At 37.4% G+C, this 288,358-nt stretch overlaps 2 protein-coding genes and 1 pseudogene across 2 annotated transcripts; 1 reads left to right on the top strand and 2 right to left on the bottom strand.

Moving 5' to 3' along the window:
* Window positions 1-47,151: 47,151 nt before the first annotated feature.
* On the bottom strand, window positions 47,152-47,909 carry LOC145674634 (exosome complex component RRP41 pseudogene; annotated as a pseudogene).
* Window positions 47,910-80,997: 33,088 nt separating this feature from the next.
* LOC145674293 (uncharacterized) lies at window positions 80,998-179,150 on the bottom strand. The gene is made up of 7 exons (XM_081744146.1): window positions 179,026-179,150; window positions 149,721-149,909; window positions 138,622-138,789; window positions 134,690-134,923; window positions 125,883-125,961; window positions 116,583-116,687; window positions 80,998-81,449 (listed from the first exon to the last, which is right to left on the bottom strand). The coding sequence occupies exons 1-7, from the start codon at window positions 179,071-179,073 to the stop codon at window positions 81,307-81,309; spliced, it is 966 nt and encodes a 321-aa protein (XP_081600272.1). The 5' UTR covers window positions 179,074-179,150; the 3' UTR covers window positions 80,998-81,306.
* Window positions 179,151-187,606: 8,456 nt separating this feature from the next.
* LOC145673793 (uncharacterized) lies at window positions 187,607-220,349 on the top strand. Its single transcript, XM_081743554.1, has 5 exons — window positions 187,607-187,736; window positions 194,632-194,844; window positions 200,363-200,530; window positions 212,283-212,564; window positions 219,144-220,349. Exons 1-5 carry the CDS (start codon window positions 187,689-187,691, stop codon window positions 219,180-219,182), a joined length of 750 nt encoding a protein of 249 aa, XP_081599680.1. The 5' UTR covers window positions 187,607-187,688; the 3' UTR covers window positions 219,183-220,349.
* Window positions 220,350-288,358: the final 68,009 nt, after the last annotated feature.

Raw genomic sequence — 288,358 nt, 5'->3', positions numbered from 1 at the left:
TTTTCATCATCTTACCTCGAACTTCACGTGATGAGTACCATTTTAATCATCTTACCCCAAACTTTATGTAGAAAATACGATTTTTATAATCTTTCCTCAAACTTTACGTAGCAAGTACCTTTTTCATAATCTTACAGAAAACTTTAAATCGTTCTTTATTTTCATTTATTCTCTATATTTGAGGATCCACAGCATATGTTGGAGTGGTAAATCTCCCCGAATATGATTAAAATCCAAATCCAAGCTTATTCAATATTGACTTAAGATCCAAAATTCATCATATGTCAAAACCCATGAAGTTGAGGGAAGGTAAATCACTCAACAGGCTGCTGCCTATGAGATATACCAGCCGATAGCATGTCACAAGCAAACTATTATCATTTCTTTCAGATTATGTCTCCAGCGCGAATGTAGTATACAAAAAGACTTTTAATTACTAAAAATAATAAGGATTAAATTAACCAGTTACAAATTTTCTTAAGTTTAATTTCATCAATCAAATTCTTCAAAAGTTAATTTTTAATTTATAACGATTAAAAAAATGTAACGATTATTGAAAAAAAATATGCGTTAAGTTCTTTCTCGAAAATTCTATGAAATAAGTATGTCTGACATTTATAATATTTTTATTTGAGGTTTATTAATCATCAATTTGGTTTGAAAATAGTAACTTTTCATAATAATAATTTATCCATGTACTTAATTTTTATTAACTTTCACAGTTCAAGACGATTCTCTTTGCATAGTAGTAACATTACTTTCTCCTGACATTCATTTTTAATTAAACCAATTATATTTTCATAGGTTAATATTTTTTCAATATGTGTGCAATTTTATTAAAACCAGCTGATTATGATTCTGAATGGTTACTATGAATGAAATTAGTAAGTTTGACATATTTGTTGTACAGAAGATTAACCAATTTACTAGCAAAATACCCGTTCTTCGCACGGGGAGAAAAAATTCATTTTGGACATAAAGGGCACCAAAACTATCACTAATCAACTTAGGGACCCAAAAACTATGAATTCGACACTAATATCGGTCATTTTCAATTATTTTTACATGTCCTCGTACTCTTTTAGGAGTACTAATGGGGGATGAATTTGAATTTAAACGGCATAGGAGGTGTCACTGTTCATCTCAGCGATCTCGAAAATTATGGACTCTACGCTAACATCGGTCATTTTGGATCATTTATATATATATATATATCCCATCTCCCGTTTCCCCAACTTCCAACGTCAAAGTGAAATGGCAAAATACATCTCAGGCCCAAACCTCATGTATGTGGCAAATTTGATTGAGGTCAGTCAGGTGGTTCAAGAGTTATATATTTCACCCTCTCCTCCTCACCTTAAGTTACAAATGCATGACATGAAGTGGTATAGTTAGTAATTCAAACACAAAACCAAATTGTGGGAATTATTATTATTATTATTATTATTATTATTATTATTATTATTATTATTATTATTATTATTATTATTATTGTATTATTTTATTATATTACCGTCTCTTAGATTTGTTAAATACTTCAGTGTAAACTGGCATGCAGCTGTATCTTCAATCATGTATGTAATTAAATAAATAAGAATAATTAAATACAATAAGAAGAAACACAATATAAAAATGAATGAATAAAAAATTTATAGAACTCATCACATTTTCTAATTAATATTCGCTTAAACCGTTTGAAGTCATGAGTCGAAAGATGACAATGTTTGACTTTTTTACGAAAATTTTTCAGTGTTGCAATTCGCTTAATGTCATTTGAAGGTCTACTTAGTAATTAAGGACTGTTTCTGAAAACATATATTTATTTAAATTTATTTTTTTCTCGTTTCAGCATTGAAGTCCTGAATATGATTTGGATCTGTTTGGTAATTATTACTATTTTGTTCATCAGTACGTCTAAATTTACTCCCTTCAATACACGACCATTGTTTAGTGATTACCATGCAAAATGTGTCAAGTTTATAGCGGATCATTATTTAAGAGCTAGAAGCCTAGTGTTATTTCTTCAAAATGGAAATCAAGAATTTGTATCATCTTTATTGAAAATGATCAAGAAGCCTCGACTCACAATACATCCAGATTTGACATCTGAAGACTCGCTTGATAAACTAAGTTACCTTATGTTTTGGAGAATAGGAAAAGTGGATTACATATTTCTTACATTGCATCCGTCAGATATTGAAAGAAATATGCGAAAGTTCTATTGGTTTAGATTTAATAACCAACCTGTTCGTACAATTATTGTACTTATGAATGTTACTTGTGACAACGAATACATTATGAAGGTTATGGAAGTGATACAGAGTCATGGAATGGTAAATTCTATAGTTGTTTGTAGCTCATTTCAAAACAATACTAAACCATATTTTGCAAATCGTTTTCCAATTTCTGTGTACACATATTTTCCTTTTAAGGAAGGGCACTGTAGATCTGTTAAGAGTAAGGTCCTATTAGATGTTTGGGAAGAAGAAAGATTCCAGTTAGGAGTTAATCTATTTCCAGATAAAACCAAAAACTTAAATAAATGCACCTTAAGATTTATATCATACTTCGAGATGCCGTATATTTTTCCTGTTATTAAAGAGAATTCAGGATTTGTGTTTGGAGGAAGTTATGGTTCATTCCTCACGATCTTCGAAGAAGTCATGAATTTTACGATGATCACAAATGACGTTTATAAGGCAAATGTTAATATAGGATATGTATTTCATAACTTCACAATTACTGGAGACTTAAATGATGTTTTTTGGGGTAAATATGACGGAGTGTTTAAGGTAGCACTTTTAGCCGGTTACAGACCATATTTTTTTGATGCAATACTTACACGAGACTTCATCCGTTATATTTGGATATTTCCTCTTCCGTGTACCTATCCTCGGTGGATGACCATAATATTTCCTTTCGAGCTCATTACGTGGATTTCCACAATAGGCTGTTATTTCCTCATAGTTTTCAGTTACAGGATTGTTATGTCCTTAAGTAACTCTATCGGTCATTCTTTGTATAGATATCCTTTTCTCTACAACTTGGCCATTTTGATAAATGTATCTGTTCCTGTACAACCATCTAGATGGAGTGTTAGATCAATATTCATTATATGGACCTTGGGATGTGTGGTTATCAACACAGTGTATCAAGCTGCTCTTTACAATTTTGTTAAAAATCCGAAAAAATGTCCTGCAGTTAATAGCATTGAAGATGCTGTAAAATATGGCTTGTCCATTGGAGGATCTGGAAATGCCAGAAGTCTTATTGAAGGCAGTGATGATTCAGTTATGGAAACAGTTCTCGATAATTGGGTGCACGTGGAACATGCCGCGCATTGCTTTAATAAAACTGCAACAAGTTTACACTTTGCATTCATTTCACTTCGCGAGTTCGCAGAAAGAGCCTCCCAATGGTATTTTGATGTGGAACGAAGACCCTTATTTCGTATGGGGTCCTGTATCACCATGTACCCTACAGCGTTCTATCTGACACGTGGATCCCCTTTTGCGACACGTTTTCAGCGCATCATTGACATTTGTACTGAAGCTGGACTTCCTATGAAATGGAAAGATCGGGCATATTATGAAGAACAAAAGCAGCAGGGCAAATTTTTATTTCGTAGAACAAATAACACACCGATAGCGATGTCTTTACATAATTTGATTAGCGCATTTGTAATATTAGGAATTGGTTTGCTCTGTAGTATTTTTATTTTTGTGATCGAATTATTTATTTACATCAGACTTAATAGCAGAGAATTTTGATAGCACTTATTCACGACATGAAACATTACTTGAAGGACAAGTTAATTTGTGTCTATATAACTTAATGGTTACATATTACCAAGTTCACATTCCAAATGCTAGAGAAGATTGGAGTGTCTGATTACCTTTCTTTCAATTCATGCAGCGTGAAAATAAAATAATTATAAGAAGAGGAGAAATGTCCAATTGTAATCTCTAAGAGACATGCTAACCGATTAAGATGTTTAGATTTTGTTTCAGCCCTGATTTAGGGGGTTGACGGCCGGAAAGGTAGTTAAAAGTTAAGAAATCGACGTCTGCCAACTGGATTTTTTTAAACCTAAGTGCATCAAAGAAAGGATAATAAATTCGAGTAATACACATAATTGATAACACAAAATCTCATAAAATGAAACAATTACGCTGAGACGATTTTTTTTATTATGTAGGTATTCTATAATGTCAAATGATTTTCCAGGGCAATTAATCTTTAAATATATATTAGCCTTTGGCTAGCTGGAGGCTCCGCCATCAGATACCAGCATTTGCCCGGCCTATGGCCTCTCGTCTCTTATGCATCATCTTTGCATCAACAGCGAATTTCGTGCATTTGGTCTTTAATTACATTCCTCATTTCCTGAATTTGGCACAGCTGGTATCTTCGCCCCCTGATCGCCGCATTACTCGGCCTTCGGCTTCGCACCTCTTAAACCCACAACTTTGTCAAATTTCAAGTATCTTTTCGTATCCCAACTATCTGAAAGATGAGATTTTGTATTCCAAGAAAACGCCTATTTAAATAACATAGGAATTTCCTTATATCCTCTTTATACCCCTTAAAAACTAAAATTATTCACTTTTGGCAATTTTCCTGTGGGTTGGTCCCGCAAAGCTACAATCATGTGAAATTTCAACTTTCCACATCATCGGGAAGTACCCCTTTAATTTATGTCAGTTCATGTAGTTTTATATATAGTTAAGATTAAATAGGGTGGCCTATTTTAATCTTTCCACGGAAATATCTCGAAAACGGTCAAAAATAAATGAACCGAACAAAAACTCAAATAGGAAACGCTCCGGGGCACATCGAATAGTGTTGTCAAGATGCCCAACAGGGCAGCCCTTCATGGGGTTCCCAAGACTCAACTTAAAAATTTTAAATACAAACAAGGGTGGAGTAATACCTAGTTCGATAAATTTTCAAACACTAGGCAGTGTTGTGGGAGAATATTTTCATGTCGGTCACCGTATTCAAAATGCAGCCAAGACATGGTGTCCGTATCAGTTAAAACGTCCAGTACCACTAAAATGAAAGCGGTTGGAGATAAATGAACAGAACAAAAATTGAAATAGGAAAATTTCATGGGACATTCGAATTTTTGTTGTGTTCACTATCTTAAACCGTTTTTATTCTATGGGCAATGAACGTTTTACCTGATACAAGCACTATGTCTTGGAGGTAATTTTGGAAACGGTAACGCATATGAGCAATCTTTTGCCACAGCACTCTTTAGTTTTTAAAGATCTATCGGACGAGGCATCACTAGACTCATGTTTTCATTTAGAACTTTGAAATTGGGCCCTGGGTCCCCTTGAAGAGCAGCCTTTGGGGCACCGCGACAATACCATTCGATGTGCTAATGGTATTTCCTATTTGAGATTTTGTTCGGTTCATTTATGTTTAACCGTTTTCATATTAATGGTACTGGATGTCTTATCTGATATAGACACCATGTCTTGGTGGACATTTTGAATACCGTGACTATGAAAAATATTTTGTCACAATGTTCTTTTAGTGTTAAAGATCTATCGAACGAGGTATCATTCGACCGATGTTTCCATCGAAAGTTTTAAATTTGAGTCCTAGACTCCCATGAAGATCAGCCCTGAAGGGCACCGGAACAACACTATTCGATGTGCCCCATGACATTTCCTATTCGAGTTTTGGTTTGGTTCATTTATGTTCAACCGTTTTCGTGATATTTCCCTGGAAAGATTAAAATGGGACAACCTCTATATACAGGTCCTTGTCTGGAGCCGTGAATTGCACTATGTGGCAACGTCGCAGATAAAGAACCACAGAGAAGATATACCAAGTCATCAAGTAGTTCCATTGATTGTTTCCAGATGGCAGTTATAGTTGATAAAAGTTGATACTAGCATCGTGTATTAGCGTGACAATCGATATAACTGATTGCTGATTTTGTAGAGTATGTTTCCAAATTAAACTACAACGTTGCCACAAAGTGTAATTTTAATTTCCTATAGCGGCTAAAGGAGGTCCCGAATGGTATACTATTATATAATATTTTTGTTTTATTTTGACCTGAATAATAGCGCACTGTCAGGGGCACGGTGGCTCAGTGGTAGAGCGTTCACCTCCGGTGCTTGGGGTCCCAAGTTCGATCCCAGCTCGCGCCGTGTGGACTTTGTGGTAGACAAACACCGTGCTCGTGGGTTTTCTCGGGGTTCTCCTGTTTCCTTCCACTTTCAGCATTCCACCATTTCATTCATTTCTCATCATCACCGTCTCCTTTAGCCTCACCGGCATAACCGTGGTACGTAAAACTTCATTCCATTCTTTCATAGCGCTCTGTTGTTCATGGGCGCAATTTTTAGAACACTCGATATATAATGTACAATGTTACTAGTACTAGAATTGATTATTTTCTTCCTATGATCTTAAGCTTCTTCATCGCACTTGTCGGATGAAGAAAATGTATTTCAAGACATTAATCACGAGCTGTTCTATGCCTGAACAAACAAACCTAGAAACTTCATATTTATATGTACTTAAATTGAAAGTGTGTTAATAAGTAATCATGTCTTGTTATTGCTAATAATATTACCAGTAAAATGTGGTAGAATTCTGTCTTATAGGGGAGTTTTTAACAATGGTGACATTCTACTCTCCACACTTTGCTTCCATTCGAATTCGCTAGTCTAAGCAATAACTGTAATTTCAACAAAATTCTGTTTAATTACATTAGAATAAACACATTAGAATAATTATGTAATTAATATCAATATTTATACTGATTGGAGGCCAATACATTCTACAATGGAACTGTATGTATTTTTTTTCTAATCAGTTATATTCTAATATTATGCGTATAATATACAGAGTGTTTCAAAACAACACCGACAACGTTTGGGAGGCGATTCCTGACACCAAGATGAGACAGTAATTATAGACCAAGCTAGGTGCACAAGTTCTTCCTTTCGGAGTTATAGGCTGCCGAAAACATGACAAAATGAAATTTATAGTTCCACAGCTCCAAAAATATGGAAGCTACCGTAGTCGGGTCAAGACTTTATTTAGGAACTAGTATGTCCCCTATCCAAAAATACATGTTTCAGAATTCTAAGGTACTCAAGCAACATTTTTTATAAAGGGAGTTTGGATAAGGGCATATAGTTTGAAGTACTCTCCAACTACCTCTATAAAAATTGTTGCGCAAGTATAGTGGGATTCTGAAACATGGATTTTTGGATAGAGCACATATTAGTTCCTAAGTGGTCTTCACCCGACTATGGTAGGTCTCATAGTTTTCGAACTATGAATACTCAAAGTTCATTTTTTCATGTTTTCGGCAGCCTATAACTCCAAAAGGAAGCATTTGTGTATCCAGGTTGGTCTATACTTTTTGTTTTATCTTAGTGTCAGAAATCAGCTATCAAAACCTTCTCTGTGTTGTTTTGAAACACTCTGCATGATTACAATAAAGTGACGTGTTGAAATAGGAAAAAGAATAAAAGCTGAATAATGATGTTCTATTATATGCACTCATTGTTACAATAAATGGAAGTTCACCACAAATGATTAATGAGTATTTTATTTCTTTCCTAAATACATGAACGCTCATTAGAAATAAATGAGTATCTCGCACAAATAAAAAAAAATCATTCCAGAGTTTACCATGGTTATGAATGGTAATTGTTCTTTCAAGAAAAAGTAGTTTCAACAAGTTTTCCATATTAACAGCTAAGTACGTATATCTATGAAATGATCGATTGCGTGTCGCTGAGCGAAACATTTGGTACAGTAAGATATTTTATCCCTTGTAGCGTCTTTTTCTTTAGTTACAAGTAAAATACAACACACCTTAATTTTGTTCCACGATAATTATACCTGTTGTGCTGTATAGTTGCTAAACGTGGTCCTTTACTCTTGGGGAAAAAAGCAGACTGAAAGCATTTGAGAATAAAATCCTGATACGAATATTCGAACTCAAGTGGAACGGGAGTGGAGAATGGTGGAAACTTCGTAAGGATGAACTGTATAGTTTATACCGTTTCCCAAACATTGTTAGGGCCATCAAATCTAGGAGGCTGAGGTAGGCAGGTCCATGTAGACAGAATCAAAGTTTTAACTGGTAATCTAATTGGAAAGCGACCATTTGGAAGTCCTGTGTGCAGATGGGAGGACAACATTAAGATGGACCTCGCAGAAAAAGGAATCTAAAGTAGAAACTGGATCCAGTTGGCTAAAGATAGAAGTCAGTGGAGAGCTTATGTGAACTCGGCATTGAAACTCCGGATTCCGTAGGTCATAGAGTTACTTAGTTAGATTGTGCCTTTTTCACTGTAGGTGCGGGTATGGTCCATGTAGTCCTGGGGCTGAAAATACTTCTTTATGCAAGATGGAGGAAATTGTTACTGAAATATATTCTTGTGTACATAAGGGAGTAAAGAAAAGTTGGGTCTTTGCCCCTCACACCCCACACTTTTTTGCAATGGCGGCTTCAAGATGGTGGCCATAGAAAATCACCTGTAAGAATTTTAACACTTTGTAACTTGTTAATAAATAAAAATCGAAGCACCGTTTCACGCCTGATGAAGGAAAATGGACATAAAATTGTTTTTAACTAAAATTAGTTATCATGTGTGGCCGCCATGTTTAATAATGGCGCCCTAAATAACAAAAATACTTTTTCGTTCATGTATTTTTGTATTCAGCATCAAATAATATAACATGCTATCAAGATATTGAATATTTGTGAAGTATACAAACGAGTTTACATTAAGAGCTTTCAAACGGTATCAGAATCATTGTTTTGTCTTTAAATATAACAAAAATATACCACTTTGTATGGAGAACAGAGCACAGACTGTTCACGCTTTATCTGGTGAGAACTTCACCAGTAAATTTGGTAAGAAGAAAGTAGCTTCAGATTGTAACCCTACGGCGTATTTGAAAGAATTTGTAATTACATGTGGACCACTTCACAAAGTTTTACAGTGTGCTGAGTAATATCTTGTTCAGGTGTTAAAGAAAAGTACGACTTGCAAGACAATTGATGAACTCAGACTATGCCTGTATACACCCAGAAAAAATGTGTCATTTCAGGATCTCCCTCCTACAAGCAACAGCGCTCTTGAGCACTTGAAAAGAGCTTTTTCCATACTGATATGCAAACACACTGTTTGAATGAACACCGGGTACATTTAGACACTTTAAGGTTAAGGATCATTATTTAAGAGCTAGAAGCCTAGTGTTATTTCTTCAAAATGGAAATCAAGAATTTGTATCATCTTTATTGAAAATGATCAAGAAGCCTCGACTCACAATACATCCAGATTTGACATCTGAAGACTCGCTTGATAAACTAAGTTACCTTATGTTTTGGAGAATAGGAAAAGTGGATTACATATTTCTTACATTGCATCCGTCAGATATTGAAAGAAATAGGGGAAACCATATAGTCGTTGGCACTCTGACAATTATTGGCACTTTCCTTGGTTTTTTCTCTTCACTAAGGATAAATAAATACGTGTTGGTAAAAATTTCCTGCAGCTGGCAGCTCTAATCCTCTCTGGCCGCGTTCCCTTTGTTTGTTTTGCCGGGAACCTTTCAGTTGGAGGCAAACTCTAGTCGACAGTGGAAGCTATTTGGATTTTTCAATTTTGCAGGTAATTTTTATACTTTTTGTTAAGGATATCTATCAGCTTAAGAGAAATGTAATTAGTTTGTTATTGTTTAAAATCTTTTAATATTTTTTGCACGAGAGGAATTGGGTCTACTAATCATTCCAATGGTACATTTTCAACCGATTTGTTTGTCCTTCGAGTGAATGCATGCGGTGCCAATAACTGTACGAATGAAAATATAAAATATCAGTTATTGACATTGGAGTGCCAATCACTGTCTCTGATGCTGAAGAATAAAATAGCTTGAAAACTGTCCGATAAAGCTTTCCATCTCCACATCTATTCTTGGTCAAAATTTTGGTTTCCTACTCTAATAAGTAACAGTTATTGGCACAGTGCCAAGAACTGTATAAATGACCATGCCAATGACTGTAGGGATTTGCAGCAGAATAGGTTCTGGTAATGAAATATGACTAATATGCCTATTGAAATTATTTGTTCATGTAGTCCAGTCCAGGGGCGGACTGGCAAAGTTTGGCCCACCCGGCTGAGTTACAGAGTTAGCCCACCATCAAAATTTATTATAATAGTTTGAACGTTGAGTTACAGCAAGAAAATATTTTTTCAAAACTCAGCTAGTCGGCCATGAAGTGCGCGTGGTCAGACACAAGAATAGTTATTAACAATGGCGAGCTAGCCTAATTCAATGTGAATAACGGTGTAAAGAAACTCCGGTAAAGAAAAGTCTGCTGTGAGATTCAAAACGTTAGTCCAAAACGTATGGACGGTTATGGACATTGTTGGTGTTAGCAACATGGGCATTTAGTTTGTACTTTTTTTAAATGGTAGGGCCTAGATCCATGTCAAACTTAAGTTATTTCACTATAACAGAGAAATGCTTCCCTTGAAGCAATATCAAAAGGTGTAGGAATAAAGACAGCATCGAAGCAGTATGGCGTTCCTCGGTCTACATTACAAATCCATCTGAGAAATCAAGATGTGAAATCATCTTCCGGACCACGACCCATTTTAGAATAGGAAGAACCATTGTTGGTGGAATTGTTAATAAAATGTGCTGAAAAGAGCTTTCCCAGAAAGAAACAGGATATTCTTAATAGTATTCAGGACTTTCTCGTGAAACATCCTCGTCCTAATCCGTTTCCAAATAACATGCCGGGAGATGGATGGTATAAATCGTTCTTTCAAAGAAATCGTAAGGTTGCGGAAAGAACGTGCGAATCTGTTACAAGTGCGAGTGCTTGTGTAACAGAAAACGACATAAGATCATGGTTTCATAATATACAGAAGTATTTTGAAGCCAATAACCTTACAGATGTTCTGCAGGATGCAACACGTGTTTACAATGGTGATGATACTAACTTTTAGCTTTGCCCGAAAACTGGAAAGGTGTTAGCGGAAAAAAGAAGTAAGTAACGTGTACGATGTAGACACGCGAAAATGCAAAAGAGTCTTTAACAGTTGTGTTTACTTTCAGTGCTGCAGATGACGTAACACCCCCAATGATAATTTTCCCTTATGTTCGTGTGCCTAATGATGTGGCTCTATCTGTGCCTACAGGATAGGGTATCGGTCGCAGTGATAAGGGGTGGATGAAAGCAGAAGTATTTTATGGATAGATAGGTAATGTGTTGTATCCGTAATTAAAATCGAAAAATGTCAAGTTCCCGATTATATATTTTGTGGACGGTCATAAAACTCATCTTACTTACCAACTTAGCGAACTTTGCTGCAAGCTTCAAATTGAATTCATTGCTCTGTACCCCAATTCTACAAGAATATTGCAACTTGCTGACGTTGCCGTATTTACACCATTGAAGGATGGGTGGAAGCAAGTGGTACGAGAGTGGCAACTTTATAATCAATTGCAGTCTCTGACGGAAGCTAAATTTGCTCCTCTGTTGAAACAAGCAGTTGACATTTACATTTCGCCATCTATTATACAAAATAGATTTAGGGCATGCGGTTTACACCCATTTGATCCCAACGATATAGATTACACTAAATACAAACAGTTCAAGAAATACGCGGTGGTAGTGAGCAAACTAAGGATGTAGTATTAATTAGAACCGAGTTTGAAAGTGTAGTAGGAACTGATGTAATGAGAAGACTTCAGGAAGTTGACAATGAACAAGTCCTTGTAAATAAGAACGAAGAATTCCATGTACTGTATCGCTTACTTCAACATTTTATAGATAATAGTAGGCCTAAGTCGTCGGTAGAGAGATGTGTTAAGCTTCAGTCGGGGCAGACGAACAATCAGCAAGGTTCACCTGTATCATCTGCATGTATCCAACTCAATGATTTCAACCACTCAGATACTGCTAGTGATGCTCATACTCTTTGTGAAGTAAACCCTAGTACACCTATCAATAGCAGTACTACAGATGCAAATGCTTTACAAAAAGGTTCCGGCTCAACTCCAAAAAAGTTAAAGACCGAACACACCCGGATGCACCCGGATGAACACACCCGGATGCTGCAAGATGTTTTAATATGGCCAGAAACTCCTAAGAGAAAGGGGAAACGAAATGTAGAAAGACTGCCGTTTATAATAACGTCTCATAAATATCAAGCTATTTTGCACGACAAAAATGAAGAAGCAATTAGCTGAACAAGAAAAAGATCAGAAAGCAAACAAGGAAGATGTCTGAGAGAAAGGAACAAGAGTTAAAACGCAGAGGAAAAGCATCTGCAAATAAATCAAAGCATGAGGTCTATCTCGATTGTTCAACGGAGATAAGCGGTCCTTCAACTTCTAACCTCGAAAAAGACAAAGGACTGACTGAATCATTACAAAATGGAACGCTCACAAGAATGCTGAACTTCGATTCGTCATCAGCTGCGAGAAGCAACATAATATCCTTCAAACACTGTTTTCAGCTATTCTTTTCGGGAAGGATGGATCTTGAATGCGAGTTGTGCCTCAGCAAGTATCACAGTCGTTGCATTCCATAGGAACACATACCAGAAGACATAGAAGATGGAGTTGTGTGTCACGGATGCTACGTTCTACAGGATGACAGTGAATGTGGTCTCAGATGAGGACGAGATTAATGAAACGGATTGCATAAATCATTGAAACATACAATTTTGTTTGTGCATTTCTCGTTTATTTAATTTAAAAAATATGTTGTGCATTCCCCGGTTTCAATTTGTTTTTACTTCATAATGTTCAAGGTCTAAAATGTCTATTTCTTGTCTATTAATACATATAATAATTGATATTACTTCCAGCCAGGCCTACAAGCCTTATTTCTGTCAATCGTATCTTCTACTGTATGCTTTATAATGGTGCCAATAACTGTCTTCATTGGGTGCCAATAACTGTTTTTTGAGTGCCAATAACTGTAAGATCATTGTCACATTACAAAATATATTTTTATTGCCAAACTTTACATTTGTATTGTAATCTCTAAACATACTATTCAGTTAGATATTCCCAGAAAGTATATATTAAAAAATCGCCAGTATATGTTATAAAATAAGTCTGTTATAAAGATATGAATGAAAACAAATCCTTAAAGTGCCAATAACTGTATGGTTTCCCCTATGCGAAAGTTCTATTGGTTTAGATTTAATAACCAACCTGTTCGTACAATTATTGTACTTATGAATGTTACTTGTGACAACGAATACATTATGAAGATTATGGAAGTGATACAGAGTCATGGAATGGTAAATTCTATAGTTGTTTGTAGCTCATTTCAAAACAAAACTAAACCATATTTTACAAATCCTTTTCCAATTTCTGTGTACACATATTTTCCTTTTAAGGAAGGGCACTGTAGATCTGTTAAGAGTAAGGTCCTATTAGATGTTTGGGAAGAAGAAAGATTCCAGTTAGGAGTTAATCTATTTCCAGATAAAACCAAAAACTTAAATAAATGCACCTTAAGATTTATATCATACTTCGAGATGCCGTATATTTTTCCTGTTATTAAAGAGAATTCAGGATTTGTGTTTGGAGGAAGTTATGGTTCATTCCTCACGATCTTCGAAGAAGTCATGAATTTTACGATGATCACAAATGACGTTTATAAGGCAAATGTTAATATAGGATATGTATTTCATAACTTCACAATTACTGGAGACTTAAATGATGTTTTTTGGGGTAAATATGACGGAGTGTTTAAGGTAGCACTTTTAGCCGGTTACAGACCATATTTTTTTGATGCAATACTTACACGAGACTTCATCCGTTATATTTGGATATTTCCTCTTCCGTGTACCTATCCTCGGTGAATGACCATAATATTTCCTTTCGAGCTCATTACGTGGATTTCCACAATAGGCTGTTATTTCCTCATAGTTTTCAGTTACAGGGTTGTTATGTTCTTAAGTAATTCTATCGGTCATTATTTGTATAGATATCCTTTTCTCTACAACTTGGCCATTTTGATAAATGTATCTGTTCCTGTACAACCATCTAGATGGAGTGTTAGATCAATATTCATTATATGGACCTTGGGATGTGTGGTTATCAACACAGTAAATGAACCGAACAAAAACTCAAATAGGAAACGCTCCGGGGCACATCAACTTAAAAATTTTAAATACAAACAAGGGTGGAGTAATACCCAGTTCGATAAATTTTCAAACACTAGGCAGTGTTGTGGGAGAATATTTTCATGTCGGTCACCGTATTCAAAATGCAGCCAAGACATGGTGTCCGTATCAGTTAAAACGTCCAGTACCACTAAAATGAAAGCGGTTGGAGATAAATGAACACAACAAAAATTGAAATAGGAAAATTTCATGGGACATTCGAATTCTTGTTGTGTTCATTATCTTTAACCGTTTTTATTCTATGGGCAATGAACGTTCTACCTGATACAAGCACTATGTCTTGGAGGTAATTTTGGAAACGGTAACGCATATGAGCAATCTTTTGCCACAGCACTCTTTTAAAGATCTATCGGACGAGGCATCACTAGACTCATGTTTTCATTTAGAACTTTGAAATTGGGTCCTGGGTCCCCTTGAAGGGCAGCCTTTGGGGAACCGCGACAATACCATTCGATGTGCTAATGGTATTTCCTATTTGAGATTTAGTTCAGTTCATTTATGTTTAACCGTTTTCATATTAGTGGTACTGGACGTCTTATCTGATATAGACACCATGTCTTGGTGGACATTTTGAATACCGTGACTATGAAAAATATTTTGTCACAATGTTTTTTAGTGTTAAAGATCTATCGAACGAGGTATCATTCGACCGATGTTTCCATCGAAAGTTTTAAATTTGGGTCCTAGACTCCCATGAAGAGCAGCCCTGAGGACCACCGGAACAACACTATTCGATGTGCCCCATGACATTTCCTATTCGAGTTTTGGTTTGGTTCATTTATGTTCAACCGTTTTCGTGATATTTCCTTGGAAAGATTAAAATGGGACACCCTCTGTATACAGGTCCTTGTCTGGAGCCGTGAATTGCACTATGTGGCAACGTCGCAGATAAAGAACCACAGAGAAGATATACCAAGTCATCAAGTAGTTCCATTGATTGTTTCCAGATGGCAGTTATAGTCGATAAAAGTTGATACTAGCATCGTGTATTAGCGTGACAATCGATGTAACTGATTGCTGATTTTGTAGAGCATGTTTCCAAGTTAATCTACAACGTTGCCACAAAGTGTAATTTTAATTTCCTATAGCGGCTAAAGGAGGTCCCGAATGGTATACTATTATATAATATTTTTGTTTTATTTTGACCTGAATAATAGCGCACTGTCAGGGGCACGGTGGCTCAGTGGTAGAGCGTTCACCTCCGGTGCTTGGGGTCCCAAGTTCGATCCCAGCTCGCGCCGTGTGGACTTTGTGGTAGACAAACACCGTGCTCGTGGGTTTTCTCGGGGTTCTCCTGTTTCCTTCCACTTTCAGCATTCCACCATTTCATTCATTTCTCATCATCACCGTCTCCTTTAGCCTCACCGGCATAACCGTGGTACGTAAAACTTCATTCCATTCTTTCATAGCGCTCTGTTGTTCATGGGCGCAATTTTTAGAACACTCGATATATAATGTACAATGTTACTAGTACTAGAATTGATTATTTTCTTCCTATGATCTTAAGCTTCTTCATCGCACTTGTCGGATGAAGAAAATGTATTTCAAGACATTAATCACGAGCTGTTCTATGCCTGAACAAACAAACCTAGAAACTTCATATTTATATGTACTTAAATTGAAAGTGTGTTAATAAGTAATCATGTCTTGTTATTGCTAATAATATTACCAGTAAAATGTGGTAGAATTCTGTCTTATAGGGGAGTTTTTAACAATGGTGACATTCTTCTCTCCACACTTTGCTTCCATTCGAATTCGCTAGTCTAAGCAATAACTGTAATTTCAACAAAATTCTGTTTAATTACATTAGAATAAACACATTAGAATAATTATGTAATTAATATCAATATTTATACTGATTGGAGGCCAATACATTCTACAATGGAACTGTATGTATTTTTTTCTAATCAGTTATATTCTAATATTATGCGTATAATATACAGAGTGTTTCAAAACAACACCGACAACGTTTGGGAGGCGATTCCTGACACCAAGATGAGACAGTAATTATAGACCAAGCTAGGTGCACAAGTTCTTCCTTTCGGAGTTATAGGCTGCCGAAAACATAACAAAATGAAATTTATAGTTCCACAACTCCAAAAATATGGAAGCTACCGTAGTCGGGTCAAGACTTTATTTAGGAACTAGTATGTCCCCTATCCAAAAATACATGTTTCAGAATTCTAAGGTACTCAAGCAACATTTTTTATAGAGGGAGTTTGGATAAGGGCATATAGTTTGAAGTACTCTCCAACTACCTCTATAAAAATTGTTGCGCAAGTATAGTGGGATTCTGAAACATGGATTTTTGGATAGAGCACATATTAGTTCCTAAGTGGTCTTCATCCGACTATGGTAGGTCTCATAGTTTTCGAACTATGAATACTCAAAGTTCATTTTTTCATGTTTTCGGCAGCCTATAACTCCAAAAGGTAGCATTTGTGTATCCAGGTTGGTCTATACTTTTTGTTTTATCTTAGTGTCAGAAATCAGCTATCAAAACCTTCTCTGTGTTGTTTTGAAACACTCTGCATGATTACAATAAAGTGACGTGTTGAAATAGGAAAAAGAATAAAAGCTGAATAATGATGTTCTATTATATGCACTCATTGTTACAATAAACGGAAGTTCACCACAAATGATTAATGAGTATTTTATTTCTTTCCTAAATACATGAACGCTCATTAGAAATAAGTGAGTATCTCGCACAAATAAAAAAAAATCATTCCAGAGTTTACCATGGTTATGAATGGTAATTGTTCTTTCAAGAAAAAGTAGTTTCAACAAGTTTTCCATATTAACAGCTAAGTACGTATATCTATGAAATGATCGATTGCGTGTCGCTGAGCGAAACATTTGGTACAGTAAGATATTTTATCCCTTGTAGCGTCTTTTTCTTTAGTTACAAGTAAAATACAACACACCTTAATTTTGTTCCACGATAATTATACCTGTTGTGCTGTATAGTTGCTAAACGTGGTCCTTTACTCTTGGGGAAAAAAGCAGACTGAAAGCATTTGAGAATAAAATCCTGATACGAATATTCGAACTCAAGTGGAACGGGAGTGGAGAATGGTGGAAACTTCGTAAGGATGAACTGTATAGTTTATACCGTTTCCCAAACATTGTTAGGGCCATCAAATCTAGGAGGCTGAGGTAGGCAGGTCCATGTAGACAGAATCAAAGTTTTAACTGGTAATCTAATTGGAAAGCGACCATTTGGAAGTCCTGTGTGCAGATGGGAGGACAACATTAAGATGGACCTCGCAGAAAAAGGAATCTAAAGTAGAAACTGGATCCAGTTGGCTAAGGATAGAAGTCAGTGGAGAGCTTATGTGAACTCGGCATTGAAACTCCGGATTCCGTAGGTCATAGAGTTACTTAGTTAGATTGTGCCTTTTTCACTGTAGGTGCGGGTATGGTCCATGTAGTCCTGGGGCTGAAAATACTTCTTTATGCAAGATGGAGGAAATTGTTACTGAAATATATTCTTGTGTACATAAGGGAGTAAAGAAAAGTTGGGTCTTTGCCCCTTACACCCCACATTTTTTTGCAATGGCGGCTTCAAGATGGTGGCCATAGAAAATCACCTGTAAGAATTTTAACACTTTGTAACTTGTTAATAAATAAAAATCGAAGCACCGTTTCACGCCTGATGAAGGAAAATGGACATAAAATTGTTTTTAACTAAAATTAGTTATCATGTGTGGCCGCCATGTTTAATAATGGCGCCCTAAATAACAAAAATACTTTTTCGTTCATGTATTTTTGTATTCAGCATCAAATAATATAACATGCTATCAAGATATTGAATATTTGTGAAGTATACAAACGAGTTTACATTAAGAGCTTTCAAACGGTATCAGAATCATTGTTTTGTCTTTAAATATAACAAAAATATACCACTTTGTATGGAGAACAGAGCACAGGCTGTTCACGCTTTATCTGGTGAGAACTTCACCAGTAAATTTGGTAAGAAGAAAGTAGCTTCAGATTGTAACCCTACGGCGTATTTGAAAGAATTTGTAATTACATGTGGACCACTTCACAAAGTTTTACAGTGTGCTGAGTAATATCTTGTTCAGGTGTTAAAGAAAAGTACGACTTGCAAGACAATTGATGAACTCAGACTATGCCTGTATACACCCAGAAAAAATGTGTCATTTCAGGATATCCCTCCTACAAGCAACAGCGCTCTTGAGCACTTGAAAAGAGCTTATGCAAATACACTGTTTGAATGAACACTGGATACATTTAGACACTTTAAGGTTTGGATTTGAACTGAGCAATGGAGCTATTATGCCCACAAAACGCTTCAATCTTTTCCCACTGGAATTAATTCAACCATGTACTTGCCTAAAATATGCAACGTGTGTCTGTTTGTGTCGGAAGTCAGAAATCGAGTGCTGCTTGTTCTGTGAGTGCAGAACTGTCGCAAAGACAAAATTGATTGTAAAAATCCATATACCTAAATTATTTTGAGTTAATACTATTGTAAGTTATATTTTAGCTCGAGACTAAATGAACAACAAGGAAACTAAGCAATAAACAGGATTATTAGTATTAACTTTTATTATATTACAAGTACATAAAATGGTAGAGGAATAAACATGCCTTACAAAGTTCGTTTACTTACATATATGTATGAAAAGAAAATGCATAAGGAATTTTCAAGACATTCGAGTTCTGCGCCAATTACAACCATTGACAGGTCAGAAGCCTGTGCTCTGTTCTTCATACAAAGTGGAAAATTTTTGTTATTTTTAAAGACAGAACAATGATTCTAATACCGTTCGAAAGCTCTTAATGTAAACTCTTTTGTATACTTCACAAATATTCAATATCTTGGTACCATGTTATATTATTTGATGCTGAATACAAAAAAAATACATGAACGAAACAGTATTTGTTGTCATTTAGGGCGCCATTATTAAACATGGTGGCCACATATGATAACTAATTTTAGTTAAAAACAATTTTATGTCCATTTTCCTTCATCAGGCGAAAAGCGTGTTTCAATTTTTATTTATTAACAAGTTACAAAGTGTTAAAATTCTTACAGGTGATTTTCCATGGCCGCCATCTTGAAGCTGCCATTGCAAAAGGTGTGGGGGAGAGCTAACACCCAACTTTTTTACTTCCTTATGGACACAAGAATATATTTCGGTAACAATTTCCTTCATACACAGACTTGCATACAGAAATGTTGCCAGCTGCTACTAATGCTTCATATATTACCATTACAAAGCTACTAAACTAGTCGTTTTCCTTCAATTATGCGATGTTTTCTATCTGCTCCCAGGAGCATAGTTTAGCTACGTTCTGCTGTTATGAGTACCTGGGCTTCGAGCCCCAAATGACTTTTTGTTGGTAGTTGGAAGCCTCTTTTCTCTATACTTTCTGGGTCTGGTTCCGCAGTGGAGCTAATAGTTTAAAAAAGAAAACAACTAGGAAACTTTAAAAAAGAAAATTCCTTGTGTGCTTTTATCACTTCAGGTGATAAGAAATGTAGCTTCTCGGCGTACTATACAATCCTAAATGATAACGATAATGAATGTGTTTAATATCAGGATAGTAATGTGTATGTTGGGGAGCCCAACAATTAACAATCTACTGCTGTATTAGGGTGATTCTGAAATTAAGGGGAATTTTCTGTCCCTCCGATTTTTAAGCCTCTAGATATACAATATTAAAGTAACAAAGTTATTATTAAATAAAAAATAATTAATACTTTGTGTTCCCAGAGTTTATTTTAACATTTATTTTATTTTTCTGCTTTTAAAAAAGCGAAAAATATGTGAAATGTAACCTCCGTGGAGTGTCCCCACCAACATTTTTCAACATTAACAGAAGAGAAAAACATGTTTGCACTAGAAAATTCGTGAAAAATCCGCATAAGTTACTACTGTAAGACATAAATAATGAAACTACTTTGCAAGAAATTACATTTTAAGGTCATTTTCATGGCCTATTTAATGCGAAAATATTGTCCCTGGGTTGTGAGGTAACCTCCATGGAGTACTTTTAAAATTACCAGAAATTCCACTAGGAAGCAACACTGTCCAGTCTCTGGATCTGAAAGTGAAGCTCAGAGCAGCCATTTTGTGAGTGATATGTTGATAAGTGTGTGTGCAGTATTGTGTTCGTGAAAAATCTTCACATCTTGATGAAAATACGTGCGTACTCTTTGATCTTGTAACCTCCATGTATTTGCTAGTTTTATTATTAAAAATGTTGAAAAGGTTTTTTCAATTGATTATTGTTAAAATAGCAGTTTTCCTACTAAAAACGAAGTCATTGCATATATAGTCTTCTTGCTTTGAGTATCAGGCTGTCTGAAGTGCACTTTTGTAACCTCCATGGAAGTAACCTCCATGGTTTCTATCTAGCATGGAGGTTACACATGATCCATGAAGGTTACCATAATGAACAGTTCATGATATTATTATTTAAAAAATAGTTATATATTTGAGTTACTATGAGCTTCTTATTGAAATGCTACCTATTAGAGCTACCCAGAGGAAAAATTCCAAAAATTCCATCATATGTTTGCTAAACATGCTACAATAATATACATTACATGTTGTCTTCAATAATATATGATTTGGTTGATGAATATTGAATTAAAATTCAATTTAATGTTATACATGAGTAAAATTTCGAAATATAACATCTGTACCATTTGCTGTTGCTTATCTCTTGGAACAAAAGCACTAAATGTTTGAAGTTAGGTGTTAGGATGTGCACTTTGTAGAGTCCAAGCTAATAAAAACTGGTTTGTTGCTGATTAAACCTGGATTATTAAAATTATTGATTTACATTTTTATTTTATAGAGAGAATGGCACCAAGAAAAAAAGAAAGCTAATGAAAAAGTAACAATGGAATCAAATAAAAGCGTTAATTGTAGAGAGGAAAAAGCCAAGTAAGGTATCAGAAATAGAAAAGAGAAGAAAAATGAAAAGAGAATCAGAAAGACGAAGAAGAGAAAGAATAAAAGCAGATCCTGTATTATACGAAGAATTCAAAAGAAAAGAGAGAGACAGATACAAAGCCAGAACTATTACAAGCGGAATGATTTTTAAAAATAGCAGATCTGAGTAAACGAGAGAAAAGAGCCCAGAGAAAAAATACGTGAAAATTTTAGAAGGCATAAAGAAAAGAAGAAACGAAGAAAGGAAGAAAGCAGTAAATAAAATGCTGGAAGAAGCAACTCCTCCTGACAGTGATAATGGTGGTAACAATCGAAATGTCGTAAGATATGATATTGTTGAGCCTAATTTTGACCTGGTAGAAACCAGCCGAAAGAAAAGTGGTAAGAAAATTGCAAAACGAAATAAAACTAACAAGGAGAAAGCAGACTTTGGTAAATGAGCTTCGGGGTAATTTTTCGCGAAGTGGTAGTGCATATTTAAAGTGTTCATATTACAAATTGGGAGAGCGCAACAGCCAAAAATAACGGAGAAAAAGCGTCTTGAAGTTTTCGACTCGCCCCATATATCGTACGACGCATGAAGTTATCAAGTGACGGCGTGGCAGATTGAGGAACATCTACGACTCACCTGCAAAGGGTGCTGGGTTCGGTTTCCGCCCGAGTCAATTTTACATTTTTTTTTTGCTTCAACTAATAAAGTAGCCATTTGTAGCTACAAGTGAACTATTAATTCTCCATATGTTTATAATGAATAAAACAATAGATATGTTGAAATCAGTTGTAAAATCCTTCAATGTTCCATGTTAACTATCAACAAAATGTAATCTATTCCGTAAATATATTGATATCACGAGTTATATTATGGTTGCCCCAGTTATTGTGTACAAAATGTTCTTCACGCTTCGTGTTTACATCTGTTGACAGTGTGCGAATCACAACTGAAATGAAGGGGGTAATCTCCATTGATTATAGCTACTAAAGAGGATGGAAGTGTCGTCAAGTGACATGGGGAAGAAACACATTGGCATTAAATATGCGCAGACTAAGCTGCTTTCAATGCAATCCTGACACTAAATACAGTCATTTTCATGAGGGACAATACAACTCTGTGCCTGCTGCACAGAGAAAAATCCGTTCTCTGGACAGCGGTATATTGTACAAATATACGGTATCCTCTTGCTTACTATAGAAATGAGTACGGAGCATACCTTATCCGTATGCTACATAGGCACTGCCCTTACGTGTTACATCACGCCGTTGCAGGTTGTCTGACATAATACTTTTCCGTATATCACATGCATATACTTATGTTATCTTCGTCAGCTATATGTTATATACGTTCATTTGTATGTGAGATCGTGACCGCCGACATTGTTTCATACGGAAAGTACGTATAGATGGAACACTTATACAGAAAGTATTATAAAACATGCGTTTTCAGTTATACGTCTGCTGTACGTTGTCCAAAGACTACAGGAATTACGCATGTAACCTATCTTTTTAAGTACGTCACCTACAATTTTTTCTCAGTGTGTTTCAACCATAAAGTGTATTCTTTTATGTAACAGCATTTATGAACTGCTACAACTTGTTTTCAGATCTTCGTACTCTTACTCTAACCTAACGACGCTCAAAAGCAAATAGAGCCACTGTGGGTACTAAAGACATTGTTGCAGGGTTGGAACAGCTTTTCTTGGAAAATAGAACATTCCGGTTTACGTTTACTGCAATTTTATATGTGTACACAAATCTATATTAAGCATTCAATTCAAAATATCACATTGTCTTACATTTTACCAGTGAGTAAAACTTAAATATATCTTCACTGAGTATGTTTTGTAACCTCCGTGGATATTAATGTAACCACCGTGTTTGTCAAAATAATAAATTACCATTTTTTTAAAAAAAAATATTTTCTTGACCTCATCCACTGTAATGATTGTATTTGTTTGGCCCTTAGGTGTGTAAAAAATAAATTATACATTATTTCTTCGATTTTTAATTTTAAGATTTTTCCAGTGCCAAAATTCCCCTTAATTTCAGAATCACCCATTAAAGCGAATCCAGACTAGAAGACCTACTTACATTGCGTGCTTGTAATCTGCGACGAATGAGTGAAACTTCAGCCAGATTTAGACATGGGTTCCATGGGCCCGACAACTGGGCGGCAATTTTAAAAAAAATAATATTTAAAAAACGATAAAACTATTGAAAATACATATTTCACCAACGACTTAATAAAATAACCGAAAGCCATTTTTTAATAGCCGCGACTACGAAATATTGTAGCAAATTAAGGGCCGCGGTGGCTCAGTGGTAGAGCGTTCACCTCTGGTGTATGCGGTCTTGGGTCCAAACCCTGCTCCCACCTAGTGAACTTTATGGTAGACAAACACCGTGCGCGTAGTTTTCCTCGGTGTTCTTCAGTTTCCTCCCACTTTCTTCATTTCACCATTTCATTCATTTCTCATCATCACCGTCTCCTTTAGCCTAGACGGCATAGGCGTGGGACGTAAAACTCAAATTTTCATTTCATTTTTTTGTAGTAGATTAGCCGTTGAAAATATTGCCACAAGTCAGTTGGTTATTATGGTAATCAGATGAAAAGGGCGGCAGTAAGCAGCTCATCGTCTTCAAGAAACCTATGTTTTGGTCATTGGCAATCTTCTTTCTGAATTGAACAAAAGAATCGCGGTCTACAATGAACTTCTCAGCAAATTTTCCTTCTTAACAAATCTATGCAACTTGATTGCCGAAGAAGTCACCACAGCAGCGACTTTTCTGCAGGAAGTGTATGCAGCTGAGATCGAGGAACCTTCGTTTGTTGATGAGTGCATTCATTTAAAAGGACTTTTAGATGAAGAGAAATTGGGGAGTGCTGAAGAAATGTCATTAGCGCAACTTAACCGATTCCTCATATGGAAAAATCTTCAAAATTTATATCCTAACATAAGTACTTGCCTTAAAATGTTTTTATGTACACCAGCAACTAACTGTGCGGCAGAAATATCATTTTCCACAAACTGTCAAGAATCAAAAACTATTTGAGATCTACTCTTTCTCAGAAGAAACTGGTTCATCTAACTGTTTTAGCTATCGATAATGACTTGACTGTTAAACTTGATTTTGATGGCGTTATTAATCATTTTGCCAATATCAAAGCAAGAAATAAACAGTTTTGATACACAAAAGTTTCAGAAACGTCATCTTGTAAATTTTTAGGTACAATAATATAATTATTTATATAACTTAAGATCGTTTTACATTTTACCGTCTTTTATACCATGTAATGTTAGATAGGTTAAGCAGAAACCAGGTAAGTTTTAATGAATCTACTCCAAATGCTGACCAAATATTGGAATTAAAATATATTATATAAAATGAGTAATAAGAAATGAGAAGAGTAATAACTAGTAATAATAATAATTATAATTTTTGTAGAAAACGTAAGGTAATGTTTTAAGAAGTGGATACAGGAGAATAAAAGTTTTAGAGAGCGATGGGATCGGTGCGGTTAGGGGCGGCAATTTCACTAGGGCCCATGGGCGCAAAAGATGGAAATCCGGCCCTGATCACACTTGTGCCCTGTATGATAAAGGAGGTGGATGATTAATGAAAGTGAACTATTGTAAAATATTTGTTGGAGTAAGAATGTAGGAGAAGACAGGAAAACACTAAGGCAAGTTGCGCAAATGCTATTGTGCACTACAAACTCAATATCTGAGATCACACCAAGGACCAGATGTTGGTATGGAATTCTGTTTATTTGTCCCTCATTCAAGCTTTGAAACTTGCTTCATGGTGTTAAATACCTGCTCCATCCTTGTTCTGTAATACTATTGATTTATATTAAGAATTATGTATCTGCTTTCTTTCTAACGAACTACAATTCTCAGGGCTTCATTTTACTGATTTCGTCAAATATATGTAAATGTTAATTACTTCGCGAAAAGATGTTAGTTATAAATTTAATGCTTAAACATCGACTTTAATATACGGGTGTTTCAACTAGAATGACGATTTTAAAAGTTCATAAGTATTGATAAAAACATATTACAAAAATGGGATAAATTGGAAAATACAAAGTCTTCAAGTTTGAGTTATGCTGTTGCAAATGCTCTATATGTCCACCACCAGTAACAGCTCTGCTCAAACGTTTGACGAATTTTTTTCGCCATTTCATGATAAGTGCGAGGCCGACCTGTACTCTTACCTTTGCACCAGCATCTTGCCACTTCAAATTGGCAATACCAACGACGAATGTTTTTGGGTGCAGGCGGATCAATGACAAAACGCCGACGAAAAGCACGATGAACCGAAATCACTGACTCAGTCCTCGCAAACTGTAGCACACAAAACGCCTTCTTATTCTGTTGAGCGGACGACATCTCACTTCTGGCTGACTGCAAACTAAGAAAACGCATTGACTGACATCTAACGGCGATTTTCTGAAACTCTAGGCCACACCCATTCAAATAATACTCATTTCCTTGCCAGCACGTCCCATATTCCATAATTATTGCAGTCCAAAATCATGTCATTCTTTTTGAAACACGGTTTAAGTAGATCTAATAATATTACGTATAATTGTAATGAAAATTCGTTACGACAAAGTAAAGGATATTTAACTATATCTAAGGAACAAATCAATAAAATCCAACATTCGAATCCAGTTCATTCAGAGACAATACAAAATAATTCCCAATATAGATGAATGAGCTAAATAGCAAAGGAGACGTAAGCACTCAACAGCGTTAAGTAAGTAAAAGATAAAAATCTGATAAAAGCAAAATAAAATAAAGCGTTACAGTTACGGCTGTGAATCAATCCCTTCAATTGATGTGTCTGATGAACGAAGTGATGTATGATCGAAACAGTTACAGCACAATGTTTTTGCTTATCAGTCCAACTGGATTTTGATCCGAGTTAGACTGTCTTCTGCACCGTGTTGTGCATGACAGAGGATGGTTCTTCATAGGTCATACCTATAGTTGATCTCTGGACAAATAGCAAGTATCTAAGTTCTCACATATTTTGTCTATTCTTCCTACAGGTTGGCCACAAAGTAACTTTACCCCTTGATAAAACCTAATGTAAGTTATCCCTAAAGAATTGCCGGACGCAGACGTGAATCGGAGAGTAGATGCATGTACGGTATTTCTTCAGACATTCGACACAATACCAAAACGCGGCAAAGTGATCTTTACCGATGGGTGTGAAAATTCAGGATTTCTTGCGCACGCAATGTGGTCTTTTGGTCCAAAGTCAATCCACACTTTTATGAAGTGTTGAACAGAATCCCCAGCATGTGATAATATGGGCATTCATGGACAGCAGACGTGTGTTTGAGCAGTTCTTTTTCGACGGTGTTTTGAATCACCAAAGATACCTGGACATGTTGCAAAACTGTTTTTTTCCTCCCATGGATAAACAAGGAATCAAAGAGACATATTGGTTTCAGCATGATAGGGCACCCCTGCCCATTATGCCCCCGCCTTATTATAATATCTTACGGAAATCTTTCCTGGTTATTGGATTGGTCGTGGAAGTTTAGATCTGCCTGCATCACTTGCCTGGGTACCACGAAGCCCAGACCTCCCCACCTGTGATATTGCGCTATGGGAGTTCATAAAGAGCATCGCTGCACTAAACCGTTATAATAACACTGCCGAACTGACATAAACTGTGAAACAAGCTTTCACTCAAATTACTCTGCAATGCTCCGAAAAATGTTGTACAGAACCTGGTGGCGTATTATCCTCTGTAATAACTGTCGACAGACTGATCCTTTGGAAGCTTAATGTTTCCTTTCTCAATACAACTTGTCGAAAGCACAAGATTAGGTGTTGATTCTCCAGTTACCAATTACCTTAATGATCATTACACATAAACTATGAGTATCCCCGAACAAAAATATCTACGCATTTAATGAAGTGATTATCGAAATTTAATATTTGGATTACTAAAATACAATTAAAAGTTCCAGAATTGATAACTGATTTCACACAAGATTTTAGATTTGGCTTCAAGATGATTTAACACATTGCCGGATATGCATAGTTACTCATGCACCATTATTACTTTTATGTATACCAACAAATACTAAAGTAATTTTCTTTAATTATCCTAAATACTTATTCAGAGTTTTGTTCATTTTCCGCCTGCAGGAAGCATCTCAACATCCAGGAAATTTGATTGAAAATTAAGTTGTTAAATTTCCTTTTTCTCGTAGTAGATTTCACATATATTACAGTAGTAATTACAATTTCTCCTTCTTTTAACAAATATACATTTGAACCAAAATTATTTCGCACTGCCAATCACTATTCTGTAATCTTCGATGCAGATTCAGATTACCTCAGCAAATACAAAATATATTTAAACCAACAAATACCATTGAAACACAAATATCAAAGATAACTGTGCAGGTCAAATATATATAAGCCCCGTTAAATATCTGTGACCTGAAAATTGTGATGTAAAAGCGAAAGTTGGAGCATCACATGTTCAGCTGAAGACGGGGCATTATTGTTTTGTTCTTCACACGAAGAACCAGGCAGCACTATTAACATTTCCTGCTCCGACGGACGAGACGAGTCAAGATCCATGACATCCATAGGCGTATCCTGTAAAGGCGGGGTCTTAGTTTCAATTCAGAATCTCCTATAACTAGGTCATTATTTGTTAGAGATGAATTCACTTGGGGGGTCGTACTAACACTGGAAACTCGTTATCAGTCAATGAAGGCAACCGTGAGGAGCTCTGAACGGGGCCCCTGGGGGCAGTGACAGAGAGCGAAAGCGATCCTGAAGAGGGAAAAGAGCGGTGCACTTTGCCAATCTCCGTCCTATGTAGAGGCGTCTGGTCAGGGGCGGTTGTAGCTGGTTTTACGTTCTTCAATGGACACGTGGCAATCGTGTGAAAATTGGACTGACATCGGAAACAAGTTAAACTCTGCCGTTCATAAATCACACTCACTTCACAACCTTGCACTATGATACGAGAAGGTACATGCTTATTCATTTCCATATGAACAATACGTACGCCACTGTCTATGCCAGGGGAAAAGGCGGCACTCGATAGTTATGGTTTCACTTTGCACACTTTCCATAAGTTTTAAACTGTTCTTCTAGTAATGTTAACGGTAATTCAAGAGGAAAGTCATAAATATGAACCACCCGAATGGGTTCATCAGCGGCTACAATTCTTACTGTGCTTGTTTACCCAGTCACGTGCGTGAACTCTACAAACGAAAGAGCTGTTCTGCGAAATGTTCATCGAATTGTAAATCTTTAAACTTTATATATATATGATTTATGATTCCGCATGTTACTGTAGAGCATAAATGTTTTCAAAGATACAAGTTAACTTATTTTCCAACTACTGATATACTTGGCTAGCATTAGGTATGACACTTCTATAACTTCGGTCAAATAGGAATTGAGATTGCAAGTCCTCATATTCCATATTAGAACAAACTAGTAAACTGCAAAATACAGTACACACAGGGTGCTATTCACCAAGCACACAAAAGCACTTAACTTGGGAAAGAAGTACAAATCTTTTCAACTAACGTATGAGTAGCGATATCAGGCACTCTAAATGGACAAACACTACTCACGATGTGAACATCCAGAGACCACGAGCTCAACTGTCTTACCGCGTCACTTCTCCTTTTATCTAAATTATTAGCTACTTAAAATCGTTGCATGTAAGACTATAGAAAATACTAATGCTCGTATAGAAAGACGTTCCTTGTCAGTGTTACAATGACTTACTCGAGATTTCCTTGTTTAACTCCAAAACAAGTTATATAGACATTCGTCAATGAGGAAAATATTACGAAACCTTCTTCAAGTTGAGGCTACCTTATTGTTTTAGCTGCTCTCGATTTACATTACTACTATTCTTCCTAACTGTAACTTCTAATTTCGAAAGAAGAAAAGCCGGCAGCATTACGCTGATCACAAGAGTTTACGCATTATCCTAGCCAGCTGAAGTTGGTCATGTAAAATGTACATAAAAATTTGGACAAGAGAGCAGAACCTGACCAACTCCTTCGGTGCTTCTAACCCGTTCCCAGACAACACGTACGTGTACGACACAAGTGTACTATCCATGCATAAGTCGTATATGTGCACATGTGCATTTGTGTGGATGATGAACACATACATAACCAGTGCATAAGCCGTACACGTGAATTTGCGTGGATGAAGCACACATACATAACCCGTATATGTGCACATGTGCTTTTACGTGGGATATGCACACGTACATAAGCAGTGACTAAGTCGTGCATGTGCACATGTGCATTTGCAAGGATAAAATACACATTTGCATAACCCTTGCTTAAGCCGTTACATGCGCATGTGCATTTGCGTGAATGAAGCAGACGTACAGAACCCGTGCTTAAGCCGTTATGTGCACATGTGGATTTGCATGGGTGAAGCACACATTTATATAACCCGTGCTGCAGCCTTTATATACACATGTGCATTTGTGTGGATGCAGCCACGTATGTAACCCGTGCTTATGCCGTTATGTACAAATGTGCATTTGCGTGGATGCAGCGCACGTACAGAACCCGTACTCAAGCCGTTATGTGCACATGTACATTTCCATGGATGGAGCACGCATTTATATAACCCGTGCTTAAGCCGTTATGTACACATGTGCATTTGCGTGAATGCAGCGCACGTACATAATCCATGCTTGAACCGTGTATGTGCACATGTACATTTGCGTGGATGAAGCATATTTAAATTAGCGGTGCTTAAGCCGTTGTGTGCACATGGGCATTTGCACGGCTACTGCACGTGTGTATGAGACGTCCATAATACCGTGCAAGTATATACTTTTATTTTCATTCTTTTACTCTCATTCTCATCAACAATATCAAGTAACCTCCATGTTTGGTAGGTGTCGTTTTTTCTCCAGGCGGTGTTATAGAGACTTTTCGACGAATAACAGCTGAATGATTGTAAAAACTCCATAACGTCTACTGAGCTAAGATATAAGATCAACAGTTGGCAGCATTGTACTGATGTAACTACTGTCAGACAGTTCATAGCTTTACAAAATTATTTTCGTGACCGATTACAGCAGAATATGTTGGGTTATTTGTTACGTATAAACATGTCAAAGATACTACCTAAAGCTTTGCTCGTTGCAAATAATAAACTCCAAAACTAAAATTCTCACTGACAATTATTAGTTACTTGTGATATACTTTGAAGGTGATAACCCTTACTAACATACTTTCCCAGAGCTCCGCTCTGAAGCGTCGCTGATTATATGGTGACGATTTTTGGAAAAACCTTCCTGTTTCTCATCCTGGGCTTCACCTTCTGTCTCTTTCTCACGAACCGTCTGTCAGACTTATCTAGCCAAGGGCAGCCGGATCCACAGATCGAGCCAGGGGAGTTGCCCCACCTGGACAACTATCCAAACGGGTTGTCCCACCTTGCTCATATTATTCATATCTCATATCATACATCACTGCTTCATTATTTAGGCTTACGGCTTTCATTATGGCTGATTCTCCTAGTACTACTGGATCCTCGGTGGATGGGTGCCATCATGGCCTTCCTCCTGTGTTTGCCATTCCCTCTGCTTCGGCTGCGAAAGTGGCCAAGCGGAAGGATATGAGCAACAGACAGCGAACGCAATCGGGCAGTTCTACTGCCTCCACAAATTCTAACGTATCCACGAGATCCAGATCTCCGCGTGGTCAACAACTCTATGCTGACTCTGTTAAGCAGCCTCTCCAGCCGGCGAAAAAACAGCATCGTGAAAATGTATCAGATAATTCAGACATGGAAGCCCAGCCAACAGTCATTAATGACTCATCTCATCTATCATCTTCCTCATCAACTGTTCCGGTACTTCATTCTTTTCTCCTCCAAAATTTTGATACCAAGTATAGTAACGAGAAATTCATAACTATTCAGCTCGGAAAGTATCTGCCGAATGCCCCTCTGTCTCAAGTCATCAAAACACGCAACGGCATGATACTCAAATCACCGGATCCTAACTTCGCAATCTTAGTTCGGAACAAAGCATCTTTTGAAATATTTGGGAAACAAGCTAACCTTACATCACTTAATTCTGTCAAACGGAAACAAGCGCCTCCACCGAAACGGCCTCCACTTCTTTCTGTTGTAATTCGTGGGGTTGACCCGACGTATACCGATGAGGAGGTTCAAGAAGACCTCCAGTTCGAAGGGCATACTATTCATAAAGCTGTCCGCATAAACAACAATGCTGGTGCCACCTATATGCCATACTCACGCCCTCTCAAGAGACGATCAACAATTTGTTATCTAAAGGAGCTTATATTTATAAACGTAGACACCGTGTTGAGCCTTCCCGGTCGTCCTCACCTTTACCACTACGCTGTGAAAAATGCCAACAATATAATTCACATCATACAACGGCCTGTAAAAATCCTACCGTTTGCGGCTTTTGTTCTGGACCTCATCAAACTCGTGCTTGCACAAATATGACCCAGCCCCCGAAATGCCCTACTTGCACCGAACCCCATCCAGCTTATAGTTATAAGTGTAAAGGCAAACCTTCCGCTCAAGAAACCCATCCCGAACTTGTTGTTCCTCTCAGAACCGCTGAATCATCTACTTCCACTGATCACTCCGTTGACGATCCCGTCACCGTTAGTAAGTTGCTAGAATTTCTTTCTCTTACTTTGCAAAATATTCACCCTTTTCACCGCCAGCATATCTTACAACAAATTATTGCCTCAGCGAAATCTACGTTTCATGTATCATTATAAGCAACGTACACTAATAACTATGTTCATTTTCATACCACTCGCCTCGAAACATCAGTATAATTCTACCCAATATGGATATAGTTTTTTTTTTTTTTTTGTTTCTCAACATCCGATCTCTTCCTAAACACAAAGTCGTATTCGAAACCCTCTTACTAGAAGAACAATCACAGCTTTCCTCCTGAATGAAACCTTTCTGAAACCCACTTCACCTTGCTCCCTATCACGTTACACATTACTTCGCCACGATAGCCCTATGCCAGCCCTCAGAGCCAATGGTGGAGCTGCAATAGGTTTCCGTCACACCATTCCGTTCCGCTCTCACAACTGTCCCCTCTTACATCTCCCTGAATATCTCATCACCACATTGTATTTCCGTAATATTGCCATCACTCTTGCCACTATCTATGTGCGCCCCGGCCTTCCTATACCTCATGCGTTCTTCTCATACATCTCAAATACGTATAAACACTTCATTATTTTGGCCGATGTCAACTTCCATAGCCGTTCAAATGCCGATCAATCATCCTTTACTGACTACATCACAGTTCATACCACAGGTAGTCTTCTCAATCTTCCTCGCTGTACTCGCCCTATCAGCAACACCACACCCGATATTGCAATAGTCTCAAATACCATCATTAATCATTGCACTATTGATATTTTAGACTTAATGGGCAGTGATCATGCTCCCATCAAGCTAATCTATCATTCAGGTCTGGCTTCTGTCAAATCCACACTTTCACCACGTATTTCACTCCGTTACGATAAAGCCAACTGGCCACAATATCGTACGTATCTCGAAAACACTTTCGCTGATTCCGAAGCCCCTACTACCCCAGAAGAACTTTCACATCAGGTCAATCTCATCACCACTTCCATTCAACAGGCATCTGCACTTCATATCCCTCAATCTGAATCACTCCCATACCGTCCAAAACTACCGCCACAATATCTAGCATTAGTCCGTCGATCACGCCAATCTTACCGTGAATTTCTTCACACCAGAAATCCAGAAGCTCTAAGACTTCATCATCAACTTCAACGAACGGTCCGCGACTATATTTCCGCTTACAAATTACGCCAATGGGTTAAGACTTGTAATCAACTCTCCGATACAACTCATCCTACTCGCTACTGGAAACGCTTTAATGCTCTTTGTGGCAAAAACTCTAAGACTCCATATCCGATTCTCTTACACGATACACCAGTACATTCCGACAGCGAGAAAGCAAATGCATTTGCTGACTATCTCCAAACTATATTCACACCCTCAGAGTCCGACAACATTGCTCATCCAGTCGATCAAGTCGATCTTAACCATCCTTCACTTCAACCTCATATCTCTCATACAGTCCCTAACTATGCTCTTACCAATCCCATCACAGTCTCAGAAATCACCAGTGTCATTCAGCGCAAACGCAACACGTCACCAGGTTTTGATTCGATCACCTATCGGCATATTAAAGAAAGCCCCGCTATATTACTCACCCTTCTGGCACTCATTTATACTTTTATCTTACGCACAGGGTTTTTTCCAACGGACTGGAAAGTATCGAAGACACTCATGTTTCCCCAACCTGGTAAACCGCAGTCAGATGTTTCTTCATATCGACCTATCCAGTTGACATCCACACTGAGCAAAATATTCGAGCGTATTCTGGTGAAACGCCTCCATCCATATTTACAAGACCGCCAACTTCTCCCGACTCATCAGGCAGGTTTCCGTCCCTCATTCTCCATTACTGATCAGCTCCTTCGACTAACCACGCTCATAACCAACCATTACAACTCCATTCAACCCTCGTGTCTCGTCCTTTTTGACCTTGAAAAAGCCTTTGACAAGGTTTGGCATCTGGCGCTAATTTATAAGCTCATTAAATTTCAGTTTCCGATCGCATACATTCGCCTCATTTATCATTTTCTTGTCTGTCGTATATCTTATATTTCCATTAACGAACAACTCTCACATCCCATTTTTCCCATGTGCGGTGTTCCTCAAGGTTCCGCCCTTTCCCCGCTATTATATATCCTTTTTGTTGCAGACCTTCCACATCTTCCTCCTGACGTCCATCTGTTTCAGTACGCTGATGATACATCTTTTCTCGCACTTGGCAAAACTATACACAACATCAATCATTCATTACAAATAGCCATCAATCGCTTCACGCACTGGTGTTCTAAGTGGAAACTTAAGATTAATGCCACCAAAACCCAAGCCATTGTATTCATACCGCCCCGTAAACGTACCAAGGTCCACCGAAATCCATCTCTTTTGTCACTCCATGTTCATAATGCAGCCATCGTTCCAACCCGAACCGTTACATACTTAGGCATACTATTCGATCATCATTTAACGTGGAAACCACATCTCCACCGTGTGAAAACTAAAGCTTACAACCGCCTCAACCTCTTGAAATGACTAACTGGCACAACCTGGGGTCTCTCATCACAAATAGTTCTCAACACATACAAGGCCTTCCTCCGCCCAGTTCTTACTTACGGTTTTCCAGCTTGGATTTTCGCTCCTTACTCACATTATCAGAAATTAGCCATTCTTGAGAGACATGCTTTCCGCATCGCCTTCCGCATTTCTCTCCCGAGTCCAACTCGAGACCTATATTCTTTAATATCATTTCCAACTCTTTCCTACCATCTCGAAACTCTCCGCTTAAAATTCATTACTCAACGCTATACACATCACCATCCCCTATTGTTTGAAACTATGCATCATCTTGCACTCCACTCATCTCCTGCACGGTATTATCATACTCCACTCCACCTTCTCTTTACTTTATATTGCTACACAGTCCCTCCCGACCATCTCGATCTACAGATTCTCCACGATTATCGTTTGCATATTCATCTACCGCATATCTTTCCATCATATGCACAGTAATTTCATTTCACTAACAGGGTTCACCACGTCTCCATTGGCCTAGAGCAGCCCCTAGGCAGAAGATAACCGCATTCGTCTTTCTAACACTTCTTGTGTTGTGTTGTGGCGTCAAGTGCACTTCATCTCATCTCTCATTTTCATCATGACTTCTACATGTCGCTTATCACTACTTCACTTTATATTTGTTGTCTGATTTCTCATGCTTGCCATATTATGTGTGTTCTTCACCTTTCTTGCTATATTATATGTTGTATTATGTGTCCTATATTTTGTATATTATATATGTAGTATTTTGTTCTCACGTATAACCATGATTTATGTTCCAGTTCGCCTCCAAGTATGTTTATGATCGCAAAGATCATAATGTCTTTCCAATAACATGTTAAATAATAAAGAATATAATAATAAATAATAGCCCATAGCCCAACCACCCATACCTTTTCCCATAATGGTCCCCTCACCTCCCTTTCCTAAAAGAGGGTGTAGCCCTCTCAAAGGATGCTAGCCTTCGGCTAGCCTAAAAAAACCCTTACTAACTTTGGAGGCACTTGGTGTTAAGCTAATAACTCCAGGCGTTCCATTAATATTGGTCACCGGGTACAGGTCCCCGGCTACACAGCTAGAGCCCACAGACTTCGATGTCATTGCTAACTTAGGGCCCAAATTCATCTTAGCTGGAGATCTTAATGCTAAACATGGAGAATGGAATTCCATTACTCCAAACACTGCTGGAGATACTTTACATCACTATCTACTCACGTCCAACTTCATCATCAGTGCTCCACCAGACCCAACTCATTATCCAAAATTTGGCGGACAACCCGATGTGCTTGATGTAGCCCTTTGCAAAGACGTCTCCTTTACCGTCCATCCTTATGTCATTGCAGACTTAGATTCTGATCACGATCCAGTCATTTTTCACGTCTCCCACCGCAGCATCGCCCATTCTGCCCCCATCTTCAAGCAAATAGAAACTGACTGGGACGTATTTAAACAAGAACTAAACACCATGATTGATCTACGAAATAGACCTGCCACCATTGCGGACATCGATCAAGCGGTCTCTCACATCACGCTAGGACTTCGTACAGCAGAGGCAGCGAGCTCCACTACCATAATCTCTGCAACGCAAACCAGTCAATGCGACAGTTTTCATTTACAACTTTAACTTCATCTGAAACGTTGGGCTAGACGTCGATGGCAGCACACACTCCATCCCGCATACAAGACTTTGTGGAATAAACTTTGTATGAAGCTCAAGGTGCTCACTATGCGACAGAATCAACAATACTGGGAATACACTTTTCGAAATGTCACACTCAATGACCGTAAAATTTGGACGTACTCCAAATCATTCCAACGTGCCACAAATGCTTCTAAAGCTAGAGTCATACAAGGACCTCAATGACTGACTCAAGATCCTCAGTCGCAAGCGGACATTTTCGCTGACTCTCTGGAAGCACAGTTCCAGCCCAATAGAGCACATCTCGATCCCTATCTGAAACAGCACATCCGAACCACATTATATAGCATAATTAAACAAAACCCTACACATGGCATCAACCCAGTTACACCTCGGGAAATAGAAAAAAACATCAAATGTCTACCGACAAAGACAGCATCTGGGCCTGATGGGATTCGATCTGAGATTCTCAAGCATCCAACTAGAAAACTACTGGTCTTTTTAACTTACTTATTTAATGCCATCTTTCAGTTATGCAACTTTCCCAAAACCTGAAAGGAAGCTCGTGTCATCACAATCCCCAAACCTGGTAAGAATCCAATGCTCCCGGAAAACTACAGGCCGATAAGCCTTCTATCGCACTTGAGCAAACTCTTCGAACGGGTATTTCTCTGGAGGCTGAAACATCACGTAGATAATAGAGACCTTCTAACTTCCCATCAGTTTGGGTTTCGTGCTCAACATAGCACTACAACGCAACTTGTACGAGGAGTGGATCATAAAACAACGGCTTTCAACAGGAAACAACACACCCTTGGAGTATACCTGGATGTGTCAAAAGCCTTTGATAAAGTATGGTTAGCAGGACTATTATATAAGCTATACACCCAAGGTTTTTCAGATCGTCTTATACATTTACTATGTTCATACCTTACTGAGAGAAAATTTCATGTGTCTGTTGACGGTGTCAAATCCACGTCTAGATCTATCAAAGCAGGGGTTTCACAGGGCGCTGTACTTTCACCGCTTTTATATAATCTGTACACGGCGGATCTCCCGACTTTACCACATTGCTTTTCCGCAACGTATGCTGAAGATACTGCCTTTTTTACGACCAGCAGCTCACTTGCACAGTGTTACATCTACATGCAACGCCAACTCAACGGCTTTCAGGAATGGGGAAGACGTTGGAGAATTAAAATCAATGCAGACAAAAGCTGTGCTGTCATCCACAGTCGACGACGCATCCGCGCCCCTCGAAATTTAACGTATGAGAACGCACACATTCCTCACGCCACACATGCTAAATATCTGGGTGTAACTTTAGATCGTGGGTTAACGTTCGCCTCACACATCAACGACATAAAGCAACGAGCATTACGGAAAATATCAGCATTGTATCACATATTTCGCTGCAGTTCAATTTCTCATGAGGTCCGCGTGCACATATTGAAGATGATAGTCCTATCAACTCTTTCTTATGCATGCCCTGCCTGGCAACATGCTTCTAACAGTCATCTTCAAACACTTGAAAGTGTGCAAACGAGAGCCGGTCGTATCATCACTGGTCACGATAGATATACACGCAACAACCAAATTCTGGAAGATTTAGATCTGCCTCCTGTTAAAGAAGTTCTACGGCACCTCCACCATAAGTTCTGGCATACTTTACCAAGACACATAAATCCAGCTATAGCTACCATTGGAACCAAATGCGCTCTACGTAACGTTCATCGCACACCACGCCTTTAATATCTTTCCTTAGATCGTAATGACTTCAACATCAGCTACTCTGCGACAGTTGCAGATGTAGTCTCACAGACATAACAAAACAATAGTAATACCCAACAAGACACCTGCACATCTGTATATATTCTTTCTGCCATCTTACTCATGGAGTCAGGGGCTTCGGCCCGATACTCTTCACAAAAATTCAACATTACCGTGACCGTGACCGTGACCGTGCTATTGGAACCCTGGAAACTGCTGTTTAAAACCATCTGAACAGTCTTCTTCATAAAGAGGATTTCTTTTCTTTTTGTTAATATTCGATCTTTTTGTCAACATAAACTATTACTAGAAGCATTATTACTAGAAGAACAAACTAATGTTTTTGTTTTAAACGAAACCGCCTTAAAACCGAGCATGTTTGCTCGTATTCCTGGATATGAACTAAAGCGCTGCGACTTCCAAGATGAAGCTCTACGGGCTCAAGGAGGAGTAGCATTAGGATATTTTCCTAAGTACCCAGTTCGAGCATATACTCCACATGCTTTGTCTAATCTCCCGGAGTACCTACTATTCAGCATATACTTTCCATCAATCATTATCAATTTTAGTACAATCTATGTCAGACCACGTCAACTTATACCATTAGAATATTTCCGATACATAGCCAACAATTTTCGAAATATTATAATCATGGCGGACATTAATATCCATAGTCGAACTAATCGCGAAAAATCAGACTTTCAGGAGTACTTAAGTAACGATCTTCAGCTCCATCTTCATATTTTGCCTGCACACACCAGACCTATCAGTCAAACTACACCGGATGTCGTCATTACCTCTATGAATCTCCTTGACGATTGTCAACTTGCAGTACTAGATTCTATTGGCACTGATCACCATCCAGTTAAATTAACATTCACTTGGGGACAACCCCTACGCCCTGTACATGCACCTCGTCTAGTTCCGAGGTATGATAAAGCAAATTGGCCTAATTTCCGGGAAGATCTAGAGCACTCTATTTCTAGTATAAAGTCTCCAACTACTGAACCTGAACTTGCTTCCTGTCTTTCTACTATTACTACAGCAATTCAAACCAGTGTCCATCAGCACATTCCGACGCAGCAAGTACAGCCTCATAAACCGCCCCTACCACCATCATATCTTACGCTCATCCAGAAAGGCATGTCTTCGGCAACATCGCCAATGGCAACGAGCCGTTCATAGCTACCTTGTTGCATACAAACGCCGCAATTGGATCAAAACATGTAACACCTTATCCGAGGAAGCGCATCCATCTCGCTACTGGAAGCGATTTAATCAACTGACTGGCAAGAACACCGCAATAACCTATCCGTTAGTTGCAGATGGCATTCCTCTGTTCTCCGACGAAGAAAAAGCAAATGCCTTTGCTTCACAGCTCCAGACTGTTTTTACACCATAAGCGGCCTCTAAACGCTCTGAACGAAAAGATCTCTCTTGCATTCCCGCTTTACAACCTTCAACAAATCATGTCATTGATCCTGAGCATCCACTCACTGCACCCATTACTATAGATGAACTCTATACTGCATTAAAGAGGAAGAAGAACACAGCGCATGGGATTGACAATATGTCTTATCGACACATAAAAGAAGCTCCATAATCATTTCTGCTCATCCTGGCAACAATATATACTTTCATTCTTCAAACTGGTTTCTATCCCCCTGACTGGAAAGTATCAAAAGTTTGCATGTTTCATAAACCAAATAAGCCTGTACATTCTGTTTCTTCATACAGACCAATTCAACTCACCTCTGTATTCAGCAAGCTCTTGGAAAAAATTCTCGTCTGCCGACTTCATAAATACCTTGAAACTACTAGTCTCCTACCTATTCATCAAGCAGGATTTCGGCCTCGATTCTCCATTCATGATCAACTCCTACGTCTCAGCACCTTAATTACAAATCAGTTTAACAAAGGCTTTCCTTCCTGCCTCATACTAATGGACTTGGAGAAGGCTTTCGATAAAGTTTGGCACTATGGTCTGATTAAAAAACTGCAGTCATTTAAACTTCCTATCTGCTATTTAAGGTTAATCTACTCTTTCATTACAAATCGGATTGCGTATGTCGTAGTTGGTAATACACTCTCTTGGCCTATATTTCCACTTACTGGAGTTCCACAAGGATCTGCACTCAGCCCATTATTATATATTCTATACGCTTCTGACATTCTTTCAGTACCACGTAATGTTTTTACTTTCCAATATGCAGACGATACAGCTCTTCTTGCACTTGGCAGCACTGCCCAGAATATTAGCCGTGCTCTACAAACAACTCTCGATGACTTCATCAAGTGGTGCCAGAGATGGCATTTAACTATCAACAATGACAAAACGCAAGCACTGGTCTTCCTACCACCCAACGTTCCAGAGTCTACCGAAATACGACACTCTTGCGAGTAACTGTCGATGGGTATCTTGTACGCCCTACCAACACTGCTACGTACTTGGGCGTCGTCTTCGATTCAAAACTGACTTGGAATGCACACTTGCAAAAACTGAGAGCTAAGGCTACTATTAGATTAAATCTATTACGTCGTCTTACAGGCACATCTTGGGGCCTCAAACCCGATGTCCTACTCCATACTTATAAGATGTTTCTCAGACCTATTCTCACTTTCGGACATACGGCCTGGTGCAATGCTTCTACTTCCTTCTACGAAAAACTTTGCATATTAGAGCGTCATGCTATTCGACTAGCTCATCGAATTAAACTTCCGTATCCTACGTGGCTCACGTATGAATATATCGACTTTCCGAAGATCACAGACCATATTGCACAACTTCGTGATCCGTACATTACATCTAGAATCGAAACGGGCCATCCACTATTCCTGGATATTCTTCGAACTGATGCTCTCACTGATGCCGCATTTCGTTACAAGCATACCCCATTGAATATACTCATTTCCTTATATGTCAGCCATACAAACCTGACAGTAGCAGAACGCGACACTTATACCATTTATGTCATTCATGCTCATATTCCTCATGTTTTCCCATCTTAACACAGAGATCCTCACAACTAACAAGGGCTTCCCCCTGTGATCATTAGTCCCGAGACGCCCCGGGACAGAGGATTTAACCTGCATCTGTCTGACTAATTTCTATCTGTTTGTGATGTGACAGCACTTCATCTCATCTTTCATTTTCATTATCGTACATTTTCACACCAGCACTATCTCACATTATATTGGTATTCTTGCACATTTGCACCTATTTTCTCCTCAATTATATTTCACTATTCACGTGATAACCTGTACTTATCATTTTCTTACCTTATTTAATTTTTATATCCTTCATTGTATATTCACATGTGATATTTTCATTGTACTAACTTCTTTTGTGTACCTTATCATAAAAATATAAATGAAAATAAATAAAGTGTTAAAAATAAAAAAATGAAAAAAATGATGCTATAGCCCTTTTCAAAACTGATGCCCAAATACCGATGTTAATAACAAACTTCACTTAGCCCATCCCATTCTTTTCATAACGACATTTGTATAGAAAATCACATGCCACAGAGAGGGCGTAACCCTCTGAGAAGCAGGAGAAGTCTATAATTTTCCAGTAACATATTGCATTGATAAAAGTCAATATTCCTATTCTCCTTTCACAAAAAAAAATCTTTGCTGTTCATACTCACCTGGCGACTATAGCCATCTATTGGTCTATTGTCGTACCAATTATCTAGGCTACTTGTTCGCTTAGTTAGATCTTATCTTGCGGATGATTCTGTTCAAGAATCGACATCGGCCTCACGGTCCGAGCCGCACATTTATAGACATGGCTTGTTTCTAACTTTGGTTGTCCAGTCCGCTCAAACCTGCACGGGGCGCTGCACTTTCAGTGTTTACGACACGTCAGGCTCCTTACTAATCTCCATCTCTTGGGATCATCATGCCGGGGCCTCCAACCCCGACGGATACTACATCTGCGCGACATAGCTTACCTGCCACGGTCATGGGTCCACCCAAAGACCGCCGCACACGTCCACGGGAACGCGTACGACCTTCCTCTGGAGCTTCTTCCGTCTCCACCAGTTCTCCTTTCAGGGACAGAGATCGTTCTCGCTCGCCAACCAACATCAAAAAACCTAAATATACTGACGCTCTTAGAAGTCCACCTAAACGTCTAACCGAACCCATTTCAGTGCCATCCGCTTCAACCTCATCCATTGAGGAGCCCATCATTGTCGACCAGCCAACGACTGCCATCTACACCATTCTTTTCAGTTACCTTAAACCGGAGTACTTCACTATCAAAGCCATGTATCACCAACTCATGCGCTATTGTACTCGACTTGATCTACACCAGCTTGTGAAAACACAAAATGGTATCATTCTGAAAACGACCAAGACCCAATTATATGAACATCTAATCTATAAAGTAGGGCCAGCTATGTTTGGGACAACTGCGAAAATTCAACTTTTGAAAACACCAAATCAAAAGACACCACCGCCACCACGCCGCACACCTCTTTTATCAGTAGTCATTCCTGGCGTTGATCCAAACCTGACCGAAAAAGATATCTTAGACGAACTCAAGGAAGATGGCTATCACCCAAAAAGAGCCATCCGAATTAAAAACGCTACAGGCCCGACATATATGGTGCGCCTGCTCACCGAAGATCAAAATCTTGTTGATGCACTTCTTCAAAATGGGGTATATATCTACCGCTGCCATCATCGGGTGGAAGCGTCACGGACTCCACCGCCTCTCTCTTTACGGTGCGAGAATTGTCTCCAATATAACGCCCATCCAACTAATAAATGCACGCTGCCATCTGTGTGTCCCCACTGCAAAGGGGCTCATAAACTGAAAAGTTGTCCCAATCTTCAGCAACCTGCGAACTGTAACACCTGTGGTGGACCACACCCCACCTACTCCTACCAATGCCCCCAAAAACCAAAGCCTCTGCCAGACAAACCTGAAACAGTAGTGCCATTACACATCCATCCAGCCACTCAAGTTTCTACCGGCACCCAAACCTCTCTTTTACCGCCGCCCACTGTTGAAAATATACTCCAATTCATAACTTTAGTGCTCCAGAACACTTTCCCCTATCAACGGGAAGCTATTTTAACCCACGCTACGAAAGCAGCCTATGACATCTTCCACCTTCATATGGCTGCTACGTATTCCGGACTTTCCACCTATTTTCACTTCCACTCAGATACTCAAACATGAATAATCGCACACGGGGGAAACGGCCACTCAAATTTCTCTTCTCCAACATCCGCTCATTGCGCACTAATAGAGTACTCTTGGAAACCATGGCTGCAGCACATAGCGTCTACTGCATCCTGCTCATTGAAACCTACTTAAAACCTAATGAGTGGTACTATTTTCCACAATACAATCTCATCCGCGCGGACCTACCGCAACACCCAGCTCACGGAGGAGCCGCTATAGCCGTAAAGCCGTCGCTACCCAGACGTCACATTATACCCCCAAACTCTCAATGCTACTCTGAGCAAGTTATTCAAACTGTCTACTTCCCATCAATCACATTAACAGTTGCGACTATCTATGTAAGCTCTACCCAGCCATTGCCATATCACTTCTTGACATATCTAGACTTAAACTTCCGCACTTATATCCTGCTGGCCGACATTAACTACCTTTCCCGCACTGCCACTCAGCAACAGCGCTTCACGGATTTCTTAGCAACTACCCATAGTACCTGTATTCCTTTGCCTCATCATACTCGCCCAAATAGCCATACCACACCAGACGTAGCCATAGTGTCCAATAATCTCTTAAATCGCGCATCAGTGGAAGTTCTTGGCTCTGTTGGAAGCGATCATCTACCGTTTCTTCTCACGCTTCAACAACCAGCTCCCACGCAGCCTCCTGTATCTTTACCTCCAAAATACAATTTCAATAAGGCCGACTGGACCAAATATCAAACCAACATCAATACACGACTCGCAACTACAAAATCCAATCTTACCACATTCGAATCAATAGATCTCTTAGCAGACACTCTCACGGTAGCAATCCGTGATGCCACCGAAAATGCAGTACCCAAACATACTTCACATCCACTTAAGCCCAATCTACCTCCGTATGCGCTTACGCTCTTAGATCGCTCCAATGCTTCTCTTAGAGAATACCGACGCACTCATAATCCGTACTTTCTCCATATCCATAAACAGTTCCAGCGAATGGTTAAGCAGTACGTCATTGCCAAGAAACGCCTTACCTGGCGACACTCCTGTAACCAGCTACAACAAGAGCGAAACCCGACTAAATTCTGGAGCTTATTCAAACGCCTCACCTACCAGAAACATAGTTCACATTATCCACTCGTTATAAATGGCACGGCTCCTCCAACTGATACTGCTAAAGCAACGGCCTTTGCCACCTACTTTGAACAGGCTTTTACACCCCACTCTGATCCGATTTTTGTCCATCCATCACACCATCATATCGCAACCGAGGGTGACCCTACTCAACCCTCCTTCCAATCTCAGTTTGGCGACCCCCTCACTGCTGACGATGCTCTCCTCGCTCCAATAACTTCTGAGGATATCCAACATGTACTCCGGAACAGATTAAATACAGCACGAGCGGACACAATCACCTACCGCCAGCTTTCACAGGCTCCTCCTATCTTTCATGCTCTGCTCGCCATCCTATTACTATCATCCTTACCACAGGATATACCCCCAACCAGTGGAAGCTTGCCAAAGTCCTAGTCTTTTTAAAATCACGCAAAGACCCGGCATTAGTCACATCTTACCGACCTATTAGCTTAAAGTCGGTATTCAGTAAAACCCTAAAACGGATCCTTGTTAAACGGCTCCATCCTTACCTCGCCGAGCGCAATATCCTTCCTTCTACACAGGCAGGATTTCGACCCTTTCATGCCACTGGCGCCCAACTCCTCAAACTCTCCTCGTTTGTAATGAATCACATTAATAAATACTTACCATCTGTGCTAATCTCTTTCGATATCAAACGTGCATTCGATACTGTCTGGCACGAGGGACTGCTATTCAAACTAAAGCGCCTACTTCCACCTCATTACGTCCGAGTGATCGCCAATTTCCTCCATCAACGACGTGCATTTATCCAACTTCATCACGGACGTTCGCACGAATTTCTTTTAAGAGCAGGAGTCCCTCAAGGATCCGTACTCTCTCCCCTTCTCTACATCCTCTACGTAGCCGATATGGCTTGTCCGCCACCGCCAATTCATGCTCTCCAGTTCGCAGATGATACAGTCTATCTTGCTCTTGGATCCTCTGACGAGCGCATCAATCTGCAGTTACAAGCAGCAATAATTAACCTCATCACCTGGTGCCTACGCTGGAAACTTAAATTAAACCCAAACAAAACGCAAATGACGCTTTTTGCCCGCAAGACACACAAGTACTGTCCCACACGTAATCCAGAGCGTCTCCGTATTATGGTACTGGACTCAGAAATCTCACTCAGCAATAGCGTTAAATATCTTGGGGTCCATTTCGATAAACATCTCACATGGCGCACCCACTTAGTCGCTCTTGAGCAAGACATCCGTCGTCGCCTCAACCTCTTAAAGAACTTAAAGGGCACAACCTGGGGCTTAAATGCTGACGTCTTACTTTATACATACAAAGTTTTCATCCGGCCAGCTATGACATACGGGCATCTAGCTTGGCTTACAGCGCCTCCCCAATTTTATGATCGCCTACAACTCCTTGAGCGTCAGGCAATACGCATTGCATACTCTCTAACTTATCGAACCTCCAATGCCGAGCTCTATCAACGCACTGCAATGCCTCAAATCTTGGACCACCTCTATCGCCTACGTACGCGATATATTACGCATCATATAACAACTTCACATGAAACGCTTAAAGCCCTCTTAGATGAGACCCCTGCTCTCCCTTCTACTGGATATACTCCAATCGACCATCTGCTGGCAATATACGAACGGAAAACCAATTCAGATGACTACAACCCTGAGCGTCGAATATACAAAAACCATCCTCATATCTATAGATAATACTTTAATCGCAATACATGCTTTCACAAGACATCACTGAAGAACCTCTCTACCTCACCTCACACTAACCCATTCCTTGCCACGTGGCACTTCCGATAATTGGACACACCATCACTATAACTGACAAGCTTTTGCTTGCATCTCCCCTATACTAGCAACCTGTATCCAACCACAATAATTCTCTTCAAATAGTAAAAACACCAGTCTGGCCATAGAGACGGCATAACCGTCTGCGGCCCGCCCATCGATTGATGGAATGAAAGAAAGAGGAAAAAAATTTTGCTGTTATAGATGGTGTTACCCTATAAGACACCACAAATATTTTTTTTCGTTGCATCTCGAATATGCTTTTGCATCACCTTTGTACTACGAGGAAATCACCTGTGCCCTACATGTAAGTCATCTCTGTCCTACATGTAAATCACCTGTATCGTACATGTAAATCATCTGGGTACTGCGTGTAAATCACCTGTGTTACGTGTAAATCATCTCTGTCCTACATGTAAATAATTTGGGTACTGCGTGTAAATCACCTATGTGCTACTTGTAAATCACCTCTGTCCTACATGTAAATCACCTGGGTACTGCGTGTAAATTACCTGTGTGTTACGTGTAAATCATCTCTGTCCTACATGTAAATCACCTGGTTACTACATGTAAAACACCAGTGTGCTACGTGTAAATCACCGCTGTCCTACATGTAAATCAACTGTGAACTACATGTAAATCGAATACGTGCTACTTGTAAATCACCTGCGTGGTAGGTGTAAATCACTTGTGCAGGACGTGTACGTGTGCATTGCACATGTTCTGTGCACGTGAAGATGTTGAATAGGACCTGTGCCGTATATGTGCATCACATGTACAGGCGTGCATTTATACAGATGATGCACATGTTCCATCCGTGCAATTGTACATGTACTATATGGATACTGTACGTGCATTGTGCTGTCTGGGTTCCTAATACTACTATTATTATTATTATTATTATTATTATTATTATTATTATTATTATTATTATTATTATTATTATTATTATTATTATTATTATATTACTATTCCTACTACTACAACTACTTTTACTATGGATTCGTATAGTAAAATTACAAGCTTATTTTAATGAAAAAAGTGTTAAAAAGAAGATTTTAAAAAATAATCTGTAAACCACTTTTTTGAGTATTATTTTATTCCTATTTTAATAAAAAAATGTTACGAAAATTTGAAAAGTAAGATAAAATCCTTGGGTAGGATTTGAACCCACGTCAAAAACGATTTTTATTACTAGGATGTTGGCTAACCCGCTTTTTTAATGTTTTATTTATTTGTTTATTTACTTCAAATTAACAAATCAAGAAAGCTCTTCTTTCAAGATTACCGAATACCACCAAGTCGACCGTCCAAGGTCCACTCTAACGTTGCATCAACTTCAGTCATGAGCTTCCTCATAGCTATGTCCAAAATTTCGTATATATTTCGACAACCTTCTAAACCCAGATCAATGACTTTCTTAAAAGAATCAAGATGAAAGCGCTGACCCATTTCTAAAAGAAATGGCTGCTCTTCAGATTTTGGAAGAGCAGCCAAAGTTAAGTTATGTCCTGCAAGACTTTCTTCTAAATTTTTGATGTCGACGAATGGAGTCTCATTCACTAAAGTGGCTCTGCACGCACACATGTAGCGATGCATTGAAATCCCAGCATCGATAAGAGCTAAGGTGTCAGCATTTACACCAGCACAATAGTTTGAACCATCAGCTTGCAAAACCTCTACAAAAATTCCAATCTGTGAGCATGGATACAACTCTGTTTTGATAGCAGCCTGGAAGGTTTGATTTAAGTGCATGGATGTTTCTTGAGATTTTCGATCTCCACGAAGTCTGCGTTTTCTTTCTCCAGCACTGAATGTTACCATACTGCACTGACAGTTTGCAAGTGCTCTAACGTGTAAAGTTTTCAAATCTCATGTGGCCCACATAGAGCTTTAAAAACCTTTGTACATCCTTGTTCAAGATAAGCACATCCATCATTCTTACTAAATACACCCAATTTGCATTGAATTTTCCGTAATTCATGTGGGCGTCCTCCATCTACCCTTAAGCTTTGGTCCGTCAAAAGTTCTCTGTTAGCCATAACCACTCTTCAAAACGTGAAACTATATACACTCTAAACTTCAGTTAACATGTAGATTTCTTATTTTTCCTTTAATCAAATTTCACTTGTACTTGTAAATGATAATGAATTACAACACGCACTGTCGGCTACGAGGGCCGATTTCCTTTCCGCTATATGTAGGTCATGACTCTTGATGTTCTATCTGCATCGGCCAATAAGATCAGAGGATATCTGAAATTCTTGGTATCCGCGAAAATGCAAGCAGACGGAAGACATTATTTTCTCATTCTTTGAATTGTATCAATAGGTGTAGAAAAAGAAAATTCTATTTTTATTTTCCGTAGCTACTAGTTTATTCTTTTATCTTTGAATAGGGAATTTTTGGTAGATTTGCAAACTATGAAACTCGTATGGCAGAGACATGGGTTCATATTCCGTCGTGGCAATAATTTATTGCTTAATTAGAAGGTATTGTTTACATAATTGATTTTGTATTTCTGTTATTCCTTTATTATTATTATTATTATTATTATTATTATTATTATTATTATTATTATTATTATTAGTAGTAGTAGTAGTAGTAGTAGTAGTAGTAGTAGTAGTGATAGTACTATTGCAAAGTCGAGACTTGACTATATATTTTATATTTTATGAATTTTCTGATTTGATTTCCCGTCTTATTGTTGAATAATCAACACACTCCATTGTAGGGGGTTTGTTGGAAGAAGAAAATTATCCTGTTGCTTTTTATTTGTTTACTTGCATGCTATACCAAGCCTGGACACTGCATTTCACCTTTCTATATCTACGGAAAGTACACTAAAGGTTTTGATGATCATACGAGAGTAAGTGAATAAGTGATGAGGTCTATGAACTTTGCGTATTAACAACATTTAAAGTATCATGCTGTCGGAAAAGTCATGACGGATTTCGGTAAAATATGACAAATGATAATTTGTGGATGTACGGGAGTTATTCGGATTAGGCAACAGTTATGTCATGAATAGCTAAGATGTTGAGCATTTTGTGTATTAATATTGCTCTTTGTGTGGTTTGGTTTTACAGATTTGACCACAGATGGCGTGGGTCAATGAAAACTGGACCCACAAACCGCTAACATACCACCTAGAGTGACCCACTTTGACCCATAACCCAAAATGACACACCACGCACCGTGACCCACTCTGACTCAGCACACACCATGAACCAATGACCCACAAAACACATCTTCATCAACTCTGACAGATGACCCACGGCCTCTTCTCTACTGAGTAAAGAGTTTATACTTGTAAACCAGATTGTGAAATTCTAACTAATCGGAGTTTGAATTTCTACGGTCAATTGCTCAAGTACCGCTGTGTTACAATAATGATGGATCTGACCTTTACGTTATAAAATATTAAAGTGTTTGTCATTTGCAAAATTACAATGAATTTCAATTAAATTATCATATTCAAATTATTTCCTTGTTGAATTATCGATACCTTTCAGTGGAAAAACGAATGAAATTTGAAATTCCCAAATCAAGGTAAGTGGACCAACATACAGAAGCTTAAATTACAAATTTTATGTCTATTTTTCCCATAAAGGAAAATGTTTAAAAATGCTAAAAGACATTCTGTTCATTTTCAGTAAAGAGTTAATATACTGAATTTCAGCTTCGCAAGTTAAACGGCTTGTGAGATACTCATTTTTTCGCCGCAGATGTTCGGATTCCCACTATCTCATAGGATATTATTATAATGAACGCAACATAATAACATTACAGTTTGGATTAAGGCGTAACTATATACCAAAAGCCATTGTATGTGATGGCAATTTGGCCGTGATGATTAGGCACACATAGTTGCATTCAATTTTTTATATAATAATTTATGTATTACAGTGATTCAAAAAAGTATTTTATTCAGTACTTAGTGCTTCTAAAACTCACAGGCTATGTGTCTCGAAAGCCAAGTAGTAGTATACGTCCTATTGCTGTTATTAGAATTACAAATATCAATAGCCAAAAATGCCTCAAGTTCTTTTTTCACTTAGAGATAGTCAACTCAGGTAAGTAAACAGAAACAAATGAAAAAGGGAAATAGAGGCCTTGAAAGTAAAACGTAGACAAATTCACCCGTGTTCAGAAGCATATTATTAAATCACGCTCGAACCTAGTCATAGGAGCTAAATACGTCGTTCTAGTAAGTTGGAGTTTTCCGTTTCTCGCCATGTAGCATAAATAAAGCAAAAATCAGATTTATGTTACTGGCGGTCTTCGTGGTCGAGCGTACTACCGCAATGGGCTAGTAATTATAATTGATTTTGGTGTGGGTTCAAACCCGGGACAAGGGAAGATTTTATTTTTTTTATATTTTATTATTAAAATGTTCAAAACACTTTTTTCATTAAAATAAGATGAAAATTATACTCAAAAAATGATTACGTTACGTGCGCAGTTTTGCTATACGAATCCACAGTATAAGTAGTAGTAGTAGAAGGAGGAGGAAGAGGGAGAACATGTTAGATGCACCGCAGGGCTCATTTCATTAAACCTTGACTGCCATTATATAAATTTAACCTCAACACCATCTTCAATTTTCTTCTTCTTCAATTCCAACAAGTGACAATTTTCTTTTATTACTACTACACCAGAAGGTTTGGACAATCGCAAGCTGCAACCAATCAGAAACGTGTTTTTATTCGCTTTTGCTTTCTAGGGGTGAATGACATCAAACCTTCATGTGTAATTACAAATATTAAAGTTATAAACAAATAAGAAATCATCAATGTATCAGGCTTTAATTGAAAATTTATGCTCAAGATTCCCTATCGAGGGCATTGTAGATGAAGTTTCTGTTCTCCATGAGTCGGCATTGCCAACTGACATGGTCGATATGGAAAATATGTTGTATGGCGATAGAGAGACGATACTTCTTGCTGAGTATTTCAAAACTGACCAAGAAAAATCGTTATCAGACTTAAGTCTAACAAGCAGATTGTCGATGAGGAGTTCCAGAAATCGTGTAAAAGTATTATCATTTTCCAGGACAGAGTGCGAACGGGGATTTTCCCTTATGAACTTACAGATGACTGATTTTAGAAATATACTAAGTGCTCAAACATTGTCTAACTTGTTGTTCATCAATGTTAAGAGCCCACCGCTAGACAAGCTCAAACTAGACGAGCTTGTTTCTCTGAAGAATGGACATCATAACGCTGCGGATGATTTACCACGAAAAAGTTCTGGAGGCCAACAGGAAATGAACCCGATTTCAGATTTGTTTTAAGGTGGCAAATTACTAGTTATGGAAAATGTATACTTCTATTACTAATGGCTTATTTTAGATATTAAACTTTGTATCTAATTTTCAATAAGTCTCTTCTTTGCTTTTTATAAACTAGAAGGTAAACTACTTTGAATAAATATTCATAATAATTGCTATTATGCCTATTTTTAACTTAAATTTAACGTGGTGTTTTAGTGATTACACAAATTACAATTATGAGCATATTTTATGGAGATGCTCTCACAGAGTGTACCCGAGCACCTTTATACGCTATGAAAAACTGAATTTTCAAGTCTTTCGTGATAAAAATATTGTGAACTCAGAAATCATAACCTTTTCCATATTGTACAGTGGTATTTTCCTGCGAATAGAAGTTTCTTTTGGAATGCATTGAGAAATTAGCACTTGCAAGAATACTCTCCTAGTACAAGTATATTTTAGGCATACACTAATTTCCCCTCACCTCGAAGTGCTTCAATTTCCACACTGACAAACACTTTACCATTTTATACCGTAAAGATCAGATCCACCGTTATTGTAACAGATTGGTGCTTGAGTGATTGACCGTAGAAATTCAAACTCCACTTAGTGATAATTTCACAGTCTTGTTTGATTACAAGTGTAAACTCTTCAGTCAGTAGAGAAGAGGTCGTGGATCACGCGTCAGAGTTGATGACTATGGATTTTGGTGAGTTACAGTAGGTCACAGTGGATGATAGTGGTTCATGGTGGGTGGTGGGTCAGAGTGGGTCACGGTGAGTGGTGGGTCATGGTGGGTCGTGTGTCATAGTGAGTCATGGTGGGTGGTGAGTCAGTTGGTCGTGGGTCAAGTTTTTATTGACCCACACCAACTCTGGATCTGGCAATGCTCTTGGAGAATTCTCAACTGTTCCCTTTTACAGACTCCTTCTGCAATTTTAGAAGTAGCATTGAACTCTCAAATTTTAAATAATATAATAATAAGTTTTATTTATGTATTGAGAACAGCTGAGAACAGACATACAGAAAATAATAATAAAATGCAGGTTTGATTTGAGTTTAACGTCCCTTCCAGCAGCGAGGCTATATGAAACGTGAACCTACAACTTAACGTGGGATCCGCACAGTATGTGGTCCCACCGGGAATCGAACCTGCTCTCCCACCTAAAGAAGGGTACGCTAACCGCTTAGCAACGCGGAAACTCAGAAAAATGCAGGAGTAGAATATGTAAATAACAGAATTAGCAATGATTGGAGAAAATGAAGAGAAGTTGCAGGAGTAGTGTGTGATCGTAGGGTAACTATATGCGTTAAAGAAAAAGTTTAAAAAACAGTAGTGAGACCTGCCTTATTATACAGAGTGGAATGTTGGACGACGAAGAAGAAAGAGGAACAGAAGTTGCATGTTGAGGAGATGAATATGCTGCGGTGGATGTGTAGAGTGAGGCGGAAAGACAAAATTTAGAGTGAACTGATCCAGGGAACAGTAAAGGAGAGATCATCATCATATATATATCCAAACTGTCCTAACCAGTTTCTCTTTCTGTTCTTAATAATATCTAAAATTGTTATTTTTCCCCATCATTTTTAACACCCCGTGTTTCGTTTTCTGCTCGACATATCTAATTCTTTCTATTCTCCTCCATAGCCACTTTTCGAAAGCTTGCAGTCGTCTCGTCTATGTTTCTGACCCAAACGAGTACAATATAGTCCACACGAAGCATTTTATAAGTCTTTTTCTCAACTTCAAAATTCTAAAAAAAATTCAAAAAATAAATAGTCTTTTCTTTCTCCTAAAGGCTTATTTGGCCATTCCTATCCTTGCTTTTATTTCACGTTCACACTTCATATCATGACTGATAATACTTCCCAGGTATCGAAAACTAGTCACCTTTTCTTAATGAACCCACAGTTATTCTAGTTATTTTATGTATGGTAGTAACACCTCGCTATAACCCCATGCCGTAAGCGTCAGTGGACCACCAATGGTAAACTAGCGACATCTCGCCAAAAATTGGTGGCCCGCAGAGCGAGATCAGCGATGGCCCCACTTCCGTTTTGAAAGTTATAACACCAGGGGCTCACCAGTGGCAGAGACGCGATGAAACGCCAATGAACCACAAAAATACTTCCCCAAAACATGTTTAATCGCTTATATGCGTGATTTGTTCACATTAAGGTGAGTCTAAGAAACACTAAAAAAAAAGAAAAAAACTTTGTAAAAAGTACGCTGGGGTGGTCACAAACAACCAACCTTATGATTACTAGGCGCGTGTTCTTCCGACTTCGCACCGGTGGCGGTGAAGGAAACCTCGCTTGTAGAGGGATAAATCATTGAGGTCTTTTTTTTTCAATTTGGCCAATCAGAGTGCTCCTTTAACCGTGTATATTCGACCGTAACCATTTGAAATCAGTTAAAATGTGTTCGCCATGTATTTACATAACAAAATGACGCACGTCTATTTACTTTATTTCATGGTTCTCTAATATTCACTTTATAATGATCGGCCCGAGTTACCATCTAAATTCATACAATTATACGCACACATCTCAAGAATTTTCACTTCATGATGAACAGGCAGTGGTTACTCTTGACTCCCTGAGTTCACTTTAGGAACAATTGTTCAGGAAAAATAAAACATAATAATAACTGCATGCACATGACTGGCGATAATTTGTGTTGGTTCCTTCGAGATTCTCCGCGACGAATCGAATGAGCGTAAACTAAAATGAAGTCCTCGCTGCTACGCGGTGGTAATTTCAACAACCCGACTCTGGATATATGTTTCGACTCGACAAAACCCTGCTTACCACCAGTTACACACTAGCGGGCAATTCTTTGACGCGTCGCTATATCGACGATCGACATTTACAAGCAAGTGGGCCACTAGGTGTTGGCGACGCTTGCAGCATGGGGAACGTACGTAATATTGATAATTACGAAAGTGTTGATTTCTGTCGGCTTCTTACGCCCCCAAGATTGCTCGCCACACATGTTAGGAACTACTAGTGTTAACAAATTACTTTCTCCCTCATCTAATTCAATCCTCACAGCTACCGCAATATATAACTAAGTTTTCACCGTGCTCTTACAATCAGCCAGCTTAAATATTTTATTACGCTTATACTGTAGTGTTGCTCGTGAGACGTGAAATCTCTCTTCTCGGATACGATACGATAATGGTTATGTTTCACGTTTTGTGTCGATATTTTTTTTTTAAAAAAAAAAACTACTTTCTGCCTTAGTTCTCATCTTGTTTTCGAAGCTGTAATCGAGACGAGAAAAAAATGAGTTTCTTGGACAACGCTAGTTAATTCAAGTATTGGATGTCTCTCACCAATTTAATGTTACACGATGCATACCAAAGAAGACATTGTAAATTGATAAAGTGATTCTACAAACAGAATGAAGAGCATTTATCAACATATAAAGATCCACAATACACACAAACAATAATACATGTATGTTTTAAAATGTTATCTCATATCGTTTGTGAGCCCATCATGACACGGAAGGATTCTGATAACTTTTAGATAAAATTAAGAAACAAATCACGACAGAAATATTGTCGTCTTGTCTCGTCTAGTCTCCTAAGCAACACTAGTTATCAATGGTTCAAATGAACAATTTCCGGTTTCAACATTTATCGCTATAGAACAAGAGTGGTAATAGTGACAAGCGTAGGGCAATGTAGCTCAGTGGTAGAGCACTTAACATTACTGCGTGGGGTCCCTGTTTCGATCCCCGGCCATGTAAATTTGTGGTGGACAACATCGTGTTCGTGGGGTTTCTCTGGTACTCTAATTTCCTCCCACATTCTCATTCCACCAATTATTCCATCATCATTCACTCGCCTTAATTATGGCCCCCATTAGCCTAAACGGGCATAACATGAAACGTTAAAGTGAAAGTTAGGAACCAGCGGTTTTCTGCTATCAATTCAGGGTCTCAAGAGGATATACCATCGTAGCCTGCAACACTCTACCAAAACTGAAAGTGGTTAAAATTTACTACTACATCTAGTTTCAATGCTCATTTCCATAAAACAAAGATTGTAGGTGGTATCGAGGTGCTGTTTTTTACAAGCTGTTCAGCTTTGCAACAATAGGTTGCATCTCCCCGTTAACCCTCTATTCAGACCTAAAATGGTACAAATTAACGGCTTCCGGTTTCAACATTTATCGTCGGGGAACAAAACCAGTAAGATATAGTAAGTAGGCCTAATGGCTATGTAGTATCCACTGAGAAAAATCCGTTATCCGGACAGCGGTACATTGTACAAATATACGGTATCCATGTGTTTACTACAGAAATCTGTATGGAATATACGTTATCCATATGCTACATACGCACTACCCTTTTCCCTTTTAGATGTTACATCATGCTGTTGCAGGATGTCTGACATCTAACAATCTTACGTATATTACAAATATGTACGTATATTACGTATGTCAGCTATATGTCACATACGTCCATCTGTATGTGATATCCTGACCGCCTACAGTTCTTTCTCTCGTATGGAAAGTACGTTTATTCGGAACACTTATACGCAAAGTACGTATAAAACATACGTTTTCAGTTATATGTTTGCTGCAGGATTTTACATAGGGTTGTATGTTAAGTTCAAAAACTACAGAATTTACGCATGTAATCTACGTTTTTAATGCACCAAATACGTTTGCTTTTTTTCTGTGTGCAATCAGCGTCCGAAGAACAGGTCCAATCTTTGATTTTATTCCAACCAGAAATTATAGATGTATTTCTTCAAGTTTGAGTATTGGATTCGCATAATTTGGAAGTTTACCGTTGTTTCGCACTGTAAAACGATATTAACTTGTTTAGGCTTCTCAACTATCCTATCCCTAAGTGTTGGAAGTCTCATAAAACCGGATTTGTTCTTCCATCCGTCCGTCTGTTAAAAGCAAAAGGTTTAAGAGATAGCGGAAAGAGTTTGTTTGTAATCAATTCAGCTCTCTAGAATAGATTCCATCTCCTCCGCTTACCTTTTGTTCAAACAGGAAGGGTTTCAAGTTAGCGATTTCCGCTTTCAACGTTCGTCTCTATAGAATGAAGACGGTAATATACAGTGTATATATAGTATTATGTAGTTTCCTGCAAACGATTCCGTATTTTAAGGTAACATACCATGTCTATACGCAATACTATGCCGAAAGAGGAAGTAGTTCAAATTTACTATTATTTCAGGTTGCGACACTGATTTCCGTAGAGTAAAATCGCCAAGGAATATCGAGATGCAGCTTTTTGCAATCGATTCAGCGTCACAAGTATGGGTCCAGCGTTTCCTTTAATCCTTTATTCAAACCAAAAGTTGTTCAATTTAATCATTTCTGGTTTCAACATTTAACAGCAGAGAAAAGAAATAGTAATAGTTAGTGACAAAAGATTTTCTGTAAAAAATTCAATCTTAAGAGAGTATACCCTCTCAACACATAACACTCTCAAATTAGAAGTGGTTAAAATTTCCCATTTCCCATTTCAACATTTATTGCCATAAAACAGAAAGGGTGATAGATAACGACAAACTCTTTTGTAATCGATACAGCGTCTCAAAAGTATCATAATCCGAAATACTATGTTGAAAGCAAAATAAATTACATTTATTAGTATACCTACTTCTGTTTCCAATGCTGATTTTCATAGAGAAATACCGATAAGGATTTTTTTAAGATCAACTCAGCGTACTAAGAATAGGTTCTATATTCCATCTTAGCACTCTACTCAAACCGGAAATGGTTAAAATGAGCAATTCTCAATTCCACCTTTGTCACCATATATCAAAAATAGTAAAGGAGGACGCGTGCAAGGAACAGGTTCTCCCTTTGATCTTATTACTCTATCGCAACCAGTAGTTACAGATGAACTTCCTGAACAGCCAAGGACTTTCAAGAGTTTTATTTCTCCGTCCAGAGATGGAGTTAGCATCGCAGTCGGTCTTGCCTCCGCTCGCAAAAACGTGTGTGAAAATGTTTGTTGTTTAATTCGATGTTGCCATCTCAATAATGAAAAAGTGTTAAATACAGTCAAATCAGTTGACAAATAATGAACATAAAGAACATAATTGTTTTATATATACACAATTCTTCTGTATATTTATACGTGTATGTTTGTGTGTATTGGTAAAATAACTCATAGTTTTCGTCTAATAATAAGAAAACAGTCTATAACATGTCATGAAATCTCAAACACCCTCCAATCGCCCCTTTTTGTTCCAAGCCTCGTTTAGAAAGGAAAACGCCTGTGGGGGCGTTAAGCCATTGTTAAGAACCAGTGATCGAAATAATGAAAATAATTTCAAGATTCTCATCATTATTCGGACCCCCTTGAAGTCTCAGAAAAAGGGAAAAAAAAGTACTGAAAGTTTTTGATAAATGGGAATTTCTTGTTTTATCTTCATTCTTGTACATTTTCAGAATACGAAATACCAGTAAATTAAATACATTTAAGTAGAGAAAAGGAAGAAATGAAATGATTACTTGTTCTGTATTGCTTGGTATATAATGTGTTTCTATGGAGTATCTGATACGTTTTATTATTATTATTATTATTATTATTATTATTATTATTATTATTATTATTATTATTATTATTATTATTATTATTATTATTATTATTATTATTTCTCTGTGCACGAAAACGCGTACCAATGAGTGCAATATCGCGCTAATACACTTACGTTATTTTTATTTTTGTAAGTAACCCTTTAACTTCTTCCTTCTGTTCCCAATATTTATATATTTTCAACCCATCAAGTCTTTTCTTCTGTTACGAAATAAAATACTAATGTATTTAAAAACAGATTTTGTTCGATTTAGAGATGGAAATTGTACAGTAATTTGACTGTCCGCAGATGTACATCAAAACCCGATTACCGTACGAAAAAGTGCGATAATTTTAAATCTTGAGCTCTTATTCCTCAATATAGTCCCAAAAACTATTACTGTTTGTAATGTCTGCGATAGCATATAACAAGAATAACAAGAAAACACTGAGTGTATACTTCTATTACATTTAAAGTTGTAAACAGAACAGAAACGAAATTTTAATCCTATTTAAAAGTGTTCTTTTTTATTCCACCAAGGGGCAATGGTATCACGGTATGTTCTTGGACTTAAAAGAAGACGACAACACATTGACCAAAATTTTGACAGACTCGAAGTAATTTGAAACAAAAGAATCTCAAAAACGTAAAAGTATGTTTATTAAAAACGTGCTTCAGTTTCGGAGGGGACATGAGCCCCCAGGTCCCACCTGGATACGTGCCTGTTATATATACTTGCTGTGGTGGAAGCTTCACGTTGATCTGTTTCAATAGTTTGAATGGTTGTTGCCATAATTCATCGATCGATACAGAGAAAAATACATAGCCTTTCATATCACCCCTAAAGATAAAGTATCTGTATTTGCCTCAGAGACGTACGCAGGAATTTATTGTGGAAGGGGTCCAAATCATTTCGGAAGGTCCGAAAACAATTTAAGGTTAAATTATATTAAAATGTGTAAAATTACCCGTAAAGTTAGACTAAATTTAGAAAAAAGTCGGAATTTCGGGGGGGGGTTCCGGGCCCCCAGTACCCAACCTCTTCGTACGTCCCTGGATAAATGTATGAAGAAATGTTAGAAACTTTAATTGAAAATTCCAGGGGTACCCTGTAGAGATAGTCAATTCTGAAATAGCCCTCGATCAAGCCATGAAAAGTATTTTTTGGAGAAGGTGTACTTGTTAGAAAATGTTTTTTCTGCCTTATTTTATCACACATTTAATTTCGTTTACGTTATGTTGTTCCTCCATGCATCAATATCCAAACTCCCCCAGCAAAAATACAGAATCCGAGACAAAATTCTGGGAAAACCCCTGGTTGGGGCCGGTGCAGGGCCATACACCGTTGTCTGGTTACTCTGGTTTTATATATATCATTTGTTATTATTTATCAAATTTAATAAAATTTTGAAACGACAATATAACAAAAAAAAAAAAAAAAAAGCCATAGAAACCTCTTCTGTCGCCTTGAAATACAAAAGCATCAAATACGAATTGAAAGGATGGGATTTCAAGGAAAAAGAATAGCCCAAAAACTTGTCTTGAGAACCAAGTAATTAGAAGATCATGTTTGGTACTATAGCACCGTGGCGAGGGAGTTCTTTCAATGGTGGTATACCCAGAAGTTTCAGAGGCATCATTGTGATACAATGATAGCTACGTGATATATATAGAGACGTGCAGATGGAAGGGGGTCTTACCCAACCCATCCCAGAAAATTCTGAGCAAATGAAAAAAAAATACTCCTATAGAAAAATAAATAGCAAATTCCACATTTTAGAAGTTGGAAAAGTCGGATCTCACTGAGGAATAAATTTTTTCTTCTATCATACCACTTTTGTGATGCAATAATCATCAAAGCTGGTAATTGCGCGTCATTTTTTTTTTTTTTTTTTTGCGAATCACGTTTTCGGACGTTCAAAATTCTCAGCAATTACATTTTTTTTTTTTTTTTAGTTTCTACCAGGAACGTAGCCAGAGCTCTGATTTGGGGGGGGGGCATATATACTAAACTAGTAGTATAAATAGCAAACTAGTATTTATATTTATAGAAGGCAAGTCAAGATTTGGACCCCGTGCTCCCCCTAGCTACATCCTTGGTTTCTACACAACTTTTTTCCGCTGTAGAATTAAATAGTAGCCAGTACCCAAGTGAATTAAATAGCTGCATAAATTGCTTGCTATAGTACAACATGTAAATAAATTCTAGAGAAAAAAATCATTCAAGTCATAGCCTACGATGCGGGAGCTTGCGAAAATGATTCCCGACTGGCGTTTTTACCATGCCTTGAAAGAAAGAAAGCGAAACAGATACCCTACTATGGGACCTGAAATGCCCGCGACTGAGTCAACACTTACAAGTTAGAAACATTTTGGCGGAACAAGACAGGAAAACCAATCCGGCAGGAGAAGGAGTAGAAATGACATGCCAATTCCAATGTGAAAACCCTCTGTGCAGCACAAATGAAAAAAAAAGTCTTATCAGATCCCCTCGTTTGCTTGCTTGCTTCTCAATTCTTGGAATTCTAACCCGAAGCTAGTCAGTCACGTGATGTGCAAAGCAGAGAAATTCTTCGTTCATCTCTTCCCCACCGTACCGTTTACGAGATAGGATGTACTCATAACTGATAGATGACACTTATTATTATTATTATTATTATTATTATTCAAACTAATGAAATAAGGAACTTCACACTTACCCGTCCGATTTTCAGATTTTTCACCTCAAATCGTTAGTTTAGGTTAGTTGCTAAAATTATTATTTTCGAAAGAGTTCTTTTATACTAGAAATAATTTAGAGAGAGGAGGGATAGTGTGAAGTTGTCCACCCATGAACAATATCCATATAGTTATACTGCATTATATAACTAGTTGCTCATCAGTTTACGCAGTTCTGAAGCTGCCTATCTCAGTTTTGCAAAAGTAAATATTTTATTTGACAAATATGTTTGAGGACCAAGTGGCATGTAATTATAATCGTACTTCTTCTCTTTAATCAACATCATATTCGTATACATCGCTCATTGTCATGATATGTATCATCATAATTAATTCCACATAATCTCTAGTCCATTAACAATAAATTATTATTATATTGTGCTAAAGATCGAACAAAATGACATGCACAAATTTTATACGTACCATGGAATATTTCAGAACGAAAATGATTCTCACATGTGAATATTATTATATTATTTAATCGTCAACACTATTTATATCTTGCTTACTGTCCGATCCTAATTGACAAATATTATACCTACGTAAACCAAGATTTCGAAGATAGAGACCCCCCCCCCCTGGTATGGCGTACGGTTCACGGGTATCCTTGCGAGCCACTGTTCTTAGCACTCTAATTTATTGAAATAACTTACAGTACAATGGTACCCTTATTTGGTTCACAGTGAGAGAGTATTAAATGTAATACAATATTCCGTCCCAGTCTAAATAGTGAGTCAATATATTAGATTGTATATAGAAACTGGTAGGTACTGAGAACAAATGCTAAACAACGAAAACAAAACATAATTAAAAACCAGAGACAAAAATAATGTAAATATACATTAAATAATAAGTAAAACGAATATAAAGAGTTATCTACTAACATACTCCAGTAACACGAAGCTTATATATATATATATATATATATATATATATATATATATATATATATATATATATATATATATATATATATAATCTTACCTTTCATCATGCTGTATTGAATCTTCAGCGGTTCCTTGTTCTTGATAACATGGAAAAGAATCATCAACAGAAACAACAATTTCAGTTTTGCGACGTTTAGCTGCGGCTCGAGCAGATTTTGAGCGCTTATTTCGTTTTCTGGTTTTTGATAAAGGTCGTTTACGAGCCATTATGTATTTGCAGTATATCAGCTCACGCCTGATTGGTAACACCTTCAACTCGTTAGCTACACTGCGAAATAGGTGATAGTAGGACCTTGTAGTTGTAGAACATTCCGTCGAAAATGCGAGTGGCGCTAGCGTACAGATGTTCCTTTTAAAATTTTAACACTTTGCGCATTTATTCTCGAAATACATAAAGTACGTTGGTAATACATGATGAAGTATAATATCGAGAGGAAGAAGACATTTCAGTGTTTAGAACGATATATAAATGTTGAAGATCGCTGGCCTCTTTCGACAAATATAAGTGATAAAAAAACGGATTTGCGCTGTGGTGTGCAGTTTAGTTGCATTTTTTCATTCCAATATCTAGTTCTTAAGATAATTGAAAACAAATCAAGCTTCAAGAAAAATTTAATACCATTTCATTCTAATCAATAATAATCAGGGAATAACATATTCAAGTTTTGGAACGAAATTTTTATTAATTATTGCTCTAAATTGGAACAAATTTTAATTAATTATTAATTAATTATATAAGCGCATATTGATTATATCAACATAAAATTAATCATTACTACTTTTAAATATATTGCTATAATGTTATATACTCAGATCATTTCGAAAAATTGCGTTTTTTAGTAATTCTGAGTAGAGTGCCAACGCCCTGAAGTTTGAAAATTGAATTCGCATAGTTTCAAAGCCTACCGTAGCTTCACGCTGAAAAACAAAACTCTCTATCTTTTTTGTTTGTTTGTTTGTTTGTTTGTTTGTTTTTAGGTTGACATCCCCAATAACCTAAACATACAACAGCAAACAGCGTTAAACGATTTGGATAAAGCTGGATACAAAAAAAGAGTTCTTAACCATGCAACTAAACTTACTTTGTTGATTATCTGGTTGCCGTATATTTTGAAGTAAGATTTTTCATCGACCTTGCTGGAATTATTTAATTTGTTTTTAATTATTAATTAAACTTTAAATGTTTCAAATATTTTATACGTAAGAATCTTCCCTGCTAATAGATTGTTCGATTAGTGAAAACTACTTCGAAATATGACCTACAGTTCTCGAGATAATAGCAAACATTCAAACATGCAGCTCAAACTGCGAACCTCATTTTTTTAGGTCGGTCAATAAAATATGCATTAATCAAAACTACATATATTAAAATGTTGGGTCCTTACCAAACCAAAAACATGTCCTTATAATTTTTGCATTGCTTGAAATCTAACGAAGGGTTCATGCAAATTGAAATATGTAAATGCAAATTGTGCAAGTTTTCTTCAAACAAATCAAAAGTATTGTACGTGAACACCTCACGTAACACGACATACATCAAGCCGATAGTTATCTGCTGCCAAACCCTTTGTAGCATGTTGATGGTCAATATTAGCAATTCATTTCATGCGCGCTACTGACTCTTAGCGGTAGAAAGTGGAAAAAACAGCGCTGAAACTAAAGCTTTAAAATTAGCCTTTCAAAGCGCATGTCCCACAGTAACATATGTTTGTTAGGTTTCCTCCAGAATAAATTTATTAAGTTGGGTCTTTCATTTTGACTTGCCCTGTATTTTTCAACAATCCTAGACACGCATATAAATTTCCTAAATTTGGGAAGATGATTCGGAAGTACTGCACTACTATCCTATGTGTGTTCCTGCTAAGGAATCATAGAAGATAGCGTCGTTCTCTAAAATAACTCAACTTTATAATACAGTTCCCAAAAAGAATATTGGCTTCTCATAGCTTGTGATATTCCTCCGCATTTGTTGCTTTATCAATTCCTCGTTATTATTATACTAGCAGCGTTCACCCCGCTTTGCTGCGGTCACCCCGGAACGCAATAAACTTTGTTACTTAGATAATTTTTACTTTTTCGCTTTCAAGTGATATGATAAAAACCATAGTAGATTGCAGTAAATGTTAACATTATAGCGCCTGTCATTTATGTTAACCCGCCGAGTCACACGGTCATGCGGGTTGCATATAAATACGTTTATTTTTACCTATGATGAACTAATAACAAAGGATTTGTACGTATGGACACCTGAATGGTCAATTATCTCAAGACACTGGTAATTGAAAATTAAAGTGATATGATAAAAAACATCTAGGGTCCAAATCCTAATAACCCCCCAAAAATAAAAGAAATTGGTTCAGCCGTATTAGCGTGATGAGCGGACAAAGGAATTTGTACGTTCTCTTTTATATATATAGATATAATTATCTGAATCAGGGCTTCCACCTTTTAAGTTCCAGAGATGGTCAAAGAACTGCTGAATTACAACAAATCACGTCTGTTGCTGTTGTTGTTTATGTTTAATGTTCAGAAATTAATCATCTTAGTTTGTAAGAAAATTCCCTTAGATACTAAATATCCCTCGACGAGTGAGCGTAGGCAAAACGAGAATACCCGTGCTGGCTACGTCTAAGATGAGAAAAAAATAATAATTAAAACTGTTAATTATTTCAGTAGACTAAAGGAGAATAGGCCAAACAAAATGACACCCTTGGGGACTTGTTTCCTTCAGACGATCATACAGGATGTGTTCAAAAAAAAAACGAACTTCTGCTATAAAATCTGTATTTCTCATTTTACATTTTAAGTTTTTCCTCCCTCAAAGTAGCCCCTCTACTGCCAATACGCCGTTCCCAACGTTTCTTCCATTTCTGGATCGCACTTTCTGGAATGGTGCGCAGGTCTCTTGTCACATTGTCCTGAATCTGATCTATGGTTTGGAAATGACGCCCTTTGAAAGTGGTTTTAAGATTTGGAAACAGCAAAAAGTCTGCTGGGATTAGGTCGGGAGAATTGAATGGATAGATAACAACTGGAGTTTGATGTTTTGTCAGATTACTGCGGACGAATTTGCACTGACACGATGGTTTTTCAGTCAAAATTTGATGACTCGATCCTATCCTGATGCCCACTTTGTTAGCAATTTCTCGAAGAGTTGAACGACGATTTCCAGGAATCACGTCACGAACTCTCTTGACATGGTCTTCATCTATTAATGCAGAAGATTGCCATGCTTCGGATCATTACCAACCGACATTTTGTCCTTTTTAAAACGCTAAAACCACTCGTATCACTGCGTTCCCTATACAGTCCTTCCTGTATTTTTGGTTAAGCAGCTGATATGTCTGTGTAATATTTTTGCCAAGTTTGTAGTAAAATTTCACACATAGACGTTCTTCAAGGTTTTCCATTTTGACTTTATCACTAATCAGATGCTAGTGCACGCGCTCACTTCAGCTCTTGTAGCTCGGCGACCAGTGCCGGATTTAGGTTTGATGGGTCTCTAAGCTATTGAAAGTAATGGGGCCCCTTTATTGTTTCTAGCTTTCTTTTTCAGCGACAAAATGTCTCCTCTTTTTTAATACATGCTATATGGTAATTTATATGGATGTAACAGATACCTAAGTACGTTTACACATAAAATATATGTTTCGTTAACTTAGCTTACTCGTTTGAAGATATTACAGAAAAACTGTAAAATTAGCGGTAGTTTAATTTAGTCCCAATGAAGCCCCTTGCCGATCTTCTCGGTTTCCTTTTGCACCAACAATGAAGAACGCTCCACTTCATGCTTCTATATGTGGAGGCCCCATCATTTCGAATTTCAAATTGTTTCTACTAGAGATGCAAGGGCTCGGAAAAAAAAACGGCTTTTTTGAAAAAAAAACTTGGTTTTTTCTGCTTCGCTTTTTTGCTTGGGAAATTTTGGGCTTTTTACAAAATTCTGCTTTAAATTGATAAACCAGATTTTGTTTTGCTTCTCTATAACACAAAAAGTCATTTAATTAGTGGTTGATGCCGATAATAATATAAAATCTCGAAAATAAACCATGAATTTCGAAAAGATATTTCACACAGTTTTACTTCTCAACATATTTACATTATGAATTCCAAAGGATTAACCAGTGTATATAATAAGATTCTTTTAACCTCCTACATACAAAAGTAAGCAGGGTTGGCAAGAACCATGGTTGTTTTTGAAAATGCCAAAAACCCGTTTTTGGTGGGGAGTTTAAACTAGGCTTTTTTGGTTTAAACCATGTTTTTTTTTTAGTTTAGATATTTGCTTTATGTATTTATATTACATATTGACAGAAATAAGTTTGTTTCGCCTTGGTGTTATTATGCAACAAGGGTTATACTGGAAGAGGTCACATAAGCTTAAAGAAGTCCGGTCAGTAAATTTCTTAAATTTGGAAACACATGCCTTAGCCATCGGGAAAATCCCGTCGTTACTCTTAATGTAAAACAATAAAGGAAAAATCCTGTTATTGTTTTGCATGTAAAATTTAAAGGTCAACGTATCATAATCAGTACGCTAAAACTGAGGTTTTAAATTACAAATTTAGTACGTACATATCATTGAAAGTCCAATCCAAGCTAATGTTGGAAGCTACGTAGGCAATCGATAAATTTTGCCAATTTCTATCAGTATATTTAAGCAACCTTGGCTTCTTTATAAAGGAACAGGCATTCAGGCATGCAGAAATATACAATTTGGTTTCGTTTCGTATGCTCAGGCTTAACATCCATACGTAATACCGAGGTTATCAAGGAGAAGACTTTCGCTTAAAGTGACATCTGTACCGCTACTTTATTTACGCATGAAAAAATGGTTGTGGTTCGACCGAGAACTGAACGTGGGACACCTTGATTAAAAGGTGAAAAGGAAATAAAACTAATGCAGATGGTTTGATGTGTGGAAACGTCACCATGAAACTCACACGATTCGCATTTTTCGTTCTTTTTATTTTTTTGATTTAAACCAGTTGTTTATTAAAAAAAAACAGCTGGTGTAAACCAGCCAACCCTAAAAGCAAATACTTCTTTTAAAAAATACACAAATAACTAGCAAAATTCTATGTAGTATTTTTCAAAATATTCCATACCCTCTTTTTGGAACAAAATAAAATTAAAATAAAACATAAGAAAAATACTTAGATTTATATGATACACTTAAAGGCTGCACATCTAGAGCTTTTGGTTTTGTATATTCTTGAAATTCTACAGTTTTATATAACCACCATCACGATTTACTCAGTCCTCAAGGTTTCTGAATTTTTAACAAGAGGGATTCAACATATGAAGGGTGTGAGGCAAGAACATGGTAACCCACAATTTCTCTATTTTAAGAAATTAGAGATTTTCTGCTGTACAATCCATTTTGAAAGTCGGAAAGCTGATTTTTCACATAAGACTATACATGAAGGATTAAACGAAGCGGAATCCGTTGCTGTCTATCTGGTGCTGCATAGCTCAGTAATTGAAAATTTGTTGGTTACCTTGTTCTTGGCTCACACCCTTCATATCATTACGGAACTCTCCTTACCCCCACCCCCACCACAAAAAAGGACTACGGAATACATTTAAGTTAAGATAAATACAACTGCACAACAAACGTGACTGAGTGGAGCTTTTGCGCTTCTATCGGGAAGTCCGGGATTCAACTCAGCATTCGACCATTCTGACAAAGCTTTTCTTCATTCCATCTGTGAAGTAGAAATAGTGCGTGTACTGTGAGTTGGCCGACTTCCTTTCTTATTGTTTTTAAATCGTTATTACTAATTACCAGCAGTGACTGTTTTGCGAAGGTTAGGGCGGGCGGTCTTTCGGACTGAAGCCTGTTCTCCAAAATTACGGAATGTCTAAAACAAACGAAATATCTATTAGTCATGCCTTTACTCATAAATTTTAAGCTCCCGTCAAATAAAAATTACGAATGTTTAGAAAAACTAAACATTAGTAAGAAAAAAAACCACCCAAAATACTTTTCTAAATCCGCAACTATTTCTCAATATTAAATGATCTTCAAGGTTGTATCCGGAAGATTATTGATATATAAATGAAACGAAATATTAGTTACGCTTGTACTCATAAACTTCAAGCTCCTCCCAAATAAAATTAGAACATTTTAGAAAACGAAACAATCAGAGAAACCCCTCCCAAATTACTTTTCAAAATCCGCTACTGATTATTTGTATAAATTAGTATTCAAGGTTGTATCCGGAAAATTATTGCTAAATCGTCGCACAGCTACAGTATAACAGAAATGTGGAAGTACGGTTTGACGGATATGTTGAAAAACGTACGATTTGACGGATATATAGAGAAACGTAAGTTTAACTTTTGCGCTAGAAGCTAGAGTACTAAGCTCTTAGAAATGAAACACGGATGACAAACTGAAATGATCCCGAGAAGAAAAAAATGTGATAACTCAAAAGTTAAAATAAAGTTAAATAGCCTCTAAAATTTCCCTCAAATACTACATTCTTCATGTTATTGGTCTAGGAATTAATTCGTGCTGTTGGTACGCACACATTGAAGCTGTAGTACAAACACAAAATACATAAATACCTTAAGAAAAATATTGTCCATCGCTAGCCACCACTTTCGCCCATCTGTCAGGCAATGTACGGATTCCGTGGCGAAAGAAGTCCTCATCCTTGGAAGCGATCCAGTCAGAGACCCATGTTTCGATATCTTCTGAAGAAGTAAACCGCTGTCCAATCAAATCGTTGTTCATGCAATCGAACAAGTAGTAGTCCGAAGGAGCAACGTCTGGTGAATACGACGGGTGGGGTAAAACTTCCCATCCGACATTTTCTAAATAGGTTTTGACCGGTTTTGCGACATGTGGGCGAGCGTTATCATGTTGAACAATAAGTTTATCATGCCTGTTCTCCCATTCTGGTCGTGTTCTGGCCAGAGCTTGCTTCAAACGCATTAATTGTCGTCGATAACGTTCTCCATTCATAGTTTTACCCGGTTGCAGCAGCTCATAGTACACCACACCTTTCATATCCCACCATATGCACAACATAACCTTTGCACAGTGAATATCTCGTTTTGGTTGTGATGGACCTGGTTCACCTGGTTTCACCCAGGCCTTTTTTCGTTTAGGGTTCTCGTAATGGATCCACTTCTCATCACCCGTAATAATTCGATGCAGAAACCCCTTTCTGCTCTGTCGTTGAAGCAGCAATTCGCAAATGGTTTTTCGTCTTTCAACGTCTCTATCTTTCAATTCATGTGGAACCCAATGTGACATCTTTTGAATCATTCCCATGGCTTTCAAGCGTTTGGAGACTGTTGTTTGATCAACGCCTAAGCTGTTCCTGCTGCTGCAAGTTGTTCCTGCGTTTGACACGAATCCTGCTCGAGCAATGCTGTCAATTCTTCGTCTTGAAATTTTTTTGGCTGTCCAGCTCGCTCTTGGTCTGCCAAGCCGAAATCACCACTTCTAAACCCTGCAAACCACTTCTGACACGTTCGCTCAGCTAGAGCATGGTCACCATACACTTCCACCAAAATACGATGACTTTCAGTCGCACTTTTCTGCATGTTAAAGTAATGCAGCAGGACACCCCGCAAAAACACTTTATCAGGCACAAATTGCGCCATGTTCACTTAACTACAAACAGGTGTTGTTGACGTTTTAATCCACTGCCCTATACTACGAACGATACGCGATGACAGGGGTTTGCAACACTTGTGTGGATACACGGAACTGTGGGACGCTCCGTTCGTTGCGGCATCTCTTGTCCACCCGCACGAATTAATTCCTAGACCAAAAAATAGCTTTAATTCGTAAAACACGTGCTCCATCCATCTTGATGGTGGATTTTAGAGCGAAATATGGCATTTAGGTCATGGAATTCTTATCTTACTATAGAATATACTATAAGAAAGCTATCTAGATAGAAAAATCATGAAAATGAAAAAAGCCAAAATTTCCAAAATTCTCGTTTTTTTCCCTAAAAAGCCGGCTTTTTATGTGAAAAAAACCATCGATTCAAAAAAGCCGGCTTTTTTGCATCTCTAGTTTCTATTCAGTTTGGTAAAGTTTGAAACGTTTCCAGGGATTCAATGTAAGTAAATACAGTCTGAATATCATCCAAGGTTGGTAAGTACTACCTGCAGCTCAACTCCTCTCTCAACCAATCATGTGAGCTTTCACCAGGTCAGGTTGCTAGAGTAACTCAAAACCGAATGCAACCCTCGAAGATTAGAGGTGTAATATGACGCAAATTCGCTGGAAACAGAAACGAATCTAGAAGGAAAAAAACTAAGGGAGGGGGCAACCAGAACCCAGACTATGATAAGTATATCGTGAGTATACTGTAATCTTTCAAAAATATATAAGTACTATAAAGTTTTGAAAATATATAAGTAAACTTCATTTACTTTTGCACTCAAAAACTGGGAGCTTAGGTCCCTCCGGCCCCGGGCTAGATCCGCCTCTAACTGGAAATCATTAAAATATCGTTGAAAAGCGCCTGTTGCAATAAAATAATTATAAAACATATAAATGTACGTAGCTTCTCTTTACTGTGACATGAAAATATGTTGGTAGGTTCCCTTGCTATGTAGTAACTAGTGCCGATAGCCTAATGCATTCAGACTGCTGCATACTAGTTACACAAGGTAAATTTACTTGGGCAGTTCTGAACGTAACAATACATAACATACATAATAGTACATAACACCGTTGTTGTATTTTTCTATGTGCATCTTATCTTATTTATTTTTTTCTTATTGTTTGGAAATGACATTACAGCCAGTTTTGTTTTAAATTTTTTGGGGCCCCCAATTGAGTGGGGGCCCTAAGCTATAGCTTGTTTAGCTTATAGGTAAATCCGGCACTGTCAGCGACTAACAGTCATAGCGAAATAAGGAAAATGGAAGTGTCTCGTTTAAGCCTGCAGCTAGGTGCACTCAGTAGTCGCAGCGAACTCCCTGTGCCAGTGATGCGCTATTTCAAAAGTTCGGTCTTTTTTTGAACACACCTCGTATTTCGTAAATATATCTTTTATTAATAATCTAACAATTCGGCATAAGTTATTCGTCCTGAAAAAATCACAAGATGTTGTTTTTGCCTTGGGGTGAGTTTTCCAGACGATTTTCTAAAAAAAAAAAAAAAAAAAAAAAAAAAAAGGAGGGGGGCTCAGGTGACTGTTCATGTTTCATAAATTAATATTTCATTAATGTTCTGACAATACAGCATAATGTCGCTGCTCCTCGAAGAACACCTATCTATTTTTTTTTTTTTTTTTTGTCGAAAATGAGTTATGCCGTGCAAATAAACCTGAAAGCAATCAGGAAGAGTGTCTTATAATGTGATAAGTGAATACTCAATTATTTCGGCACAACAATGAAAAAATAATAGATTGAAATTAAAGGCTTCAAGTTCTTATCACGTACATGTTGATCCTCAATGTGCTTATAAAGGCACAGAAGATAAACCGACATGTACTACGTAAACACAAAAATAGTAATATAATATTGTTAAAGCAAGCTACAACAATGTCCAGTGCATAATATACGCACAATCAATTTTCTTATATTTTCTAAAGTGTTTTCGTATATATTCATAGATTTCGCCGTCGCTGAGATCAATGGTGACACTTCCATTAGTGATGACTTTCAAAATTAACCGAGTGTGGTTGCGGGCCGAGGTTCACCAGGTGGAGTTACTAAAGCATGCAAAAATAATCCAAAATGTACGATATTAGTGTCAAATCCAGTTTTCACGTTGCTGAGACGATTGGTGATACTTCCACAGGCGTTGACTTGCAATACAGACCCCATCGGCTGGGAGATAGAGGCGTTTTTTTTTAAAAAAAAAAAAATTCGAACCACGAGGTGTCAGGCGACGTTTACCGGGATAGGTAAAAGTAGTAGAAAATGACTGACTTCTTTTCTTTCATTGTTCAGTTTGTTTACATAGATATTTTATCTGATCCATGCAAAAATTGGGTATTTCAGCTAGTAGCTTTGAATATATTTCATAACTGATTTATCACCAACTACATCCCCAAGTGGACATTTTACATTTGCGGGGGGGGGGGATTTTTCTTCGAACGAATTTCTTCGAAAAGAAAAAAGTTTATAATTTTGTTTGTATTTCACAAATAAATGTTCTATCATAGCTGCAGCATAACATCATTTAATTTAAGAAGTTGGAGCGGGAACGTTTTGCGCAGCAACCTGTACCTTTTATATATTTTGTGTCCGTAAGGGTCCAAAACATTTATTTTCCTATGACGAATATTTCTTTCCTGTTTTCTTACTGAATAATGAGAGAGAAAATCAGATGGTGGATACACAGTAAACTCACTTGGTTACCTTCAACTTCAGGATTATTATTATTATTATTATTATTATTATTATTATTATTATTATTATTATTATTATTATTATTATTACTTAATTGTATATTTTAAGGTGCTTCACCACCCAGAAGTCATACAGATTTAGAGATCATTCCCTTAACTACTGCTCAATGAAACGTTACATATTGTAAATATTACACTATAAAATAGAGTTATGCTTCAGCTACAAAACAAGATACTAGTGCATTTAGTTATGTATTCTACTATAGAAATAGATAACAAATGTAAGAAAAACTTGATTTGTTTTACAATGAGCACACAAGATATATAGCACTTGCTGTTATATCTTACTAGACCTGTGCTAAGTAGTGCTCTCAAACGGGTCGGGTCAACTCGGGTCGGGTTATTCAGGTCAGCTCGGGTCGGGTTGTCGGGTCGGGTTATCGGGTCGGGTCAGCTCACTTTGGTCAACTGAGTTTAGATTGAGCTTAAATTCGGCTGGAGTCGAAAGCTGCTGTTTTTCACTAGCTGCCTAATTAAAAATAACAATTTTCAATTGATTTTATAGAAGCCATAAATCTATTTTTAACACTTCCCAGACAGCACAATGCACGTACAGTACCCGTATAGTACATGTACAATTGCACGGATGCAACATGTGCATCATCTGTATAAATGCACGCCTGCACATGTGATGCACATCTACGTCACAAATCATATTCAACATCTTCACGTGCACAGGACATGTGCAATGCACAGTTTCACGTCCTGCACAAGTGATTTACACCTACTGCGCAGGTGATTTACAAGTAGCACGTATTCGATTTACATGTAGTGCACAGGTGATTTACATTTAGGACAGCGGTGATTTACACGTAGCACACAGGTGATTTACATGTAGCACACAGGTGATTTACATGCAGTTACCAGGTGATTTACATGTAGGACAGAGATGATTTACATGCAGTACCCAGATGATTTACATGTACGACAGAGGTGATTTACACGTAGCACACAGGTGATTGGCACGCAGTACCCAGATGATTTACATGTAGGACAGAGATGATTTACACGCAGTACCCAGATGACTTACATGTAGGACACAGGTGATTTCCTCGTAGTGCAGAGGTGATGTAAAAGCACATTTGAGATGCAACGAAAAACATAATTTATATATTTGGTGGTTTACGCAGTAACACCATCTATGACACTAAAGGCATCACCTTCAAAGTATATCACAAGTAACTAATAATTGTCATTGAGAATTTTACTTTTGGAGTTTTTTATTTGCAACGAGCAAAGCTTTAAGTAGTATCTTTGACATGTTTGCCAAGTAACAAATAACGCAACATATGCTGCTGTAATCGGTCACGAAAATAATTTTATAAACCTATGAACTGTCTGACAGTAGTTACAAGAGTACAGTGCTGTCACCTGTTGATCTTGTATCCTGGCTCAGCGGACGTTATGGAGTTTCTAGAATCATTCAGTTGTCATTCGTCGAAAAGTTTCTATAACACCGTCTGGAGGAAAAACGACACCTACCAAAATTGGAGGTTACTTTATATTGTTGATGAGAATGAGAGTAAAAGAAGTAAAGTACAAGTATACACTTGCACGGTATTATGGACGTCTCATACACACGTGCAGTAGCCGTGCAAATGCACATGTGCACACAACTGCTAAAGCACCGGTAATTTAAATGTGCTCCATCTTCGCAAATACACATGTGCACATGCACGGCTCAAGCATAGGTTATGTACGTGCGCTGCATCCATACAAATGCACATGTGTACATGACGGCTACAGCAAGGGTTATATAAATGTGTGCTTCATCCATGCAAATGCACATGTGCACATAACGGCTTAAGCACGGGTTACGTACGTGCGCTGCATCCATGCAAATATACATGTGACATAACGGCTTAAGCACGGGTTATATAAATGTGTGCTTCACCCATGCAAATGCACATGTGCACATAACGGCTTAAGCACGAGTTCTGTAAGTGTGCTTCATCCACGCAAATGCACATGTGCATGTAACTGCTTAGGCACAGGTTATATAAATGTGTGCTTTATCCGTGCAAATGCACATGTGCACATGCACGACTTAGCCACTGGTTATGTACGTGTGCATAACCCACGCAAATGCACATGTGCACATACACGAGTTATGTATATGTGCTTCATCCACGTAAATTCACATGTACGGCTTATGCACGGGTTAGGTATGTGTTCATTATCCACACAAATGCATATGTGCACATGTACGGCTTATGCATGGATAGGGCACATGTGTCGTACACGTACGTGTTGTCTGGGTTGCAGCTAGCGGTTTTATGGTAAATGCTTATTTTTGTACTTGTGTGTACTTTAATTTGTAAATGTGGAAGATTGATTTTACCAATCGACTGTAATATTAATATCTACGCCAATATGGAGTCTGAATTTAGAACAAAACTAGAAGTTGTTTAACACGTTAGCTGCCAAGGGTGAATTTTGTTGTTCACCGGTAGAGTGCCAAGCGTACTTACTTACATTATTCTTGTTTTGTTCATATTTTTTAAACATAATATTAATATTGAAACATAATCTAAGGCATGGTAGTGAATTCGCGTGCATAAAAGTTGGGGGTCCGATCGGACCTACGTGTGTATATTTTGTTTATGGGCAAAGAGATAAATTACAGTTGAACTGACAACTCTGTTAGAAAGTTATTTGTTTATTAATACATGTGCAGAAGTGAGAAGTGTGGATATATTCATCTTGCTTTTAGTGCTAATAAGTAATATCTTTGTGCAATGAAAAACGAAGAAATATGCGCAGAACTCGATCTCATTAGTAATAGCAGTGTAGTGATCTAGACTTTTCTGAAAATTCAGCAAATGACAGGGACACTGACATCTTGTGAAAATAAATTAGAATAAATAATGAATCCATTGTTAAACTTTTTAACATGTCACTGAAAAAGCAAAACATAGGTCCGATCGGGTCTACAAAAGCAACAAATGCTTGTTACTTGGTATTTAGCGCCCCTAGCGGCGTTAATAATCAATATCAAAGACCAAAACCTACATGTGTAATAAAAACACTACAGTTCAATAACAGTAGAGACAGGATTTAACAATACAAGTACTCTAACGTCAATTCGACGAATTAGAAATAGTGGGTCCGATCGGACCTACAAGAACATTTTCTTAGATCACTCCAGTAGGTCCGATCGGACCCACATGGCAGCTAACGTGTTAAGCAAGGCTAAAAGAAAGATTGGATATGGACGACCAAGCACAAGCAGGGCTGCGGTGGCTCAGTGGTAGAGAGTTCATCTCTAGTGCATGGTGTCCATGGTTTGATCCCAGTTTTGCTAAGTAGGCTTTGTGATGGAGAAACGCCGTGTAGTGGGTTTTCTAGGGGTTCTGTTTCCTCCCACTTTCTTCATTCCACCATTTCATTCATTTCTCATGGTCACCGTATCCCTTAGCCTCGGTGCAGAATCGAGGGACCTTAAACTGAATATTTCATTTTATTTCACCAAGCCCAAGGACATCGATACAAGAACAAGGTAAAGATTGGATATGCAAGACGAATTGCATAGTATTCTTGCTCTTGGCCTTGTTTTGGTGATCACCAAGTAGCGATGAGCATATTTTTTTTGCTTTCCGTATAGTATGAAAGACCACAATCAAAATTACACTTGGTCTTCTTTTGTACCGATGAGGCGAGCATTCTTGGCTCTTGTATAACATGAAAGACCACCAAAACTACGAAATGCAGGACCAAGACTTGACTGCAAGACAAAGAATAAGAGGCAGTATTGACGACCAAGACTCAGGGAGCGAATTGTTTGAATTTCATTTGTTGGGCTGAAAGTGATGAAATAAAATTAGTACTTTGTAATTAAATATCATACTGTATTTTTAAATTTTAAATTACAAAATTCATATTATGTATCTTCTTACGTGCAACTATATATACTGTAAAGTACGTTTTAATTACCAAGAAAGAAAAATCAAAGTGGCACGGGTCCCGGAATCATAAGAACCTATTTTGGAATGAAAGTTGAAGGCTTGGAAAAAATACTGTTTCCTCAACCCTTATCATTGTAGTTAAACGATTTCCTTTAGTCTCCGCCAAGAGACTCTTGCTATTGCCTTCTGAGAAGGCCCCCTGCCGTCCAAGCGGGTGAGAACGCTGACCTTGAATAAAAATTTCGTCAAATAGAACTAAAGCAAGAAAAAAAAAATAAACTTCTCCCACGTCGGACATTGGTATCAGTTATAAAAAGAAATAACCAAACCTCAAGAGTGCCAAATATTCATTAAGATGCATATACAAATCCCCCGCTTGATCTAGCTAGTGGTTAACGTGTAAGACTTCGGTACACGTGGTCCGGGTTTAATTCCCAATGGGAGTGCATTTTGGCGTTCATCCAGTGTCGTGACCATAGTGCTCTCAAACGGGTCGGGTCGGGTCAACTCGGGTTCGGTTGTCGGGTCGGGTTATTTGGGTCGGGTTGTCGGGTCGGGTCAATCGGGTCAGCTCGGGTCGGGTTGTCGCGTCAGGTCAATGAGGTCGGATAACGGTTCGGGTCAGTCGTGTCGGGTCGGGTCATCGTGTCGGGTCAGTCAATTCGGGTCACGGGTCAGGTCGGGTCGGTCTTCAACCCGACCCGACCGGACCCGTTGAGAGCACTAGTGCTAAGTTTCGTGAAATATTTATTTCTATGTGTAAAATGTTTTTAAAATAATGATCACATTATAAAAAAGGTATACTATTGTTTGACCGTTTTTTATGTTATTCTTTACATTTTATTTAAATACTAGCATATTTTACAAGATTCGCTGGGTTAAAATGAAAATTTAAATGCAAACCCCGCATCTCATGTGTTTACTACCCGTGAAATATGTTTTTTTTTTTTTTTTTTTAATAGCATCGAATTAAATGGCATCGGAAAGATAATTGATCATCTGGGCGACCCCGAAAACCATGAATTCGACACTAATATTTTCATTTTCGATCATTTTATTATCTTCTCCTCTCTAAAATTGCGGGGATGAATTTGGTTTTAAACGGGATCGGAAGTGTCACCGGTCATCTCAGCGACCCCAAGAACTATTGACTCAACACTAATAACGATCATTTTCGACCATATATATATATATCCCCTCCCCCATGTTGCGGGCCATGGCATCGGAAGTGTCACAGTTCATCTCAGCGACCCCAAAAATGTGAATTCAGCACTAATATCGGTCATTTTCAATCATTTTTATATATCTCTTCTTCCCCTCCCCTAAGTGGCTTTGCTGATTTTCGATTTAAACCGGATCGGAAACGTCACTGTTCATCTGAATGATCCCGAAAACTATTGATTAGACACTAACATTTGTCATTTTAGATCATTTTTAAATGTTTATTCCCCTTCCCTACGTCATACCCTCCCCCTCTCCAACTATCAGTGCTGAACGTGGATTGAAACAGCATAAGAGGTGTCACTGTTTCTCTCATCGACCCTAAAAACTACGGATTCAACACTAATATCGACCAGTTTTGATCATTTTAAATTCCTCTCCCCTCCCCCTCCCCTAAGTTGCATAGTCAAAGTAAATAACCTAAAGTAATAAATGTTCTTATACTCATGTATGTTGAAAATTTGATTGAGATCGGTCGGGGGTTTCAAAATTGATGAAGTCACAATGGCAGTTATTTTTATTTTATTTTTTTTTTTTACATATATCTTCCCTCCCCCTTCCCTAGGTTGGCTCGTCAAAGTGAAACGGTAAAAAACACCCAAGGGTCAACCCTCATATATGTTGAAATTTTGATCGAGATTGGTTGGGTTGTTCAAAAGTTATTAGGTTTTATAGGATAGGGGGAGGGGGAGATATATGTAAAAAGAAAAAAAAAATAAAAGTTACCGTTTTTGTGACTTCATCACGCTTTAACCACAGATTTGATCTTCATCAAATTTTCAACATAGATGACGTTCGGGCTTGGAATAATTTTTATCATTTAACTTTGACGGTGCAACGTAGAGGAGGGGAGGCGGAGGTATATGTAAGGAAAGTAAAAATTAAAGTGACTACGTAATCGTCTGGTCCAGTCTCTGTTTATGCGTCAATTTATTTAGATAACCGCTTTCCGTGATCTGTCCTCCGTTGTCCTGCCAATGAGTGTTTTCCGTAGATTTATACTTACCTGGGTAAGACGTTAAAGGACATCTGTAAAAGGGATTACAAAATTATTTCTAAATTGCATTTCGGTCTCAATAATGAGATGCGCATTAGGCACCGAGAGGTTCGGATGTTGCGTCTCGAAAACCTCATGGACGATCAGACGGTCTGTCAGACCACAACGCACAGAAACATCGTTCATACATCAATAAAAATACACGGGATTAAATGACACTATGCTTATTTATTAAAATACTATTAAAAAATAACGGATTAGGAAAACAATCACAACACTCAACACTGAATATGTATAATTATTTTCATTAATGAAATCACACTTTGGTTTTTCACTATACTATAGCCTTTTATCGCTTTTACGTATCGGTAGAAAAGATTATGATTATGATTCCACTTGATATGCTTTTCTCGCACAACTAATGCACTTGGGGGATTAGCACTGGGGAAATGTCGTCGGGATAATCCCACGACGTAATATAGTTGCTGCTCCAAACACTCCTCAAATGTCGACGTTAATCCTCAGTAAAAATAGGTAGTCTCCAAAGTGGAATGATAATGTTGGAAGGCGCGTTTATAACTTATACGCACAAGATGTGCGAACCTGGGATTTCACTGATTGGGGCTAGCTAATAACGTATACCCCCTGGCACAACATTATACTTGATGCCTGATGCAACGTGCGTGGTTGCTGCTCACAATTCCGGAGTAAGACTCCTCGAACTTTGAGGTTCGAGATACGAGCTGCATTGATCGACTGATCAATGTTGGCAGTTCATTCTCAAAAGCATTCAGATTAAATTTCCTGTATGTACATGCAAATAGAACATAAAAAAGAAAATGAAAATGAAATGAAATCTTTGAGTTTTACGTCCCACGGTTATGGCGGTTAGGCTAAAGGAGACGGTGATGATGAGTAATGAATAAAATGGTGGAATGAAGAAAGTGGGAGAACCCCGAGAAACCCCACGCACGCGGTGTTTGTCCAACACAAAGTTCACTTGGCGGGGGCTGGGATCGAACCCGGAACCTCAAGCACCAGAGGTGAACGCTCTACCACTGAGCCACCGCGGCCCCAACATAAAAAAGAGTTGACGTTAATTTTAGTGCACTGGCCACGACGTACAAGACATTGCGATAACTTGACTGTGGGAACATTCAGATAAGGAACTGCTAAAGCGATGTGGCTGGCGTCGCCCTGGTGCTCAAGACACCTGGTTTGCTTTAGATTGTAGTATTTCCATAAATGATTGAAAGATACATTTAATTCAGTTCCAAATAACCATTGAACATAGTTTTTGCATATTACTAAGTTAGGGAGAAACACTGAGAAGCTTCGTCGCTTACTAAAATGTTCTCACCACAAGGTAAGTTCTTATTTGCGTCGCAGAATAAAGTATAAATCGAAAAAATAATTACTGCCTTTCCAAAATATACAGCGAATACTTCTATAACCTAGTGACGGTTATAACTGTCTATATGACCACTTTTGAACCATGGGACCGATCTTGGATCAAATTTTCAACCTAGATAAAGTTCGAACATGAGATGATTTTTGTCATATCACTTTGACGATGCAACTTAAAGGAGGGGAAAGACATTTTAAAATGATCGAAAATGACCAATATTAGTGTCGAATCTATAGTTTTTGAGGTCACTGAGATGAACAGTTACATTTCTGATGCCATTTAAATCCAAATTGAGCCAGGCAAAAATTGTGATAAGGGAGGGGAATATATATATATATATATATATATATATATATATATATATATATATATATATATATATATATATATATATATATATAATCAAAATTTCACTAAGATGAACACTGACACTTCCGATGCCGTGGCCCGCAACATGGGGATGAGAGGGGATATATAAAAATAATCGAAAATAACCAATTTCAAGGATCTCTTTAGTAGTAGTAAAACATGACTGACTAACGAAACTATTACTATTTTTTCTTAATTTAACGCAGCGAAGGGGGTAATTGATGCTAGTTTTATATATATAGATTAATCTATATTTAAGGAAATAGATTTTCAGAAGAATCTTCCACAGAATGCCAGAATGCGTCGTTGACAAATTTGTGCGTTTCCTGTGGCTGTTAAGGTAAGGGAGTTTCTTGTTTGTAGGGTTGTATAAAGGTAACCAAAAAAGTATCATGGTAATCATAACTTATATACCATATGGTTAACATGGTAACCATATGGTAACCATGAATTTCAGTTTCAACTCAGGTATCATGATTGAAATTATGATAAAAAAAAGTAGGAATGCTTTCAAAGTTTTAACTCAAAATCCAATCGGAAAAAGACCATTAGGAAGACCTAGGCGCAAATGGGAGGACAATATTAAGATGGATCTCGCAGAAATAGGAATACAAAGTAGAAACTAGATCCAGTTGGCTAAGGATAGAAATCAGTGGAGAGCTTTTGTGAACACGTCATTGAACTTCCGGGTTCCATAGGCTATACAGTTAGTTAGTTATATGCGAAGACAACTTTCTCCACCGGGGATTGAATCGGAAATCAAACTCACAGAATGTAGGAGCATTAGCCACTTAGGCATAAAGCAGCGCCCAAAAGCTCAATTGTATGGTAATAATTTACGAAGGGTACTGGAAAACCCAATGCTTCGTTGCTTTAGAGCTTAACGTCCCTATCAGCAGCCAGGCTCTATGAGACGTGCGCCTATAGCTCAACACACACAAGTTTGTTTAAGCTTAGCTTCTCTTTTCAGTACCAAGACTATACGAAACACGGACCTAATTTAACGTAAAATCTAAAGCACCATATTGTGTTCACATTTTTAAATGTTCTTCCACCGGAAATTGAACACAGAACCAGATGCACCAAAGACACGCAGACTAATTACTTCACCAATGATGAGGGCTAGAAAGTACATGAGATACAATTGGGAATCAAACTCGGGTCTCGCGCACAGCGAAGACACCCTTTAAGCCACGAACTTACTATAAAGACCGAGTCTGAAAAAAAAACTTATTTAATTTTACCAGATGACTGTAAAAAGTTTTTTTTTATCAAAAAGAGAAATACTTTTTTTAAAAATCTTTATTTCAAGGTTACATTTCTGTTTTTTGCGTATATGTTCAATTACAATTCAAATATAAAGAAATTTACACAAACTGTGTATTCATACGTAATAACAATACAAATACTGTTGTTACGTGATAATTTTGTATGGCATGTATTGAATCATGCTGTACTGTTATTTTTTTCATCTTGGAAAAATATTTTTTTAAAAATACATTTTGTTGACGTAATCTCATATGTGAAAAATATTACAATAGGTGTTACTCTCAACGATATAGACTGTAACCCATGTAAAAAGTAGTAATATATTTTTTTGATATTAATAACCTCACTTTTACATCAATTGTAGCTCACTTGTGTCTTACACGCTAGTCAACCTTTCTATTTCCTCTTGTTCTCCTTCTTCTTCCTCCTCCTCCTCTGGAATAGCCTCAAGCATTCGAGATGTTTCTTTGAGAAGTGTTCCTGGCCTGTTTCGCATCATTCTTTCAAAGCCTCTGCCTGCTGTTTGGAGAAACAAAAACATCACATTAGAAAATGTAATTATACTAATCCCAGCACCGTAGTTGGTAAGCCGATGTTCTGACATTTTTTTTTAAGTGTAGGAGCCTTATAATTATAACATAGGGCAACGTTAGCACTTCACACTTGCCTACCGTTTCTCATTGATCAGTTTACTGTTTGTACTGTTTGCTAGAAATAGCTACGAGGGTGAAGGAAGATTATAATTACGACGTATAGTCAACGTTGGCAGTTCGATAGTCTACCGTTTCCCACTGTTGGGCCTACTGTCTATTCTGCTAAGGATGGCTACTAGAGAGCTCTAAAAGCTTAAATGAAGGAAGCTTACAATTATAGCATATGGCCAAAGTTGGCGCTTCACACTTGCCTACCTTTCCCATTACTCGGTCTATCGTCTGTGTTGTTAGAAATAGCTAAAACAAAGCTCTAAAAGATGTCGTGTAGAAAGCTTATAATTATAACTAGGTCCACTTTTGGTAGTTGGTTATCCTACTGTCTCTCACTGTTGGCACTACCAGACAATATATCTAGTATTCTACATGGGTACTATAATTATTATCAATGATATTATTACTACTACTACTACTACTACTACTACATATTATTATTATTATTAATTATAACAACATCGTATATAAACATGGAATATAGGGGTTTGTATCTGAATACTAAAAGAACTAGTTGACTGCCGACCTCGATAGTCGTGAAGTCTAGGAGGCAAGGACATTGTTCTAGAGATTCTGGGTTTGAGTTTAGGGTCTGGGTTGAGTATTTGGGCTCGAGCCAAAAATTGTTAAAAAATATAGGGAACCGAACAAACATGTTCAAAGCTGCTCTGTCCAGGTTTAGGATTGTTAACGGCTTGAGCAGCTCGGCTCACTATCGAGCTCACCCAACCTAGCCGGCTAGAGCCCTCGTCTCAATTGAGTCGAACGGAACAGATGGCTCTCCAAGTGAGTCGGCTTGAGCCGATGACACCCTAAACAAGCCGGCTCGAGCCATCGGCTTAGTTAAGCCGAGCCAAACTAAGCTCTTTATAAAAATCTCTTTTGGTCGCGTTATCGAGACGAGACGAGACGAGATACGAGCGGTGTCCCCTCTCGTGGGCAACACTAAAAGTATTCCAATATTACTGTTTACATTTCTCATGGCTTTCGATTTGGTTTCCTAGTCTAATCAGGCCATCATTTCAAAACGAGATAAAACGAGCTGAACGAGCGAGCTATTTATCTAACTCGACTCGACTCGACTCAAAAGTGCACCTGAAAAGCAGCGACTCAGCTCGGAACTCGACTCGAGAAAATTACCTTTGATTCGACTCGTGCCCATCCTTAACTGCAATTGGGGAGTGTTCTATTCAAACCGTAGGGTAAAAGTTGGTAAATTGTCAGTTGGCCAACTTATGCTTTAAACTGCATTTGGCCACGAAATTTTCAATTTCAATGTTGCAATACCAATTAGGCCAGTGATACCCAACCTTTTTTGACATGACACATTTTACTGAATGCCCATGACCTGGTGACATATTTGTTTGATTTTTTATTAATGACAATATAAATTATAATGTAAGAAAAATATTGTTTGAGTTATCAAATCTAGGAGGATCAGGTGGATAGATCAGGTATCCAGAATAGAAGAAAGTAAGAACGCATTCAAAGTTTTAACTGGTAATCCTTTCGGGAAACGACCATTAGGAAGACCTAAGAGCAAATGGGAGAACAATATTGCAGTAGATCTTGCAGAAATAGGAATACAAAGTAGAAACTGGATCCAATTGGTTACGGGTAGAAGTCAGTGAGAGCTTTTGTGAATGCGGCATTAAATCTCCGGGTTCCATAGGCCATAGAGTTAGTTAGTTAGAGTGTAAGCCTGTAAGTTCCTGTAAGGTAGTGATTTTATGGAGTTCTGAGGATTGTTGATCCCAGTGGAGGCGTTGACTGGTAAAATCCGCAGCAAAAAACCTGCAACATAAGCATGTAAGTTTATTGTGAAACGAGGAAGTCTTTTGTTCCAAAACAAATGTGCAGGGGAGCATGCCGAGATTTCTCCTGGCGTGATTCGTGCTACTTAGACGTTATGTTGATTTCCTGCGCTGTTAGGCGTAGTTTCACAATAAACTTACATGCTCATGTTGCAGTTTTATTTTATTTTATTTTATTTTATTTATTTATTTTTGCTGTGGACTGCACAGTCTGTCTTAAAATTGATTTTAACTAGTTTTAATGCTTCAATATTTAAAAATTCAGATATTTCACGATACACTCCATAACTTAGCGACACACCAGTAAGAAACCCTTGCATTAGACTATATAGAACCAACTAAGTATGTTTCTAAGGACCCGAGGTTATGACAGTTGGACCCTTAAATTTTAAGTCATGTTTTGATCTGATTTGGTTGCAGTTTAGTGTCTTTTTCAGCAGCAAGGCTGTATCAGATGTAGACTAACAGATTAATGCGGAATCCAAACCACATGATTTCCCGCCGGGAATCAAACCCGGGTCTTCCGCGACTAAGGGAAGTACGCTAACCGCTTAGTCATGAGAGAGTTCTCCATCATGTTTTGAAAAACAAAACCCATCCGATTGGGACTTCACTAGGGATGGGCACGAGTCGAGCTAAAACTCGACTCGACTCGAATTCGACTCTAGCTTCGAGTCAAGTCAAAGATAATTTCCTCGAGTCGTGTTCCGAGCCGAGTCACTGTTTTTGAGATCGGGTTTCGAGTCGAGCCAAGTTTGATAAACGACTCGCTCGTTCAACTCGTCTTGAAGATATGTCTGATTAGACTGGAAAGAGAAAGCCATGAGAACTGTAAGCAGTAATGTGGAATACTTTTAGTGTTGCACACAAGAGGGGACACAGCTCCCACAATAATAATAATAATAATAATAATAATAATAATAATAATAATAATAATAATAATAATAATAAGTTGTAGTAGTAGTAGTAGCATAATTGATAATAATTATATTGTCTATGTAGGATATTTGAAGAAAGTACTTGAGACTTCGAACAGGATTTGGCTCGTTTCGCCTCGAGTCGACTCGAAACTCGACCCAAATTCGAGTCGAGTTGGAGGAAATTTTTCCCGTCGAGTTCAAAGATGACTGTTTCGAGTCGAATCGAGTTTCAAAGAAAGCTCGCTCGAACTTGCTCGTGCCCTTCCGTAGACTTAACATGAGTTCAGACACTCACCTACTACATAACCGTACGAAATTTTATGTTGCGGAGGTTTATGGTTTTCGACTTATAAACGGTTAAATTTAGCATTTTATTTTTGAAAACAAAAACTATACACCGAAATAGTCCAATCGAGATCAAACTTGGCATATCCGTAGACTTGGATTTGTTTATTAGCGTGTAAATTATCAGGTATCCATAGTTTATCTTTGCAACTTTAAACTAATAACTTTAAAACTATACTACATAATAACTAACTGTTTTCAAAACATGATAACTCATAAAGCGCTTTTATTTACTTTTCAGGTAATGCAGATTTGGCAAAAATATAAACGCCACAGAACAAAGCTCAGCGTGTAGCCTGTTTCACAGAGACGACGTCCAATACTTAGTGTAACGAAACTTTCGCACACGATATGGAAGGGAATCACCGTCTCAAGCAACTGTTCACGCTTGGCGTACTTCATTTATGGAAACAGGTACTGTTCTCCATAAACAGGGTGCGGGTCACAGATCTTTTCAGACACCAGCGTTGACGAGGCACGGCAGGCGTTTGTGAGGAGTCCAAGAAAATCAGTGTGTGGGGGGGTCAGACTATTGGAAATACCAGGATCAACACTGCAGGAGTAATTATTCCCGAAGAGATTACATGTTTATGCCTATAAGGTGCAGCTGTTGCAGGCACTAAAACCCACGGACAACTCTTAGCGTGAACAGTTTGCAGTATGAATAAGTCTCTGACTGCAAGAAAAATTGGTCCTTTACTGATTTTATCCAATCTTTTTTTGCGAGTACTTAATAACAAATAGTGAAGCTCTTTGCAAACGCTTAAGAACAAATCTCACCTTTCATGGCTTATAAGTCAGGAACAAAATATCCACAGAAGAAACCAGCTGAAAATGCTCCAAGAGCATTGCCAGAACGAACTTAAAAAGAATGGAGAGATGGAGCTGGAAGGATAACTGTGATTGTTCCTACATGTAAAAGTAAATCTTTCTATCCGTACCGTGTTTTCTTTCTCGCAAAAATTCGCAAAATATCATCTCTCTATGATTTACGGTTAACGAGATAAGGCTCCTTAAATCTCCCGAAATCGGAACTATTTTTTGGTCAATATATTAGGAACCGTAAGCCATAGAGAGATTATACTGGTGTTAATCAATACCTAAGAGGATAATAAATATTTTAGTACCGATATTAACTGGTGGCCACTGGCCAAACCAGTGACCAGTTGAACATTGGCCATCAGTTACTATTTCGTACCAAAATGTTCACCATCCTATTATGTATTAACCAACACCAACATCATCTCTCTGTAACTTATAGTTCCCGAGATCGACCATTTTTCAGCCAGTATCTCGGAAACGGTAAGAGTGACGCGAAAATTCCATCACTTGCTCAGATATAAAGGTAACCAAGAAAGTTCTGTTGCTTTTTCACACACCACTTTCAAACATCGATATGGCACTTAGGCCTACCTGGAAGATCAAAAATAGCCTCTATCAGCATCAACGGCCTTCTGCCAGCGTTTTGGAAGGCCATGGATTTTATCATTCTATCGTGTAAGAACTTGGTGGGCCGTGAAGCGAAGAAAGTATCAAGTGCATTTAGCACCTCTACTAGCGATTGAACTGGCATCCTTTAAGGTGATTTTCCAAGGAATAGAACGGGTGATGATCGGACTGTGCAATGTTCGGGGAGTATAGTGCATGCAATAGAGTTTCCCACCCAAGGCGTACAATGGTGTCCTGGGTCATCCTAGCCACGTGGTGCAAAACGTTGTCCTGTAACAGGAGGACCCCATTACGATTCAGAAGTGCTGGCTCCAGAGTTTTGAGCTTTTCATCAACACGGCTCAACTGCTGACAGTACACAGTTTCATTGATGCTCTGACTAGCTGTAGTAGTTCCCGATGCACGATGCCGCGAGCAGTTCATCAAATACGCAGGAGGACCTTCTGATGGAGTGCTGGTTTCGGCTGTTTTGGAACTGGTTCATCATATAATCAATGATGACGGCGTCTTGCAGCTTCATCCAGGACCCACTTTTCCTCACATATCAATACCCTGTCCAGAAGTTGCTCCTTCCTTAGACGAGACAGCAAAGAAACACAGGTGTCTGATCGCGTCGCCTTCTGTCAAATCATGTGGGACACATCGACCGAACTTGTAGTGCTTCCCAAGTTGATGGAGGTGCTGCCGTATGTTTTTTCCACTCACATTGAATTGTAGTCCCAGTTCCTCACAGGTCTGGCTACTGTTCGCCTCAATTACTGCCTGAAGATCTTCATTTTGTACATGTGTTGGTCTTCCGGCACGTGGTGTTTCTTCGAATATTTCGTCACCGTCCTTAAACTTGTTAAATCACCGCTGCACTGTCCGCGTAGTCACGACACCCTCACCAAAGGCATTTCTTCCGCTCAGTTGCAACGGCCTTTTGACCCCAGTTTGAAATCGTACAGCGTACACGCCTTTATGACGCTCTATGGAGGTCCCATGTTCACTGTGTCCTTACGGAAGTTCACGGTGTAGCTGAACTGCCACAACCAGGTAGTATGTTGGATATACAAACACCAACAACTGATGACTTCGTCTTATCTCCATTCGCATTCAACCAATGGAACACAGATCTCCACAAAAAGCGACAGAATCTTCTTGGTTACCTTTATAGTTTTTGATGCTCTATTGAATGCAGGGTTAAAAATGAAAAAGAGTCGCAAATAACAGACAAACACACAGGCATAGAGAATTCAGTAAAGGGCTTTTTAGGTTTGTTGAATATTTCAGATCCATAGTAAGCAAGTCAAGATGTATATGGTTCACTGGATTGGAGTTAAGTGTCTCTTTCAGTACCACAATTATATGAGACGTCACTGGCACACCCACAGGGGTCCACCGGATCCGTACTTCACCCGAAAGCTTTCTGAACCAACATGCATTTGTCTAATTTCTCAATAAAATTATACTTATTTAACAGGGAAATGATTGATTTATTATGAAAATTTTATCTTATACTTTTCTGTTCTCTTTGTCATATAAAAATAATATCATTCTGTAATATTTTTCCTCAAAATATATAGGTGGGGGTATTTTACAGTTAGTTTTTGGGTGCAGAATAATGCCCGTTCATTACAACATAGACGTAGTGTAGTATTGTGCTTCCCGCAACAACAAAAAATCTGGGTGCGGGCCTGTGAGACGGGAGTTCGCAGTTTAAGGTAGTATCCAAACAAGATGAGTCCTCTGGAAATCATCATCTATCAAGATCGAATGACTCCTGCAGATCACCTATCATATCTGTTGTCCTTTCCCCCACCTTTTCTCTCTCTTTTAGGAAAATAGAATGAAGAACAATATCCTGATAGATTCGAGGATTCTGAGACAATTTCAGTATAGTAAGTGAAAAAAATTACTTCTCTGGAAACTAACGCAATGGACGTTTCAAATATTAGTAAGTTCTCACACTCAAAGAACTAAAGCCCCAGTATAAAACTGATAGTAAGTATACTGTAATATATCACGTGCTTGTGTTAGCTAGCATCGATTTCCCGCTTCGCTGGGTTGAAATGAAAATTTAAATGCACAACTCCGTATCTCATGTGCTTCGTATCCGTAAAATAAGCTATTTTCGTTTCTAGTGTAATCGATTTAAATGGCATCGGAACTGTCACCGATCAGTAGATGATGTAGTGATCCCAGGAACTATTGATTCGACACTGATATGGGTCATTTTTCATCAGTTTTATGTATTTCCTTCCCTAAGTTGCGGGGCTGAATTTGGATGTAAACGGGATCGGAAGTGTCACTGTTCATCACACCGACGACGAAAAACATAGATTCGACACTGATGTGAGTCATTTTTGATCATTTATAAATGTGCTTTCCCCTCCTTCCTCCCCTAAGTTGCACAGTCAAATTGATATGACAAAACCATCTCAGGCCCGAACATATGATGAAAATTTGATCGAGATTGCTCGAGTGGTTCAAGAGATTGAGTCACAAAGATAGTCATTTTCAATTTGATAATATAGATTAACGTTTAGCTAGCTGGGGCTCCGCCCCCAGGCCTTCGCGGTTGCCAGGCCTACGGCCTTGCATGTCTCATGTATCAGCCTTTGCCTCAACAGTGAATTTCGTGCATCTGCTCTTCATATTTCTTGAATTTGCCCAGCTGGGAGCTTCGCCCCACATCCCCGCCTTTGCTCGGCCTAGGGCCTCGCACCTCTTAAACCCACAATTCTACCGAATTACAAGTTTCTTTTCTTATTTCCATTATCTAATAGATAAGATTTTGTATCAGAAGAAAACGCCTATTTAAATAACAGAGGATTTTTTTAAATTCCCATTCAGACCCGTTAAAAATTAAAAGTATTCACTTTTGGCAATGTTCATGTCTGTTATTCCCGAAAAGCTTATATCATGTCAAATTTAATCAGTGTAGCACTACAGGAAGTGTCCAATAATTTTGGGGTGTAAAAGGTGTTCCACATAAAAAACATGGGAAAGATTTTTCAGTTCCTTATAAAGCCATTCTAAAATTTGAAATTTTAATTTTTACTAATTTACTTTCGTAACGCTAACGAAAGCGTACAAGCGTGCCAAATTTGAAGTTTATATTCTAATTCCAAGTACCTCAAACATGAGATTATATGTCCAAAAAAAAAAAAGACCCATTTAAATAACATGGGGAAATTCTTCACCCCGGTTTAGACCCCCTAAAAGTTAAAAGTATTCACTTTTGGCGATTTTTCTATCGGTTAGTCGCGGAAAGCTACGATCATGCCAAATTTCAACTTTCCACGTTAACCGGAAGTACCTCTTTATTTTATATTAGTTCATTACACGTGTTTTTTGTTTGTAAACAACAAAACACCAACACCACCTACAAGTCACACAACAACAAAAGAAGTAGAGGGGGCGCGGTGGCTCAGTTCTCCGGTGCTTGGGGTCCCTGGTGCGATCCCAGCTCTAGGGATGCGCTCGAGTCGAGACACTCTTTGTAAAATTCGAGACGAGTCGAGACAAACGTATTTCTCGACTCGAATTTTCGAGTCGAGACTCGAGTCGAGTCGAGACAGCTGGTAAAAATCTCGACTCGACTCGAATGTCTCGAAAATCTTTCTATAATTTTTAATATTATTTTGAAGAAAGTACTCGCTCAGAAACACTCGGCACGAGAATTTCGGAAATTGCAGGACTTGTCAGGTGTTCGAGGAGTGCTGTGGTGATTGTCTTCAACAAGTGGCGAAACCAAGAGGAAAAGACGTCCAAATGTCGAGGGGTGGGCGCCCCCTACTTCATTAAAGATGTAGAGAATAAGAACGAGGACAGAAAAAGAGAAAGAGAACACTGACCGTTGGGAATTATCCCTTGTTGAAGCGATGGTTGGAGTAATAAAACCAGTTAGTATTTCCGCTGCTGTATTGTTGATTTCACAGAAATGTTCAAAAATAAGCAAAACGTGACTCTGCACAAGATGTTTACTTACCCATAGTTTTATTATTGTCAACTGAACCCTGAGTGTCTGGGATGTTTCTTTCCCTTCTCACTTTACAACTTGAGAGGGAGGGGGTATTATCATCAGAGTACCACTAGTAGTACACCACTAAAAGAAATGCTTTAGTGCTGCGTCGGAAGCGGCATGTTTTGTATATATTTCTTAAAATGTTATCCATTCATAAAGTATAAATTTCCCCACCCTCCCCTCATTCTGTTTCCAATACAGAGAACCGACTCTTTAAATGAAGAACAAACCCTGAACCTTCCCGAAAATGCTAAAATGATTGATGCGTACAAATAACAAATCTGTGGATGAATCAGAAAATGCAGATACATGAGAAGATACTTGATGCAGTGCAGTCCAACACATGTAAATAGATTTGAAGTGTTCATATTTGTGTATGAGTACGTGTGTATGTGCTTGTTTCTGAGTATTTATATGCGCGTGTCTCGTAATTGTTATATTAATATCCACTGGATTAAGTGAAAGTATAAAATGGATTTGATGACTGCCAAATTGACGCCACATTGATAAGTCATTATTTTTTAATATTAATAATATTAAATTAGATTATAGTTTAGCGTCGCTTTTAGGAGCAAAGCTCTACAAGACGTGAACGTACAGTTTAATGTCGGATTTGAAACACATGAGCTCCTACCATGAATCGTTCGTTCGAGAAAGGCGCATCGTTAACAACATAGCAACAGGGAGCTAAACATTTAGTAATATGTATATTAAGTTGTAAAATTATATTCGTTTAATTTTCACTAATATAATCTTCACAATGTAAAGCATTCGCTAGACACGTTATCTTGTTTAAAAACAAAAAGCCTATCTCTTATGTTTCCGTCTCGGGGTTGGACTGCGGGATGATAGAAATCCGAAAGAGATGTTTTTATTATATTTTGTACAGTAGATCTGCTCCTTCATAATCTCCGTGTTTGATAAGAATGAACCTCCTTGGCTCACGAAAATGTATACGTAATATAACAAACCATGCACATTAAAAGCCAGACTAATATAGCAAACATTGAAGATGTTCCCCTACAAAATTTTCTTCGGCCGTCCATGTCTGGAGGTACACAATTTCGCAACTCAGTGGATACGATGTGGATGTATTCAAAGTCCACTGATGTACCCATTATCAGTGAATACTAACCTGAGAAGAACTATTTTTTTTTAATTCGAATGCAAAAGCAGGTTTTTTTTTTCACCAGATCTCGGTAATCATCCGGTACGAAAACTGAAGTTTGTATAAGTGTTTCCCCAGCAATTTCTTTGAGAAAGGGGTCCTCCAGGAGCGTTATTTATGGGGTAATTCCTGCGTTTGTTATATACATATATAGATATAAATATAGATATACTGTATACATATAAAGATAAGTAGGAGCGGGGGGCGGGTTTAAAATTAGTTCGGAAAGATAATATGAAAATCTGGTATAATTTCCAAGAATCTATCTAGTCTAATATAAATAAAATAAACAGTTTGTTTGTGTGTTTGTCTGTCCGTATGCGGCCTGGGGACCAGACGAGTGGACCGAGAGTTACCAAATTTTGGTCAGGGGTACCTTGGCCTAGGCCCGAGATGAAGACGAAAAGTTGTTTTCAAATTTCGAACCAGGGGAGTCTCAAGGGGAGGCGTTTACCGGAACCGGCTTGGGAACCAGACAAATTGACCGAGAGTTACCAAATTTTAGTCACGAATACCTTGGTCCAGGCTCCAGACCAGAGTTAAACGATTTTGTCAAAATTCGAACCAGGGGGGTCTCAGGGGTTGTTTACCGGGACATGTAAAAGTAGTAGAAAATAACAGATATTAGTGTTGAATTCATAGTTTTCGCGGTCGCTGAAATCAATGGTGAAACTCCGATCGCATTAACTTCCAAATTCATGCTATGCGGCACCGGGTCGGGGGTCAACGGGAAGGGAGAGTTGAGATATCGAGACATATAAAAGTAATCCACAATGACCGATATTAGTGTCAAATCCATAGTTTTCGCGGTCTCTGAGATCAATAGTGACACTTCCATTAGCGATGATTTGCATATTCAGCTACAATCGCATGTGGGCCGGGAGTCAGCGGGGAAGGGGGGAACCGAGACAAGTAAAAGTAATCCAAAATGACCGATATTAGTGTCAAATCCATAGTTTTCGCGGTCGCTGAGATGAGTGGTGACACTTTCATTAGTGATCACTTGCAAATTCAGCTACCATTGTATGTGGGCCGGGAGTAAAGGGGGGGTGGGGATACCGAAACATGTAAAAGTAATCCACAATGACCGATATTAGTGTCAAATCCATAGTTTTCGCGGTCGCTGAGATGAATGGTGACACTTTCATTAGTGATCACTTGCAAATTCAGCTACCATTGTATGTGGGCCGGGAGTAAGCGGGGGGTGGGGATACCGAAACATGTAAAAGTAATCCACAATGACCGATATTAGTGTCAAATCCATAGTTTTCGCGGTCGCTGAGATGAATGGTGACACTTTCATTAGTGATCACTTGCAAATTCAGCTACCATTGTATGTGGGCCGGGAGTAAGCGGGGGGTGGGGATACCGAAACATGTAAAAGTAATCCACAATGACCGATATTAGTGTCAAATCCATAGTTTTCGCGGTCGCTGAGATGAATGGTGACCCTTTCATTAGTGATCACTTGCAAATTCAGCTACCATTGTATGTGGGCCGGGAGTCAGCGGGGGGTGGGGATACCGAAACGTGTAAAAGTAATCCACAATGACCGATATTAGTGTCAAATCCATAGTTTTCGCGGTCGGTGAGATGAATGGTGACACTTTCATTATTGATCACTTGCAAATTCAGCTACCATTGTATGTGGACCGAGAATCAGCGGGGGGGGGGGGATATACCGAGACATGTAAAAGTAATCCAAGATGATCTATTTAGTTTCAGATCCATAGTTTTCGCGGTCGCGGAAATGAGGGTAATACTTCCACAGGCCTTGACTTCCATGCGAAGAATGGGTATATTTAAGATATATATATATATATATATATATATAGATCAAAAAAATAGGGAATCAGATGAAAACACATGTAAAACTTCTTACGAATAATGTGAGAACACTGTACGGTATCTTGTCCAGTTCAGATTAAAATGCTGAAGGCCCAACGTGCAAACGAACCGTTTGAAACATCTGTGCACGTGATCAGTGATGTGGCGCTAACAGATATCATTTTGTAGTGTGGCGCTGCCAACACATTCCAGCTCCAGGATACCTTTATTCTCATTGTGTTTAGTGCGTCACAAATCTACGTAGTGAAATTGCGCAACAACGTGATTTGCCAGAATCGTTGGCATGGCGAGCTGTCGGCAGGTTGGAAGCTGGTCAGTTACAGCGGGAGGTGTCACATGCCATAGGATTGGCACAAAGTGTGATTTCCCGATTGTGGAATCGATTTCAAACAACTTGAAGTGTTCGAAGAAGACAAGGACAGAGCCGTCCACTAGCAACCAAAGCCAGAGACGATCGTTATCTCTTGTTAACAGCCCGTCGAAACCGGCGTCAGAATACAATTCTGCTCCCGCAAGCCTTCCGAACAACAACAGGACGCACAATATCCACTCAAACGGTCCGCAATCGCCTTCGAGAAGGTGGTCTCTACGCACGTAGACCTATGATGTGTGTCCCATTAACTGCACGACACCGTGTTGATCGAAGAGCGAAGGCAGAGGAACATCGTGGGTTGGGACGCAATGAATGGGGCAATGTTTTGTTCTCTGACGAGTCTCGATTCAGTGTGGAGCCTGATAATCGACGTGTTTTCATCTGGAGAGATTGCGGAACACGACACAATCCCATGTTTGTGCGAGAAAGATCCCAGTATCATGGTGGTGGACTGATGGTGTGGGCAGGAATCAGCATTGGTGAGCGTACTGAGCTCCACATCATCCGAAATGGCTCTTTGACGGCTCTCAGATATAGGGATGAGATCATGAAAACTCTAGTTCTTCCCTATGCTGGTGCTATTGGTGATTCGTTCCTTTTCATGGATGACAATACTCGTCCTCACAGAGCTCGGTTAGTGGATGAGATGCTGGATGCTGAGGGTATCGCTCGGATGAAGTGGCCAGCATGCTCTCCGGATCTCATTCCAATTGAGCATGTCTGGGATATGCATGGCAGACGAATTGCCCCTAGGCCAGTAAATCCATTAACCATTCCAGAGCTGGAAGTCGCTCTTCTGGATGAGTGGCACAATATTCCCCAAGAAGTCATCGATAATCTGATTGAGTCCATGCCACGCAGGTGCGAGGCTCTGTTGGCTATTCGAAGTGATCATATGACATATTAAGGAACAATCAGTGTTGTTGCCTTGCCTGTTTGTGAGCAGTTCGAGAGGTACACACATAACCGTCTTGTGTCATGAGCCATGTGAACAAGATTTTCCGTGCCCCAACACCAGTATGTGCCCCATTTTTCTAGTGTATCTTAAAGCATTCCTTCTTGTATGATATATATGAGTCAAACACAAGCTTATTCGTACACTATCTTAAGGTCTTGTGTGATGTTTCAGCTGAACCCCTAATTTTTTTGAGCATTATATACAGTATAGTGGCGGATCCAGGATATGATCAAGGGAGAGGCTAAACCATAGTTTGCAGTTTTATCCAGTGTAAAGCAGGATTGAAGCCCATTTTATGCAGTGTATACTTGAGTGTGAAGAGAGGGGGCGATAGCCCCTTGGATCCGCCTCTGTGTGTATATATGTATATATATCTACCTATATATATACATGATCGAAAATGGCCTCGAATCCATACTCGCTGAGATGAACAGAAGATGCCGTTTAAATCCACAAATTCAGCCCCATTAGTACTCTAAGGGGGATGGCGACATGTAAAGATAATTGAAAATTATCGGTATTAATGTCAAATTCATAGTTTTGGGGTTCCACAACTTCATTGGTGACAGTTTTGGTGTCCTTTGCGTCCAAAATGAAACGTATTCTCCCCGTGCGAAGAACGGATATTCTGCTAGTCTGTAATAATAACTAACGGAAGTTTCACTTAATATATTTCTCGCTGCTCAAATTTACTCACTTGTGCGGTATATGTGTGTAAAGTATAATTAAAACCTGTTGCTTTAAGTATTTTTCCGTTAGCGAAATACATTGCATATATAGTAGGACGTCGATAATCCTAACGTCAAAAATCCGAACGCGGTCCCTAGAAGCTTTTTACATTTTGTCTTAACGCTAGCGAGAAACAAATAATGGCGTGTCCATCGACGTTATGTGAGGTCAGTGTTTTTACAAAAGTTCATTTATATGTAATTGTTCGTCATGTATTTTTATTTTTATTTTTTTCTTAGGCCTATAAGTTTTAAGTGTGACTTACAAGAACAGTGTTATTTAGAGTACAAGCAGGTTCTTCAGAAACATTAAATGTAAGTAGCCTTACGTACGGTATTGTAATTACTGTATGTACTGAATAACCACTGTATCGATAGAAGAACATACCGTACAGTATATGTAAGCCTAAATGGCATTTTCTTGGTCATTTTCGAAAATCCGAACAATTTGAAAATCCGAACTACCTGTGGTCCCAATTAGTTCGAATTTTCGACTTCCCACTGTATATGTTGCAGACATGTTACAGCAAGTAAGATTACTAGCATCAGGCCAACAAATAGTTTTTAAACTATATTTTCCTGTTTTTTGCCAATATTTCCGAACAAATGATTTTTTTCTAATGATTTCAAAATTTCCGGAATTTTACATAGAACAATGAAGATATCTCTATGAAATATGTTTGATTTAACATATTAACTAAAATGATTCTGTGATTAACAAAAATGATGATTCTGATAATACCCAAATTTTCCGTTTTTTCCCCAGCTCGGGAAAACCGTAAAAAAACTGTTTTTATACCCAAAATTTCTGTTTTTTTCACAGACCTTCACAATACTAGTCTGAACACACAGTGCACCGAACACTCGTACCGATGGCGAATGTTAACACCACGACATCGGCAACTACAACTGAAATGAATACGTTACCATCGCCACTAGAGCTTGGCACAATGGCAGAGCGTTACATTATCTGATGAATCCCGATATCATCTTCATCATGACGATGTGAGGGTGCGAATCCGTCGTGTTCCAAGGGAACAGCTCCTTGACATCTGTACTGGGGGGCGGAGACAAACAGGCTGCGGCTTAATTATTATCTGGGGAACATTCAGGTGATCATCCATGTGTCTATTGGAGTTCGAGGAAGGCACCATGACGGCCGAGGCGTCACACGCTGCTTGCAGACTACGTCACTTCATGACGGCCATGTTTCCCATCGGTAGTGTAATTTTTCGACAAGATAATGCACCATGTCACAAGGCCAGGAGTGTGATGGAGTGGTTCGAGGAACACAGGAGCGAGTTCCAAGTGATGTGCTGGCCCCCAAACTCTCCGGATCTGAACCCAATCGATCACATCTGGGATGTGATTGAACGTGACCGAGGGCGCATCACCTCCTCCCCGGAATTTACGGGAATTAGATGACCTGTGTGTGCATATGTGGTGCCAACTCTCTCCAGCGACCCACCGAGGAACATTGCGACTACGCCAAGACGCGTTGCCGTTGTTATTCGTGCCAAAAGGTGGACATACTAACAATTAGGTAGGTAGTCATAATGGTCTGGGTGATGTGTGTGTGTATATTTTAACTCGTATATTTTGTCTCGACTCGAATTTCGAGACGTCTCGACTCGAATTCGAGTCGAGTCGAGACAGAGACTGTCGAGTCGAGACACGAGTCGAGACAGCAACATATTTTCGAGTCGAGACACGAGTCGAGACAACATTTTCTCGAGTCGAGTCGAGACAGGCTTAAATCTCGACTCGACTCGACTCGTGCGCATCCCTACCCAGCTCGCGCCGTGTGTACTTTGTTGTGGACAAACACCGTGCTCGTGGGGTTTTCGAGGGGTTCTCCCGTTTTCTCCCACTTTCTTCATTCCACCATCACCGTCTTCTTTAGCCTAACCGGCATTGGAACGTAAAACTTAAAGATTTCATTTCAAAAGAAGTAGAAGCACCACCGCCGCTCTGAGTGCCAATATAACAAAAAAAAAAATAAATAAATAAATAAATAAATAAATAAATAAAAATAAGCAATCACGAATCTGCGATTGGTCTCCCCTCCTCTAGCTTGCCTAGAGCTAAAGAAAAAAGTCAAAATCTCTAGTCTGCTGCAAAACTCTAAGCTTCTCTTCTACCTAGCTTAACTTCCTCAAAACTCTATATCAAAATCCAAATCTCAGTTACTTAAGCTGCTTCAAAGATCTATAATTCTTAACCCCCTCACTGCTTGCTTCAGAGCATTGGGATTTCCGACACCACTCTACTTAGCTTGCCCAAACTCTATAAAATCCTGTCCTAAAACTTAAAAAAAAATCTTAAGTTACATTTTTTCTACCTCACAAAAAAAAACTTGTATTATAACATTTATGTTAATATTGTTATATTATTTTTTAAAATAATAAACCAATAATAAAAATGAATTTTAAACTGAAGTTTTCTCAACTTAACTCTACCTACCCCTTCAAAAAAAAAAACTTTGCAACATATATTAAAGTAAAAATGACAGAAAATGAGTTTTGCAAGAAACACGAGTCTATGAAAGGGCTATTTGAGTGGTTACTATACTTTTGTTATATTTTACTCATTAGTAAGTTTTTAAAAATATGACTGTGTCACTAACGTTGTGAACCAACAGAGTTTAGAAGTTATTAAAGAAATATTGACTTGATTCGCACTTGTTAGAGACAAATTTTCTTATTTCGACGCTCGTGCACATATCTTATAATAACAATCTTTAAACACAAAACTTCAATATCAAGATTCAATTGACGGAAATACCTCTATTTGCTTTCGCGAATAAAGAAGTGCCACTCGGAGACGTGACTGACAAAGATGACGAAATGGTGTCCGAAGTATTGCATTTTACACTCACGGAGAAGCTTTAGTAAATATATGCACTCACACAACTTTCGCCTGCATAACATCTATTCATGTCCGCATAATGTCATATTTGGGATTCACATTAAACCAGGTCAAGAAAATAGGTGTTGCTTAGAATTAGCATTAGGAAATTTATCTTAGCTTTGGCTTAGATTTCTGGGCTTTCGGGGCGATGGTCATGTTGGCCCGTCATCGCCGATCACACCATCCGAGGAGAGAGATGGAAACGGCCTGGGACCTGTGTGTTAGGTACCATCCTGGAATTTGCCTAGTGTGAATAAGGAAAACCTCGCTCAGAATGGCTGAGCTGAAATGGCTTTTACGCTTTTTCGATCAAGTGCCCCCAACGAGAATCTAACCGTAGACCACTCGCACCAGAAATAAGTGTTCTAACAAAGTCACCTTTCAAAGATAAAAGATGTTCACATTCCCGGCACCTGTTGAATAATTTAAGAATAATAAAGACAGAAACCTTTCACGCGAATAACAATTCAAAACTGAATAGAAGTGTTTGGCGCTCTGCGCACAGTAAGTGCGTAGTGAATATTTGTCCTTATTGTCTCACCACGTGAATATATGTCTGGCCACTATTCGCCTCAATTACTGCCTGAAAATCTTCATTTTGTACATGTGTTGGTCTTCCGGCACGTGGTTCGTCTTCGAGTGCTTCGTCACTGTCCTTAAACTTGTTATATCACCGCTGCACTGTCCGCGTAATCACGACACCCACATCAAAGGCCTGGCATATCTTGCGCCCCGCTGCAGCCCAGTTTGACCCCAGTTTGAATTCGTACAACATACACGTCATTATGACGCTTTGTGGAGATCCCATGTTTACTCTGTCCTTTCGCAAATTCACTTTGTAACTGAACTGCCAGAACCAGGTATTATATTGGTTATATCCACACCAACAAGTGACCTTCACCTTACCTCCATTCGCGTTCAACTCACGGTGTGAGGGCTAATTGAACACAGACCTCCATAACAGCGACAGAACTTTCTTGCTTATCTTTATAGTTTCGATCTCCCCTATATTGAAGCTTATTATGAGGGATAGAATTTGTAAGGTTCTAATTTAGAAGAATAGGTGCTGGTTGTATTGAAAATTATGGTCGCTTTTCGATAGCAAGATTATTGTTGCTCGTCTAACCTAATTATATTAAACATGGATCTACAGTTTAAAGTGCAATCCGGAGCTTGAGGCTAAGCGGTTAAGGTACGCGCCTTTCGCGTGGGAGACTCGGTTTTGATTTCGGTTAGGATCGGATTCCACGTTAAGGTGTAGGTCAATGTCCCAAACAGCCTCGCTGCTGGAAGGAATGCTAAACTGAAAAGCAAATCAAGTGAACTAAAGTGGAGTCCGAACCACTGCAATGCATTCAAATTTTAACGTGCCTCAAAAGGGAATTGAATCGGGGGCCCGTGCACTAAAGACGAACGTGGTAACAACTTGATAACCGGGAAGAGTACAACATAGTTTGGGAGTCTGAGAATTGAATTAAAATAGAACTCTGAGGAAAGTAGTATAATTAGTCAATTTATAAACGTTTTCTTCTTTCAGCGGGAAAAACCGACTTGCTGTTTAGCATCAGAGGTAACAGAATGCATCATCCGTGCTTGTAAAATTTTATGTAGGTGATATTACTACACTTACAATATGAGCATGTTATGATCATATTAATCTAGCATAGTCCAAAGGTATAATCTCAGATTAAACTATGAGGAGCACAATAGTTCAGAGGTAGAGCGCTTATCTCTAGTACGTGGGATCCATGGTTCGATTGCAGCCAAGTAAATTTGTGGTAGACAACATCGTGCCGTGGCTTTTCTCGGGGTACTCCCGTTTCTCCCACATTCTCATTCCACTGATACACTTGTCCTGCACATTCGTCTCCCTTACCTGAAGGGCATAATCGTGGTACGTTAAACTGAAAGATTTCATTTTATATTATGCTGTTATGTCTAAAATTTGTCAGGGAATACAGTATAATTTTTGATGGATTATGGCCAACCAAAGGCGATTCAAAATGTTGTCTTTGCGTATGCAAAAAAGAAGAAGAAGAAAGGAAAGAAAGAAAGATATCTATCGTAGGCAAATAAGATAGCACCTTAGGCATTGGATTGTAATCGCGACCGGATATATAACACATTTTTTATTCTTTGTACAGTATTTCCTTTCACTAAAGAAAAGCACTGACGCCTAACCCTGATTGTCTATAGTAAAAAGTTTTCTATTGCATTACGCTTATGCAACTGTTTGTTACATGGGAAGTCTGGAAGTAAGACTTCCTGTTGATCACGAACTGAATATCTAGTAAACAAAGCAAGTATGTTATCTCAGAATGAATAGAAAATATGACTTCTGTTTACACATTCAACGGCTTCCTGTCAACCATCTTCAAATGCCTTTGGTACTGGCAGTCAAAACAGAAATATTTTCATCGAAGTCTCTAGATAGAACTCTTGTCAATCACAAAGCCCAGAAAGGAAAATGAAGGATACAAGGGTTGGTGTGGGGACGAGGTTAGAGTTTCATCATCGGCAACACAGTGACTGAGTGGTAGAATGGTCACTTTTGATGCAAGCCAGTGTTGCCAGATTGGGCTACAAGGAGTGGATTGGGTGGCTTTTTAATGCCCTCGCCACAACAATTTCAAATTCGGCGGCACGCTATTTTCGGCTACTTTAATTCTCTGCGCTATAACACTTAATAGTACACTACTATTTTTTATTTTCATACATAAACTCACAAAATGTTATTAGTTTCATATCGTACAATACAGGTTTTGTTAGTTGAATATAGCTATTCTCAATGAAAAGTAGTTTTACTAAAATTAATATGTTCGATATTAGTTCAATTGTTGTTTTAATGCTTTTCTAATCTCAGATCTAAAAATACTAGACCTGTGTTGAAAATTAAATATTTAATTTTACGTCCCACGATTACGCCGGCTAGGCTAAAAGAGACAGTGTTGACGAGAAATGAAAGAAATGCTAGAATGAAGAAAGTGGGAGGAAACGGGAGAACCTCGAGGAAACCCACGTACACAATATTTGTCCACGAGAAAGCTTACTAGGCCCAAGCTGGGATCTAACCAAGGACCTCATGCACCAAAGGTCTACCGCTTTTTCACTGAGCCCACCGCGACCAGTGTTTCTTTCAGAAACTATGTTCTGTGGGCGCGGGCACACCGTATTCCCCACGCACCAGAGGTAAGAGCTCTACCATTGAGCTACCGAGCCTTAAGAAAATTTGGTTCTTAAGGAGTTAAAATGTAAAAAAATCTATAATGTCAAAATTGTGCTTTTTTTTATTGAGAATGTGTTGAATGTGAGGTTTTGCCTAAGTTAAAGGTGTGAAAATCGGTATATAAACTCAATCCTATCCTAACTACATATGAAACTATATGAGCTGACATAAAATAAAGGGGTACTTCCGGTTGACGTGGAAAGTTGAAATTTGGCATGATTGTAGTTTTCCAAGACTAACCGACAGAAAAATTGCCAAAAGTGAATATTTTTAATATTTAGGGGTCTAAAGGAGAGATGTTATTTAAATGGATGTTTTTGTGGACCTACAACCTAATGTTTTAGGTACTTGAAATTGGAATAAAAATTTGAAATCCGGTATGCTTATAAGTTTTCATTGGCGTTAACTAAGTAAATAAGTAAAACTTTAAAAAATCCAACTGTAGAGTGGTTTTATGGGGAACTGAAAAATCTTTCCCATGTTATTTATATGGGACACCTTTTACGGCTCCAAATTATTGGGCACTTCCTGTAGGATTACAATAATTGAATTTAACATGATTGTAGCTTTCTGGGACTAATCGACAGAAAAATTGATAAAAGTGAATATTTTTAATTTTTAGGAGGTCTAAAGATTGGATGAAGGATTTCCCCATGTTATTTAAATGGACCTTTTTTTATTGGACTTATAATCTCATATTTTAGGTACTTGGAATATGAATAAAATATTGAAATTCTGTATGCTTATACGTTTTAATCAGCATCAACTAAGTAAATCGCTAAAAATAAAAATTTCCAACTGTAGAGTGCTTTTATAGGGAAGCGAAAAATCTTTCCCATGTTATCTATATGGGACATCTTCTACACTCCAAAATGTTTAGGCACTTCCAGCATGATTAGAATTATGAAATTTGGCATGATTGTAGCCTTCGGGACTAACCTATAGGAAAATTACCAAAAGTGAATATTTTTAGTTTTAAAGGGGTCTAAAGGGGGATGAAGGAATTCCCATGTTATTTAAATGGGCATTTTCTTGGGATACAAAATCTTATCTTGTAGATAGTTGAAATAAGAAAATAAACTTGAAATTTGTTATAATTCTGGACTTAAGAGGTGCGACGCCGTAGGCCGAGTAAATGTGAGGGTCAGGGGGCGAAGCCCCCAGCTGTACCAAATTCAGGAAATGTAATTAAAGAGCAAATGCTGATAGCTAAGAGATGCGAGGCCGTAGGCCGAGTAAACGCGTGGATCTGGGGACTGAGCCCCCAGCTAGCCAAAGGTTAGTCTATATTATAAAATTGATAGTGACTATGTTTGTGAGTCTTGATCACTTGAACCATCAGACCGATACCGATTTTTTTTTTTTTAAAGGGTTAAGCCGGTCAAAGGGTTATGCCCTTTCTTCGGGACGAGAGTTATAGGTATGGGGAATTTTCTTTATTTATAGGGGGGCATTGAGGGTTAGGAGCATTATTTTATTTTATTCCATTTCATTCTTATTTGTGGGCATCTTTTTTTATTTTTATTTTTTTTTATTTTTTATTTTTTATTTATTTATTTTTTATTTTTTTATTTTTTTTTTATGAGAGATGAGGTGAAGTGCTGATGGACGTCACAAACACGAGGGTAATGTTAGTATGGACGAGTGAATGGTTATCTTCTGCCCTGGGGCGTCACAGGGCTGATGAGGACAGATGAAGCCCGCTGACAACATTGATGGAACACTAGTGCAGAGATGGATAAATGCATGGACTAAGATGAGGTGGACGGTATATAGCAAAATCGGCCTTGTGGGGGTCATTATCGTCTAAAGTCGTATGGTACAGAGTAAGAAGATGTTGAAGAGGTGTGGCTTGATGTTGAGGAGGGGTATCATGAATGATGTCCTGGTGAAAGGTGTCGAGGAAGAGCGGATTACCTTCGGCAATGACTTTTGTTATGTATTTTGTGCGCAGTGTTTCCAAGTGTTGTAAGATGGTGGGAAAGTTGATACGGCGATAGAGATCGGCAATTGGTGCTGGTAGTCTTATGCGATAGGCAAGGCGGAGAGCATGACGTTCGGATATTGCAAGTCTAGTATATAGTGTGTCAGGGGCAGAGATCCAGCATATATGGCCATGTGTGAGAGCAGGTCGAAGGAAAACCTTATAAGTCTTAATAACAGTGTCAGTATGTAAGCCCCAAGTGGTGCCCACTAGCCGCCGGAGAAGGTTTAATCGATTTGTAGCCTGTGATCGGATTTTCTGTAAGTGAGGTTTCCAGCTGAGTTTGGAGTCAAAGATGATTCCGAGGTATGTTACTTGTGATGATGGGCGTATGAAAGTGCCATTGACGTGAATATGAAGAAGAGCAGGGTTGCGATAAATTCGTGATCGGCAGCGAGGTGGAAGAAAAATGATAGCCTGTGTTTTGAGGGGATTTATTGTTAGGCGCCACTTGTCACACCAGGAAGTGAAGGCATCAATTGCTTGTTGAAGTGTTCGATTAATCTGTTGAACAGTGTTGGCTGTGGTGAAAAAAGCTGTATCGTCGGCATATTGATATAATGAGACATTTGGTGGTAGAGGGGGCATGTCTGCTACGTATAATACATAAAGAAGGGGTGAAAGAACAGAGCCTTGAGGAACACCACAGTGAAGAAAGATCGGATGTGAAAGTGATTGGTTGACGGTAATGTAAGTCATACGATTTGAAAGGAAAGAATGGATACATCTGATGTAGGAGAAAGGAAGATGAAAAGAGAGAAGTTTTGCGATGAGGCCGGCATGCCAAACTTTGTCAAAAGCCTTTTCAAGATCGAACAATAACAGGCAGGAAGGTTTGGAAGTATTGTAATGATTAGTTATGGCAGTCGTGAGGCGTAAGAGTTGATCGGAAATACTGATGTTTGGGCGAAAACCAGCTTGATGAAGAGGAATGAGGTTTCGTTCAGAAAGATGGTTATGAAGGCGACTGACAAGAATGCGTTCAAAGATTTTGCTGAGTACTGATGTCAGTTGTATAGGACGGTATGATGAGAGTTCTGTAGGAGATTTATTAGGTTTGGTGAAAAGTAGAGTTTTTGAGATTTTCCATTGTGGTGGATAAAAGCCGGCGCGGAGAATGAAGTTGTATATGGCTGCAAGAAGTGTATATAAGACGGGAGGAGAGGCTTTTATGAGTTTATAAGTTATATGGTCAAAGCCAGGCGCCGTGGTACGTTTCGATTTGATGGAGGCTGAGATATCTGCAGGAGTAATGGGATCATTAAGAGGTGAATCGGTGAGTTGATGGTGAATGTTGGGTTGTAGGAGGGGGGAGTGCGGATTTGCAAGGCGTTCGACACGTCGGGTGATAGTTGGATGTGGTAGTTGTACGGTAGGGGTAAATATTTCTTGGAAGAAGGAGGCAAAAGCATTTGCTTTATCAGTATCGGTTTGGAGAGGATGATGATGAGAGATGATAGGGTATGATGTATGTCGAGTTTGACCAGTTAACTGATGGAATTTTTGCCAGAATTTGGTAGGATGTGATGTAGTTGAGAGGGAGTTGCAGGTGGAGATCCAACGTTTTCTTTTATAGGCAGTAAGGTAATTATGAAGCATGCGAGTCCAACGACGATGCTGTGCTAAGGATATAGGATTATGAGTACGTTGAAAGTCACGGAAAGAGCGGCGAGAAGCAGCAAGGATGGAAAGATATTGTGGAGGGATCGGAGGTTTGTGTGGATGACGTATACGTAAGGGTATGTTATTGTGGGTGGCTGTGTCAAGAGATGCTGTGAGTTGGTCAACAAGGTCATAGAGTTCGTGCTCTGAGGTAGGCTCTGGAAGAGGCTGTATCGAATTTGTAAGATCCGCTTGGAAATTAGCCCAATTTGCATGATTATAATCAAAGTAGTGAATGGGCGGCGGTTGTGTTTGAGCTGAGTGGGTGAGAATAATATCGAGTAGTATCGGAGCATGATCGCTGCCGAAAGGTGGGAGAACCCTAAGATTTTGAATATTCAGAGACGCAGAGCTGATAACAATGTCTGGGGAAGTGTTGCTGATGGGGCGAGATGGCGATGGGAGATGATGAAAATCGGCGGCAATGATATTAGAGATGTAGTTGTGAAACTGTTGTTTCTCAGCCTGCGGGCGGCAATGAATATTTATGTCTGCCATGATGATGTAATGCCTAAAAGTATTGTCAATGTATTGAAAAAATTCATATGGTATGGGGTGGCCTGGTCGAATGTAGATAGTGCATAGAGTGATGATTTTGGTGCGAAAATATAGTGTGACTATGGAATACTCGGGAAGGTTATGTGGCTTTGGAAAATAGTGAGTGCGTACAGGGATATTGTGATATGTTCCAATTGCAGTGCCTCCATTTGCTCGTTGGTATGGTCTAGAGCAATCATGACGGTGTAGTTGAAACTGTGGAAAACGGACATGATGTGTAGGTTTGAGATAGGTTTCGTTCAACGCAAAAGCCTGTATTTGTTTCTCCCTTAGGAGTTGTTCAAAAACTGCTTTGTGAGTGAGAAGAGATCGGATATTAATGAAGAGGAAAGTGACTGCCATGAAGATTGATAGTGTTTTAGAAGTTGTTGGGCGATGGTTGTAAATTATAGAGATGGCCATTCTGGATCTGTTTTAGTAGATGTGATGGAAAAGTGGGCATGTGGACCGGTGTAAGTGGCAGAAAGTTGTAAGCCAAATAATTGTTGGGCTATGTGATCGACCTGCATAAGAATGTGTGGGCGTAAGAAGGGCTGGATATTTTGAAGAACAAGAGTGGTGAAACGGAGCAAGTCTTCAGCTGTGATGGGTTCTCTTAAGGAGTTAGCAGGTGGTGTAGCGGAATCGGTGGTGCGGATGGGAACGGATAGTTCAGGTTTATCAGTAGGTGGAGCAGGTTTTTGATGGCATTTATAACTATAGGTTGGGTGTTGTTGATGGCAGGTATTGCATAGAGGTGGTTTTTTCAGGTTAGGACAGTTGTTAGTGGAATGGTCCTCATTGCAGTGTCCACAGCGGGGTGAGTTTGGACAGTTTTTAGTCAGATGTGAGGCATATGTTTGGCATCTTTCGCAGCGGATTGGGAGTGGTGGTGAAGTGCGGGATGGTTCTACTCTATGACGTCTGCGATAGATATAAGCACCATTTTGCAGCAGATCGTCTACTGTTTCCTTGGATGTTGTAAGAACTCGAACGAGATAGGTGGGACCGGACTGACACTTGATGCGAATGCATTTGTGAACTTCATAACATTCGAGTCTTAATTCGTCTAGGATTTCTTCATCGGAATATGCTGGTGGAACGCCTTTTATCACCACTGAAAACATGGGTTGGCGTCGAGGCGGCGGTGGTTGCTTTTTTCTGGTTTGAGAGAGAGCTTGGATGGTAGCTTTGTCGCCAAAAATGTGAAAGCCTGCTTTGTTTCTTATTGTAGTAAGGAAGTTTTGGTCTGGAGATTTAATAATTATGCCGTTTCTAGTGAAGATGATTTCTGATACATTAGCTCGCGGATAGTATTTCATAAGTTGAATTAGAATGTGTTTAGGATTAGAGTATTTGTTGTCAGCATTTGTGAGAAGATAATTGAAGGTTGCTGGAGGTTGGTTTGAAGTGATGTCCATAGCTAGATCATATAGGTCACTTTCGGAAGCCTGACTGACAGGAGATCTTGATCGAGGACGAGGTTGCTTTTTCTGATTTTGTGATTGTAGTGTTTCACCTGATCGTTTTTGGGAATTGGGACCCGTTCTGGGTTTGGCCCCCTTGCACTCCATCGAGTTCACAGGGGACACACCCACGGATCGCGAAGACTGCGGAGTGGCCGAAGCCAGTACAATATGAGAAGTGAACAACAATGATCAGTCAGGATGATGTCGATGATATGATGAAACGGTGTATAACGATGATGATAGGTTTCACCCTCCAGCACTGAAAAGTACTGTCAATCCCAGAGAGAGCGTATGCGTGCTGGTCTCTATTGTGCGTATGCTACACAATGTCCTCGAAAGCACGTTAACGATTCTCAGCTAGGCTAGGCTTGGTACAAAATACAGCTCGTGACGTATGGTACGTCTAGCTGTTGAGAGAGTCCATCGATCCCGACCAAATTTTCAACATAGATAAGGTTCGAGACTGGGATAAATTTTGTCATTTCCCTCTGACGGAACAATGTAAGGGAGTGGAGAAGGGGGATATAAATAAGAATCAATGTAAATAAAAATATAAAAAAATACTAGGCTTGTGGCTTAATTACTCTTGAACCACCCGACCTGCACAGAGAAAAATCCGTTCTCCGGACAGCGGTATATTGTACAAATATACGGTATCCTCTTGCTTAGTATAGAAATCAGTACGGAGCATACGTTATCCGTATGCTACATAGGCACTGCCCTTAGATGTTACATCATGCCGTTGCAGGATGTCTGACATCTAACAGTTCTCCGTATATCACACGCATATACTTATGTTACATTCCTCAGCTATATGTTATATACGTCCATTTGTATGTGAGATCCTGACCGCCTATATTGTTTCATATGGAAAGTACGTACAGATGGAACACTTCTACAGAAAGTATTATGAAACATGCGTTTTCAGTTATATCTGCTGTACGTTAAGCCCAAAAACTACAGGAATTATGCATGTAACCTATCTTTTTAAGTACGCCACCTACAATTTTTTTGCTCAGTGTATGTCAAGCAAATTTTCAACATAGATGAGGTTCGGACCTGGGACGATTTTGTCATTTTACTTTGACGGCACAATGTACGGGAGGGGGAGAAATATGTATTAAAAAAAAACTAAAAGTGACAGTCTTTGTGACTTCATCACTCTTGAACCACCCGACCGATCTCAATGAAATCTTCATCATAGATGAGGTTTAGACCTGAGATGGTTTTGTAGTATCGTTTTGACGGTGCAACTTAGAGGAGGAAGGAGGGAGAGGAACATTTATAAATGATCGAAAACGACCGTTATTAGTGTCGAATAAATAGTTTTCTGGGTCGCTGACATGAACAGTGACACTTTCGATCCAGTTTAACCCAAATTCAGCCCCGCACCTTGGGGGAAGGGTAAAAGGAAATACATAAAAATGATCAAAAATTAAGTCATATTAGTGTCGAATCCATAGTTTTCGGGGTTTCTGAGATTAACAGTGATATTTCCGATGCCGTTTAAATCGATGCCACTAAAAACGAAAACAGAATATTTAACGGATTCCAAACACATGAGATACAGAGTTGTGCATTTAAATTTTCAGTTCAATCCATGCTAGTTTAAAATAAGGAAATATGTGTTGTTAGTACATCTACGGAAATTCCTCTTCCAAGCGAAAGGGAGGGGTAAAAGGGAAAATTTCAGTAATTCACTAGTGAAATAAAATCATTCAGTTTAACGTCCCACGGTTATGCGTAGTAAGGTAAGGGAGACGGGTGATTAAGGCAAGTGAATAGTGATAAAATAACTGGTGGAATGAGAATGTGGAGGAAACTAGAAAACCAAGGACACCATGTTTTATATCACAAAATTAATTGGCCGGGAATCGAACCAAGAACCTCACGCACAAGAGATAAACGCTCCAATCCTGAGCCGCCGTGACTCCTATAATTCACCGATGTGCAAAATTTTAGAACGACGCAAATAAAATAACATACTAAAATTCCGGTAATCGATTGAAATCAATGAAACTCCGACAGCATGTTGCCAAAGATGTCCATCACGTTCACAGGGGACAGAACGTTGCATAAAATGACGTCAGCGTGACCGTAGCGCCGAATAGGTCTGTTTCCCCAACATGAAGGAATTGAATGAAAGGCATGGGATTATGTATATCAGTAAGAGAGCTTGTAAGGAATATTGTGGTGGTATTACACACAACAATATGTTCCGGAGACAACATTTGAGTGACTTGGCGCGGTAGGAAATCATCGAGAATCTAAAATAAGAGTAAAGTGTGACGAGTTTGGCCCAGGAGTTTGTTTCTTTAAAACATCAATACACAAAAGATATAAACAATTAGAATAGAAAAGTATTTCAACCGCATAAAAAAGAATATGATATTTAAAAGAAATAGTTAAATCCCACAAAAAAATGACGTCAATGTTGGTAAAATACAGTGAAAAACAAATTCAAGATGTAAAAACATCAATTAAACATTATATATTTAATAAATAGGAATATACTATATATATATATATATATATATATATTTCTAGTATAAAAATAGATAGATAGACATAGATATACACTGTTGAAATTTAACAATGGTTACTATTTAGGTGTGTGTTCATTCATAGGTAAACAATAATCTTGTAAGACGAAGGTGCCTCACGTGCTACTCATATCTTTAGCTTTGCTTAAGAGAACGGAATTGATTTCTTTTTTTTTTTAATTTTACTTCCACAATTCCATTTTACAGCCATTCCAAACATGTGCAAAACTTTCTGGAACAAGCGTTATTGTAGAGACAGAAACAATATTAAGTATAGGTTGGAGCTATCATTTCTTATACCTCGAAACTATACTTAATATTGTTCCCGACTGTACATAGGTCAGTTTTTATGCAAAGGGTGGTGGCATGGTGGCCAGTGGCGTAGCACACTTTTGCGGGCCCCCCGCAAAGTATAAAGAAGGGGCCCTAGTTGTAAAGCCGATAGAAGTAAGATTGAAGTTCTACTTCTTTAAATCTTTAATCATCGCAAGACTTCGGGGCCCCCTATACGTCGGGGCCCTCCCGCACTGCGGGGGTTGCGGGGGCAGCTGCTACGCCACTGACCGTGGCTCACTAGTAGAGTGCGTATATTTAGTGTGTGGAGTCACTGATTCGATCCTTGGCGAAGTAACTTTATAATTGACAAAATCGTTTTCGTGGGTTTTATTGCGGTACTCCCGTTTCCTCCAACACTCCTATTCCACCAATTCTATCATCATTCATTTGTCTTCATCATCCGTCTTTCTTAGCCTAAAGGGCATAACCATAGAGACGTTAAACTGAGAAATTTTGTTTCATTATGCGAAGGGTTGAAATTATTCGTAGAAAACCCTTCTGAATCCTTTTATTGCTATCTTTCCCACACTTCCAGCCTATACCACAAAAGAACACAAGCACAGCGTTGCGAGGGTCTTAACGGATTTCAGTGCTAGTAGACATTGGCCTTTGAATGTTTGTATCACGTACGACCGGGAAAACAAGCATAGCATGTATGTGTGGGCCGATGGTTATATGAGTCACTGGAAAGAACAGAAATGTGTTAAGCTGGAAGGAATAATTTCGTTCTTTAACTCGTAGATATTACACCAAGACTCCTCCAATCTTCCAAGAGATTTTTACAGAGCTTATAAGAATATTCGGTTTTTTGCTCCACTAAATTTCTACATTATTATTATTAGCAACCAGGGGCGGATCCAGGACGGACTTCTGGGGGGCGGTGGGTTGTAATACTGCTACTTAGAGCTACTTTCTAGAGCTCCAAACTTTGAGATAGGTTTTATTTATATACAAAATAAAAAGAAGTATCCTCCACTGAGGGGGGGGGGTGATCGCCTCCCTGGATCCGTCACTGTTAGCAGCTAAGGACAGAGATATATAAAGATCAAACATATATGAATTGATAGATCTTCGTAGTAGTAGGTGCATAAAGAACTCACTGTTACGAACAGATAAACATTATTAGATGCTCTCTACTAATGAACACTGTATTTTGCTACATATGAAGCAGAGATGGGCACCCTCATTCATTTTGGCCTCAATAGGACCACCCTCGCCCTCATTTTGATAGATTAAGGTAAGGTTGAGTGAGGAGCCAATTGATAGTGGGTGTAGGTGTCAGGGCACGAGTACTACTTGAGTGTGAGAGCAAATGAGGGTGAGGGTATTATTACTGCTTGAATGTGAGGGCGAATGAGGGTGAGGGCGTGAGTACTGTTTGAGTATTAGGGCGAATGAGAGTGAGGGCATGAGTACTACTTGAGTGTGAGGGCGAATGAGGGTGAGGGCGTGAGTACTACTTGAGTGTGAGGGCGAATGAAGGTGAGGGCGTGAGTACTACTTGAATGTGAGGGCGAGTGAAGGTGAGGGCATGAGTACTACTTGAGTGTGAGGGCGAGTGAGAGTGAGGGCATGAGTACTACTTGAATGTGAGGGCGAGTGAAGGTGAGGGCATGAGTACTACTTGAGTGTGAGGGCGAATGAGGGTGAGGGCGTGAGTACTACTTGAATGTGAGGGCGAGTGAAGGTGAGGGCATGAGTAGTACTTGAGTGGGAGGGCGAGTGAGGGTGAGGGCATGAGTACTACTTGAGTGTGAGGGCGTGAGTACTACTTGAGTTTGAGGGCGAATGAAGGTGAGGGCGTGAGTACTACTTGAATGTGAGGGCGAGTGAAGGTGAGGGCATGAGTACTACTTGAGTGTGAGGGCGAGTGAGAGTGAGGGCATGAGTACTACTTGAATGTGAGGGCGAGTGAGAGTGAGGGCATGAGTACTACTTGAATGTGAGGGCGAGTGAAGGTGAGGGCATGAGTACTACTTGAGTGTGAGGGCGAATGAGGGTGAGGGCGTGAGTACTACTTGAATGTGAGGGCGAGTGAAGGTGAGAGCATGAGTAGTACTTGAGTGTGAGGGCGAGTGAGGGTGAGGGCATGAGTACTATTTGAGTGTTAGGGCGAATGAATACGAATGTGAGAAGTTGATTGAGGGTAAGTATGAGTGTGTAAGGTGATCAATAATTTTTGAGTGTAAGGGCTACTGAGGGTGAGTGTGAAGGAGTCGATTGAGGGTGGTCGTCTCTGACACGCAGTACAAAAATAACAATTACTCCCAGCAAAATAAAAACTGAATTACTAGCATCGAGCGTCATACCTTCTAGTGTGAATTAACCTCAACAGTAGTTTGGGTTTCTCTTTAAAATCTGACCTACGTCTCATATAGCTTTGCTGCTGAATAGGGACGCTAATCTTTACAAAGAACCAATCTAAACTTTTTACAGTCTCGAGAAACGGGATCTTTCACGTTGATTTGAGATACATTGCGGGAGGCACGGTGGTTCAGAGGTAAAGCACTAACCTCTGGTGCACGGGGTTCGTGGTACAATTCCCGGCCAAGTAAATTTATGGTGGATAACAACATGTCTGTGGGTTTTCTCGAGGGTACTCCCGTTTCCTACCACATTCTCATTCCACCATTTTTCCATTATCATTCACTTGGCTTAATCTAAACATCCGTCTCCCTTATCCTAACTGATATAATCATGGGACGTTAAATTGAAAATCTCATTTCGTTTCATTTCCAAATATTATCTCGCGCCTTAGTGTTTTAGATACGAACTTTCGTAGAAGCAACTAACAATAAAACACAAGAAGATATCCTAAAATCAAGTCGATTATGGTCTCTATTTTTGTGTTAATACTGAACAAAAGTTAGAGAAAGATTTCAGTTATTATGGGCAGCTGCGTGATTCGATTCCGAAACTTCTTAATCCTGAAGATAGAGCTAACCGTTACTTTTAATTGAAGCTCAGAAAAATGAAAAGAAAGCTATCAGTTTAACGTCCCACGTTTATGCCCTTTAGGCTAAGTGAATGATGATGGAAGAATTGGTGGAATGAGAAAGTGGGAGGATATGGGAGTACCCCGAGAAATTCCATGGATCCAGAGTTGTTCACCACATACTTGGCCGGGGATCCAATCAGAAATCTCACACACCAGAGGTAAGCACAATGGCAGATATAGCCCGAGGCTAGGTAGGGTCTCTCAGATTTTGAGTGACAAAAATAATTTAAGCTATTATTTATACCTGTCATAGTCTGCGTTTTGGCTGCCCCCTCGTTTTTGCCTCGCAGATCCGCCACTGGGTAAGCGATCTACCACTGAACCATCGTGCCCACCTTGAAAGTCAGAAATTGACCTTCAATTTCGTTTCTCATTCTTGAATTTGTACTTGGTTTCATTGACTTTGTTTGACCTTAGAAACTACCGGAACATTAACAGACGAGAATACTTATACGCGGTCATCCACGAGGCGGGACTCGAACCGACGGCAACCTCACTTTATCATCACTAGCGATCAATAAGTTTCGACCGCTCGGTACACAATTTAATTACGTTGTGATTGTAAGCATAATAATGAACACATGAAATAGGTTCGAGTATTATAGAATACAGCTTTAATGTTAAGAAGTTCCTCTTAATTTATGAGATAAACGTAGAAATCTTATCGACGATAAATTAGAAATGAATTATTAATAAATAATTAGAGTGATGAGGTAAAAGAAAAAAAACTTCTTTTTGCAACTTGTTCAGTAAGTATTCCAATGTTACATCAGCATAAAATGCCAGAAAAGCAAAAAGTCAGAGTATTCCCTCCCAAAAAAAATAGCAATTTTAACTTCTGTAGTCTAGATCATTTGGATTGTTTTTATTTAGGTAAACGTTTGAGATTCTGGTCCAAGACTATCCAGGGATGACTAAAGTTGAACCTTGAATCTGGAGATAACCTATATATTTCCTGAAAGTGATTCTCAAGCAAGTTCCAAAACATTTTTCAACTCCTTGCCTGGGAGTGACCCCAACCCTTTAGGGTTGGAAATATATAGAGCATTTTCAACTATATGACCTATATATCAAAGTGCTCCGCATGGTTAATAGATTAAGAATATAATATACACTACACAATTATATCCTATATCACGGTAATAAATCCAAAAAATTGATTATTTCAGTATAAATATATTATATTAGTGAACCTCACAATCACGCCTTAGAATGATTGTGAGACAGTGTGAGTTACGTGTCCCTTCTTATTACTGGGCCTTATCGTGGTTAAAGGGTTTAAACTCAGAAGGGCGTACAATCGGATTTATATAGCTACAAAGAAAGGGCTTTTAGGATCGAGTATATAAGCTCAAATTACCACCACGATTAGTTTTACCTACTTAATAATTCAAAATCTATTGCATCATTTTGTACGTGTAACCTATCAAACATCGTGTCTAGATGAACAGTTGATGAATGTACAGGGTGCTAATGAACTATACCGACAAACTGTAAGAGATGATTCCTCACATGAAAATAAGAGAAAAAGTTCATGTGGACTTGTGGGGAAAAGAGCATAGTTTAAGAGCTAGGATTGTCCAAAATCGCGAAAAAGCCAAATTTCAAGAAGCCCTATTTCGAGTTCGAGAAACAGTGGGTGATGGTCCTTATTAGTAGAAAGGAAGTCATACATACACAGTCCAAAATTGCACATTTCATTAATGTTCAATGGGTGCACAGAGTATTCCCTGCAGGGTGAAATTCCCAGACATGCCATCAACCGAATTTTGAGATATGCTCTGATTTTATGATTGGTCCAAAATAGGCAAACGATAAGTTTTGATAGAAGTGAACTTGGAATCCTTTAGCGCGATGTCGGAAGTGTTAAGGAACAACAGCAGCACGGTCTCTCGTATTCGGAAGAAAGCATGCTGTGAAGTTTTCTTTCAAACTTATAAGTGAAGAAAATGTGAAATATATCGTGACAAAATATATCGCATCACACGTTATTCGGAACACACACACACACACACACACACACAAATAACATGCAGCTACCAGTTTCTATCACTTCCGACCTCCCTCGAAAGCGTTGGACGTCCATTGTTGTCAAGGCTTACCTCCTGCTTACTCTGGGCCCTCCTTGAAATCAGCGTATATCTGAAAGCTCTATTGAGAACATATCTGAGAATTACACCCTGTAGGGAATACCCTCTACACTTATTAAAAATTGATGAAATATGTACTTTTGGATTGTATATGCGTGGCTTCCTTTACGCTGATAAGGACCACCATCCGCAGTTTCTGAAATTCGAAATAAGGTGTGTTGAAATTTAGCTTTTTCGCGATTTTGGACAGCCCTTGCTCTGAAACTATGCACTTTTCGCCATGGGTTCATATGAACTTTTTCTCTTATTTTGATGTGAGGAATCATCTCTTACAGTTTGTCGGTATAGTTCATTAACACCCTGTATAGTGAACATACTGATCTGTCAACGTACATAGGTGAAATCGAGGAAAATATAGAAATTGAAATACGTACATCGACTGTGTCACATCGAGCCATAACAATGAGTTATATTAATTATGATAGCAAAAGACTCACCGTTAGTAATATAAGATATTTATAGTAAAATACTCACTTTTTAGTTTATTACCTTGATATAGGATATAGTTGGGTAGTGCATATTATATTCTTAACCTACTAGTTATGCAGTGCGCTTTGATATATAGAACATATAGGTCAAGTTGTTCTATATATTTCCATCACTGAAGGGGTAGGGTCACTTCCGGGTAAGGAATTCAAAACCAGTTTTGAAACTTGATCGACAAACCCTTTCAGGAAATATATGTTATCCCCAGATTCAAGGTTCAACTTTGGAAGCATCCCTGCTAAGGCGAACGTTGAACGAAATGGTGGGCTGAAAGAATTGGGAGAAAATGGAACAACCCCAAAAAAACCCGCGCACACAGTGTTTGCTCAGCACAAAATTCACTTGATGCGAGCTGAGATTGAACCTTGAACCCCATGTGCCGAAGATGAGCGCTCTACCACTGGCCACCTCAACCTCTATATTGTTTAAGTGTAGCTCTTCATTTTTCACCACCGAGACTATATGATACATTGATCTTCCGTTTAAGGTTGAATTGGAACCACTGTGATACGTTCAGATTTCAATGGTGTCTTACAAGGAAACGAAGCAGGGTGCATGCAGTAGCCATTAGACTAGCAGGAAGAGCCAAGTTACTAAGTTAGGACATATCCATATGTCGGTTTACAAAAAGCAGAGAATGTCCGTTTTTTTTTTTTTCCTATCCTTGCGTTAAGACCAATGGTGTTATAAAATAGAGGGTCTACCCATCTGTATATCTTCATCCTATTAACACAATGAAGCCAAAAACGACCAAGTATCGGCACGTCTGATTTGTTACTCTCGTTTCCGCCATGAATGTTGGCTCAAAACGCTGCGATCCTATTGGGCGGAGAGGCGAAGTGGGGGTGGCAAAACTGCGACGTATGGCTTTACGATTTTGTTGTACAGGCAGATCTTCTATTTTATAACACCCTTGCTTAAGACCTAATTTCATTTCCTAGTTCAAAAATAAAACTTCCCTTTTCAAATCACTATTCGAAATGGATACATGTATTCATACATGTATTTGATATTCCTGTTAAATTATCCACATACCTCTTCGATTGCCTCTCACACCAACTAGAGGACGATAAATTCGTCTGTTTCTGCCAGTACCGTTTAGTTCTTCAGGGTCGCTGCAAACAATTTCTTGAAGCAGTGCTGAAATGAAATGAAGATAAATTGTAACTCAATACCAATAATTTTAGCTTTGGAACTTCTTGCATGCAGTAAAAGACAATTCTGACCAAAGCACATATTAACTAATAAACAATAGCGTTACAGTTTCAGCAAATTAACTCTGCCTTCATCAGACTTATTTTGAAATACAATTTCTAAGACCTCTCATTTTAATACGTATATAAGCTGTGGTCTTAGAAATTGTATTTCATAATGTGTCTGATGAAAGCAAAGTTAACTTGTCGAAACCGTTAACGTTATTATTTATTACTTAATATATGCTTTGATCAGAATTTGTCTTTTATTGTATAAATTGTAAATATTGAGCAAGAACTAAAGTAATGATGTATAAAGTTTCAATCAATAAAGGCTATTGTCATTGGTTGAATCACATCACTTAAAGACACTGGATTGGAAAAAGAAATTGAAATAATGAAATGAAATATTTAGTTTAACGTCCCATGATTATGTACCTAGGCTAAGGAAGATAGTGATGATGAGAAATGAATGGAATTGTGGAATGAAGAAAGTGGGGGGAAACGAGACAATCCCGAGAAAACTGACACGCACGGTGCTTCGCCAGCTCAAAGCTCACTTGTAGCGTGCTGGGATCGAACCACGGACCCCATGCACCAGAAGTGAACGCTTTACCACTGAGCCACCGCGGCCCATGGATTGGGAATAGAGTCGTCTTTTGAATGACCAGTGCGGTCTCCTGATCCTCATGGGATTTGCGACTTGATGTATTCAGAAGTTGCATTGGAGAAGAGAAGTCTGTGGAATGATCACATAGTCAGTTGATCTCAATCTGATTCACTTTGTTATGTGGGTTTTGAAACATAAGGTATATGCCGTAAAAATCAGGAATGTGAATGAAGAGGGTATCTTTAACTCTCGAAAGTTCAAAGCAATAAACGTATAAAGTCGTTTGATAAAAATAAGTTTTAAAAGGACGATTTGTTCTCATCGATCCCCAGCCAAGTAAGTTTGTGCTGGACAACATCGTGTTCGTGGGTTTTCTCAGGGTTTTCCCACACTCTCATTTCACCATTTTTTCCATCATCATTCACTTGCCTTAATCGTCCATCTCCCTTGACCTAAAGGGCACAGCCACTGGAAGTTAAGCTAAAAGATTTCATTTTTTGACCGCTGTGCTTGAATGATATAAATGACCTGGTCGTATGTGGAGGAATGCGAAACGAAGGATAGTTGTTTGTCGTTTATCAATGTATATAAAATTGAAAATCATTAGATTTGTAACTCTAAATCTCCTGAAACGCCCGACCGATCTCGATTAAATTTGTAACATGGATGAGGCTCGAGGCTGGGCTGGTTTTAGGCTATACAATTTGATGGTAGAACTTATGGTTCGGGGAGGAGGAGGGGGTATATAAAAACAAATAAAACTTAATAACTCCTGAATCACTCGACCGATCTTGATCAAATTTTCAACATGGATGAGGTTCAGGCCTGAAATCGTTTCTATGATTTAAATTTGACGGAGCAACGTAGGGGAGGAGAAGGAGGGGGAGATATATAGAAATCAATTTATATAAGACTGAAAGTGACTACTTTTATAACTTAATAATTCTTGGACTATCAGACCGATCTCAATCAAATTTTCAACAAACATGAGGTTCGGATCTAGAAACATTTTTGTAATTTCACTTTAACGGTAGATCCTAGGGGAGGGGGAGGGGGAGGGGGAAGTTTAAATAAAAACTAATAAAACCTAATAACTTTTGAACCACCCAATCAATCTCGATCAAATTTTCAACATATATGAGAGTCAGGCCTTGGGTGCTTTATATCGTTTCACTTTGATGAGTCAATCTAGAGGAGGAGGAGGGGGAGATGTATGTAAAAAAAAATTAAATTAAAATGACTGCATCACTCTTGAACCACCCGACCGATTTCAATCAAATTTTCAACATACATGTGTTTAGGAGCAGGGATAACTTTAGTCTATTCACTTTGACGATGCAACGTAGGGGAGGGGGGAGAGAAATTTTAAAATGATCAAAAATGACCGATAGTAGTGTTGAATCCATAGTTTTCGGGGTCGATGAGAGAATCAGTGACACTCCTGATGCTGTTTCCATCCAAATTCATCCCTGATAGTTGGGGAGGGGGAGGGTACAATGTAGGAAATGGGGATGAAGATTTAAAAATAATCGTAAATGACTAATATTAGTGTCGAATCCATAGTTTTAGGAGTAGCTGAGATTAACAGTAACAATTCTGATGCCGTGTGACGCAGCACGGAGAAGGGGGAATGGGAGGGGAAGCTATATACACCGTAGGGGAGGGGAAAGGGATATAATTTTTTAAAAAATATAAAAATGACCGATCATAGTTTTGAATCCATAGTTTTCGGGGTCAATGAGAGAAACAGTGACACTTTTAATGCTGTTTCAATCCAAATTCAGCCCTGATAGTTGGGGAGGGGGAGGGTACAACATAGGAAATGGGGATAAACATTTAAAAGTGATCGAAAATGAATAATATTAGTGTCTAATCCATAGTTTTCAGGATCAATCAGATGAACAGCGACGTTTCCAATCCGGTTTAAATTCAAAATCAGCCCCGCCTCTTGGGGGACTGGGAGAAAGAGATATATAAAAATGATCGAAAATGGCCACTATCAGTGTCGAATTTGTAGTTTTCTGGGTCGCTTACATGAACAGCGATACTTTCGATCCCGTTTAAATTCAAATTCAACTTGGGGAAGGAGGAGATATTTTAAAATGATCGAAGATGACCGATATTAGTGCTGAATCCACATTTTTTGGGGTCGCTGAGATGAACAGTGACACTTCGAATGTCATGATCCGCAACATGGAAGAGGGGAAAATATATATTATATATATAATATACCCCAAGAAATTGAATTAAGTCTATGTTTTTCCAGTATTCCTGTTCGAATAAGAAAAAGAAACACTAAAGAGATAACGAAATATGAAAAGAGGATCCAAATTATGAAGATTTGGCTTTATTCACTTACTGCTTTTTTAAGTTTGACTTTTTCTCTTTTTTGCTTTTCACAAACAAACAAAAAATACAAAGATATAGCTTTAAAGCAAATTTCTCAAATCGTGGGGCAAATTACGATATTTCTTTCAAAACAATGTAATAAATAAATATAATTGGCAAAATTATGCAATGCAAGCAAATCTTTGTTGTGGTTTTCTCGCATTCACTTTACACAGTTTCCCCTTTGTGAATTAATCCATCCATACCTTGTTCGATCACAAAATACTAGGTATATTCACGGGTCGAGCTAAAATTCGACTCGAATTCGAGTCGAGTCAAAGGTAATACTTTCGAGTCGAGTTCCGAGCCGAGACACTGTTTTCGAGGTTGAGTTTCGAGTCGAGTTTGATAAATGGCTCGCTCGTTCAGCTCGTTTTAACTCGTTTTGAAATCATCACCTAATTACACTGGAAAGCGAAAGCCATGAGATATGTAAGCAGTAATGTGGAATACTTTTAGTGTTACTCACAAGAGAAGACCGTGCTCACATCTTGTCTCGTCTCGACAACGAAACTACTATAGACTTTTATAACAAGACAGCCTCAAATGTCGTGAACACCAATAAATATATACTGTAGTTCTTGCCATCAAGGCTCAGACCTGCATGGTCGAATTTTTGAGCGCAAGCAGAAACCCAACCCAGATAATGATAGGCCAACTGAGCCGAGGCCTGGAGCTGGGTCGGTTGGGTGAACAGTTGGCTCGGCTCGGCTCAGTAGTGAATAAGCTGTGAACCGAACCGCTCGAGCCGTTCATAATCCTAAACCCAGACCGAGCAATTTTGAATAGGTTTGGCCGGCGCCCTATAACTTTTAACAATTTTTGGCTCGAGCCCGGATACTTGTTCCTCCTGAACTCAAACCCAGAGCCTCGTCAACCATATTCTTGCCTCCTAGACTTCACGACTATCGAGGTCGGCAGTCAACTACTTTTTAGTATTCAAATACAAACCGCCTATTTTTCTTGTTTATACACGGTGTTGTAATAATAATAATAATAATAATAATAATAATAATAATAATAATAATAATAATAATAATAATAATAATAATAATAATAATAATAATAATAATAATAATAATAAAGTTGCAGTAGAGTCATTAATAATAAATATTGTCTATGTAGGATACTTGAAGAGAGCACTTGAAAGTACATATAGGATTTGGCTCGTTTCGAGTCGAGTTGGAGGAAATTTTTCAAGCCTAGTTCTCGAGTGGAGCTCAAGGTGTCGAGTCGAGTTTCGAAGAAAACTCGATCGAACTTGCTCCTACCTATCCCTACAAAATGCAAACAGCAGAAATGTTCTGAATATTGTGATGCTAAACTTAAGACCATTTTTCAATAACTATGTCACTAAACACATGATGAAAAATCTATTTTGTGGGACCTTGAACAAACAGTTGAGAAGACTCATAAAATGCTTCGAGTGGAGTATTATACTGTATGAGCAGAAACATGGACATTACTCAAAAATGATGAAAAATGAATGAAAGTTTTGGAAATATGCAGGTGGAGAAGAATGGAGAGAGTTAGCTGGGTCGTGAGGAAAATGAATATGAGGGCATTAGAAATGGTGAGGGAGAAAAGAATACTTTTAAATATTGTTAAGGAGAGCAAGAGAAACTGGTTGGGAGGCTCGTGCTAGAGGGAATGGGGGCAAAAAGGAGAGGGAGGGGACGAAGGATACCACAATTGTGGGATGATCGTGTGAAGACAAAGAGGTTAGCGGAGGACCGTGTAGCATGGAAGCTTCTCAGTTGCGGTAAGTGATCTGTCAATAATATCAGAATACCTATGATAATGATTATGATGATAATAATGATAAAGATATGATCGATAAGAACAATTCTGCTTCTCACGATGACAACTATGAACTCATGAAATTTTACCATTCTAATACATTTCCCATTCTCTATTCTCAATTTCTTCATTGCTATAGTACGATTTCGTGTTCCCGTACTTTGGATGTTACCTAAAGGAGAAACTATTGCGATGTCTTAATATCCAGATTCCGGGAGTACTCAGAAATAACTCTGACCTGAAATTCCTTAATAAGATAGTTAATGGGAACTTAAGATCTGAAACTCTACTTCAAGAACTATCCTTCTTTGTCTCTTCCCGCAAAACAAGAAGCATCCACCTATTTCATCTTGCCCGCCCTAGGTTGGTAAGTATACAGAGATCTCTTTTTCACAGAATACCAAACTACAGTATTATAATCATCTAACAACTGAGATGGACATTTTTTCGACCTATTCGTTGTTTGATAAAGTTATTAAACGCGTGTTGGCCAAATAATATTACTTTTGCACTTTTTGTTGACACTGCTGTTGTTATTGTTAAGATTTGTGTAAAATGGCAAAATTATGCTGTATTCTGGGAATTTGTTCAATAAATAAATAAATGCTCTTCAAGAAATCATTAATAATGTATTATATACTTTTTCGGTAATTATTCCTCAAAGAAGGACTGGTTGGAACTGCCTCACTTTTAAACCATCTATAGTGTTGCCATTCCCAACGTACATAGCTTGAAAAGTCTGACTTCTAATAGTTGTGGAGAAATCAGTGATTATGTATAGGACAGTTTTCTACAATTGTTCTTCAAGAACGTGGCAGATCACTATATATATATATATATATATATATATATATATATATATATATATATATATATATATATATATATATATATAATATACAACATGACCACCATCATGATGAATTGTTTCATCAAATCATCTCAAATTGTCTTGGACTAGTTTTATTAGAAACGGAGGATGGTTAATTAGTAACATATGAAGCAGTTTCTTGACCATTATCCCTTATCGATTATCATTTTGTTTTAAGCTAACGCTAACAGCACAAGATTTGCTTGGCATGTGCCATTTATGTGTCCCAGCTACTTTTCAGGTACCCGACACTTGGCACATATCATATTCAGGTGCTAAGTATGTACTTCAGCTACCTACGGTTTTAGGTACTTGCTACACCTAATTGATATTTGCAACTATGTACTACAAATATAGCATTTATATACCTGGCTCAGTTTCGCACTCTAACAGTCATTTGTTTTTATGTCGTCACTTGGGACATATATCTGTCATGTTCTAGGTACGTCCTTTAGGTATATATTGTTTCAGATACCCTAACAGTACAAGATGTGCTAGGTATTCGCCGTTTAGGTGTTCTAAATTCGTCTCCCACATTTGATGCATTTGTTGGTTCTTTTTCTAAGCGATTGTGTACTAGAAGCAACAAACGCATCAACTTCATTAGATGGCTACTGTCGCCGATCATTTCAAAGGGAATATGGAAGAACCATGAAATAAAGTAAATAGACACTCGTCAATTTGTTATAAAATTACATGGCGAGCAGATTTTATCTGATCCCAAACGGTTATAGTCGAATATATGCTGTTGAAGGAACACTCTGATTAGCCGAATGCAAAAGACCTCAATAATGTATCCCTCTACAAGCAACGTTGTCTTTATCGCCTGTGTGGCAAAGTCGGAAGAGTACGCGGCTACTAATCCAAAAGTTGGTAGTTTGCGCCCCTGCAGTAGGCTATCCCTGCATTTTTCTTGTTTAAAGTGTTGTTTAGACTCACCTTAATGTAACACATTACGCATATAAGCGATTTAACATATTTTGAGGGAATAATTTTGTAGTTTATTGACGCTTACTGCATGGGGAACATACCTAGAACATACAAGGCACGTTCCCCAAGTACATGTCAGGCATGTCCCTAGGTGAGGACATAGAGTGTGACAATCACTTGCCATCCATGTGATTTCTTTCTCAGAAGTATATAAGGCACATACTGCACACATTCCCATGTAGCTGAGGGAACATGATAGGCATATGCCTGCTATGTGGTTGTTCTGTTAGGGAATCTACGAGAAGCAGTCATAAAGTTCCCGGAACCTTGTCGTAGCTCTATTTCCACAACATATATATAAGTACATATTTACTTAATCGCCTTCAAAGTTGGCACCTTCAAAGCACACACACATTTATTCTATCGCTTCTGCGATTGATGGAAACACCGACAAAAGGCCTCTTTTGGTATCTTCGGAAGTTCAGTCGTCGCGTTAGTTTTGATCTCTTCTACGTTGGCGAAACGGAAAAAGCCCATTTTTAGCTTTGGAAAGACCCAAATATCCGTTGCTGCTAAACTGTTCTTAAGGCTATCAGACTCTCTGAATCAGATTTTCTCCAATTTGCACATTAACTTGATGTTAGCGTTGCTCGATTTGTGAAATTGCACTAACTGATCACTAAACACTCCTCTGTTTAGCTACACTATTCGTACACTGCATGTTAAGATGTGTTTACACTTGTTAAATTCAGAATTAGCCAACCTAGGGACTGTAATGCACAAGATTGATTGTAATTGTATCACAAATGCCAGAACTACAACAACATGCAGGGAATATTTTTACTTCTCCTCGTATATTGTCATTACTATTGATTTGTGAAGTTGGTTTGTTCTTTCTTTAATACTCGTAGGGAAAAAGCATATGCTGCATGAAATAGTTTTAGGACAACTAGTACACAACAAAACAATGAATTACAACCATTTTTGCTTTAAAATTTTCCACTGTATAACCAACATAAATGTGCAAAATGGAACTCAAACTTACTTTGAGAAAAATACTTCATACCCACGCATTGTGATAGATGCATATTTCCTTGCATTATCTACTCCCTATCCCGTCACATGTTTCATAAGTCACATATTAAAAATACTTTGAGAATGCTCCAAGAGCATTGCTAGAACGAATTTAGAAAGAATGGAGAGATGGAGCGGGAAGGATAACTGTAATTTTTCCTAGATGTAAAAGTAAATCCTTTTATCCGAACCTTCTTCTCTTTCTCGCAAAAATGAGTAAAATATCACCTCTCTATGACTTATAGTTCTCGAGATATGGCTGCTTAAATATCTAGAAATTCGAATTTTTTGGCCAATATCTGGGAAACGGCGGCCAGTCGGCCAGTAGACCATTAGTCAGTGGCCACTGGTTACTATTTAGTACCAAAATTTTAACTATCCTCTTAGGTATTGATCAACACCAATATGATCTCTGTGTGACTTACGGTTTCTGAGATTTGGCTCTGTAAATCTCCCGAAATCTTTTGGCCAATATCACAGGAACGGTAAGTCATAGAGAGATGATATTGGTGTTAATCAATCCTCATAAAATGTTAAACATTTTCTTACCGATATTAATTGATGACCACTAGTAGCCAGCTGGACAGTGGCCACCGTTTACTATTTAGTACCAAAATATTTAGCATCCTCTTAGGTATTGATCAACATCAATATCATCTCTCTGCAACTTATGGTACCCTAGCTATGGCTCCTTAAATATGTAGAAATTAGCCAGTTTTTGGCCACTATCACGGGAACAGTAAGTCATAGGGAGATGATATTGATGTAAATCGATACCTAAGATTATGGTAAATATTTCAGTATCAATAATAATTAGTGGCAACTGACCAACTAGCCATTGGCCAAACCAGTGGCCAGTTGCACAGTGACCACCGGTTACTATTTGACACCAAAATATTTAACATACTCTTGGGTATTGATCAACATCAGTATCATATCTCTATTACTTACGGTTTCTGAGCTATGGCTCCTTAAATATCTAGAAATTGCCCATTTTTGGCCAATATCACAAGAACGATAAGTCATAGAGAGATGATATTGGTGTTAATCAATACCTAAGAGGATGGTAAACCTTTTGGTACCGATGTTAATTGGTGGCCACTGGCCAACTGGCCATTGACCAAACAGTGATTACCGGTTACTATTTGGTACCAAAATATTTACCACCCTTTTAGATATTGATAAACACCAATATAATCTCTCTATGACTTAGGGTTCCCGAGATATGGCTCCTTAAATCTCTGGAAGTTGGCCATTTTTGGCCAATATCTCTGGTAAGAGTGATGCGAAAACTTAAATCACTTTGTCCGATTGTTTTTGATGCTCTATCGAATGTAGGGTCCAAAATTGAAAAAAAAATCGCAAATATCAGACAGACACAGACACACAGACATAGAGAATTCAGTAACGAACATTTTAAGTTCGTTGAAAATCATCTCTGATTAAAAGAAAAATAAATGTCTACGTACCCTGATTTCCGTCTTTTCCCTTTGCCGTATTCCGTGGGGTTTCATATGACAGCTTAAAGAGGTAGATAGCATTCAGCAACTAGAAATAAAAAGATAACTAATGTAATAAATGTCTGTTTCTTCTATAAAGAATTGAGTTTATTTTTGTGAAACTACTGTAGATTACCAAACTCAAATACTCAAACTTAAAACAGTATATCTATAACGACTAGTTGCAATAGATTAATAAGATCAAACATAAAAACTGTTTCTCGGACGCTGAATCAATATAAAAAAGCCATTACTCGCTATCTCTTACTCTTTTTTTTTTTTTTTTTTTTTTTACATCTTCCATGAATGCTGAATCCATATCAAAAAGTAGAGTTGCCAACTCTGAAAAATACAAAAAAAAAAACGGCACCCTCTCAAAATTACCTATGATATAGGTCTAAGTGTGAAGCACTTCTGTTCGGACCCATCTATGTGAAGAAAATGTACTATCGGGAAGGAAAGGGCATCCTTAGTTACATTCACTAGTAAGTTTAATAGATATATTGTGCTATAAATGAGAAATTCAAATCGGCATTGACCATTTTATTGTATTTAGCAGTAAGTGCCACTTCTTTAAAATTATCGAAACACACGAATAAAGTATATTAATGTTTACGTGACAACTCTGGATTTGGAAAATGAAATATATGCTTTAAGCTTATACTTCAGCTGCAGGAAATTGCTTTAGGTTCTTTTCATACTCAATAAATGTATAAAATTCCTTACAAGTAAATTTCAAATTTTCCTTGATACAGTCTCTGCCATCTCTTTAAAAGTATATAAATAGATGAACAAAATATATTAATCTTTGAAAGATGGTGAAAGGAGACAGTTTTGGATTTACAGAATGAAAGTTAATTTTTGAAACTATACTTCGAACTAGATAAAATTGCTTCGAACTAGATACAAATTTTTAAAAAACGGTCATAAAGGGGCTAGTTTGTACTGGTCACTGCCTATAATCAAAATAACAGCAATACTTCCGGCCAGGCCGGGGAAAAACCGGTCAGTTGGCAACCCTATCAAAAAGCCATTACTCGCTATCTCTTACTTTTTTTTACCTGTTCTTTGGACGTTGAATCCATATCAAAAAGCCATTACTCGCTATCTCTTACTTTTTCACCTGTTCCTTGGAAGTTGAATCTACATCAAAAAGCCATTACTCTCTATCTCTTACTTTTTCACCTGTTCCTTGGACGCTGAATCCATATCAAAAAGCCATTACTCGCTATCTCTTATTTTGTTTACCTGTTAGTCGGACGCTGAATCCATATCAAAAAGCCATTACTCGCTATCTCTTACTTTCTCACCTGTTCCTTGGACGCTGAATCCATATCAAAAAGCCATTACTCGCTATCTCTTACTTTCTCACCTGTTTCTCGGAAGCTGAATCCATATCAAAAAGCCATTACTCTCTATCTCTTACTTTTTCACCTGTTCCTTGGACGCTGAATCCATATCAAAAAGCCATTACTCGCTATCTCTTACTTTTTCACATGTTCCTTGGACGCTGAATCCATATCAAAAAAACATTACTCGCTATCTCTTACTTTTTTACCTGTTTCTCGGACGCTGAATCCATATCAAAAAGCCATTACTCGCTATCTCTTGCTGCTTTTGCTCTATGGCGATCCAAGTTGAAACAGGAAATTGTACTTTGAACAACTTCTGGATTAAATAGATAGTTAAGGGAGGAGATAGAATCCACTCTTCAGAAGTTGAATCGATTGTAAATAAAACTGCATCTCCATATATTTTACTGCTTTTGGTTTCTCGAAAAGGGTTAAGATTAGATTTCTGGACTTGTTAGCCCGTCACGTGTGAAGGGTAACGTCCTTCGGTGATCATATTACCCGTGGTAAGGGAAAGAAGGAAGCGACCTGGGGCCATTATGTTAAATGCCATCCCAACATTTGCCTGGTGTGAATGAGGTGAAATCCAGGAAAACATTTACGTTTGTACTTTCTCCGCAAGACAATTTCTTACATTTTAAATAAATAAAAGTACGATAGTCCTGGACATTTTTAAAATCAAGTTAGTGTGAAAGAAAACAATTAGAGGAACTGATTTTTCACACACATTATTAACAACGCAACTCAACGAGGGGTTCACAGTGGCTCACTGGTAGAACGCTTATCTCTGGTGCGCGCAGTCCCTGGTTCGATCGCCGGCCAAGAAAGTTTGTGGCGGACAACATCGTGTCCGTGGGTTTTCTGTAGGTACTCCCGTTTCCTCCCACTTTCTCATTCCACCAATTCTTTCATCATCATTTAGATGCCTCAATCATCGTCTCCCTTAGTCTAACGGTCATAATCGTGTGACGTTAAACTAAAGGATTTCATTTTTCTTTTTCATTTTTATTTTCTTTTTTCTTTTTTTCTTTTTTTTCTTTTTTCTTTCTTTTTTTTTTTTTTTTTTGCAATCCAACGATATAAGTTAGTATTGAGCGTGAAAATGCAAAATAGATGCTTTTCTAAATTTTCTATCTAATCACCACTCCAATCTTCCGCTAGAGAATGGTTGGATTTTAGTATCTTACGTTTGGATCATCAATATCGTCTTAAGGTGGATCACCACCCGGAAGTCAATACATATTTTAGATCATTCCCTTAATTACTGCGCAATGAAACGTTACATATTATAAATATTGTACTGTAAGACAGAGTTATGTTTCAACTACGATACAAGATACTGATTCACTTGGTTGTGTCTTCTGATATCGAAATAGATAACAAATAAAAGAAAATATTTGATTAGTTTTACAATGAGCACACAAGATGGCACTCGCTGTTAGATCTTACTAGAAGTGCTCAGTTTTATGAAATGTTTATTTGTATGTGTAAAGTATTAAAGTAACGATCTTATTACGAAATAGATATATTGTTTGACCGTTTTTCGTGTTATGTTTCACATTTTATTTAAATATTAATTTACATTTAAGGAAATAGATTTTGATAAGAAGCTTGCACAGAACGCCATAATGCGTTGTTGCCAAATTTGAACGTTTACTGTGGTAGCCATAATAAGAAAATTACTGGATTCTAGCGTTGCAGTTTGAGAAGCGGAACTTAGCTGTGAATTGCGGGCAAGATTGAAAACTAATTTCTCCAGTAATTATCCAAGCAGAATTCCATCATTACTTGCTTTATTATCTGGCGTCAGTAAGAGTCGACACTATCTGGCAACGCTGCACTATTCAAGCAGCGTTTAGCATAGCACCGAGAACACGTAATGATCCACCTTAATCATATCGTCGCTTTCATCTATTGTGATATATTGATGTCAGGAACAGGAGCAATTGGGAACTAATAGATTAAGGAACTTCAAGTGATTGTGACAGGAGCTTTTGACTTACACAAAAGAATGTGATACCCTTAAGAGACGCAAATACTTCATTAAAATACAATGAAGTGGCAGCATAACAGAGATGGAGTGGGTCAGTGGGTCGGTGGGTCAGTGGGTCAAGTGGGTCAAGTTTTCTGAGTGGGTCAGTGGGTCGTGGGTCAACAGTATGTGACCCACTGGGACCCACCACCCACCATGACCCACTGTGCCCACCACCCACCGTGACCCACTGCGACCCACCACCCACCATGAGCCACTGCGACCCACCACCCACCATGACCCACTGTGACCCACCACCCACCATGACCCACTGCGACCCACCGACTCAGTATGATCTACCGACCCTCTCTGCTCACTGCATTGTAGAGAGTATCTTCTGAAGACTGGTAAATTTGTCACCGTTTTACTTTCAAGACCTTCATTTCCCTTTCTTTTCCACTTGTTTCTGCCTACTTAACTAAGGTGAGTATATCTAACCAAGTGAAAAAAGACCTTCAGGCACTTTTGGATATTGATATTTTAAGTAGTAATAATAGCAATAGGACTTACACTACAACTTGGCTTTCCAGACCTGTGGGTTTTTAGAGCTAACTACTGGAAAAAATACATTTTTGAATCACTGTAATATATTAATTATTTATAGAAAATGAATGTAACTATGTGTGCCTGATCATCACGGTCAAATTGCAAAGTCAAATGAAATTACTTTTGGTATATAGTTAGACCTTAATCCAAATTGGGATGTTATATTGATTTTATTATAATACATAATATCCTAAGGAGGCAGTGAAGATCCGAATTTTTGCGAAAAAAAATGAGTATCTCGCAAGCCGTTAAACTTACGGAGCTGAAAATCAGTGTATTAACTCGTTATTGAAAATAAACAGAATGTGTCCTAGCATTTTTTTTAAATTCTCCTTTATGTGGGGGGGGGGCACTTTCTATATATGGAAAATTGGTAGTGAGTTGGTTTGTAAAAATGATCGAAAACGATCGATGTTATTTAAGAAAAAAATCAGAAACAAAAAATACAGTGGTTGGCTTCATATATCTATTGCTTTCTGCTATAATAATTGCTGAAGCTTATGTTTATTATATGGAGCGCTCACAGCACAGGGCAATCAACCCATAAAGTTGTGAGAAAAATAGGCATATAATTTGTACTGTAAGCTTAATTACACGGAAATTTTAAGTTTGGATTGTACGCATAATTGTATGGAAAATTTTACACTTTTTTTCCCTTTACGTTGGTCTACTTACTTTGATTTGTAACTTTGAAATTTCATCCTTTTTTCCACTGAAAAGTATTGATAATTCAACAATGAAATAATTATACTATGATAATTTAATTGAAATTCATCGTAATTTGGCACATGGCAAACAGCAGTGTGGTAATTGAAGTTGAAGAAGAAGGGAAATTCCCATTCACCTCTGAATACTTTCCAGAAACCTAGTTCCCTTTCGCTTTCTAGACGGGGGAGGGAACTTGGTAATGGTATCAAACCTTCGTGTGTAATTACAAAAATTAAATTTATAAACAAATAAGAAATCATCAGTTTATCAGGCTTTAATTGATAATTTATTCAAAAGATTCCCTATCGAAAGCGTGGTAGATGAAGTTTCTGTTCTACATGGGTCGACATTGCCAACTGACATGGTCGATATGGAAAAGATGTTGTATGGTGATAGAGAGATGATGCTTCTTGCTGAGTATTTCAAACCTGACCAAGAAAACTCGTTATCAGACTTAAGTCTAACAAGTAGATTGTCGATGAGAAGTTGCAGAAATCGGGTAGAAGTATTATCAATTTCCACGACAGAGTGGGAATGAGGATCTCCCCTTATGAATTTACAGATGACTGATATTAGAGATAGACTAAGTGTTCAAACATTGTCTAACTTGTTGTTCATCAATGTTAATGTCCCACCGCTAGACAAGCTCAAAGTAGACGAGCTAGTTATTTCTTGGCTGAAGGATGGACATCATTCCACTGGGGAAGATTTACCGCCAAAAAGTTATCAACAGGAAATAAACCCGATTTCAGGTTTGTTTTAAGGTGGAAAATTACGAGTTATGGAAAATGTATGTTACTAATAGCTTATTTGTGTTATTCAACTTTGTACCTATTTTTTTAGGAAGTCTCTTCTATGCTTTAGGTAAACTACTTTGAATAAATATTCATAATAATTGCTACTATGCATATTTGTAATTTAAATTTAACGTGGTGTTTTAGTGATTACACAAATTACAATTATGATCATACTTTATGGAGATGCTCTCACATAGGGTACCCGAGCACCTTTATGCCCTATGAAGAACTGATTTTTCAAGTCTTTTGTGAGAAAAATACTGTGAACTGAGAAACCATAACCTTTTCCATATTGTACAGGGGTATTTTCCTGCGAATAGAAGTTTCTTGTGGAATGCGTTCAGAAATTAACACTTGCAAGAATACTCTCTTAGCACAAGTATATTTTAGGCACACATTAATTTCCCCCTACCTCGAACTGTTTCAATTTCCTCACAGACAAACACTTTACCATTTTATATCGTAAAGGTCAGATCCACTGTTATTGTAACAGGGTGGTGCTTGAGCGATTGACTAGAAATTCAAACTCCGATTAGTGACAATTTCACACTCTTGCTTTATTACAAGTGTAAACTCTTTAGTCAGTTCAGAAGAGGCCGTGGATCGAGTTCAGAGTTGATGACGATGGATTTTGGTGAGTCAGAGTAGGTCAAAGTGGATAAGAGTGGTTCATGGTGGGTGGTGGGTCTCGGTGGGTGGTGGGTCACAGTGGGTCATGATGGGTGGTGGGTCACCGTGGGTGGTGGGTCAGAGTGGATCACGGTGGGTCGTGGGTCAGAGTGGGCCATCGTGGGTGGTAAGTCAGTGGGTCATGGGTCACGGTGGGTGGTGGGTCAGTGGGTCGTGGGTCAAGTTTTCATTGACCCACGCCAACTCTGCAGCATAATAACATACTTGAAATATTTCAGTTTAACGTCCTACGATTATGCCCGTTTTAAGCTAAGGAATACGGTGATTAAGGCAAGTGAATAATAATGGAAGAATTGGTGGAACGTTAAAGTGGAAGTACCCTGAGAAAACACTCGGACACGATGTTGTCCACCACAAATGTACTTGGCCAGGAATCGAACTAAGGACTCCACTCACCAGAGGTAAGCGCTCTACCACTGAGTCACCGTGCCCCACCAAAAAATTGCAACCGTGATATGTGTAACATACCTGGATGGTTGCATTTCAGTTTACTCTCCCTTTGTATTCCGAAGCTAAATGAGACAAGAAGCTACAGTTTATGTGGGATTCGAACCACATGAATTCCCACCTTGAATTTTTTATATACATATTGCTCTTTGATGTGTTCCAATTATTATTAGTATCACGAAAGTGAAATTAACAGTATTATAACAGGGTACACCGACGGGGGTTTCACCGGGTCGGATCCCCTCCCCCCAAAAAGTTCTTAACTAAACATACGTTTGTACAATTTTCCAATAAAATTATACTTGTTTAACAGGGAAAGGATTCGTGTACCATGAAAATTTGATCTTACACTTCATCTGTGCTCTTTCTTTTATAAAAACTGTGATGAAACACCATCAATCAACAACAGATGTCGTAACTGACAAATGGATTGGTGTCTCTTTGGTTCCACATTTTTTCAGCAAAAAATAAGAAGATTCTGCAAAGACACAACATCAAAATTTCAGAAGTTCCTTCAAAATCCGTAGATAAATACGTAATCAATTTTAAAGCATTTTTACTGACCCTTTAAGAAGCAGTGACGTCTATCGGGTGAAATGCCAGTGTGATAAAATGTATATAAATCAAACAAAAGGAGAGATTTGTTCTAGAATAACTGAGCACGTTCGTACCTCTAAATCTCGGAATCCGCAACAGTTATGCGGTCTAGCAACGCATCTTAGAGATTATAACCATCATATCGTGGAATCATGTTTAATTGAAAAAGCAAAAACAGCAACGGAACGAAAAATTAAAAAATCATATTACATTTACAAAGAAAGGTCCTCACTTAACCTGGCTAGAGGAGAAATAAATATCATTTGGAGTAATCTTTTCACTACATACTTTCACCATTTGGAAAGCAAGAACAGAAAACAGTGAACAGCAGTGTACAATGTCAGTGAGTTTCTATTCCCGTGTTTTTTAAGGTTTGAGAGAAGATTTGTATTTTACATATCTTAATCTTTTAACCATTTTTGGATCAGAAGATCCAATGTATTTCAGGCAAAAATTTTCTTGTAGACCTTATATCTCGAGAACTACGTATAGTGTAGCCAAACCAAAACTAACAATTTATTCAATATGATGTGCTTATTCCGTAAAAAAAAAGAAAAGAAAAAAGAAAAGAAAAAAGAAAATTCGATTTAGGGGCCATTTAAAAATTTTGTGGCCCCTCATTCAAAAACTGCAATATATTTCATTCAATCAAACATTTTCTTGTACGCCACATATTTTGAGAACTACATATCGTGTATCGAAACCCAAACTATCACTAACTTAGTATGATGTGCTTCTTCTGCAAAAAATATGAAAGCTCGATTTAGGGGCCGTTCAAAAATTTTACGGCCCCTGATCCAAAAAAAATCAATATACTTCATTCAATCAAACATTTTCTTTTTTACTCTTCCTTCATGTTTTTTTTATGCTTTTTGGAATCTACCACAGGTTAAAGAAGGAAGTAGCATCTTCCGAAAGCGCTGCCTGTTGCATGTAGAAGAAAATTCTGTTACATTTTTCTTTTTAGGCGAGTACTAGCCTTTTTGCTGAAAGTATACGTGGAAGTATTTTACAATTACTTATCGTCTTTTCGGGAACAGAATAATACCCTTTAATGCTACATAGACGTAATGGCACGTACGTGGTACTGGAACCCTCAAAAGCTGGATCCCTTTGAACAAAAATTTCTGGGTGGACGCCTGATTCGAGGCCCCAACAAAAATTTCTGCATGTATTCCTGATTGGACCCCCTTAAACCCCGGACCCCTCCCAACAAGAAAATCTAGATGTCTGCCTACTTGCTTCCTCATCCTCTCTAACAATCGCAAAATCACCCTTTTCACCCCCTAACAATCGTAAACTCTTCCTTTTCCCTCTAAACAATCGTAAAATCTTACTCTTCCTCTCTAACAATTATAAAACCATCCGTTTCACCCTAACAATCCTAAAATCTTCCGTTTCCTCTCTAGCAATTGTAAAATCTTCATTTTGTCCCTGAGTCTGAATGCCCCTGAGTTTTTCGTGTGGCGGGTCAAGAGATTCCTGACCCATTCCACCTGATCGGTAAACCCTACGTAAAGCACCAACCATAAGCCAGGGCTTACCTTGGAAAAAAACATTTTGTCGCCTAAAATCTAATTTCCTTGGTTTAGTTAACACAAAACTTACCATTGTAGCAACTACGACCACAGAAATAGGGAAGAAGAACATTAACTCTAAGTTGTATACAGTGTGGGTCGGCATTCGGCAGGATTCTGTGATGAGTTCGCCATCCTTAAAGCAACTGCTTGGAAGCAGCAACTTTCCATGTTGAACTAATGAGAATTCTTGTGCCCAATCGGAGTAGTTGTTGCCTGACAGAAAACTGTAATCCATATAACTGTTGATCCCACAGCATCCGTTCTAAAAAATAAAAATAAATGCAATTAGCATTTAGATGCAAAAAAAGACTTAAAAATTCACCTTTCTTATACTTATAGCATATTTAATACAGAATCCGAAGAAAGAAATTCAAAGCGCTGACGAAAATATCTACTTATATGTTTGTTATTGAGCTGAGCGAAGCGAAGCTCTTATACTCGGGTTAGCCGTTTGGTTGTCCGCGAACTCCTCCTAGACCGTTTGGGCGATCTCAACCAAACTTAGCACGCTGATAGAGTATGTCGTGCTGAGTGACAACATAGGTCGAAATCAAAAATCCGATGTACCATCGAGGAATAATCACCGAAAAACGCTTCCTCCTAGACCGTTTGGCCGATCTCAACCAAACTTAGCACGCTGATAGAGTATGTCGTGCTGAGTGAGAACATAGGTCGAAATCAAAAATCCGATGTACCATCGAGGAATAATCACCGAAAAACGCTTCCTCCTAGACCGTTTGGCCGATCTCAACCAAACTTAGCACGCTGATAGAGTATGTCGTGCTGAGTGAGAACATAGGTCGAAATCAAAAATCCGATGTACCATCGAGGAATAATCACCGAAAAACGCTTTCATAGACTTAACATGGGGAAAAAGTCATGATTACGTAGTTTAAGCTCGCTCAGCTCATTTCATTGCAATCGGGTATATCCATTGCATTCCTAGTAATAGTAGACTTACGTGCATACACAGGTTGATCCGTCTATATCGATCCGATTTTAACATCTCACTTACCTTAGGAAAAACCTGCCAAATGAGCACCATATGTCTTGGAAATAGCCTTGCGCCGTAACTTCCGATGTAGAAGACCCCATTGAAGTACAGAAGCGAGAATCTTCAACCACTCTTACTGGCAGACTTTCCAGATGCCACGGACAGTGATGACACGTCGAGATGTAAGGGTTCTTTCAACAGGATAAACACGCAAACATTAATAGGACTGGCATCAGGTGACTACTGGTATGTCATGGAAAGGAATAGTCTGGATGCCGGTTTATGTCGCCATCTATTGCAGAAATCTCTGTGTGATAAGGTGTGTATCTCATCTCTGTGGGATATATGTGATACGGCCTTATTCATATACACACGAACTTGATTTATTACATTTCCATACAAACGGGAGAGATCTTGTGTATAAATTGGTGTGAGAATACGTTGCTGATAAAATACCAGGTTAATTTTGCACTGTTTAGACATTTACCGAATCGTTAACTTGCCTTCACAGCAGTATCCCGCGACAACCAGAAATCCCTTCGAGAAACTTGCTTTGTACTGATGGATGAAGTCAGGACGGGTATTTGCATCTATGTTACAGCTCGAATTTTGCCACAACCTGATAGACAAATCCATGCTTCATCGAGTGTGGTAACAATCTTCCACTTTTCCCCGGATAGGTGGCGTTCGTAGAAGTGCCTGCAATGGATCTCTTTGTCTCTCCAATGGGCCACAGAAGGACATGCCAATGGCTTCTAAACGCCAGCTGGAGCTTTAATTTGCCACGTAGGTTGCGGTTCACAGTTGACTGTGCCACATGCAATTGTCTTGGCATCACAAGTTGTGTAGGAAAGTTTCCTGCTGGGCAATTCGTCGCAACTTGCGAGCTACACCTGGAGTCGCCGCAGTACACAGTCGATTTCTAATCCCCTTACTGGGTGAACGAAGTGCTGGAACGTTATGGTATTTATCTAGATTAATAGTGTTTTTGATAGTCGTTGACTCCAATATACATTCATTTTCTCTATACTGTTTTTCAATCTGTGTTACGGAAAACTTGGCGCAAAAAAGTACTATGACATCTTCCTCTCCTCAACCATAGGTAGGTGGACAACATGGAAATTTTAAAACCTCTCTCTCCCTTGGAAGAGTTGTTTTATACTTTGATAAGGTCTCTTCTTCGTAACTACATCTAAATATTCTATCCTTGGTCTTCCTCTTTCTGGTTTTCCTTCTGTCTTTTCCTCTATCAGCACAGTGATCCAATCAGAGTGCCAAATAAGATGGCCAAGCATGTTGTTTCTTCTTTTTCCTATTACCTTCATGATCTGCCGTCCTTCATTAGCTTCCTTTAGTACGTCTTCATTCCTTTTCCTTTCGGTCCATGATATGCGCAGCATTCTACACCAACACCATATTTCAAATGCTTCCAGCTTACATACGAGGGCAAGTCAAGAAAGACTTGGACTGATTTTTTTCCCGGCAGTTCTGTTAACGCTGGAGCTTCATAGTTTGGCATACAAGTAGGGTGGGTCTTGCTGTGCATATATACAAAATGTTGTTAAGGAATCATTGCATGTTTGGTAACCACGACTTTTTATTGCAGGTGATGTTCTGCGCCGCCTCTAGAAGTCGCCTGTAGAAGAAATGGAGTCATTACGAGATGAACAATTTGCAGCTATACGGTTCTGCTATCGCCTGGGGAAAAGTGCAACAGAAACTCTAGGAATGTTGAGAGCAGCCTACAAAGATGACGCTCTGCCACGAAGTACCGTGTTCTGGTGGTTCAAAGAGTTTAAAGAGGGCCGAATGACAATCATGAAAGCTGGTGGACCAGGTGTATCAGCGTCAGCTGTTACTGAGGTGAACATTAACACGGCAGCAGTCATTGTTAGAGAAGATCGCCGCATCAGTATCGACGATCTGGCAGCCGCACTACGCATATCTCATAGCAGTGCCTTCAAAATTTTGCATGACCACCTCCACATGAGCCGAGTGTATGCGCGATGGATTCCGCGACTCCTGACACCAGAGCAGAAGGCCGTTCGAGTGGAGACTTGCAGGGAGCTGTTGCAAAGGTTTGAGGATGGTGGAGACGCCTACCGCACCGTGCGACTTTTTTCTATTCCCTGCCCTAAAATCCAGACTGCGTGGACGCCGCTTCTCCGATAATTCCGAGGTTCTGAAGGCATCGGATGCGGTTTTGAAGGACCTTTCAAAGAATGGCCTGCGACACGTGTTTGAGGACTGGAAGACTCGAATGAAAAAGTGCATTTAAATGGGCGGGGACTACTTTGAAAAGGATCATGTGCCTGTTGCTGAGTAATAATAAATTGCCTAGAAAAAAAATCAGTTCAAGTCTTTCTTGACTAGCCCTCGTATTTCAGCTTTTCTCAATGTCCATGTCTCTGATCCGTAAAACGCCACGCTCCATGCCAGGGTCTTAATAAATCATTTACGAACGTCCAATGACACATTTCTTGATGTTAGTAATCCTCTTGTGAAATAGCGTTCTCAAAATCAATTCGTCTTGGGAATCATGATATATACACCACATATACGCGAACTTGGTTCGATACTAAAAGTCTTTGGCTTTTTCGTACTGTTTTATCGTTCGGATCAGTCGATCCTGTGAGCAGAAGTAAAGATTTAAAATCGGACACATATACTGATCAATGTTCTGTATATGAAAGAGTAAATCCACTAACTGACTCACTGATTCACTTAAAAGGACTCTCAAAGAACCATACATAGAACCTTGAAGTTTTGTAAAAATATTTCCCTTGCACCTTAGCCTGTAGATAAAGTAACCCAAAATAAGGTTCTATGTATGGTTGTTTGAGAAAAATTAAGGAAAAAATACGGTTCGATACTTTTTGAACATATTTCGTATATGTAGATCTAGTAATACTAATCATGCTTAAAAATGGTACTGTGCCCAGTGATCTACTACGATAAACTTTTACCATTTTTTGCATCTCGTTAGCTGCAGTTAATCCCGCCTTCTCGTGAAGTTGCTTCATCATCCTGTCCACGACATGCTCGAAGTCATTTCCATATTTCACCTTCTCTGCAAAAGTGAGTATACCCAAGACCGCATGTACAGACAGAGGAACAATGGAGTAGCCTGATGCCTGAAAAGAAATACGTGTCAACATTAATGAATTTTAATTGGCGCACTCAGAATATAGATTTATGTTTCGTAGCTCTTTCATCAACTTAACAGGATGTGCATTGCCATTTTCGATACATTATCATTAGTATAATTATATTATTATTATCATTAACATCATATTCATCTTTATCATTATAAGTATTTTTTTCATTATTAGTAGGTCACTTACCGCAAATTTTGAAGTTTCTACCCACTAATGTCCTCAGATGCCAGTTTCTGTACTAACCTTCTACTTTATTTTCGTTTATATTTTCAGCTAAGGACACTACACAGGGTTATTGTAAATGATCTTCCCAATCTCAAAATTGAATCATTCACAATAACATGCAACTTATGTTAAATGAAAGAAAATCTCAAAAAGTTTTAGTGGCTAACAAAGTTGATGCTTAATTACGCATTCTGCCGCTACGGTGACAGTAAATCAGGATGACAGGAAACAAAGACAGCAGAATATTTTGGCATTGCATGTAAAACAGTGTGTAGTTAAGGTGTTCAACGAAGCCTCAGGACAAAGTTCGGGTTAGATCATTCAAGTGGGCACTCAATTTTGAAGTAGTGAAGGCAATGTGATGAGGGAACATTGATTGTGTGCATGTGACTTTCGCCAGAAGCCCACAAGAATCAACAATTCCTATAAACAAAGAACTAAACTTGAAGCAGGCAACACTGTGGAAGACATTTGAAAATGTTTGAAATTTCATCCGTATTGATTGAAGTTATTGCAGGCTCTTAAATCTATTGATAAGGAAAAGGGACTTGAGTTCTGTGTTGCGATGCAAAACCTTATGGAAAGAGACTGTTTTATTGAGTCAGTTGTATTTATTGATGAGGCTATCTTCCACCTTTCGGGAAAATAAACAAATAAAATGTGAGGATCTGGGATTTGGACAATCCCCATGGTTATGAAGAACATATCCATGAGTCCCACCAGTCTGCAACGTGTTTTGTGCAGTCACCCGTGAAAGGTGTATGACCCTATGTTTTTCGAAGACGACACTGTAAACGGACTTTCCTACATTTACATGCTGCAGACATGGCTTTTTCTGCAGCTTGAAAAGTACATGAAAAGTTCTATTTTCCAGCAGGACACATTGGTCTTGAATATTCATGCTGATATAGACAAACTGGTCTCAAAACATTTCAATGGGGGATATCGCAGAATACTTTTAGTCACAGAAAACAAACTTGTGTTCCTTCTAATTCCCCAGTCTTTCCTCCGAAAAAGTTAATCAAAATAGTCATTTGTCTTTCCCATTTATCATATTCCTCATTATTGCGTATACAGCATGACATAGAATATGCATGTTTTATTTGTTTGTATGTCTGTATTTCATGTATATGCATTTGTGAATGTCTACGTGTGCCGGTGTGCGTTTGAGAGAAAGAGAATTTCCTTCTATAACATAACACGTGCGTTATATTTTGAAGCTCACGCACAAACAATGCTTGATCCATGTATGGACGAATGACATACCCAATCAACAAAAGCAAAATCGGGGAATTCCAGTTATTGCTTTGTTCTAATCATTTGCCGCCTTATGCAGAGTCGTTTTGATGTATAATTAGAGTCATACTAAAGGCCTGACTACTGTAGGAAACATATGTTAGTGAAACTCTTTAGTATGGCTCTAATCACGCGTCAGAACGACTCTGCATAAGGGCCTTGATGCCTTACTGCAAGAGGAAATCGATGCATATCTTTCAATGCAACCTACAGACAGTGGTGTTATTCAGCCGGTTCGCACCGGTTGGCTAGAACCGGTTGTTAAAATATTTTGAGCTCGAAGAACCGTTTGTTATATCCAAACATAACAGTAAATTTTACCCAGTTATACCCAAAAACAAGCAAGTTTTAGTTTGTTTAGCTTTGTTAGAAATTCTTAAAGCATACAGGATTAAACATGCGATCTCTCACAATAAGATATACGTGTTTATTTCTTAATCTCAAATGGTTAGATATCAAGAATGAGAACTGGGATCATATGAGGATTGTGGTGAGGGTTATTTATATTTGAAATGCATTCATGCCATTATCAACAATTGTTGATTCATTGTTGGATTAACTCGTTCGCTGAAACTTGACGCCATATCACGTCATTCATACCTATTGCTGTGTGTCACTGACGCCATTTGGCGTCAAGAGGTATTTCTCGTTGTAGACATTCTCTGTAAAATGGGACGCAGGTGTAGAGCTTTACACTCTGGTATAGAGGTCTGCACGGGCTCGGGCCTACAAAGCATAGATCACTTCGGGCTCGGGTCGGGCTTGGCCCGTAAATTTTTAGATATACAACCCATATTTCTCGGGTTTTATCGGGCCTGACTTTGTACAACGATATTTATGGGACCATTCTTCCTGGAGAACTTTTAAAGCACATCTAAATTTGTAACTTGACGCCCACACTAAAAATCTGATTATCACTTTGTAATTGAGAATAAAGCTAACTGTGTAGTAGTGGAGAGAAAAACTAAAAGTAACGGAAACAAACATATTTAGTTTATCTGTGAGTGAAAGTTTGAGCAGCCAGAGTGTGCATTCCATTCTTTTTCTTTACAGCAATCGACAATAACGCTCTGAGGACAATCAGAGTGAGTTCAGTACACATCCATTTGCATAAGAATTTGCACACATTGACACTTTGTTTTACATATTTGGAGTATTAATTTCAAGTTATATAAATGAAATGAAATATTTAGTTTTAGGTCCCACGTTTATGTACTGAGGCTAAGGGAGACGGAATTGATATAAATGACTATCTTTAGAGAATTCATATACTTAGCAAGTGAAAATAATAAGTTATTAAATTGCAACATTAAACCTCTAATTGTTGTAAATAAAAATACAATTTTGCCTTAATTATTACGTTTCTGTAATTCAGGCACATTTAGGGCTTATTTGATTATCACACGAGCTCGGCCGGGCTTGGGTTTAAAATTCTGGACCGTGCAGACCTCTACTCTGGTAGAACACAGTGTTGGCCTTTCATTTTCTGTATTGTGCTTGGTTTCCGCTGGATGTAGCTAATTTGTTGCAAAAGATTGAATGTTGCAAAAGTGTAAATGGCACATTGGATTGGGGTACTGAAATCAATGTGGCAGCGAAAGAGTTAAGGTCTTTCCAATACATTTTGACAAACATCTATTTGGGTAATTCGTTTCCAAGATATTCGCAGTGCTACCTAATTTCGTCACAACACCTTGTATTAGAATGCTGTGTAGGGGTCTACTTGTCACTTCTGATATCCAATGAAAAATTTGCTTTTGTCTATCTTTGCTTTTGCCATGTAGTATTGTATGATTTGTTTCCTAATATATACTGTATACATCATATCCATCTACTATTTCTCTCTCTCCATTATCTTGATTTAAAAAATAGAATAACACACTGCCTACAGATATGGAAGAAAACCCCCTTCACTGGTGGAAATCTTATGACAGTGACTATCCAAAATTAGCTATTCTGGCTCGTAAGCATTTGTGTATTCAGGGTACCAGCGTTCCATCGGAAAGAGTATTTAGTATTGGAAGCAATATCATAACTTATACTCATACTTTACTTAGTGAAGAGCATGCAAAACAACTGATTTTTCTTTCCATGAACAAAAAACTCGTTCCTAAATAGCTATGTCATGAACTTCGATGCAGCATACATTTCTACTTGAAAACTCAGTGCTAAAAGGCATATTTATTTATTTATTTATTTAACAATTACCAGATATAACTCAGAGGCCATTTTATACTGGGTACCTGACAACAACAACAACAACAATGGAAAGGATTTGGTAACGTATTTCCAGGGCCTGTTTTAGTAGGTGCCATCCCGGCATTTGCCTGGTAGAACTGAGGAAAACCCTGCAAAACCCCAGAGAGGATGGTCGGCAGCGGGAATCGAACGCTCGACCTCCGGAATGCGAAGCCAACGCTCTACCACTTGAGATATTTCTAAACAAGACGTTTCTTGTTCTTTTCTCTCTCTCTCAGTGTGATGCATGTGTTTGTGTTCTCTTAAGTTAATCCGTTGGCCTTACAAATGTAACACTTGGACTCAATATTCTTTTGTAGTATTCGATTAAAAGAGCATGCGATCTATCGAGATTTCTTTCATGTTATTATTAAATTGGTAATCCTTTGAATTAAAGAGCTTTACGCAAAGATGTGGCATATCCCACATGAACTGGAGAGGTTTCTTGTTATTGGTTTTGTGCAAACACATAACTAAAAATGTTGATTTTCTCATTAAATTTAAAGCTTACATCTTATACCATTATCCAGTTTCGCTTATGAAATCAATTTAGAAAGGTTCTAAGTCATTCCTAAAAATGGTGCACCTAACATTGCATTTTCTAATACTTAAGCAAGTCCAATGAAACTGGAAAGTGTTGATACACCCTAATAGCACAAGATGTTCTAGGCATGTGCCATTTAGGTATCCCAGCTACTTTTTAGGTACCCGACACTTGGCACATATGATATTCAGGTGCTAAGTATGTACTTTAGCTACCTACGGTTTTAGGTACTTGTTACACCAAATTGATATTTGCAATTATGTACCACAAATATAGCATTTATATACCTGGCTCAGTTTCGCACTCTAACAGTCATTGGTTTTATGTCGTCACTTGGGACATTTATCTGTCATGTTCTAGGTACGTCCTTTAGGTACATATTGTTTCAGATACCCTAACAGCACAAGATGTGCTAGTCATACGCCATTTAGGTGTTCTAAACTCATCTCTCGCATTCGATGCATCTGTTGCTTCTTTTTCTAAGCAATTGTGTACTAGAAGCAACAAACGCATCAACTGTCTCCGATCATTTGAAAGTGAATATGGAAGAACCATGAAATAAAGTAAATAGACACTCGTCATTTTGTTATAAAATTACATGGCGAGCAGATTTTATCTGATCCCAAACGGTTATCGTCGAATATACGCGGTTAAAGGAGCACTCTGATTAGCTAAATTCAAAAGACCTCAACAATTTATCCCTCTACAAGCGACGTTCTCTTCATAACCTCCATGGCCAAGTCGGAAGAGCACGCGGCTAGTAATCCACAGGTTGGTGGTACGCGCCCACCCTGTTGTATATCTTTTTGTACTTGTTTAAAGTGTTTTTTAAACTCACTTTAATGTAAGCACATTACGCATATATGCGATTTAACATATTTTGGGGGAGTAATTTTATAGTTCATTGACGCTTACGGCATGGGTAACATACCTAGAACATACAAGGCACGTTCCCCAGGTACATGTCAGGAATATGCCTAGGGGCGGACATAGACTGTGGCTATCACTGCCATCCATGGGATTTCTCTCTCAGAGGTACATAACGCACATATTGGACACATTCTCATGTGCACTCATGTCCAAAATGATTGTCGCATCTCTATAACTGTCTTCTTATAAGAATATAATTTGATAATCATTTTGTAGGGTACTTTAATACTGATACTACGTGTATAATCGGGAAATGTATATTTATGGTAAATTTTTATAGGAAAAAAATTATAAATACGAAAATTAGAACGAGTAAAACAAAATGTTGCTAAATGGATAATAAGGTTTTATTTTCGTTTTATTGTCCTTATTTACTGCTCTTTTGACGAGAAATTTGCCACATACGTGTCTTTTCCGATTATACACATACTAACATTATAAGAAATACCAGGCGAATTCGTTATAAAATTATAATCCTTCATCAACATATTTATAAACATGCCGCAATAATTTTGGACACGAGTGTACCTCAGGGAACATGATAGGTATATGCCTGCTATGTAATTTTGCTGTCAGAGTACCTAAACAGAATATGTAGGTCTGTGTAGTGAAATGTCAGAATGGAGGCTTTTGTTTGTTTTAGTAGTCTGAGTTATGTGGCTCAACTTGCATCTAGTAACTACATACGAATAAACGGAAAATTACTTCTTTGAACAAGAAACGAGTAGATTCCTTTTTTCCTGTCTGTTAAGATTTAAGCAAATATTAACATTGACATTTGATTCTTCATTCGCAATAGCAATACAGCACAACCATTAACTGTAGTGAGCAGTGGCGGTTTAAGCTGGTAGGCCGGGTAGGCACGGGACTACCCAAAAATTTTGAAAAAAATATATAAACGCTAAAAGATACAACAAAGAGTAAATATTTTTTCCACTATTTATATTAATGGTAGATAATTATTTAACAAATAGCATCAACCACTACTGTAAAAGTAATTTCCTATTATCATTAATCCATCAAATGTGTATATGTATCTATAAGCAAGAATGCGTGCCTACCCAAAATTAAAATTCTAAAGCCACCCCTGGTAGTGAGGACATCAAGTTGATTTGATTAAGGAGTGCAGCCATGTTAATGATAAGAAATATTCTGGAGGGCACTGCTCCCAGTTCTGCACTAATTTGGCTCTATCTTCGAAAGGGACAGAATTTCTGTTCTATACAATTTTTGCACAAAGTTTGGTATGAATCAGTGAAGAAATGCAGCCGATAATATAAGTTAAATATACAACATTTAGGTGGATTAGGTAGACGTAGAAACACCCCTACCCCACTGCCAATTTGGACTATCTTCAAAAGGAACTGAACTCTTAACCCATACTAATCCTGCGTAAATTTGGTTTCATTCGATTAAGAAATGCAGTCAACAGCGAAAATTGAATATTAACATGGAATGTAGAGGGACATAGTCCCCAAGCCCTAGTATTAATTTCATTCATGGAACGGGGTGTTTCTCTGCCTCATACGAGTATCGTACAGTCTGGTTTCATTCAGTTAAGAAATGAAAATGCAGCTGCTATCGCGAGCCAAAAAGTGTTATATATAAAAAGCGTCCGCAATTTTTTCGAGAGAGTGACGAACACCCATACCGAATATCAACAATATCAAATCGATAACGACGATATTTATATCGATATCGACGATATTAAATATTGAATATCGATATGGACAATATCGATATCAAAGATATCGATGTATCGACATCGATGTTTTTGCGATATCGATTATCGATATATCGATATATCGCACAGCCCTACTTGTGGATGAGTGGTAGGCTCTTGCTCTTTTGGTTTGGACATGGTTTTCACATTCGCTGATCACTGACCTTTGACGACCCGAATAGAGCAAAGGTTTCTGCTGTGGTGTACATATTTTAAAAGTTTTATTATTTTTTTGTACAATAAAACATAGTATTTATGCTTAAATATTTTCATTCGTGTTTGGACCTCATTTTTAGTCTTTTTCTGGGTTAACAGTGATTTTCGCTATCCGCGGTGCATTTACTATCAAATTTCACGGATAATCGTGGCTTTACTATATATTCGATTTCTCGGGTACAGATAACAGTGGTTTTTGCCATGAAAGTTTCTGCATTATACCGTTCCACGTGTGATCTGAGTCGCAAAGATGAATGCGAAGGAAAGAGTAGCTTTAAGACTCGTTCACGAGTCTGAACTGAACCACGACATTGCACAAGTAAACCCGAAACATTTGTTGTGCGAAAGTTAGAGGGGCAATTGAATACCGTACGACAACCAAATGGTTCAAGAACTTTCGTCCATTATTCAACAGTGTTGCCAGTACCTGAGTAATACAGAGTGAAGCAAAAATCCAGCACCATCCTTCACAAAATTTCATTACTAACAAAAGTTAGGTGCAAAGTATATTCAGATTCGTGTTTCTGGTGAAATTTTAGCCTAAAACCATGTGCTGCATTTTCCCCTTTCCATTAAAACATTGGATCTGAATTCAAAATGGCAGATTTCAAGATTGCCGCTATGATGTCAAATAGCATCATGGCACCCACATACAAAGTTTCGCCATATTTTCTCAAGCCATTTCAAAAATACAAGGGCAGTACTGGACTTTTGCCTCACCCTGCATAGCTGAATTGCCTATTTGCAACCCTCTGCTTCTACGACGTCACGTTTCTCTTCTCTGGGCTATATACATTAATGTAAATTAGTCATCGGCTAAACTTCGACTTATTTTTTAAGAGGCTTCAAATTTCTTTATGTATTACTTATATCAAAATTTGAATTTATCTTCGCCACAGACATTAGCATATTGTTGTCACAAGTATATTTCCTAACGCAAACTCTTAGGTCGATTGGAAGAAATGTGTACAGGTATACAAGAAATGTTATTATTATTATTATTATTATTATTATTATTATTATTATTATTATTATTATTATTATTATTATTATTATTATTATTATTATTATTATTATTGGATCAAAAGATCCATTATATTTCAGGCGAAAGTTTTCTGGTAAGCCTTATATCTAGAGAACTACATATAAGGTGCCTAGTATCAAAATCCGCCACATGCATTTCCGTAAGTTTCGAGTAATCTCGCAAAACGTGCAGTGAAGCTCCATATACACGCATACAAAGTCCCATATTTGAACTATTTATTTAGTATGAAATATTTAGTATGGAATTCCTTTAGATCAAACATGTAACAAGCGATATATAACTCAATTTCCGTAAAAAAAAAAATGAATTTGGCGTATTTTGATACTAGGTGCCTTATACAGTGTAGCCAAACCTAAATTATCAATTAACTCAGTATGATGTTCTAATTCCGTAAACAAGAAATACGAAAATTTGATTTAGGGACCATTTAAAAATTTTGTGGTCCCTGGTCCAAAAACTAATTATTGGTCAAAATCCCCATCTTTGATATATTTTTTTGATCATTCCTAAAATTCTTGTTTTCCATATCTATTTTAGGCAAATGAATGAACATATCGAAGCCTTTCTTCAAACGGGTTTCCCTGATTCTAATCAACTTCTAAGGTAGGTAGTAGGGATGGCCAGAACTGGTTTCTGGTGGAACCAAATTTCGGCTCTAAACGGATCCGGTTCCGGAACCGGGTTTTCGGATCCAGGTCTGGAACCGGTTCCCAAGATCCGGTTCTGAAAATCGGATCTCCAAGAATCGTTCCTCGCGGAACCGGTTTCACCGGAACAGAAAATTTGTAGCCATCCCTACGCTAAACACGTGAGCTGCTGGCAGGCTGTGAACAGTGTGCTAGATGAAATGGTGGAAACGACAGGTAGACGCCTAGGCACCCGCTTCTCTCATTTTGCTCAACAAACTGGGTAACTGGCAAACTCATTGGCTAAACAGGCAAACTGGCAAACTCATTTGGCTAAACACCCACTGGTGGACCAAAAAAGTTTTTCTGGGGGGCACAAGCGGGTCTGGGCGGGGAGGGCTCAAGCGCGTGGTCCTGTTTGCAGTGTTTTGAAAGTGAACTGTGTGCCTCCTTTACGGGCCTTTGGGGTCTTTCGGATCCAGGTTAGGAACCGGTTCCTTAGATATGGGTTTGGAGCCGGGTTTTCGGATCCTGGTCTGGAATCAGTTCCCAAGAACCGGTTCTGTAACCAGATTTTAGGATCCAGGTCTGGAACTGGTTCCGGAACCAGTTCTGAAAACTGGATGTCCAAGAACCGGTTCCGCCGGAACCGGAACTTTGTGGCCATCCCTACGTAGTTTAGCATTAGATATTAATAAATAGCGATGGTCTTGATCTATGGGTTCGTTTCCGGTATTTTTGAACTTGGTTTGCTTTAGTAAACGACGTGTGATGCATCGCAAGAATTCGGTATGATTCGTGGAACTGCCTTCCAAACGCACAATGTTGGAGGAGAAGTCCACGAACAATGTAACCAAACCTAGAAGACATGTCGAACAAGGCACGAAAAGAAACCACCTAAAGAACTATAACACGAAAACTACCAGTTTCTCGAATCAAACGATAACAATAATAATAGCAAAAATATTTAAAAAAAATAAACAAAACGAAACTTAGCGGCCATCCGACAACACTATACCCTCCGGAGATGTTTTCTGTATAGCGCAAGAGACAACGCTGGCAAAATTTCATGGATGGAGGTTGACAACCGGGACACACCCTCGCAATCCATTGAGTCCTGAAATTCGTAGATCTAGGTCAAGCTTCACGACTTCTTGCGAGCACTGTAAACAACACACATAATTAACTAGTATTATTTACACATATGTGAACATTTCTTACTCAAACATTTAACACAATATGACAAATAATAAACTTTACTAACAGAAATGACTATAATATATGAGGTGTGTTTTTAAGAAAGTAACATTAGGTCGCTGCAGCACAGCGGCCGAGATCTTGTACATGCGCGCTGTGTACTTACATTTGTTGGAAACCAATAGATGCCATTACGGAAACATTCGACTGTGTTTACGTTTCTGTGTGAGTAGTCGAAATGCCTCCGCAGATTTAGATTCCTGCCAAGTGTGAAATAAGCCGTGTGATTTGTTTGGTAAGTGCTAAAGGTGTGAAATTCATCGCCAGATTAGTGAAGTATATGACAGAAACATTATGAGAGATGGAATGGTAAAGAAATGGGTTAGAACTTTTAAAGATGGTCGTACGAATGTTCATGATGAACGAAGTGTGCGACCGTCTGTCATCACTGAAAACTTGGTGCAGAAAGTTGACAAAAACCCGAAAGGGAACAGACGATTTAGGGTTTCGTAGTTATCTGGTAAGTTCCCTCATGTTTCAAGAACTGTTTTCTGGGTGGTCAACGCCACGACGACGATGATGAAGTCGAAACAGCATGTTGCAGCGGTTGTTAAATCAGGCGGCAGACTTCTATGAAGATGGTACTCAGAACCTTGTTGTATCAGACGAAAAGTGTATTAATATTGGTGAAAACTATGTAGAAAAGTAGATGAAGTTACAGATACAATAATAAAATTGTTACAAAAAGTATAGTATACTTGTTTTTTTCATTTATCTCAAAACGATACTTACATAGAAAACACGCCTCCTATACCAAAAAAAAAAGTAAAGTTAGACACGAATTTTAAGTCAATACACAATACTTACCCCATACAAGCTGCTGAGTGTCATATTCTCAACTGAGAAGAATATTCCTGAGGATATAAATATATCAAGTAATGCGAACAACATTATAATCCCAGCTTTAACATCAGAGCCATATAATAGATATTGAACGCCATTGCCGTACTTGCAAGTGGAAAATGTTGCAATCACAATTTCAAAGAACGATGCGATCTGAAAATCAAAATTAAACTCAATAATTATTTACAACAAAATAATCAGAGAAGGCCAACTAAAGAAATCTATATAAATCAAAATGAAAGTGACTGTTTTTAACTTGATAACTCTTGAACCACTCAATCGATCTCGATTAAATTTTCAACATAGATGAGGTTCGGGACTGAAATGTTTTTTATCATTTCACTTTGACGGTGCAACTTAGAGGAAGAGGAGGAGGATATATAAATATATATATAAATGATAAAAAATGACCGATATTAGTGTCGAATTAGTAGTTTTCTGAATAGCTGAGATGAACAGTGACACTTCCGATGTCGTTTAAATCCAAATTCAGCCCTGCAGCTTTGGGGATGGGAAGATCTATAAAAATGATCGAAGATGACTGATATTAATGCCGAATCCATAGTTTTTCAGTAGCCAGATTATGTACAATCATATCGCCCAAGCCAGTTTACTTCCACCCTGGGCAAAGTCTTTGAAAAAAATACTAGTACTACGTTTACACCCCTATATCTCTGAACGTCAACTTTTACCACTTCATCAGAATGGATTATAGACCTCATTACAGTATAAATGACCAATTATTACGCTTAACCACGATTCTTACTAATCAATATAATAAATCTCTTCCATCCTGTCTTATACTTATGGATCTTGAAAAGGCATTCGACCGGATTTGGCACTACGGATTATTTTATAAACTGATTAAGTTGGGTCTCCCTCTTTCATATACGCGAGTCATATATTCATTCATACTTAACCGTATTGGCTATGTCAGCGTAAACAAATCCTTATCTCATCCAGTCTTCCCACACATAGAGGTGCCGTAAAGCTCTAGTTTATCGCCTCTTTTATACATCTTATATGCTTCAGATTTGCCATCTCCAGCGCCGAACACACATCCATTCCAATATGCTGATGACACAGCCTTCCTAACATTAGGAAAAACAATGCAACAAATTAACATATATTTGCAGGCTACGATTACAGCTTTCCTTGACTGGTGTGACAAGTGGCGATTGTCAGTTAACGAAGACCAAACTCAGACACTAGTTGTTCTCCCATCTAAGTGTCGTAGTAAAGTTCGACGTAATCCAAATTTATTGCAGATACGGGTAGGCGAACACATTCTTCATCCTTCCAAAACAGTCACGTATTTAGGTATCGTATTTGACGATAAGTTACGATGGACACCCCAGCTTCAGAAACTTGTTACGAAAGCTAAAGCAGACTACAACTTCTGCGACGTCTTGTTGGTCAGAACTGGGGTTTCAACTCAAAGTTACTGCTTAACACCTACAAAGCCTTCATGAGAAGTGTACTCACTTTAGGTCACCTAGCATGGTGTTCAGACCCACAGAAAATTTATAATTGACTTGAGATTCTAGAGAGACACGCCATTCGCTTAGCATATCGGATCAAACTCCCATATCATAGTACTGATCTATATGACAAAATTGACTTTCCTCCGCTCGTTCACCATATTGCCAACTTGCCTCAAAAGTTTATAGCCAAGAATCCCCAGGATCGGAAGGATATCTTTCTAGATACAATATTTACAGACTTACAGTAAGAATCTCCATATAAATACTATTATACACCACTCCGCGTCTTGCTTTCAATATACCTTTGCAGTATTCCAGCATATCATCATCATGCCGAATTCTTCCATCATCACCTCATTCACCAGCATATTCCTTATCTTTTTCCATTATAGCACTGTCTCTCTACACCACTAATAACGGCTCTCCATACGTCTCTCATCAGTCCTGAGCCTCCCCGGGACAGAAGATTAATATGAATTTGCCTATTGTAACATCACTATAATGTGTTGTGGCGTCCAGAGCACCTCATTCATCACTTTCTATTAGTTGACAATTTCTAATGTAATATATTTCAACAGTACTCCGTATATTCCTCAATATTTGCTTCTGTACTATTTATTATAACTGTTTTTGCACCTAGATTATTGTTTTGTATGTGCACCTTTGTTTACTAGTTTAATAGTATTGTTGTAACATTTGTTTAATATGATATTATTATTATTGTTTATATATGTTTCTTTCACAGCTCATTGACCACCTCTAAATTAAAGAAAAAATAAATGATGATCACAAATCTCAGGCCAAGAGAGAGGGCGAAACCCTCTAATGGTAGATTGTAATAACCTCCTTGATACTCGTTTGGTATACTACAAAGAATGCTTTTCCACTAATTGATGCCCCTCAACTTCTGAATAAAGTAATAAAGTATTACTTGCACCTACTCACCTAAAAGAAATACGCTTCTCTAAATACGTGGGCGTAACCTTTAACAAACATTTAACCTAGAAGCCTCATCTAAAGCAATTGGAAACTAATATCCGCTGCCGTTTGAACTTATTACGCAATCTGAAAGGCACTACGTGGGGTCTCAACAGAAAACAACTTCTTCTTACTTTCTTCTTAGTCTATTAGTATTGGTAACGTTTTCAAAATGGAAGTTCTTTACATAGCAATATACTAGCTTGGAGGTATTTTTATATTGTCTAATGATATGAACATGCGACTGAACAGACTAGGGTGCTTGGGGAATGGTAACAACCACAGTATGTTTGCTATTGTGTCGAACAATGTTTATGTCAAATTTTGTCTCTATGCATGCAATGGTCAAGCAACCTTCCGAGAAAATATACTCTAGTATGATTGGAAACACTGACAACATGGGTGCTTGTAGGCTCACAGTAACATACTACAAACCTAGCATAGGTCACAGTCTAATTATGTCCGCCAATGATACAGACTTCATGCGAAAATCTTGAATGTTCGCATTAATTGGCAACACTGCCAAACTGGGGTGCTTGAGAGAGGAATACGTTCACAGTATATTTTCTCTAGTGACGAATGATGTTTATGCCACGTTTCATGGATATACATCCAGTGTTACAGAATCCAGCTGAAACATTATATTTACAATTCGTTGGCAAGACTGACCAAATGGGCACGTCTTCGTGCAAAGTGATATTATTAAACCCTTGCACGGGTCACATTCTAGCAATGAGCTAAAAAGGGCCATGATAGGCTCAGACGCTTACGCGTGATGCATCGTAACATTGAATTTGACTTCTGTCGAATATGGCATTTATAGGGTCACAAACACCAACAAAGTGTCCCTTATAGGGTCAGGTTACGGGTTTGCCCGTGATTTGAAAACGGTTTCGTACTTCTCATGGCAAGAGATTTCAGACGATATGTAAGTTTTCCCAAGGTAATTGGTCCCGGTATGGTATCATCCCTAGTCAGTAACAAGTTCGATGTTTTGTCCCCAACACAATCAGATAATGGTAGCACTAACACTGGTACGACAAAGCGACCACCCAGTTTCAAGCCTCCTCCGATTTTCATCTTATTGCGAACAAACGAAAACTGTGTATGCTACAGGCGTGGCAAAAATGAAGGGCTTATTAAGGTGGTTGTCCGTAAACTGCCTATAGACACCGAATTGGACGACCTAAAGAAAGAACTATTACGTTTGGGTTACAAACCAACAAACGTCCACCAAATGTCTCGCAAAAGCAAGACAGATCACAAGAAAATTATGACGCCACTGTTTTTGGTTGCTTTGGAACGAACTGCAGCTGTTAAGGAGATATATGCTATTACCAACCTTCTTCATTACAAGGTCCACATCGAACCATACAAGCCTCCCTCAGTGCTGCAATGTTACAGATGCCAACGCTTAGGGCACTCACAAGACACCTGCCAAGCGCACCCGTACTGTCTCAAATGTGGGCAATTTCATTTCACCCAGTCCTGCAGTAACGCAGACTCTTCCACACCCGACACTTGCGCCAACTGTCAGGGAGATCACCCTGCAAATTACCGTGGCTGTCCGGTCTTTAAATCATATTCTGGGGAGGCTCTTAAATTGCCTTCCTAGCAGCCGAGGAAACTTCCAGATAAGACCAAGAAAAGCTTCAACAAATCATCAGAAGAGACAATTTCCATTCCACTGTTGTTAATATCCAACTATGGCTACGATCAATGAAGACGCTGAAGCTTCCACTTCTTCCCATATCCATTCAGCTTCTGCTCAACAACAAGAGAGCCGTAAAGAAGACCTGGACAAAGTTCGTTCTTTCATTCCTTAAAGGCTTACATTTCTACAAAATAATAACGCATATTAAACATGGTATTACTCGTTTCCGACAAGCAGCAGACTCAGCTTCCAAGGCTGAGGCAGTAATAGAAACAATAGCTTAATTGTAGTTCATACACTTATTCTTGCTACGTGGAATGCAGATGGTCTCGAGGGGCAGAAACAAATGCTTATTAGATTTCTCACGCACCATTGAGTTGATGTCATGTTTATACAAGAAACACACTTTACTGCTCGGATCACTACTTAGCGATTACCCAATTATATTGTCTACCGACAGAATAGAGTGGGCAAACAGAAAGAAGGTTTACTACTTATAATCAAAAAGACATTCCCAGTCAGGTTGATTACAATCCAACCCCTACTTACATTGCAGGCACTTACTGTTGAGCTAATAACTCCAGGCGTTCTATTAATACTGGTTACCGGGTACAGGTCCTTGGGCCCACAGACTTCGATTTTATTGCTAACTTATAGCCAAAGGTCATCTTAGCTGGAGACCATAATGCTAAGCATGGAGAATGGAACTCCATTACTCCAAATACTGCTGAAGATGCTCTACATCAATATCTCCTCACGTTCAACTTCATCATCAATGCTCTGCCAGATCCAACCCATCATCCGAAGTTATATTATTAAACATTAAACAACAACTAAACACTATGATCGATCTACGAGATCGGCCAGCCACCATTGAGGACATCGATTAAGCGGTTTCTCACCTCACATTAGCACTACGGACAGCAGAGGCAGCGAGCTCCACTACCATAATCTCTCCAAAGCACACAGGTCAATGCGACAGTCTACATCTGCAGATCTACCTTCATTTAAAATGTTGGGCTAGACGCCGATGGCAGCACACACTACATCCAACATACAAGACATTTTGGAATAAATTGTGTGCGAAGCTCAAGGTGCTCTCACAGCGACAAAATCAGCAATACTGGGAAGACACTTTTCGAAATGTCACACTAAATGAACGCAACATTTGGACATATTCTAAATCCTTCCGGCGTGCAGTAAATGCTTCCAGAGCTGGAGTCCTTCAAGTACCACAAGGATTGACTAAAGACTCTCAGTCACAAGCGGATAGTTTTGATGACTTCTGGAAGAACAGTTCCCGTCCAATAGAGCACGTCTTGATTCCTATCTCAAACAGCACATCCTAACCACGCTATATAGCAGAAATACACAAAACCCTACACATGGCACAACCTTAGTTACAGTCGAGAAATTGAAAGACATATCAAATATCTGCCAGCAAAGATAGTATCTGGGCCCGATAGGATTCGATCTGAGATCCTAAAATCTACTGGTGTTTCTAACCTATTTATTTAATGTCATCTTTGAATTATGCTATTTCCCGAAGACCTGGAAGGAAGCTCATATTATTACAATCCCCAAACCTAGGAAGAATCCACTGCTCCCGGAAAACTATAGGACGATAAGTCTTCTGTCATACTTGAGGAAGCTCTTTAAAAGGTGTTTTTCTCTGGAGGCTGAAAAAGCACGTAGTTAACCACTCTCTACCACTAAGTAAAGCACATTCTACCACTCCATCAGTTTGGTTTTCGTGCCCAACATAGTACTACTACAGAACTCGTGCGAGTAGTGGCTCATTTAAGAGTGGCTTTCAACAGAAAACAACACAGCCTTGGAGTCTACCTGAATGTCTCAAAAGTCTGGTTAGCAGTACTGTTACATAAACAATACACGCAACGTTTTCCAGGTCGTCTTCTGAATTTACTGCGTTCCTACCTCATTGACAAAAAATTTCATGTGTCTGTTGACGGTGTAAAATCCATGTCTAGACCTATCAAAGCAGGTGTTCCACAGGGCGCTCGGTTTTTATAAACTGTACACGGCAGATCTCCCGACTTTACCAGATTGCTTTTTCGCAACGTACGCTGACGATACTGCCTTTTTCACGACCAGTAGCTCACTTGTACAGTGTTACATCTACATTCAACGTCAAGCAAACGGTTTTCAGGAATGAGCAAGGTGTTGGAGGATTAAAATCAATGCTGACAAAACCTGCGCTGTCATCCACAGTCGAAGACGCATTAGCACCCCTCGAATTTTAACCAATGAGAACGCACAAATTCCTCGCACCAGGCACGGTAAATATTTGGGTGTGACTTTAGATCATGGGCTCACGTTCGCCTCGCACATCAAAGACATAAAGCAACGTTCATTACGCAAAATATCAGCATTGTACCCCATCTTTCTCTGCAGTTCATTTTCTCATGAGGTCCGCGCGCACATATTCAAGATGATAGTCCTATCCACACTTTCTTATGCACGCCCTGCCTGGCAACATGCTTCTAATTGTCATCTTCAAACACTCGAAAGTGTGCAAACGAGAGCTGGTCGTATCATCACTGATCACGACAGATATACACGCAACAGCCAAATTCTGGAAGATTTAGAGCTGGCCCTGTTAGGGAAGTTTTACGGCATCTCCATCATAAGTTCTGGCATACTTTACAAAGATATGTTAATCCAACTATAGCTAAGATCGGCATCGAATGCGCTCTATGGAACGTTCATCGCACACCACGCATTTAATATATTTCTATAGCTCGTTATGACATCATCATCAGCTACTCTGCGACAATTGCAGATGTAGACTTCCAGACATAACAAAACAATAGTAATACCCAACAAGCCATCTGCACATCTATATGTATTCGTTGTGCCATCTTACTCATGGGGTCAGGGGCTTCGGCCCGATATTCTTCACAAAACTTCAGCATTACCGTTACCGTGATCGTGACCGCTTCTCTATAAATGAAACGCTTACCAATGATAGGATTTGTTTTTATAGAGAAGATTGACAAGTTCCTTTCTTATAAAGGAGGTGGCTATTTCTTCTTAATTAATAAAAGTGAAGATATTCGAGCAGTTTTTAGAGGAGACTGTGTTGGTGGGGATTCTGGACTTTCGAAATAAAAGAACTAAAATAAAATTTCTATTTTGTACTGAAACTAGAAGTGGAAAAAATAACCATTCTGGTCTTGTTGATCGTATTAGAATACTAAGACAACAAGAAAAGGTTTTATACAATCAATTAAGTGTTTCAAGTGTATCTCCACTTTAATATCTTAACTATATATAAAACTTCATAACTGACAAATTAAAAGGGTACTTCCGGTTGACGTGGAAAGTTGAAATTTGGCATGATTCCGGAACTAAGTCACAGGAAAATTGTAAAAAGTGAATATTTTTAATTTTTAGGGGGTCTAAAGGGGGAATGAAGAAATTCCCCATGTTCTTTAAATTTACCTTTTTTGAACCTATAATCTCATGTTTTAGATACCTGGAATAAAAACTTGAAATTCGGTATGCTTGTACATTTTCGTTAGTGTTACCTAAATAAATCACTAAAAAAATATATAACTTTAGAGTGGTTTTATGGGGAACTGAAAAATCGTGTCCATGTTATTTATATGGGATACCTTTTACACCCCAAAATTATTGGACACTTCCTGTATGGCTAAAATGATTAAATTTGACATGATTGTCGCTTTTCAGGACTAACAAACAAAAAAGTTGCCAGAAACGGATATTTTTAATTTTTAGGGAGTCTAAAAGGGGATGAAAAATCTCCATGTTATTTAAATGGTCCTTTTTTTACCTATAATCTCATATTTTAGGTACTTGGAACTGGAATACAAACTCAGTATGCTTGTACGCTTTTGTTAGCATTACCTAAGTAAATCACCAAAAATAAAAATTTCCAATTTTAGAATGGTTTTATGGGGAACTGAAAAATCTTTCCCATGTCACTTATCTTCTACACCCCAAAATGATGAAACATCTTCTACACCCCAAAATGTTAAGGCACTTCGGGCAGGATCAGAAGGATGAAATTTGGCATTCTGGGACTAACACACAGGAAAATTCCAAAAGTGAATATTTATAATTTTTATGGGGTCTAAAGGGGGATTAATTTAAATGGGCGTTTTCTTGGAATACAAAACCGTATCTTTTAGTTAGTTGAAATAGAAAAAGAAACTTAAAAGTCGGAAGTTTTTTGGGTTTAAGAGGCGGAAGATCGTAAGCCGAGCAAACGCGGGAGTCTGTTGGCGGAGTCCCCAGCTAGCGAAAGGCTAGTCTCTACTAAAACTAGAAGCGGAAGAAACCAACCACTTCCAATTTTAATGATCGTATTAGAATAAAAACGATAACAGAGAAGAGAACCGATTTTATGTAATTAATTAAGATTCAAAGTCGTCGCGTGAGAACTAGAGAAACGTAACTCCAAAACTGTGGTTTTCGTTTTCTTCATGTTTGGACATAATTTTGAAAGCCCCATTTGGTGTAAATGGAACGTAACGCTATCTGTTCTCCTTGTCGATTATCTGTTGTAATGTATTTGAATAATCATCTTATTAAAAACACATCTTTCTAAGAAAATAATATTTTTGTCCTCTCGCCTGTAAACCTAAGAAAATGTAGTTACGTTTCTCTGGTTCTTATGCGACGAAATGTATATCTACTTTAATATTTCTACTGAAACCAGAAGTAATATAATTATGCTACTCCTTCCGTTTTCATTATTAATTTGAGAAATTAGTATACCACACAAATCAATCTCCTTCACTGCTACTTTTTTTTCTTATTCTAGCCCACAAGTAAGAGTATATTATCAAACAACAGAGAATTGAATGAAGATACATAGAAAACCACTTAAGAGTCTTCATCCCGGCGAAATTAAAATACCGCTAATTTTACAGTAATTATGTGATATCTTTAAATAGATAAAAGATAATTGAAATATGGAACAAGAGCGCCCTAGACAATATTATTTTGCGTGAGGTACAGTTATCACAAGTCACCTAGTGGCTTTCCGTTTTCAGCTGTTTAGAAATGCAAAAATAAATGCCGATTTTCAAAATGGGTCGAAATCGAAAGCAGATAAGTGAGTCGTGATAACGGTTTCTCATGTAAAATAATATTGTCTAGGGCGCTCTTGTTCCACATTTCGATTATCTTTTATCTATTTGAAGATATCACATAATTACTGTAAAATTAGCAGTATTTTAATTTCGCCGGGATGAAGACTCTTAAGAGTGCTCCAAAAGCATTACCAGAACGAATTTAAAAAGAATGGACAGATGGAGCTGAAAGGATAACTGTGATTGTTCCTACATGTAAAAGTAAATATTTTCATCCTCATCTTCTTCTTTTTCTCGAAAAATTACGCAAAATATCATCTCTCTATGACTTACAGTTCCCGAGATATGGCTTCTTAAATCTACCGAAATTCGAACTTTTTTGGCAAATGTCTGGGAAACGGTGGACAATCAGCCAGTGGCCTTCGGTTACTATTTGGTGCGAAAATGTTCATCATCCACTTAGGTAATGATCAACGCCAATATGATATGACTTACGGTTCGGAGATATGGCTCCGTAAATCTCCCGAAATCGGAACTATTTTTTTTTTTTTTTTTTTTTTTTTTTGCCAACATCTCGGGAACGGAGAGATGATATTAGCGTTAATGAATACTTAAGAGGATGGTAAACATTTTGGCACCGATATTAACTAGTGGCCGCCGGTTACTATTTTGTACCAAAATGTTCAACATCCTCATAGGGATAGAACAACACTAATATCATCTCTCTATAACTTATGACTCCCGAGATATGGGTCCTTAAATTTCTGGAAATCGGCCATTTTTGGGCAATATCTCGGGAACGGTAAGAGTGAAGCGAAATATTCCGAAATATTCCGCGTGTAAAAAAAAAAAATATATGACAATGATGCGACTCACTTCTATTTTGTATCCAATGTAAAATAAAAAAGTGTTGCAAAGTGGCGTATTTACCAACACTTGCAGGTAATTACGCCAAGTGTACGATACTGCTAGAAACCTGTAATGAATCTTGCAACTGCTTATATCGTCTGTATTGTACGTACGCTACACAACATGACTGAAGTAAGAAATAGAGGAACCAAAGTGCAAGGTGAATATAAAGAGATAAAATGTGAAAGCAATAATCTCCAAACTTGAAATGAAGGTCCAAACTGAAAAGAACACTAGAAGATAAACTCACCGTGTCACTATAATGTGACTTTAAAAAATACACTGATAATACATGGAACATGTGGGGCAAATGAAAGCATCTTTGTCTTCTGCAGTCAGTGCTCCACAAGCTCTGGCGTATTTCGCTGTACCATGCTTGGTATTGATTTAGTAGCCATGGAATCACAAATGTTCAAATTACACTTTGAAAACAAATTGTTCCTGGATGGACACGAAATAAGGTGTACATTGCTGTAAACAATCGGCAATGTTCTGAGTTAGCACGGTACTAATAACGGATTCTAACCTCTATTGAAATAATAACGTCCTTCCACGGAACCTTCCCAAAGCAAACAACATTGCACGGCGTGGCTGTCTCAGCGCTGTCACCCGGAGTATCCGTCAAATCGGACTTGTCCAAGCCCGTGACACATATTGGAGGGGCATTTTAGCGGATTTCGTTGGAAACGTCCCAGCACTGAACACTTGGTGTATTGAGCTGCACTGGTGTATATACCTGCAGTTACATTACTATTTTAGATCTATTCATGACAAGAAATATTTCTTATTTGTATTGAGATTTTCTATTAAGTTTAAGCTGGTAATCACAATATATCCAAATAAATACGTTCAAAAATGTTCTATAGATTACTTTTATTTAAGAAAATATTCGAGTGGGAGAGATATTAATCTGGAGAACGCATCATTAATGTAAGAGTACACATATAAATTTGGCAATTTGTTTCCGAACCATGACAAAATTAAAACTACATCGTTTTTGGGTGCAGGAACTACCCCAGATCCCCTCCGCAGAAAAAGCCCTGAGTACGGACAAGCGAACTGTATATGTGTTTCACATGGGTCTGTATTTCTTGTTTTCTTGTCGTAGTCGCTAACGCTCTCGCCTTTGGGTTCGATTCCCGTGTGGACACTCCGTCCAAAAAGTTTAATCACTTTTTGAGACCAGCCATCTTGAGTGAGGTTTTCCTCATTTTCACCAGGCAAATGCCGGGATGGTACCTAGAATAATTGTTCCAGGTCGCTTCCTTCCTTTCCCAATCCTTCCCTTTCCTCGGATAGTGTGATCTCCGAGGGACGTCATCCCTCATACGTGAGGGACTAACATGACCAAAGATGCCGACAGCCCAGAAATCTAATTCCTAATTCTTGTTTCCTTGTCCCCTTATAAATTCTGTTCTGTGCATGAGAAAACTACATGATTAGTTTCAAATTGTTCAGCTCAGCAAAAAGAGTGCTCTTATAGTGCTGCCAAAATGTCTTGAGCCGTGACAAATATGCGAACTAAAGCTCACACCCTCGCCACACCCACGGGTGAGCCAATAAGAATTCAGCTGTTACTAAGCAAGATAGCATTAGCCAAAGGGAGTGGAATTCCCTCAGCCGATGGCAGCGCTAGGAACGGAAGACTAGGTGTCAAGTCAATGTGGTATATCTATAGTTGTCGTAAAGCGCAGTGAAACAGGCAGCGACAGAAAATTGAAAATAAGGAATCAGAGAATATTTAATTTTGTTATGATTTATTGCATTGTCTTCTTCTACTGTATGGAACGTAAGTAAAAAATCAACATAGAAAAGTAACTATCTTCAGAAATATTCTCAACCGCATGATAATTAGAATACTGAAAGAGAGAGCGGCACTACAAGTTTTAGAGCTACCTCGTGGCTAAACGGTTTGTGTACGCGCCTTTGACCTAGAAGACCTGGGTTCGATTTCTGGTGGGAGCTAATGTGATTGGGATCCCACATTAACCTATAGGTCCACTTCTCATATATCCTCGCTGCTGAAAAGGACGTTAAACTGAAATCACAGTTTTAAGGGGTGATTATAGAAAAGTTCATTTTTTTTTCTCTTAACTCTTTTCATTATAAGTTCATCCTATGTAACATACGGCAAGAACAATTGCATCTGCTAAATGCTAATTACCATCAAGTTGATAGCATCAGAAATTTCTTGTTTCATCGTAACTAAAAGGATTGTAGCTTCTGTTCTGTCGTATGTCTTAATGAGGGGTTACTACTATTTGAGCTTTCATTGAGATTCTAATCCAAGTCTCTGCGCAAAGGCGCTCCACGGTTCGGAAATGAAATGAAAAGAAATCTTTGTCCTCCCAATCTGCGTTAAGTCCCACGGTTATGCCGGCTAGGCTAAAGGAGACGGTGATGATGAGGAATGAATGAAATTGTGGAATGAAGAAAGTAGGAGGAAAAGGGAGAACCCCGAGAAAACCCACGCACAAGGCATTTGTCCACCACAAAATTCACTTGACGCGACCTGGGATAGAACCGAAGACTTCAAACACCAGAGCTGAATGCTCTACCACTGAGCTACCGCGGCCCCACGGTTTGGGGTAGAATTGTGTAAGAACATAAGTATATGAGAAGTTTTGTTTTTAAGTACTGGTATTCGGTATCTTGGTTTCTTCAGAGCATTGGTTCCTCATAAATAACTCTATGGCTTATACTATGAGACCAGAGGTTCAATAGCCATGTTCACAGAAGCTCTCCATTCACTTCTGTTCTAAGCCAACTGGATCCAGTTTCTGGGGCCGCGGTGGATCAGTGGTAGAGCGTTCACCTCTGGTGCATTGGGTCCTTGGTTCGATCCCAGCTCGTGCCAAGATGTACAAACACCGTGTGCGTGAGTTTTCTCGGGGTTCTCCCACTTCCTTCATTCCACCATTTCATTCATTTCTCATCATCACCGTCTTTCCTTTAGCCTAGCCGGTACAATCGTGGAACGAAAAACTTTTAAATATTTCATTTTCATTTTTGGATCCAGTTTCTGCTTTATATTTCTATTTCTGCGAGATCCATCTTAATATTGTCCTCCCGTCTGCGCCTAGGTTTTCCTAATGGACGTTTCTCGGTTGGATTTCTAGTTGAAACTTTGAAAGCGTTCCTACTTTCAACCAGTCTGGCTACATCACCGCCCACCTGAGCCTCCTGAGATTTGATGACCCTAACAATGTTTGGTAAACCGTATAAATTATGTAGTTCCTCGTTATGCTTTCCGCCATTACCCATTCCCGTTCCTGTTGAATCCGAATATTTGTTTCAGGATCTTATTCTCAAATACTTTCAGTCTGTGTTCTCCCCTCAGATTAAGCTACTGTTTTGCAACCGTACAGCAGAATAGGCATGATTATTCTTTCATATATTTTAAGCTTCAAATTCCTTGACAGAATTCGCGACGACAAAATATTTTGAACTGAGTAATAACACGAATCTCCTACTTTTAGCCGACATTTAATTTCTTCGTGGATATGGATTTGGCCTGTTAACATTGATCCTATATATTTGAAAGTATCTACTTTGTCGGAAGTATTATTTGATATTTTGACGCATCTATAATTCGCAGCAATTTGCGTCTATAAGTTGATGATCCCGGCAAATTTCCAGGTATTTAGTTTTCTCTGTATTCACTTCCAAAATCATGTCCCTGCAAGGGTTTAATAAAATCACTGCTCTGTATCCTATTGTTCTTATTGTTCTATAACTAATCAAACTTACCTATTGTATTTACATTATCAGCATAAACCATAAGCTAGTGAATATCATTCAACTCTAGGCCCTGGCTGCTGTCTTTGATTTTCCTTATAGCCTACACTTTTTGATTTTCCTTAGAGCCTACACTTTAATTCTCCTTATAGCCTACACTTTTTGATTTTCCTTAGAGCCTACACTTTAATTCTCCTTATAGCCTACACTTTTTGATTTTCCTTATAGCCTACACTTTGATTTTCCTTATAGCCTACACTTTTTGATTTTCCTTATAGCCTACACTTTGATTTTCCTTATAGCCTACACTTTTTGATTTTCCTTATAGCCTACACTTTGATTTTCCTTATAGCCTACACTTTGATTTTCCTTATAGCCTACACTTTGATTTCCTTATAGCCTATACTTTTTGATTTTTCCTTATAGCCTACACTTTGATTTTCCTTATAGCCTACACTTTGATTTCTCATATTTGATATATTTGATCTTATTCGTTTAATTGGGACAATTTTTAATTCTTTTCACGGAAAAATCCATATTTGGGCAGATGAGCAATATATACGCTGGTCGCTTCCTTTCTTGTATCAAAGGGATGGGTTTGTAAACAGCTTCACACCTACGTAGAGAAGCGGCAACTGTAATCGTGATCTCTTGACCTTGCACGTACGTCGGTTTTCTAAGAACCACCAAGGATCAAATGGAACGCCATGCCGAAAGGAACTTTGTCCAAGAGTTACCGCTGCCGACGGTAGGCGTCTCCAGGACGAAAAGGGAGCGTCGTTTTAGACGTTCCCACGAAAATTCAGATTACGAACTACGTACTTCGTCATATTCTAGATTTAATTCGTCATTCGGAGCGTGGATTCTCCTTAGTGAACACTAGGTGATGGTCTCTTCAGGTTTGGTACAATGGTGAATCCATACGTTGAGCTGTATATACTTAGTTTACATGTATTTTTCTACTACTATAAATGGGTAAGTGTTTTAAATGCCATAAATTTATTTACAGGAATGTTTTGGATATTGTTTAACTGAAAAATGTAGGAAATTAGAGGAGAAACATTGTTTCATGAAATGATGGTAACTTACTTCATCTGCAGGAAACCTAGGATATGACAGTTTTAATTCGAGACTTGCAACTGTGTAAAATACAGCGACATCTATTTTAGAATTAATTAGAGTTATTTATTTGTATTATAGTGATTAAAAACTTAAAGTGTATTTTTTGTGATAATTTGTGTTCATTTTTATCTGCTTTATTAACATTATCAAGTGCCTCCATGACTATCATTTAGGAGTGTCCATTCAAGAATGAAATTAGTGATATTTTAAAAACGTTTGCTGAGTTTCTCTGTGCTACTCGCATTTTTTCTTCTTTCATCATTATTACGTTTAAACTCTTAATGCATTTCATTGACATTTGCAGAAAATTCTCTCTGGTATATGATGCGATTTTTTCTTATTATTTCATTTGTGGACTACGTAATCGAATGTGTAGTAAGTTTTCAGCAAGCTAAAAACTTAGGTTGTTTTCATAAGATATGACGTGTAAGATCAAATTTTCAGGCTACATCAATCATTTCCCTGTTAAACAAATACAGTTTTATTGAGAGGGTGCACAAATGTATGTTGAGTTAGGAAGGTTTTGGAGTGATCCAGAGCTGGTGGAACCCCTGTAAGTGCTCCCCTGGTTTTAGTAGTGTTGAATTTGAACCTTTCCTGACGCAGAAATCAGGTAATCTTAAGGAATTCGAATACTTACTACACTTATTTCTTGCTGAACAAACAACAGGCTCTTTACCCTGTGGCGGTTCTTGAGGGAAGTAATATTGAAAAAAATAAAATTTTGTTGCTTACGGAAGAAAAAATTACGTAAAACGTACTAATTATTGTGTACAGTTTTCGGAAACTGTAAGAAGCTTTCTTCTATTCGCTTGTAGTAATAATATTTAATATTTTTAAAAGAAAAACCTGTTTTATCAAAACTGGTTTGGGTTTTAAAACCGGTCTCTGTGTTCTATCAAATCCGGTTTGGGTTATAAAAACAGGTTTGTTTTCTATCAAAACCGGTTTGGTTTTACATCAAAACTAAAAATTAAATTAAATTAAATTTTTGAGTTTTACGTCCCACGGTTATGCCGGTTAGGCTAAAGGAGACGGTGATGAGTAATGAATGAAATGGTGGAATGAAGAAAGTGGGAGGAAACAGGAGAACCCCTAGAAAACCCACGCGCACGGTGTTTACATCAAAACTGGTTTCGGTGGGAAACCGAACGAGTTTTTAGAGAAAACTGAATTGATGTTTTATTTTTACGGTTTCGTACAAACTGTTTTCTTGTTTTATTAAAACCGGTTTTGCTCATCCCTATTTTTTCCGACGCAACTTCCCACAGGGGCTTCCACTGATCATTTCAATGAACACAGAAGTTAATGAGTCGCTAATGCAAAAGAATCTTGCGCAATATCTTCATCCGTTAATGCGAAGCAGTTCCTTTCAATCATACAGGTCTTTTGTCTTTATATCTATCTGACTGCATTCTTTATTACATTTTATTGCCTTATTTGTTACGCATACATCCGGTAAATTAATACCATCGATATGTGTAAGGTACAAGCAACTGTAATTACGGGCTGATTTCTATGGCTCCGAACTACCATCAACAATATAGATAACAAACTTTGAGGGACCTCATAAATTAGTCGATAACGCTCTCGCCTTTTGTGTGAGCGGTCCCGGGTTGCATTCCCGTTGGGGACACTTGGTCGAAAAGGTGTACCAGCTTTTTCAGGCCAGGGATTGTGAGTGGGTTTTTGTTTTTTTTCCTCATTCGCAGCAGGTGAATGCTGTGATGGTACCTAACAAAATAAATAGTCCCAGGCCCCTTTCTTCCTCTTCAATTTCTCGGATAATGTGATTGCCGAGGGACGTCATCCCTCATATACGTAACGGGATAACATTGTCATAGATGCCGAAGACCCAGAAATCTAATTCCTAATCCTAATCTTAGTGACGGAGTAACATGCCCATAGATGCCGAAAGCCCAGAAACCTAATTCCTAATCTTAAACCTAGTGATGGGCTAACATGGCCATAGATGCCGAAAACCCAGAAATCTAATTCCTAATCCTAATCCTAGTGATGGGATAACATGGCCATAGATGCCAAAAGCCCAGAAATATAATTCCTAATCCTAATCCTAGTGATGGGCTAACATGACCATAGTTGCCGAAAGCTCAGAAATCTAATTCCTAATCCTAATCCTAGTGATGGGCTAACATGGCTATAGATGCCGAAAGCCCAGAAATCTAATTCCTAATCCTAGTGATGGGCTAACATGCCCATAGATGCCGAAAGCCCAGAAACCTAATTCCTAATCTTAAACCTAGTGATGGGCTAACATGGCCATAGATGCCAAAAGCCCAGAAATCTAATTCCTAATTCTAATCCTAGTGATGGGCTAACATGGCCATAGATGCCGAAAGCCCAGAAATCTAATTCCTATTTCTACTCCTAATATAGATAACTAGTCCTAACAAATAAAAAATGTTTGTACTTACCGCAATCTCATGCGAATAGTATATCGGATTTCCCTCTAAACATACTTTAATTTCTGTGCCTCTTAAATTTCCAAACTATGCTATGAATAAGTGACGGATGTTTTATGCACGCCTTTGTCCGTCCGTACGTACGTCCGCCTCTCGCCAGGTATCAGAGCAAAGATGGGAAAGGATATTGAGATGTAGTTTTTTACAATCGATTCAACGTCTCAAAGATAGTTTCCATTTCCTCCGTTCACTCTCTATTGAAACCGGAAGTCGTTCAAATTAGTCATTTCCAGTTTCAACGTACCAGTAACCGTAAAATGATAACGGTAAATATAGCGAGAAGCTTATTTTTTCCAAACAATTCAGCGTCCCAAAGCAACGTATCATGACTACCCAAAACACACTACCAAAACCAGAAGTGGTTCAAATTTAATATTACTTCCGGTTTGAGTGCTGATTTCCACAGAGCGAAAGCGGTAAGAGATATTGAGGTGCGGTTTTCTGTAATCGATTCACTGTCTCAAGAGTAGGTCTGATTTTCTTTATTATCTATTGAAACCGGAATTGGTTCAAATGAACCATTTCCAATTTTAATACTAATAGCCGTAGAACAAAATTGTTAATAGATAGCGGCAAGCGCAGTAGCGTAGCCAGGATATGTGTTTGGTGGGACAAGTGCTGTTATAGGTACATATAGAGAAATTACAAAAAAAATATATATAAACATAACAATATATAGAAAATAATAAACATCAAAATACCAAAGTACATTGTCGGCCTCTTTCGGGGAGGTACAGCCCCTCTGACCCCCCTTCCCTACGACACTGGCCAAGCGGTTTTCTGGAATCAATTCATTGTCTCAAGAGAGCATATCGTTACAACCTGCAACACTGTACAAAAACCAAAAGTAATAGAAATTTACTACTACTTCCGGTTTCAAAACTGATTTCCTCACACAAAAAACTGTAAGAAATATCGAGACGTGAATTTTTGCAATCGATTCAGTTACCCAAAATTAGATTCTATCTCCTCTCTTAACCTTTTATTAAATCCGGAAGTCAGGGCCCAGGTGGCTCAGTGGTAGAGCGTTCACCTCTGATACATGGAGTCCTTGGTTCGATACCAGCTCGTCCCAAGTGGGCTTTGTGTTGGACAAACACCGTGTGTGTGGGTTTTCTCGGGGTTCTCCCGTCTCCTTTCGCTTTATTCATTCCTCCATTGCATTCATCTTTCATCATCACCGTGTTCTTTAGCCATGCCAGGATAACGCGGCACGTAAAACTTAAAGATTTCATTTCATTTATAATGCTTGGAGGATTCGAACTCCCATTATTACACTACCACCTCGTATAGATACAGAAGAAAATTAAGAATTGAGGAGTTTGATGCAATAAGAGCGTAACTCTGAAACATGCAGTTGGAGAAAAACGATGTTGAAAATTTAAGTACTGTTTTTTTTTTTTTTTTCTTACATAAAACAATGTAATATGCAGCATTTTATTCCGATGTTGAATTGAAATGTTACCAGAAGACTGAACAATCATGGAAAAAGGGCCTAAACTCGCTTATGCTCTTATTACATTAAACTTCTCAACTACAATGAAATTAAATCTTTCAGTTTTACGTACCACGATTATGCCCTTTAGGCTAAAGGAGACGGATAATTAAGGCAAGTCAATGATGACGGATGAATTTGTAGAATGGCAATGTGGGAGGAAACAAGAATAACCCGGGAAAACCCACGGACACGATATTGTCCACCACTAATTTACTTGGTCCTGGATCGAACCAGAGATCCCATGCACCAGAGCGGGGCGCGGTGGCTCAGTGGTAGAGCGTTCACCTCCGGTGCTTGGGGTCCCTGGTTCGATCCCAATTCGCGCCGTGTGGACTTTGTGGTGGACAAACACCGTGCTCGTGGGTTTTCTCGGGGTTCTCCCGTTTCCTCCCACTTTCTTCATTCCACCATTTCACTCATTTCTCATTATCACCGTCTCCTTTAGCCTAACCGGCATAACCGTGGGACGTTAAACTTAAAGATTTCATTTTCATTTTTCCCATGCAATAGAGTTATGCGCTCTATCACTGAGAGCCACCGTGCCCCCATTTCCGATTTCGAATAACGGTAATTTTTCTTTGCTTAGTTCTGGATTCAGATAGTAATGCAAGCCAGTAAATTTAAAAATAATGAAAACTAGTAAACCTGAGTGTCCTTTCGTTATCTGCCAGAACAGAACTTCTCGATACAAGAGTGATGAGTAGTTCCGGAACGATTCGTTCCAAAAGAACAAATCCTTCAGTGGAATGAAAGAATCAAATCTCTTCAAGGAGCCGATTTTTTTTCTTTCTTTTTTTTTTTGTTTTTGTTTGGTGGAATCGAAAGATGGAGTTACTCAGCGTGATTGATAGACTAATACAAGTGGATTCAGTTGATGGAACTAGAGGACGGAACAGAGGAGCCAATCTCGATATAACTAGATATCTAGAATCAAATAAACTTTTCTTTTCCGTTTCCTTGTGCTTTTCTTGCTATTCTGTCACCGGAACTACTGAATGAAAGGAGAGAGTGACGAGTAGTCTTAGTAGAATGTTTCTTTTTACTCTTTCCACAGGTATTCAGTGTTACCAAATCTACTTTATTTATTCCAATTCAACAAAAAAAATCCTATGTGACGTAAGATTTCTGTGGTAAAAGATTTCGTGGTATATCGTCCACATATGCTAATTTAAAATTCGCAATAAATTGTTTGAGGTCAGTTCAATACAGTGGTTACATGAGATTACATCTACTCTGTAAGATGGATTCAAGACATTACTTGGACTTATTCAAAACTAGTACCCTCACCGGGAATTGAACGCAAAATTTCGCGACAGAAATATGCATTTTAACCACTTAGCTAAGAATTGGAAAATACATAATGAAGCCAAAATTGTGGCTGAAAAGAACCATACAGAGTTTGTCTATAAAGTAATGGGGCTGGGGCTGGTAAAAAGAATTTTTTGATCCAATCGGTACATATTGTCAACATAGTCTCCTTTGCTGTCGATACACCGCTGTCTAGGCTCCCTGGAAGTCAGCTGTCGTAACTTCTTTCAGAAACTCTGTGAAAGCCGGTTGGATGGCGGGAACAATGTCGAAACGGTGACCTTTCAGGCTTCTCTTGAGCTTTGGGAAAAGATCTGGTGGGCTCACATCAGGCCTATATGGTGGCTGCGGCAAGGTTGCAACCCTTATCCGGGCTAAGTAGACGGTCACAACGAAGGTGGTGTGGCCTGGAGCGTTGTCTTGGTGGAGCTTCCAGCATTCGGCAATCTCCGGTCGTTTCCGTTTGACGGCTGTGTGCAGGCGCTTAAGAACTTCTTTCTACAAAACGGTGTTGACGGTTCGTCTCGGAGTTAAAAAGCTCAAAAACAGCTTTTGTGCCATCCGTGATTCTTGCTACCGCCCGATGCGTTGCTTAGCTTAGACACCCCACCGGGGAGCGCCCTGCTGGCGATTGGAGCTCCGCGTGGCGACCAGTTTCATTACTTTACGTAGAAACTATGTATTATTTATTTTCATGGCTACAATAGACAAGTGTCGCCTCATGACAATTAATTCTTTCCTTAGATGGCAATGGTCAAGTGAGGTTTTCTTGTTTTGACATCTCAGCAGGTCCTTGAAATCTATCGATTCCAGGGCTCTGATAAGTAAAAAAGGCTAACTCTGTGACTTTGGGCTACGGAACACGAAGATTCAACGGCGCATTCAGAAAAGCTCTACGTTCACTTCTGTCCTTAGCCAACTTGATCCAGTTTCTTTGTCCTTCTTTCTCTGTGAGATCCACCTTTGTCAGCGCTCCTAGCGAGAAAAAAGTGTACACGGAAATAGAGAAATCTGGTGGCTGTCTACTTATCGTGACTACTATTTATTTTAGCTACTATAATTTTACAATCTGACTACAAAAACGTTGAAACTAGATCGTTAAACATTTTAAGATCCAAAACAGAAAGACGACCAAAGAAATATCAGTATCTCTAATTATCGATTCCTTAACCCTCTCCAGCCGCATTATTTCTACCATTTTTCGCACTCTATCTTTTTTCTTGTCACAAATAGTAACTAAACATATTGTGAAAATGAAATGAAATGAAATCTCAAGTTTTACGTCCCACGATTATGCCGGCTAGGCTAAAGGACACGGTGGTGATGACAAATAAATGAAATGATGGAATGTAGATAGTGGGAGGAAACGGGAGAACCCCGAGAAAACCAATGCACACGGTAAACATATTGTGTTTTAAACTCTGTTATATACGGGGTGTAACATAAATGCATAACTAAAAGTGACAAGGTGATTGCGGGCATTCAATTAAGTAAAAATTTGATTATAAACATGAGTATGATGCAGCTTCGTTGTCGAGTCTTCCTAATTGCTCACTATGGGAAAATGAATGGAAATGTTCAATATTACAGAAATAATACAATCAAGTGGAATTATGCCTGAGCAAATACATTTACATTAACATAGAGAATAAAACTAATCAACGTTTGAAGTTATTGGGATGTCAGTGTTGCCGACCTGGTACAATGTGTTTTGTTTTCAAGTAGCATTAGACGTCCACACATTAGCATAAGATTAGTGACAGAAAATGTTCCTAAAAGGGGGAATTCCGCTTCGCTAACGTGTGGACGTCTAGTGCTATTTGAAAACAAAACACTTTGCACCAAGTTGGCAACACTGACAACCCAATAAAAACAAATGTTGATTATTCCTGCAATATTGAACATTTCCATTCACTTTTCTGAAGTGAGCCATTAGAGGGACTCGACATTTGAACACCCTGTATCTCGGAAACGAAACGGCATCTGACCCATGTTTATAGGAACATTTTTACTTATTTGAATGTCTGCAATCACTTCGTCACTTTTGGACATGCATTTATGCTTCACCCTGTATATAAAAAATGAATAAAAACACAGATACAAAATGAACACACTAAAATGATATTTTATTTTACAGATGACTGTTCTCAGTCTGTATTTTAGTTCTTTATTTTTCTTGTATTTCTTTAGGCCGTGGCAGTTCTCGAGCCACTCTCTTGGGTTCCTGGAACATATGCTGAAAGAAAACACAATTTCTCTTTTTCCTGATATAGGTTCACTTCCAGGTGGGCACCCAGATATATTTGTTGGGGGGGATCCAAATATTGGGGGAGGGATCCAGTACTGCAAGCCAAAACGTCTATGTAGTATTGAACGGGTATTATTCTGTACCCTATAAGTAATCGTAAAATACTTCCACTTATGTTTTCGAAAAAAAATGGAACTAGATTGTTTTTATAAGAAAAAGATTACTGTAAAACCTAATGTTCATGCTACAACAATCACTTTCCTGTTAAACAAGTATAGTTTTATTAAGAAATGTACAACTGTATGTTGAGTTAGAAAGTTTTTTGGGGTGGTGGACCCTGTGGACCCCCATGAGTGCACCCTGTTGACTTCTTATATAGTCTCGGTGCTGGAAGTGATATTAAGCTCCGAACCTACCAACCAAAATAATACATAATAAAAATATGTGTGCAACATTTATCTCACTCCTACTAGTCCTTATGAAATGAAATGAAATCTTTAAGTTTTACGTCCCGCGATTATGCTGTTAGGATAAAGGAGACGGTGATGAAAAATGAATGAAATGGTGGAATGAAGAAAGTGGGAGGAAACGGGAGAACCCCGAGGAAACCCACGAACACGGTGTTTGTCCACCACAAAGTGCACACGGCGTGAGCTGTTATAGAACCAGGGACCCCAAGCACTGGAGGTGAATGCTCTACCATTGAGCCACCGCGCCTTCCAGTCCTTATGAATTCATAAATTGATTCATCCTACTATTACTGAATTTTGAAATGAAATGAAATTAAATCTTTAAGTTTTACGTTCCACGGTTTTGCCGGTTAGGCTAAAGGAGACGGTAATGATGAGAAATGAATGAAATGGTGGCATGAACAAAGTGGGGGGAAACGGGAGAACCCCGAGAAAACATGCGCACAAGGCGTTTATCTACTACAAAGCTCAGCTGACACGAGCTTGGATCGAACCAAGGGCCCCATGCATCAGAGGTGAACGCTCTATCACTTGAACCTCCGCCGCCCCAACTGAATTTTGGTTATAAAGAATTAGGAATAAGGTGTGATTATCTTTTGTTTCGTTTTACATTGAAATATTTATCCGATCATCATTTGTTACAATTTGCTTACAAGTTTCACAAGAAAAAAAGGCAAGAACACGCGACGAAAAGAAAAAGACCCATTGCCGAAAAAAATTGGTTTTCTTTTTATCTCTTTCATCTATAGAAAGCAGAACTCTCGAATGGAAATAAGACAAGATGAGCACGATCGGAGATAGAGATATGCCCTGGGATATTTCGTAGATGCAAAACAGGTGGAGGGATGATTCCCTCCTGGGCGATTTCCTGAAACCATCACTCCTCGGAATCATTCGACTTTATGGAACCAAAAGATTCGATCCAGAGGAACAAATCCTTGTGTGGAATGCATTAAAAAGAATCGGTTCCGGATAAAGAATTAAACTGACCATCACCACGAACTGTGTTAGGATAGCTTGTAGTTACGGTTTTCTTCCTTCGTTTATCAGTTGTAAAAACTGAGTAATTGTGGGCGAATAATTTCCATTGTGCTGGTTGTTATTGTTTGTGCACCTGGTTCAGCTGCTGCATTTTTCTTTTGTCTGTATTCAAAATACAAACATTTTCCATTTTGCTACTTACAAAGTGATCTGGTCAAACTTCATATCTTGTGGGTGTTTCCACTTCTTTTCAGCGTGGGTTTCATACTTTCCAATGTTTGATCCCCGTACAGTACATCTTAACTGATTAAAATTACTTGGCATTCAAGTTGAAAAACAAATTAACCAGAGTTTGCTGTATGTAAGCTGATTCGCTGTTTATCTTGATGTTTGAGAATGCTATAATGCTTTCTGTGATCTCTCGATTTCACGCTGAAAATAATGTGAAAGCTGATAATTTTGCTTAGTTGGATTGGAAACGAAAACGAAATGAAATCTCTCTTGAAAAAAAAAAAAAACATATTTTGGTTTTACGTTCAACGATGCAGTGTTGGATAAATCAGACGGTGATGATGAATAGGAATTAGAAGGTAAATTTTTTGGGCTTTCGGCATCGATGACCATGCTAGTCTATCACATAATATGAGAGATGATGTCCCTCGGCGATCACACTGCCCGGATAAATGGAAGAGAAGAAAGAAGTAGGGAAGGACCATTATGTGCGGTACCATCTCGGCATTTTCCTGGTGTGAATGAGGAAAACCCAAGAACAGCCTTACTCAGGTTGATTGACCTGAAAAAGCTGTTACACGTTTTCGGTGATGATGAGAATGAATACGATGGTGAAATTAAGAGAGCATAAGGAAACGGAACCACCGTGAGAAAACCCACGCACGCGGTGTTTGTCCACTACAAAACCCTATTTGACGCAAACTAGGATCGAACCATAGACTTCGTGCACCACAATGGAACGCTCTTCCATTGAGCCATTCTGGCGAAATGACATTTTTAGTTTTCTGTCTGACGGATATGAAATATTTGAGTTTAACGTCGCACGATTATGCCCTCCAAACTAAGGAAGACGATGATAAAGGCAAGTGAATGATAATGGAAGAATTTGTGGAATGAGAAAGTGGGAGGAAACGGGAGTACCCCGAGAAGACTTACAGACACGTTGTTGTCCAGAACAAACTTACTTGACCGGGGATCGAACCAGCAACCACACTCACCAGAGGTAAGTTATTGGTGGAATGGTAATGTGCAAAAACGGGAAAACCTCGAGAAAACACACGGACACGATGTTGTCTACCTCAAACTCACATGATCTGGGTTCGAAACAGGAACTCCTCATTTTAGATGTGACCGATCTACCCTTGAGTCACTCTGTTTCATAGTTGGATTGGAAATTAACATCCGTTTACAACGCGAAGGCTATCAGATGTAGACTTACGGTCTAAGGAGAAATTCGAACCAATGGAATGCATTCAAATTTCAAGAATCTTCCACCGGGAATCAGACCAGGCACCTATGCACCAAATGAGTGCGCTAGTCACTAGACCATGGGGAACAGGTCATCATTTTACTTAAAAAAGTAAAAATGAAATGAAATCTTTGAGTTTTACGTCCTACGGTTATACCGGTTAGGCTAAAGGAGACGGTGATGATGAGTAATGAATGAAATGGTGGAACGAAAAAGTGTGAGGAAAAGGGAGAACCCCGAGAAAACCCACGCACACGGTATTTGTCCATCACAAAGTTCACTTGGCGGGGGCTGGGATCGAACCCGGGACCCCTAGCAACAGAGGTGAACGCTCTACCACTGAGCTACCGCGGCCCCACTTAGAAAAGTCTTTGTTAAAAGTAGAACTTCTGGTCTCCTGAGAAGTCAACTGACTTTATATGCTCTTTGTTGTGTACGTAAACGTAGGTTCTTGCCCTGGTGGTAAGTAAGTTATGATCCCATATTTATCTCTAGGGCCTGTGTCATAAAGTATTGGTGCTAAAATGTGAGCTAAGTGAGCCATATTTATTTGTGGATGCAAAAAAATACTTATTAGCTCCCGGCGTAAGCATACGAGATCTTACAGATTTAGTTAAAGTATGTGATACTTTATTTCTTGGTAACTACATGCCAGATCTGAACTAAGTTTGGTGAGCAAATAACCAATAACTAAATGAATACAAAATGCTATATTTGGTAGCCGAACCGACCGGAACGGGATCGACTCGCCTCGGCTTGACTCGCCTCCTCTACATTATTTCTCGGTAAGTACTGGTCGGATCTGAACCAAATTTGATGAACAAATAGCCCATTGTCTGGGAAATAAACACTGCTTTACTTTGTGGTCAGGCTCGGGTCAACTCGATTTGCCTTGTATGCGGTACGTTATTTTTCGATAACTATTTGCCGGATCTGAACGAAAATCGGTAGGCAAGTAGCCTGTTGCCTAGGAACTAAGGATCGCTACATTTGGTGCTCGGACAGGCTCGGCTCGACAACAGAGATTTTATTCTAAAGCTTTGCTCTTCGGGAGCTTCTTAGTTTGGATCACCTCGGCTTCCTTATTATAGCTATAGCATGAAATTGAAACATTTCATCCATAGAAAGGAATAATTTAATAAATAACATTTATTTTTTGGTTTTTTAAAAATATGTTTAACACCCCATTGTTATGTCCTTTAGGCTAAAGGAGACACATGGTTATAGAAATTTCATTATTATAATAGAATTGGCAGAATGATTATGTGTAAGGAAACAAAAACTGAAGAGAACACATGGACAAAATATTATTCACAACTAATTCGCATGGTCTCAGCTCAAATCAAAGACCTCGGACTGGAGGCTATGATTACCACTGACCCACCCACACCTCAATATTCAGATAGTAATTTTGATGTTTGAGGACTTTCTATTGATCTTCCTCGTGAATAGTTTCATGCTCTTTGTATAAGACGCCAAGATTCGAATACCGTTGATTCTATATGTGATTCGAATGGCAGGGGGCATGATGTCTACAGTAAGTAGACCCTGGTGGATACCCTGGTTCGATCCCCGGATAAGTAAATTTGTGATGGATAACATCGTGTGTATGGGTTTCCTGGTATACTCACATTTCCTCCCATATTCTCATTCCACCAATTCTGCCATGATCATTCACTTTCTTTAATCATCATCCCCGTTTAGCCTAAAGGACATAGTCATGGAATGTTAACCTAAAGGATTTCATTTTATTCTTTTTTTCTTTTTCTTTTCTTTTTTCTTTCTTTTTCTTTCTTTCTTTTTTTTTTTTGAATGACAGGATAGGTTGTCATCTCATATAGTTGGGTAAGGGAAAGAAACGTCCAACTTGAAAGAAACGATTTACACTGAATTTAGTTACTACACAGTATAATTAGACACCTATGTTGCATGAAAAGCTTTAACATTATAATTACGTATTTAGCAAAATGAATATCAGGGATAATTATACCATCTTGGAAGCAAGTTATTTGTGAAGATCAACAATGGACGATCTCAGTAACTGTAGGATCTTTTTTATGAATAAAATCAGTTTTGTTAATAAACTTTAGCTTGAAGTTCATATATTTTATAAATTACTTGAAATTCTGGTCAAGAATCTACACACACACACACACACACACACACACACACACACACAAACTAATAATATTTATTATTAAGAGGCGTAGTTTTAGGGAAATGTAAACATAAGTTTGTAATATTTTTATTTTCTTCATACGTTGTAATATTTTTATTTTCTTCTTTCTTTTTACGTTTGCAATATTTTCATTTTATTTTTGTTAAGCAAAAGATACAGCTTAAGAGAACAGATATTATTATGCGTACTTATTAGAATTATGGTCGTTAAATAATACAAAAGACAAAAAAGTTAAAAATTTAACTGAAATATAATTTGTACAACGGTACATTTTTTTATTGTTGTTTGTTTGAGTTTTAGTTTATATTCTCACCACCGAGACCATATAAGACTTTGAAGTACAATTTCCGTACCGTCGCAATGCGTCCAATTCTCTCCCACCGGGAATTTTACGGCACCCGTGCAACAAAGTCGTACACGAGGCAGTACGTCAGGAGAAAGGGCTACGGTACAAAATGTAATTCCATCGGAAGATATATCGCACTGGATAATAACGAAAGAATTATTGCACTCAACAGCTTATTAAATTTTATACTAAGACTAGCCTTTGGCTGGATAAGATCTCAACCACCAGGCCCCCACGTTTTCTCGGTCTACGGTCCCGCGTCTCTTGTGTATCAGCCTTTGCATCAAGAGTGGATTTTCTGCATTTGCTCTTGAAATTTCCTAAATTTGCCCAGACCCAGCGTTCGTGCTTCGCCTTAGACCCCAGAATTTACTCGACCTACGGCATCACACCTCTTATACCCACAATTCTACCAAATTTTATTTATTTTATTTTTTTGTATTTCAACTATCTAAAAATATAAGATTTTCTATCCCAAGAAAACGCACATTTAAATAACATAGGAATTTCTTCATCCTCCTTTACTCCCCTTAAAAACTAAAAATGTACTTTTGGCAATTATCTTTTGTGTTAGTCTCGCAAGGCTACAATCATGCCAAATATTATAATTGTAACATTACAGAAAGTGCCCAATAATTTTGGTGTGTAGATGTCCCATATAAAGAACATGTGAAAGATTTTTCAGTTCCCATAAAACCACTCTAAATTTGGACATTTTTATTTTTACTGATTTACTTAGGTAATGCTAACGAAAACTTACAAGCATTACGAATTTCAAGTTTTTTTTATTCTAATTCCAAGTACCTAATCCATGAGATTATATGTTAAATAATTGATTCATATAAATAACACAAGGAATTGCTTCATTCCCTCTTTAGAACCCTAAAAATAAAAAAAAAATCACTTTTGGCAATTTTTCTGTGTTAATCCCGAAAAACTACAATCATACCAAATTTTAAGTTTGCAAATCAATTGGAAGTACCCGTTATTTTATGTCAGTGTGAGTGAGTTTATGGAGTTTTATATATAGTTACGTTAATTTTGAAGAATATGAAATAAAAAATTGTGATATTACAATACGAAATCTACGTTGTCACACACTATAGTTTACACCAACACATTTTTTCTACATTTCTCGTTAATTTGCAGTATCTAATTCAAGAATTCTTATCGGAAACAACAGTATTTTATTATAAATATATCAAAGTATCTTGTATATTTATGCATATTTTACTCACTAAAATTTACAATTGTAATAATTTGTTTATTAATTCCATTAGTTATTAATCAATAGAATGTTATTTACTCACAATAAACAACGCATTGCTGATCCGAATTACTAATTTTGTGTTAGCCATCTTAATGTACCAAGCACTCGCCTTTCACTTATCACTTCTAATGACCGTTGTTACTTCGCTGCTCTCTACCACTGCACAACTACCAGAAGACTGATCTCTACCCAGGGTTGGTTTTGCCTCTTGAATTCAGTTGATCACTGTAGCCAGCTAATTATGATTAATAGCATGAGATCATACGCCTAGATAACACTGTTGGCACTTTTTTTCACTTGAAATTTTACGTCTGAATTTGTAATTATTTCTTTCCAGCTATTACTCTGTTAATATTTAGGGAAATTTACTTAATAATGCCGGTTCAAAATTTAAGCTAATAACTTTTATAACAAAAAATAAAGAAAAAAAATATTAGTTATCACAGGACTTTTTAAATGTGTCTGGCAAATCTGATTCAGCAGACTATATACTACAGCGTTGACATCTGCAAGCATTTTTGTTGTTATGCTTTTATTCTGGAATCAGAAAATTGCTTTACTCCTAATTAAGTGTTATTTTAAATCTGCAGATTTTATGTAATCCAACTGTACTTTCTAATTCATAACTTGCCAAGACTAGAACGTTTGTTAACCATTTATTTTTAATAGGAATTTTGTTATAAACACAGCTGCTGGACGTTATTATGACTTTCCTTTCAGGAGGTTTTGAGACTGTAAAACTTCATACTCTGTTTCATGGACTTATATATTTATTACATATAATAGTTACTAAATATGGCAATAAGAACCACTAAATCAAATCCCAAGTTAAAGGTAATTTTTTACATATTAAGTAATAGTTAGTTTAGTACGTGTAAAAGCAAATCTTAAGATTGTGATATCTGTGGTACGAAATGTGTTTTGAAAAATGGCTACTCCACCAGAAAGCTCTGATATCAGGAGTTCCATCTTGTGCGTTTTTTTTTTTTAATAATTATATAATTTAAAAGCAGCTGATGTCTGATCTGTTATGTAAAAGAGTAAGCAACATTGCGGTGTTAACTGTACCTAACGCCTACTTCCCGTATGTGTCGCGCCATATTGTCAGTAGTTTTTTTTTCATTGTAATCTCTCTGTTTTGTCATATTAATATCCCTATTCCATTTGAGAGCAATTTTGTGAATTTACCGTAAAATAATAGAGGCTTGCGTATATAAAAAGAAAAAAATACAGGTCCAGCACACATTTCTTTTGTCATACGTATGCTTTAGGATCACTACGATTTAGTCTTCTCCAGTGGCTCACCCACGCGGAGTCCACCGGGGCTGGACCCCCGAAATTTTATAACTCAACTAATATTTCTGGACTTTCTTAACAGAACTATACTTTTTTTTAACAGAAAAATAATTAATGTAGGCTAAAGATTTGAAAAACGAAATGAAATATTTAAGTTTTATGTCCCACGGTTATGCCGGTTAGGCTAAAGGAGACGGTGATGATGAGAGATGAGTGAAATGGTGGAACGAAGAAAGAGGGAGGAAACGGGAGAATCCCGAGAAAACCCACGACCACGGTGTTTGTCCACCACAAAGTCCACACGGCGCGAACTGGGATCGAACCAGGGACCCCAAGCAAGCAGTGGTGAACGCTCTACCACTGAGCCACCGCCCCCCCGCTAAAGATTTGATTTTACACCTCACCTGTACTTTTTCTTTTCTTATAATATTGATCTAGTTCTAACATTTAAAAATATATAATAGGTGACAGTAATTAACAATTACTTATAGTCTTTTTGTGTGCAGAAAAAGACAGGTTCAATATTATATAGACATACTGGACCCCCAAAATACTTTGTACCCCCTCCCAGCAAACGTTTCTGGATGCGTACCCGTCTTCTTACCGTCAAAAAGTTTTAACAGAATGAAAAATGAAATGATATGAAATTTTTGAGGTTTAGGTCCCACGGTTATGCCAGTTAGGCTAAAGGGGACGGTGATGATGAGTAATGCATGAAATGGTAGAATGAAGAAAGTGGGCGGAAACGTGAGAACCCCGAGAAAACCCACGCACACGGTATTTGTCTACCACAAAGTTCACTTGGCGGGGGCTGGGATCGAACCGGGACCCCAAGCACCAGAAGTGAACGCTCTACCAATGAGCCACCGCGGCCCCTAAAATGAAAAAAATGTGTACAAAGTGTGCAATAGTAGTTAGTTACTATATATAACAAACGTGACACTGAGGCCGGTGCTATGGCCTGTCATACAGTTCTTTTGCAAATGAAAGAAGATAGTTGAGAACAAGTATACTGCTGGAGTTGCTCTTGCAAGATGAGCTGTTCACCCACAACCTGCACTGGATTCAAGGGTTCAAGGGTATGTCGTGATTGAGAGTCCATGTTTTAGTAGGTCTCACTTTCATAACTTTCCTGTTGGAGAAGGATGCAATTTACAAAATTCGAATAATAAATATGTATATAAACTGTATATAAACGAAAATTACCTAAAAATAATTCCTAATAGGCTACCTTAGTTGTTAAGAAAGTGTATTTTATTATTATTATTATTATTATTATTATTATTATTATTATTATTATTATTATTATTATTATTATTATTATTATTATTATTATTATTATTATTATTATTATCGTGATCATCTAAATTTAATAGAAGCTCCTTGTGGCTATGGGGTTAGCGTACGCGCCTTTTGCGCGGGAAATCCGGTTCGATTTCCGGCGGGAGCTCATGTGGTTCGGATTCCACGTTAATCAGCAGATCCACGTCTCATATACCCTCGCTGCTGAAAAGGACCTTAAAGTCAAAGTCAACTAAATATAATAGAGATAATAGGAGAACAATAGAAAGAAATGAAGTAGTCTCATTAAACGCTTGGAAGTACATGGGTTTAGAAGTAAATGCAGAGAAGACTAAATACATGGAAGTTCGTCGAGATCGCAAAACTGCAAATTATGAATGCGTTAAAATATCAAATAATACCTTTGGTAAAGTGGATTTTTTCAAGAATATAGGATCAATATTAAGAGTCCAAAACCATATCCACGAACAAACTATAATATTTGCTGAGGAAAACAATGTATTCACATTAAAAACCTACATACGTGTTACAGTTTCTCCAACTAACACTTTGGCTTCATCAGACACTATCTAATGATAACAGTGTCTATGATTGCGTCTGATAAAGCTAAAGTGTTAGTTGGCGAAACTGTAATACGTATGTAGTTTGTTTATTTAATGTGAATATATTCTTTTGCTCAGCAAATAGTTTGTTTGCGTTTAAGAATATACAAAGCAAAGCTTCTACTTAACTAATTAACTAATTCTATGGTCTATGGAACCCGAAGGTTCAATGCAGCGTTCACAAAAGCTCTCCACTGACTTCTATCCTAGCCAACTGGGTCCAGTTTCTACTTTGTATTCTTATCTCTGCGAGATCCATCTTAATATTGTCCTCCCATCTGCGCCTAGGTCTTCCTAATGGTCGTTTTCCGATTGGTCTTCCTGTCAAGACTTTGAAAACGTTCCTACTTTCTTCCATCCTGGTTACATGACCTGCCCACCTAAGCCTCCCAGACTTAATGATCCTAACAATGTTGGGTAAACGGTATAAATTATGTAGTTCCTCGTTATGAAGTTTCCGCCATTCCCCATTCCCGTTCCTCTTGGGTCCGAATATTCGTCTCAGAATCTTGTTCTCAAATACTTTCAGTCTATGTTCTTCCCTCAGAGTAAGCGACCATGTTTCGGAACCATACAAAACTACAGGCATGATTATGGTTTTGTATATTTTAAGCTTCACATTTCTCGACAGAATTCGCTACGACAAGAAATTTTGAACCGAATAGTAACACGAATTCCCTGCTTTTAGTAGACATTTAATTTCTTCGAGTTATTATTCAGTTCAAAATATTTTGTCATCGAGAATTCTGTGGAGGAATTTGAAGCTAAAAATATATGAAATGCCTGTTGTACTGTATGCCGGTTGTGAAGCATGGTCGCTTACTCTCAGTGAGAAACGTATTCGAAAATAGAATCCTGAGATGAATTCGGAGCCAAGAATAATGGGAATAGGGAATGGCGGAAACTTTATAACGATAAACTGCATAATGTATACCGTTTACTCAATATTGTTACAGTCAAGAAGTCTAGGATGCTCAGGTGGACAGGTCATGTAGGCAGGATGGAAGAAAGTAGAAACAGTTTCAAAGGTTTAACTGGAAGTCCAATACTTGCGTTGCCTTCTGTCCCGGAGTCAAATCATGTGGGACCCATCGACCGAACTTGTAGTGCTTCCCAAGTTGATGGAGGTGCAGCCGAATGGTTTCTTCACTGCCTGGTTACTGTTGGCCTTAATTACTTCCTGCAGATCTTCGTTTTGTACATGAATTGGTCTTACGGCATGTGATGCGTATTTGAGCGTTTTGCACCGTCCTCAAACTTGTTAAATCACTGCTACGCTATCTGTGTAGTTACCACACCCTCACAAAAGGCCTAGAATATCTTCCGCCCCGCAGCAGCGACATTTGACCCCAGTTTGAACTCATAGAGCATACACGCCCTTATGACGCTCTGTGGGGGTCCCATGATCACTCTGTCCATACGCAAATTCATGGTGTAACTGAACTGCCACATCCAGACAGTATGTTGGATATGCCCTCAGCAACAAATGACCTTGGCCTTATCTCCATTCGCATTCAACTCAAGGTGTGAGGGCCAATTGAACACAGATCTCCACGAAAAGCGACAGAACTTTCTTGGTTATCTTATAGTGCCATCTATGGAAGAAATAATGTATCAGTTTCAACCGTCTATCTTTGTCAGTTCGTTGGAGACGTCATTTGAGTCAGCCACTGTGCGTTGAGCTCACCTACTACATGACAATGCTCCAGTCCACATGGCCGATAAGAAATTCATGTTTACATATGAGAGAAGTTGCGAAATCTTTTAAATAGTTGAACGTTTTTAATAAGCAATACCTCAATAAGTATTCATTACTATTACAATTTAATTTCCATAAGCTACCGCTGGAGTTGCCTTGTCACTACTGACTTACTGTTCTTTGGTGTGAAGAATCTCGGTTCGAGTCTCAGTATTTTGTACACGTGACTGGACTGCACATTAACCCCTTGAATCCCAGTCCTGTAGATAGAGTACAGAACCTCATAACCATGCCATAACCATGCTCATAACCATGAGAGCATTAGGCAACAAATAGTGCAAACAAATCATCAACCACATTGGTTACTAATTATTTTTAAAGTATTGAAATTATCATTTGGTTCCCCTATAGTCTAGTGGTTGCCCTCGCTGCTGCTCTAATGACTAGAATATGCACCGTTAGTGTACGGTGTCTTGGGTTTGATTCCCAGTGTGAGAGCTTTTGAAATTTTAACTGTCGTCGACACTTGTGTGTTCGTATCCCTGTCGTTATTGGTTACTAGAAAAATGAATAAAAGGAAGTGAAAACATAAAGATAATTCGTAGAAATAAGTTACCGATGTACGTTCGGTAAAACAGTTAAAAAGTGGTTAAAGTGTTGGACTCATGTCCGCGCGGTCCTAGGTTCGAATTCCAACCGGAGCACCCAGAAGTTTTGTTTCCATCCGTAATAACTAACATTGTTGTTCCTCTAGCAGGTACATATGAAGCAGTATTTACAGAAAAACTAATAAACAGAAATTACAGTGTGTAATTACCATCTATATTGAATATTTGAGTTCAGTGGGAGGCCGTACTCTCAGCTGGCATAGTGATCGTACTTTGCTCATTGCTTGCAAAGATCACGTGCTTTATTGATATCTCAGGAACACGTAGACTTCGATCTTCCCCGGCCAGAATCATTCGTACGTTTCGTTGCCATTACCATGCAAGAATATTTCCCCTTCAGTCGTTGGAACCACCCGTACGGGCCGTACGTACTGGTAAGGAAGAATGCAGGTCCGATTACGTACGTAGTGGTAGTCAAGCGGTTAACTTGTATGTTTACTTTTCACATGACTATTATACTAAAATAAAACATTAAACTACAAACAAAGAGTAAGCAACCAAACATACTTTTCCGTTATGTGGGTTGCCTAACACTCGCATATTTTGGATATGAGGGACCACAGGAAAACATTTTCTTTCCAACGGGATCATTCGTTCTGAAATCGTTGAGAAAAATAAAAATGACATAAAATGTGCTCTAAGTGACACTTTAGTTGAATGATGCGTGGTCAGCACACTAATTTTCCCTGCATTACTTATCACTTTCCAGACTAGAATTCATTATCTTTTAACCTTAATGAATTAATGCAGATTCCTTAAATGCAAAGTGTCCTTTTTTCGGAGGCATACGGTGACTCAATGGTAGAACGCTCACTTTCGGTGCGAGAAGTCCGTGGTTATATCTCAGACCATGTGAGTTTGTGGTGGACAACATCGTGTATGTGGGTTTTAGCGTGGTTCTCCCTTATTCACATTCTGCCATTTTTTCCATTAATCACCCGTCTCCCTTACCCTAATAGACAATCTTCGGACGTTAACACATTTGATCACATGTGCGTGTCATGCATGTACAATTAGTATTCTGTGAGTATCTAATGCGGGTGCAAAGCACGCACAAAGTCATTGCAATGCATACATTGAGCATTGTGAGTAATATATGCTTAAAGACCATGTTACGCTCTTATGGAAAGACATAAGACATTTCCACAGATGAGTGTGGAACACATCGCTTCCAAAGTTGGCATTTCCGTGGAAACTGTGCACACTGTCGTCAGACCGGTCTGTGTGAGGCCGAGATTGTCTTGGTTTGTTGACAAACGACGTTCTATCTTCTTTGAACTGTAGCACCCACGAACACATTAGAGAAATCCCTGAGACCATCATCACATGTCTCACTGAACTAGTGATGAATTTCAAGCGATGTGACACCACGCAAATGGAGAAAACGAAGTGTATTGTAATTATCAAAAATAGTTATTACTCTCACCGCTAACACAGGACGGTGCGAGTAACAGGAATGTGCGACGTACGGTGCCGCCATCTTCTCCACGCATTGAAAACTAATGCTCGCGTATTTTAAAACAATCAGCATGTTTCCACTTGTTACCAGCTCTGAGAAAAATTGAGTTGTTAAAACTCGAATGCACCTCGTATCCTATACATATTTCTGAAGCTGTATTAAAGCTTCCCTTATCTCGTAGCGATAAAATTTAACCTTTGATCAATATATTTTCCCTCAAAAGCATTCAGTGGTTGATTTAGCTCGAGGTCCGGGAGCTAGACCCCCAATTTTTTGAGCAACAAAAATAATTGAATTATTATTTATGTATTTATCAAAGTTTATAGTAAACGTTGCCGTTTATTCTTTACTAGCGTCAGTTACCAGCTTTACTGGGTTAAAATAAGAAAAAAATATTAATATGTTCCGTTAGTCAGTCACTTTTGCTATTACTGAGGTGCTCTCTGATATCGGCCATTTTCGATAATTTTTATATATCTCCCTCAACTTACGGAATACATTTGGATTTAAACGGCATCGGAAATGTCACTGTTCATCTCAGGGACCCCAAAAACTAGAGATTGGACAATAATATCGGTCATTTTCGATCATTGTATTCCTCCCCCTCCCTTAAGTTGCGCCGTCAAAGTGAAATGATATAAACCATCCCAGGTACCAGCCTCATCTATGTTGAAAATTCAGTGGTAGAGCTTTTACCTCTGGTGCTTGGGGTCCCGGGTTCGATCCCAGCCCCAGCCAAGTGAACTTTGTGGTGGACAAACACCGTGTGCGTGGGTTTTCTCGGGGTTCTCCCGTTTCCTCCCACTTTCTTCATTCCACCATTTCATTCATTACTCATCATCACCGTCTCCTTTAGCCTAACCGGCATAAGCGTGAGACGTAAAACTCAAAGATTTCATTTCATTTTTTTTCTATGTTGAAAATCTGATCGAGACTGGTAGGGTGGTTCAAGATTTATTAAGTCACAAATACATTCACTTTCATTTTCATTTATATAGATTGGAAAATTTTTGAAACTTAGGTATTCCTAGTTCCTGTTAACGAAATGCGTAGATAAATTTCAAATTAAAATGATTTGCTGTAACTCATAATATACCTATCATAGTGTTGGTTCTGCTCTCCCCCCCCCCCTCCGCGCCTAGTTTTTACATTGCAGATCCGCTACTGAAAGCAGTGACTGATTTCTATGTTTGTTTTGTCAGCAGCTAGTTACATATGATCATGCTGTTTTATAACCAATTTCAAATTCCTTTCAATATTTTTCGGATTTTATTATTTTTTTTTCATATCGAAACTTGTCAGTCATTCAACGATTATGATATTGTCCGCCATGTTACTTTCTGTCTTCTCAGAAAACATTAATGGAAATATTAAAGATTTAATATTCTAGTGAACAAAATAATGTCTCCCCAAATTTTGCATATATTTTATCATAAATTAATTAATCTACTGATTTCTGACTCAGAAAAAAGAGTTTACTAAAAGGACCGGATGTAAACAATTCCATTACTGAGCGTGCAGACAAGGACGTATACTGTGAACATCTTACTGTGTACTACGATCGGCATTCTGATTGGTCGAGAGATAATGGCTCACTGCTCACTAGTAAACGTCAAAAGTTGTGCCAGACACGTTGTCGATAGAATTTCTATCTACGATTTTTTTAGAAAATCCAACATGTTTCTTAGTGAATTTATATATATTTTGTGCACAGTGGCACCGATTGTAAGTATTGGTCAAACTCTTAGCAAATTTAGCAGTAGTACGAAATCACAATTTGTATATATTCAATTCCATTGTTCTCTGTTTACAATCCACGTGGAGGTTCTAACTTTAGAATTATTTATAACAGACATAGTTTATTAAAAATATGCTGCAGGCAGCAAAATTATAGATATTTATATGATTGTAAGTTTCGAAGTATGATTTTATAATTTTTTGTGTTTCAAGTTTTTTGAAATCATAACCGGAAGTTGGAGGAATAGAAGGAAAAATCAACAAGTTACAAGTGGCATGTTCGGAAATCTAGATTTGAAAATTTATTAAATTCCGTATAAGTATTTATTACATCTGTTTTCATATTAGGAGTGGTTATTGATACTATTGCCTCAAGAGCAGCCTATGAAGTAGTTGAATTGCCTGTTGAACATATACCAAGACATGGCGCTCGATATTGTGTCGGTTTTGAACATATTTTGCAAGGAAACAAATTCGTAATGTTATTTTAAATCTTTCAGTCTACATCGAGTGGTGCAAATTCTTCGTGAATTATTTTGTAAACTAGCTGAAATTTACTTATTACGCAGGACTATTTCTGACTAACCCACAGCCAAAGTATGTTCAAATAATATTACAACATGATTAGTTTTTGACTGTATTTTCCCCCAAAAGTTAACGTGTATTGGGCAAATAATTTTCCGGTTTTTTTAAATCTCTCACCAAATGCGGCTGATTTTATGTGGTTTTACTATAAATGAATTTTGACGTTAAACCTTCTATACTCCTTTGTACAACTTTGTACAGCTTTGTACAAAAGAACTAACCATGCCCAATTCTTCTTAAAATTCGTGACTGCTATCCATAAATACACCGTTATCCGGACAGCAATATATTGTTCAAATATACAAAATCCATAAGTTTGCTAAGGAAATCTGTACGGATCATACGTTACCGATATGATACATACGTACTTCCTTTTCCCACTTAGATGTTACATTAAGCCGCTACAGGATGTCTGACATCTAATAGTCTCCCTATGGTATATACGTCAACTGTATGTTATATACGTAAATCTGTATGTGATATCCTGAACGCCTATATACTTTTGTTTTTTAAAAGGAAAGTACGTGTATATAAACACTTATACGGATGGTATTCTAAAACACGTTTTCAGTTATAAGTATGCTTCACGATGTTACATAGAATCTTACGTTAAGTCCAAAAACTACAGGATTTTATATGAAACCTACGTTTTTACGTGCGCCACATACGTTATCTTCTTTGTGTTTAATGAAATGACGCTTAGAAGATTCTTTTGTGGCCAATTGAAATCTTAATTTCAAGACACAAAATATTAATTTTTCTTCGTGCTGTTGATAGAAGATGGAGTTTTATGAAAGGTGGGGACCAGTTTTGAAATAACTTTGTATATACATAAAAGTAAAGGTACCACGACATCACTATAATATCTATTAACATATTTTGATTAAAGAAGAAATTAATTCTATTATATTATTTTAGAAAATATGTTCAGTTCAGATGAGTTACATAAATTCAAATTTAGTTACTAAACTTTGTAAAAAAAAAAAACTGTAAAGATTGCCATCTTCTTAAAAAGTCGGCATTAATCTGCTGAAAACATTTCAATGATAAGAAATCCAGCACGTGAGGCTACAACTGCAATGTCTAACGGTACAGTACCAGTGCCATGCCGTTCCACATATATGTACTTCTGTAAACCACTTTGATATAGCGTAACTGACAAGTATAGCTTTTAACATATCACAGCCAATTACTGTCTCTACATGTCAATTAACACCTTACTCAAATTTGTCTGTTTCTTTGACACAAAAAAGGTATATTTTTTTATTGGGGGACCGTACTTGAAAACAATTTCCATTTTGTTATAAGAGAGATTACACTAAACCAGTTAAACACATAGAATATTAAAATGCATCTTTATTACGTAGTTCTGCTGATTTATGTTTGAGAACACAACGGACCACAAAATTCATTAATATGGTTTTTACTTCCAAGTTCTGATCAAATGTGTTTATTGTTATAAAGTTATAACGCAATATTTACAATATCGAGTTGCTGATTAACAGTATTTATTGATGATTAATTGTATTAGTTTAATGATTTGTATTTATTATTGGTTTGATGATTAGATTACAATACTTGATAATACACAAAATTGCACAATACGTGTTATTAGAGTTTAGTGGGAAAATGTCTAAATTTGAGGCTTACAGCAATTAATAGATCTCATTCAATTACACAAAATTATATGATTTGGTTTCGTTTCATTTGATTTAATGTGGTTTCATTTGGTTTAGTTTAGTTTGATTTGGTTTAGTTTCATTTGATTTGGTTTACTTTTGATTGATTTTTACTTTGGAGTTGGTTTGATTTGATTTCGTTTAGTTTATTTTGATTTGGTTTCACTTCATTTGATTGGAAGTTTGGTTATACTTTATTTGATTTGATTTGATTTAGATTAGTTTAGTTTAGGTTAGCTTAGTTTGGTTTGGTTTGTTTAAGTTTAATTTATTTTGGTATGGATTTGTTTGGTTTAGTTTGGTTTAGTTTGATTTGATTTGATTTCACTTGACTTGGTTTGGATTGGTTTGAATTGGTTTGGTTTCATTTCGCTTGATTTGGTTTGACTTGATTTAATTTAATTTGATTTGATTTCACTTGATTTGAATTGGTTTGGTTTGGCTTGATTTTGTATGTATTTTAGCAGCGAAGCTATATGAGACTTGGACTTTCAGATTAACGTGAGATCTGAACCACATGAACTTCCATCGAGAATCGAACCAGGGTCTCCCACGCGTGAGGCGCTCATGCTAACCTTTAACTGCAAGGAAGCTCACAAAATGATATGAGTGAACGTGAATCCTAATGCTTTGTTTTCGAGAAAACCGGCAAAAAATATTTTATTTTGTAAATCGAAAAGATTGGCGCTGTACAGTGACAAAGCTACCAATTAAAATGGAAGTGATAATGAAATATACCGTCATTAAGCGTTTCATTAAGATACTAACAATAAAACAATAGTCATGTGATTAGAGAGATTTGGTCTAATACTATCATAAACTCTTAAAATTTTTAGGGGACTTAATTATAATATTGGGCAAAGATGGGAGGAATTTGGAGCGTTCAGTGTACAAGGGAATCATATCCAGTTACCAAAGTAGTAAGTAAAAGAGACACCTTCTACGATAAGCTTAAGTGAATACAAAAGTTAACCGTGCTTTTTTCACGTAACAGTTATTTACAGCATCTGGACATCTATCTTTTATGCTTTGAAAGGAGCTTCTGTTAGAGATCTTAAAGTTGAAATAACTCCAAAATAACAGGGACATGATTCCCTTGTACAGTCAGCGACAAAAGTTCTATCCAATTGATGAAATTAGTTTCTTAAATAACTTTAGAATGGAAGAACAATTTGAGTACAGTTTTCAGTAAATTAAAAATCATGTAATTTTCTGTATCTTCCACTCATACCATCATTATTCCTAAAATAAGTTATACAAAACTGAAAGAACTTTTGTCACTGACTGTACACTGAACGAGCCACATTATTTGTTATATTACATTTAGTTGAACGAAATAACACTCTGGCTCAGTGGTAGAGCATTTACTGCTAATGCATGGGGTTCTTGGTTCGATATCCAGTGAAGTAAGTTTGTGGCGGACACCATCGTGTTCGTGAGCTTTCTCAGGGTATCCCCGTTTCTTCCCACATCCTCATCCCACTAATTCTTCCATTATCATTCACTTGCCTTAATCATCCGTCTCCCTTAGGCTAAAGGGTATAACCGTCGGAGGTTAAACTGAAATATTTTATTTCATTTTTATTTCCAATTACAGTAGGGAGAGGGCCACTGTGGTTACGTGGTAGAATAATTACCTCAGTGCTAGAGCGTGGAGTCAATAGTTCGATCCCCGGCGAAGTTTACTTGTGGTGGACAACATCGTGTCCTGGGTTACCTTGGGATACTCCCGTTTCCTTCCACATTCTCATTTCGCCAATTCATCCATCATCATTCACTTTGCTTAATCGTCCGTCTTCCTTATGCTGATGGGCATAATCGTGGGACGTTAAACTGAGAGGTTTCTTTTAGAACCGAGGCTATATAAGACATCTAAAGATTAACATGAGATACGAACAGCAAGAGCTCCCATCGGGAATCAATCCAAGGTCTCCGTTAGTGAAAAAAGTACATTATAAGCAATCACTAGCCTTATTTAAAGTACACAAAGTACACATTTAAAGTACACTTTTCTAGTTTGTTTTTTATATTTATGAATTGTGTTCTTCATATAGCACTAAAATATATATAAAGAATATACAACTACAAATGTACATATATTTTGAGTAATACTTAATATTTAACTATCAACAGTCTCCAATGCCAGGAGCAAGTTCGAGATTGTGTAATCCTTTCCATACTTGCCTTATTCGGAAATCTAAACCTTACCACATAATTTGGTAGCGTTTAACCAAAGTTCAGATATCTTCTCGTCACATTGTATGCATTTGAAGCCCCCGCCAAGTGAACTTTGTGGCGGACAAACACCGTGTGCGTGGGTTTTCTAGGGGTTCTCCCGTTTCCTCCCACTTTCTTCATTCCACCATTTCATTCATTTCTCATAATCACCGTCTCCTTTAGCCTAACCGGCATAACCGTGGGACGTAAAACTCAAAAATTTCATTTCATTTTTTGTATGCATTTGAAAAATTAACCAGTAACTAGCATAGAAGAGTGGGAAAAGGGCTTCAAATAAGAGGGTTTTAAAGATCGTTGGTTGGGGTTGAAATCAAAGACAATATGGTAAAGTTTTACCCAAACAAAAATAGCTGCTTGTATTTGTACTGCTAGTTATTAACATCTTACATTATATTCATTAAGAGTTAGTGTTACTCAGTAGCAGTTAAATACAAAAATGAGCCAAATATTGTATTGTTTCATGACTTATTAACGTCTTTTTTTATTACAGGTTTCGATTGAGAAGAAAAAAAGTTATAGCAATTACAACAGAAGTATTCAGTTGTTTTGTTTAGAAAGTAATGATTTGCGAATAGTGATGAGTTTATCTGTTTTGTGTGTGTGTGTTTTTTTTTTATACGAATGTGAAACAATAGTTATCTAGGTTCAGACTTAACACTTTTAGGTTATAATTTTTTTACCTGTAGTTGATCATTTAATAATATGTGCAATTCAAACTTTATTCAAAAATTGTTTTTATCCATACGGATTTTATCGAGATTCTCTCGTTTCCTTCCACATTTTCATTCTAAGAATTATTTTCTAATCATTCACTTTCATTAATTACCCGTCTCCTTTAACCTACACAGACAAACCAATGTATGTGGAGTACTTAGAAACGTAGGTTGCATGCGTAAATCTTGTAGTTTTTGAACTTACAACTATATGTAACATTTTGGATCAAACGTATGACTGCAAAAGTATGTTTTACAACACTTTCCTTATAATTGTTCCTTCTATACATACTTTTCATATGAAACAAACAAATGTATAAGCGGTCAGGATCTCACATACAGATGGATACATATAACATATATATACGTATGTAACATACGTATATGTATGTAATATTCGAAAGACATTAGAATCAAACATCCTGCAGTGGTATGATGTAACATCTCAGCTGAAAACAGGCAGTACATATGTAGCATATGGATAACGTATATTCCATACAGATTTCCATAGTAAACATATGGATACCGTATATTTGTACAATATATCGCTGTCTGGATAACAGATTTTTTTGAGTGCAAGGGACATAATGAATGACGTTAAAGATTTTAAATATGGTTGAGCAGAAAAGAAGGTGAAACAGAAATTTCTTGACATGATTCGATACAAGGGAGAGTTTTTTCACTAGAAATACATACTTTTGTCGACACATCTGTTTGACAACACATTTTCGAGACAAGATGCCATTTTCTCGTCCACAATCCTAGCTAGAATAGATGGCAATGAGTGTAAAAGCATGTCCAGCACAATATTAACATTTTTTATTATATTTGAAACGAAATTAAACCGTTATTTTACATTTCACTGTTCTGCCCTGGAGGCTAAAGGTGACCGTTAATTAATGGAAATCTCTGGTGCGTGGGGTCCCAGGTTCAATCCCTGACCAAGATAGTTTGTGGTAGACAACCTCGTGTCTGTAGATTTTCTCGAGATACTTCCGTTTCCTCCCACACTCCCATTTCACCAAATCTTTCTTTATAATTCGCTTGCCTTAATCATCGTCTCCCTTAGTCTAAAGGGCATAACAGTGGGACTGAAAAATTTTATTTTATTTTATACCTTACTGCTATGCCCTATAGAGTAAATGTGACGGTTGATTAATGGAAGTCAATTATTTTGACACGGTTGGTGGAATGAGAATGCAAAAGAAAAATGAAATAAAATATTTGTTTTACGTCCCACATTTGTGCCAGCTAGGCAAAAGGATATAGTAATGATGAAAAATTAACGAAATGGTGGAATGAAGAAAGTGGAAGGAAACGGGAGAACCACGAGAAAACTCCCACACACGAAGCTTACTTGGTGCGAGTTGGGATCGAACCAAGGATCCCATGCACCAGAGGTGAATGCTCTACCACTGAGCCACTGCGACCCCCTGAGAATACGAAAGGGAACGAAGAATCATGGTATCTCATCATGAAAATGTTATGACCTGGAATCAAACCAGAAACGTCTAATACAAGAGAGTGAACAGTACCACTAACCCATCGTAGACTCTGTTGTTAGCTTTATTGAACATTTTAGAGTGTAGTATACTTTATTTCGTGTCGAAATTGATGTCTATTCTATTTTGCTCTGTATAATCTAATTACAATTTCATTTTGTTTCAGACCTTTGGATTCACTTATTTTATTTTCGGCGTCGAAATGGCTGCCACACGTGGAATTCAGTTCATAATGCTGTCCGGTCAGCTGTTTCCATTTTTACTGATTATGGTGTATGCATGGGCAACCATGACTTACGCATGGTCGTGTACCAAGTGCCTCATTGACTTTGGTGCAAAAGCGTACATCAACAGAAATAAAGATGGGTCGTTGCTCAACGTAAGTAGAATTTAGAATAAATTAAAATGAAGTTGTTTTAACCCTTCGAGCTTGAATTTAGAACCCACCAGTAACTGCGAAAGACGGTAATTTTAAATCACCAAAACAGCGATTTTCGCCTAATGTCACAAAATGGAATGTACTGTATCTTAAAAACCTTTGTTTTATTACAATGAAATTTTCAGGACTTGTTAAAGAAACTATACACTGCACAAAAATGTATAAACAATGACATTCATGCTACAATAACAAAATAATAATTATTATTATAAATGTTACGCTTAAAAAAGTACTCATTCTGTTTTGTGTTCTTGATAGTTTAGAAGTCCAACTTTGTGTAGTGCAATTTGGAAAACCAACAGATGGCAGCACATTGTTGTCTACTCTTTAGTGTCATGTGTTTTCGTTCATGTGCGAAAACAACATATGGGAGAATATGGATAATTTCCTTAGTACTACACGGGACTTATACATGTACGTCAAACCGCTTCTAGAAGCACTATAAGGGGCTGTATACGTGTACGTCGTACCGGGTTGAAAAGCAAACTAATGACTCTCATTCATTTTAGCAAATCTTTACTCAATTACGTTACACTCTTTATTAACACTTGACGAGTTATTCTTACGTATTCTCTGTACCTTTGTTCTAAATAGCAACTGATATTTTTTATTCCAAAAAATTGAGTAAATCCAAAACCCAAAATTAGATGGTCCATAACCTGGGAGACACCGAAAAATAGAAAATCAAATAGTATTGGACGAGAAACACTTACTAAACCAAAGAGACCAGGTCAAGAATTGCCATAGGCAAAGAAGCGTTCAATAAGAAAAGATTACTGTTAACTAGCATGCTTAATATTGGACTATGGAAGAATAAATTGGTCTAGTACTAAATATGGAGCATTGGACTGTATGGTTCAGAAACTTGGACATTACGGAAGTTAGAGAAAAATTATTTAGAGAGCTTCGAAATCTGGTGTTGGAGAAAAATGGAGAATATAAAATGGACAGAGAGAATAACAAACGAATATGTTTTAAAACGGATAGGAGAGAAGAGGACGATTTTAGCCAGCATTCTTCGTAGAAAGGTCAGTTGGATTGGACACATTTTACGAAGAAATTGTCTTCTTCATTCCGCCATAGAAGGAAAGATAGAAGGGAAGCGAGGAATAGGAAGAAGAAGAACACCACTGATCGATGATTTGAAGAATAGAAGATATTGGGAGTTGAAAGAGGAAGCCGAAGATCGGGTAAACGTGGGAGAAACATTTGCTAGCCCAAACCAAAGAAGAAAATTATTAATCCTAGGATCTGTCAGAAGGCATAATATTTAATAGTAACAATAATAATCTTTGACTCAATAGTCTGTACAGGATAATATCTCACATCTGCATTAAGTAATTCTTGATCTACTTCCATGGGTACTTTTGTCAACATCGGATGACGTCTGAAAATTACTTTCGATATATACTCATAATACAAGGAACCAAACGAGTGTTGGCCAACAGTTATTTTTTGGAGGTGATCATTTTCCAACGGTGCTAATATATCAATGATGTCTGCTGTTCCACAGTAGTTTTCAACTAACCAATTTTCACCAGAGAAGCAACCAAGTTGACAACCAGTTTTCAACTTAATGGTCATACGGTAAATATTGATTGGTTGAATTCAACCAAATTAGTAACCATAAATTGTAGTTGAATTAAAGAGTGAAAATTTGTTAGTTGAAATCAACGGTTTTGACTACCATAAAATTCTTATGTCCGTAAGTTGTTTTAAGCACAAAAAATAAATTCAGCCTCCAAGGAACGCTGAGCATTTTGGTTACTTGGAAAGTCGAAACCAAAGTAACTTTGCTGGCAAATAACTGAAGAACCAAAGGACTTCACAGAAATATAGTTCATATTCTTGCTAAACAAATGACTTCCATCCAAAGATCTGACGAATATTGTAGATAAAGTGGTTTAACTGCCTCAGATGGTGGCTCCAAAACACAAAATTTACGGTGAAATGAACTAAATCAGATGAAACGTCAGCATGAGAGTAAGAAGAAAGGTAATAAAGGTTATCAGTGTAGGATGATTAATTATAAAGAAAATCAAAATGAAATTCTAGACTATATGAGTTCCCGTATTGATGCAATATTAGCTAAACAGGCAAAAGAATATAATATGGCATTGTTTCAAATCCACGTTATTATTAATTAACCTAGGACGTGTATGCTGCAGTAATGGAGGATAATAGAGAAATGTAGGGCTGAAACTAATAAGAGGGGAGTTGCATCTAAACCAAATGTGTTGAAATGGGGCAAAATTTTGGGTGCTATCCTATTTTGTGGGGCATATATTTGGTAAAATCCACTGGAAAAATTGTACTTGATTTCACAATAGGATTGTACAAGTAATCAAAATATAGCAAGGTCTTACCTCTAACATGCATAGTAAGGCATAAATACAATATTGAAAATGTGCTCCTTTGCAGGTGTCACTACATAAGAAAGACATGATGAAGTGAAGTACTATGTGAAGGCAGTGCACAAAGCAACCATAAAATTGTCTCAAAACTGTGTCACACGCAAGGCATGTATTTTTATGCCGTAGAATATTTTTCCATTATCCTCCTTTGTACATATACCCACCGTCTCTGACTCGTCTGCTGCGCTTCTGCCCTTACTCGGTTAGATAGCATTCGTGCTTTTCAGTGGAAACCTAGCACAAGTTGATTTGTCTTTATAAGTTAGATCATGTTTTGTGCACTGCAGTTTTTATGCGATATGTGCGCACACTCTAGTTATACTCAAGCCCTTCTAAAGTAAATTTGCACTTAATAATATAACACCTGCCTTAAGAAACACTTTCTAAGGCAGTAAGAGTGCATGTTCAGCTAAATGTTCATATTTCATGAATATAAGTTTCCCCTTGTGTGAAAACCTAGCACAGGAAAGAAGTGTTTTCGTGTACGTTTTGTAATTTTTTAGATTGGAAACGTGAGAAGGTAAGGATTCATTGTTTTACTTATTTCTGAATAGTATGTAGTTTCCAACACTCAACAGTTTGAATGTACTAATTTTGCGCAGTGATACAATATAGATGAATATGTATCTAGCAAAGAGCAAAGAAAGCATGGAATTAAGAAATATTTTTCATTAATAGCTAAGAGCAAAGGACAGAAACGAAAGAAAATTAACTCTAAGTAAGGTACATTAAAATAACAACAAATAAATTCGTTTTCGGATCAGGTGTAACAAAATTTTGGAACGGACCCTAAATCGAGTTTTCGTATTTTCTACGGAATAATCACATCATACTAAGCTAAGTGATAATTTGGGTTTGGCTACAGTGTATGTTTTTCTCCAGATATAAGGTCTACAAAAAACTTTTGTTTGAAATATATTGGATCTTTTGATCCAATAATATCCTCCACTGCAACTTTGATTCAAATGCGTTTTATTTGTGATTTTTTTTTAAATATACAATGTTAGTTGTTAACTTGTTCAAAAATTTAAATTAATTTTCAAATAATTTTCTCAACCCTCTAACATTTTAATGGCACACTTGTAGGAGATAAAATCTTTCAGTTTAACGTCCCACGATTATGACTTTAGGATAAGGGAGACGATGATTAAGGTAAGTGAATGATGATTTAAGAAATGATGGAATGAGAATGTGGAAGGGAGAGGGAGTATCCTGAGGAAACCCACACAAACTTGCCTGAACGGGTATAGAACCAGAGACTCCACTAAGCCCTCTACCACTGAAGATATTTGTAGGCAGACTTGTTCTAAATTTATCTCTAAATTTCACGTATCTTACATTACTATGGAACACACCTTACTATGAAGCTGTAAATTTGTTAGAATATTTCTTATAAATAAATCATTTGCTTTAGAAACAAATACGAGCAGAATTAATATGGCTCGATTGTCCAATCAGCAACGTTGCTATAGTGAAATTTGTTGTGTCACGAAGCCTGAGAGAACTCATCAAGTAGAGAACAACTTTTGTAGCCTTATAGTAACCGTCATCTCTAATTTACAGAAGTCAGTATATTCATAGACAAAACTTCATAAGTAAAGTAGTATTTTTCAATAGACAGTATTTTAAAAAAAATATAATTGTACCTTAATTCAAACATGCTTTCATACACCAGAATCAAATTCCTAATATATGAACAATGTTTATAATTGTAGCTATATAAAAGTTGTATTTATTGTTATGATGCGTTAAAGCTTCATTCAAATTCTGTAATTACTATATTGGTGATCTTTTTTTTTTAGATTAACAAGTATTTTCAAATCGGTGATTGAACCAGGTATAGTTTGAAGAAATAATTAATTTTAATGCAAAGTACTAGAAACAATCTATTCGAGAATGGGGAAACATGATATGTACAGTATATTTTTACAGGAGAGCAGATTACATCCTTTTAAATTAAATTACAAAACCGAAAGATCTAAGATTTAAAATACTTTTAATGTACTGCTGAAAATGTCACACACACACACACGTCGTCTTAGATTCAATACCGCGTAAGTAACATTTCACCAATTTTTCAGGAGAGACAAAAAAAATATTTAGAAACTAGCTTCAGACTCATTATACGGGGTATTACTTTGACGGAATACTACGTACTTAACGGTGTACTACTTAACCAGATTGTATTCCGTTCTATACTGATTCTAATGGTATTAAAATATCAAATTCCCCAAAATTGGAGATACGTGGTGTTGAATATCAGACGACGATATATAAAGTACGGGACAAAAATAAACAATTGCCATTAAGGGTCCTCACTACAGCGAAATTAAACTACCGCTAATTTTAGAGTTTTTCTATAATATCTTCAAAACAAATAAGAATATTCGAAAAGCAGAAATGTAGTGAACTAAATACGATTTTGCATGTGATCTATCGGCAAGAACTCATCTATCGGCTTTTGATTTGAAACTGTAGATAGATTTAGCATTTTTGCGGGTTCTGTAAATAGTGGCATATCAAAAGCAGATAGGTGAATTGTGTTAAAGATATCATATGCAAAATCGTATTGTCTAGTTCACTACGTTTCTGCTTTTCGAATATTTTTATTTGTTTTGAAGATATTACAGATAAACCCTAAAATTAGCGGTAGTTTAATTTCGCTGTAGTGAAGACCCTTAGGCTAATTCTAACGCAATTTTTGTCATTTATTCTTGTCCCGTGTGTATGTGGGTAGGTGGATGGGTGGATGTATGTTGCTAAATAGAGAATTAGAGATTTTTAAATCAAGCTATTATCAACAATTTACGGCATATACATCTTAGGTGTCACCAACTACCGGCGCTGAACTCAGAAAATAGTCAGAAAATGTGATATCATGTTTGGCCATCCTCAAATAGAAATATTATATTCTTGAGTGGATCACAAGTTCATAATGTCACATCTTTCATTAATTTTTAGTTCCTGAATGTGAAAAGTGAACTGTACTTCATATGGTAAACATCTACGTATTTAGAAAAAATCATATTACTTCTATTTTCTAGCAATTCATACACCTGATCTTTGAACTCTTGACGCATATGTTGGTTGCTACCCTTGGACTGTATTTCTTGGTAACTTTGGACCATAACTTGGAGTTGCAAAGAACCAACATCTTAGGAGGACTGGAAGACCCTGGAATGATCATGTTGCTTGATACTGTGCAGACTAAGGTAAAAACTTAAAAATAACTACTAGAGAAGCTTTTATGTTTACTAACATTAGTTAGTTACAGTCTTATGCAGCCTGTGGTACGCTTTTACTTCTTATAGGGTATGCAAAAATTAATATAAGCATAATGCATATACGAGGTGAAACGCTAAGGAATGTCCAAATTTGAACAGGGATTCCTTTCAAAGACACGAAACAAAAAGTTTATAGTGATGTGTACATCATATCGCACGCATACAGGAATTTATCAGTTGCAGAATTTATCACTTGCAGTTATTAAAGGTTGCAGTTGGCATTAGTTGTCATTATTGCATCTGCCCCCATTGACCACGACTATGGTAAGCTGGTGAACTTTTTCATTTTTCCCAGCCTATGAATGTGTCTCTCAGCCTCACCAATGGTTTGTACCCTTCCTACTTCCATATTCTGTGGTGTGTACGTCAGTGGCGCTATTCAGCTGGTTCACATCGGTTTGCTAGAACCGGTTAAAATATTTCGAGTTCGCAGAACCGTTTGTTATACTCAGACATAACAGTAAATTTTACCCAGTTATATCCAGGAACAGTAAATTTTAGTTTAACTGTCTTCGTGTTTAGAAATTCTTACAGCTACAGAGTTAAGCGTAAGATATCTCTGAACAAGGTATAAGCGTTTATTTCTTAGTCTCATATGCTCAGATATCAACAATGAGAACTAGGTTCACATGAGTGTAGTGCTGAGGGTTACTTATATTTGAAAGACATATATACCATTACCAACAATTGTCAATCCATTGCTGGATTAAGGTCTTTTCAATACTTTTTGACAAGCAACTATCTTGGATAATTCGTTTCCAAGATAGTCGCATTGCTATCTAATTTCGTAACACCACTTTGTATTAGGATGGTGTATAGGTCCCTACTTGTCATTTCTAGTATTCAATAAAAGCTTTGCTTTTGTCTACCTCGTATAGTTTATTCCTAAGAGCGTTATATCTAGCTATCTACCTATCCATCTACGATCTCTCTCTCTCTCTCTCAGAACCGGTTGTTAAAAATACAATAATACCACTGTTTGTACTGTCTTGTGCTCAACCCTGCATATCTCTGAAACCGTACAACATCAGAGATGGACAGATCCTTGCTTATGCTAAGAATTAAATTGATAGACGAGAAAAAAATACCACCGCCATGCTCTACCGTAGCTGTAATTAAGAAGTGTGGGTGGAGTAAGTTTTTTTCTTTTAACATTTTTTACCGGTTTTTGCCCTTCGTCCCTTCACCTAATTGAGAGGCGGTGGTTCCACTATACATCCTTCTGAAATGGGTTGTCTGTGAGAGGTGGTTACGCCTTACAACACCCTGAAGTGGATTTTATATACATTATGGTTACACCTTATAATCATGTGAAATAGATTACACATAGATGGTAGCAGAAGAGCACTCAGAAATTTTTGTTTGAGGGTTCAATGCTACAAGCCACTACATGTATGTAGTATTGAACTTGTATTTTTCTGCACCCGTAAAGGCAATAAGTAATTATAAAATACTTTCACCTATATTTTCAGAAAAATGTGATAGAACTAAATTGTTTTTATAAGAGAAACAGTATAGATGAAGTGTAAAATGAAATGTTCATGCTATATCAATCATTTCCCTGTTAAACAGGTAGAGTTCTATTGAGAAAGTGTACAAATGTATCTTGAGTTAGGAATTTTTGGTGGGTCCGGATCCGCTGGACTCCCCCGGTTGAGCTGCTGGATGGTAGTTACAGTTTGCAAGCACCTGAAATAAATGTATACAAAGATGGCTGCATCTTATAATCACGTAATATGAATTATATATTAGTTATGGTTATATCGTGTAACTAGCACCTTCAATGACTCAAAATTCTATAAATGCACTACGATATCAAGGTTTATATCATAAATCTTCAGCGTAAATTATTTGTGTAATATTCGTTCTTTTCTTAAAAATAATACCTCTCTTTAAATAGTTGTATTGTCACAACATAACACAATTAAGTGCTTTCGTTTCAACCAAGATTCACAACTGTAAACAGCCAAACACGGTCAGTAATCTTTGATTTTCTTCTATATAAAGATAAGAATCCTGAGCTTTAAAAAGGAAGTGGGTTTTTTGAACATGACAGCACTCCTTGGTATTATAGCAGTTAACTAACATAATGCTAATTTAGTTTTCTTGTAACGATTCATTAACCCTCGCACTAATAACGGAGGGAGTAATTCGTGCCCACTACAGTGTTGTTGTTTTTTTTTTTTTTTTTTTTTTTTTTTTTTGTAATTACTCTTCTATAGGGATGCGCACGAGACGAGTCGAGACATCACTTTTACAGCACATTTTCAAGACGAGACAGCCACAAATCTTGTCTCGTGCGCATTCCTACTCTTCTAATCGTTTCTTTAAAATTGTAATATATATATATATATATTACTATTTTAAAGAAACGATATATATGTTGTTGCTCAACATGTTTAGCTAAATCATATACCTTACAGTGATGCAAATTCAACGTTACTGTATTTCATAAATCTGCTATTTTAAGTTGATGGGCACAAAATACCCCGCCTTCCGTTGGTAGGAGATGTGACTGACATTTAGAATTGCCACTCCTAGATGGCAGCATAATTAATAGCTGTTAATCTTATCCCATGTCATACTTACTTCACTCCCTGTAGATTTTTGTGAGAGTTTCTAACTAGTTTCTTTTGAAAGATATATTTAATCTTAACCTCCTCAGTCCTGGGAAAAAATGTCACAAATTTCTAATTTTCCTATACATATATTTAATATAGACCCAAAATGATCGTGAAATGACTCCAAAATTTTAGTGCTTACGGTGGGTTACGAGTAACCCCATGTCCCCTCCTGTAGAGGACATCCAAGTGTACAGGTTTACTGTACTATCCACGAAAGTACAAATGACGTATTCTTTTACATACGTCTTCCCCATTTTTTATGATTAATTAAACTTACCTCCAGTGTTCAAGGAACAACTCTTACTAAAAATAAATGTACTTACCTACATCTGCTCGCCGAAGTTCCATTCTTTTTGATTACGACATATGTCCAACATATTTGAGAAGCGAAGCAAAAACTTTTGGCGCAAAAAAATACATTACATTACGTACTGACATCTATCAACAACATGTAGAGACGGAAGTCAATCTTGCAAACTCCAATCATTACTCACTAGACTTCTTCAAAAAAACAGATATTTCATGTTCCTTGTAGGGGACGTTAGGACCGAGGAGGTTAACAGGTTGGCACTAAATAACCCCCCATGGTAGTCCGCGTTGCAAAAAATATCTAGGTAGTGCGAGGGTTAATAGTATTTCCCATATTGTGTTTACAGGTATGGTTAAGAATGTTTATCTTTACCGTTTTTGTAAATACAGAGTAGATGCCAAAATTGAATTGTGGGAGTTTTCTCACATTTACTTTCATTAGCACTGTTCTTGAACTTTAATCATAAATTGTACAAGGTAAATCACGAAACTAATACTTCTTCCTTTAAAAAGCTTTTCAACATAGGACTTTTGCTAGTGTTCTGAAATTACATCAATAACCCAAACATACTGAAAGTTATGTCCATAATTCTCTATACATGTCCATCGCCTTTGAATGCACTACTTAAATTCGTGTTTAAAAGTTCTTGTATTTGACGTTTGAACTACCATTTTATAAAATTATTTATCTATCTTTGTATCGTTGAAATATTTACCACAAAAATTGACTCTTCAAAAAAATAAATAAGGAATTATTTGAGAAGGCAAATTTAGACTTGCAATACACTATTTCTCAATAGACTATGAAATCCCTAGGACATATCTTGTCTTTATGCAACTAAGTGGACTATTTGGTAACCTGCATTGGATAGGTCCTTAATGATTGTTTTAAAAATCAGACTGCATCTTGAAATATTCGTTGCTTTTTCTTAAGAAAATTAGAGTGACAACACATATTCCAAAATAGGATGTCACCATAATCTTGGTAATCGAAGTGCGCCTGGTTTCTTCTTGTGCTTAGGCAAAGAAGTCCATCACCATTTCAGCGATTTACCTTTCGTTTGGGGATCTTAATGAAATATAAATGTTTTACTTTCCATCAGCACAATATACATGAACATATCCTTTCCTCCAAACAGTTCAGGAGATTCTAGTACATTGTTTGTTACTGGAGATTGTCCTTCGATTTAGCACCATTTTGAACTGAAAAAAAAATCGATTGCCAGATCATCATTTGCTTTCATGGCACTATGATCACAATGGATCTACTCTTAAATGGTTACAAGACAATGTAATAATTGAGGTCGTTTACTTTTTAGCTGAACATAAATGCTACTGTTCTTAAACATATTTTACTATGTTGTTTCTCCACCAGTGAAAACAGTGGTCTCGTGTCCTACGCGCCTTTGGCGTTGGAGATCCGGGTTCTTTTCCCGGCGAGAGCTCATGTGGTTCGGATTCCATGTTAAGTTGTAGGTCCGCGTCTTGTTTAGTCTCTCTGCTGAACGAAACGCTAAACACAAATCAAAAAAGTGCACTAGCAGAATCTCTTCTTCCTTATACTCATCTGACCTTGGTTATGTCGATTGCGGCATCTCCTTACAGTACTTAAATTCTTCAGTGAATCTTACAGTACAAAATTGCTCTACTTTCAGTGATACCATGACTGTTTTGTCCTTTGTCAAATAACGGCGCGTTTTAATTATCCGGAAAAAATATCGTAATATATCATAGCATATTGATCAGAAATTCACATAATTTTATTTAAAAACACACACACCGAAGCTATTAAGGAGATACAAATTGCCTTTTGTATATGTTACTCAAAGCTTTTTATTTTTGTAGGATGAGTTGAAACAAGTGATTGTTTCAGAAAAATCTCGCCATTAGGAAGCAAAGCAGAAGAAGAAATGTTAATTTAAAAAGAATTAAAATTATCTGGTAAAGATCACCTTCCCAGAGTAACTTCTGTATTATTACTAGTTGACACATGATCCTTTGCATGTCTGTGTATCCACAAAACTGTCTGCAATAGTATATGCTTAAACCTTCGTGTTAAGTAAATCCACTTTCTTGTTCCGTGTGATCGTAAAACTCTCAATTTAACACAATTTGCAGAGTATCGACTTGTTGCTGTAACAATTGAAAGGAAATCAAGCCCATCTCAAGGAAAAAATAATGTTAGTCTATCCATCACGACTCTGGAACTCACTAAAGAAATAATAAACACTTCTGACCAGAGTATATACACTTGTTTATTAAAAACTAAATTGCAGTGTAACGGTTTTGACAACTTAACGTTGTCTTCATCAGACACTAACTCTGCTTGGTTAGAGAGTGTCTGATCAGACAGAGTTAGTGTCTGATGAAGACAACGTTAAGTTGTCGAAACCGTTACACTGTAATTTAGTTTTTAATAAACAAGTGTATATACTCTGGTCAGAAGTGTTTATTATTTCTAAACTAATGTTGCTCTCCGGAATGAAAACCTGGTAAGTCATGAAGACATATGACCAGGAGAACGGAAATAATAAATTTTGTCTTCGCTAAATATCGAGATCATGCATTAATACAGATTGTTAGTGTAACAAAGTGGGAAAAATCAACCATGACTGTAACAACAAACTATAAATTGCAGAGAAAATAATTTGGATGATATGATGAACACAAGTGAATAGTTAAGGAAAAATTAATGAAGTAAGAGCACATTTGAGGTAACGTCTTTTATCATTGCTTTACCAAGCAGAGGCACCTATTCGGATAAGTCACACCCTGTTAACATTATTTTTTCTTATTCAAACTTAAAGATGAAGGACTTTATGGAGAGTCGTTTTTAACATTGCATTAAGATTTTGACTAACGTGTTATGCTAACTTCCGTATTTAGTAACACGTAAGTCAAGTTAACAATGATTTAAATCAAAGGAAGGTCAACCTCGACTTTCCCGCAGGGTTGTGCAAGTACAATAGGAGAAAGCAATATAAGAAAGAATAGGACTCACTTGATTTCTCCTAAAGTGTTTGGACAACCCAGCGAAAAACTCGAGGTTGGCCATTTTAATTACAAATTGTTGTTAACTTTACCTACGTGTTAGTAAATACAAAAGTTAGCATCATGGGTTAGTGAAGCTTTTAATACAATGTTAAAATGGACTCTGCATAAGGTCCGAAAAGTTTCCTAATGTACTAAGTATCTGCGTACAGTAAACATTGTAAGCAAGTGAACGAATAATCTGTTTCTTAAGTGTAAATTATTAATTTCTAATGCACATTTTCTTGAGTATTTTTAGGTTTTTAGAACCCTGGCCCTAGTAGTGAAATATTCAGAGGAAAATGGGAATAGTGATCAGATGCCAGTTTTGAAACAGTAAAATGTTCTCGAAGAAATCAACGAAACATTTCTATACCACTTACAGCAAATTTAATACATGTGTACATTTATGGTGTTAATCCGAGTGACTCCCTCCAAATTTCAAAATGAATTATTACAGCCAATAGAATTTACAAGCAAATGCTCTAATGGGATAGAATACAATGCTTTCTTCCTTGACTTCATCCAGCATATCTAAATGAGTGCTCATGCAAATTTTCGGTACTCGACCTCCATTGCTATGGCAGAAAAATGTATTTAACATTCCTACCCATGATAAGATATTCCTCTTTTAGTAAAATCGTAGGCTTGCTAGACAAACATCTACACAACTCAACCTCTGTTGACAGCAGAAAAGCAATTTACAACCTCATATGATTTGCAATTAATTGTTCTTGTCTAAGTTTAGTTTTAATACTTCCAGAAACAAGAAAGTAAGAGAGCAAACTTTCGAGAATTTTCCAATATAATTGTTAGTTTCATTTTTGTATTAGCTTATAACTTGAGTTCTTTATATAAATACAGGTTGTTTCAAAACAACACCGACAACGTTTGGGAGGTGATTCCTAGGGATGCGCACGAGACAAGATTTGTGGCTGTCTTGTCTCGAAAATGTACTGTAAAAGTGATGTCTCGGCTCGAAAACTGTATATTTCTCTATTGGAAGAGCCGTGTCTCGACTCGAATTTTGTCAGGAAAATCCTGTCTCGACTCGTCTCGTGCGCATCCCTAGTGATTCCTGTCACCATGATAAGACGAAAAGTATAGACGAGTATATGGGTTCACAAATGCTTCCTTTCGGAATTATAGGCTGCTGGAAATATGAAAAAAATAACCCTAAAGGTCCATAGCTCTGAAACTATGGGACCTACCGTAGTCGGGTCAAGACTTCATTTAGGAACTAATATGTGCACTATCCAAAAATACATGTTTCAGAATCGAAGGTACTCACGCAACAATTTTTATTGAGGCCCTTTGGCTACGGGCACATAATTTGAAGTACTCACCAACTACTTCTATAAAAATTGTTGCGAAAGTACAGAAGAATTCTGAAACATGAATATTTGGATAGGGCACATACTTGTTCCTAAATAAAGTCTTGACCTGACTACGGTAGGTCCCATAGTATTGGAGCTATGGACCTTTAAAGTTCATTTTTTTCAGGTTTTCGGCAGCTTATAACTCTGAAAGGAAGCATTTGTGCACCCAGGTTGGTCTATACTTTTTGTCTTAACTTGGTGTCGGGAATCACCTCCCAAACGTTGTCGGTGTTGTTTTGAAACACCCTGTATATACATTAGAAAGCTAATTAGTCATTAAAAAAAAAACACGCTTAACTTTAATTCAAACAATGTATAGGTTGTACAGTCATAACTTCAGCATCACTGTAAAACATCATTGAAACACTTTTGGTACAGATGTTGAGGGAAAAATTGGTGAAATAGTGCTTCACGTGTCCAAAAGAGGTAGTTCTCTAAAAACAGTACCTAGTACAACATATCTAAAACACTTCTTCTCGGTAAAAAGTTCGAAAACAAAGTGATGACATACATTGTGCTCATTTTGTACATACTGGGATATATTTGGACAACACAGTATCTAAAAGCGGTAAATATGTGTCATGTGGAGGTGTTCAAAGAGTGTCGGTAATGTGTACAGTGTCCTATTGTGTCTAAAAGTAGTTTCTGTATTTTTTTTTCAGTGATGGAAAGACAATTTCAGTACAGTTTTCAGTAAATTGAAATGAATATAATCTTCTGAACGTTCCAGCCATACCACTGATGTACGTTCCAGCCATCCCACCGCTATTCCCAAAATAAATTTTACGGGAAAAAAATATTTGTCCCTGACCCACAAGATTTTTACTTTGATAGAAACAAAACAAAATAAGTATTTCTCACTTGCCATTATCAAAAAATAAGCAATTAAAACATTGAGATGGAAGTTAAAATTTCTAACCTCTAAAACAATTGTTTCAAATGTGTTTGTGCAAAAGCAACCAAGCAACACACTTAAGCTAGCCACTTTGTGCTTTATGTTCACAACAAAATTCTTGCACAGTTCTTTCTGCAATATCAGTAAATTTATTTGCTTATTTGAAGATTTTTAATTTTAATTTGTATGAATATGGTATTTTCTTATAATATAATATCATTGCCTCTTGCAATCATTGTGCATCATGTAAGTTGTTTAAAGTATACACTTAATTTTACGATTACATATGTTGAGAATAATCATTACAGTAACTTATCCTTAACCTTGGATTTAGGTTTGAACCCCTTTCTCTTGCGTTTAAGTCAGCCGTGTTACCGAGGGACCTGAGGCAGCCCCAACTTACTCTCATAGTACCTGTATATTTTATTTTATCACACCACAGCCCTTTATGACAGTGTTCATAAAAAAATTTCACTAAAAATAAGTTAATCAAATATCGGGACTTACCTGAAGACATATAACATGTCTTGCCAATAATATATCATGTCTGCACACACATACGTTGAACAGAAGTGTTAAGTACATGTTCCTGCCAAACCAATGGCGGTCGAGTTTCAAAATTTTGCATGAGCACTTATTTTGACATGGTGAATAAAAAAATGAAATGAAATTTTTGAGTTTTACGTCCCACGGTTCTGCCGGTTAGGCTAAAGGAGACGGTGATAATGAGAGATGAATGAAATGGTGGAACGAATAATGTGGGAGGAAACGGGAGAACCCCTAGAAAACCCACACACACGGTGTTTGTCCACCACAAAGTTCACTTGGCGGGAGCACGGTTTGAACCCGGGACCCCAAGCACCAGAGGTGAACGCTCTACCACTGAGCCACCGCGACCCCAACATGGTGAATAAAATCGAAGAAGGAAATATATATATTTTTTTTCTGTCCCCATCTGAATATTTGCTTCTTAGTTATCTCTGTACTAATAAACGCACATAATTCGTGAAAGAAATAGCGTTGGAAAAAGGTAAAGTAATGCATTGCCTTGAAGAACATAATCTGTCTTCTTAGCAAAACAATACATTACTATGTTAAACAGAAAATATTAAAAAATTAGTCAATGACATTGTAATGACTGAATATATAGGTTTTCAGTTGGCAACTGCGAAAATATTTGCAACTAAAGTGTAGGGGTTGTAATTGTTTATTAGTGCCCTAATAGAATATATAACAAAACAAACATAAACTACTCGTCTCCCGTATTGTTTTGTTCTGAGCCTGATCAACTTGCGTTTGTGAAGTCCAAGTAAAAAGATGTGGATATCTTGCATTTCAGTAGCTAATGATAATACTGTCTTAAATGATAGAAATTGGTTTAATCTGTATTTTCTTGGGCGTTGTATAGATCGGCGGAGCCAGGAAGTCTGGACCTCCGGTTTATTTTTATGGAGTAAAGCCAAGGAAGAAGTGTCTTGCAGTAAACCTTAGACTCTTAAATAACTTTAAAATTAGGTCCTTCAGGTCATAACCGGTGCTCCTGCTGAGTTTTTGGGAAAGTTCATTTAACATATGACTATCAAATTAAGAAGATGTATAGCAAACGCTAGAGCATACATTGAGTTGTAACTCTGGACAAGCTAATGCCATACAAATGAACATATGTGCGGAAAATATAAGGATATACTTTCAACAACTGTACTTATACATATTTTAAGATAAGAGTTACTTTCCGCTCATCCTGTACATAGAAAATGACATTTATTTCAAAAATGATAATCCGCTTTTTTTTTCGACAAAAGCTTCTTTTTAAATACAAAGTTACAATTTCGCTAAATTCTGTTAATATTATGTTAGATTATGTACAGATTCACTTTAAGGGGTCTGCAGGGTACGTACACGATAAGAAGCATTGTACAAATGGCAATAATCAACTTGTGCTAGGTGTCCACTAAAAAGCACGAATGCTATCTAACCGAATCAGAGCAGGAGTGCAGCAAGGGGCTCGAGCGGTAGCGAGAGGGTGCGTACGTAGAAAGAAGGCGCGTCAGCGAAGGTGGGTATACACTTAAACAATGAAAGCGCAAAACACTCTATAAAATTATCCTACGTGTTGAATTGTGTAAGTTACTAAATGCGTTGTAGGCATTATCCCGACATGTTTTTATTGCTTGCATATTTGTTCCAAACTAACGTAAATTTTGCAAATATCTTATCTCTCGGGTATTTCTATAGTGCCTTGTCATGAGTTGACGCATTGACTTCAGATACTTCACTTCACTTCACTTTGTATACTGTGGTTACTAGCTACATTATGGACGAATCCGTACATAAGTTCAATTTTCATTAAGTATTTACCATGTGATATCCTTTCACCAATTAGCTCTTTCCGCTTGCCAAAATTCTTCCATGTTTATAACCACTTATAAAGAAAATATGAACACAACTTTCGTTCTCCTTGCATAATATCAAGCACACAAATGAGCAAATTATCCATTTATTGTCGATAAATTTTCAAAAAATTTTCTAAAAACGGACGACCAACTTTGAAATTTAACCCTAGAAAATAAACAAAGGATCAAGGGTGTCAACATAAGCAGCGAATTTGAAGTGTGCTTTGAGATGCAAAATTAACAAGCTATATTATTTTAAGTAAGGTGTATCATATGTTGTAATTATTCTATAAATTTGAAAGAAGTCACTTGCACCACGAAATTCCATCCAAAACATATCCTTTACAGTGCTGAATACGTTTTTGTAGGAGTTTGGCAAGTACTATAGAGGAACCAGCAAGAGACGATCTCTGACAGCTCACAGCGGCGTTGTCACAACTCATGGTTCAAGACTTTTTCGGTGGATCTTTAGTGGTAGTCTTCTTAATCGGGTAAAAGGGAGTAATCGTGGCTGGTAACACAATACCAAAGTAGGGACTACATTTTTCCTCGACACTTGATAAAAAACATCAGGGACCATCTCCTCATGGTTCCACTTTAAATAATGACAAACCGACTACTACCATGTTTTCTCTAGTCTTACATACGTGAATAATTAATTAATAATTTTCCTATTTACTTTAGGAAATGTTGGTTTGTTACTTACTTAATTGATTGTACGTGTAATGGGGATAAAATGAGGTGCTGAGCGCAACAGTGGTCTAAACTACATTTTTAAAACTGGAGAAAAATCAAGTTAAACTTAAACACATGTGGTTTTTGTACAATGTATGTATGTACAATGTATGACACATTCAACCACTTGTGCTTGCTTTCGGTATATTGTACAAATAAGCACATGTATTTATGTTTAACTTGATTTTTCTCCAATTTTAAAATTGTGGGTTAGACCACTGTTGCGCTCACCCCCTCCCCTTAAATGCTGTTTGTGTTCCGAAATGAATCTCTCAAACTGGTTGTTTACATGTTTGTATTTATTAACTTTTGCAGAACCATTGCTGTGGCACCTTCTCCCCAGATGATTACCGTTTCGTGAACATCGGCATAGATAACGTAGAGGAATATGCAACACTGCACGAATGGGAGAAATCTGGTTACGACGTTAAGGATCTTATGAAATTCGTTATGGCCATGGTACGTCAGGTGCATCCACCATCCTGCAGATTTGGAACAGCTGTTTATCGTTTCGGATGTCTCAGCATGTTTCAGTCCTTAGCAGAAAAGTATGCCCAGCACGTCATCTATGGAGAAACCATCATGCTCGTAATTGTGGTAAGTACGATTTTACATAGGTTGAATAAACAGTTGTGGCAGCACCAGGGGTGGATCCAGGGGGGAGATAGGGGCGATTTCCCCCCAGAAAAGGAAACTTTCTTATTTTATATATATAACTAAAACCCATCCCAGAGTTTGGAGCTCTTAAAAGTAACTTTAAGTAGCAGTATTATAACCCCCCTCCTCCCTCCAGAAGTTCGTCCTAGATCCGCCCCTGGGCAGCACTGTTTCCACGTCAGAAGGCTGCAGAGTTCCCAACCTTAGAGAGAAAAATACCGATTTTAAAATTATCGTATATTACAAACATTTTTCGTATATTCGTTACGTACGCGATAATTGCAGAACTAAGTACAATACTTTTAATGAATTTCGAACTCCAAATTGGCGTCACTGTCCTTAATTTTTTAAAAAATTGTTATTAATATTATTCTGAACACGAACAATATTTCCAACCCCTCGTGAATTTAAAGAAGGATGCAGGGTTGCCATTGGCTAACTCTCAAATCGTTATTGATTTATTTTAGCGGGAATGACTGTTAAAAGCCTCAGTGTGTCTCTTTTATAATTACTTAATTCATATCTACAATTTATTTTCACATACAAAAACTGCAAAAAAAAATGTACTTTGTAAAATCATCGTATATTCACCTACTATCGCATTATCGTGTAAAGCATTAAAGCTTAAATGATTGTATATCACGATAAATTATCGTATGCTTGGCAATCCTGGAAGGTTGTATCAGCATCACAAGTGTTCCGTAGTTGATAAGGAAATGTGAGGCTTTGAAGTGTGACGAGTATTAAGGAGTGTCTGTTGTTCAGTCAAAAGCAGCAGTGCTGTAAAATAGAGGACAAAAGTGTACTCGCCGGAAATGTTTCGGAAAGGCAACGTGCGTGGATCAAGATTGAAGTTACACGTGGGCGCCGTACATAATAATATTTTTACGGACTTAGTGACGACCTTATTGCCGAAATGAAGGAATCACTTGGCGGGAAGCACTTCGATACAAGAGTAGTCCGTGTCTTGGGAGATATTGACAAAGACTGACGCGCTGACCGTATATGACTCCTTCTGCACGTTGAGTTGAGTTCATTTTAAGTTTAACGTCCCTTTCAGGAGCGAGGCTAAATGAGATGGGACCTATTGATTAACGTGGAATGCGAATCGCATGGCCTTCCACACGTGTGACAGGTGATAAGAGATGGGAGGCGATTACGCTGAAGGATTGTTACGCTAAAGGAACAAATTATAACAATGTTGTCATTACTTTTCATTCAGCCCTTGTATTATCGCCATTGAGAATACTTTTCATCAATTATACTGATTAATTTCGAGAAAGCCGAGTAAAATCATTTTAGTAAAACTAGCAGCCAAGTGTCATTACTTCCCGCAAATAGTCAAGTCTCTCTACAGCAGGCTTCTCCACTAACCTCTTCAATTCTTGGCGTGACAATTATCCTTTTTCATATCTATATAATGAAAGTGAATGTGAGTTTCTGTCTGATCGCATCACTCAAGTACCATTGAATAATTAAAATGATACTTGGCATGATTATCAAGTTTATACCTCCCAATAATTACATTATATTAAATTTACGAAAATGCATATCCTAAGGGAGAGTGGGGTCATAATTATGTAAAACTTAAGTACATCACGGGCTCGTCAAGTTAGGAACATGCAATTTGGCATATAAACTCATGTTTCAGCGTTTTTTTTTAAAAAAAAAGAACATTACGCATTTTTACTGTTACCCCTTCATTCACATGTATATCCTAAGGGGGAAGGGGTTCACGCACTTTCATGACACATATTATCTCCATGCGAAGACGGGGCATTTTAGTTAGTCTAATATGAAAAAAAGAGAAACTGGTCATGTTTATGATTGAATCACGGGTAAACGGTTGAAGGCTATGATGAAGTTTTGGATACAGAATCAAAAAGAAATATGTCATGTTTATGATTGAATCACGGGTAAACGGTTGAAGGCTAAAATGAAGTTTTGGATACAGAAAAAAAGAGAAACTGGTCATGTTTATGATTGAATCACGGGTAAACGGTTGAAGGCTAAAATGAAGTTTTGGATACAGTTACCAACTACCTCGAATTGGGTTTTTACCATGATTAAAATACATATTGATTAAAATACATATCCTAAGTGCTAGCGGGGGCCAACATTTATGTGAAAAATTGAATATTTCACCAGCTCGTCATGTTAAGAAGAAAAAAAACTCCACATATAAACTCTTCATTTAAAATAAGGGAACAATTGTTCAACACTTTCGAAAATTTTCGTTTTAAGGTGGGGAAGGAGGCATTTTTCATATAAATAAAAATGAAATGTAAGGATGTTTGACGACCATCTTCTCCTAGACCGCTGCACCGAATTTGATGATTTTTTGTACAGTCAGCGACACAAAAGTTCGTTTAGTAAAATTTATTTTGGGAATAATGGTGGTATGATTAGAACGTACAAAAAATTACATTCTCTTTACGAAAAATCGTACTCAAATTATGCTTCCATTCTGAAGTGATTTACGAAACTAATTTATCAAACGGAAAGAACGTTTGTCGCTGACTGTACATGAGTAGCTTTTGGCCTAACATAAGTTTTCATCCCATCATTGGCATGAGAAGCAGCAAGGGTGTGGGTGAGAAACGGTGACATGCAAAAATAATCTAGAACAGCCGATATTTTGTGATCGCTGAGATGAACTGCAACACTGATGATGCTGCTTAAATCTTTAAGTTCAAATTCATTCCACACTTTCATGCCAGAGAGGAATGGGATTGGGAGGAATATTACACTTAAAAATTATCTGAAACAACCGATTATAGTGTCTAAGTCAAAGTTTTCGGAGTTACTGAGATGAATAGTGACACTTTTGTACAGGAGCGTACCCAGAATTTATTGTTGGGAGGTGTCTAAGATTTAGGGAGGTTCAATACTATAAGCTATTACGTCTGTTTGTATTGAACGGGAATTATTCTGCAGCCGAAAAGACGATAAGTAATAGTGAAACACTTCCATTAATATTTGCAGGAAAACAATGATAGAACTAGATTGCTTTTATAAGAGAAAGAGTGCATATGAACTGGTAGGATTAAGTTTTCATGCTACATCAATCATTTCCTTGTTAAACAAGTATAGTTTTATTGAAAAATGTACAAATATATGTTGAATTACGAAAGTTTGGCGGGGGTTCGAACCCGGTGACCTCCCCGTGGGTTCGATCCTGCTCTAGATGCTATAGTACTCGCGCCCAGTCGTGAAGCTTGAGCTCGAAACCAATCATAGCAATATTTTGCTTGAGCTCCGATGCATCGGAAAACTTCGGTACAATTCGTGGCGCCGCTTCCCGAGCGCACACTTGGGGAAACGTCAAACAGCTGAAATTCACCAACAATGTTGCCAAACTTTGAAGAAATAGTAAATGAGTATTTTAAAAAAGCAGTTATTTATTTATTTATTTATTTATTTATTTATTTATTTAATATACAACACAACAGGCTTAATACCCAATTACACTATTGTGTACATACAGCAAATGTTACATATATAAATTTCTTAATTATTTCTACAGAAAATTTCTTGTTTCACATATGATCTGAACCTGTTTTCTGAAAGACTAAATACATCCACTTTATCAAGCTTATTTACAATATCATTGTATAATTTACACAGCCTCCACATAGGGGATTTATATAATATATTGCTCCTGGCTTTTGCACAATAAAATATGTCTGTATTTTCTACTCTGGTTTTGCAAGTGGGAATCCGCAATGATATTTTCGAGACCAACTCCGTACAATCAATCTTATTATTTAATAACTTGTATAAGAATAACAAGTCCAACATCCATCTTCTTTTTTCTAGAGTCTGAAAATTAAAGTTGTTTATTAGATCATTGTAGGAAAAATATTTGAGAGAGATAATTTAAAATCACCAATAATAACACTGCACAATAATAACGACTTTAACAATTATTATAAACCGGTAACAATAACATGAATAGTAACAACGAAAATATAACGCAACATAAAAACAATTAACAAAATGGAACTTGGCGCCAATCCGACAACACTATACTCTCGGGAGATGTTTTCCGTGTAGCGCGAGAGACGACACTGACAAAATTTGATTGGTGAGGGTTGACGACTGAAACACACCTTCGCGTTCTATTGGGTGGTGATATCGATAGATCTAGGTCAAGCTTCACGACTCGGCGCGAATTCTAGGTCAAAGTTCTGCCTCAGAAGTGCTAACCCAAGTGAAAGTAAGAAGCGAGAAGAAGGGTGAAAGGGGTAATATTACCAAATTGTATCATTACACTTTCTTCACTTTCTTCTATATTGTACCTTTCCTTTTATCACATCGCTGATAAAATTTCTTCTTTTTAAGTAGTTACCTAACTTTTTGTTTTCTCTTTAAAAATATTTTAATACTTTAGTTTACTGTTTGTTATAGTTAAAATTTGGAATTTAAGTTTCATGCGCTTTCGTAGTAACTGTAACTCTTAAATTTCGTACAAATACTAGTAAACTCGATGATAATAGAGTGTTTTCACCTAATTTGTGCTTCGGTGTATCGTTTCGCTTTCAACTTAAGTTATTAATTGTTCTGTTAATGATATATCTGTTTCCCTTACGCAACAAAAATGTCCTGTAGTTTTCGTGTACAGTGTAACATCCAGGAGGTATTCGTGAATTAGTTATGTTTCACATTTTGATACTACAATAGACTTCAGGGCTCGACCTAGGCAATTTACCACCCCGTGCAATGGTATCATTTCCCGCCCTCTTTCTTCTGGAAGAACAAATCTTAAAAGTCACAATTTAAGTATGCTACCCCATCATGAACAACAAAGCTGAGGAAAACAGCACTTGCAACAGAAAGACCTAAACACTACAAATACAACCTCATTGTGTCTGTTTTTTCTTTAAATAATGATCTATTATATTATTGAAAGATAAAGCAAACACACCTGCAGAGGACAGATGGTAATCTTTTTTTATAGAATTCAATTTTGAGCTTCAATCTCAATATATCAGTTTGCAATTCTAGTGCAACTAACTCTTTTAACTTTATTTCTTGATTTGCTTTCTACAAACCTGTTTCCACCTTCAAAAGACAAGACTAGTTTTCATACTGTGATCTGTGATAACTAAGTAAATGAACTAAACTGTGATCTAAACTGTGATAACTAAGTAAATGAAACAGGTGTTTGCTATTGTTCGAGAATTGAGTTCTGGTATTTGATAACAATCAAGTAACTCATGCTGGGATTTGTTTGGCCTTTTGCTATAGCGCTGTCCATGTGATCTTAAACGAATGTGATTTATGAACGTAGTATTAAGATAGAAGGTCAGCTTAGTAAATTTAACTACCATCATCATGAAGTCTGTTTTCAACAAGAAATATTTATTTTTAAAAATTTAGTAATATTTATTATAAATAATATAGTTATGACAGATTTTCCGGCCCTCGAAACTTGCCACCCCGTGCAAATACACGTGTTGCACATATGGTAGAACCGGTCCTGATACACTTCAGGAACTCATTCAATGTGAATACATCTTATTATAAGAAGTTAAATAATAACAATAATATTCCGAAGATGACGATCTCGGATATGACAGACATGAACCTGTTTTCAACGTTGTATTACTAGTTACCTGTTGTTATTTTAGTATACCTTACCTGTAACTATTTCTGTCTCATTTTAGGCGTTTACTTTTTAGTATTAATCACAATTTTTTTTTTATTTTCATGCTCCCTTTGCTCTTTCCTACATTCGTATGAATCTAGATAGTATAAGATAGTAAGTACCCTCTATCTAATAGTATAGAGATAGTACCCTCTATCTAATACTATAGGGATATACCCTCTATCTAATACTATAGAGATAGTACCCTCTATCTAATACTATACTCTCACAATTAGTACCCTCTAACTATGAAGAGTTCCAAACTACGTATTACTCAGAAGTTACTAAAATAATCCTTACAGTATTACGTAGATAATCTTTTAGGGGAGGGATCGAGTTGGTTCTTCTATGAAACACATCTCAGTAACTTCCAAATGGTTAGTCAACTTAAACGTCATTTGTGATATTGTGATTGCATAACGTACACTTCCAGGGAACAATTTCAATGCCAGTTTGAAAACTAATCAAGATAGCCCAGTGCTAACATAGGACTCACAGTTACGATATTGTAAATCCGTTTTCTTGTCTGCAAATTGCACTAAGGGGAAACAATGCTAATAACAACATGACGAAAAAGGTTCAAATCAATATTCACATTGAAATGCTGAAAAATAAGTGTTGTAGTCATATATGTAGGTAAGCAATCACAGAAGGAGTTTAGGAAAATGTAACCAACGTGTTCCCTGAAAATTTCGAGATTATAATTACCTAAACACCAGAACATAAACCCTCTTTTTTAGTTGATTCATGTACAACTTACGTAAAATTGGAGGGAAGAGTTTATTATCAAATTTTAACAAAGTTGACAGAGAAAGTAAAATCATGGAAAGAAAGTAAAACTAAATATTTTTAATTTCTATTTTTTACAGACTGTGAAGTGCTTCCTGGTGGTGAAGTTAAGTGATTAGTTAACATTGGTTGCACATTTCGACGAACCAAAGTGGCGAAGCTTCCTTTATCTTATTACATTTCGTAATCAGTTTATATTTTAATTTGATTTTTTTTTTTTGCTCTATACATTATTATTGTAACTGAAGCATTTATCTCATGTAATGTGCTACTGAGATGATTCAATGCTTAATTGTTATAATTGGAAAGATTTGTATTTTTTAAAAGAATGTTCAAAAAAGTTGCATTATATTAAGCACATAAAAAGTAGTGAACATTCACTTATATAAACATGCAACTTATTTTTTTTTTATATTTTAGTGAAAATGTAAAGAAAAATTTGTTCATATACCTAGGTATACATTTAGATCTGTAGTTTATACTGTTCAAAGTATGTATTCGATTTTTTATGTAATTCAAAAATCAGTATTGATTACATAAATGTTGTGTAGAATTAAGCCTAATGAGGCTTGTTCATATATCCTTCCAACAAATTCAAGTTGTTACTTTTAATATTTACAAGTGAATATAATTTAATCAGTAATTTTGAAAAGACCATTAGTCAGAAACGTAAAGTTATTAGCAATTAAAAAACTGTTTAATTTTTGAAAATTCTGATAGACATGAAATGATCTACCTCTATTTGTAAAAGTAGAGTTTTCTTGTCAATGTACCAAATGAACAACTTGTGAGCAATTGGCGTTCCAAAGTAAATAAATGAAACGTTGGACTCAATCATTTTCTGACTCATGACTATTTCAAAACTACTGATTTAATTGAATTAAAATTTTGAAAGTTATAAATGTCATGAAAAAATGTGTTATTTGAATGTGGAAAATACAATGTAGTACTATATATGTTTTTTTCGAAACTACAGTAACAAGGGAACCTTACAAAATGAAGCTCACAGACTACTTGAATCTGTATTATTGCGAAATATATTAATAGAAGAAATTTAGAAACTAGATACTTGCGTTTGTTCTTGTAGAAATTCAAAGTATAGAAAAAGTCACAGTAGCTTAGAAAAGTAAGGAAGTATTGTGGCCAAATATCTACATAATGAAAAAAAATAAATAAAGTCTGACCAATAAATATTTATTATTTCTAACCGTTGTTACTTTATCTGTGGCTGTAAGTCTGTACACTAGCAGTGATAGTTAAAAATTTAGGACATACTCTTTCAACTGTGTTACCTAGAACATTCACATACGAAATACTGTATATTCCAGGAAATATAGACATACAAAATTGAGTCCTTCATTTTTAATTACACTGAATATTTACTAAGAGTATTGAGTACGTGGTTTCTCAACTTATTGATGATTACTTTCTTGAAATATTTAATTTCTCGTTTAGCTACTTTCTTCTTTCTCTTTGTGAATCAATTTCTGTCATCTATAATTTTAATAGTGACTAGCGGAACCTGCGGCCTCTACACAGCGCATCATTCACGTATGAGCATGAATCTCCTTGTCATTCCTTAAAACATCTGTACACGTCCCTTTACAGACACAAGTGAAAGACGTCTTGATAAAAATTGGCAATGAGTAACATATAGGGGAGATTTTTAGATTATATTTTCAATATCTCGCACCGTTTGCAAAATTTGAGCCTACTTCTGGTTGGAGTTTCTAATTCATGTATGATCAGTGTTTTCTTTCTTCTTGCATGCAGTATGTAATAAGCAAATACATTACACACACAATTAATTATAACGTCAGTGAAATATGGTGTTCATTTGTCAAAAGACTCCAAACAATATAGATTCATTTTAGACTGGAGGAATTGTTAATCCTCCGTTTTTTTTATTATCGTTGGACCATGAAACAAACGGCTGAGAGATATACAACTTCTGAATACAATTGTGTTGTGTTAAAATGTACAACTCATAGAACTTTTAACACTTCCAGCATACCTCTAAAATGTAATAAAGGAATAACGGCTCCGTTTTTTTTTTTTTTTTAATATTCAATTAGAACTGAACAATCTACACAAAATTTGGAATTGATAAGCGCAAAAGGCACGTTTCTAACATTTATGATTTTCGAGATCTCATTGTCGAAAGGATTGAAAAAAAAAAACATGTAAACTTTTTCTTTGGAGACAAACACATAAATCTAGCATTTTAATATATTGATATTGATATTGATAAATCAAGCTTATTTAAATACAGCATGATGTAATATAACGTGTCTGTTTATCTTCCTATGAAGAAAGAACACCTAGACCGTTTTGTCCTAAAACTATTACAATGTTATATATATATATATATATATATATATATATATATATATATATATATATATATATATATATATATATATATATTGTTGTTGATGATATAAGAGAGCTCTGAAGGTTAAGTTAGTGCAGGTTAGAATAGGTCCTCTTGGTTTTCAACGTCTTACTTTCTTTTATAATAGAAAATGAAATCTTTAAGTTTTACGTCCCACGCTTATGTCGGTTAGGCTAAAGGAGACGGTGATGATGAGTAATGAATGAAATGGTGGAATGAAGAAAGTGGGAGGAAACGGTTGAACCCCCAGGAAACCCACGCACACGGTGTTTGTCCACCACAAAGTTCACTTGGCGGGACCTGGGATCTAACCTGGGACCCCAAGCACCAGAGGTGAACGCTCTACCACTGAGCTACCGCGGCCCCCTGTTTTATAATAGACTAACTCCTTCTTTTCTAGTTGCTTTTCCAGTGTTGTTCTCTCACTCTTTCCGTGGAGATTTAGTGATTTAGTTGGTTCACTTAAAGTATGTGATTCAGTTTTATAAGGGTTTTTATTAGAGATGCAAGGGCTCGGAAAAAAACCGGCTTTTTTGGAAAAAAACTCGGTTTTTTCTGCTTTGCTTTTTTGCTTGGGAAATTTTGGGCTTTTTTCAAAATTGTGCTTTAAATCGATAAAGCAGACTTTGTTTCGCTTCTCTATGACACAGAAAGTCATTTAATTAGTGGTTGATGCCGATAATAATATAAAACCTCGAAAGTAAACCATAAATTTCGAAAAGATATTTTAAACAATTTTACTTCAACATTTTTACATTATGAATTCCAAAGGATTAACCAATGTATATAATAAACACATTTTAACCTCCTATATACAAAAGTAAGCAGAGCTGGCAAGAACCATGGTTGTTTCTGAAAATGCCAAAAACCCGCTTTTTTGGGGGGGGCAGTTTAAACCAGGCTTTTTTGGGGTTTAAACCAGGTTTTTTGATTTAGATATTTTGCTTTATGTATTTATATTACATATTCACAAAAATAAGTTTGTTTCGCCTTGGTGTTATTATTCAACAACGGGGTTATGCTGGAAGAGGTCCCATAAGCTTAAAGAAGTCCGGTCAGTAAATTTCTTAAATTGAGAAACTCCCGCCCTAGCCATCGAGAAAATCCCGTCATTCTTTTAAATGTAAAACAATAACAGGAAAATCCTGTAAAATTTAATTTGCATGTAAAATTTAAAGGTCAACGTATTATAATCAGTACGCTAAAACTGAGAGACACACAATCATAGTCAACGTCTTACGAATAAAATCAGAAAAATAAACACACTGCTGAACAAGAGTGCACTTATTTAATATAAAAACACATTTACACGTGACGTTTCGATCTTCTATCCAAGATCATCAGACGTGAGTGTACGTCTGATGAGGATCTCGGATAGAAGATCGAAACGTCACGTGTAAATGTGTTTTTATATTAAATAAGTGCAGTCTTGTTCAGCAGTGTGTTTATTTTTCTAAAACTGAGGTATTAAATTACAAATTTAGTATATAGGTATCATTGAAAGTCCAATCCAAGCTAATGTTGGAAGCTAAGTAGGCAAACGATAAATTTTACCAATTTTAATCAATATATTTAAGCAACCTTCTCTTCTTTATAAAACAACAGGCATGCAGAAATATATAATTTGGTTTCGTTTTGTATGTTTAGGCTTAACATCCTTACGTAATACCGAGGTTATCAAGGAGAAGACTTTCGCTTAAAGTGACATCCGAAAGAGAACTTGGTTTACACATGAAAAAAGGGTTGTGGTTCGACCGAGAATTGAACATGGGACACCTTGATTAAAAGGTGAAAAGGAAATAAGACTAATGCAGATGGTTTGACATGTGAAACGTCACCATGAAGTTCACACGATTCGCATTTTTGTTCTTTTAATTTTTTTTTAGATTAAACCAGTTATTTAAAAAAAAAAAGCTAACGAGCCAACCCTAAAAGTAAAAACTTCTTTCAAAAAATACACAAATAACTAGCAAAATTGTATGTAGTATTTTTACTTCAAAATATTCCATACCCTCTTTTTGAAACAAAATAAAATTAAAATAGAACATAAGAGAAATACTTAGATTTGTATGATACAATTAAAGGCTGCACATGGTTCTGTATATTCTTGAAATTCTACAGTCAAGTTTTTTATAACCCCCATCAAGGGCGCCCATCATGGGGGTTAAGAGGGCGCTTGCCCCCCTAGAGGAAAATGTACTTCAGAATATTGAAAATCCAATAGGATTTTTACATTAGTTACAGCAAAATTTGAAACTATTTTTGAAACGTCGCTTATACTTGCCCCTCCTTGGAAACCACAACATGGGCGCCCTTGACCACCATCACAGTTTACCCAGTCCTCAAGGTTTCTGAATTTTTAACAAGAGGGATTCAACATATCATTACGGAACCAAAAAAAAAGACTACGGAATATATTTAAGTTAAGCTAAATACAACTGCACAACAAACGTGACTGAGTGGTTGGCTTTTGCGCTTCTATCGGGAAGTCCGGGATTCAACCCAGCATTCGACAATTCTGACAAAGCCTTCCTTCATTCCATCTGAGAATGTAGAAATAGTGCGTGTACTGGCCGACTAGGAGTGTAGGAGTTGGCCGACTTCCTTTCTTATTGTTTTTAAATCGTTATTATTACTAATTACCAGCAGTGACGGTTTTGCGAAGGTTAGAGGATCGGTCTTTCGGACTGAAGCCTGTTCTCCAAAGTTGTGGAATGTCTAAAACGAACGAAATATCTATTAGTTATGCCTTTACTCATAAACTTTAAGCTCCCGTCAAATAAAAATTACGAATGTTTAGAAAAACTAAACATTAGTAGTAAGAAAACCCCTCCCAAAACACTTTTTTAAATTCGCCACTGATTCTCAGTATAAAATGATCTTCAAGGTTGTATCCGGAAGATTATTGCTAAACATATAAACGAAACGAAATATTAGTTATGCCTGTACTCATAAACTTCAAGCTGCTCCCAAATAAAATTAGGACTTTTTAGAAAACGAAACAATCAAAGAAACCCCTCCCAAAGTACTTTTCTAAATCCGCTATTGATTATTTGTATAAACTGGTATTCAAGGTTGTATCTGGAAAATTATTGCTAAATCATTGCACAACTACAGTATAACAGAAATGTGGAAATACGGTTTGACGGACATATTGAAAAACGTATGCTTTGACGGATATATAGAAAAACGTAAGTTTAACTTTCGTGCTAGAAGCTGGAGTACTAAGCTCTTAGAAATGAAACACGGATGACAAACTAAAATGATCTAGAGAAGGAAAAAAAATGTCCATAACTCAAAAGTTAAAATAAAGTTAAATAACCTGTAAAATTGTCCTCAAATACTACATTCTTCATGTTAGCTTTAATTCGTAAAATATGTGCTCCATCCATCTTGATGGTGAATTACAGAGCTAAATATGGCATTCAGGTCGTGGAAATCTTATCTAACTATAGAATATACTATAAGAAAGCTATTTGGATAGAAAAATCATGAAAATGAAAAAAGCCAAAATTTCCAAAATTCTCGGTTTTTTTTCAAAAAAGCCGGCTTTTTATGTGAAAAAAACTATCGATTCAAAAAAGCCGGCTTTTTTGCATCTCTAGTTTTTATTAATGTTCGAGTGTCTATCGTGGTTTGTCATCTTCATTGAAGTGTCGATTATACAGGGTGGCCCAAAAGTAGGTATACACTCCTGCATTTATCAAGTACTAGCAGCGTTCACCCCGCTTCGCTGCGGTCACCCCGGAACGCAATAAACTTTGTTACTTAGATAATTTTTACTTTTTCGCTTTCAAGTGATATGATAAAAACCATAGAAGATTGCAGTAAATGTTAACATTATATCGCCTGTCATTTATGTTAACCCGCCCCGCTTCGCTGCGGTCACCCCGGAACGCAATAAACTTTGTTACTTAGATAATTTTTACTTTTTCGCTTTCAATTGATATGATAAAAACCATAGAAGATTGCATTAATGTTAACATTATAGCGCCTGTCATTTATGTTAACCCGCCGAGTGACACGGTCATGCGGGTTGCATATAAATACGTTTATTTTTACCTATGATGAACTAACAAAGGATTTGTACGTTATGGACACTTGAATGGTCAATTATCTCAAGACACTGGTAATTAAAAATTAAAGTGATATGAAAAAAACCATCTAGGGTCCAAATCCTAATAACCCCCCAAAAATGAAAGAAATTGGTTCAGCCGTATTAGCGTGATGAGGGAACAAAGGATTTGTACTTTCTCTTTTATAATATAGATGACATTCTAGTTTATAGATTTATTTGCTTCGGCTCTCCCGAGCTTAAGATGTAAGTCAAACATTAATAACAAATAATAAAGAAACTAAGTCTATCTGATGGATAATAATAAGAAATGATATAAAATGCAATTAGCTGATCGTTACAGTACTGTATACTTAACTTTGAGCCACTCTGTAGAATATAGATGTTATTAATCTGTTTGCAAAATACTAATTGATATTTCTGGTTAATTTCTTTACTGTTATTAGCTTGTTTTCTTGGTGATAAATACTATTATTCGCTAGTCTGAGCCATAATCTTACCGTCTTTTCTAGTTGTTTAACATTTTATAGATTAAATAGTGATCCTCCATAAGTAAAATTTGTTCTTCCTATGATGGTGTATTTTTTTTTCGATTTTCTCTATCATAAATATACTTTTTATTGTAGAATTGTAGCAGTAGTCGAGTAAACCGAGATGCAATTATTTTGATATACTTAATATGACTTCCATATTTAATCCGTTATCAAATAAGATACCGAGACAAGCTGTAGTGTTTTAAGACAAATTTACATATAATTGGCTTGTATATACAGGGTGTTTAATAAGTAATGGTCATAAATTAAACTGTAGATAGTACATGCCAAAACTAACAAAAAAGTCTTAGTAAACATGTGTCCGCAAACGCTTCGTAACGGAGATACGGGCTGTCAAAAGTTTGGGAAAATGAAGTTTAGAGACGAATATCTCAAAAAGTATGAATCGGACAGAGGGCGGTCCAATGAATGACTATCGAAGTCAGACATGCGCTATGCAGAAATGCATGGTTGATAACTCTGCAATGCGCGCGCAAGGGATTCGCCAAAGAAACGGAAGGAATCCCGGAAAATTGTCTAAGGAAAGGGGGCTCAAGATGAACATCGAGGGCGAGTCTATCCACCAGTAATTCATATGTCGTGGTACCAGGTCGAAAGCTCGAAAAGATACAAAATGGCGGACAATGTTTACGTGCCGTGTGTGGTTGCATAACCAGCAGGAAATGACAGAGGTAATCGAAGTGTGGTGATGTACGTTCAAAATTGCTCCAGGAAGAATTCCGACAACTAATGCATACGTACAAGTGTGGCAGCACTTAGGTAAATCAAACGGTATGCAAGGCACTGATGAAGCATTATGTGCTAAGCAGTTAACGTAACGAATATCCGCAAACTGGATTCCAATGGGAAAAGCATGACAACATTCGAGTATGTGGGAGGCGAATCTGAAACATTCCGCATGTTGAACGCGTAAATGTATTACAACAAGCAAAAAATGATGGACATGTAGTGTTTCTCCATATCAACAAACAGAAATCGTCATGTTGGTAATGTGTACAGCATTAATCATAAGGTAAACAGTAAATACCTAGATGTGTAACCACAGAAGAGATGCATGAGAAATTAAGGTACCTCTATCATTAAAGTAAATGTTGGAAGTGTCGTCCATTCATGCGAATGCATGCTCGTACTCGTTTTCGCAAAGATCCACGTACTCGTGATAACATGTCGGCATGCTGTTGAATATGTCCGTACCATTGTTCCACCCTTTCTCGAAAATCTGAGATCAGAACCACTGCATTCAGTGGGCACTTCAGCGGATTTGAACCTGTAACATCATGCACCCAAGGTGAGCTCAACGTCTGTTGCAACCCCGATTCAGTATTTCCACCTGGCTTGCATGTTCTACCAGTGTTCCTTTCGGCCATTCCATTCATTTTCGCGCATCGTTTGTTTTACCTTGGTATTGGTACAGTAAAGGACTACTCTGTACATGTTCATTCGTCTTAGGAATGTGCTCTGAAGTAGTTTAGAACATGCACCACCACCTTTCTTCGATTGCCTCTCTCATTTCCTGTTGGTTATGCAACCACGCACGGCACGTAAACATTGTCCGCCATTTTGTATCTTTTTGAGCTTTCGAACTGGTACCATGACGTATGAATTACTGGTGGATAGACTCGCCCTCGATGTTCATCTCGAGCCCCCTTTCCTTAGACAATTTTCCGGGAATCCCTCCGTTTCTTTGGGGAATCCCTTGCGCGCGCATTGCAGAGTTATCAACCATGCATTTCTGCATAGCGCATGTCTGACTTCGATAGTCATTCATTGGACCGCCCTCTGTCCGATTCATACTTTTTGAGATATTCGTCTCTAAACTTCATTTTCCCACACTTTCGAAAGCCCCTATCTCCGTTACGAAGGGTTTGCGGACACATGTTTACTAAGACTTTTTTGTTAGTTTTGGCATGTACTATCTACGGTTTAATTTATGACCATTACTTATTAAACACCCTATATTTGTCTAGATCACTTCTAGTTACTCGTGCACTAAGATAGATATATTACTAAAAGTTGTGTCTTGTTACAGTTGACTTCTAAATGCAATTCTTTGCACCAGTTGGTAAATTTCTGTGTTTGTTTTCCTAGTCCATTCATTATTAAGTGAGGCTTGTATGATGTAGTCCAATAAGTGGTATCATCTGCTTAAAGTCCTAAGTTCATGCTGAAATTGCAGCATATAGGAACATCAATCACATGTAAAGCAACGAAACTACAGTATATATCCTTGTGGTACCGTTCCGTATATAGATATTGGTTATGATGTGAGATTTTGAATTTTGATTCAGATACCGCGATTGTGGAGAAAGAGAATTTGTGCTGTATTGCGAAAAAAGAGCCAAAATGTACTACATTTAATTACATTTGGATAGATTACATTATATTAGGCTAGTTTCAGTGACAAGTCAGTTCCCTTCAAAACAGATGAGTGTAAACTTTTACAATTTTAAATATTAAATTACTATTTGAGCATAAGTAAGATATCCGGATGTATGGCAAAAAGTACAGTTTAAAAACACAAACCAACCTGTGTTATGCAGCCACTATAAAGCACGAATGATATCTAACCGGGTCAGGGCGAAGCCAATGCGCCGAAAGGGAACAGTCGCGTCAGCTACAGTGGGTATGTGCCTTAGCGAGGGCAGTGAAAACAGGTGGGTTTTGGCCATGACACAAGTTTCAATAGCACTTGTCATGGTTTTATACTAGTAACGCTCTATTTGTAGAAACTACACCATGTCTTTCACACAATTTCAACAACTAACGCTCGTTATTTTTGTATAATTCTACAATAATTTAACACAATATGTCACAATCTGGAGATATACATGCCATTTCTACACTGCCTTTTCCTCCACTAAATCATAACAAGTGCACCTCTCTGCCAAACACTGTTTTCCGCCTCCACATACAGTTCAGCTTAAAACATCAAAAACAATCAACAACAACCACCTTCCTAACTACAACCATTCTCCTAACTAGACTTTCACTCACTCTTCCTCGCTAAGCAAATCCAATTTACCCGGTAAATTTCTAGAAATTGGTCCAGCAATACACAATTTAACCCACAGCAAGATATATATATATTCACTTACACTTTAGTTTGTCGCTATTAATTTGCCATATTTTATCAAAGTGTGGTTAAATCGAAAAATATTGTTCCTATTCTAGGTTTTATAGCTTATTGGCCATCGTTGTCAATATTGATGGGTCAATTTTTTATTGACCCACGCCATCCCTAGCCTACACCACTCACCCTTGATTATTATCATTATTATACTTATTAATTTACATGTTATATACTTTATTGTTCTTCGACTGTCGAGCCTTGCCGTCATTCTTTAATCTGCATTATGCATCTTACTCATCAATATCTTTTATACCGGTACCGTCATTTCAGATTTGGTTCCGGGGAGCAAGACCCCTTGATATAAGTAAAATTTCGCGTTTTTCACTGGCTTACTACTATTCTGTTGATAAAATTCATATCAATATTAATATTGATATCTATATTCTATCGATATTCTATTGGTATCACCTTAAACTTAGGGGGGTGGGGCAATTGCCACTCCCGTCTCTCTCCCTAAATCATGCCCCTGTTTTATACTATTTTGCGGTATCAGTAGTGATTTCCATTTATTTGGGATGCTAATACGCTCTCAATGTAATGGGCCATATGCAGAGTCGTTTTGACGTCTGATTAACGCCATACTACGAGGTTGACTAACGGATTGTTATCAAAATTGTATTCAAAGACCCTGATTAGGACGTAGTAAATGACGAAGTTAATCACATGTGACTAATTAAACTACAGCAGAGGCTAATCTTTTACCCACGGTTTAGCGTGCGACACAACATTTCGTATTTTGTCATATATTTTCATTTTTACAGACTACGCATGCGTTCATCTACTTTACCGTAGATGCCACATTTATTTTTCTCACCCGACGCATTGCGGTTATATAAGTTAATCATACCCAAATCATCATTCTAGTTGTACTCAAAGTAGACTCTAAATACCATAACGTGCATCTTCCTTAGTAAAGATTTAGTATGCCTACTAACTAGTCTGAGACTAACAATCGATTAACGAATTCTCTTTGAATACCGCCCAATGTGTTTTCAGGTATCAATTATGTTCTAGCTGTTAAAAGGCGAATTAGTGTGACTTTTTCGTGATCAGACATGTTTTTATATCTGCTAGAGTAAGTACATTTAGAGTTTGAAGCATACTCAAATCTCATTTCATATTGCTATTGTTATCTGACAAGTGAAATCTATCTTGAATTACGTAAACGGTCGCCTTTACTTCTTGTAATCTTTCAGTATTTTCACGTGTGTACTTCATTTCAAAATATGCAGATTCATGTATATGGTTGAATGTAGATGCTTATTAATAATATCTTTTACCTAATCATTTAATTAACTAAAAGCTGAATGATAAGTATTATCATAATTGGTTAAGTTGACTCAAAGTGAAATTGAACTATGATAGCAAAACAGCTTGAAAATGTTTTTACATGACACATATATCAATAGACAGAATATACAGGATGTTTCGAAACAACACCGACAACGTTTGGGAGGTGATTCCTGACACCAAGATAAGACAAAAAGTATAGACCAACCTGGGTATACAAATGCTTTCTTTCGGGGTTATACGCTGACGAAAACATGAAAAAATGCACTTTAAAGGTCCATAGCTTCAAACCTATGAGACCTACCCTAGTCGGGTCAAAACTATACTTAGGAACTAATGTGTGTGCTACCCAAAAATGCATGTTTCAGAATCCTAAGGTAGTCAAGCAACAATTTTTATAGAGGGAGTTTGGCTATTGGAATTTAATTCCAAGTACTCACCAATTACCTCTATAAAAATTGTTAAAGAAATACCGCATAATTTTGAATAGTAATTCCCCTATTCCATTTTTTTCTTCAAGTGGCAAAGCTTGATTTCAAAATTGCAGTACATAATTTAATTTTTAGACAAGATAAAAAACAAACTAATTAGTATTTGATTGTCAAATAAGCTGAAAGTAACATGCTTGACATTCTTATAGTATTTTCATAATAATTGCAAATCACATTTTTTAATTATATCAGGATGTGCATATGTGAAGAATGAATCAGAATAGGATATTTAATTACGACAAATAGTCAAGTTGTTGTCTCGAGTATTATACTCGGGCATTTTGAAAATCTCTTAAATCGATGGAAGTTAAATGAAAACACCAAAAGCTGGAACTAAAATTTAACTTTGCGAGCTCTTTCGGCTGCAAAGTTTTTTCAATGTCCTCAAAAAAAAAAAAAAAAAAAAAAAAAAAAAGCTTTGAAGCTAACTTTGGTCTATGGATACGATCCTACGGTTGGTGAGTCGTTGTTGTCCTGTTAAGTTTCTGAGGTATTTTTTAATGATCTCTAGTTTGCGAAAACTCCCTTCCTTATCTTAAAGTGAAAATAAATATTTGTCCAGTTTTGCGTCTCTCAATCCGGCGCCCAGGGCAAAAGCCCCGTTTGCCCTCACCCCAGCTGGCTCCCACTAATAACCGTGCCCAAATTCCCTAATCTTTCAGTGTAAAAGACTATATTTCAATACAAAATGAAAGATTTTGAGATGGTAAATTGTTGAGCTTACCTAATAGATTCCAGATTTTTTTTTCATATCATATGTCTGGATATTCTATTAGTACTTTTATGTTTCCTGTTTTTGGTGTTTATCCATGTGATTTTAAGAAACGCCATGTGTTTTAATGTATGAAGTGTAAACAGTATGCAAATACCAACCATCTTATTTCTTTCTGAATCCAAAAGTTGTGCATTGATTCCATTAGTTCCAAGACTAGAGAACAGGCTTTGCCTTCCCTTGCACGTGGATTATACAACTTACTTAAACCTTTTATTGCACGATGTTCCTTGATCGTTTTCCAATGGTGTGACCATTAAATGGTTTGAATTCAATCTTAAGTTGTAGATTCACATTTTATATACCCTTGGTGGTAAAAAGTGAAGTTAAACTTAAGTAAACAAATTAGCAAGCAAATATTATGTTTAATATCCATAAGAAAACCATAGAAACAAAAATAACGGAAGTCCTGAAGATGTTCACTACTTTGCCATATTGAATCAGACTTGAGTATATCTACTCTGAAGACTGTAATACTTTTCATTGTACAGTCAGTGACAAAAGTACTTTCCGTTTGATGAAATTAGTATCGCAAATAACTTCAGAATAGGACAGTTTGCGTACAGTTTTCAGTAAATTGAAAAGAAAGTAATTTTCTGTACATTCTAGGCATACCACCGTTGTTCCTAAAATAAATTTTACCAAACGGAAAGAACTTTTGTCGGCTACTGTACAAGGTTAGCTCTTAATAGACTCAAATCTGATTTAAACTACTCGGTGAGCAGAACAATATGTTTATTGTTATATAACTTGTAACAGTTTCGCTAACTATCCACTTGGATTCATCAGACATTATGAATACACAGATAATAACAGATTTTATTTATAATAGACATCGAGAAAAATACCTGAATTCTGATTGGTTACCATAGGCTACTACAGCCAATCCCTTTCTGATAACTGGTTGCAGTGAGAAGTCTTCATTTACTAATTGCAGCAGGTAAGTACCTTTGCTTTTACATTTTGGGTTTGTTGTTACTAATTAAGAAACTTAACGCTTAAAAGAGCATGCTGTATTTGTCAATTGCACTTTCTACAAATGAATAGCACTATTTAACCGACTCCTTATCTTGCCATAGAAACTGTGATCAAGTGTTCGTTTTTTGTGACCTGGTTTTGTGTTTAGTCTCAGGACAGATGAGCTTTTGGTAGTCAACATCAGGTCGTGAGTTTTTCTTACGATTCTCCCCATTCCTCCTATAGCTCTTTCATCATACCTTTCAATTTATCATGTTTTAAGTTTGTTGTCTTCATCTTCGAAACTAAACGTTAAACGAAGGTTTACATAGATGTACTAACAAAGCAGAAAATTCCCTTTGTTTTCGCCACTACTTTATTTCAAATTTAAATTTTACCACATCAACTTGGTTGAATTTAGTTGTGTCCAATTCCTCGATAATAATGTTAATTCTAATCATTTATATTTTTCGTTCCTTTTAATCCATTCTTATAAATGACCATCAGATATTTTTATTTTATGTAATGTCTTGCAACGGAGTTAATTTCTTTAATGGTCTTGAGGTTACACTTTGCAAAGTTTCTTACAATGCTAGTGTAGAACAGATAAGGAACTGACGTTTTGCAGATTGTGTTTTCTTCTATAAAATTCCTGCTAAAGGACTCAGTGGTAGAGCGATTATCTTTGGTGCGTGGGGTTCCTGGTTCGTTCCCAGGGCAATTAAGTTTCTGGTGGACAATATCGTGTTTGTGGGTTTTCTCGGGGTATTCAAGTTTCCTGATACTTTCTCATTCCGCTAATTCATCCATTATCATTCATTTGCTTTAATCATCGTCTCCCTTAGCCTAAGGGTCATAATTGTGGGACGTTAAACTCAAAGATTTTCATTATAAAGGTCCTGTTACTTTGGATAATAATCGATTCTTTTTATGAGTTGTTTCTACAACAGCAATTTTGCTTTTTCTTTAGCAAATTTTAAGTTTAATAAATATTCTTCACAGTATACGGTACATATGAGACCTACATTTGGTTCTGGCTGCAATCCTTCATTTCCAAAATGGTTTCACATTAAGTTATGTATGCTAGTTCTTCACTTGTACTTGTATTCGTTGGATTGTCCAATTTCGCTTTATTTAACCTGAAAGATCCAATTTTGCCTTCTCAAATTTGATCTTGCGGGCAAGGAACCCAAATATTGGTTTGGAGTAGAAATGGATCAGAAAGCACATACGCCTTTTTATTTCCTTTGGCATTGAAAGTACAGTTACATCACATACTAACCTTGAGAATACTTTTTTTCACAAGCTTATAAATAATTCGTTCCCATTATACCTCAATCTATTAATCAAAGAAGCAAATAACACATTGGAAATTTTAATATCACATTTGCTGTAATGAAGAAATAAATCACCATCTATTTTAAAGAATATGCAAGCTTTGGATGATAGTAGCAGTTACAAAGAACTTCTTGAATGCTTCACTGCTGAAAATGACATTCCTTTTTTTATTATTATTATTATTATTTTATTTTTATTTTTTATTTATTTATTTTTTTGAAAGTGCAGTTTCATTCGTATACAAAAATCGACGGACCGCAGAAGGTAACATCTTCTCTGGGGCCATGAGAATCAATTTACTTGTAGGTCTGTTTGGAGGTGGGTGTCAAAATTTTATTTATTTATTTATTGCATTTTTGTTTACACATACATAATAATGTTTTAGCATGACATGTAGTGTAAATGATGAAGTGAATTGCAGGTAACAGAACACAAGGATGTAAGATGTTAATTGCGGCAAAGGTGTTAATCTTATGCTCTGGGGCAACTCAGAGCGGGTTTAGACACTTGGAGCACCGTTAGTTAACAACAAGAATGTATTGATGAAGTTATATGTAATGGATGAAGGGATGGCGATATTAAATGCGACGGCGGGGGTTATAGAGAACTGCGGTCTGATCACGTTCGTGGATAGCAAGTTACATACATTAGTAACTTTTACCCTTCACTAATATTAAAGGACAATTGGTATTTCATAAGATTATTCAAATTGCATTCTCGCGTAAAACCGTCACTTTAAATGTCTAATTAACTAAAATTCTTCTTTATACTTTCTCTGATTTTAAGTTTTAATCCCGTAGAAGAAAATGTGACCGTTTCTCTTGCAGTGCTATATAGCTTAAAACTGGTGCTATTAATGTTTCTGTTAAAATACTTTTGTAGTTCGATATTACTCTTGAAGCCTATAAATCACGAAACCACAAATAATTCGTTGCAGTTCTGTAATCTACACTGTTTATTGCTTCTTCTTTTCTATCTAAACATCAATTTTCTCTGACTCTTGCAAAAAAAAAAAGAATGCAGAATACAGTATTTTTTCGTGTTACACTAAAGAAATATAGTTGCAACAAACTATGTGTTAATCATTTCAATTGAAATTTTGTAAAAAAAAAAAAGTTCAAACTTTGTCATTGATTTTTAAAAATTACCATTTATTAACAAACTAACAAACTCTATGGCCTGTGGAACCCGGAGATTCAATGCCGCGTTCACAAAAGCTATCCATTGACTTCTATCCTTACCCAACTGGTTCCAGTTTCTACTTTGTGTTACTATTTCTGCAACATCCATCTTAACATTGTCCTCCCATCTGCGCCTAGATCTTCCTAATGTCCTTTTCCGATTGAATGTTTGGTTAGAATTTTGAAAGCGTTCCTAATTTCTCCCATTCTGGTTACATGACTTTTCCACCTGAGCTTCCTAGACTTGATGACCCTAACAGTGTTTGTAAACGGTATAAATTAGGTAGTTCCTTGTTATGAAGTCTTTGCCATTCATCATTCCAGTTTCTTTTGGGTCCGAATATTCGTCTCAGGGTCTTGTTCTCAAATACTTTCAGTCTACGTTGTTCCCTCATAGTAAGTGGTCATCTTTCGCAATTATATAGTACAAAGGTATGGTTACCGTTTTATTTATTTTAAGCTTCAAATTCCTCGACTCGTGACGACAAAAGATTTTGAACTGAATAATAACAAACATTCGCTGTTTTAGTCGAGGTTTCTCATTTATTAAAAACAAAATAGAAATCTTCTTTCTTCAAGCCATTACGTGTTTTTGATAGAACAATACTGCAAACGAAATAAATGAAATGTTTGTTTCGTGTTACTTCTATATGTTATTTGATTTTAAACATAATGGATTTAAAATGAAGGTAAGGAAGGTTCGTTTTATAGGGTTAAACTATGCTAGACTTCAGAAAAAATATAGAGCCACTATTAAAACCTTAAGTGATAAAACTACGAATTTTGATTTTAATACAGAAGTAAAGAGGAAGATGAAATTTATTCCCGAAACGATGAATTCATATCACAAGGCACCTCTTGCTATCACTTACTGCTTTCGTTCCATGCTTTCCCAATATTAATCAACGAAATTAAAAAGTTCGTTACCGAATTCTCTATGTATGTGTGTCTGTTTGTTATTTGCGATTTTTTTTTTTAATTTTGAGCCCTCCGTTTGATAGACCATTAAAGACTATCTGAGAAAGTGATGGATTTTTTCGGGTCACTCTTACCGTTCACAAGATATTGGCCGAAAAATTCTGATTTCGGCATATTTAAGGAGCCTAATCTCGGGAACCATAAGTCACAGAGAGATTAAATTTTGCGAAGTTTTCAGTTTTGAGCCCTCCATTTTGAGCATGTGTCTGTTAAAACAACATGTCGGAGAACGTTTTAACAGAACTCTTAAACAAAACATGTGGGAAAAAATAGTACTCAAGGAAATTATAAATTGATAGATATATTACAAGAATTGTTTAATGAGTATAATAACAAAGTACATAGAACAAATAGTATAAAGCCTATAGAAGTTAATAAGAAAAAATCATTCTTTTTAAGTTCGTTCTGGCAATGCTCATGGAGCATTCTTAACTGGTTTTTGATTTGATTTGATCTTCAGTTTAACGTTTCGTTCAGCAGTGAAGCTATATGAGACGTGGACCTATAGCTTAACAGGGAATTCTAACTATATGAACTTTCGCCGGGAATCGAATCCGGGTCTTCCACATCAATGGTGCTTACGCTGAACGGGTCCCAATATTGAAACCGCAAGAAAAGAGAATGGGTGATATGCATAAAAGTGAGATCTTACTCTTTGCTCAAGATTTTGAGATAAAACACGAGACAATGTGACGTCATTTGAATTTATCTCAGTCGGAATTTATGAATCACACTGTGATTTCTCATTTTTCGTATGCAGAAAGATGATTATAATCTCTACTAGCTGAGATTAATCTACATTTTTTTTTACCTCAGTACCTGTTTCACTTGTCTCACAGTGTGTGAGAGTGGATCGAAATGACTAAATTTATAGATGTAGAGCCAAGACGGAAAGTGTACAAAGTTCGGAGAACCTCTGACGTGTATGGCTATAAGCGTTTATATAGATTTGAAAAACAAAATTTACAGTGGATGACCTGAAGATCTTCAAGCATTTTCTTGAAGATTTACGGGAATCCAGAGGTGGAGCTCTGAATATTGAGAAGAAGATGAGAGTTTTCTTGTGTTATATTCGTGACCCTGGCGTTCATTAGTCCACAGAATCAAGAACTATATGCAAAGTTGCAAAAATTAAACGAAAAGCTTAACAATGGGTGAAATTCCCATGCAGTGCTTCAGGATGCGAGGCTGCACGGTGTGAAAAATATACGTTTCCCGAGATCCCGACGCCGTAGGGGTAGCTGACTGCACACACATTCTTATCAAGAAACCAGCTGAACATGGGGATGAATATATTAATAGGAGAGTAACTTATCTTACTATTATTGTTACGTTTTTCCTTTAGAGCTCCTCCGTGGCTAAGCGGATATCGTACGCACCTTTGGCGTGGGAGTCCCGGGTTCGATTCCCGGCGGGAGCTCATGTGGTTCAGATTCCACGTTAATCAGTAGGTCCAAGTCTCATATAACCTCGCTGCTGAAAAGATACGTTACACTCAAAATCACAAATCAAACCACGTTTTTCCTTTGTTTCGTTTTGACTCTGTACTAGCTAAACCTGCGCTCTCTATACAGGTCATCATTCACACATGAGCAAGAATCTCCTTCTCATTCCTCACAACATTTGTACATGTCCCTTTACAGACACAAGTGAAAGACGTCTTGACAAAAATCAGAAATGGGAGATTCTTCGATTATTTTTTCAACATCTCACATTGCTTGCAATATTTGAACCTACTTGCAGTTGGAGTTTCTAATGCATGTATGATCAGTGTTTCCTTTCATCTTGCATGCAAAAAGTAATAAGCAAATATATTACCTACAAAATTAATTACAATGTTAGAGGTACAGTATATGGTGTTCATTGGTCAAAACACTCCAAACAATAAAGATTCATCTTAGACTGGAGAAATGGTTATCTTTCGTTTTTATCATTTGACAATAAAACTAGCGCCTGAGAGCTATACAACCCATATATACAACAGTGTGGTGTTGGAATGTATAACACGTAGGATATGATGATTTACTTTTTTTAAAAAATTTCAATACTTCCAGTGTACCTCTAAAAATGTTATAACGGCCATGTTTTCTAAATATTCAATTAGAACTGGACAATCTACAAAAAATTTGGAATCGACCAGTGGAAACGCACTTGTGTTTTCGAGATCTCTTTGTCGAAAGGATTGGAAACAAACATATAAACTTTTCTTTGGAGAAAAATATACAAATCTAGCATTTTAATATATAGACGAGACACTTGCTACCTTGTTAGTACTGTACAACGTTTGTTGCAAAATAACTGAAGCTGGAATAGCTGGAGAAACAAGGCAGTGCCTAGGATGGTAAAACCTATAGCTTTGCACTTTTAATCATAAATAGGCTAAATAGAATAAACAAAATATAACATATACAGTATATATGATGATGTAGAGAGGAACCACTTCTTGTTCGGGTACAGTGTGGCTCAGTGGAAATAGAGCGGTCTTAGAGTAGTGGCTTGAGCATTCGTTTCGTGAATCAGGGGTCCGCGGTTCGAGTCCCTCCGAGGATATTCAGAAAAATTTTGGAGTTGCTGTTAAACTGTGATAGCGGTAGGACGTGTTGTCCGGTGCAGTGTTTTTTTCGCAGTTTGACGTGCTTCACTTTACCATTACATGTTGTTTATTTTTGTGACTATATATTGTAAAATATTAAGATGTCTCAGCTCGTTAGAAAAAATACCATCAAATGTGTATTTGACAAGAAAAAACGTAATAATCGCCCATCACCCATCGCTATTCATAAATGGAACGAAAGTTTATGTAAATAGGACTGCCATGACATTGCTGCGCTCCAACTTCACTCTGATGAAAATGCTGTGTTTGTGACTTTTAATACTGATGTCGGTTTTGAAAAAGTGTTAAGTAAGCTCGAACCTATGGTACCATTTAAACATAGTGACGGTAGTACCTCTTTTGTCCAACTTGTCAACGCAATGGAAAATATTACCAGGGTAAGAGTCTTTAATTGAGAAGGAAGCTCGACACCAGAAGAAAAAGAAAATAATATGATAAACTATGGTCCAACCATATTTGGCAAAAATAATATCCCCATATCTTAATTAGTGTCCACACAGGAGCGGATTTAAAAAGTGACACACCCGTGTGTGCTACTTTGGCCACCTGGGTCCGAAAGGGTTAAGAGTGCGCGTTTGATTACATTTTTTTGACTACTAACCCGTGTTGTTGTTGTAGTTATAGTCTCAACTAACAATAACATCGTTGTTGTAAACAATAACTTTATAAGAAAAATTTTCTCTCCTTTTTACATCTTAGTTCCAACACTGCTGGTGAGAAATGCAGGGTGTTTCAACAAGTAAAAGAGCATCTCAAACAGTCTTTGCTACAAGTGTTCGATGTGAGCCTTATTCGTCACACGGCACACATCTAGTAGATAGGCGAGAAAGGCCCAGAAACTTTCTGCCATATGGCACAAAACACATTCAGTTTAGGGGATTCTCGTTTCAACTGTACCATCTCCTGAGGATTTGCTGACCGCCAGATGCAAACATTATGAGTGTTCACATTAGCTCTTAGGTGAAATGTCGATTTATCACTGAAGACGACACGATCCAGGAAATCTACATTGTTATGTAGCAATATTTCACTTGCGAAATTGGCACGTAAACGTAACCTGCAGGCTTTAGAGCTTGTAGCAACTGCTAACGATGCATACGATGCTAAGGACGTAGGTGCAAGCGTCTCCTTAATATTCTAAACACAGACGGTTGCATTGTAACTACAGATCAGTCTTTATTAAAACACAATAAGCTTTCTGTTCTCTAGTCTCTATCTTTGCTACTTGCTCTTCCAAACGGCAGACAGAAGAAACAATGCATGTGCATGCGTGCGTACAAAACTGTTTGAGTTGCTCTTTCATTTGATATAATATTTATAATTGTAAGTTAATTGTAATAGATAATACAAAGTTTCCAAACCCAATTATTAATTTTGAAACACCCTGCATTACTTCAAATTGTGTCATCCTATAATTCATGTCTTGTATACACATATCATAAGGGCTGGCCCTAGGCAATTTGTCGCCCCGTGCAATGGCATAATTTTCCGCCTCTTCTTTCTCCAGAAAGAACAAATCTTAAAAGTCATGATTTTAAGTATGCTACTTCAGCATGAACCAAGAAGGGGAGGGTAAGTGCAGTTGCACTCAGAAAGGCTTAAATACTTACTAAAAATACAATCCCTTTGTGTCTGTTTTTTCTTTAAATATTAATTTATGTTGGTAAAAAATGAAGCAAACACACCTACCGAGAAAAGATGATAATCCTTTTTATAAAGTTCAATATCGAGCTTCAATCTCAATGTATCAGTTTGCAATTCCAGTGCAACTAGCTCTTTTTCATCTTTATTTCTTAATTTTTCTTGTAAATCTGTTAACATTTTTTAAAAGAACTTGTTTATATCTTCTATGATAAGGAACTTGTTTCTGACAAAAACAAGACTAGTTTTCATATGAAAACTGTGATACCTAAGTAAATTGAACAGATATTCGCTATTATTCGAGAATTGAGTTCTTGCATTTGACAACAATCAAGCAATTTGTGCTGGAATTTATTTGACCATTTGCTTTAGCATTCTCCATGTGACCTTAAGCTAATGCGACCTAAACATGTTTTATGAATATAGTATTCAAATAGAAGGTCAGCCTAGTAAATTTAACTACCATCACCATGAAGTTTTTTTCCAACAAGAAATATTTAATTTAAATAATATACTTATGACAGATTTTGCCGGACCCTCCAAACTTGCCGCTCCATGCAAATGCACGTGTTGCACAATGGTAGAGCCGGCTCTGCATATCATATATCTAGTTGACAAATTATTTATATATGATATTTAGAAAAATACTATTAGGCAAATTAGTATTAGTTTTTACCTTTATACAAGTTATTTGCATTTTATATTATACGTGATATTATTTTCGTACTTATGAAAGGAATGCTTTCATGAAAAAACAAAATTTCATTTCTACTTTTATTTCTTAGTTGATATTGATGAACACTGCTGAAACTCGAATTGTTAGTAGGTATGCTAGTCCTATAAATTGTAAAATATTTGTGGGGTATCAGTATCTAGCGTTTAATTTATGTTGCATTTTACGGTGATTACACCTACATAAAAATATTTCATACTTAAATAGACGTAAGATGCATTACAAATGACCATTTGAAAAAAAAAAGAAATTTAGAAGAAAAACGAGAGGTAATGTTTTTTTTTAAAAAAAGGTTACATTTCTGAAAAAATACGAAGGTTTTCTTATTTACAACACTAGCTCTACTACTCAGCCACTGCGCCCAGTGATTGAAGAAAGACAATGATAATAGAATAATTGGTGGAATGAAATGTGAGAGGAAGCGGCAGTACCCTGACAATAACCCATGGACACGATCTTGTCCACCACAAAGTAATCAGGCCGGGGATCTATACAGTAAAGACCCCACGCACCAGAGGAAGCATTCTACCATTCAGCCACCGTGCCCAATTATTAAATCAATTCAATGATAATAAAGAAATTGGTGAAATGAAATATGGGAGGAAGCGGGAGTACCCTGACAATAACCCATGGATTCGATCTTGTCCACTACAAACTTAATTGGCCCACCAGAGGAAGCGCTCTACCACTGAGCCACCGCGCCTAATGATTAAACACAGTCAATGATAATAGAGGAAATGGTGGAATGAAAATTGGGAAGAAACGGGAATACCCTGAGTAAACTCACGGATAGGAATTTGTCCACCACAAACTTAATTAGCCCACCAGATGAAGCGCTCTACCACTGAGCCACTGCGCCCAATGATTGAAAAAAGTCAATGATAATAGAAGAATTGGTGGAATGAAATGTGGGAGGAAACGGCAGTACCCTGATAATAATCCATGGATACGATCTTGTCCACCACGAACATATATGGTCCACCAGAGGAAGCGCTCTACCACTGAGCCACTGCGCCCAATGATTGAAAAAAGTCAATGATAATAGAAGAATTGGTGGAATGAAATGTGGGAGGAAGCGGGAGTACCCTGAGAAAGCCCATGGATACTATCCTGTCTACCACATAACTAACTTGGATGGTGTTCGAAAAAATAAGGACCCCATGCACGAGAGGATGCGCTCTACCACTGAGCCACCGCGCTCGATGATTACAGCAAGTCAATCATAATAGAAGAATTGATGGAATGAAAAGTGGTAAGAAGCAGGAGTACCCTGAGAGAATCTACGGATACGTTCTTGTCCACCGTAAACTTACTTGGCCGTTAATCGAAATAATAAGGACCCCACGCACCAGAGTAAGCGGTCTACCATTGATCCACCGCGCCCCACAACAAGAACAAGAAAATTCGATGTTACTAAGAAACATTTTAAGAAGCAATATCTCTCAATGGTAAAGATCACTGCCCGATGATCGTCTTTTAATAACTCCATGAGCAGAAAAGACTGATATGTCCCTCTCCTATATGGTCTTTTTGAAACAATCCGCCTCTGGACAAGAGAATGGGGAACGCTTATTATTCACATTCAGTTTGCACATCTCAACAAATAAACAATATTTTCATTCACTTCCATCTACTACTGCATTCTACTGAACTGTAACAACTTTTTATGTTTAAAAATACTCATTTTTCAATAATTGTAAATGTTTATAAGTTTAGTAATTCACCATGAATAGCGTGAACTAGAAGTGTTTTTGTAACGAAGAAATAATATGAACTGTGAAATATCTTTTCACAAACTGTCGAGGGTTGAGAATCGACAAACTTTACTCTTTCGTTTACCGATTACCTCGAAACCGCGGTTGCCAGAATTAGCCCAGGATAGGGACTTATATTAAGAAAATGAAAATCTCAGGAAAATGCAGAAGTCTTTTAGTCTGAGAGAAAAAAGGAATGAAATCTCTAATTTCTAGCTCTGTTAGTCTTGTAGCTCTTAGTCCGTACCAAAGTACTGATAGAAATATGGCCAATGAATTATGACTATATTTTAAAACATTCCACTTTAATGTCACAGGAAATTCATCTTCCGGCTTGCTTGGTTGTGAAAAGTTATAGAGTGTATTGGTATACTATGTAAAGTATTGTATTGTCGCTGATTTGTGATAACAATCAGAAACAGAAGTAAAAGGTAAATTACAGTAACAGTTTTCTGTTAATTTTTGTATTCAAGGGGAGACGGAAAACCTACTTTTATCTTAACATTTGTTTTTCTTAAAATTTCTATTAGGGTTCACACCCGTTCCCCTCAACATTGAATACGGAAATGGAGAACTTATTTAGAATTAGATTGTTGATTCCAGTATATTTCAAGCATCACTTCTCGGACCTGGGCCTGTGATATGTCGATACCACACTGTCGTCGATATCTATATTATCATATACCAACATTCGATATCGCGAATATATTGACATGAATATATAATTCTAAATTTTCGATATCGATATTCGGGGGACGGCGAGGTATAATGGGGCCCCTAAGACTTGCGATGGATGAAGAAATTAAACTTACTTTTTACAATATTGTTTTCTAATCATAAAATCTTTATTACCACAAATTGCAATGTAAATACATCCATTTGCAAATTTGCAATATTATATGGTACAATTTCTTAGGCGCCGGAACTTTTCTGTTTCCTGAAAAAAGAAACAAAAAAAAGTGCTTCGAACTTTGAACTAGAATTTACGATAAGAAAGTTTTTTCTCTCTCCCTTGGAGATTTCCACCTCTTTTGGCATTTGGGACCGCTCATTGACAAAACGTGCACACATGATCGCTATATGCATTCATGCTCTTAGGCAGGGTCAGAGATTTTGAAAAGGAAACGACTTTTTAATAATAATAATAATAATAATAATAATAATAATATTAATAATAATAATAATAATAATAATAATAATAATTATTATTATTATTATTATTATTATTATTATTATTGTTATTATTATTATTATTATTATTATTATTATTATTATTATTATTATTATTATTATTATTATTATGGGGTTTACAACTAGGGTCCAATTTCTTTATCTTGCATTGGAGGGCCGCAAGTCTGCTACGCCACTGGTGACTCTATTCTGTGTTTGTCTCTTTTTCGTTTCGTTTAGCTCTTTGTTTTTGTGTTGTTAGGCTTTTATATGAAATCTTTATATTATATAGCTTTTTTATATGTTTATTTTTTTGGGTGGGGTGGGGGAAAGAGAGAAATCCTTTCTTCTTATATCTGTTTCTTACCATTCATCTTGATTGAACTGCTTAAGCAAGTCATTTTGTAACTTCTGATGTCATCCAACTCCTTCACAATGATAAAATTGTCATTCTTAACAATTTGTTTTATTCTCTTATTTGCAGTTTGTCACACTGATATATTTGTGACAAAATTGAGGTTTAGTCCAACGCCTTTTGAATTTGCAACGAACCCAACCGCCGAGCTTTTTGGGTTGCCTGCTATTGCAGTAAAAGGAGAATTGCAGGTGGTAATGCACTTTTGGAGTCGTGTATGCAAAGGACCCCTTTCAATAGCTTAAGGCCCTATCAAACCTAAGTCCGGCACTGACTACGCATTGCCAAATATGAAACGAGTACATACCTTAGACTTGTGATGTCAAGGCCTTCGGCGTTGCCCTGTCGACTTCCGGGCCAGGTGCTGTTCTTCACTTTGGAAGAATAAGGTAAATACAAAAAACTGAAAGGTATACAACCTGGAACACTGTAAAAACGTTTGATTTTCCTACTTCACAGACAATACGATTCACTGTACAGATACGTTCTTCTAAATTTTAACTCCGCAATGTCGCCTATAAAGAATAAGGTTCATACAAAAACCAAAGATGTGAAATGCATTGTAAAAACAATTGGGTTACCTGCTTCACAGACAATAGGATGCACTGTACAAAGAAATTTTTACTCCTCAACCTCCCCTCGAATGGAACATGATAATAATAAAGGCTTCCTATGCAATTACAGAGAACTTGAAGAGGTCGTGGGAAGTATATTTGACAAGAGAGGATTATTATTATTATTATTATTATTATTATTATTATTATTATTATTATTATTATTATTATTATTATTATTATTATTATTATGTAAACATAGAACTTCAATAAACTACAAAATGCACTATTACATGTTTATTATCATTTCCAACAATCGACAGTAAAGAATAATGTATATTTTCATTGTTGATAACAATAACTTTGTTGTTAAGCAAATTCATTTTTTCTCTAATTCAATCAGACTGTTTCGGTAAGTTTTACTACTTAAAATTTAAAATTTCTTGTAGACATTTTCAAATCGATGTTTTCTGTAGATCTTTTCCTTTCTCTTTGTCAACTTTTAACATAAATTTTATTGAAATTTCTAAAAGTAGAGAAATTGTAGAGTTGCTTACGAAATCAACCACGATATCTTTTATACATAAGTATATTTTAAAAATAGACAAATGTTGCTACACAACTCTTAATTTTAATGTATAAGAACATAAGTTGGAAGCCTCCAACATATACCTTATACGTTTAAAAAAAGTTAGTCAAGTTTTTCATTATTAGGTAGCTCATATGGTAGAGTATTGGCTTCGCATTCCTGAGGTCGTGGGATTGATTCCCGCTGCCGACATCCTGATTGGGCCTTTTCAGGTTTTTATTCAGTCCTACCAGGCAATTGCCGGGATGATACCTACTAAACAGGCCCTGGCATTCCCAAATCCTTTCCGTTGTTATTGTTATTGTTGGTGTTAGATATCGAGAGTAAAATGACCTCTAAGCTGTATCTGGTGATTGATAAGTAAATAAATAAAATTGACGTCAGGAGCTTGCTGAAACACATCGCACCAATAGCAAGAGAATTATTTTCACACGGCCTATACCAAGAATGTTATAAAATAGAGGATCTGCCAATATGTATGTTCATCCTATTAACTAAATGAAGCCCAAAAAGACGAGCATCGGCATAACAATCGATTCTAATTAGCTACACTCGTCTCTGCCGTGAACGGTGGCTTAAAATATTGCGATCTTATTGGGCGGAGCAGGCAAGAGTGGGAGTGGCGAAACTGTGTCGTATGGCTCCACGATTTCGTTGCATAGACAGATCCTCTATTTTATAACATCTTTGGACAATACGGCCAATAACCAGTGACTTCACACTTGGTTACAGCAACTTTTTTCTCCCAAAATTTGACCTACAATATATTCCAGCATGAACGGCCATATTTAACCAAAGATCCATGCAACCTTCTGCCATAAAACTCTTGTAGAGCATCTTGTATAATCTTTGAGTATCAATATTGTCCAGAGATTTAACCCATGAAGAAAATTACATTTCATGGGATTTTTTGACATTAATTTCTTAAATAGCGATAAAGGAAATTTTCGTCAAAATGGCCAATATATATAGGATTTTTCATATGTTTATTTCGTCAACGCCAGCAAACTTCTCTATGTGAACTTCTCTAATGACACTTGAATAAACGTGAAATCTGTGTGAACTGTCAAATTTTGTTATTTGAAAATGCAAGTTAGTGTAAAAGTGATCTATGCAGGAACCTTAGAATCTCAAGAAACAAGTAACAAAGACCATAAATTGTACTCTGAAGTTTATAAAAGATCTGAACGAAAGAAAGTAAATTGTCACATGATAAACTACCAACTTCTAAAACGCCTCGCACGGAATAACTGGTGAATAAAGTTTGTCTAATTTTATTATGTTCATTGGGATATTAGGGCATAAAGGCGTGATTTTAAAAAATACTGACAACAAAATGTCATTGTTTTCATCAATTTCAATAGTCTCTTTTAATTAACCAAAATTCTTATTAAAAATTTAAAGTTTGAAATTTACGAATAATTCACTCAAATATCAAACATATAGATAGTAATTTCAATTTTCAAGTTTTATAAATTTTGAAAATTTTGTAACTAGTATAGTGCGTGGGAAATTCAGGAGCAAACTGTGAATCTCTGCCTTTCAAGATGGAATTTCATTAGATTCCAGGTTGGATATTACTCCCTATAGATGGTGTTAAAAAGAGCAAATAAAAGGCGAAAATGTTCATATTCCTCTGAGTTTGTTACAAATAATTTTAAATAAATAATTTTACCTAATTTTATTTAAGTATCTAATCGTTTGCAAGTTTCCGGAAATTTTACGTTCTTTTACGGGAAAGGAAATAAAAATCACCAGTTAGGAACAGGGTTTCTCGTTCATAAACGTATATTACCAGCAATTAAACGGATTGAATTTGTTACTGACAGACTTTCTTTTATTACTCTTAAGGGACGATGGTGTGATATTATTGTTTTAAATGTACATGCCCCAACTGAAGATAAGGATGACGATATAAAAGACAGTTTTTACGAAGAAGTGGAACGGATATTTGACCAACTCCCGCGATACCATATGAAAATTCTATTAGGGGATTTCAATGCGAAGGTAGGACGAGAGGATATTTTCAAACAGATTATAGGGAACGAAAGTCTGTATAAGGAAAGTAATGACAACGGTGTTAGACTCGCGAACTTTGCAACATCCGAAAACCTAATCGTGAAGAGTACAAAATTCCCACATCGCGACGTACATAAATACACTTGGACATCACCAGACGGGAAAACACATAATCAAATTGATCACGTTTTATTAGATAGAAGAAGGCAATCTAGCATAATTGATGTCCGATCGTTTAGAGGAGCTGATTGTGACACTGACCACTACCTGGTAGCAGCGATAATACGAGAGAGGTTAGGTAATATTCATGGTCCAAAAACGGAGAGATTAAGTTTAAAGAAATTAGAAGAGAGTCAGGTAAGAGAGAAATACCAGATTGAAGTGTCGAATAGATTCTCGGCTTTAGAAGATTCGGAGTGCCTTAGTGTTGAGGATACCTGGATTCAAATTAGAGGTAGCATTAAAATTTCAGCAAAAGAAAAATTGTGACACGCGGAAATACGTAGGAACAAACCATGGTTCGACCAGGAATGCATAAAACTAGCAGAGAACAGAAAACAGGCAAAATTACGCTGGCTACAAAACCCGAATGTAATAACTACACAAAATTTCGCAGATATCAGGCGGGAAACTGCCAAAACTTTTAGAACAAAGAAACGCGATTTTTTGAAAGCTAAAATTAAGGAACTTGAAGTTAATAGTAAAAATAGAAACATCCGGGACATGTATAAGGGAATCAACGAATTTAAGAAAGGCTATCAACCCCGTGGTTATATATTAAAGAAATCTGACGGTACAGTTCTCACTGACACGGATAGTATCTTAAATAGATGGAAAGATTTCTTTGACGATTTGCTTAACACGCAACCAAAAACTAGTGTGCGTGGAGAAAAGGAGATACACACCGCAGAACTGTATATTCCAGAACCCAACCGAATAGAAGTAGAAACCGCTATAAAGAAATTAAAGAAACACAAATCTCCGGGTGTAGATGAAATTCCGGCTGAGTTAATTTTAGCTGGAGGCGAAAAATTGTGGAACAAGATACACAAACTCATTCTCCTTATCTGGAACAAGGAAGAATTGCCACAAGAGTGGAAAGAATTAATCATTGTTCCAATCCACAAGAAAGGCGACAAAACTGACTGTAATAATTATCGAGGCATTTCTCTTCTGTCAACATCCTATAAAATCCTTTCAAACATTTTATTAGCAAGACTGATCCCATACGCAGATTAAATTATTGGAGATTATCAGTGCGGATTCAGACGAAATTGATCAACTATCGACCAAATATTTACCATTCGCCAAATACTCGAAAAAAGTGGGAATACAATACCCCAGTACATCAACTATTTATTGATTTTAGAAAGGCGTACGACTCGGTTAGGAGAGAAACATTATACAACGTTCTTACAGAACTTGGAATACCGAGAAAGCTAATTAGATTAATTAAGATATGTTTAAATGAATCCGAAAGTAAAGTCCGGGTAGGAATTTTTTTGTCCACGAGCTTTCACATCGAAAATGGCCTGAAACAAGGAGATGCGTTGTCGCCATTATTATATAACTTTGTTCTGAAATACGCTATAAGGAAAGTCAAAGATAGCAACCAGGGCCTAGAGTTGAACGGTATTCACCAGGTTATGGCATATGCTGATGATGTAAATTTAATAGGGGATGATAGGAGAACAATAGAAAGAAATGCAGAGATCTTATTAAACGCTTTCTGAGAAATGGGTTTAGAAGTAAATGCAGAGAAAACTAAATACATGGAAGTGCGTCGGGACCATAATACAGCAAATTATGAATGCGTTAAAATATTAAATTATACTTTTGATAAAGTGGATAGTTCGAAATATCTAAGATCAATATTAACAGACGAAAATCATATTCACGGAGAAATTAAATGTCGACTAAAAGCAGGGAATTCGTGTTACTATTCGGTTCAAAATCTCTTGTCGTCGCGAATTCTGTCGAGGAATTTGAAGCTTAAAATAAATAAAACGATAATCATGTCTGTTGTTCTGTATGGCTGCAAGACATGGTCACTTACTCTGAGGGAAGAACATAGACTGAAAATATTTGAGAACAAAATCTTGAGACGAATATTCGGACCCAAGAGAAACGGGAATGGGGAATGGCGGAAACTTCATAACGAGGAACTACATAATTTATATGGTTCACCCAACATTGTTAGGGTCGTCAAGTCTAGGAGGCTTAGGTGGGCGGGTCATGTAGCTAGAATGGAAGAAAGTAGAAACGCTTTGAAAGTCTTGACTGGAAGACCATTAAGAAGACCTAGCCGCAGATGGGAGGACAATATTAAGATGGATCTCGCAGAGTTTGGAATACAAAGTAGAAACTGAATGCAGTTGGCTAAGAATAGAAGTCAGTGGAGAGCTTTTGTGAACGCGGCATTGAACCTCCGGGTTCCATAGGCCATAGAGTTAGTTAGTTAGTTAATCGTTCGCAAGTTGTGACTAGAATATCTCTGGCGTAATTACAGTAATTGAAAGTGCATCTGGGTCGGGGTTTTCAAACATTTTGCACATTACTTATCCTATAAAATATAAAAAGTGATAGAATAGCCCTCTTAGAAAGAAAGCTCTTCCATATTCTAAGCGACGGACAGGGCAGGATGCAAAATTAAAAGAGTCGAAGAAGGGAGGAAGACTGCAGTGTAAAATACAAATAGACACTTCGCACTGAATTCTTCGACATAGAGTGTTCATGTTTAAACAGCCCCTTATTTATACATTGTGCACCCCTGTGCTCTAAATAATTTGCTGCCTCCCTCGAACAAACTATGTCACAAATAGGAAAACCAGTCGTGATTTTTCAAACATGCTATCTCTTGTTGAGTAGCAGTTTAGGTATTACAAGTTACAAAAGTTACAACGTAAATTTAAATGACCTAATTCTCTCAGTGATGATTATGATGTGGTGTTCTGCCCGAAGGTAGGTGAACATTGGTGAACGTCAATGTGATACACCAATAATGATAAGAAAAATAATTGTTTACATTATTCACCGTGAGTAATGGTTTAATAGCATCTATGTTAACAATACAATAAGTGTCTGTCTGTCTGTAGCGTTTTCCAACTCAAGAACCATAATAGATACAAACATGTTTTAATATGTTTTAATATAATAAGTTTTAAAGCTCTCAGAGAAATGATCCATGACATATTCCAGTCCCTAGGTCACACCTAAGCTGTTTTATGGGGTGCAAAGTCCCTACAAGAATAACATGGGGGCATTTTAAAAATAATCGAAAACAACAAATATTAAAGTTGAATTCATAGTTTTGGGATCGCTGAGATGAATAGTGACATTTTTAATCCACTTGAACTTCAAGATCATCCTCTACTCCCCAGGGAGAGGGCGAGATTTGAAAAGTAATCGGAAACGACAGATATTAGTGTTGAATTCATAGTTTTAGATGTCGCTGAGTTTAACGGTATCAGTTTTCATGCTGTTCAAGTTCATCCTCATCCATTGGGGTGGAGGTGGGAGAGAATGACTTTGTAAAATAATGAGATAAGCTAACTACTCAACTACTGTAATTAGAGAGAATTAAACAAATCAACATATTTTCACGCGCTTGCGCGGGACTCTGCTGGTTGCTAATTTTATAAAATATTACTTTATTGTGAATTTGAAAACAAATCCAAAATGTTGCCGCCTCGAAAATTCTGCCGCCCGAGCACAGAATAGCACTTACTTAAATACTGGTCTGTATTTAAACATCCATAGCTATTAAGCTACATACGATTAGAGATATCACTAACCATTACATCAGCCATTAATTACGTACGAAATACATGTTAGTTACATATGAAATACTGTAATTATTTTGTAAATTTCTGACAAGTATCACCTTATTCACCTCCAATAAGTTATTACTGGAAACAATTTTTATTGTAAAAAAATAATATGTGGAGGAATTTTTTCCCATCCCCCCACCAAGGATTTCGCATCCCAAGACAAGGGATTAATATTATCGCAATTATGTTATGAGTTATCTATGATTAATATAGAACGGGACGTACGCGAGAGGTGTCGTAGTCATAGCAATAACCAACTATTCTTAGAAACCTAGACATCGATAATTCGTACAGCAATATTCATGAATATTCTGTCTATGGTGAAACGAATTAAGAGAATTTTGGGTGAATGATTTTTAATGCCTGTAAATTTATGTTTATTCGTCTCTGTTCAAACTTCTAGAGCACTGACTCATGTCTAGGCATAGTGCCGGATTTACATATAAGCTAAACAAGCTATACCTTAGGGCTCCACTCGCTTAGGGGCCCAAAACATTTCAAGAATAATCTGGTTCTAATGTAATTTCCAAATAACAAGAAAAAAACAAATAAGATAAATCCCACATACAACAATAGTATTTTGTATTCTTACGAACTAGGCTTTTATGAATCAAGTAATAGGGCTCCATTTCTCAGCCCCAATTGTAATGAGGCCAGTCATACAGCCCGGCTTATAATGGAGCCTAACTTTTCAGACCCTGCTTGTAATGGGCCCTTGTTTCTATTTAGATATAGATTAGGTCCATAAATTAGCATATAGCATATATTCAAGCGTAGAAAATCGGCTACATTTTGTCGCTGAAAGAGAAAGCTTGATGTATAAAGGGCCCCTAAAGCTTCACGTATGAAAGACCCCTTTCAATAGCTTAAGGCCCCATCAAACCTAAATCCGGCAGTGACTAGGCATTGACAAATATGAAACGAGTACATACCTTAGACTTCTGATGTAAAACAGAAGTCCTGCAGGTGATAAACTTCTGCGTTTCTCTAATGGTGAGATTGGCTCCAAAATTTTCCTATTATGTTCCTGGGATTTTCGTCTCAACTACCGTCGACTCAGGAAAGCGAAGTAGTTTTGTCTCGTGACTTCAACTGAAGTCATGGACTTCCTGTACTCGTGGTGAAATTGTAAATTCGTGTGCCTATGAAAATGCTTGTCTCATTACGTTTCTCAATGCATGATCTTATATGATTTGTGAAAAATAGACGACTTCAGTACTTGGAAACAATTTTAAAGACAGAATTACATAGTAATTTTTACAGATAAATAATTCATAAATTAATAACAATTGAGTTTTGAAATGTCCAACATTTCCTTTCACTATTCTTTGAAAGACATTTGAAAAGTAATGAACTAAAAGTACAATCACCGACAAAAGTTTAATAATTATGTTGAATAGCGTCCGTGCCTTTATTTTTCAGAAATACACACTTTTATCCTTCGCGGACATACTTAATCCGTTCCATTTTCTTTCATTGTACCGAGTGGAGAATGAAAAATAGCAGTCCTGTAATTTAGTTCAAATTTTTTGTGAAATACAATAATTCGAAAATAATCTTATCGAGAAGGGGAAACAAGTTACATAAGTTCCCACCCGTTATCAAATCTGGAACCACACACTCACACACAAAATAACGATTTGATTAAGAAAATGAAATTAATTGAAAGCTTTGAGGTTAAGGTCCCATGATTATGTCCTTGTTCCCAAGAAAAACACATATACAATGTTGACAATCACAAATTTAGTGTCTGGGAATCGAACCTAGGCTCCCACGAGTCCCCACGATTCAATTGGAGTGCATAGTAGTTCAAGAAAATATGATTTAGTTTCAAATGTAATAGGGTAGCAGGAGGCTCAGTGGTAGAGCCCTTACCTCTGGTGCGTGGGATCTCTAGTTCGTTCTCCGCCCAAGTAAGTTTGTTATGGACAACATCGTGTCCGAGGGATTTCTCGGTGTACTCCCGTTTCCTCCCACTTTCTTATACCACTATTTCTTCAATCATCATTCATTTTCTCTAATTCTAATCATCATTCTTTTTGATAGGGTAGCCTAAACTCGATTGTGAAGCATTCTAGAAACGGGTCATGTTGAAGGAAACATACAGGCGTAAATAAAATGAAATGTATGCCATCATGTAGATAAAAAGTAAACATACCTTAGCAAATAACTTTACATGAAAACTGTATTTTTTAAACTTTGTTTTCATTATATTTATCTTCTAGGTCATAGGCTGAGTGAAAGGAGAAAACTACTTATTTTAAATTCAACTTGTCTTCTCAAGTAATGCTTCAACAATATTAGTAAAACTTGGCAACAGTGATGGAACGAAACGATCCAGTGAGTCGTAAATCAAGAAGCAGAAGTTCAAGAAAGAAAAGCTTGTCTAAAACAAACTCAACGAAGATTCATTCCTCTGATGTTTCAACACGAGAGCAGAAAAGGAAGTCAGTTGAAGGAACTATATCAGAATATGAAACGCGTGAAAGAGAAATGGATTATATTAACGATGTTTGGAAACAATTAGAAACATCGACGAAATTGTTGGAAAAATTAGAAACAAATCTACTTGAAATTACTCCGAAAATAAAGCAGTTGAAAAATGCAAATGAGAATCGGCCAAGTAACGGTCTCTATTCAGTCCAAAAGCCTAAATCAAAGAGAACTTCAGACTTGGGAAAAAATACGACGAACACGAAGACTGGTAAAGAAATAGGGAAAAGTAAGCGTGATCAATGGAAATGGCAATCAACAGAATGTAAAGGTTCATCATATGCAAAAGAAAAACATGAAACTGTTAAAGGAAATAAGGTCCTGGGAGAAAGAAGCCGTTCCAAGCAGTCGTCGGGTAGACCATTGACAGAAAGAAGCCGTTCAAATTACTCGTCGGGTAAACTAGGAAAAGAAAAAGGTCAGTCAAAATACTCGTCTAATAGACTAGTGGGAGAGAGAAGTCGCTCAAAATACTCGACTGATAGACCAATGAGAGAAAAATACCAATCAAAGAGCTCTTCGGGTAGACCACTGAGCGCTTTTTGCGTATCTAATAGACCAGTGGGGGAAAGATGCCCCTCAAAGAACTCTTCGGGTAGACCAGTAAGCGCATTTTGCGTATCTAATTCATGCAAAGAAGTGAGACGTTCTACTACATATGAAGAAAAAGTACAGAGAAGCAGTTTTTCATCTGGCTCAAAGAAACAAGTACTCAGTAAAATGCGACGACCTTCAAAGTATGAAAACATTAACCTTAAACATCAGAGTTGCCTAAAGAATTTGCATGAGTTAATCTTTCCAGCTGGTACTTATTTGTGCTCCTCTCTTGAAAAGAGGCCTAAGAGTTCAGACAATTTTCTAAAACCCATTCGTATAGTTTCCGACAGCGTAATCAGTAGAATTCAAATGGAAGTAAACAGTTTTGGAAGACACTCTGTATCTGAAACAATCCTAAGTCCACGTATTTATTTATGTAATGTTATAAAACCTCAGAACAATTGCGAAACTAAACTTATGAATCTCACACAGAAAATAGTGCTATCTCATGCTAAGAAACTGATGAAGACTGAAAAGAGAGTTGCAAGGTCGAAGGATTCGAAGAGGAAGCTTAAAAAGGCTGTAAAGAAAAAGCAGTTTACAATACCGAAAGTGATACTTGAAAGAAAGGTGTGTAAGATTGGCTGTAGCAGTAGAGAAATAACGGAAAAGCAGAAGGGTAGAATTGACGAAAATATTGAAAAGATGAACGTAAAGGATTCAACTGTAGATGAACCTAAACTTTGCAACTATGGAACTTTAGTCCAGATTTCTATTCCTCGACGTTCAAACAGAAAAAATAAACAGTGGAAATGCGGTGCACCCGATTCATCTGAACTAACAGAAGGAGAAAAAATAAGTAGCAACGAATGCGGTTTACAAGAGATTTTGAATGTAAAGTGTGCAGCAAATGAATCCGAGGAAAACAAGGAGGCATGCGCAGAGAGAATTCCTCGTGTAGTGCGGGGTAGAGTTATTCATGGACTATACCAAAAGAAGAATATGACAGAAGTGACGGTTCCAGCAAATACAAGTGGTATGGAAACTGAAAAATGCAGCACCCAAGCCGAGACTGACCACACACTTGCAGAGAACGCCTTAGATCTTACAAAAGAGCGACGAGAAACAGAAAAGGGGAAATCGAAGTTTACTGATAAAATGCAAAAAAGTAGAAGTAAAACATCGCACCCTAAACTTTCATCAGGGAAACGCGAGAAAAGCAAGCTCAGTAAAGATCGAAATGAAGAGGTGCTGAAAGAAGAATCCAACATGGCTGCTGTTTCACAGGGCAAGAACCCAAAGGAAGTTAATACTTCTAAAACCTGTCGAAGGCATTCAAGTAAAGTACAAAATAATTTTATAAAGGTAAACAGAAAAATGGATGAGGATGAAAAGCTTTTGTTACAAGAACACAAGGTCCAAAACAAATCACTCAACATTGCATCGCTGAAGGAAAAAACGGGAATCACCATGTCAGCGACTTACCAAGAACGAAAACCTAGGGTTCAAAGTCATCAAAGGACAAATCTAATTCAGCGGAATACTCAGACTTCTAAGAGAAAGTCAAAAGAAAAGAACATATCTAAAGGATCTCATCAGAATCGTTCAAAAATAGCAAACGAGTTCTATTCACGTACTTGTTCTAATATTAAGTACTTTCTGAAGTCTTCTGTTGGTACATGTTTAAATGATTCTAGTTTCAGCGTTAAATTTCCTGGTATATGGAAGCAACAAGGTTACAACGTAACATCAGCATGCGATAAGTGTGAAAATAGATTGAATCCTGTGGATTTCCACATGCCAGCTGTTTCATCATCTTTGATAGATACCACAAGACCTGAGAGTTCTATATCTTCGAAACGTGTAGGAACATGTTTCCAATGTTCCATTGAATTGATAAGAAGAAGAAGATGTATATCCGAATTTGCGCTTTCATCTATTGCTATCCAACCAACAACAAGACTAAAGAGATCACCCACACTTATGAAACCACAGAAGCGAACTCTCTCAAGAAGAAAGAGGACAACTAAGTGAAATCGCTACAAGCCATAACACTTCTTTCTCAAAGATAACAAGGTTATAATGTAAAACTTTCTGTAATCATATTAGAAAATGTTCTTGGAAAATTCCGGAGTAAAATTATCTCAAACTTTCAAAATCTAGATGTAACAATACGCAAGTATTCTCAATAAAACTAACAGCTGATATTAATAATGAGCAAACAAATATAACGGAATAGCAAACCTTATGCTTAATATAACAAAAATAAATTAAAGTATTACGCTAGAAAATGATTACTAGTATTACATTAATGTACTTACCACACTATACATTAAAAGTATTCTAACTTCTGTGAGCATTCAATTAATTAAATAAGTCTTCAGCGACAAGGCTTTGCCTTTAGGAATGAAGAAAATGAATGTAATACAGAAATATATATTCACACGTACGCACTATCAGTATTTTCTAAAATTATGCGTCAAAATAATTTTTATGATACCGTAAGACTTTGTACATCGGGGGTTACTTTCTACAAAATATGAAAAGAGTTTCACAGTTCTCTCTCGGTAAAACCATGAACAGTAAAAAGAAAGTTTCAGCTGCCACCGTAAGATGGAACATCTAACTGTCTTTTGGCTATAATGTTAACGGTTAACATCAGTTCTAATAACCGGGAGGGTTCGTTGTTGTAGAGGTATGGAAAGCCGTCACTGTAAAGGCCGCAACAATTTGAAAGTTAGCACTTACAAAAATTTACGCAAAAGTTAAGTCAGTTTTATAGAATATTACTGTGTATAATAAGACTTTGATGCAATAGTTGAAATTGAAATGTGAAACGTTTTAAAGTCATAAAAAACGTAAAACTGTGAGAAGGCGGTTTCAGCCTCTACTCGGGGTTACTTTTCACCGGTCCGAAATACCGCTTAGATAAGAAATTATTACTACTGGAAGCACCTTCATTCTAAATTTAGGTAAATTTTCTATTTACGTACGTGTCGGAATGAATTTGTTGCTGGAAAATAAATTATAAACAGTTGCGGGTTCAGAAAAGTAGTTTGAAAGGGGCTTCACTCACAAAGTCTTCGTTATTTTTAGAAATCACTAGACTTTGGGGGGGGCTTATAGTGTATACTGATAGGAATGAAAAACATTAGATTTTTTAAAAAAAGAAATCATGAAATTTGGGTGGGCTTAAGCCTGAAAGTCCCAAACCCCGTAAATACAGTCTTTGAACAATACAGTACAATGTTCCATATACTGGCTATTAATATCCCCTTTGAAATATAAATATGCCCTAGCTTCTATGCAACCTGTACAGTAGCAAAGGAATGTTGGTTGCCTATAAAAAGGATATGTAGCTTCTATGGCTGTAAAATGTTCCTCCGAATTTCCTATACAAGATGTCGTGTGAGCAACTTTCCTGTCTATCACATAGTTTCTTTTTTATGTTATATTATTACTCTTGCAGATTTGGAGTTCAACGTCTCTGTCAGCATAGCTACGACAAAGCTCTTCGTCTATTTTCAGTAATAACATTTTAATCCACAGTAATTAATATATTTCCTGAATAATACCAGTTGAGAGTACTCCAAGAGCATTGCCACAACGAACTCAAAAAGAATGGAGAGATGGAGCGGGAAGGATAACTGTCATTGTTCCTAGATGTAAAAGTAAACCTCTTTTACCCGCACCTTTTTCTCTTGCTCGCAAAAATTAGCAAAATATCATCTCTCTATGCCATACAATTCTCGAGATATGGCTGCTTAAATATCTAGAAATTTGAACTTTTTAGCCAATATCACGGGAACGGTAAGTCAAAGAGAGATGATATAGGTGTTAATCAATCCCTAATAGAATGATAAACATTTTCGTACTGATATTAATTCATGGCCACTATACAACTGGCTACTGGCCAAACTAGTGGCCAGTTGGACAGTTTCCACCGGTTAATATTTGGTCCCAAAATATTTACCATTTTCTTAGGTATTGATCAACATCAATATCATCTCTCTACAATTTATGGTTCCCGAGCTATGGCTCGTTAAATATCTAGATATTGGTCATTTTTTCGCCAATATCATGGAAACGGTAAGTCATAGAGAGATGATATTAGTGTTCATCAATACCTAAGAGTATGGCAAACATTTTGGTACCGATAATAATTGGTTGCCACTGGCCAACTGGCCATTGGCCAAACCAGTGGCCAGTTGGACAGTGGCCACCGATTAATATTTGGTACAAAAATATTTACTATCCTCTTAGATATTGATCAACATCAATATCATCTGTTTACAATTTATAATTCCCGAGATATGGCTCCTTAAATCTCTAGAAGTCGGCATTATTTGGCCAATATCTCGGGAACGGTAGGAGTGCCGCGAAAAATTTAATCACTTTCTCTGAGTTTTTGATGCTCTATCGCTGCTTTTGATGCAGGGTTCAAAATTGAAAAAATGTCAAATAACAGACAGACAGGCAGACACACAGATATATAGAGTTCAGTAAGGAACTTTTTAAGTTTGTTGATAAGAACATAAGTGATATTGGCTTCTGAAATGGAAGGAAATGAAATCCTTCGTATAAAGTCGCTCATTAGATGCAGTCTGAAACTGATGGAAAATAAATATAAATAAGTGTAGATTTGACAGTATAGAAAAAGGAGGAAACAGGAAAAACTACAAGTCCACGTGATCAAGGTTGTTCAAAACAACACATATCACAGAGATAAGACTAGATCTTCCTCATACAAGATATGAGAGCTTTATTAATCAGACAATATATCGAGTGTGTTAATGAATGCCATGTTATACAGGGTGTAACAAAAAATTCATCCTCTTTGGCAAGTCTGTATTTCTGAAACTAATAAACATATACAAATAGTTTTTGTTTTGCATGACAGTGAAACTCAAAAAGTTTTTTATTGCACCTGTTTGTAGGTGTTCAATGTGCCCCCCGTGAGATGCACGGCATATGTCCATGCGATATTCAAATTCGTCCCAAACTGCAGCTAGCATGTCTTCAGTTACAGCTTCCACAGCTGCCGTTATGCGATGTCGCAGTTCATTTAATGTGCTTGGTAACGGAGGCACATAAATGGAGTCTTTTATAAACCCCCACAAGAAATAATCACATACAGAAAGGTCAGGTGATCTTGGAGGCCAGTAATGTAACGCTGCATCATTTGTTCCAGTGTGACCCATCCATCGTTGTACAATCTTTCGATTTAAAAATCCACGCACTTTCCCATGCCAGTGTCGCGGTACCCCATCCTGTTGGTAGATAAAATCATTCGAATCAGTCTTCAACTGTGGGAAAAGATAGTGCTCAAGCAAATCAACGTAGGTTATTCCCGTCGCAGTGTTCTCGGCAAAGAAAAATGGACCATACACCTTTTTTCGGGAAACTGCACAAAACACATTAACTTTTGGCGAGTCCCTCTCATTTTGTACAACTTAATGTGGGTGTTCCGTTCCCCATATTCGCACATTATGGCGGTTCACATTTCCATTCAAATGGCATGTTGCCTCGTCACTAAACACTAAGCGTTGAACAAAACTGTCGTCCTCTGCAATCTTGCCAAGAATGAAATTACAAAACTCCATACGTCGTTCTTTGTGACCTTCACAAAGAGCTTGCAGTAGCTGAATTCTGTATGGTTTCATGTGTAAACGACGCAGCAACACACGCCAAACGGACATCGAGGGCATGTTGAGCTGTCGAGCTGCACGACGAACGGATTTCTGCGGACTGCGTGTAAAACATTGACGGACGCGCTCTACGTCTGCGTCGGGCACTCGATGACCTCCCGGTGATTTTCCCTTACATAAACAACCTGTTGTTCGGAATTGTTCATGCCATCGTCTAATGTTCAGTGCAGTAAATGGATCCACACCATACTTAGTACGAAAGTCACGCTGAACAGTTATCACTGACTTGCATTCCGCAAAACGTAGTACGCAAAACGCTTTCTGTTCTCCAAAAAATGAGATGGAATCTTTAAATTTAACGTCCCACGTTCATGCTCTTTATGGTAATGGCACTGCGTGATTAAGGCAAGTGAATGATGATGAATGAATTAATAGAATGAGAATCTGGGAGAAAACTGGACTACTCCGGGAAAACCCACGAGCAGGATGTTGTTCATCACAAACTTACTTGACGAGGGATCGAACCAGGGACCCCACACACATGAGGAAAGTGCTCAACCACTGACACACTATGCCCCCTTTTTACCATGTATAGTTTTGGATAGAATAAAGACATATTTTTGCGACAAACTCTTCGATTACCAGGCGTACGTTGATTGTTTGTTGAGGATACACCGCTGTAAACTTGCCTTTCTCCCGCTTTCAATGATAGTTAAAATAACGAACAGTAAATATATATTACTACAGCAGGCCAGCAGAAGTGCCCAACTTTCCACGGAAATAATAACGCTTATGGAAAATATTTGATTGGAAGTGAAACAGATAACGTTGAGTAATGCCTTCGGCTTTGCGCTGTCGGTTTTGGGCCAGGTGCTGTTCTTCACTTGGGAAGAATAAGGGTAATACTAGTGTTGTAAAAAAAATGTTTTTTTCTGTGAAGTTTTATTGTCAATAAAAAACATTGTTCTTTTTCATGTTTTTTTTCAAATGTCTGTTTTTTTTTCTGGCAACTATTTTTTATTGATTTATGTTGCAAATTATTGAAATAATCAACAGAACTTGAGTCGAAGCCCTCGTAACTTACAAATCGTTTGTTTCTTTGTACCTATACGAGCAAAATTGTGCGATTATTCCTTTCGGACCCAGGTCATTTTTGGCGTTTTCCTACATTTTCAGTTAGTGACTTATTGCTCAAAAACCATTCATTCGATTGATATGGTTAAGGCCTTGATTTTTTAGAAAACGGGTGGGAAATTATTGAGGTAAATGTAGGGGTGAAAATTTACAAAAAATTCCCTAACCGAATTTCATTTTTTTTTTTTTTTGTATCTAGCACCACTGATGTTATATGAGTTCAAGTCACCTAAACAAATTCTTCGGTGTGTTGGCAAGGTACAGTGAAATCCTAAAGTCGCTGGCTTCCATTCAAAGTGGGAAAGAAAAAATTCTCTGTCATCATACACATAAAATTTTGACACTTTTTATGCCTCAGAAGCAAAAATCAACAAATATGCCGGGGCTACAGCTTTTCTAATTATTCTATTGAAACTTTTTATGGTGCGTTCTGTAGGGCAAGGAGGAAGCTTTCAGATAGTGGTACGTTTGTTTCAATGTAGCCAGCAAGAGGGTAATAATAGAGGGGAAAGAGAAATTTTTCGAATTTCTCACCTAAAATCGGGAATTAATTGTTTTGGTTGGAAATACTGCCACCAGACAGACAAAAACTATCTGAAAATAAACTTTAGTATTTTAAGAATATATTCTACAAGTATCATGGCGATATCTGACAAACTAAGCGCTAAATTTAAAAAAAAAATCTCATTCTACCTCAGAAATTCACAATTTTCTTACCATTTCCAAAACATGGTTTATTATAAACCTCAACTGGACTTCTTCTAATTATTCTAGTGAAACTCTTTATGGTGCGCTGTGTAGGCTAAGAGCAGAGCCTTTAGACATTGGTATGTTTGTTTGAGTGTAGCTAACAAGAGGGAAATAATAGAAACAAAAAAAAGAATGTTTTTCTAAAATATGCCGCTAAAATCTGGCATTAGAATTGTCTGTAGCTTGCAACACTGCTATCAGACACAAACAAACTATCTTAAAATAAGATTTTGTATCCCTCTAATATATCCTACAAGTATTGTGACGATATCTAATAAAGTAAGCATGCCAATAAAAAATATATCATTCTACCTTAAAAAAATCACAATTATATTTACAATTAGAGAACAAGGTGTACTGTAAACCTCAACTGTACTTCCCCTAATTATCCTGTTAAAACTTTCTATAGTGCGTTGTGTAGGGAAAAGACGAGACTTCCAGATACTGGTACGTTTGTTCCGATCTAGCCAACAAAAGGGAAATAATAGAGACAAAACAGATAATTTTCCCAAAATTTCCCCCTAAAATCTGGAATTAAAAATTTCTGTACCTGGCAACACTGCTACCAGACAGACACAAACTATCTTAAAAATAACATTGGTACACCACTAATATATCCTACAAGTATTATGGCGATGTTTAAGGAACAAAGCTTCTAATTACCAAAAATATATTACGGTAAACATAAAAGGTAAAAACTAGAAAAATCAAGGTTTAGAATCTAAATACGAATTTTTCGTGCGCCCCCTAATTACCCCATTGTAACGATATGTACTTGCGTTTGTTAAGTAAGGACAAATGTTCGATTGGCGTAAGTTGACTTGCACTCGGACGTATAGGTACGGATTTATAAACAAAAATCTCGAATTTTTGCCCAAATTTAGAGAAGTTTTAATTTCCCTAATTGGCAGGCCCGTCCAATTGATGTCAACAGTTAAATATCCATCCGAGTTATCTATCTGGTAAGTCTTAAGGAGGTCTTTCTACAACGAAGGAAGCTACCGGGAAAAAAGGAGTAAAGGAAATTCGAAATTAGAAAATTCTCGAAATTTGACGGGTGAAATTTGAGAAGGAAATTCGACACCAGAAGAAAAAGAAATTAATATGATAAACTATGGTCCAACCATATTTGGCAAGAATAATACCCCCGATATCTTAATTAGTGTCCACACAGGAGCGGATTAAAGAAGTGGCACATCCGTGTGTGCCACTTTGGCCACCTAGTGTACATTTGATTACATTTGTTTGACTACTAACCCGTGTTGTTGTTGTAGTTATAGTCTCGACTAATAATAATATCGTTGTAAACAATAGCTTTATAAGGAAAATTTTCTCTCCTTTTTACATCTTAGTTCCAACACTGTTAGTGAGAAATGCAGGGTGTTTCAAAATGAATATCGGGGTTTTAAGTCTTCGTAGTACTTATTACATTTTACGTACACTTATAAGCAATGCATCAAGTAAAAGAGCACCTCAAACAGTCTTTGCTACAAGTGTCCGATATGAGATTCATTCGTCACATGGTACACATCTAGTCTGGTAGACGAGAAAGGCCCATAAACCTTCCGCCATGTGGCACAAAACACATTCAATTTAGGGGAGTCTCGTTTCAACTGTACCATCTCCTGAGGATTTGCTGACAGCCAGATGCAAACATTATGAGTGTTCACATTAGCTCTTAGGTGAAATGTCGATTTATCACTGGAGACGACACGATCCAGAAAATCTTCATTGTTATGACGCAATATTTCACTTGCGAAATTGGCACGTAAACCGTAGTCTGTAGGCTTTAGACCTGTAGCAACTGCAAACGATAAGGACGTAGTTGCAAGCGTCTCCTTAATATTATTCACACAGGCGGTTGCATTGTTCAGATTCAATCTTTATTAAAACATAAAAAGCTTTCTGCTTTCTAGTCTCCATCTTTGCTACTTGCTCATTCTAACGGCAGACAGAATAAACAATGCATGTACATGCGTGCGTACAAAACTGTTTGAGTTGCTCTTTCATTTGATATAATATTTATAATTGTAAGTTAATTTAATAGATACTACAAAGTTTCAAAACCTAAAATTAATTTTGAAACACCCTGCATTACTTCAAATTCAGTCATCCTATATTCATGTCTTGTATATACAAGAAGTGCCATTATTATCAACTACTAACTTTCATCATCATACGCACGGCCGGCCCTAGGCAATTTGTCTCCTCGTGCAATGGCATACTTTGTCGCCTCCCCCTTTCTCCAGAAAGAACAAATCTTAAAAGTCATGATTTTAAGTATGCTACTTCAGCATGAACAAAGAAGGGGAGGGGAAGCGTAGTCGCACTCAGAAAGGCTTAAATACTAAAAATGCAATCCCGTTGTGTCTGTATTTTTTTCTTTAAATATTAATCTATTATGTTAGTGAAAGATAAAGCAAACACACCTGCAGAAGAAAGATGGTAATCCTTTTTATAAAATTCAATATCGAGCATTAATCTCAATGTATCGGTTTGCAAATCCAATGTAACTAGTTCTTTTATCTTTATTTCTTGATTTTTCTTCTACATCTGTTAACATTATTTTAAAAAGTTGTTTCTATCTTCAATGATAAGGAACTTGTTTCTGACAAAAACAAGACTAGTTGTCATATCAAAACTGTGATAACTTACTAAATGGAACAGATATTCGCTACTATTCGAGAATTGAATTCTTGCACTTGAAAACAATCAAGCGATTTGTGCTCGGATTGATTCGACCATTTGCTTTAGCATTGTCCATGTACCTTAAATGCAACTTAAACATAATTTATGAATGTAGTATTCAAATAGGTCAGCTTAGTAAATGTAACTACCATTATCATGAAGTCTTTTTTCAACAAGAAATATTTAATTTAAATAATATACTTATAACTAGAGACCGGATGTTAGGCAAAAAGCCTATTCATTAATGCTAAAGATGTGAACAAAAATAACGTTTCAAAGTTTATATCGGGGATTATAGTTTCGATTTAAGCCAACTTTATTTTGCCTATTTCGCCTCTCATTGCCTAAATAATTGCTTTAGTGCCTAATGTTGCGTATCCTATGCATTTTCTTTGAAATAAGATTTAGTTGGGAAATATATATAATTTATGTACTGTAAATAACACAAGCACATGGTACATTACAATCTCTCTCTCTCTCTTTCTCTCTCTCTCTCCCTATATATATATATATATATAAAGCTTCGTTCTTTACATATAGAATGAAAGAAGACATTAACAAACAGATATGTTGTTATATTCTTTGAACACTATTTATGACTAATCTATTTTTTAAATTGTATTGAGTATTTATCTTCATTATTTCGAGTTACATTTTAGTGCCTATTTTACTGCTTATTTTTTTTAAATTTTAAGTGCCTATTTTTCAAGTTTTTCAATGCCTAAACATCCGGTCTCTAGTTATAACAGATTTTGCCGGACCCTCCAAACTTGCCGCTCCATGCAAATGCACGTGTTACAGGTTACGCTACTGCATATATGGTAGAGCCGGCTCTGCATATCATATATATCTAGTCGACAAATTATTTATATATGATATTTAGAAAAATACTATTAGGCAAATTAGTATTAGTTTTTACCTTTACACAAGTTATTTGAATTTCATACTGTTTGTGACATTATTTTCGTACATATTAAAGGCCTGCTTTCACGAAAAAACAAAATTTCATTTCTCTTTTATTTCTTAGTTGATATTGATGAAAACTGCTGAAACCCTAATTGTTAATAGGTATGGTATTCCTGTAAATTGTAAAATCTTTGTAGCGTAATAGTATCTAGCGTTTAATTTATGTTGCATTTTACGGTGATTACACCTACATAAAAATATTTCATACTTAAATAGACGTAAGATGCATTACAAATGACTATTTGGAAAAAAACGAAATTTATAAAAAAAAGAGAGGCAATGTTTTTTTTCTAAAAAACGTATATTTCTCAAAAAATACGAACGTTTTTTTTCTATTTACCACACTACATATATTACATCTCACCTTTGGTATTTAAGTCCTGTTTTACCGTTGTCAAGTCGAATTGCCCGCTCTATGCAAGCTGCAGTTTATTGGTTTGTTTGGAGAGGTAACATTTTTTAAAACACCCATGTTTGTTCTTACTCAATCTAAAAATGCTGAAGGTCTCAACATGGTGGATATATATTGCAAAAGCACTGTTTTATATTTGATTAATTGGATATACAAGTTACAATTTAAAACACCTAGTTTTGCTAAAATCTGGGGTCTCTATGGGGTACAGGCCACGGCGGTCACCCCTCCTCTTAATATGTCGATCTTTCAAACACTGTAAAATATTTGTATGATGTACTCTTGAATTCTAGTTACATGGTTCTAGACTTAGGTATTCCCAAACGTCAGAATATTAAAATCTTGTACAGCTCGTATCAGTGTAAACAATATGTTGCTATTAAACGAAAAGACAACTTTCCTAACTATAATTGGGATATGATCTGGAAAAATATCAATAACACAGTCCTAAATGTCAATCAGCGCTCTGTATGGTACCGAATTTTACATGACGTCATACCAACTAATATAAAGTTACAGAAAATTAAGCTCATGTCTATCGAAACATGTTCGCATTGTAATAGAGACGATACTTTACAATATCGGCTTTCAACTTGTGATTTGGTGCACGACATATGGTTGACATTCGTACGCATCATGTGTATTCGAGTTCGTTGTGGGATCCAGAATATTTCCCCGCTAATGATTTTATTTCCTGCTTTTTCATATTATCCTCATTACAAACAAAATAGTGTAATCTGGTTGTGTGGTGTAACAATGGAATATTTGATTCAAAGTCAAACGCCAACCCTTGCAGACTACTATTTTCACCTGTTGAAAGAACGATGGAAGATAACTGAAAATATCAAACGGAAACAGTTCTCTAATTATTTAGCTGTTGTCGATGAAAAATTAACAATGATGTATCCATAATTTTTGCATTACTAATGTTTTTTTAATGTTTCTGCTGTTTGTGATTTGATTCCGTGTTATTTGTCCACAATACAGTATATGTTATCATTTTTGAAAAAAAAGTTAGCTAGTGTAACATGCTATAACGAAAATCGTTTTTGGCGTGGGATCAAACCCTGTCTAAGGAAAGTTTTCTTTAATATTTCCTAAAAATTTTTATAACAATTCTTTCATTAAAATAAAATTAAAAATAATATTCAAATAGTGAAAAAGTGGTTGAGTGTACATTTCTGGTGCGTGAGGTCCCTGGTTCGATCCCAGCTCTCGCCAAGTGGACTTTTTGGTGGACAAACACCGTGTGCGTGGGTTCTCTCTTGGTTCTCCCGTTTCCTCCCACTTTACTCATTTCACTATTACATTCATTTCTCATCATCACCGTCTCCTTTAGCCTGGCCGGCATAGTCATGGGACGTAAAACTAAAAGACTTCATTTTGTTTTTATTTCTTGTTCTTTAGCTCTTCTTAGGGTCACCGGTGCCCCGTCCAGTTCCGTTTTAACATGTGCGCTCTAGTTCTGTGTGTGTGTGAATATTTGGTCTAGGAATTAATTCGTGCGGGTGGACAAGAGATGGCGCAACGAACGGAGCGTCCCACAGTTCCGTGTATCCACACATGTGTTGCAAACCCCTGTCATCGCGTATCGTTCGTAGTATAGGGAAGTGGATTAAAGCGTCAACAACACCAGTTTGTAGTTAAGTGAACATGGCGCAATTTGTGCCTGATAAAGTGTTTTTGCGGGGTGTCCTGCTGCATTACTTTAACATGCAGAAAAGTGCGACTGAAAGTCATCGTATTTTGGTGGAAGTGTATGGTGACCATGCTCTAGCTGAGCGAACGTGTCAGAAGTGGTTTGCACGGTTTAGAAGTGGTGATTTCGGCTTGGCAGACCAAGAGCGAGCTGGACAGCCAAAAAAATTTCAAGACGAAGAATTGACAGCATTGCTCGAGCAGGATTCGTGTCAAACGCAGGAACAACTTGCAGCAGCATTAGGCGTTGATCAAACAACAGTCTCCAAACGCTTGAAAGCCATGGGAATGATTCAAAAGATGTCACATTGGGTTCCACATGAATTGAAAGACAGAGACGTTGAAAGACGAAAAACCATTTGCGAATTGCTGCTTCAACGACAGAGCAGAAAGGGGTTTCTGCATCGAATTATTACGGGTGATGAGAAGTGGATCCATTACGAGAACCCTAAACGAAAAAAGGCCTGGGTGAAACCAGGTGAACCAGGTCCATCACAACCAAAACGAGATATTCACTGTGCAAAGGTTATGCTGTGCATATGGTGGGATATGAAAGGTGTGGTGTACTATGAGCTGCTGCAACCGGGTGAAACTATGAATGGAGAACGTTATCGACGACAATTAATGCGTTTGAAGCAAGCTCTGGCCAGAAAACGACCAGAATGGGAGAACAGACATGATAAACTTATTGGTCAACATGATAACGCTCGCCCACATGTCGCAAAACCGGTCAAAACCTATTTAAAAAATGTCGGATGGGAAGTTTTACCCCACCCGCCGTATTCACCAGACGTTGCTCCTTCGAACTACTACTTGTTCGATTGCATGAACAACGATTTGACTGGACAGCGGTTTACTTGTTCAGAAGATATCGAAACATGGGTCTCTGACTGGATCGCTTCCAAGGATGAGGACTTCTTTCGCCACGGAATCCGTACATTGCCTGACAGATGGGCGAAAGTGGTGGCTAGCGATGGACAATATTTTTCTTAAGGTATTTATGTATTTTGTGTTTGTACTACAGCTTCAATGTGTGCGTACCAACCACACGAATTAATTCCTAGACCAAAATAAATGCAACTTTTTATGAGGAACAAGATTGCACTTGATCATTTTTCTATTTATTATAATTTTGGACCTACTAACATTTTTCTGCTTCTTTTAAAACTTTGACTCCTGTAATCTCTTCTAGATGTTTTCGGAAAACCGAGATAGTAATTTTTTCCCTCAAAATCACCGGAAAATTGATGCATTAATTAGCACTTCCGTTTTGTTTATCCATCACAAATGCAAAACTGCTTCATCTTTTGTTATCCAATATACATTGACTACTCAAACTTGAAACAGAGCTGTGGCCGTATAGTGCTAAAAAGTTGATCGTCAGTTTTATATTCCTAGAGTATTCAAACGAAAGTAGCCGTAGTTTGATCCATCTATTCCAACACAAAACAAAAATAGTTCTTTTGTGCTGGATAAATAATGCTGCTATTTTAATTTTACTGACATGTTTTCACACCGCTGCACACCTGTGAATTCCTGATTTAAAGAAGGAAAATAAATAATCGTCTCCTCCTTAATTACGTCATTTTTGTACGAAACGCCACCAAAGCTAAGTTCACATGAGAATTTCATGTCACAGTGAGAACAATCTCATTCGCTATACTTTTTTTATGCATACGAATTAAAAGTAGGAACTCACTTGTAGATTAATCTCGTTCGAGAAGTGAGATTGTACTCACTAGTACTCACTCATCTTCATGTATATCACCCAATATGTCTTACTATGTCTGACTGTTTTCACTTTAGGAATATGGACTATTTAAATAGAAGTGCTTACTTAAATCATTTACTTCTCATTTCAATACAGGTATAACGACAGAAACAGATTCTATCCTGGGCTGTGATGGCTCAGTGGTAGAACGTTCACCTCTGGTACATGGGGTCGCTGGTTCGATCCCAGCTAGCGCCCAGTGAACTTTGTGGTGTACAAAATCGTATGCGTGGGTTTCCTCGTCTTCTCCCGTTTCCTCCCACTTTCTTCATTCTACCATTTCTTTCATTTCTCATCACCATCATCTCCTTTAACCTAGCCGGCATAACAGTAGGACGTAAAACTCAAAGATTTCATTTTCCAACTGTTATGCAATCTAATAGAACGTATGTGTATTGCGAAGCTGCCTAAAGAAGCATAGTAATGTTTAATTCCCCCACCTGTTATACAATCCAACCGAACAGAGGTGTATTGTGGTAACGCCTATAAAACGGGCGAAATACCTGACCAGAGCCAGTATTCTGGACTGCCATCAAAGGTATATTTAAAAAGTTATGTTATTGATTGAGATTTCATGGGGACGTCAGTATCAAGGCTTTTTGTCCCCGCAACATTCAACACGGCTGCTCAAAGACGAGCTACAATAAATAAATTTTAAAAGCAAAAACATATCACAATATAACAAAAAAAGAAAAAATCTCTTGCAAAAGAGAAATAATCAGTTGAGAATGCTCCAAGAGCATTGCCAAAACGAATTTTTTAAAATGGAGAGATCGTGAGGGAAGGATAACTGTCATTGTTTCTATGTAAAACTAAGTATATCTGTTATTCACACCTTCTTCTGTTTCTTGCAAAAATTTGTAAGATACCATCTCTCTATGATTTGCGGTTTCCGAGATATGGCTCCTTAATTCTTCAGGAATTCGAACGTTTTATATTAACTAATATTTGGGGAACTGTGGCCACCGGTTGCTATTTGATACCAAAATTTTTATTATTTTCTTAGGTATTGATCAACACCAATTTGATATCTCTATAACTTATAGTTCCAGATATATGGCTCTTTAAATCTCCGCAAATCGGCCAATTTTGGGCAATATCTCGGGAACGGTAAGAGTGACGCGAAATATTTCATCACTGTCTTAGATAGTTTTCGATGCTCTATGAAATAGAGGGCTCAAAATTGAAAAAAAAAATAGCAAATAACAGACAGACAGACACACAGACATAAAGATTTCAGTAACGAACTTTTTAATTTCTTTGAAAATCTAAAAGAAGAGATAAAATAAATATATGAGAATAACAAATATATAACAATAACAAGAAATAATAAATACAGGGTGTTTCAAAACAACACCGACAACGTTTGGGAGGTGATTCCTGACATTAAAATCAGACGAAAAGTATAGACCAACCTGGGGGCACAAATGCTTCCTTTCGGAGTTATGGGCTGCCGAAAATATAAAAAATGAACTTTAAAGGTCCATAGGGCGAAAACTATGGGATCTAACGTAGTCGGGTTAAGTTTTTACTTAGGAACTAGTATGTGCCCTATCCAAATATCCAAGTTTCACAATCCTGCGGTATTTCCGAAACAATTTTTATAGAGGTACTTGATGAGTACTTCAAATTAAATGCACACAGTCGAACTCCCTGTATAAAAATTGTTCTGTGAGTACCTTAGGATTCTGAAACATGTATTTTTGGATAGCGCACATATTAGTTCCTAAGTAGAGTCTTGACCTGACTACGGCATGTCCCATAGTTTTGGTGTTATGGACCTTTAAAGTTCATTTTTTCATGTTTTTGGCAGCCTATAACTCCGAAAGGAAGCTTTTGTGCACCCAGGTTGATGTATAATTTTTGTCCTGTCTTGGTATCAGGAATCACCTCCCAAACGTTGTCGGTGTTGTTTTGAAACACCGTGTACATAGCAATAACGAGGCGAGTCTTTCTACGAGGTCCAAATACCGTTCACTCAGTATCCATTAGTTCATCTTGCATCATGTTGGACTTCAAAGAAGCTGAAGGTGGGATAGGAACAGGTGGAGATTTTGTTATTTTCGGGGAAAGAACCATATCACTGAGTATGGCGTATGTGCGCGGGGCCGTATGTGCTGGCTAAGTTTTAGGCCGGAGATATAACTTGAGCGGTGAAGAGCTGGTATTCGCCGAAAACCAGCACTGACAGAAACACGTGCGGTTTTGTGAGGTTTGCTAGTCGATGCCCCAGGGGTCGGAATTTCTGGACTTTTGTCATAACAGGCTCAGTTTAGGTGGAATCGTCAGCCGTTTGGGTTACCACAGATTTACAAGTGGCTGCAACGGTAGCAAAAGGAACACAAAGGGAGGAAGGGATGCTTTGTTTTGAGCAATGCTTAGCATCGCCAGCAGAAATTTTCCCAACAACCATGGCCTCTCCGATATGTTTCTTGCCTTCAAAGACTGGACAATCTAGAGACCAAGCAGAATGCTCGGCTCTTCACACAGAGAAAAATCCGTTCTCCGGACAGCGGTATATTGTACAAATATACGGTATCCTCTTGCTTACTATAGAAATCAGTACGGAGCATACGTTATCCGAATGCTACATAGACACTGCCCTTAGATGTTACATCATGCCGTTGCAGGATGTCTGACATCTAACAGTTTTCCGTATATCAAATGCATATACTTACGTTACCTTCATCAGCTATATGTTATATACGTCCATTTGTATGTGAGATCCTGACCGCCTACATTGTTTCATACGGAAGGTACGTATAGATGGAACACTTATACAGAAAGTATTATAGAGCATGCGTTTTCAGTTATACGTCTGCTGTACGTTAAGTCCAGAAACTGCAGGAATTACGCATGTAACCTATCTTTTTTAGTACGCCATCTACATTTTTTTCTCAATGTAGTTGATATAAAAGGGCTTGGTTGCTGTACAGAGTTACGCACCATGACAACCCTGGCCACAATTCGCACAAAAAGCAGCACTTGCATTACACGATGTGCTGGTGTGTCTGAAGTATTGACATTCGAAACAGCACAGGGGGCTGAGAATATAGAGAACGGCTTCAAGTCGACAATAACCAGTGTTCACGTAGTCTAGAAGTACAGGTAAACTGAAAGTAAGAATCACTGACTGAGTAGCAACGAGTTCACCTGACTTCTTGCTCTTGATACCAGCTACGTCTACGATATGTTGGTCAGTGAGCTTCGATTTAATCTCCTCCTTGGTGGCATTAGGAGTTCCAAACACGATATGACTTCTCGAGAGACCTTCAGTAGACGACGGGATTCTGCTGACATATTCACTGGTTCAATGGAGCCAATTTTAGTAGCTTCGCTGTTTACTTCTCGTCGACCATCTCCACCAATAAAGTGCCATTCCATAATTTCTTGATATGTTTAACCTGGGCGTCGTTAGAAATAATAACTTTATTAATGAGGAAAGGGGCAAACCCTTGATAGCACTCGGACGAATTCCTTCAGCAGTGGCACTATCAGCATCTTTAGTTGCAAGATATAGGACTACAGGCGTCGCGACGCTTGTCTCTTAAACACTTTCTAGAACTTGAGACCTTGTCTCGCTTTCACTTATGAGCTTTTTATGAGAGGGTAACCCCGGACCCGATTTAGAAAATTGGTACCCATAAAAAGTTGGAATTAAATGTAAATGGAATTATGTTCACACACATAAATAGCAAATGTGTGAAAATTCAACTTCACACCGAGGAGCTTGCAAGGAGAACTTACACCACTCCCCTGGTTATCCCATTAGCAACCCACCACAAGATCAATCGAAATGTGATGCAAGAAAACCATTCCCGTCGACAGAAATGAGTGGTCCCGGAAAAAGAATTTGAATTAAAAAAAATAAGAAGAAAAGAACCTATCGAATTAAAAGATAGATCCCGACCAACTCACAAAAGAATAAAAGATGCGGAATTTTTAAATATTTTGTGCCTTTACTTTTCTTGTGCTTTTTTTTTAAGTTTAAATATTTTGGCATTTTTTGATATTTTCAAAGACTCGGACACCGGACAAAACAAACGCTGGACGCGCACAACAGCAGGCCGGGATGGGTGCACGTCTACCCTCAGACGTGCACGGACCACCTACTTCACAAGACTTCCAGCAACCACCCGCGAGTCCGGTAACGGTATTCGCGGCTGAGAGGGCATGCAAGAACATGTTAATGAGGGATAAACCATGCATGACAAATTACGTCGCACTTTCAGCTCCATCCACTCCAATCACATATCGATTTTGTTTTTTGCTGATCAATGGAGATTCCAGTGGCGACTCGTGAGGAAGCCAGGTCGATAGATAACACAATTTTATGGCTACAGGCTAAGGGAAGGCAATCTACCTAATGTCTTAATCTTCAAACAGAATTAAAACATAACTTAGATTTTCTTCCCATAGGCGGTAGCCAAAAAATTCCATTTTTTATGTTATTCTTTGGTTTATAATGGTTCAGTATACAGCCACTTACACGATGTTGTCCACCACAAACATACTCGGTCGGGGATCGAACCAGGAACTCCACGTAACATAGGTAAGCGCTCTACCACTGAGCCACCCTGCCCCCCAGGAGTGCTGTCATATACAATCACTTCATTTAGATGAGAATTGGAGAATTTATGCATTGGTTGAGTATAAGAGCGCTCTCCCAAGTTCAGGGCAGTAACTTGTGGGGGCAGGAGGGGCAACTGCTCCCCCAGGATACCTCCCTGCCGTTCGAGGGGTCTCACTTTAACACAAAATTTTCTTAGTTCATATACGATACGAACATGCAATTATAAATGAAGAATCAAACAGGCTCACTACATTACATAAACAAAACATCACACAAAAGATAAATAAAACAAACATGAATTGTGGGACCACTTCAGTAAAAAACGTTTACTATTAGGGGCCCTAGAAATAATATTTATTCTTATTGCTTTGAGATTTGTCAATATTGTCCCCTTAATTAATTTGTCATGTATGCAGGGGGCCCAGGGGCGTAACTAACGACGTAAATCTTCCGTACGGGAGGGCACACAGGCTCCGGGGGGGCCATAAAAAGTCAGAGAGATGGAAAGAGGGGGCCCAAGAATTAGAAAAACAACTTTTTCTAGGGGACTCAAATACGCGTATTTATGCTTTGCCCCCCCCCCCCCCGAGAAAAATTTAAGTTACGGTGCAGCCCAAGTTTTTATTTTAGTTATGCACGAATAGAAGATTTCAAAAATAAATTATCTTGAAAACACATTTTTTTAATTTTGAGTACCATTTGTTTCATTTTGTTCATCATTTTGTAAAAGAAATCATTTTATTTAAATATTTTGTTATATTTACTATTGTGAATTTTCCTCAACAGTAGTTTCTATAAAAGTAGCCAAGAAAGTTCTGTCGCTTTCTCTGGAGGTCTGTGTTGCATTGGCCCTCACACCGTGAGTTGAACGCGAATGGAGATAAGGCAAAGGTCAGTTGTTGGTTTGGGTATATCCAACATACCACCTGGTTGTGGCAGTTCACTTACACTGTGAACTTGCGTAAGAACAGAGTGAACATGGGACCTCCACAGAGGATCATAAGGGCGTGTATGTTCTACTTGTTCAAACTTTGGGCAAATGTTTCTTTGCTATCTTGTCTGAGGGAGGAGCCATTTCTGGACATGGTGTTGACATGTGATGAAACGTGGGTCCTGTACGAAGCTCCACGAGGCTGTTATCATTGGTTTAGTGTCCCATGAACCGGTTCCAAAACAGCCGAAATCAGTACCGCACCAGAAGAAGATCCTCCTGTGTGTTTGGTGGACTGCTCGTGGCATCGTGCATCGGAAACTTCTAAAAGCTGGTCAGAGTATCAATGCAACTCTGTACTGTAAGCAATTGAGCCGTGTTCAAGAAAAACTCAAAACGCTAGAGCTAGCGTTTCTGAATCGCAAAGGTGCCTCCTGTTACTGGACAATGCTAAGCTCCACGTGGTTAGGATGACCCGGGACATCATTCTACGAATTGGATGGGAAACACTATTCCATCCGCCATTCTCCAGGGACATTTGCACGGTCCTATTATCTTCTGTTCCAATCCTTGGACAATTACCTTTGAGCACGCCAGTTCAAATCCATAGTAGAGGTGCAAAATGTACTTGATACCTTCTTCACTTCACGGCCCACCAAGTTCTACCGCAACGAAATCCATAACCTTCCAGAACGTTGGCAGAATGGTGTCGATGCTGATGAGGACTATTTTTAATCTTCCAGGTACATCTTAGGTGACATGTCTATATTCAAAGGTGGTGGGTGCAAAGGCGACAGAACTTTCTTGGTTACCTTTATACTGGAGACGTAAAATGGTAATTTCTACTACCTCTCAGTTGAAATAGAGATGTAAGGAAGGTTACACTTTTCCTTGGAACACCGAGGCTCAAACTCGAGACTTCAACCCCAAGGGCGCATACGCTACCCACAGAGCAATGAGAAAAATCCTTCGTTGACAAGAAACGACACATTATGGGCCTTAGAGGTCAGTGCTTTAAAGCAGTACATCCTAACTTTTTTGCTTACCGGCCCAATTTATTGAACTCCCAAGCCCAATTTATTGGACTAATCTATACTTAGGTTAGATTACGCTGGAATTGAGCATTGTTGCTGCCATTGAACGCGCTGACTGCTACAGTCTGCCTCAAGATTAATTTTTAACATATTATTAAAAACTTCGTGGTGGAAATTAAATCGTATAAAGTCTAGATTTATAGATCTTCTGGATGACCTAAAAATTTATTTTAAAAAATCTAAAATTCAGGATACACCGGCTGGGTAAGCCTGCCTTATTGCTTCAAATCGACACTTAGTTGAATCTGGCGGTAATGTACTAAATGTATGTCGGTTTACTCTACATATATCAAAAGGACACGGTTGATCAGTGACAAACTCACCTTTGGTACTAAGGGTTTGATCCTAGTCCATGTGTGTTCGTGATAGGCAAGATGGAGTCCGTGGATTTTCTCGAGCTTCCCCCCTTTATCTCACTTTTTCATTACACTAATTATTTTATAATCATCCACTTCTATTAAGCAACCGTCTCCTTCAGACTACAGACCATAACCATGAAATTAGAAATTTCAATTCACTTCCCATCTACGGCAGTTTTATAGCTTTTCATATACAGTATATATCTTGTCTTGTTGATATATTGCAGAATTTCTCAACCTGGGGGGTTCGAGAGAGGGTTTCATGGAGGTAGTGAAGATAATCGGAAGAGATAAATATAATTAGAATCTAATACCGGGAAATATTTTTAAATATTATTTTGAATTTTGAACTTTAAAAATATATAAGTAACAAATCAGATTTTATTATTTTCTTCAGCGCTGTGATGTTGAGGTAATCACAGAACCAAAACACTAATCCGCAATAGCTGTATTGCGTTTCATGATGAATCAACAATGGACAAATTATTCTGTCGGCAATAAAAGGGATTTCTTTTGTTTAGGGTCATTTTATGCTCTTTTCAGAGTTGTACACGTATAGGTGTGAGCGAATAGTCTTTTTTCCAACAAGCAGGCCACAATGAAGGTAAAGTTTATTCAAGGAACGTTCAGTACATCATGTAAACAAATACACGTGGTGATTGTTTGATTTTATTGGTTAGAGAGCCTTAGAACACCCATGCGGCAGAAGAAAATAGTCCTTGCTTATAATGCTCATTACCAGAATTCCTTAGAATTAGACAGCAGAAACAACACTTTATCTAAAAACTAAATTGAATTAATGCAATAAAAGAGAATACGCATGCATTGAAAGTGGTTTTGACCCAACTTTAGCGCGAATCACAGTTAACAATATGGTCACGTGCGGGGAACATCGACAGGGTACAAGCACGTGCTTCTCGAAAGAAGCGCCGACCGATAGCCAATCATCCGATGACTGGCGGAGTAATACAATTGTGCAATGTTTACATCAGGATCAGAACGTTCGTTGAATGAACTTTTAGATTTTTGGTATGGGATTTTATTTGTTACCTAAATTTTAAATATATACAACTTTCTTTTAACAGTTTTAGTGATACTGAACACATACACAACAATGTACCAAATCCAAAACAATGTGGGATAACTCAAAGTGGTGACAAAAATTAAAATACTCAACTTTTTTAAACAACTGTCCAATATTTTAACAAAAATTAGAAATCACTTCATATTTTTATAGTGTGACCCAAAATTAAGAGACCCAGGTTCGATTCCCGGCGGGAGCTCATGTGGTTCGGATCCTACGTTAATCAATAGGTCCACGTCTCATATAGCCTAGCTGCTGAACGGAACGTTAAACTCAAAAGCAACTCAACTGAATCAAAATTAAGGGAGTTATGAAGTCTTAAAATTTTCAAACAGCCTTCATTTTGAAACAGTATGACAGGTTCAATATTTGTAATATGAATGAACTGACCAAATTTGTTTTTTATTCTATTCGCTTTTAGGGAAGTTACTGTATTCGCTGTATGCAATAATTAATTCTATTATTATGGAAATAGATGGATATCATGAGATCTTTGCAATAGGTATGTTAAAAATTCCACACAAACCAGAAACTATAAGGGGATCACTAGCAAGAGAATGTGATAAAAATGGGGTCGCGATGGGAATAGGTTGGGAATCAGTGATATATTGTTCAATTATTATTGAGCACTGAAATAGGTGAATGATAATCACACTTGCGAACTGGATTCCTGATTTGTCTCCCAAAATGCTGTTTACGTTTCTACTCAGAACTCAGAAGTTTCCATAAGAACCACGTCGTCTAAGTAAGATAAGCAATGAATTAAGGTTGGTGTAAAGGGACAAGTTTTGCCAATAGATGTCACTACAGTCTTCGTATATCTCTCATGTATTTTTTACCTTTCACGAAAATTGAGAATTTCTCTTACAAATTTTAACGTACAGACTTCAAATTTTTGGAGAAGGAACTTCATAACCTATCGAAGGCAACAATCCGTGCCGATTTCTTATTTAGAATTTTCTTCATTGTTGAAACAGTTATATTGTTAAAGGTTTAGATATCCCTTCAAACAAAGAAGCCATTTCAACAATGAAGAAAATTCTAAATAAAAAATCGGCACGGATTGTTGCCTTCGATATGTTATAAAGTTCCTTCTCTAAAAATTTGAAGTCTCTAGTTTGAAATTTGTAAGAGAAATCGTGAATTTTCGTGAAAGGTAAAAAATACATGAGAGAGATACGAAAACTGTAGTGACATCTATCGGCAAAACTTGTCCCTTTAAACTAACCTTAAATGTTAGTCTTAGTAATTAGAGTTCTGGGCTTTCGGCAGCTATGGCCATTTAGATCGTCACGTATGAGGACGATCACACTATCCGAGGAAAGGGAACGAAGAAAGGTTGGGAAAGAAAGTAAGTGGCCTGAGACCTGTATGTTAGGTACGATGTCGGTATTTGCCAGGTGTAAATGAGAAAAACCCAGGAAAAACCCACTCAAGATGGCTATCCGGAAAAAGCTTTTACACTTTCTCGACCGAGTGTTCCCACCAATGAATTAAGTGTGTCATATTAACTGCATCAAAAAGCTGTTATTATTTTCCTGTTAATCATATCCTAACACTCGCTTATAATCCATTTTTATCCCTTCAAGGTGTAGCACACACGATTATAAAAAGTTTCCCAGTGAGAACGTCAAGATAAAAAAAAAAAACAGATAAACTGAAAAGTACAAATGATAAGGAATATTTTTCCTTGCTGTACAAAGCAGTGTATGTCGTAATATTTTGAAAGTACACAGCAAAAAATGAGGTGTTGAAACAACACAAAATGACTAAGACATTATCGTGTTACTTGTGTGTCAATTCAACACCAAGCACATCGCCTTAGTGCATATCAGAAATACCTCATTACTGACTGTGAGTATTTGCATTGTTTTTTAATGTTTGGTACAAACAAATCTTCGCAAAATATATTTCGCATTTGTGGCAAGTAACTAATAACATTCTATGTTTTCTGTAATCGGCCACAATAATATTATTGTAAACCTGTGAATCATCTGACAACAGTTACACAGATAACATTGCTTCCATCTACTTTCTTTATTTGTTATTCTTGTGTCAGCACGTATGAACAGAAAATGGCAAAACTGTTGCCTATGTAACTCTTGTCAGACGATTCACAGGTTTACAATATTATTGTGACTGATTACAGTAAACATAGAACATTATTCGTTACTTGGCATAAGTGCCAAATATATTTCGCAACGCTTTGCTCATATTAAACGATAACTACCAATGCAAATACTCTCAGTTAGTAAGGAGTCATTTTTGATATGCCAGGAAGGCGATGTGCTTGGTGCTTGGTCAAAAATTATATCAAAGCCTATAAACTACGGTGTTGGGTGAAAACATGTAACTCTCTTTCCGACGTATCACACCCTAGTAAATATTGGACTCGCTTCAATGCGTTATGTGGCAAATTCTCCAAAACTCCGTATCCAGTCTTATCCGCCAACAATGCTCTCTCGACAGACAAAGACAAAGCTGACGCCTTTGCTGACCACTTCCAACAGATTTTCACTCCAACTACGCTAGGTCACGCCCCACACGCTGCAGATACTCTCAACCTATCATCACCCCTCCTTCAGCCGAACCTTCACCATGTCTTATCACAAAATACACCTATCCTGGCCCCTATCACCGTACAGGACATAAATTCCGTCACTCAAAATAAACGCAACACAGCTCCCGGCTTTGACACTATCACTTACCGCCATATTAAAGAATGTCCTATACCATTACTAGTATTACTAGCTACTATCTATACCTTTATCTTACGCACTGGATACTATTCTTTGCGCTGGAAAACATCCAAAACGTTAATGTTTCCAAAGCCTAACAAATCTCCTCAGGATATTACCTCATATCGCCCTATACAACTGACCTCTCCACTTAGTAAGATCTTTGAACGTATTCTAGTCAAACGCTTACATGCTTATCTGAACGACCACAGTATCATTCCTTTCACACAAGCTGTCTTTAGACCATCCTTCTCCATAAACGATCAACTTCTCCGACTCACAACTCTTATCACAAAACACTACAATTCAAACCAAACTTCTTGTTTTATCCTCTTCGATTTAGAAAAAGCTTTTGATAAAGTGTGGCATACTGGACTTATCTATAAGCTACTACAACTTCGATTGCCCATAGTATACATTCGACTAATCTATAATTTCACTACTAATCGCCTGGCATACATTTCAATTCATGACTGTTTATCTTATCCCATTTTTCTTCTTTCCGGTGTACCACAGGGCTCAGCTTTGTCACCCTTATTGTACCTTCTTTATGTCTCAGATATGCCTCGACTGCCCGAACATATTCATTTATTTCAGTACGCCGACGATACGGCATTCCTCACTCTTGCTACAACCATTCAACAGATCAACCTTCTCCTCCAAACCGCAATAGATCGCTTTACATCCTGGTGTACTAGGTGGAGACTTACAATTAATGCGGCCAAAACCCAAGCCATAATGTTTTTACCACATGGACGCTACTCTAGAGTTCATCGGAATCACGTTCCTATCCAACCACGTCATACAGTTACCTATCTAGATATAACATACGACAGACACCTAACTTGGACTAAACACCTGGAACATGTCACCCTTAAAGCTTACAATCGGCTGAATTTGTTAAAACGCTTGACAGGTACTACCTGGGGCCTTCGACCGCACACCATTCTAAATACTTATAAAGTGTTCCTCCGTCCACTATTAACTTATGCCTTTACCGCATGGGTAGCCGCTCCACCTAAATTCTATAATAAGCTGCTAATCCTTGAACGCCACGCTTTTCGCATCGCCTTCCGCATCCGATTACCTAGCCCAACTCAGGATTTATACCGCCATATTTCATTCCCAACTTTACAATATCACATCGAGAAACTTCGCCTTCCCTATGTCAGTAAACGCCTACACAGTCAGCATCCTTTACTTCAAGACGCAATGCATCATCTCGCACTCCACCCTACACCACACCGACATTTTCATCCTCCATTATCGCTACTGTTCACCCTATACCATTATACTTTACCACCCGGAGATCCCTTATTATTAGTCATTGGAGATTACATTCTTCATGAACATCTTCCTTTAATTCATCCATCTTTTCCTGCACAGTAATTCCTTTTGTGTCTAACTTGGGCTCCCTTCGTCTCTCATTATCGCCTAGAGCTGCCCCTAGGCAGAAGATGACTTCATTTGTCTCACTAACAGAACCTATGTGTTGTCGTGTGTAATGCACCTCGCTTCATACCTCATCTCCATTTTACATGTTACATTTTAACAATTACCATGCCATAACTCTCTCATCATAGTGGCTGCCGTTTTCTCCATGTTGCAAAATCATTTGTTATTTCATTATTTTCGCGATTATTTAGTTATATTATTATATTAATATGTTACATTGTTTACTGTGTATAAATATAAATATGTTTTATGTGTAAATATAGATATGTTTCTGCTCCATTCCTTCCATACTTCATGTTAAGGAACGAAGTTTCTTAAGTCCGACCTTTTACAAGATTATAAAATCAATATGATAATGCAATAAAATAAAATCTCTTAGCTCACCAATCTCTTTCCCATAGCTCTCCTTTCTTCCTTCCCACCACGCACCTCAAAGAGGGCGTAACCCTCTTATAGGTAGCTAGTCACTACGACTAGCTGCAAAAAAAAAAAGCTTGGTGCTGACGAAGTGGCATCTTCACATTAACGCTTTAAAAACACAGGCGTTCGTATTCCTACCACCCAAAAAGTCAACTAGAATTCGCCGCAACCCCAATAGACTAACCATTCAGGTTGAACAGATTCCCATACAAGCCAGTAAGACAGCAACATATCTAGGTGTAACATTCGATCGACATCTAACTTGGAAGCAGCACCTGGCATCAATTACTTGTAAAGCATACAATCGTTTAAATTTACTAAAACGTTTAACTGGCACTACTTGGGGTTTAAAACCAGCCACTGTTCTCACTACTTATAAAGCATTTCTCCGCCCAACTCTCACACACGGCCACACAGCCTGGGTATCTGCCCCAACCAGTTTTTACCACAAACTTATAATACTTGAACGTCATGCCTTCCGAATTGCACATAGAATCAAATTACCCAGCCCTACCCAACATCTTTACAATCTTATCACATTCCCTACATTACAGTACCATATTGAAAATCCCAGACTTACTTATGTTACTAAACGTTACCACGATCATCATCCTCTTCTTATAGATGCCATGCACCATTTAGCAGTTCATCCCACGCCTTCTCGATATATGCATACGCCACTGTCATTATTATTTACCCTGTATTGTTACACACTGCCACCGAATCACCCAGACTTAAGCCTCCTCGATGATTTCCATACTCATTTTCATCACCCATTCATAACTCCATCTACTGCACAGTGATTGTCCTCTCACTAATATGGGCTCCCCCTGTCCACATCGTAGCCTAGAGCCGCCCCTAGGCAAGAAGATGCTCTCATTTGTCTAATTAACATTTTCTATGTGTTGTGGCGTGTTTTGCACCTCATCTCATCTCTCACCCCTATCGTCTTACAAATCGATACTATTTTGGTCTAGTGTTTAAATTATTTCCTTCTGCATCTGACCAATAACTCTCATTATCTCTTAATCATCGCTTCTTGATTTATCATCCTTTCTATGAGTTTTACATTTTTCTTCTCATACTATGTACTTTTTATGTTATGTATATTATATGTTATCTTTATATTATTTCGTATGTGTACCAACCCAAATGTTAAGGCTGCAAAAGCCTTTAAGTCCTGTATATTTATAGATTACTAAATAAAGATAAAATTGATATCTACCTTCCCATGGACCATCCTTCATACATCCAGTACCCATTCTCCATAAAATTCCCTTCCCTAAAAGAGGGCGTAACCCTCTAACAGGGTGCTAGCCGTTGGCTAGCTTGTGAAAAATGCTTGGTGCTGAATGAACACACAAGTAACACGCTAAAGTGATAGTCATTTTGTGTTGGTTTAACACCTCATTTTTTACAGTGTAATGTCGTTCAAATGTCGTCCTGTGTTTTTATGGATTGAATAAATTATGAAGGTCCAATTTTGCACCAGATATGTCCACATTTCGCGCATTAAATTTGTAATGATGTGTCCAATGACCGCTTTTAATTCAAAAGAATTATTCGTAGCTTTTTCTCATAGACCTGAAATGAAATTAAATATTTCAGTTTAACATCCCATATTGTTCCCCTTTTAGGTTAAGGGAGACGATGATTCAGGCAAGTGAATGATGATGGAAGAATTGGTGGAATGAGAATGTGGGGGGAAACGGGAGTACCCCTAGAAAACCCACGGACACGATGTTGTCCGTCACAAACTTCATTGGCCGGGAATGGAACCAGGGACATAACGCAGCTGACGGAGGCGCTCTACCGCAGAGCCACCGTGCCCCACTCGCATAGATCTGAGACTTGAAATAATCTAGTAGAAAATAATCTAGGGAAGAAAGAGCACATCATCTGAGTGGCCATTTCACATCAACATTTCTCGGGAACGCATCTGGCGAACTTATAGTGCAATACTTCCAGGTAGAGACGGCTCGTGAAGGAAATCGCACAGTAAATAAAGTTTTGGCGCTTGAAACTAAAAGAAATTTTTTAAATGTACTAAATCAGTTATGTACACTCATGTCCAAAATGATTGTCGCATATCTATAACTGTCTTCTTGTAAGAATATAATTTGATAATGATATTGCAGAGTACTTTTAATACTGATACTATGTGTATAATTGGGAAATGTATATTTCTGATAAATTTCGTAGGAAAAGAATTATAAATACGAAAATTAGAATGAGTAAAACAAAATGTTCCTAAATGGACACGAAAGTTTTATTTTCGTTTTATTGTTCTTATTTACTGCTCTTTTGACATGAAATTTGCCACATACATGCCTTTGCCAATTATACACATACCAACACAATAAGAAATACCGGACGAATTCGTTATCAAATTATATTCCTACATCAACATATTTATAGACATGCGACAATAATTTTGGACATGAGTATACATACACCTAATACAGCAACATTTATTCTCTTAGTTTCAAGCAACAGATTTTTAACCGTGACTTCTCTCACGAGCCGCCTCTGCTTCCAGACTAATTTATTCTACCCACAAAGCAAAGAAGGACATCTGAGTGACGTTGTTTTCAAAATATATTGCCATTCAGTAGTTTCCACAATAATAAAAAAAGTTGTCACCTGTAGTTTTCCTTTTATAACGTACATTTCTACTCGTGCTCCCAACACCACGTGCTGGCTATAAATAAACTTCAAACGATAACCGCAAAGATGATGTCGTCAACAATTATCAAGTAACAAAAATCAGTCAATATTTCAGGATTAAAAAAAAGACAACACACCTCAAAAAAGCATTTATCTCCACCAATTAAGTATCACCTTTAGTGTCTAAAACGCCTGGTCCTTTATCTTTATCACTCTTTAGAAAGCCTGGTCTCTAAAAGTTCCTTTTGCTAGAACGCGTTGTCTCTGCAAACATCTCATAACTCTCTAAAACGCCTGGCCTTTCAATTTCATACCCCTCTCTAATTTCTAGAAGGTACCTACACATCTCTTAGTAACAATAGCTTTAGCTCTTGTAGCCGTAAAATGCTTGGTCGCTAAGTCCCTACAAATTCACCAATGAAACACCAAATATTTATAAAAGAAAGCTTGTATTTTGTCTATAATATTTATCACTATAAATTTATAATAAAAAGGAAATGAGGAAAAGTTCAAAATTATTGTATACCATCTTTTAGCTCTACCTTAAAAGACAAAATTTTACAATATCATTTAAAAGGTTTGACGCTCATAATGATAAAACCCTTACAAAAAGTACGAAATTAGTAAAATTTGAAATCAAAAGCGTAAAGAGGAGGAAATTAAAGCTTTTCAAAATTGTCACAAATGAGCAAATGCAGAAGCACGTAAAGAATAATCTTATGTCGTAACTCTTATTGGTATGGATATTAGCTTGTGTACCGTTTCAAAGTATGCACATGTATATGTCAAAAATGTACATTGCAGCTATTCTTAATACTCTCCTATAGCCCGCTTTCGAATATTTCGAAACTTCAAAGGATGTGAATTGAATTGCAAGTTTCTTACCACATAACAACTGTTTCTAAAAATTATGCTTTCAGGAAAGATTGTTAATCACCGTTAAGGATAAATTGAATAATGGAGCAGCATAAACAAATGCTATGTGATATTGAACACACGTATACTCTATTAATATTTTTTGTAAGATCAATTTACGACAACTTACGATGATACGTGTACGTGTCAATTTACGATAGCATACCAAATTCTTGTAAAACTGATTTAAACATCCAAGTTTCGAAATATTTGGAGAAATTAGGGAAATAACATCATGACCGTAGTAAATAATATCCACAATTGGTTATTTTATTTTTAAAAGTATAGTTTCCTACCAAATAACTTACTGATCCTTTATCTCGTTTTAATTTGCGTTAATATAATATAGTTTACACTTTTATTAATGGTGTACGTGCAAAGTTTCAAGATGGTTGGTTTATGCAGCACCAAAGACAATGGAATGGCCGAACAACGTTGCAAGTAACAACAATCCAAGTTTACAGAAATCGAAAAAAAACTATATGTTGATTATGTATAGGGTTTCAATTTACTTTTTCAGTTTCAAACTATGCCATTATATCAAATGACTAGCCTTTGACGTAGACCCCCGCATTTTCTTGGCCTACGGCCTCGCGTCTCTTGTGTATTAGCCTTTGCATCAAGAGTAGAGATGCAAGGGCTCGGAAAAAAAACCGGCTTTTTTGGAAAAAAACTCGGTTTTTTCTGCTTTGCTTTTTTGCTTGGGAAATTTTGGGCTTTTTTCAAATTTGTGCTTTAAATTGATAAAGCAGACTTTGTTTCGCTTCTCTATAACACAAAAAGTCATTTAATTAGTGGTTGATGCTGATAATAATATAAAACCTCGAAAAAAACTATGAATTTCGAAAAGATATTTCAAACGATTTTTCTTCAACATATTTAAATTATGAATTCCAAAGGATTAACCAATGTATATAATAAGAATTTTTTAACCTCCTATATACAAAAGTAAGCAGAGTTGGCACGAACCATGGTTTGTTTTGAAAATGCCAAAAACCCGTTTTGGGGAGGATGTTTAAACCAGGCTTTTTTGGTTTAAACCAGGTTTTTTTTATTTAGATTCTTTGTTTTATGTATTTGTATTACATATTCACAGAAATAAGTTTGTTTCACCTTGGTGTTATTATGCAACAGCGGGGTTATGCCGGAAGAACTCCCATAAGCTTAAAGAAGTCCGGTCAGTAAATTTCTTAAATTGACAAGCTCCCGCCCTAACCATCGGGAAAATCTCGTCATTACTTGAAATGCAAGACAATAACGGAAAAATCCTGTTATTGTTTTGTATATAAAATTTAAAGGTCAACGTATCATAATCAGTACGCTAAAACTGAGGTATTAAATTACAAAATTAGTGCGTAGATATTATTGAAAGTCCAATCCAAGCTGATGTTGAGGTAATCGATAAATTTTGCCAATTTCTATCAATATATTTAAGCAATCTTGGCTTCTTTATAAAACAACAGGCATTTAGGCATGCAGGAATATACAATTTGGTTTCGTTTCGTATGTTTAGGATTAACATCCTTACGAAATACCGAGGTTATCAAGGAGAAGACTTTCGCTTAAACTGACATCTGAACCGCTACTTGGTTTACGCATGAAAGAAGGGTTATGGTTCGACCGAGAATTGAACATGGGATACCTTGATTAAAAGGTGAAAGGGAAATAAAACTATTGCAGGTGGTTTGTTATCTGGAAACGTCACCATGAAGTTCACACGATTCGCATTTTACGTTCTTTTTATTTTATTCGTTTAAACCAGTTATTAAAAAGAAAGTTGGGGTAAACCAGCCAACCCTAAAAGTAAACACTTCTTTTTAAAAAATTCACAAATAACTAGCAAAATTGTACTTCAAAATATTCCATACCCTCTTTTTGAAACAAAATAAAATTAAAATAAAACATAAGAGAAATATTTAGATTTATATGATACACTTAAAGGCTGCACATCTAGAGCTTTTGGTTCTGTATATTCTTGAAATTCTACAGTTTTATATAAGCACCATCACGGTTTACTCAGTCCTCAAGTTTTCTGTATTTTTAACAAGAGGGATTCAACATATCATTACGGAAATCCCCCCCCCAAAAAAAAAGGACTACGGAATATATTTAAGTTAAGCTAAATACAACTGCACAACAAACATGAGTGAGTGATTAGCTTTTGCGCTTCTACCGGGAAGTCCGGGATTCAATCCAGCATTCGACCATTCTGACAAAGCTTTTCTTCATTCCATCTGTGAAGTAGAAATAGTACTGTGAATTGGCCGACTTCCTTTCTTATTGTTTTTAAATCGTTATTATTACTAATTACCAGCAGTGACAGTTTTACGAAGGTTAGGGGGGCGGTCTTTCGGACTGAAGCCTGTTCCCCAAAGTTACGGAATGTCTGCAACAAACGAAATATCTATTAGTTATGCCTTTACTCATAAACTTTAAGCTACCGTCAAATAAAAATTACAAATGTTTAGAAACACTAAACATT

This window comes from Thermobia domestica, chromosome 17 (assembly GCF_964235325.1).
Source record: "Thermobia domestica chromosome 17, izTheDome1.hap1.1, whole genome shotgun sequence".
NCBI lineage: Eukaryota > Metazoa > Arthropoda > Insecta > Zygentoma > Lepismatidae > Thermobia > Thermobia domestica.
This window is presented reverse-complemented; position numbering and strand designations above follow the sequence as displayed.

What these genes read in the sequence shown, in the direction of transcription:
- LOC145674293 (XM_081744146.1), bottom strand. Translation starts at nt 179,073, where the DNA reads ATGGCTAACACAAAATTAGTAATTCGGATCAGCAATGCGTTGTTTATT. An exon ending in TCAGCAATGCGTTGTTTATT is followed by an intron (nt 149,910 to 179,025) that starts GTGAGTAAATAA and finishes TTTGATTTTCAG; the next exon opens with ATCGCATCGTTCTTTGAAAT. An exon ending in CACTCAGCAGCTTGTATGGG is followed by an intron (nt 138,790 to 149,720) that starts GTAAGTATTGTG and finishes ATTTCTTTTCAG; the next exon opens with GCATCAGGCTACTCCATTGT.
- LOC145673793 (XM_081743554.1), top strand. Translation starts at nt 187,689, where the DNA reads ATGTTTCTTAGTGAATTTATATATATTTTGTGCACAGTGGCACCGATT. An exon ending in AAGATGGGTCGTTGCTCAAC is followed by an intron (nt 194,845 to 200,362) that starts GTAAGTAGAATT and finishes TCTATTTTCTAG; the next exon opens with CAATTCATACACCTGATCTT. An exon ending in CCATCATGCTCGTAATTGTG is followed by an intron (nt 212,565 to 219,143) that starts GTAAGTACGATT and finishes TATTTTTTACAG; the next exon opens with ACTGTGAAGTGCTTCCTGGT.